Source organism: Zootoca vivipara, chromosome 13, assembly GCF_963506605.1.
Source record: "Zootoca vivipara chromosome 13, rZooViv1.1, whole genome shotgun sequence".
NCBI lineage: Eukaryota > Metazoa > Chordata > Lepidosauria > Squamata > Lacertidae > Zootoca > Zootoca vivipara.
The window spans coordinates 3,300,252-3,583,621 of NC_083288.1; the positions used below are offsets into that span (position 1 = coordinate 3,300,252).

The 283,370-nt window shown below is 44.9% G+C and overlaps 12 protein-coding genes across 16 annotated transcripts; 5 read left to right on the forward strand and 7 right to left on the reverse strand.

Annotated features, from left to right (window-relative positions):
* Nucleotides 1-66,140: 66,140 nt before the first annotated feature.
* On the forward strand, nucleotides 66,141-159,062 carry PLEKHG4B (pleckstrin homology and RhoGEF domain containing G4B). The gene is made up of 23 exons (XM_035134775.2): nucleotides 66,141-66,807; nucleotides 84,462-84,659; nucleotides 97,024-98,314; nucleotides 100,105-100,299; nucleotides 101,835-101,958; nucleotides 104,126-104,219; nucleotides 106,268-106,354; nucleotides 108,093-108,209; nucleotides 109,383-109,481; nucleotides 110,068-110,210; nucleotides 110,838-110,976; nucleotides 113,061-113,183; nucleotides 122,334-122,498; nucleotides 123,000-123,898; nucleotides 139,493-139,742; nucleotides 145,332-145,421; nucleotides 145,715-145,939; nucleotides 147,720-147,890; nucleotides 148,794-148,974; nucleotides 150,055-150,171; nucleotides 151,530-151,799; nucleotides 152,798-153,012; nucleotides 154,845-159,062. Exons 1-22 carry the CDS (start codon nucleotides 66,751-66,753, stop codon nucleotides 153,001-153,003), a joined length of 5,241 nt encoding a protein of 1,746 aa, XP_034990666.1. The 5' UTR covers nucleotides 66,141-66,750; the 3' UTR covers nucleotides 153,004-153,012; nucleotides 154,845-159,062.
* Nucleotides 159,063-159,138: 76 nt separating this feature from the next.
* On the reverse strand, nucleotides 159,139-161,772 carry LOC132593129 (uncharacterized). Its single transcript, XM_060282161.1, has 7 exons — nucleotides 161,595-161,772; nucleotides 161,144-161,302; nucleotides 160,931-161,035; nucleotides 160,708-160,813; nucleotides 160,433-160,495; nucleotides 159,980-160,162; nucleotides 159,139-159,889 (listed from the first exon to the last, which is right to left on the reverse strand). Exons 1-7 carry the CDS (start codon nucleotides 161,628-161,630, stop codon nucleotides 159,855-159,857), a joined length of 687 nt encoding a protein of 228 aa, XP_060138144.1. The 5' UTR covers nucleotides 161,631-161,772; the 3' UTR covers nucleotides 159,139-159,854.
* Nucleotides 161,773-161,790: 18 nt separating this feature from the next.
* LOC118094539 (maestro heat-like repeat-containing protein family member 7) lies at nucleotides 161,791-166,488 on the reverse strand. The gene is made up of 12 exons (XM_060282063.1): nucleotides 166,307-166,488; nucleotides 165,303-165,370; nucleotides 165,008-165,176; nucleotides 164,530-164,671; nucleotides 164,330-164,448; nucleotides 164,049-164,198; nucleotides 163,483-163,625; nucleotides 163,224-163,338; nucleotides 162,976-163,112; nucleotides 162,671-162,790; nucleotides 162,423-162,537; nucleotides 161,791-162,046 (listed from the first exon to the last, which is right to left on the reverse strand). Exons 1-12 carry the CDS (start codon nucleotides 166,328-166,330, stop codon nucleotides 161,864-161,866), a joined length of 1,485 nt encoding a protein of 494 aa, XP_060138046.1. The 5' UTR covers nucleotides 166,331-166,488; the 3' UTR covers nucleotides 161,791-161,863.
* A 5,491-nt stretch (nucleotides 166,489-171,979) lies between these two features.
* Nucleotides 171,980-174,579, reverse strand: LOC118094953 (uncharacterized). The gene is made up of 7 exons (XM_060282162.1): nucleotides 174,411-174,579; nucleotides 173,960-174,118; nucleotides 173,747-173,851; nucleotides 173,524-173,629; nucleotides 173,262-173,324; nucleotides 172,809-172,991; nucleotides 171,980-172,718 (listed from the first exon to the last, which is right to left on the reverse strand). The coding sequence occupies exons 1-7, from the start codon at nucleotides 174,444-174,446 to the stop codon at nucleotides 172,684-172,686; spliced, it is 687 nt and encodes a 228-aa protein (XP_060138145.1). The 5' UTR covers nucleotides 174,447-174,579; the 3' UTR covers nucleotides 171,980-172,683.
* A 27-nt stretch (nucleotides 174,580-174,606) lies between these two features.
* On the reverse strand, nucleotides 174,607-179,302 carry LOC132593089 (maestro heat-like repeat-containing protein family member 7). The gene is made up of 12 exons (XM_060282064.1): nucleotides 179,121-179,302; nucleotides 178,117-178,184; nucleotides 177,824-177,992; nucleotides 177,346-177,487; nucleotides 177,146-177,264; nucleotides 176,865-177,014; nucleotides 176,299-176,441; nucleotides 176,040-176,154; nucleotides 175,792-175,928; nucleotides 175,487-175,606; nucleotides 175,239-175,353; nucleotides 174,607-174,862 (listed from the first exon to the last, which is right to left on the reverse strand). The coding sequence occupies exons 1-12, from the start codon at nucleotides 179,142-179,144 to the stop codon at nucleotides 174,680-174,682; spliced, it is 1,485 nt and encodes a 494-aa protein (XP_060138047.1). The 5' UTR covers nucleotides 179,145-179,302; the 3' UTR covers nucleotides 174,607-174,679.
* A 5,497-nt stretch (nucleotides 179,303-184,799) lies between these two features.
* LOC132593131 (uncharacterized) lies at nucleotides 184,800-187,392 on the reverse strand. The gene is made up of 7 exons (XM_060282164.1): nucleotides 187,225-187,392; nucleotides 186,774-186,932; nucleotides 186,561-186,665; nucleotides 186,338-186,443; nucleotides 186,076-186,138; nucleotides 185,623-185,805; nucleotides 184,800-185,532 (listed from the first exon to the last, which is right to left on the reverse strand). The coding sequence occupies exons 1-7, from the start codon at nucleotides 187,258-187,260 to the stop codon at nucleotides 185,498-185,500; spliced, it is 687 nt and encodes a 228-aa protein (XP_060138147.1). The 5' UTR covers nucleotides 187,261-187,392; the 3' UTR covers nucleotides 184,800-185,497.
* Nucleotides 187,393-187,420: 28 nt separating this feature from the next.
* Nucleotides 187,421-190,954, reverse strand: LOC132593130 (uncharacterized). The gene is made up of 11 exons (XM_060282163.1): nucleotides 190,914-190,954; nucleotides 190,620-190,788; nucleotides 190,134-190,275; nucleotides 189,937-190,055; nucleotides 189,656-189,805; nucleotides 189,130-189,272; nucleotides 188,854-188,968; nucleotides 188,606-188,742; nucleotides 188,301-188,420; nucleotides 188,053-188,167; nucleotides 187,421-187,676 (listed from the first exon to the last, which is right to left on the reverse strand). Exons 2-11 carry the CDS (start codon nucleotides 190,707-190,709, stop codon nucleotides 187,494-187,496), a joined length of 1,314 nt encoding a protein of 437 aa, XP_060138146.1. The 5' UTR covers nucleotides 190,710-190,788; nucleotides 190,914-190,954; the 3' UTR covers nucleotides 187,421-187,493.
* A 2,782-nt stretch (nucleotides 190,955-193,736) lies between these two features.
* On the forward strand, nucleotides 193,737-198,379 carry LRRC14B (leucine rich repeat containing 14B). The gene is made up of 2 exons (XM_035137112.2): nucleotides 193,737-194,705; nucleotides 197,526-198,379. The coding sequence occupies exons 1-2, from the start codon at nucleotides 193,801-193,803 to the stop codon at nucleotides 198,169-198,171; spliced, it is 1,551 nt and encodes a 516-aa protein (XP_034993003.2). The 5' UTR covers nucleotides 193,737-193,800; the 3' UTR covers nucleotides 198,172-198,379.
* Nucleotides 198,380-214,739: 16,360 nt separating this feature from the next.
* CCDC127 (coiled-coil domain containing 127) lies at nucleotides 214,740-221,397 on the reverse strand. 3 transcript variants are annotated; one of them, XM_035136369.2, is made up of 6 exons: nucleotides 221,232-221,397; nucleotides 221,033-221,100; nucleotides 220,555-220,621; nucleotides 218,572-218,654; nucleotides 217,152-217,280; nucleotides 214,740-216,007 (listed from the first exon to the last, which is right to left on the reverse strand). In XM_035136369.2, the coding sequence occupies exons 5-6, from the start codon at nucleotides 217,270-217,272 to the stop codon at nucleotides 215,337-215,339; spliced, it is 792 nt and encodes a 263-aa protein (XP_034992260.1). In that variant the 5' UTR covers nucleotides 217,273-217,280; nucleotides 218,572-218,654; nucleotides 220,555-220,621; nucleotides 221,033-221,100; nucleotides 221,232-221,397; the 3' UTR covers nucleotides 214,740-215,336. The 3 variants fall into 3 exon arrangements, with proteins under 3 accessions (XP_034992260.1, XP_034992261.1, XP_034992259.1); XM_035136370.2 differs by lacking the exon at nucleotides 220,555-220,621 and having other exon boundaries at nucleotides 221,067-221,100; XM_035136368.2 differs by lacking the exon at nucleotides 220,555-220,621.
* A 319-nt stretch (nucleotides 221,398-221,716) lies between these two features.
* Nucleotides 221,717-248,133, forward strand: SDHA (succinate dehydrogenase complex flavoprotein subunit A). 2 transcript variants are annotated; one of them, XM_035135021.2, is made up of 15 exons: nucleotides 221,717-221,814; nucleotides 227,409-227,498; nucleotides 228,585-228,746; nucleotides 233,911-234,054; nucleotides 234,734-234,898; nucleotides 235,545-235,693; nucleotides 237,524-237,648; nucleotides 240,429-240,597; nucleotides 241,584-241,779; nucleotides 242,780-242,951; nucleotides 243,436-243,554; nucleotides 244,362-244,473; nucleotides 245,391-245,521; nucleotides 246,747-246,860; nucleotides 247,098-248,133. In XM_035135021.2, exons 1-15 carry the CDS (start codon nucleotides 221,758-221,760, stop codon nucleotides 247,182-247,184), a joined length of 1,992 nt encoding a protein of 663 aa, XP_034990912.1. In that variant the 5' UTR covers nucleotides 221,717-221,757; the 3' UTR covers nucleotides 247,185-248,133. The 2 variants fall into 2 exon arrangements, with proteins under 2 accessions (XP_034990912.1, XP_034990913.1); XM_035135022.2 differs by having other exon boundaries at nucleotides 221,718-221,814; nucleotides 227,412-227,498.
* A 3,398-nt stretch (nucleotides 248,134-251,531) lies between these two features.
* On the forward strand, nucleotides 251,532-264,916 carry FH (fumarate hydratase). 2 transcript variants are annotated; one of them, XM_035136286.2, is made up of 10 exons: nucleotides 251,532-251,683; nucleotides 256,967-257,101; nucleotides 258,056-258,166; nucleotides 258,801-258,977; nucleotides 259,542-259,724; nucleotides 259,944-260,109; nucleotides 260,753-260,956; nucleotides 261,715-261,842; nucleotides 262,686-262,839; nucleotides 264,720-264,916. In XM_035136286.2, exons 1-10 carry the CDS (start codon nucleotides 251,570-251,572, stop codon nucleotides 264,860-264,862), a joined length of 1,515 nt encoding a protein of 504 aa, XP_034992177.1. In that variant the 5' UTR covers nucleotides 251,532-251,569; the 3' UTR covers nucleotides 264,863-264,916. The 2 variants fall into 2 exon arrangements, with proteins under 2 accessions (XP_034992177.1, XP_034992178.1); XM_035136287.2 differs by lacking the exon at nucleotides 251,532-251,683 and adding an exon at nucleotides 256,415-256,805.
* Nucleotides 264,917-267,841: 2,925 nt separating this feature from the next.
* On the forward strand, nucleotides 267,842-277,722 carry CHMP5 (charged multivesicular body protein 5). Its single transcript, XM_035136487.2, has 8 exons — nucleotides 267,842-268,013; nucleotides 270,784-270,888; nucleotides 271,393-271,439; nucleotides 272,123-272,216; nucleotides 272,303-272,374; nucleotides 272,745-272,853; nucleotides 275,268-275,380; nucleotides 277,141-277,722. Exons 1-8 carry the CDS (start codon nucleotides 267,945-267,947, stop codon nucleotides 277,189-277,191), a joined length of 660 nt encoding a protein of 219 aa, XP_034992378.1. The 5' UTR covers nucleotides 267,842-267,944; the 3' UTR covers nucleotides 277,192-277,722.
* Nucleotides 277,723-283,370: the final 5,648 nt, after the last annotated feature.

The window sequence follows — 283,370 nt, forward strand, 5'->3', positions numbered from 1 at the left end:
CTGGTGGCGAAGCTTGACTGAGCGGAACCCAGCGCTGGGGAAACGAGAAGGAGGCGCAGAGTCCTCGGAGGTGGCCTCCCGCTGCTGCCGCAGTCCGCTTGGCACTCCCGGGCCCTTGGAGAGGCTCTGGAGGGGGGCGCTGGAGGGACCTAGTGCCAGGGCGCTGGATGGGTTTAAGACGGCCCTGTAAAAATGGGTGACTTTGCTGCCTTTCACAATTGCCATTACTTTCCAATATTGTTGTACACAGGCTTGGCAGGAACACTGCATTTTCCCATTGCGAAGAACATTCTCCCTTTGTAACGGAATAGGCAGGTCAACCACATTTCAGAACAAGTCGTGAATAGAAGGAGCCAAAACCTAGGATGGCTTGCTAGGTCGTTGGTTCAAGCCAGACATCACTTCCAAACCATAGTATGGAGCAGCTTTTCCAGTGTAATTTTCTTTCTTCTCAGTAGTTTTTGCATTTAGTGGCCTAACACCATGGTCAACCTTATTTAAACCATGGTGTATAAATTTACTTCCATCCATGGTTTCTGATTCTGGTTTGCTGGTAAACTTAACCAAATATTGTACAAAGCAAAAACCTCTTTATATCTGCATGGTTATGAATGCCTTCAACATCAAACTATAGGACTCCTCTAAAACAAATTTCTCTTTGTGATTTTAAATGCCTATTTTTTCAGTTCATACATGCATGCCCATTTCTTGACGGTTTGTTGTTGGACATGTGTACTAACTCCATTTAAAAGTGTAGTTTTTGAGGGGAAGTCATGTGGTGTTATGAAAGTTGCTTCTCTGGTATTTGATATTCCAGTTCTCTACTGGTGAACATGTATGTCCTTAGCCCCATTATTACTAAAGTGCCGACAAAACTTTCCCTAGAGTCCAGCTTTGTGTGGATATATCTTTCACATAGATATTTGGTTTGACCACAGTAGGGCAGAAATTCAAACCATGAAGACGAAATCACAGATGTGTACTAGCAAATGTCATGTACATTTCTGCAACCTTTCAGTTCTGTGTGCCTCTTGTTTTAAGGGACGCCCACCATGAAAAATGTATCTGTTATTTCTCCCTGTGAAAATTAGTTGCAAGATGATGTTGAATCTAGAAGGGATTTTTCACGTCTAGAAGGTTTAAACCAGTGAAAAATTAGGAAGTGTAAAAGCTAAGGCACAATAAAGCCAAAGCTAAGGGATTGCAGATGTAATCCTATATCCCCTTACCTGGAAGTAAGTCTCATTGAACTTGGCATATGGCTATGCTGTTAAAGACCTACTGGCTTAATTGAAGAAATGTAATGCTTAACTCTCCCAGGGTTTTTAGGAGTGTTGGCAGCAAACTTATGCTGGAGTGAGTTGATTTCTGCTGAAGGCTGTAAGCTGATAATCAACACACAGACTCTCATGAATAAGGGCAATAAAAGTGAATGTGCCCGTCAGCGGGCAATTTACTTTAATTCAGAATCATCGTCTATTTTGTGTAAAGATGCTATATTAAATGATGTATTCTATCTATGTTTTGCTATGTTGCACTATTAAGCCTGTTGAATTTGTGAAGGACACAGTCTTTATTCAAATGAATTTTCTGAACTGTGAAGAGACAAATATACTGTAGTCTACGTGTTAAAAAATCAGAATTTTATGTAGGAAAAGCTGAAAAATATTTATAATGTGCCTTAAAAACCATACTATAAAGAGCTGGTGCTTTTCAATTACTTTGCAGTGATTTCTAGGAAGTCTCGACTTTCTTTGTGATATTAAGTGACTCTTTTACTTGGGAAATAAATGTCTTTATAAATGTTTAAATACTAGATTGCACAAGGACCATTAAATGATAAATTGTAGGACTTTGATGTACGGTATCCCAAAGTGTATATTTAAAAAGTTTGCACATTACCAAAAAAAAAGGATCTATAATAAAGATAACTTATTGCAGCTATTTCTTTATAATGTCTACAGGTTCCTATTGATAAGGAAATATAAGAAGAATGTAGGAGCAGTCTTGCTGGGTCAGACCATCTAGGTCCCTCAAGCCCATTTTACAGTTTCCAACAGTAGCCAGCCAAATACCCCTGGAAGCATACAAACAAGGCTGTTGTGCTCTCCTATCTTCTGGTGCTCGTGAAGTATATTGCCTCCGTATTTGAAGGATCCATGCAGTTCTCATGGCTATTGACCTGAAGACCGCAACAGTAGCTGGGAATGGGGAGTCCTATGCATTTCTCCCAGAATGTTTCTCATCTTGGCAATACCCCTTAAGGCAGTGTTTCTCAACCTTTTTTGGGCCAAGGCACACTTGTTCCATGAAAAAAATCTTGAGGCACACCACCATTAAAAAAGTTTAAAAAATTAACTCTGTGCCGCCCTATATTGACTATATAATTATGACTGTAAGAAACACTTGCCAAAAAGATAGTAATTTGTGTCTCACTTAAGATTGTATTTTTAAAGTTTGGTTGTTAATTTAAAAGAAATAGTGAAACTTTTGTTTCATTAGTTTGATGAATAAAAATGATGTCCATTTATGATTATGTACTCAATAAATGGGGTTTTTTTGGGGGGGGGGGAATTCCCTGGATGCGCACTTTAATGAAATGTGTGGCGTACACCTATGCAAAATCGTTTTGCTGGGATTCTCGACAGGAAGTGCTGTGTCATTAATCGAAATGATTTAGCCTGCCTAAAATGAAAATACGTGTTAATATCATGACAGACTTATGCTGAAGAGTTTACTTTTCATCAATAAAAGTTTAAACACACCTACACGGAGTTCATAGCCCCGCCGAGGGAGGAGGAGGAGGAGGAGCGGACCCAGCGACACACCTGCCCCGCGGCCGCCTGCTTGGATCCCAGCCGGGTGCGCGGCGGCAGCCATGGCGGGAGAAGGGCCGCCGGCGGGAGCCGAGCACCTGCCTTGACGGCCCCTGGGCTGCCAACGTCGGGAGAAGGAGACCTGGCTGGCAGAGTCGGGAGACCATAAGAGCGTCAGCCCTGCCCCCTCCCACACAGCGTGGACTCCGCCGGGCGCCTCACGGCCGTCTGGAGGGCGCCGGACAACTCCCGATGTTCAGGAGAAACCGCCGGAGTCCACAGCTGCGCTTTGCGCATGCGCAAAGGACTCCCGAACGTCGGGAGCGTCAGCGTCAGCCCCTGCCCCCTCCCACACAGCGCGGCTGTGATGACGGGCGCCTCAGGCCGCGGAACAGCGGTTGAGAAACGCTGCCTTAAGGAAAGGAGGAACCAAAGAACCATAAGTAATAGGGCACCAGAGCTCTGCTTAGAAACACTTGGATGCAAAGCAGTTTGCAGGCTCCTGTTATACACTGATCAGTCCACTAACTGGATAGCTCAGTTGGTTAGAGTGCGGTGCTGATAATGCCAAGATTGCAGGTTCGATCCCCATATGGGACAACTGCCTATTCCTGCATTGCAGGGGGTTGGACTAGATGATCCTCAGGATCCCTTCCAACTCTACAATTCTATGATTCTATAATTCAGCAGCTGTGGAAAGCTGCTGTCAGGATGGGAAGTGGATGGAAGGGCAGGTCATCCATCCCCAGTAGGGTTCCTGGTTTAATCAAACTGCCTCCTCTGAAATACATTTTGTCCCTCGAGAGGAAGGATATAGGTACTCAAGGCTTCATAGCTAAAGAAGCTTAGATATGGCTTGGTATGACATCTGGCTTAATAAATCTATGCATGTCAATGTCTGGAAAAGCAGAATAATGGTTTGCAAACCATGGTTCAGAATTATGTCTGAATTAACAAAGCATAATTACAGCCATCCCTTCACCTCCAGAGGCCGCTGCACCATGGAGATGGGAGTGAATTTGGAGCTGACATAAGGCTTGCTTCTTGCATATTTAGAACACAAACTAACTCTGGTTTGAGTTTCCAGACTGCTTACTGTAGAATCATAGAATCATAGAGTTGGAAGAGACCACAAGGGCCATCCAGTCCAACCCCCTGCCAAGCAGGAAACACCATCAAAGCATTCTTGACATATGGCTGTCAAGCCGCTGCTTAAAGACCTCCAAAGAAGGAGACTACACCACACTTCTTGGCAGCAAATTCCACTGTCGAACAGCTCTTACTGTCAGGAAGTTCTTCCTAATGTTTAGGTGGAAGCTTCTTTCTTGTAGTTTGAATCCATTGCTCTGTGTCCGCTTCTCTGGAGCAGCAGAAAACAACCTTTCACCCTCCTCTATATGACATCCTTTTATATATTTGAACACGGCTATCATATCACCCCTTAACCTTCTCTTCTCCAGGCTAAACATACCCAGCTCCCAAAGCCGTTCCTCCTAAATGTAAGCCATCATTTAGTTTGATATCTGAGTGGAAGTAGCATAAATACAGTATGCCAATTGCCATAACAGATGGATTGGTAGTGTGCTTTCAAGGCTGATTGTGGACATGTGGCCCCCAGCAGATTACTACGAAGAAAGTAGTTTGTGGGATGCAGTTTAGCATACGCACACCCTAAATGTGCACAAAATTGCTTCACAGTCTAATTTGAGCCAGCCATTCAAAGGGTCTCGTTTGCTTTTTCCATTCTGAAATCCTGCTTCCTGTTTCCCTATGTGTGAGTTCCCCTCCCACATTGCATTATTCTGTTGGATTCTTTGTGAATGATGTCATCCGTAATTAGAAGCCAATGTAAAAATGAGAGTGATGACCACTTTATTCCATTACACTGACAGCAGGTTTAGGACCAGCGACCTTGTGACCCCGGTCCTGTCCAAAGGCAACACTGGGGAGCACAGCTAAGAGAGAGTCCCAGGCTTGCAGTCTTTTCAACAACAAGGGCAGTGGGGTTATAATGCTGCCTAAGAATGCAAGACACAGCTGGGCTTTGGTGTGCACATTCTGTAGTATTGCCTACCGCAACCAAGGAAACTTTACACAATAGCTAGCTGGGCAAAACAATGAGGTTAGAGGAGGAGGAGGGAGCAGGGAGAGAGGCTACTGGAAGGAAAACAAGGATGATGAGCAATCAGAAAGGGTAAGAATTAGGGTAAGAACACGCCATGGTGTTACTTGAGCATGTGTTGGGCTTTTTAAAAGATGTACACAAAGAGAGTACTTCGTACAACCCATTCCTGAAATTAAAGCCAACTGGGACACGGTTGTGTTTTGTACAGCAGCCTTGACACAAAAGCTTCGCTAATAAAGTTATGTTCAGCTCTTAAGCAAACATTATAAATACGTTGCTCTGAGCTAGAAAAGAGCCATGGGACAACAAAAGAGATTTTAGTCATAGTTTCAGCAATGGCAAAAGACTGGCTTTTGGAAACATTCAGCTGCAGAGGTGGGGGGAGAACGTAGCACACAACCCATCTCCTCCTGTGAGTGTGCACACTGTCATTCCGAGCAAAGACACTGACTGGCTTGTGAAAGTCCCAGTCTAGGTCCTTCCCAGACCCCCCCCCCCTTTCTACCTGAAATACAAGGTGGCTGAGGGTTGTGCTGTGTCGGGAGCCAGAGTCAGGAGCAGGTAAGCAATAAAAACGCCAATGTTAGTGAAGTAAACTCTTTAATCAAGAAACCAAAGCAATGCAGTCCTAGTGATCACAGAAACGTTTGCCAGTAGTTCTTGCCCCAATGAGGCAATTACAAAGATGGAAGGTTCCTGTTTTCCTATCACAAGATGGGGGTGGGAAGCTGGTCTCAGCAGGAGGGGCAGACTTTCTGGCATCTTCAGCAGCTTGTCTCAAGTCTGCCTCTTGGCCGCTGTGAGGGACAGGGGATATCGCGAAGTCCCTCCCCTCCTGAGTTCAAGCCCATCCCCGAGCACAGGGGAAAGCAGAGAGAGTTCCGATGCCAGTGGGGAAGCAGGAAGTCGGGTCCGAGGCTCAGGCAAGGTAGAGGAGCCAGGGTCCCAGGTGGGACAGGAAGGGGCGAATAAGGGGGGGAGACCCATCCCCCCAACTCCGGAATTACGCAGAAAGAGGAGGGGAAAGAGGATGGGTCTGCCAAAGCTTTTGTGTTGGAGAAAGACGCGCCAAAAGCCATTCGGAGGTTCTGAAACCGACTGACCACATCACTCCGTGTAAATAGCAATGACTTCAGCACTGTAAATACGCAGCACCAATAAAAGAATAAAATGCAGAGCTGCGTAGCGTCGTTACTCTGAAGTAGCCCACTCCGGCCACTGTGACAGCCGCCCTCTTCTCCTGCCTCTGCTTCAGCCTTGATGTCTGAACTGCTCTCTTCCACGGCCTCTTCCAGCTCACTAAACCCTGTTACCTCTTCTGCTTCCGACACTTCCTCCTCCCGCACTGCCCCCTCTTTTCCCTCCAACTACAGTGAGTGGTCCCAACACCACTCCCTGAGCCTTCTTCCCTTGGGGTTCCCAAGCTTGTGCCACCACTCCTCAGCACCCATGACATGCTGCCACTTCTTCTCTTCTCCTTGCACCTTGCTTAAAAAATGTCTTTCCTGCCACAAATGCCTCATGCTACCAGCATCAGCCAGCACATCCCTGTGCACTCGGAGCAAGTGGCAGCACACATACCCATTTGGGGAGCAGGCAAGCTCAGAAGGGCCACAGTAAAGAACTTGGGATCAGGGCCCTGAGACGCTCAGGAGGTGTCCAAGCAATCCTCACCACTTTTCTTTTCTTTTATTTTTTTTTAAAAAATATTTTTTATTGATTTTGCAGAATTGATTACAAAAACAAACACAACAATACCCAACACAGCAATACAAAATAACACGAAACAAACTAACAAAAATACCAATCTAATATAAATTCAATTTTTATCATTGTTATATGGACTTCCCCATATCCCCCCTATCTGATTTCCATTTCCAATCCTCTTTAGCAATTTATTCTATCATGTTTATATACATTTTATTACCTCTTAACCCTATTTATGAATTCTTCACTTCCCTGCCTCTCCCCCTTCCCCCCCCCGAACCTCCCCCTGCCACCAGAAGACCCCAGAGTGAGGATAAGAGAAGGGTATTCCATAACCTTTTGCCGCCAATCTTCTACTGAAGGTACATGGGGTTGCTTCCATATCTGTGCTAATAACAATCTCGCACCTGTGGTGGCATACATCATTATTTTTTATTGTTCTTTTTTACATCCTCAACTACCATCCCCAACAAGAAGGCTTCAGGTCTTTTCTTAAAGGTATATTTGAAAATCTTATTTAGTTCATTGTATATTTTCTCCCAATAAACCTTGACTTTCTCACATCTCCAGCACATATGGAGGAGATCCCCCTCTTCTTTGCCACACTTCCAACACATCTTATTGCCTGTTTTGTACATTCTGAATAATTTAACTGGTGTGAGGTGCCATCTGTACATCATCTTATACAAGTTTTCTTTTAGTAACGTACATACAGTGAATTTTATTCCAAAAGTCCATAATTTTATCCATTTCTCAATTTCTATATTGTAGCCTAGATCCATCACTACCTTGAATTCGTCTTTAGTGTGCCACTCTAATAGAAATTCATAGATTTTTTATAATGTTTCTACGTTTTGTTGTTGTTTAGTCGATTAGTTGTGTCCGACTCTTCGTGACCCCTTACCTTACACTAATATTTTGTCTGATGTTCAAATCCTTTCAATTTTTTTATCTCTTAAATATACATTGTGTATTTGATGATATTCAAACCAACCTCATCATATGTTCTGATCTTAATTGAGTTATTTTCTTCCACCCATATATCTCTATAAACCAACCATTGTCTTTACATGTTTAATTTCTTCACCTTGAATGCCTCTTGTGGGGACAGCCACCAAGGGGTCTTTCTCGCCAACCATTCCTTATATCTATCCCAGACCTCACAGAGTGGTCTCTTGATGGCATGGTTTAAGAAATTTCTGTGTGATCCCGTCTTACCATACCAAATGCCACCCATAGACATATTCATACCCTTCCAGATCCAGAATAGCTGGGTTTGTCAATTTAATCCATTCTCCTACCCATGTTAAGCACGCCGCCTCGTAATAGATCTTAAGGTCTGGGAGCGAGAAGCCTCCCCTTTCAATCTTGTCAGTTAGCAATTTAAATTTGATTCTGGGCTTCTGGGCTTGCCAGACAAATCTGGAAATATCCCTCTGCCATTCTGTGAATTTACTCTGCCCTGTTATTATGGGGATTGCTTGAAATAAAAATAACATCATGGGTAGGATGGTCATTTTAACTGCTGCAATCCTTCCCCAGAATGAAAGCTTAATTCTACTCCATGTTTCTAGCTTTAATTTAACCTCTTTCCATGTACATTCATTATGTGGTTTAGGAATTAGTACAGTTCTCGAGTTTCTGGCAGTGAGTCGCCAGCTAAGGTGTCATTGTACAATTTAGTCATATGTGGAATTATTAGATCTTTAAATGTTTTATAGAATAGTGAAGAAAGTCTGTCTGGGCCAGGAGACTTTCCCACCTTTAGGTATTTTCTTACTTTTATTATTTCTTCTTATGTAACTGCTGTTTCTATATGTTTTACCTCTGTGTCCTTTACAGTTGGCATTTTTATTAGACTAAGATTTTTTTATCATTTCTGAAGGAGGGGATTTTGAATAGTACAAACAGGAGGTTTTTTTTAAAAAAAAAAACTTTTCACATATCTGTTTTGTAGAGAAGATCTCATTTCCCGTGTTAGTCTTAATGCCAGTTATGTTAGTTTTATTTATTTTATTTCTTAATCTTGTGGCTAATAGCTTAGTCCCCTTCCCTCCCAATTCAGAAAACGTTTGTTTTATGTGCAACAACTGGGTCATTGTTTTTTTTCTATTTCTATAGCCTCTCGTTCGTTTTGCTTCATCTGCCGTGAGACGGGAGTGCAGTAGCAGGTGCTGTACAATTCCAACTTTTGCAGTGTGAAAAGGTTTTGTTTATCCAAATGACTCATGTCAGGTGTCTGGAACCAAACGGCAGCCTCTTACCCAGCACTTCTGTCCCGGAGAGCTGCTTTAACATCCACTCCCCAAAGACAGCTGTTATCCTGTTATAAACTGGACTAGACAAGCCCTAGATTTATCTTCAAAAGTCTGTGAATCGTGGTGATTCCCCTAGCAGGAATGTTAATGCTTCCTGTTGTATTTCATATAGCCTCAAGAAGCATGACATTTCAGGCCCAAGCCATTGTTTTGTGCTAAATTGAGTTGATTATTGAACTAGACAAAGCGGAAGTGTTTTTCTGGCTTCTTTCCATAAAAGGAATGGAAAAAAAATGTATAGGGGGTATAAATAGATAGGGAGAGAGCCCACCTCCTCCAATCACTTCTACCCTCTGAACCCAGGTGGGAACTGGAAGAATTATTACTAAAGCAAAGCTCATTTACTGTACCTGAAAATGCTACCTTTTCAGCGGTGTTGGATTGCAAGGTGAAACCCAGTTGTCCTCATCTGTAACAGGCAGGAAGCAAAAAAAGATTAAGTGAGCTTGTTGACTTAAATTTGACACTGTAACTGAAGCACAGGTGGGTAACACAACTACCTAGCACACCTAAGGACTAGAAATTGATTAATTAGAATGCAAACAATTGCTTCATTGTGTCTACAAAGAGGACAGGCTTGCAAATGGGAGACCTTTGGCCCATTAATCATGCGTTTAATAGAGGAGTGATTTGCAGGGTGTCTGATATAAGGCTTATATGGACTTTATTCTCATGCAGTGCAATTTTATACATGCCTACTTTGAAGGCCCATTGACTCCAATCACACTTACTCCCAGGTAAATGAGCACAGGATTGCAGGAGAGAAAAGGAGAAAATGTGTGCCTACAAAATTGTAATGAAGTGGACTGCTGAAGTCATTACTTAACTTATGGTTCTGGGCTGTTTACCATCAGAATGGGAACCTGGAATGGGCCACACAAACTCTGGATCCCGAAATCTGTAGCATCAATGATCAAAGGCATGATCCCACAGAGATGGAAAGCAATAAGCCTGTTGCACATGGCGAAGAGTTGCTTCATCTGGTGGTAAAATATAAAACTGTTTTTTATCTGATTGGAAACCATTGGACAAGTTATTTAGAGCATTCAGTCTATGCTTCTTGTTTTTTATTTAAAATTGTTTTTGTGTGGCCTGCAGCTCTGTATGCTGTTGGGTTTTATTGGTTACTACTGGGAGAAAGAGTGTGTGCGTGGGGAGGGGGGAGGGTGGATTGCGTATGGGGGGTAAGTTCCTGTTAATGTAATCAAATTTAAAGCTCCATAAAATGTAAATAATGATTACTAGTTGATGCTTTACAATAGGGTCAATCTTTCATAACGTGCTTTCTTATCTTGTTCTGTTGATAAAGACACACTTCAGAAGAACATCTGCTTTGCTTGTGCATTGGTGTTTTGCATTCCTCATTATTATTCCTATTTTAAGTCTACCACTGGATCAAAACGGAGCAAAAAAGTATTGAAACCACTACAGATTCCATTGGTTTCAGTTGGATTTAGGAGAAAAGTATCCAATTTGATCAGTCCCCGAGCGTATAAAAGCCATGTGAGCTCGTGAACATCCCCACCAGGGATTTAATTTGGGTAACAACACCCCCCCCCCCAAATTCTTGAAATGTAGTTTCTCATGGCAAAAGATAGAGGCTATTTTTGGCTGCCATAAATCATGAGTAGATTAGCACTGATCACTTGAGCTGATGTCCTTTAAATTAACAGTGATCTGGATATCCAAAATGTTTTCCTTTTTTGGCACTAAAAAGAAAATAAGGAGTGCTCTATCCCAGCTGGAAAGAGTAGCTGAGATAATCTTGGGACAGCATTATAACTTTTCCAGCTTCCTCAAGTTGCTTTTAAGCCGTGAGAATGTATAGAAAAATGTTAATCAGTTCCAGAAACTTAGGGACAGAATAAAAAACACTGTGATCCTAAGCAGGGCTACTTTGAAGAAAGTCCTTCTGTTTGGTCTCTCTAGCTAAGTGGAATACTAGTCTGCTCAAGGATTTCTGGAACAGAAATTTCTAATGCTGGCAGCTGATAGTGTGAGGCAATCAGTAGATGGGCCCTCCTTATAATCAATAATAATATTGATTTCCCCAGCCACTCTGGGCAGCTTCCAACAGAAAAATGAAATGAAATAATCTATTAAACATTAAAAGCCTCCCTAAACAGGGCTGCCTTCAGATGTCTTCTAAAAATCTGGTAGCTGTTTTTCTCTTTGACATCTGATGGGAGGGCGTTCCACAGGGTGGGCGCCACCACCTGGTTCCCTGCAACTTGGCTTCTCGCAACGAGGGAACTGCCAGAAGGCCCTCGGTACTGGACCTCAGTGTCCGGGCAGAACGATGGTGGTGGACACGCTCCTTCAGGTATACTGGCCCAAGGCCATTTAGGGCTTTAAAGCTCAGCACCAACACTTTGAACTGTGCTTGGAATGTACTGGGAGCCAATGTAGATCTTTCAAGACCGGTGTTATGTGGTCTCGGCGGCCGCTCCCAGTCACCAGTCTAGCTGCCGCATTCTGGATTAATTGTAGTTTCCGGGTCACCTTCAAAGGTAGCCCCACGTAGAGCGCATTGCAGTAGTCCAAGCGAGAGATAACTAGAGCATGCACCACTCTGGCGAGACAGTCTGCAGGCAGGTAGGGTCTCAGCCTGCGTATCAGATGGAGCTGATAGACAGCTGCCCTGGACACAGAATTGACCTGCGCCTCCATGGACAGCTGTGAGTCCAAAATGACTCCCAGGCTGCGCACCTGGTCCTTCAGGGGCACAGTTACCCCATTCCGGACCAGGGAGTCCTCTACACCTGCCCGCCTCCTGTCCCCCACAAACAGTACTTCTGTCTTGTCAGAATTCAACCTCAATCTGTTAGCCGCCATCCATCCTCCAACCGCCTCCAGGCACTCACACAGGAGTCTAATGTAAATAGTCTAATGTAAATAGACTTTAATAATAATTTAATATTTAACAATATTTAACAATTTAAATAGACTGAAACTTTTAAAAGGTGGAGACACTATGTATTGCTATATCTTACTGGTTACTGCAGTCACGAAATTAAAATATGCCTGCGTCTTGGGAGAAAAGCAATGACAAACCTAGACAGCATCTTAAAAAGCAGAGACATCACCTTGCCGACAAAGGTCCGTATAGTTAAAGCTATGGTTTTCCCAGTAGTGATGTATGGAAGTGAGAGCTGGACCATAAAGAAGGCTGATCGCCGAAGAATTGATGCTTTTGAATTATGGTGCTGGAGGAGACTCTTGAGAGTCCCATGGACTGCTAGAAGATCAAACCTATCCATTCTTAAGGAAATCAGCCCTGAGTGCTCCCTGGAAGGACAGATCGTGAAGCTGAGGCTCCAATACTTTGGCTACCTCATGAGAAGAGAAGAATCCTTGGAAAAGACCCTGATGTTGGGAAAGATGGAGGGCACTAGGAGAAGGGGACGACAGAGGACAAGATGGTTGGACAGTGTTCTCGAAGCTACGAACATGAGTTTGACCAAACTGCGGGAGGCAGTGCAAGACAGGAGTGCCTGGCGTGCTATGGTCCATGGGGTCACGAAGAGTCGGACACGACTAAACGACTAAACAACAACAACTGGTTACTGCACGCATGTTCAGTGTGGCTGTGAATGCCTTTGGCCCCGCCCACTTTGAGCTGGGCTCCATCTATTTTGGAACACAGCTCTTGTCTGTGGCTCTGTTCTCATTTCTCACCCACACCTGTGAAAGGGGTTAATTACAGGGTCCAGAACAACATTATGCTTTTAGATGCGCACTCAGTGCTGCACTTGCTTGGCCACATTAAACAATGTGCAGAAACTGCTGACAACATACACTAGAATATATAAGAGCAAAATCTGAACCCTCATTAATGCTGCTGGTTGCAGGATAATGGCACACCATTCATTTAAGCCAGTGGTTCCCAACAGGTGGTCCGGGGACCCCCAGGGGTCCGCGAGCTATGCCATAGGGGTCCGCAAGATGCTATTAGAATAAAAAATATATTAAATAAATTTCGTATGATAACAGATTTTTTGTTTTGGCCGCTTCCTGCATGAGCAGAGTCTAGCGCAAAACTAGAATTAGATAGAGGCAGTAGTTCTGCTGTATGCTGTTAGGTGGCGCTTTGCAAACACTACTGTTTTGCAAAGAGGCAGCGCGCGCATTCTACTATCGCTCACCTCCCCAAGATGCTTTGCGCGCGTCGGCTTCATTTGTGCGCTACTGCGCAGGTACCCTGTCTTCTCCATTCCCCTCCCTCCTCCCTGGCGCGCGCTGCCTCTTTGCAAAACAGTAGTGTTTGTAAACAAAGCGTTGTTTTTCGCGGAAGCTACAGTTCGCGTAGTTAAAAATGGACCGTTGGTTAAAAAGTGGTTCGTTAAAACAACAAAGGCCTACAGATGAAGAGGAAGAACTGTAAAAAAACGTATAAATATAAAATATAAAAAGACTCTTAATTTGGCTCTCACTTTTTAATTTTAGGATTAGGAATTAATGGGGGTCCTTGTCACAATAGCGGCTCGATGAGGGGTCCTCGAGAAAATTTTGTTGGGAACCCCTGATTTAAGCAATCGTATCACAATGTCCATACCTTGAGAGAATGCGTTGCAGTGCTAGTTGTGGGCATGTTATTTTAAATGGACTACAGCCAAGCCAGCTTCCTCCCTTGCTTCTCGTGTTATTAATACATCAGGAAATGAGAGGCTGTGCTTCATATAGACTTTCTGGTGATTTCTTCTTAAACAGAGCCCTTAGTTCTGCCCTAATAGTGGAGATAAGAGATTTCAGCAAACATTTTCCAAAGTCTTAGCAATGTTTCCTGATGACCTGCCGGATGAGGATGTGAGTACAATACTCATGGCACATTGTGACTGGAATGATCTTTAAAACAGAAAAAAACGAACTGTGACTTAAAATAGCTATTCATGACAACTCAAGGGCAGAATATAGATTAGTGCTCCTTAGATGTTAGATATACATTGGACAAGGTGTAGGGTGTTCTGCATTCATCCTTAAGTGATAGGTAATTGCTCACAACCTCCCCCTCCCCAAAATATAAGTTATCTGGAGGAGGGCATCCTTTCTGTTCTAAAGTAATGGGATTAATAGTTTTAATTACTGCACTTCTCACCAGCTGTTTGAAATTTTCTTTTTCTTCTTCCACAAATGGTTTTGACATTTGCAGATATATTTTGGGTCAATTTTGATTTAACTCTGTTTTTCTTTCTGGGAGTTTTCTAAGAGCTCTTTCCTTTTCCCTCCCACTGACCATGGAAATACTGTAGATTTGATTGTTGCAAAGGTTTTGATTGGGAGGTTTAGCTGGGAGAGCCAAAGGCAGGGAGCAGTATAGTTAGCACAGACCTGTGGAAAAATAGCTGCAAAAGCGAAGTGGCAGCTGAAGTGTAGGTATGTTCCCATGAGGCGAGACACAGTGATAACAGCAAGAACCTTTATTGAACTAACAGAACTGGACAACAGAGGCAAAGCAACTGTAGTCCGGGCAAACTATGGAAAAAAACGCTGGAACCTGGGCAAAATTGCAACAAAAGTGCTGTAAATGGCATTTTGATGAGAATTGGGTGCAGAATAACATATTAAAAAATTAGACAAAATTAGCTGGCAGGAACACTGAGAAATTGTGTGCATGCACACTTCTTCAGATACACTGAAACAGAAGCAGTCAGACCCTTATGTATATTCAGAGGGTGGGGGTGGGGGTGATGAGAATGGGTGATGGTCTGATAGGAGTGGTAAACCTGTTGATGACTGTTAACGACTGTTAATGACTGCAATTGGTCTTGCGGGGGGGGGGAAGCAAGGGCTGAGGTGCTAAGGAAAGCTTGATCATGTATAATGAGATAAGAATCCTATGTCTTTGCTCATTCCAGGTGGCTCCATGGTTTTAAGCTTGCTAATGAGTTGCAATTCAGCAACTTCTCTTTCCAGTCTGTTTCTGATTTTTTTCTGTAATAAAACAGCTGCTTTGAGATCTTGTATAGAATGTCCTGGGAGACTGAAGTGTTCTCCTACTGGTTTCTCTGTCTTGTGGTTCCTGATGTCAGATTTGTGTCCATTTATCCTTTGGCGTAGGGTTTGGCCTGTTTGTCGAATATAGAGAGCTGAAGGGCACTGTTGGCATTTGATGGCATACACAATGTTAGAAGATGAGCAATTAAATAGTCCTGAGATGGTATGTTTGTATCATGGTGATATCATGTATCGAATCAGAACACAGGGACTCAGATTCCTCAGTCCAAACTCAAGCTCAGGCAAACACAGACCACTGAATACATAACAGCAGCTATCCTTTTACAAATACAGTACAGAAACAATTTTAGAAACTGGGAACAAGTAATTGTTCCATACATTTTCTACTTTTTTCTACTCCTTGCTTAGAAGTTTGCAGAAGTGTTTGTATGAGGAATTATATGAAAGGGGAGGAAAGTATAGACAACTTCACAGTATATGAAACTGATCTTTATTGAGTCTTCTCTCTTTGCAGAAAATAGAGGAAGGGTCGTAGCTCAGTGGCAGGGCATCTGCTTTGCATGCAGAAGGACCCAGATTCAATCCCCAACATCTCCTGCTGCAACCCTGCAGAGCTGCTGTCAATGTCGACCATACTGAGCTCGATGGACCGATGGGCCTGACTCAGGACAAGGCAGCTTCTCATGTTCCTAAGAGCCAGAACATGAAGCCACCAAGCCAAGTCTTGTCTTCGCTGACATGCAGCTGGAGAAAGGCCTGAAAATACCCAATAGAATATTTAGAAAGAATATCTCTAAGAGTAGCAGAGAAAAAGGTCTAGGACATTGCAGGATAGAAAGCCTGAAGTAGGTAGAAGTTAACATTTTTTAAACAACAACAACAACTTTTTATTGGGTTTTATAAACAAGGACGATAGGAATAGTAAATAATGTAAATAAACAGACCAAGTCATTTGCACATCACAAAAATAGCACAATAAATTTGCAGTAATATCTACAAAATATGGTTCATTATTAGTGGTCAATGGGCAAGTTATTGGTTTATACAGTGGTTTAAATGAAAATGAAAACAAGGGGAAACAGGATAAGGGAGAGAACTTAACATTAAGTTCCTGCTTCCATGGAAGGTTTTAGTAAGTTGTGGGGGGCAGTAGTATAGAATTGAGGTTGAACAGATGCCCTAAAACTGTTGTTGGGTTGGTTCACTTGTTTAAAAAAAGGACAAAATGATTTTAAGAAGATATTTAGACTTTTGAGATGGAAGGATATTGCAAGAAATCCCTACCATCCACTCCTATGTGTACCACTTAAGCACCTGCCAAGTACCGAGTGAATACCATATGTTGGCCTCTCTGTTACAGCCATTGTTCATCTTACCTGTATATTACGAGCCTCTTGATCTACTGCAGATCAGTTAAAATGACATTTCAAAATGAGAAGCCTTAGAAGTAGGTTAAAAAAAAATAAAAATCTCATAACTCAAAAATGTTTTGCCTAATGTAAGAGCCAACATTCACAGAGCGCTCTGCTTTGCCAGGACCCCACACACATTGCTAGATTTCATCCATGCTGTTCTGAGAAGTCGGGGGGCCTGGGATTAATCCTCTCATAACATCTTTGTGGGTGTCTGACAGGCTGTTCCTCTCTTCCCCAAATGGAATGTTCCTTGTCTACTGCATTTATCAGATGGGTTATAAATCCTTCAAGAACATGAAAGCAACCAAAACCAAGATAAATACTTTGGATCGGCAAGCCAGAAGATGGGGGAACCAGGAAATTCTTGATCTGATGCACATATTGCAGGTTAAGGGAGCTTATTTTCTCTCCCTGAAAACAGAAATGATAGGATCTCTTCTGGCCCTAGAACTTAGAACGTTCTAAAAGGTGAAAACGGAAAAAGGTGTTTATGCTGGAACATAGCGAGCCCCACTGCACCACAGACTGGAGACTGCCCATAATGCCCATTTAACTGCTTTCCCGGTCAATTCCACCCATCATATTACCCTCCACGGAAACCAATACAGAGCATAAGATATGCATGTGATATAGCAGTAATTAATTTTTAAAGGTTGTCTGAAAAATATTTTTATTATTATTTATTTTGACTCCATCAGACCAAGACGGCTACCTACCTGAATCTAGAATGTTTTATACACATTTGTGTAGGAAGGAAACAAATGGCCCTCTTTTGGAAGGGAGCTCTGGAGCACTGGGGTTGCCACAACTGTGAACAGACTATACATCTGAACATACCTGCCAAGTTGCTGTCAGAGAAATAAGGGACCGGGCCAGAAATAGCAGACCGGAAGTAGCGCTGTCGCCATTTTGGAACTGGGCGGAGCATGCTCAGAAGTGATTTTTCATGCTGCTTGGCCCAGTTCCAAAATGGCCGCCGCGCCAGAATAAACCGGGGGGAAACAAAAAAAACCCCGTTTTTTCAGGTAGGAACAGCTGGAAAAACGGGGATTTCTCGGGGAAAACGGAAGACTTGGCAGCTATGCATCTAAAGCAGTTTCCAAAAACGTTCTTTCCCTCCAAGAACTCTGGACATGGTAGTTTACCCCTCACAGAGTTAAATTTCCCAGCAACTGTTAACGAACTGCAGTGCCCAGAATACTTTGAGGAGAAAGAGATTGCTCTGAATATGGCAGAGACTAGTTTAGCCTTCCGTACAGGATCTGATCTGGAGGAGACCTAAATCAAGGCCTCTAGTGCCTGGGTGGGGGATGGGGATATGGGAGATCACCAGGACCTATCAGGTTTGGATGAAAATACACAGGGCTGTCTTAACAAATCCAGCGCCGTGGTGCAAAGGTCCCTCTGGCACCCCCTTTCCCTTTCCCCAAGCTGTTCTCTCTTGCCCTGGCTCAGGGTCCCCAGCGCCACCAGCCCAGGCTTCCCGCCGCCCCTCACCTGCTGTGCGGTGTCCCGCTGCCAGCCCAGGTCATGCCGCCAACCCCCCTCTGCCCCAGCCAGGGTACGGGCAGCTCCCCACCTCCCGCCACCTCCCTGGCCCGGAGGCCGCGTGGCCCAGAAGCCGCCATCCGCACCGGAGGAAACAAGCGTGAGCGGTGAATTCTGGGTCCCACAATACACCACTTATTCTCCACCTGGCTGACCAGTCCGCCACTGCCTCTGCCTGCACTCTCTCACAACCCGAGGAGCAGGAGGCGGTTGCCATGCCGCCGCCTGTGCCCCGGGAGTGGTGGTGGTGGGTCGGCAGTCACCAGGTGTGGAGGAGGCCCCTCGGGAGCCGCTCCCACCATCGCCGCTCCTGCAGGCGACAGCGACTCGGTGGGCAGCGGCTGAGGGGATTCCTGCGGGCCGAAGGAGAGGAGGAGGAGGCAGAGAGACATAGGGCTCAGACATCAGCTGTCTGGCGGGCGCAGCAGCGCCCCTGGTGGCCAGGAGCCCTGGCACATTGTGCCACCCAGCCCAGGCCTAGAGACGGCCCTGAAAATATATCAATGGGTGTTTCCCCAAAACACAAGTACTGTATCTTTTTTGGGATTGAACCACTAATGCCGAATTAATTTCAAAATTATTACTTATGGTACCTGCCTTCCCACTATGTCTAATTCTCCCCATGTTTGTCAGTGTTGCAGGGTCCATACATTCCACAATAATATTCTTGGATGCAGGCAGGTAGATGGCAACTTTTCACGGAGGACAGTATAAAGGTAATTCCTCCAAGCTTCTAGTGTGGTCCCTTGAGTAACTTTGAATAGCTTCTCTCCACATGAAACAGGTCACCTTGTAACATTGGGTGAAAGATTGCAGGGGCATTGGACTAGATGACCCTTGCGCTCCCCTCCAAGTCTACAATTCTATAAAATAAGAAACCAGGCTAAGGAACCACTGGGGACTTGAACTCTTTCAAAGAATTTGCTAACTTCATTACTGATGTCATAATGCTGAGCTATGAGCTGCAGGATGACATCATGATACAGAGTTAGCTAGGTCATAAATGCCTCCAAAGCACGTTATCTTACTGAAGTGATAACTAGATGTGGCAGAAGCAGACCTGTGTGAGTGTGTTCAGGCTTGCCACAAAGCTGTCAATTGAACTCTCCTCCCCCAGCCACCAACCTACACAAACATACAAGCCATTTCAGTTGAGGTATGAACGTCAAACTTCATTTGCCACATATTGCAGTTGTGATTTTTGAACAATCATATTCCTTCATTTGAACCTGCCCAAACTCTAAGATTTTTGGGGGGAGAAGCCTCTCTCTGCCCCACCACTGTCACAGGCAAATTAGGTGGGGACATGCAGGGGCGGAGCAAGTGGGGCCAGGGGGCAGTCCGCCCCTGGTACCACCCTGGAGGGCTTGTCACTCAGGGCCGCGCCCGCGCCCCTCGCCTCTGCACGGCAGCCTGGGGGGGGGGAATACAAAAAACAACTGCAGGCGCACCGGCCGAGTGATGTTTTGGGTGCCGTGTGGGTGCCTGCTGGAGGGGGGGTGGCACTCGGGGCCGCGCCCCCACCCCGCGATTGACGCCTGAGCCTGGACGCTCCGTTTAGAAGTCACGGGGGGCGTGATCCCCCTCTACGTAGCACGCATGCATCGTTACGTAGCGATGCCGTGCCCCCCCCCCGGGTGCATGGCAATTTGCCGCCCCAGGTGTCGCAGCGGCTTGCTACGCCGCTGAGGACATGGGGAGGGCCTTCTTGGTGGCTGCTCCCATATAACTTTGGAACTTCCTCCCTAGAGAGGCTGGACTGGCTCCCTCCTTGTTGCCCATCTTTTATTCCTACAGGCTCTTGGGAACTGAGTGTTTTAAGGAAAGGGCTTTTAATAGTGTGGTGCTGTTTTCTACTAGATTTTATATATATGTTCTAATATTTTCCTTTTTAACTATTATCACACACACGAGAGAGAGAGAGAGAGAGAGAGAGAGAGAGAGAGAGAGAGAGAGAGAGAGCTTTCTGTGTTTTACAGAATGTTTATTTTCATTTTTGTGAGCCACCTGAGCTCCAGTTCTGGGGGAAAGGAAGGAAATAAAGATAAATAGTTTTAATTAAATTTATTTCTATACATTTATTTGGCTCCAGTTGCTCATAATCCCACGCGTTTTACTTTCAAAATTTGGACAAATGGTGCAAATGTGTGCAATGAAGTTGCATGCTTGTACAGTCATACCTAGTACGCTTCGGTTTGAGTACTTTCAGTTTAAGTACTCCGTGGACCCGTCTGGAACGGATTAATCCACTTTCCATTACTTTCAATGGGAAAGTTCGCTTCAGGTTAAGTACAGATGTCCGGAAACTGAGGTAAAGGTAAAGGTAAAGGCGCCCCTGACCATCAGGTCTAGTCGTGTCCGTCTCTGGGGTTGCGGCGCTCATCTCGCTCTATAGGCCGAGGGAGCCGGCGTTACCACTGTATAAATGAATTCAGAAATTCTCTCAAGAGCTTTGTGGGTGTACTTCTACCACCTTAGAGATCTGTTTTAAGCTTATTTATCTTTGCTACCTGTTAATAGCAGACTTCTGCAAAGCTAAAAAGATTATTAATATTAAATGATCAACACCAAGCCTCATACTGGAAGCTCCAGAGTGGAATCAATCCCAGTGGAGCTTGCATTTGGTGTCACATGTAAAAACCCTGCTTGTCAAGGATCCGCTAGGAGTGCATTTTAAGGTTCCTGATTGCTCCTTTGCAACTGTGTGCTTCCCTGCTCCGCACCTGACAATGCATATGACGTCAGGTGTAGGGCAGGCATGTGTGGTTGGGAGAGAGACCTCATGGGCCAAATTAGAGCCCAGCAGAGCGTAATTCGGGCCATGGACCAGAGGTTGCCCCCTGGTGTTTTATAATCATGAACTAAAAAACAGCTGTGTATATAAGATAACCCATGTGCTGAATCTTCCGTAGGTCCTAGCAGAAAGACTATGTGGGTTTGCAAGGCCTATGTACATTTTCAAAAGCAGGAGGAGGGTGGATGACCACAGCACATGCCAGAGATGATAAAATGCTAGGTTTATAAACTGAGATGAAAGCTTGGATTTGGCAGCCTTGAAAACAACCGTAGATCATCCCCCCCCCCCTGCATAATTTACGTCTGTTCTGTTCCAACATCTGGTGCACTTATTTAAAACCCTACTTCTCCACATTTTAAATAGATGGGTTGGTTTGTTGGATAAAGAATGGGAATTGGGATTTACTAACATTAGGCAATGGATCCACACCAATATAGTCAAATCATAGCTTGTGCACATTTGACTTGTGCAATTGCAGCTTCACACGCTCAGCGGTTGGCCAGCTGATAGCGCACAAGTTAAACGTGTGCAAGGTGGAGAGCTCTAAGCTCTCAGACTTGCTAACTTACTGGGCTATGGGATCCTCCCGCAAGATGTCATGGGAGCCTCCCAGAGCCCGTTAAGCAAGGCCTGCTCAGCACACAGGCTTTGGAAAGGTAGGGGTGGTGGCATGGTGGTGCTTTTAGGGCTTTTCTTACTATGCACGCAATTTCCTGGAATATAGCCCCCATGCAAGCTGTGAACTGACTGTAGTGGAATTGTCAAATGTAGGCAGGAAAGTAAAGCCATTTCCAGCTCGAGAGAGACCAGGCATCCCCAAACTTTGGCCCTCCAGATGTTTTGGACTGCAATTCCCATCTTCCCCAACTACTAGTCCTGTAGGCTAAAACATCTGGAGGGCCGCAGTTTGGGGATGCCTGAGACTATATGCATTTTAAACATTTCCCCCTGACCTTTCCATTCCAGACATAGATAACACAAGATTGTTGCAACACAACGGACTGACTTGGCCCATGGAGAAACACTCCATTTTCTCTTGACACAGATGGATGCCAACAAGAACAACAACAAAATCTATACTGCAACACACTTACTATCAAAGAGACTTTCGGGTTCATTCTGAAGCCATTTTTTGTTTTTTGTTTTTTCCTTGAAGCTGACTATAGGATGCAATGGTGAAATCTAGAATTTTTGTGTACCTGTGATTGGGCAGTAGAAGGTCCATTCTGAAACACATAGGAGGTGTTCATGATCTTTCTTCCTTTGGGCTTTGGTTGTTCGTAAGCATAAAAAATAATTACTAAGCCAATGCAAATTCCCTGATGGGAACGATTCCTGCTGAAATGAATGAGTTGGGAATGATGGGCAGCTGTTGTTTACGCTTATTCCAAAAAGTTTCCCTGCCTTTCCCAAGTCATCAAGATCTCCACACTTTGAATCAATCCCATCCTCTTGAAGATCAATGGGCATGAAGGATCCCTGCCTAATAGATGTACATGCATTAGCCAAGAGGAACAGAGCAGCTCTGTGGGAAGGGGGTGGGCAGACAAATGGTGCAGCAGACTATCATGAATCCCGCTGATCTGCAGGACATTATTATTTAGGGTAAAAGTATGGGTAAAATTACAAGTAATCAAGTTGGTCCTTTAGCAACAACTAATGTCCTTCAAAGGACAAGCAACCACGTTTTTGATGAAATGGTTAGATATCACATTATGTCTGGTGAAGAATTTTGATGTACAGTGGAACCTCGGTTTATGAACACCTCGGTTTATGAATTTTCGGTTTATGAACACCGTGGACCCATCTGGAACGGATTAATTCATTTTCCATTACTTTCAATGGGAAAGTTCGCTTCGGTTTATGAACGCTTCAGTTTATGAACAGACTTCCGGAACCAATTACACCCATGCTTCAGTTTATGAACGCTTCAGTTTAAGTACTCCGCGGACCCGTCTGGAACGGATTAATCCACTTTCCATTACTTTCAATGGGAAAGTTCGCTTCAGTTTATGAACGCTTCAGTTTAAGTACTCTGGAACGGATTAATCCACTTTCCATTACTTTCAATGGAAAAGTTCGCTTCAGTTTATGAACGCTTCAGTTTATGAACAGACTTCCGGAACCAATTGTGTTCATAAACCGAGGTACCACTGTATTTGAAAACTTGCTCAATTCTTTCTTAACTTTAGCTAAACTGAATAAACACATTTGCCTACTGTCACTTTATTATCTAGAAGTTTAGTCTAATGCATGACCCAAGCATTAGAGAGATTATGGGTTATGAGAGCGCATGGCAAGGCAAGGCAGCTACTGGTGGCAAGCATTCTTCCAGTGTAAATTGATGTCAATTAGGGTGTTGTTTCTCTTACAATTAATTTATTAATCATTTTATATCGTTCATCAAAAACATGTTTTAAAGCATTTATTTTGTTAATGTCAAATATATAAAATGTGCAGACATTTGGGAGCTTTGAAATTCCACTCTGTTGTTTCAGTATAGAATCCTTGCTAAATTATTTGTTTCTTTAACTAGAATTCTGAAAGAATGTGGATGTTGAGGGAAAAAGAACAAAGAGAGGCAGAGATAGGATAATAAGCTACCTTGTAAAAATCTCACAAATCGTAAAGGAATGTATAAGACACTGTTGCTAAATAAATATTCACAGAAAATTACTTCACACTACATTTGTTGAACAGTTTCATCAAGAAGTGCATTCACTGGAACCAGCAGACAAAGGGATGTGTTTTTAAACATGAGTTGACAAAGAGTTGAGGCATGCATAAGCAATTGGACATGAGAAAAACCAAAGAGAATGTACCTTCCATTCCTAAGCTGTGGGAGGCTTCCTATTTAAATCACTGAGATAAACAGGGCATTGAGTGGGAATTTAAAATGAATTGGGGGCACATGCAACAGAGATGTTCTTAGACTGCCAGCCTCTAACCATCTACAATGTACCAGTGCTTTATTTATGAGAACTTCTCTGGACACGATATTAGATTTGCCAGCACTGTTAGTTCAGAATGGGGCAATTCTATTAGCAGCATTCTGGTTGGTGCCAATATTGCCCCATAAACCGGCAGATCAGTTTGGCTGTTGCTTATTCACCCTGTGCTGATTGTACCCTGCACTGCTTTTATACGTACCTGTGCTAGCAGGTACCGATATCTAAGACTAGAAAATAGAGTAGGAACAGGCTGTACCAAATCCATTGCTCTATGCGTGAGGTGCAAAAATGTGTTTTGTATCTGTCACTCTATATATTCAGTGCTTCTAAACCGAAAGCTGCATGGCATCAGTGCTCAGGTTTGTGCCAATTGTTTTCCTGTCTGCACAGCAGGTGCATGTGTGTGAAGAAAAACACTGTGGAAAACAACAACACGGGGTGCCCTTTCTCTGCACTGCTGACTGGGCAGAATCCAACGATGACTGTGTGCTGATGAAAGGTGTCCCATCAGCGGAAAGTGGAGGGGGGAATTCATGGTCATTCTGTGTCCTTTAATGCTGGTAAGGCCAAAGATCATAGAATCATAGAATCGTAGAGTTGGAAGAGACCACAAGGGCCATCCAGTCCAACCCCCTGCCGAGCAGGAAACACCATCAAAGCATTCTTGACATATGCCTGTCAAGCCTCTGCTTAAAGACCTCCAAAGAAGGAGACTCCACCACACTCCTTGGCAGCAAATTCCACTGCCGAACAGCTCTTACTGTCAGGAAGTTCTTCCTAATGTTTAATGATGACCCTGTTGGGGGAGGACTGGGAAATGGCCTGGATCTCAAGACTCCAAAGCCATTCTGATGCTCCAGCATTCCCAAACTCACATTCTGAGCTGGTCTAAATCTCTCCCTCTCCTCCCCCCCTTTGTTTCAAACTGTTTTAAAAAACTGTGCTAAGTGGATGGAGGAGTCTCTGACATCACTTTTACTCTGCCATTGAAAATCTGGCATGGCACCAGATAGGCAGATAAACTACATTTGGAGATCAACCCCAGCTCCCCTGCCATAGGATTACACCCCAAGAAAACCATTTTCACTGAAAATAGGAGGCAGCCTTAGGCTTCAATTCTATGGTTCCTGGAAGGTCATTGATGGGGCTATAGTATTCTTCAGATCTCTCCAAGGATGGTGAGAGAGTTCTCCACCTAGAGAAGGAGATCCAAACTTATACACCAGGCATCCCCAAACTGCGGCCCTCCAGATGTTTTGGCCTACAACTCCCATGATCTCTAGTTAACAGGACCAGTGGTCAGGGATGATGGGAATTGTAGTCCAAAACATCTGGAGGGCCAAAGTTTGGGGATGCCTGTTATACACTATCTCTGTGTCCTTTCTTCAGCCAGTGTCCCTTCAGCATTGGAGAGGGCAAAAATGAAGTGTTCAGAGAGAGACACTGTGGACCCACAACCATCCCATTCATCCAGAACAGGAGACAAACTGCGCTGTAGTTTATTTCACTCCCACTGGTCCCAATGCAATATAAACTCTCCCCCACCATTAAAACATAAACCTTTCCACCTTTTGCCCCACCCCACCAGTGTGGGCCCAGCAGGTTGTGTGATAAAGCAGTTTGTTTGCCTTTTGTTCTCCCGCCCTTTTTATGATTTGCTTTCAGTTCAGTTCAGTTCACTTTTGATTTGTATACCATCTCCCTTTCATATTACTATGAACAGGGCGGTTTACAAGCTGAAGAAACAAAATATAAAAAGATCACACAACTGATAACCATCTGATCCAATACAAAAAAGTCATAATAAAAACCTAACTTTAAAATAAACAACAGATGAAATAAAGTAATATTCATTGATCCATCAGAACATAATAGTACACATGGTCTGGGAAAGGCTCCTAAGACTGATGGCCAGCACAAAACCTCTCTCCCCTCACAAGTGTATTGTATACAATAGTTGATGCCAGGCTTTAATATGTAAAATACTGGAGTCCGGGGCTGAGCCCTTTTGTACCCCCCCCCCCAATGTTCAAATGGGGCAGAGGCGGCCAAGCACGGAGCTGAGCATGGCACAGCTTCAGTGGCTGGCTTTCCCTCTTCCTCCTGCCATGGAGGGCAAGGAGCAGGGAAGCAGCCCCCCCCCCGGGCTCATGGTGGGAGGGGGAGGGGAAGGGAGGAGCCACTGGTGCCACTGGCCATTGAAGCCATGCTGCCACCACGTTTGGCTCTGCCTCGGCTCCTCTGGACGTCTTGACATCACACACGTGACAGCCCCCCCCCTCCATTGTCCTCAGAAGTTGGAGCCTCTGCTGGAGACAGTCTAAGATCCCTAGAGTTGATGAATGGGAATCAGAGCTGTGTGAGCATGCCGCAATCACTATGTGTGTGGTAGTATCCTAACATTAAACACAACTTGCTATGGGATAGAAACTTTCCCTCTTCCCACCATATTATATGAAAGGTCTTACGGACATGTACGTACCTCCCAACGCTCCTTCTGCAGAGCTAAAGCCAATGTTTTAATCTCACAACAACCCCCGTGAGAAATGTTAAGCTGTGAGAGAATGGCTTCCTCAAGGATACTCAGAGTTACATAGGTAAGTGAGGACAGGGCATAGCATGGGTTGCCAGTGCCTGGGGCAAGGTAAGTGTTGCACACCCCTGGTGGACTGGGCAATGGTCAGTCCCTTTGCTGGCCAGCATCTAATCAAGGCAGCCCCTCCCTCCTCAGTGAGTGGCGGCCTCCCCCCCCTCTTGGCCCAGGGATGGGGCACGTGTGGGCATCCCTTCGCCAGCCACGAGGAGGCGGTGGCGGTGCCCCAGCCCCGAAGGCCCAGCCCAGGCATGGCTTGCCTCTCAGCAGCTCCAGGCTCATGGGGGTGCAACCTCAGAAATTTTCACCTGGGGCCATGGCTACGCCACTGAATGAGGACGTGGACCTGAGCTCACCACATCCAAGCCCATCACTCAAGACACTGCCCTACCAGTGGTTTCATATAAGCTACTGACTCTTCAGTCAGCCACTGGTGCTGTGCCTCTCACTACAGCCAGACATGAGAGAGAGACGATGTCTCTGCACTAGGAAACGTTTTGCTTGCTGAGTTTTTTGCAGCTTCAGGTGCAAGCCAGGCAGGTAGTCAGTTGGCAACACACTGCTCTCACATTTCCCACATGAACACATTTCTGCTTCATCTTTTTGCTTTAAAGCATTCAACTAAGTGCAAACATACCCTGTGGATTTACCTGAAATTAAAGTGTTGTGAATTTCAATTCATTCTCAGAATTAAAATCGGATCCTCAGTATCATATACTGCTTTGCTGGGATCTGCTGAATAAATAATTGGAGGCAAAACTCTGGTATACATTACATCAACACCAGCTTTTCCCGGCCTCTGCCCAACCCTGATTACATATTAACCTAACAAAAATGTCTTACTTTTTGGTGAGTCAAATGTCAGATGGCAGATACAGTTATAGAATGACTGCACATTTTAGATTGTGAATTATGAAAATAAGAATCAGAATATGGTTTTAAATGCCTTTAATTATACTTAACAAAATTAACACCAGTTTACAGCAAGTACTCTAATTAAATTGTTTTTGTGGACCATGCTAAGATAAATACTGCATAATTAAGCACATAATCCAACTAAATTTAAGGCGCTTTCAAGGCTCAAGTTCTATGCACACATTTGAAATAAAGCTCTCCTGTTGTCAGTGAGACTTACTTCGGAGCATGCATGCAAAAGATTGGGCTAAAAATTGTGGGATGCAAAGGGTTAAGTGCAGTCAAGTCACAACAATCCCTAGATAGTCCACTTGGAGGACTGAGGAGGAGGATATGACTAAGCGTAGTTTCCTCTTCCTTCACATGCAAATGAGTTGAGGAAGTGGCAGATAAATCCTGAAGGAAACAGCCATTTTCCCTCTCTTGGACCAGACCTCTTGGACTACACACATCTTAGTGAGTCTCTCCCTCAAGGCCTCCAGCCTAGAGAGAGAGATGAGATGGAGTCTCACTTCTTATAAGTGAACTTCACAATGTATATATTACCTTTTAACTAAGCAAGTCTACCTCTTGAGTGTGCTGTACCTCGAGATGCTTGTAAGTAAACATCTTTTATACTTTTAAGAGCATTGTGTTGTGTCTTTCCTTTTAAGAGGGAAAAAGGGGAAATACCAGGAAAATACACTTTATTTTAGTGGCTTAAATCAAGCCTGCGCAAACGTTCTTCTGCTGTGTATTTTGCAAAAGGGGAATGTTTTACTCTGCTAAAGTTTTGTGCTTGCTAGCGCAAGCGGGGATAGGATATATTAAACAATATCTCCTCATCCACATTCCTGAACATTCCCACATAGGGTTATGGGCCCAGAGTTGCGTATTTTGTGTATTTTTGAAGGATTGATTTGGATTGTGATTTTGAACTCTGTAGGATTTTTCCAGTTAGGATTTCCTGGTTGAGCACATGGTCTCTTTGTTCTGCAGTGTGCTTGGGGGATTAACTACCCCTCCCCTCCCTCAGAGTTTACAGCACTGAGAAAGCTCAGAGGTAGTGAAGATATTTTTGAGATTTTGAATTTGATTTTTGAAAGATTTTTGAATTTTGGAAATTTTTGAAGTTTTAAGATGGCAAGCTCCAGTTTTGATAGTGAGGCAAGACCAAGTTTTATGCTGCTGGATGACAATAATTTTGTGCAGTGGAAGCAGCGCGTTTTAGTTTATCTTGCTGCTAGGCGTGTTCTGCAGGCCATTAAGGAAGAAAAGCCTACAGGAACCGATGCAGAAGCTTTAGCTAAGATAGAAGCTTGGAGTATTAAAAATGATGAAGCCAAGCACATAATTTTGAGCAGTTTGAGGAATGAGCATCTATCAATGATAAATTTTGAAGATGATGCATCTAAGATCCTAGAGGACATTGAACGCATTTATGCACAATCTACAGAGAGTTCCTATAGATACTTGTTGGATAAGTTACTCAAGTTGAAGATGAATTCTAGAGAAGAGTTTACAGAGCATTTTAAGAATTTTTCTGAGATTGTTCAAAGAATTGCCCTTACTCCCAGAGCCTTTGATGATGTGACTAAAGTAACGTTTATGCTTGCATCATTGGGACCTACGTTTGCTCCATTTAAAAGTATAATGGATCACACAAAGGATTTAACTTTTAATGAGCTTATCAACCATTTAAGAGAGGAATGCAGAGATAGCCTTGATTCTCAAGAAAGGAATCCAAGGAGGAAGGATAGCAGCTATGCATCCAAGCATTTTGGAAAGTCCAGACAGACATCTAGAGAAATAATTTGTTTTAAATGCAATGGGAAAAACCACATAGCAAGGAACTGCAAGAGTCAAAATGGGGATAAAGTTGAATCCCACCCCTCAAAACCACAAGGTGTTAAAAAGGGGAGTCATGAGCAAACCATGTTGATGCAGGAGAGGAGTTTAGCTGTCCAGGATTGTGAAAATAAGCGCAATAAGTGGATTCTTGACAGTGGAGCGAGTTCTCATTTCTGTTATGAAAAGGAGTATTTTAATGAGATTAATGGGGATGAAACCTCTGAAATTGAGATTGCTGATGGCAACATTGTAAAGGCAATTGGTTCAGGAACTGTGAATTTGAAATTCAACGTAGATCATGAAACAATTAATACTAAGATAACTGAAGTTAAGTTTGCACCAAAGCTTAATTGCAACTTACTCAGCGTGTCCAGTTTGGACAGGAAAGGTTTTAAAATTACATTTGAAAAAGGACAATGTATTGTGACTAAGCATGATGAAGTTTATGTTCAAGGCACACTAAAGGATGGTGTATATGAGCTTAATGTTTCAGAGAACCAGCAGAACCAGTCTGCAAAGGTGGCGCAACCAAGTCAAAAGGACGAAGGAAGTCTGGAACTCTGGCACAAGAGACTTGGACACAGAGACACCAACGTTATTCTGGAACTACAGAAAGGTGATCTTGTGAGAGGTCTGCAGGTAAAGCAAAGCAACACAAATACACCAACATCAAAATGTATAACTTGTGTTAGTGAGAAAGCAACTAAACCTTCTTTCCCACGTTGTGCAGAGAAGAGAAGCACTAAAGTATTGGACATTGTCCATACAGATCTATGTGGACCAATGAATGTGTCTTCTCTAGGAGGTAATAAATATATTTTGATATTTTTGGACGATTTCTCGAGATTCTGCGTAGCCTACTTTATCAAGGAGAAGAGTGAGACAGTGGAATTGTTCAGGGACTATCTTAACATGGTCAAGAACAAGTTCCAGCGAGCCCCTTCCATTTTAATGTCCGATAATGGTGGGGAATTTTGTTCACATGAGATGCAGGCCGTCATGGCTAGAGAAGGCATATCACACGTGACCACAGTTGCCTACACACCCCAACAAAACTCAATTGCAGAGAGGAAATTTAGATCCATTTTGGAAATGACAAGGTGCATGCTAAAGGAAGCTAACTTGTCACACAGGCTGTGGGGTGAAGCGGCTCGTTGCTCAGTCTATCTTCAGAACAGACTGCCCACAAAAGGCGCAGAGCGCACACCATTTGAACTTTGGCATGGAAAAGCCCCAAATTTGTCACATATACGTGTATTTGGAAGTTTGTGCTACTATCATGTGCCCAAGGAGCACAGACACAAACTTGATTCCAGAGCGAAGGCAGGGATCCTAGTTGGGTACGCTTCTGGAGGAAAAGGATATAGAGTCTTGGATCCGCAAACTGGCAAGACAAGTTCGCAGCATGTAATTTACTTCGATGAGCAAGGCAAAGTTGATACAAAGGACACTGCCATTGATTGTTCCAAGGAGCCACAGGATGAGGAATTTGTGATTTTTCCTTTTGAACCAATACAAAGTACTAATCCAACTTCTAGTGTCGTAGCACCCCCTATAGGTGACACCCGAGAAGACGTGGAGGTCCAGGCCCCTGGCAGCACCAGAGACGAAGATGATGACGAGCAGCTGTATGGGGATATGCCACTGCTGGAGGAGGATGAGGAAGCTGATGCGGTCGAAAGACCAGAGGTCAGACGCTCATCCAGAACCAACAGAGGTGTTCCACCATTACGGCTGTCCTACCTTACAAGGTCGGCGTCTCCACAGGAACCTTCCAAATGGGAAGAGATAGAGAGGATGCCACCAGATGAAGCCAGTCTCTGGAGGAAAGCTGCTCAGGAGGAGATAGATGCACTTCATCGGAACAGGACCTGGACACTCACAGAACTACCTCCTGGTAAGGAAGCAATTGGAAGTAAATGGGTGTTCAAGGTTAAAAAGGGTTCAGAAGGGGAGGTGCAACGCTACAAAGCTAGGCTTGTGGCACAAGGTTTTTCCCAGAAGTATGGAGAGGATTACGATCAAGTGTTTGCACCGACAGTTCGATACAGCAGTGTCAGACTACTTTTAAGTATTGCAGCATCTAAGCAAATGTCAGTTTACCATATTGACATTGCGACAGCCTTTCTTCACGGCGAAATTTCTGAGCAGATTTATATGAAGCAGCCCAAAGGTTTCATTAAACCAAATGAGGCACATCTAGTGTGCAAGCTGCAGAAAGGACTTTATGGTTTGAAGCAAGCAGCGAGGGCTTGGAACCAGAAACTCCATGAGATGCTGGTGCAGCTTGGGTACAAGCAAGGGACTGCTGATAAGTGCTTGTACACCAAACAAAGGAATGGACAGTTTTCGTACATTTTAGCCTTTGTTGACGACCTTTTAATTTCTACGTCAAATGAGAAAGACTATAAAGACATAGTCAAACACCTCAACAGGGAAGTAGAGGTCAAGGAACTTGGAAAAGTGAAATACTACTTGGGAATTCAAGTTGAGAGAGAAGAGGATGGATCGTTCTTACTCAGTCAAAGGCAAAAGATAACTGAACTGATTGAAAGCATGCAGATGCAGGACGCACACCCAGTTGCGACACCGATGGCCACAGACTTCTTGAAGAATCAACAAGGTTCGAAGTTGCTGCCAAACAACACGCAATACAGGTCAGCGATTGGCAAACTTTTGTATTTGGTTACCACATGCAGACCTGACCTGGCAAGTGCAGTGGGGATCCTAAGTAGGAAAGTAAGTTGTCCCACTGAGCATGATTGGGCTGGAGTTAAGAGGGTTGTTCGTTATCTAAAGGGAACCATGGACTGTAAATTAAAACTGCCAGCTGTCAGAGACCCTAAACTGCTTGGGTACACTGATGCGGATTGGGCTGGGGACAATAAGGATTATAAATCCACAAGTGGCTATGTTTTTATGTATGGGGACGGAGCTATTGCATGGGGCAGCTATAAACAGAAATGTGTAGCTTTATCGTCCACAGAATCTGAGTACATTGCGGCTTCGGAAGCTTGCAGAGAGATCCCCTGGCTGGATCAGCTCCTGAAGGACTTTGGCGTGCCAAGAACGGGACCTGTCAGCTTGATGGAGGACAATCAGAGCAGTATGAAGCTGACACAAAGTGAAAAGTTCCTTGCACGCACCAAACACATTGGGGTCAGGTACCACTACATACGCCAGGTGATCGAGGATGGACTTGTTGAAATGTGTTACTGCAACACTGACCAGATGACTGCAGATGTCCTAACAAAGCCCCTGCCAAGAGAGAAGTTCCAGGATCTTCGTGGCAAGCTGGGACTCTTGGGTGGTTGATTAAAGTTATTTATGTATGTTTTTGTGTATGTTGTGAATTGCCTGAGAAGGGGTTTGTGGGATGCAAAGGGTTAAGTGCAGTCAAGTCACAACAATCCCTAGATAGTCCACTTGGAGGACTGAGGAGGAGGATATGACTAAGCGTAGTTTCCTCTTCCTTCACATGCAAATGAGTTGAGGAAGTGGCAGATAAATCCTGAAGGAAACAGCCATTTTCCCTCTCTTGGACCAGACCTCTTGGACTACACACATCTTAGTGAGTCTCTCCCTCAAGGCCTCCAGCCTAGAGAGAGAGATGAGATGGAGTCTCACTTCTTATAAGTGAACTTCACAATGTATATATTACCTTTTAACTAAGCAAGTCTACCTCTTGAGTGTGCTGTACCTCGAGATGCTTGTAAGTAAACATCTTTTATACTTTTAAGAGCATTGTGTTGTGTCTTTCCTTTTAAGAGGGAAAAAGGGGAAATACCAGGAAAATACACTTTATTTTAGTGGCTTAAATCAAGCCTGCGCAAACGTTCTTCTGCTGTGTATTTTGCAAAAGGGGAATGTTTTACTCTGCTAAAGTTTTGTGCTTGCTAGCGCAAGCGGGGATAGGATATATTAAACAATATCTCCTCATCCACATTCCTGAACATTCCCACAAAAATCTCATTACTGTCATCAATGTGACCATTGAGCACTAAAATGAGACTTAAAAGAGTTCAGCCTTGGCTGGATTCTGTGCAACTGCTTTTAACAGCAGCTTGATGTGCTAGCATTAGCAAGTGAAAATGTGTATCTCTGTGCTGGGAAAACCCATCCCAATTTGTGCTGCTAAAGTAACAGGAGGCAGCCAGGATATTAAAAGCAAACAAACAACCAGATAACCCTGTTGGACATTATCTACTTGCACGGTGTTTAGTTATCACATATATGGTAGTTGCCATTTTTGTTACAATGTATTGTTCAATAGATGGAAGAGACAAGCTATAGTTAGTTATAAATAAATAATAAATGGCTCTACCTTGATCCTTAACATTACTCAATAAAATGCATGGGTCTCTAAAGAGGATGAGGAATGCGGAAACAAGGAGCCTTCATTATATTGATAATATTTATTAAGGCTTTCCAGATAATAATAAATGTGGATGTTCATTCCTCAAGCAGAGTTGCCTTTTAGGTTGCTAGGACCCCCAGGAAAAAAATGCAAAAACCCACATTAGGGAGCTCTTTTTTATTTCCTGTCACAAAATGTGTGTGCGGGGGTATTGTTTTGTTGGTTACCGGTACTATGTAGCCTAATGCATTTTGTGTTTTTATACTGCCTTGTGATCCTCAGATGAAAGGTGGTATATAAATTTGAGGAGGAGGAGGAGGAGGAGGAGGAGGAGCAGCAGGAGGAGGATAAGGAAAATATCATCCTGGGAAGCTTTAATGCTGTTCCCCAGGGCTTTTCAACAAGCTGGATGGTAAACAAAACCAAAATTATAAAGGGGAGGGAGAGAGAAAAATATGTGGCAGGTGGTGAAGCCATCACTTTCAAAGTTCCCCGTGTTTCTAACCAAGCAGCTGAGCTGATTCTCTGTAACAGCAACGAAGCATCTCATTCCCGCTCCCCGAGCTGTCGTCGAGATGAACTTTTGGGGGGTAAAGCCTGGCACATTTTCGGCATATCCAGCGGGGGGACCGCCGCCCCCCCCCCGCTTTGCCCCAGGTTCCCGCCGCGCGCGCCTTCCTGGCTCCCGGCAGCTCCAGCTCCAGCTCCGCGCGGGGCGGGGCGGCCCGTCCTGGCGGCCGCCTCTCTCTTTCCCCTCCCGCTCCCATTCATTCGCTCAGCCCCGAGAGGAGCGAGACGCTGCAGCCGCCGCCTCTCTCGGCCGCGGGAGCCGCTGCCAGTGTCTCGCACTGACGGACGGCGGCGCCGGAGCCGTCGGCGCTGCAGGTGAGTTGCAGCGCTCCGCCGCCACCGGGGCCCTCGGCGCTTCAGCCGGAGGGGAGGAATAAGAAGGAGCCGCCGCCACGTCGCGGTTCCCTTGGGGCGCCTTCCTTGGCGCGTGGCTGGAGGGATAGCGCGCGAGGGGTTGCCCCGCTCCTGGCGCCCCTCCACGCCGGGCTGCCTTTCCCCACGGCAATGGGGCTGAGCTAGCTGAAAAGCCCATGAGCCGCCCTGGCCTTCTCGCGAGTAGCAGTAGCCCTCCAGTCCTTCACCGGCCCCCTTCCCCACCTCTCTTCCCCTCGGTGCCTGCTCCCGGTTGATGGGGCTGCAGGCGCTTGCCTTCGAACACTTCTTGTTAATTTCGTTTGTGCCATGACTTTCCCTGGCTGCGTTTCCCCTCCGGTGTTCTTGGCCGAACATCCACCTGTTGCGCCCAAGGAGGCTGGCTGGGGCCGGCCGGTGGCCTCGCTTCCATCCTGCGGACAAAAGGGCTGCCGCCCCCGCCCGTGCCCCAAAGGACGCGGAGGAAGCTGAGGTTGTTCAGACGCCCCCTGCGAAACAAGGAGCCCTGCTTCACCTCTCCATTGCGCCCCTGAAAAAGTGCTCTTGGCGCCTCAGCCACCAGCCCTGCTTGGGGGGCTCCTGCATCTGTGGGCGCGCGCGCTCCTCGCCTTCCAGATGGGAAACGGGGCGGGGCGGGGGGAACGTGGATGGGCTGCTGCTCCCCAGTTGCAAATGGTGCCTGACCTGTAAGGCCACATTAAAGACGCCCCTGGGATACACAGGTTCTTCGAAAACAATTGCTGCATTCTTCCCCGCCATGTGATTAAACCTCGGACTACTTTGTGTTTCCGTAGTGGGAGGGAGCTGATTTGGAGCCCTGTCCTGACTAGATCACTGGTGCAAATGGAAGGGCATGGGAAACAGTCTCCTAGTTCACACTGCCAGCCAAGACTTAGTTGATTTAATAACTTATGACACCACCACAGTGACATCACAGTCGTGTCCATAGCAGCCACAATTGTGGTGAAACAGGATTGTTAGTAATCCAGCAATCCTAACTCTGGCTGGGGAGCAGCTGCATCCTGCCCGTGAGTGGGGCAGGTGTGGGGTGGTTTGTTTTTGCTGTGCTAGCTGTAGGTCTGTGCAGCTGAGAGAGCAGAGGATCAGGGCCTTTGGGGATCCGCAGGACTTTGAATCCACAGCCGCTGGTGTCCCCACTCCATTTGGGGCACAGCAGTGGCCAAGCCCTCTGGTGAGGCTGGTGGAGGGTCAGCTGTCTTGTCTTAATCCTCTCTGGCAGCACAGATCTGGAGGTGAGGATTGCACTATAAGCCTAAGTTTTGAACCATGTATAGAGCTGTGTTTTAACCTATAAGAGAACTTATTGTTTAAGGCTGTATTCTGCTGTTCGCTTCTAGCATGATTTAGGACAGTGCTTCCCCAAGTGGGCTGTACTGCTGCTTGTGGGGCAGTGGGATTACTTGGGGGGCGCTGAGAAGCAGAGGTGCACTGAAGGTGATAAAGACTATCAGACTTTGAAAAGTTGACAAAACTGGATCCGACTTTGGAAAGTTAGTATCCCTGGCTCAAGTTCATCAGTTTTGCTGAATTAAGTAAACAAAATAGTTTTATTTGGATTTTGAGTGAATATGAAATGAATGGTTACTATTTTGAATTTTTTTGTGTTAATATCTTCCTTAGTGGGCCATGCAAACTGCTATTTTGAACAATGCTTTTTATAAGGTAGGGTAGTGGACCCTGGGGATGAGTTTATGGAACCAAAGTGGCAGTGATCCGTAAAAAAATTAGGAGATAAGATAAGGAGATGAGGAAAAGCTTTTTATCATATATTTTTTTCAGATGTACTGAAGCATTCTAGATATGGAATGGAAATCTGATACAGACCATGCTGGCATAGACTATGTAATGGGATTTCCCTTAGCATAGCAACAACAGTGGCCAAGCCCTCCTGGCAGGTATTTATGTAGAGCATTTTGTAGTCTAAAAGAAAGCAGAACAATACATTCGGCACCAGCTTGGCTGCAGGAGTTGTCAGAGGAAGGCCTGCAAGGTGCCATCCAACCGTCTTAGGGACTCCTCTCCAAATTTGTGGAAGGTTTACTCCTTAGCCCTGTCTTATCCTGAAATGTCCCACAAGGCATGTATATATTGCCCAATGCACCCATATTTCAGCATAGTTGACACAAACTAGGCAGTATATTTATTTAGCTGGAGTATTGTGTACGCACATGTGCGCCTCTCTCTCTCTCTCTCTCTCTCTCTCTCTCTCTCTCTCTCTCTCTCTCTCTCTCTCTCTCTCTCTCTCTCTCTCTCTTTTCTTGATTAGACGAAACTTGTTGCTCAGAGAGACATAGGTCTTTGTCTAGCAACTTTTCCATCCAGTCCTGGCTTTCAGGCTCTGCAGCTCTCTGGGGAAAGGGCACTGGTCTTCCCAAAGATGCAAGATCTGGCTGGAAATGGGCGCCACTTCTCCACTGGCGGCAGGGCGAGGGAGGCACCTGCAGGGGCTCTGCATCTTGTGCTGCCCGAGGCAGCTGCTTCACCCCATTTCATGGGCAGGCTGGCTGTGCCTGTGATCCCAGGAGAAACTTTCCTAGTTAACTATTAGAGAATCAGGGAGAACATGTGGTTGGCATCAAATAGACCTTTCTTTATGTGTTGGTAGCGGTCGTCTTGCTGAAAGGAGAATGTTTACAGAAAGAATTTCCAGGCATAGCACTGACATGTGAAGAATCTGAGAATGCTGTACAAGTGCAACTATAGAGCATTAAGCTTCCTGTCTTGTTTGGGATAAAATCTGGGAAATATGTATTCTTAACTGAATTAATTTATTAAATGTATATGGAGGGGGAGGTCAAAGGAAGTACTGTCTTATTGTTTTCGAAAACTGTATTTTTGTTTGTGCGTAGATTATGAAATACTACTGTCCTGAATTCCAGAAATAGCATCACTTATTTACTACAGATTGTTTATTCCACTGTTAAAATACAAAAACCTTAAATCACTCATTTAACTTTTAGTCGCTTTATAGCAAACCTTAAATCACTTGAAACAACTGAGTGCTGTGTTTCTGTCTAAACTTTCTCTGGGATAAAAGATGGCTCTAGTGAGAGTTAAATCGAGATGTTAAAAAAGTGTGTATTGGGTAGGGGGAGGTTTCCTGAAAATGGTTCATATTGCTTTTTTTTTGTATACTTGTTGGTTAAGAGAGTTCACCATTACTATCTTTCAGCGAAAAGTTTGAACTCATTCATGTGTTAGCAATCCCAAAAATTTACCCCAACATGGAAATAGTGAAAAAGTACATAATAAGGTGCACAGAAATAAGGTGGAGTGTAAATATTCACATGTATTGTGAAAAGGTATGACAATTGTTCTACAACTATTTGTATCACATCTGTCCTGTACTTGTTGCAAAGTGTGTTCTAGGTCTTATAAGCCAACATGGCCCCCTCCCCAGATGTTGCTAGGCTGCAACTCCTGCCTCCCTGATATTGGCCATGCTGGCTGGGGGTGATGGGAGTTGTGGCCTCCAGGTGCTGTTGGGGGGAGCTGCCCCTCTGTGAGATTGTCTCATATTCTATTTCCAAGCTTCAAGGGAGTAGCGTCCGCCATTTTGTAGCACAAATGTCATCATGGACTCACAAGTCAACCGCCCCCTTGAACTGGCAGACTTGGGAATACTGAGGTCTGCAGAAGTACAAAGAAAGTGCTTTGGGGGGGGGGAGGTTGGGAAGCAGGAGGCGGGAGCTTGAGTGAATGGAGAATAGTTCCTTTTGAGAATTTTCTTTTGTAGTAAGCAAATAACGACAGCAACAACAAATGTGAATTTTTGTTCCTTAAGCAGGGTTACTTTTAGGTTCCTAGGAGAAGAAGTGTAAGAGGTTCCCATGTGAGCTCAGGAAACATATTTTGAAATGTGTGTTTCTACTTTCTCCTTGATTCTGCCGCACTACAGTTCCTCCTTGTGATCTTAGATGTGCACAACCCGAGACCAGATCATCTAACTTGTGTTCTCCCTGTGTGGGGTTTATATACTGGTGGATGTACTGTATGCTGTGAGTGGCTTTTGAGTTACATCAGGCATCCCCAAACTGCGGCCCTCCATATGTTTTGGCCTACAACTCCCATGATCCCTAGCTAACAGGACCAGTGGTCAGGGATGATGGGAATTGTAGTCCAAAACATCTGGAGGGCCGAAGTTTGGGGATGCCTGAGTTACATCATACTCTATATTCTGTTGTTCCAGTGTGGGTGGAATAGTAGGGGATGATGAGGCAGATATTTTTTTTATTTATTTTCCTCTTACATTACGCTCAATAGGAGGGAAATTTCTTCCACCATCCCAGACCTGATGGGTGTGTGTCCATGGAATGAAGAAGTTTTGGATTTGGCATAGCCATGCCACACCCCAAACTCATTTCCTCCTGCTGCTGCTGTAATTTTACCAGTGGTGGAGTTTTCTGCTAGCGTTGGTGGCCTTGGTGTCATAATGCTATTTCTGCTTGTGGAGTGGGGCTGAATACAGGGCAGCTGAAATGTCAAAGAAGTTTGCAAAAGAGTGTGTTAAGTTTTCAACTGTGTGGTTTCTATATGCAAAGCTGCACTTCAGTCTGGGAGATTTCTGCAAAGCGAGCGTAGCCACACTGTTCATGGGAGATGGTGGGAAATCTGGAGTGGGAGAAGCTTTTGTTACACATTCAAGAAAATACTCTCAGTTTCAGATTGCCCATTATGTTGGGGAAATATTTCAGACTTAGTGCAAGTAATGTTTCTTTTTGTATCATGTAAAAACTGTGAAATGACCTTGATTCCCATGCCACATTCTGACATTTCAGGCCAGTTCATGAAAATACCCCCCCCCCCAAATACCAATGTTCTTATCTGTATAAATTCCATCTTACGAATAAAACTTACTTTTTGTCTTCAGAAAAACCTTCATGATTTTGATTACTTTTGCTTGGCATGGCAGCATTAATCGTATAACACTGCCTTTTCCATCACATTAATAAAGAACAACAAGTTCCCTGAACAATTTTTTAAGTGACTTATTTGCGTATTTACACACTTGTGAGTTTAGATTCCGGTCTGAACTGATAAGGCTGAATGAACAACATGTTGCATTAGCACCAAAGGGGTCCTTTTTTTGGTGCAGCAGCTGTGGATATACGGGTATTTGCCCAGGTGTGACGGAATTCTTTAGAAGTTGGACTTACTCAGGGGAGCAATTAAAAGGTGTGGGTGTGAAATCAAGGATAAAGAGCTCTCATTCCGAATTGAGATGATCAACCAAATACTGGTGTGTTCTTTCCTCTCGCCCTTAGTGGAAGGTCAGCTTCAAAGATGCGGGCACCGAGGAAATGTTAAGAGAATGGAATCTACTAATTAAAAACCTTTCAGCAATTGGGAAACGGTAATCAAATACTACAAAGCTTTGTCACTGTGAAGTGCATAATAGTTTCTGTGATGGGGGTGGGGTATCATAAGCTATAATTGCAGGAATGAATCTTGCTTTGCTTTCAAATTATATCTGTTACTATTCACCGGAGGCTCCTGGGTTTCTAATTCTCGGGTTGGCACATCTCTGGAGGACATGCAGCCACCCTGATTCAGGTAGAATTGGAAACCACACCTTGTGGAGGTATCCAAGCAGGGGCAGCGCATCCTGTTTCACCACTTGAGGGGAAACAGAAAGTGCTGCCCTGCCCTGCCACCCCCCTACCTGCCTCTACCGCAGCCTACTCTGCCACTGCTGGGCACCCTGCTGCATTTGCCACTGGCAGAGAAGCACCACCACCATTGGAGCCAATCTGGGGTGAGATCTTACCTCAGTTAGACACGATCTTGCCCAAAATGGACTCTAATGCTTTGCTGACGGTGGAGGTGTTGGGGCAGGCGGGACACCCATGGGCATGCCACCTTGGGGGGGGAGGGGCAGCTGCCTGAGGCTGCAGCCTCACCCTGCTTAATGTATCCAGAACACTGGTCCATTTGTGCTGGATTACTTGTGGTTTTTGCATTCTGAGGATGTGGACAAGCTGCTTGCAGGATTAGAGCTCACCACCTCTTCTCTTGACCCTTGCCCACCTGGGCTTCTTAGAACTAGCTGAAGGGGATTGACTGGATCAGTCATTGCCAAGGGGGAGATTATGTTGTTTAGTCGTTTAGTCGTGTCCGACTCTTTGCGACCCCATGGACCAGAGCACGCCAGGCACTCCTGTCCTGCACGGCCTCCCACAGTTTGGTCAAACTCATGTTCGTAGCTTCGAGAACACTGTCCAACCATCTCGTCCTCTGTCGTCCCCTTCTCCTAGTGCCCTCAATCTTTCCCAACATCAGGGTCTTTTCCAAGGATTCTTCTCTTCTCATGAGGTGGCCCAAGTATTGGAGCCTCCACCTGCCTTAAATGAGGTAGTGGTGTGCCCCTTCCTTAAGAGGACGTCCCTGGCCCAGAATAATATTCCCCAGTGACAAATATCCTGTGGCAATATGCTTGAAAGGGTGCAGGAAGCCCAACTTCAGGCATGTTTGAAAGAAACTGATTATCTGCCCCCATTTCAGTCTGGTTGCAGGCCCCATCATGACATTGAAACTGCCTTGGTTGATGACATTTGTTGGGAAGGAGGTGGGGAGTGTGTGAGACCCTGTTCATTACTCTTGTCCTCTCTGCTGCTTTTGTTATTGTCAATGGTATTTTTCTGGAGTGGCTCTGAGAAGTGGGAGTTGTAAAATAGATGCCTCTTCTGCGTACACAGCCTTTAAAGGTAAAGAGACCCATGACTGTTAGGGTCTAGTCACGGATGACTCTGGGGTTGCAGCGTTCATCTTGCTTTACTGGCCGAGGGAGCCGGCTTTTGTTCACAGACAGTTTTTCTGGGTCATGTGGCCCTGCAGGAGCAGGGACCGAGCAACGGGAGCTCACCCCGTTGCGGGGATTTGAACCACTGACCAGGGCCGTCTTAAGCATATCGGGCGCCCCCCCGCCCCATTTCTCACCGCGGCGGTCGGGTGGGCGCAGCCGCGCGGCGCCCCCCTGGTGGCCCGGTGCCCTGTGCCACCCGGGCTTGCCTTAGAGACGGCCCTGCCACTGACCACCTGATCAGCAAGCCCTAGGCTCTGTGGTTGCAGAAGGTGTTGGGGGCAGTCAGGCTCTCAGAGCCACTGGGAAGATTCACTGTTCTGTTAAGCCCTGAGAATTACACTGTTCTGTTAAGCCCTGCAGGAACTTCTAGAGAAAATTTTTCTTACCATGAATTTCTGTTTTGAGTCTCCTGTCAGGGTGTTCCCAGCTGGAAAAACGGATTCTCCCCCCCCCCCCCCCGGTTTACTTACCGGCCAGGGGAGGCTCCTTCTGCACATGTCTGGAGTGTCTGGACATGCGCAGAAGCGATTTTTGGCGCGGCGGCCATTTTGGAACTGGGCAGAGCATGCTCAGAAGCGACTTCCGATGCTGCTCTGCCCAGTTCCAAAATGGCAGCAGCGCTACTGGTCTGCCGATCCCTTATTTTTCCAGCAGGAACTTGGCAGGTATGCTCGTGCATCATGATGCATGTGCTGTGATGCGTGGCGCATGCGCATGACGAACGCCACGCCCCCTGGCGGGGTGCTTTTGGATTTGCCGCCCCAGGCAGCCAGAAGGCTAGCGACGCCGCTGCGTGCTACTCTGTCTTAAAGAACTTCACTGGCTAGCAACTCCATTTCCAGGCGTATTCAAGGTTTTGGTTTGACCTATGAAGCCCTAAACCATGTGAGGCAGGGTACCTGAAGGGCTGCTTGCTCCTGACCAGTTAATTTAATATCTTTCTTTTGTGCTCTCACCTTTGGAGATAGTACCGTACCTTCTTTTGGGAACCCCCCATATTTGTTCAGCTGATGCCAACTGTTTTGTTCCCTGGAACATTAATTGGCTTTTAAACCCTGATGCTGTTTTAATCTGCTGTTTTTGTTGCACCTCTCAGTATTTGACTCTTTATTGTGTAGCATATTGCTTTTAAATAATGCTTTTCAAGCTGCCTTTAGGAACTGTGGTTGAAAGAGGGAGTCACATAAATAACATAAACTGCAAAATATACCCCACTCCTAAATCTCAGACCTTCTATTGGTTGTTTGAAACACCATAGCTTTGAAGCAGCAGAAGAGATGGAAAATAAGTTTCTTCTGAAAATGTGGTCAGATGACAGAAAAAGTGTTCTAAATTTTTTGTTCTGAGCTGCTTAAACTGCCCTATCCAGAATTTTGTCATAGTAGTTGCAAGACACCTTCATTCTTCTAATATTATGACCCATTTTAGCCTCTTAGCCACTGTTCCCTACAGAACAAAGAAGAATTGTTTAGGGCTTTTGTTAGAAATACTCAGCCCTTGCTGGAGTTGTCAAAGTTTTCTTTTGGTAATGAATGACCCTGAATTGCTTGCTGTAATTAAATCTGTATGTAGCCTAGTGGGGAAAACTAGCTGAAATGCTCATTTGTTGCAGCCACAGTCTTTTCACATAGATGTTATGTTGGTAGAAAGAGGCACCTAAAACCCCTTTTTTGCCGGGGGTGGGGGGGTGGGGAGGAGTTTTTTGACCGATAAACACATTCTGCTGACTTTGCACAAATGTTTAAAGTACCCAAAATGGATGTTAGTTGTGGGAGGCCAGACCAGTCCACTACCCAAGAGGGTGGGCAGATGAAGGACGTTGGAGGGTGAATTTCAGGCAGAATGCATCTTACTCCCAACTGCATAGGATTTGCAGCTTCAAGGGATCTTTTTAATTTTATCTTACTTTGATGCCAGCCAACATAAGAAAGTTAAAGTTAAAAGTGTTTCACATTTATTAATGACACCATCAGCACCATCAATGCACAGGGTTCTTTAATAATAATAATAATAATAATAATAATAATAATAATAATAATAATAATAATATATTATTTATACCCCGCCCATCTGGCTGGGTTTCCCCAGCCACTCTGGGCGGCTTCCAACAGAAAAATAAAACACAATAATCTATTAAACATTAAAAGCCTCCCTGAACAGGGCTGCCTTCAGATGTCTTCTAAAAGTCTGGTAGTTGTTTTCCTCTTTGACATCTGTTGGGAGGGCGTTCCACAGGGCAGGCGCCACCACCGAGAAGGCCCTCTGCCTAGTTCCCTGCAACTTGGCTTCTTGCAATGAGGGAACCACCAGAAGGCCCTCGGTGCTGGACCTCAGTGTCCGGGCAGAATGATGGAGGTTATTTATGACATCATAAATAACAAGGTCTCTTCTCCCAAGAAGCTAGGTGTGATGTGGTGGGAGTCAGGTCTGCTGCCAAATTTCTATAAAGCAGAAATGGAAAAGGGGAGTTACCTTAAAGGGGCGGGAAGAAAGTTCTTGAATGCCTCTTGCCTTTTCCCCTTGCAGCAGGGGTTCTTCTCATCTCAAAGCCTTATTGAGGGGAAAACAATTGAAACAAATTTGGGGAAGGAAGCAGAAGTAGATTGCGGGTTCAGTGTATCTAGTCTAATGCACAATAAAGGTTGGATGGCCATCTGTTATTGACACTTTAGTTGAGATTCCTGCATTGCAGGGGGTTGGAGTAGATGATCCCCGGGGTCCCTTCCAACTCTGCAGTTAAATGATTCTGGAAAATCACAACTTTCCTCTTCAAAAGCGACTTAACAGCCAACCTGATTCTGACATGCATATTTATTTTATTTATTTTGTTATTTTGTTATTTTTTTTCCTGTGAAGCATCTTGAGGCCATTTCACAATATAGTAAAAGCATATATAAAATAACAGCTATGTAAAAACAGCTAAAGCAAATATATGAAAACAATTTCAGATCCAATACCGATACTGACTTGCAAATCTTCCTGGCTCGTCTGGCCATGAAGGAGAGTTCTGGACAACAATGGCTGACTGTGAGTCCATAGTCCAGAGCAGCCTCAGATGAAGCACTTCTTTGTGTCCTGTGAAAAACAAAGTTGTTTTAAAGCAGTCACAAATAGTAGCGATCCTGCTGCAACATGCTGTTTTCTTTTCTTTCTTTCTTTTAAAGGGAATAGATAGATACTATGGATAGATACTATGTAAATGTGACAAGGTGATTAAAACTAAAGCACAAATTGCTGGAAAAAACTGCATTTCTCTGGATCGCATCAAAGTTAAACACACCGATTATCTCAGTGCAAATGTTCTTTGGCTTTCAGTTCTGATTACAAGAGCCTTCTGAAGAAATGACAAGGCAATTACAGGGCTTGAGTTATTTTTCAGCGTCAGCAGAAAAGCAAAGGTGTTACAACATGAAGCCTGCCCTTTGGGCACAGCTAACACAGAAGTAGGTGTGTCTTGTAAGCTCTGTTTTAGCAGTGGACTGTATTTTAAAGGAAATTGCAATCTGACATTAAGGCAAAATAACATACGTTTCAAAACCTCATTTTCTTTGCTAGAGGTACTGGCTCTGATCCATCTCTAATTATAGACGATGCCTATAGCCCAATAATCATATAACCCTATTAACTTGGAAATAAGCTCTGTGGCATTCCATGAAACTTCATCCAGTGGAGGTGCACATAGGATTATAGCTTTAGTTTGCCCTCCTCAGCAGAGGCACACATTCCCAGTCACATCAAAGGGGCATGTAGCCTTGATTAGCATGCCCATGCAAATACAGCTCACATTAGCCACATGAGGAATTATTGCTGGATCATGGTGAGTTTATTTCAAAACAGAGAGAGCTAGTATTTTTAGGATGCCACCCTCAAATTGTTCCTGGCATTATTTGGTACTAGAACCAAATCTGCATGATTTTGAATTTGAAAATAAAGAGCACTTGGTCTAATCCATTATGCCGTAACGGAAATGTAGTAGGTGGGCCAAAGAGAAGACTCTTATATAGAATTTACACACACACACACACACACACACACACACACACTTCCCAATTTCCCAAGCTGAGCCTCAATCAGAAGAATGTCCTTCTCAGGTATAAATATGTTGATATTAAAGGTAAAGGTAAAGGGACCCCTGACCATTAGGTCCAGTCGTGACCGACTCTGGGGTTGCGCGCTCATCTCGCATTACTGGCCGAGGGAGCCGGTGTATAGCTTCCAGTCATGTGGCCAGCATGACAAAGCCGCTTCTGGCGAACCAGAGCAGCACATGGAAACGCCATTTACCTTCCCGCTATAGCGGTTCCTATTTATCTACTTGCCTTTTGTTGTGCTTTCGAACTGCTAGGTTGGCAGGAGCTGGGACCAAGCAACGGGAGCTCACCCCATCACAGGGATTCGAACCGCCGACCTTCTGATCAGCAAGCCCTAGGCTCAGTGGTTTAGCCCACAGCGCCACCTGGGTCCCTTCCACAGCGCCACCTGGGTCCCTTACTTGTTTGCATATGGTTGCACTGTTGACATTCTGTGAAACAGTTTCCCTAGTATTCTTGATAACATGGGACGTGTTAATACTCCTCTCCTCCAGAGCATCAACTATCACTATGGTACTGCTCCCTGGAGACCAGGGATGGAGAACCTGTCTTCCTCCAGATGTTGCCAGACACCCACTCCCATCAGCCCCAGCCAAGTGCAGTGACACCTGGAGGGCCACAAGTTCTCCATCTCTGCTCTCCACCGAGGGGCAAACGGTATCATATGCTTGTTTAGCTGCATGTAATGTTAACTTTCCTGCCAACCTAGCAGTTCGAAAGCACGTCAAAGTGCAAGTAGATAAATAGGAACCGCTACAGCGGGAAGGTAAACGGCGTTTCCATGTGCTGCTCTGGTTTGCCAGAAGCGGCTTTGTCATGCTGGCCACGTGACCTGGAAGCTATACGCCGGCTCCCTCGGCCAATAATGCGAGATGAGCGCGCAACCCCAGAGTCGGTCACGACTGGACCTAATGGTCAGGGGTCCCTTTACCTTTACCTTTACTAATGTTAACTTAGTGACTGCTTCTTCACTCCAAAGGGGCAATTTTTATGGTGAAGCTGGAAGGAAGGAAGGAAGGAAGGAAGGAAGGAAGGAAGGAAGGAAGGAAGGAAGGAAGGAAGGAAGGAAGGAAGGAAGAGCACTTAGAACTACAGATCTTTTGTTGTTTAGTCCTTTAGTCATGTCCGACTCTTCATGACCCCATGGACCAGAGCACGCCAGATCTAAATATCTAAATATAGATAAATAAAGATCTAAAAGTGTTTGAGATGTACATGCTCTTTTGATTACAGGTAGGTAGCCGTGTTGGTCTGAGTCGAAGCAAAATAGAAAAAAATACCTTCAGTAGCACCTTAAAGACCAACTAAGTTTTTATTTTGGTATGAGCTTTCGTGTGCATGCACACTACTTCAGATACCAGTGTGCATGCACACAAAAGCTCATACCAAAATAAAAACTTAGTTGGTCTTTAAGGTGCTACTGAAGGAATTTTCTTCTATTGTGCTCTTTTGAGGCAGAGGAGAAATGGTGGGAAAGTTACAAATTGCCACCTCCCAAGGTTGCTTTAGAACTGAGAAGTGACTAATCTGTTAATGTTCAACACAAACCAGAGTTTCGCTTGCACCTTCTTCTTTAGAAATACATGTGGTACCCATGTGAGGTAGGATGTATTGTTTTGGCAGAAGATTTTAGAATGGCAGGTCTGCAGCTTTATTACAGTAGACAATGAGCCTAGAGTGTCTGCGTTATCCTCCTTTTCAGAGTCGCTTTCACCTTGGTCATGTGTTTTTATTCTGTCTAAATACACAGTACAGTGGTACCTTGGTTCTCAAATGCCTTCGTACTCAAACACTGCAAACTCGTAAGTGTTCCGGTTTGCGAACTTTTTTTGGAAGCTGAATGTGCTCCATTTTTAGTGTTACGCTTCCGTTTTAAGTGCGACACGTCCGTTTTGCGTGATGCTGAGGTTTGTCTGTTTGTCTGTTTTTGCTATGTATTTTGTGTTTTTGTTTTTGCGGCTCAGCTACTGATTGATTGATTGATTGTGTGATTGCAGTGCATTGCTTATTGCTTTCATTTTATGGCTCAACTAGCTATACCCAGCCACGCGTTGCTCTGGCTCATCCCTGTGACTCCCCCCACCCTGTCCCGACCCCGTCCACCCCCCACCCAGACGAACCCCCACCTCCACTCAGCTCAGTCTGCAGTTTTGCTCTTGTCCAGCAGGGGTTCCCTGCAAACCTGAGCTGAGCTGAGCTGCTTTGGAGAGGGAAGCTGTGGTAGCTGCAGTACTAGTGGAGTCATCACTAGAGGGCGATGTTTTGCAACCTCTCATGTTCCTGTTTTTCTTGTTTTCCCAAAAAGCATGTTTTTAGTTGTGATAGGTGTGACATCTGTATAATCTAAGTATATGGAAACACTTGTGTATTTGCATGTGACGTTGTGTCCGTATTTCAACGCAATTAGTCAAATGGTTTCGGAGAAAAGTGGAGACACACAAACATGGAGATTTTACATTTTTATATATATAGATGATCTTATTAGAAAAATTCATGATCAATTGCTGTTTTAGTGGTTGTTTTCAAAAGTCTGGACCGGATTAATCCGTTTTGCATTACTTTCTATGGGAAAGCATGCCTTGGTTTTGGAACGCTTTGGTTTTGGAACGGATTTCTGGAATGGATTAAGTTTGAGAACCAAGGTACCACTGTAGTCCAGATGGAGGAGACTGGGGATTTGATTAAACCTGGTTTGAGGAGACTGAGGATTTGATTAAACCTGGTGAAGTGTAAAACAGCAGAGGTGTCTTTTTGCTGACAGAGTGTTGCAGAGGGATTAATCTGTGAAAGTGTTTGCTATGGTTACCAGGTGAGAAGAAGTATTTTGCTTAGAGCAGGGGCCGGCAACGTGTGGCCCATGGGCCGGATGCAGCCCACGAAGACCGTTTTACCGGCCCATGAGCCGCCCGCTCGGCGAGTCCCCCACGCACTGTGCTAAACCGGTGTGGGGACTCGCCGAGCAGCGCCAGAAAGTGCGCCTGCACATGTGCAGATACTGGAAATCGCGTCTGTGCATGTCCAGATGCCGGAAAACACATTGCGCTGTGCCAGTCCGGCCCATGGACGATCTCCGTGGGAGTGATCCAGCCCATGGCCAGTAAACCTTGCTGACCCCTGGCTTAGTGGAAATGTCAAGCCTTGATTACAGAAAACTTTTGACACAATAAGCTATCTTATGCCAGCCATTTCCCCATCACCCAGCCCTCCTTGCCTGCTTGTAAGAGAAGTCTGAAACCCACAGCTTGTAAATCAAGGCCAAAAGAGTAAGATGCGCTGCATCCTTTGAGAAAAAACTATGATCTGTTTCAAATCTCTGTGCTGGAAACAGGGCCGCCTTAAGCAGGTCGGGCGCCCTGGCGCCGTGGTGCGCAGATTGCTCCGATGCCCCCGCCCCGTTTCTTCCCGCGGCTGGTGGTTACCGCACGACTTAGCCGTGCAGCGCCCCCCTGCCGACCCGGCGCCCTGGTGCCCCGCACCACCCAGCCTACCCCTGGAGCTGGCCCTGGCTGGAAAGTGCCTTCGCAGTCAGGGTTTCCAGTGTGTTTATCCAAGGCATACACCCAGAAAAGCACCTGTGCTGTAAGTCATACATTATATGACATGTGAATCTAGGCACACTCCTTCAGTGCCGATGCCACTTGCTGCTTCCCATTTGCTGTTCCTATGGCCGGAAGGAGGAAACTGACCGGGGTTTGGGTGGGGAGCTGAGGTGAACATAAGTGCACTGGGGGAAAGGTGGTGGGCAGAGAACCGTGGAGCAGGAAGGGCTCTAAATTCAGAGGCTGCTCTAGTAGGAGGGTGCGACAGAGACGGACTGGCTTTCTCACAAGCAAACAGAAAAGGAAGGGATAGTACAGTGGAATCTCAATTTATGAACCCCTCGGTTTATGGATTTTCGGTTTACGAACGCTGCGGACCCATCTGGAACGGATTAATTCACTTTCCATTACTTTCAATGGGAAAGTTCGCTTCAGTTTATGAACGCTTCAGTTTATGAACAGACTTCCGGAACCAATTATACCCATGCTTCGGTTGAAGTAAGCTTCAGGTTGAGTACTCCGCAGACCATCTGGAACGGATTAATCCACTTTCCATTACTTTCAATGGGAAAGTTCGCTTCAGTTCATGAACGCTTCAGTTTATGAACAGACTTCCGGAACCAATTGTGTTCATAAACCGAGGTACCACTGTATCAGAAAAACCAGTACGGTATTGCTGACAAAAGATCAGCATTGTTGACATGTGAATCCCATACACTGCCACCTTTGCTGTAATTCACTGCATAATCGTCACACACCCCTTTTTTGGAAAGAAAAATCGTCATAAAGTATGTGACAACTATGCAGTGAATTCTGGTACATCCTACAACATTGGCCATTGACCAAAGAGGCAGGCAAGCTGTGAGCCACTTCCTAGGCCTAGGTGAAGCTGAAAAGGGTTCACCCAGGCCCAGAAAAAGCCCCTTCCCTCCAGCACAACTGCTGGATCCAGGGGAGGCATTGTCACCGTCCCAGAACAGTCCCCGATCTGGCTGTAAGCATCATTACACAACAGATGAAACATGTACGGATGGTTTTTCAATTTTTCTTCTTTCTTTATGCTTCCATCACCATTTTTATTCAGTGCCCCCCAATTGCACCTGAGTTTACCCCCCCTGGATGACCCCCCCCCCCCGCCCCGGGGAATGGGAAACACTGATCTGGTGTAAGCTGTGTGCAAGCTCAGGATTTCTTCACTTAGAATTATTTATCCCCTTATGCGCATTTCAGGACAAAGTTAGTTGATTTGTAAATGCTCATAGCATGAAGCACTTAGGGGTTGGCCATGACGTAAACAAGTCTATAGTCCTATCTTTATACATAAAAATGGAAGGCTGTCTTCTTCTAGCCCCCATTTCAGGATTAGTAGTGCCCCATCTTAGTACTGTATTTGCATGAATCCGGGAAGGGGAGGGCACCAGAAGGGAAGAGGAAGTTGCAGAAGAGCAGTGGGCATGGCAAAGGAGTGAGAAGGGAAGGGACACTTATAGGGAAGAAAGTCGCCTTGAGTCCCATCAGAGGAAAAGGCAAAGTACCAAGAAATATATAACCACAATAAGTGGTGGCATGAGAATGAGGTTGAAAATGAAATCAGGGGCCTGAAAGGGCCTGAAGAATTGGCGGGGGTTGCTGGCATCTGTCTGTCTCAAGAGACAATGGAGTACGCTTCCAGGGGTGAAGTGACTTCCCAGGGTGCAAGCCTGGGCAGTGTGTATGGAGGTCCTGAGTTGCCCAGACAGCAAGACCCACCCCCCCGCTTGGCCTCACTGCTCTGGCCCAAAGGAAAGCAGAGCAATACAGTACATTTGGCACCAGCTTGGCTGCAGGAGTTGCTGCAAGGAGGTGTACAAGGCGCCATCAAACCATCTTAGGGACTTTGTGTAGTGCAGGGGTGGCCAACTTCCAAGGGACTGCGATCTACTCACAGAGTTAAAAATTGGCAGTGATCTACCCCCTTTGGGGGGGGGGTTCAGGTCAAAGTTGTTGAGCTTTTTCTCGGAAGGAAATCCCTGTTTTGGGGGGTTCACGTAGAAGTTATTGAACTCCTTTAGGGAAGAGGAAAGCGACGTTGAGCTCTTTTTTAGGAAGGAAAACTGTGTTTTTGGTGGTTCAGGTCATTTTAGGGGTGCAGGGCAAATATGTTGAGCTTTTTTTAGGGGAGCCAAGGATTTTTAGCTTCTTTGGGGGGAGCCACTAATCTACCGGTGATCTACCACAGACATCCAGTGATCTACCAGTAGATCACGATCTACCTGTTGGACATGCCTGGTGTAGTGTTTACTCCTTAGCCTTTTCTTTCCCCAAAGATGTCCTGCAAGGCAGTGGGAATTTAGGATCTGAGTTTTCCTTTTCCGAGATTGGCTAGTTTCCGAGGTTGATGAGCCCCATCTGCCCAAGGAAGGGGCGTGGCTTCATAATCGAGCACGGGCAGAAGGTGAAAATGGTACACATTAGTTGTAATGTGTGGGAAGAGATTACCATGGGTATTTTATATGTGTAGGGGGCTGCACAAAAGAATGGGAGAGGAGGCACAGACATGGGGGTTGAAGGTAAAAACAAGGGTGCAAAGTGGGGCTGCAGATAGTGCTGGAGCTTCATGCGGAGAGCAGATGGGGGTGTGGCTGGTGCACATCCTGGGGGGCGTGGCATGCTGCCCAGTGGGGATCGGGGGCAGCCGCGATGGCACCCCACCGGGATCGTGCTGCCAGGGGCGGTGCATTCCCCCGTACCCCTCTTCCTCCACCAGTGGCTGCGGAACAGAGAATTGGCTCTAGAAATGGGGTGTGAAGGTGGAAAGCGAACTTTGTAGTTCCTTGGGGTAGGAAGGAGAAACTCTAGGGGTTAATATGAGGTGAATGGCAGGGGGGTTGGAAAATGGAGAGAGCAGGGGTGCAGCCGTGTGTGTGTGTGCGCGCGCGCGCGCGCGTGCACACTGTGGGAATGTTCAGGAATGTGGATGAGGAGATGTTGTTTAATATATCCTATCCCCGCATGCGCTAGCAAGCACCAAACTTTAGCAGAGTAAAAACATTCCCCTTTTGCAAAATGCACAGCAGAAAAGCGTTTGCTCAGGCTTGATTTGAGCCTGTAAAATAAAGTGTATTTTCCTGGTATTTCCCCCTTTATCCCTCTTAAAAGAGAAGACACGACACAATGCTCTTAAAAGTATAAAAGATGTTTACTTACAATCTTCCTGAGATACAGCATACTCAAGAGGTAGACTTGCTTAGGTAAAAAGTAATACATACATTGTGAAGTTCACTTATAAGAAGTGAGACTCCATCTCATCTCTCTCTAGGCTGGAGGCCTTGAGAGAGAGAGTAACCTCACTAGATGTTGAGTCCTTGAAGTGAAGTGGTCCAAGAGAGAGAGAAATGGCTGCTTGCTAGTGAATTTATCTGCCGCCTTTCCCATCTAATTAGCATGTGGAGGAACAGGAAACTAGGCTTAGTCATGTGTTCCTCCTCAGTCCTCCAAGTGGACTATCTAGGGATTGTTGTGACTTGACTGCCCTTAACCTTTTGCATCTCTCTCTCTCTCTCTCTCTCTCTCTCTCTCTCTCTCACACACACACACACACACACACACACACACCCCTACTTTCTAGTCTAACCCAATGCAGAAAGCCACACTGAATCAACACCATAATAATTTTTTTTCAAAATTCAGAAATTTCAAAGCCCACCAATACATTTGAATTTAAACAATTATAAATTGTGTCCTCCCTCAAAGAGGGCACGTGTTGCGGTGAGACCTGGCAACCAAACCCTTGTGTTGTGGGTGGGTACGATTGGTCAGCCACAACACCCTATTGGTAGGTCCCTTGATGCTGGGTTTAATCTGACCAATGGGACACTAGCCAAAATGGATCAAGGGACCTATATATGCCTATGCATGTGACCCTGAGCTTTCTCTCTTGGTCAGTGCATCGGAACACCCACCCACCTCTCCCTATATTTAGAGCTTGTGCGCTTGACCTTGCTATGCCGTCGTGTGTCGTCTGTCGTTGGGACAGGGGCACAGCAGGAATTTCCCCCACTTGGCTGATTGGCTGGTGGCATTTGGGTTTCACCTGCTGCGTAGAAAATCATCTCAACTTGTAAGGTTGCGGATAGGCTCTGGTTCAGGTGATAGGGACGGGGGAAGGCTCTCGCCATCCCTATGTGAAGAGGTATTCCGTTAAAGCAGGGGTAGGCAAACTAAGGCCCGTGGGCCGGATGTGGCCCAATTGCCTTCTCAATCCAGCCCACGGACGGTCCGAGAATCAGCGTGTTTTTACATGAGTAGAATGTGTCCTTTTATTTAAAATGCATCTCTGGGTTATTTGTGGGGCATACGAATTCGTTCATTATTTTTTTTTCAAAATATAGTCCGGCCCACCACATGGTCTGAGGGACGGTGGACCGGCCCATGGCTGAAAAAGGTTGCTGACCCTTCCGTTAAAGGAATCCAGGGACTCAGTGGTTTGGGGACATCTGGGTGGTGGTGGACATAGCATGTCCCCAGCTTTCTGCCATTCCAGGTGTTCACCCTAGGCTGACCTATGATGGAGTTCTGGGTCAGCGCTACCTGCAACAGTGCAGGGAGCTAGTCGAACCAGAGCCTATGCAACCACCCACTTGCTGTAATCAATAAAGTTGTGGCCTAAATTCTGCCAAAAACCAAACCAAAAATTTGAGTCTTGTGTGAATGTATTTAAGGGGGAGGTTTAAAGGTCTTCACACGCAAAGCAATTTCCAGAATCACAGCAGTAAACAATAAAGCATGTGCATGACCATAAAGTGAGCTATTTAGGGTGGTGCTGAAAAAATGTGGTTAGCTGGTTAGAGCAGCCATGACATGTGAGAGTTGTTTGCAGGTGCCATGCATTCCGGTGGAAGCTGGCACTGGTCTAAGTAGGCTTGAAACGTGGAGCAAACGGCTTGTGGAAACGTTCCCTGCAGCTTCTGCATGGCAGGCTTAACATGAGATATGTCCCTTACTATAGGGGAGCAAAGACTACTTCTGGAGAGGAGAGGCGAACCAAGGAGTGAAGCATGTCCATGCTTGCTGGGCCAGGGTGTCATGGAAAGAACTCTGTTTGCGCACACACACGGGGTGTACAGTGGTATCAGATGTCCCAGGGAAGGAAAGATTTGGAAGCAACTACAGGAAATGTTTTAGTTTGTCAAATGTTCTTGTTGGCTGCAGCTGAGGGGGGGGGAGAATGAAATAATCTCTGCCCATTTCCTAAAGGCATTAACATAAGAATGCAAGCTATCTCCAAAATATATTCCTATATTTTTAAATAGTAGACTAGAATACCTTTGTAGGATAACTCTGTGGGTACAGTTTCTCATGCTATGGTTTAAATACCACGCATCTATTAAATTCTGCAAGATTATTCTGAATTTTTTTACATGATGAGAGTGTGCTGAAAGCTTTAAAAGTTTGAAAATTCTGATCTCACGCAATGCCCGTTTCTGATTGTTAACTATAAAAACTAAACATATATAATTTTTTAAAACGTAAACAAAAATGGTAAAGAGCGGAATGAAAAAGGGGAAAGAAATAACATAGTTGTTGGAGAAAGTTAGTTCCATGTGGATTTACTAGAAATTTTGAGTAAAAAAAGTTATCCTGTACTAAATTATGTACTGTCGTGAATGCTTTGGCTGAGTTTCCTGCATTACACGGGGTTGGACTAGATGACCCTTGGGCTCCCTTCCAACTCTACAGTTCTACGATTTTATGGATTTGTTGGAGATTTGATTTGACATTTTATTTGACTGCCACTTAGGAAACAAAACTAGGCATGTATGTATACATTCTTTTTTCCAATAAACAGAAGTGATAATCAGTTACATTAATATAAACTTTATGAAAAAATGATTTTATTATATTTCTACCAAATCACTGGTTGTGGGTAACTTATCTGTATATATTTTCTAATTGCATGTCTCTTAATGTTAGCGTAAGATACTTCCCTGTAGTAGGAGGCGTTAAGTATTTTGTGTGTCCATGAAAGACAGAATCCAAGACAGTCCAAGCTTTTTCAGAGGCCTCAGTTGCGTTTCCAGTTATTTCGTGTTGGTGGACACAGATGACCACAGGAAGTCTTAAGAGATTAGAATTATTCCTTCTTCAGTACAGGCCACCAGAGACATTCAGGAGAGAATCTGGCAATATAAAAGGTGACAAACAATGCTTTGAACTGATGCCAGGATCTTGGAACAGGTAGCTAGAGGGCAGGTGTGGTTCTAGATAGCAATATGTCTTTTATTCCTCCAGATGTTCAGGACAAAGCTTCAGCAGGAAGCTTATTGAGGCGCAGAGCCAATAATGGAGGTATATAGCTACAGCTATTCTTTGGACCAGACGGTTAACTGAGCCCTGCTTTTAGGCTGTAACTTCCTTCCTCTGATCTGCTAGCTTGGCAGGTTTGGGTACTGACTCACAGGACACCTGCGTCTTAATGTTTCCTAGCCATGAAGTGCAATATGAAGAGACATGGCCGGCCAAAAGAATAGACTTCAGGACTGAGGCAAATAACATAGCTGCCAAGTTTTCCCTTTTCTCGCGAGGAAGCCTATTCAGCATAAAAGAAAATCCCTTTAAAAAAGGGATAACTTGGCAGCTATGAAATAATTGACAGAGGGTTCTGCAGAAATAAAACTTTTCTAACTAATGGATCTGGTATGTTGTGGAAAAAATTTTTAAGATGAGAAATTTCTATAAGATTATTTATAATGCTTAGATATTCTTTCCAGCTGGTAGTACAAGCCATGGTTTATCTGAGGGTTTTCCTTATAGCATCCATTTGAAATAGTCTCATGATTTAAAAACATCATCCATGCAATTAAGTTTCAGAAAAAAAGAGAAATTTTGCATTGCAGTTGTAAATGTATTTAAAGGTACAGCTTTGTGTGTGTTTCCCTATTGCCTTTCTTCTGAAACAAAACCATACCTTAGATCAAGAGGTAAAGCTGCATGGGGATTTTTAAAATAATTTTGCAACTAGAAGGAAACAGTTTCTCCCAATTCTCTGTGACTGCCTTACCCTTCAGTTTTTTAAATCAACAAGCAAATGACAAGACAGAGGTCCATTTCAGATGGTGCAGCAAAGCATAGTTTGTGGTCCATGAATAAGCCAGCACAATCTCTTCCATTATGCAAAGCGGGAAGGCCTGAGGTTCCTGCCAGCTTGTTTGTGTAATGAATGAGAAATGTTTTAGATGAAAGTTTAATGCTTTAAATTGCATAGGTGTCCATTACATGCTGAGAATGCCATTGATTTATTTGTAGGGATACGTGAACATTGTTCCTTTTTTATTTTTCCTGCCTTTTCGTCCCATGCTTTCATATTCCCCATTTTTAAACTCTTGGTTATGGCGCACAAGAATTTGGGTGTCCAGCAGTTAATAGAATCAAGCAGGCAGAAAACACCCCTATGGACCTGGTTGGCAAACCACTGTGGTGTTAGTATACTTAATGAAAGTCTCTTATCTGTCATCCAGTTGCTGCGATAGAATAATGAATTAAGTGATTTTACACACAGTCTATTGTCACATTATCTCAGGTGTATAATTTGATTTTTTTTCAAGTTATCTTGAGCTTTAGGATATGCTTCTAGGTTGGGCTGAGGAAGCACTGGAGTTCTGGTTCTTCCTGGGGAAGCACCCCAAGAGAGTAGTGCTGCTTCTCTGCGCCGTTAGAATAGAATAGAATCCTATATAATAAAGTGCAAGTGTCTCTGCATCCAGTCCCTGTGTCCGCACTACTGCGCATGTGCCCCACGAACACAGGGACTGGACGCAGAGACTGGACGCATGCTCTCTCTTCCCTCCCTGCCTCCTCCAACCGCCGCTCCCGGCCGGACACCGCCTCACTGCAGGGCACGTCAGGGAAGCGAGGGTGGAGGCCGGCAGAGCTGAATGGGGGGGAGGAAGGGCGCCTTTGAGGAGCCCGGTCTGGCTCCTGCAGCCGCCGCGGCCCCGGAGCCCGATGCTGCCATCTTGGTCCTCCTCTGCCTCCTCACAACCCTCCCTGGCCCGTGAGAGGAGTGGTGGGGCCGCGGCAGCGGCGGGAGGCCGCAAATCAGCGGTGGTGAGGTAGGCATTTGTGTCCCGCGGAGAAACGGGGCTTCCCGCCTTGCCAACGCAGGGCTCGCGGCCGGCCCCGGTGCCGCCTCCAGCAAAGCCAGGTTCCGAACCCCGGGATGTCTCCTTCTGCCCGTTTACTCAACGGGCTGAATTACACTAGTAGAATAGAATAGAATAGAATAGAATAATTTATTGACCAAGTATGAACTATACTTGGAATTTTGCTTCGACTACATTGCAATGTAAAGAGAAAACGTACCTCATACAAACACTATTCCCCTCACAATACAACAGGACAGCGAAAAAACCCCCATACCACCAACTGGCCTCCTTTCTGCCCACAACTACAGATTCAACAATTTGATGGCACAAGGGAAAAAGCTATTCTTGTGCCTAGACGTTTTTGTATATGGAGTCCTGTACTGATGTCCGGATGGGAGTAAGTCAAACAAATGATGACCAGGATGTGAAGGGTCTACAGCAATTCTCTCTGCTCTCTTCCTGACTCTAGGGCTTGCTGATCAGAAGGTCAGCGGTTCGAATCCCTGTGACGGGGTGAGCTCCCGTTGCTCGGTCCCAGCTCCTGCCCACCTAGCAGTTCGAAAGCACATCAAAGTGCAAGTAGATAAATAGGAACCGCTACAGCGGGAAGGTAAACAGTGTTTCCGTGTGCTGCTCTGGTTTGCCAGAAGCGGCTTAGTCATGCTGGCCACATGATCTGGAAATACTGCCAGTGGACAAACACCAGCTCTCTTGGCCTGTAAAGCAAGATGAGCGTCGCAACCCCAGAGTCATCTGCAGCTGGACTTAACTGTCAGGGGTCCTTTACCTTTTTTTACAATATTGATGTCACATGATTAGACCACCCAGCCTCCATTAAGGGGGGGGGGCTGCATTCTAAACCAGCAGACATTTCCAAACAGTCCTTAAAGGCAGCCCTACAGAGAGCTCATTGCAGTAGTCAAGCCAGGACGTGACATGAACACGGATTACTGGAATCAATGTTGACCTCTCCAGACAGGGCTGAAGCTGGTGAGATGCACTCCTGCTCACTGCTACCACCTGAGCTTTCCAAGTAAGTGCAAAATACTCTCCAACTACTGTACACACTAGCAGTTTCATGGAGGCTTTAAAAGAGAATGGACAAAAAAACCGATCCCTGAGGTACCCCACAGTCCAACAGTGTTAGCCTATTTGCAGGATACTACTGACCTGGAGCTGAATCCTTTGCAATTTGCTTATCGAGCTAATAGGTCAGTAGATCATAGAATCATAGAGTTGGAAGAGACCACAAGGGCCATCCAGTCCAACCCCCTGCCAAGCAGGAAACACCATCAAAGCATTATTGACATATGCCTGTCAAGCCTCTGCTTAAAGACCTTAAAGATGATACGGTCAACAGGGCAATGCATTACATCTTGCAACATCTGGACTCCCCGGGGGGTTACGTGCGAGTTTTGTTTGTGGATTTTAGCTCAGCTTTCAATATCATCCAAATTGGTTTCTAAATTACTCCAGCTTAATGTACCTGCTTCTGTTTGTCAATGGATATGCAGCTTTCTAACGGACAGGAGGCAGCAGGTGAGGCTGGGGAAAATCACATCAAGTAATAATACCATCAGTTCAGGTGCTCCCCAGGGGTGTGTGCTCTCCCCACTGCTGTTTTCTCTATACACTAATGACTGCACCTCAAAATGATCCATCAGTTAAGATCTTGAAATTTGCAGATGATACAACAGTTAATGGGCTCATCTGGGAGGATGATGAATCTGCATATAGCATAGCTGCCAAGTTATCCCTTTTTTACAGGGATTTTCCCTTATGCTGAATAGGCTTCCTCGCGAGAAAAGTGAAAACTTGGCAGCTATGGCATATAGGCGGGAAGTAGATCATCTTGTCTCGTAGTGCAGCAGGAATAACTTGCTGCTAAATGCCCCAAAACAGTGGAAATGATAATTGATTTTAGAAGGCACCCTCCCATCTTGTTGACAATCTCCATTCTTGGTAACATGGTTGTAGTGGTAGAGTCCTTTAAGTTCTTGGGCTCTATGATCTCTCAAAAATTGAATTGGTCAGATAACATCAATATTATTATTAAAAAAGGTACACCAGATATTGTATTTCTTGCAACAACTAAGGAAATTTAATCTGCCCCAAGAATCGCTGGTCCAGTTTTATAGAGGTACTATTGAAACTGTTCTCTGTAATTCCATTACTGTCTGGTGTGGTACAGCCTCTAAGCTGGACAAGAAGAGGCTCCAACGAGCAGTAAGAACTGCAGAGAGGGTAATTGGTGTTAAAGGTAAAGGGGTAAAGGGGCCCTTGACCATCAGGTCCAGTCGTGTCCGACTCTGGGGTTGCGGCACTCATCTCGCTCTATAGGCCGAGGGAGCCGCCGTTTGTCCACAGACAGCTTCCAGGTCATGTGGCCAGCATGACTAAGCCGCTTCTGGCGAACCAGGTGCACTGGAACACCAAGACCAGAGCAGCGCATGGAAAAGCCGTTTACCTTCCCGCTGGAGCGGTACCTATTTATCTACTTGCACTTTTTGGTGTGCTTTCGAACTGCTAGGTTGGCAGGAGCAGGGACTAAGCCAGTGATGGCGAACCTGTGACACGCAGAGCCCTCACTGCTGGCATGTGCCCCATCGGCCCATTCACGCTGTTGTTGTTGTCCCCCCCATTTGTTCTCCCGCTCCTTTTCACGCTACAGCTTGTCTCCGCAGTTAAAACCCGGATCCTTTTGTTGTTGTTGCTGCTGCTGGTAGCCAGAGATTGGTTTTTTAACCCTTTCTGTGCTGTTTTTTCTGGCGCTTTGGCAGACGATGATTGGGTGTAACAGCGTTCATTTTTTAACCCGTTCTGTGGCGGACTATGTCGGTGCTGCGTATTAGTTCCAGCGAAGGTATTATTCGTCATTTATTTCTGTTCTCTTTCCCCCCCCAAAAGCGCAACAGCTTTGGTGCACCCCCCCCCAAAAAAAACCTTCAAAACTTTGGTCAGCAGCTCCCCCCAAAAGCTCAACAACTCTGGGCACTTTATGATAAATAAGGGGGTTTTGGTTTGGTTTGGTTAGGTTAAATAATTAGTTTTTGGTTTATTAAATACAGTTACCGTATATATTACAATTGTACATTTTTGTTATTTAAACTATAAATATCGCGAAATTATGTTTTTTTTGTCTCGAAGTGACACACCATCCGAGTTATGCTCGGTTTTTTGGCGAATTTTGACACACCAAGCTCAAAAGGTTGCCCATCACTGGACTAAGCAATGGGAGCTCACCCCGTCGCGGGGATTCAAACCACCAACCTTCTGATCGGCAAGCCCAAGAGGCTCAGTGGTTTAGACCACAGCGCCACCCGCGTCCCCCATCATTACAGTATTGTACCAGGAGGTTTTATAATGGATTCCATTTTTATATGCTATTGTGTGAGCTGCCTTGAGTAAGTTTTAGTTGTAAGATGACCTATAAATGTTTTTTATAATAAATAAATAAATGCAGAAGAGGGCATTCATTTTCTGTCCTGCAGCTATTCTACATTGAGGGGTGGCTTTCAACATTGTATGGCGCTCCATTTGCATTAACCCGGACACTGTCACTATTCACGATTGTTGCGGTAAATAAATAAGCAAGCTCTTCTGTAAAGATCAGTTGTCAACACAGGAGTGATTACTCAGTTATTCTTATGTTCAGTTTTCTGTACTTCTGGCCACTGAGCTTTTCCCTGTCCCTTTTCACTCATATCACTGTGTGTCTCTGCAATAGTTTTAAGCCCTGACATTGTACTTTTTTGGGTAAATATTTTGAGATCTGCTGAGACTATCTGCTCTGGGTTTCTGCAATCCCATTAAAATAATTGGTAAAAAGAAGAACCAAAAGAATAAATGGTTGCAAATTAAAATCTTTTTGTGTGTCTCTTTTCAGTTTTCCTAAGTTGTTCAGTGGAAATTCATAATGGGATAAAAGATCAAAGGATGCTAATCAAGGCCTTTATCGCACCGCCAAATGGCCTTTAATGCGGGAACAATCCAGTGTGTCTCTTGGGGGCAAGGATAGCTTGCATTTCTATATAGATGAACACATTGTTTGTGGGTTTGGTTCCAGCTTTCTGTTCTCTTGGGTGCTGCTGGGAAGCAAAGTCCCGCCCCCCCCTCACCCCAGTGCGCTTTTAAACACTGGTATACTTCGTTCCGATGTTCTCTTGTACATGGCATCCCTTGTCAAAAGAGTGAGGACACCACAATAAATAATAGTTAAAACAGATAGCAAATGGTTTTTCTTGTTTTTGAAAAAGTGAACACTGTCAGCAAGAATATTACAATGAAGATGCAGGTGGCTGCTTTTCAAAAAGCCGGTGTCTGGACCCAGCCCTCAGGCTACTTTATAGCAAAGTCAACGAGGAGTTGTTGGAGCCTCCCCAACTGTAACTAAAAGTAAACACGAGGCAGGTGAGCTTATTGTACTTGCTTTTGCTTTGTGCCTGAGGGGAGAGTGATCAAAGGGAAATGAAAGGGCTCAGAACCGTGCAGGTTAGTGCATTGCTTTAAGGCCCCATATGGTGGGATTGCAGGCTAGCAAAGCCCTGTAAAATGAGTAGCTGTACCGTTGGAGCCTAATATTCATGGCCCCTTGAGCAAGCTCCTTTTAACCTGAGAGGAGTGGGATGAGGCCACTGAGAACTCTCTCATGCTGCCTCTGACTTTGGACAGTGGTCAGTAGCCTTTGGCCCACAGGCCTAATTGGACCACCCCATTTGCCCTGCCAGGCTGTTTTGGTGAAGTTCTGCTGACATGCGCCACTCCTGACATTTTGCCTGCTTGTAAAGAGCCGTGTGCAGTGCTGCAACAAAGTGCTTGTTGCAGGGTTTAATCGCAAAACGTGCAAGTGAAAACAGGTCACTGAATGCCATTGTAACTTATGGCAATTGACGGGTGCACAGACAGGTGAGCCTCTCTGGGGAGAGCGTTCCATAAACTGGGACCCACTGCAGAAAAGGCCTGTTCTCATGTTGCCACCCTTCAGAGGCACGCAAGGAAGGGCCTCAGGTGATGGCCACAGGTCCAGGTTTCTTCATATAGGGAGATGCAGCCCTTGACAACTTGGGACCAGTTTACTTGTGGGATCATCTTTCACCATCTACTACTTTGATCTGCAAAACTGCCACTGTTACTAGTGCAACATAATACTTGCTCTGCATGTGTAAGAAATAAATCTTTTACTGTGGCAGCATCTGTGGCAGCATCTTTTACTGTGGCAGCATCCTTTGCTTATACTCTTTCCAAGTTCTTGTTCAAAACAGTTTTGTTTAGGGAAGTCTTCAATCTTTTTTCTAATCTGCCATTTTTTTAATCACTTCTGAATGTTTTAAAATACCTGTTTTAGTTGTTTTTAATGTTTTATTTTATAAACTGCTTGGTAGTTTTATTACAATAAAGTGGTATATGAATTTTGTTAACTAAATAAATTGTGCTCTAAGCACAATTGACAGTGGTTGAAATGTTTTCTAGAATCCACATTTCCCCCACCACAATTTCTCAGCAAGCATGCAAAGTTAAAAAACAGAGGATAGTGGAACTCTTCAGATTCAGAAGTTTTTCTTAGTCGTCACTTTCTCTTTTAATAAAATGTCTACCGTTTATAGCTTTTTCAAATTAATAATTAGATATGGTGAATACTTTTCATCTCTGTAGGAGAATAGTTAAAACTTGTAAACAATTTGAGCCGAGTCCATGATAAGTTATTATTGCTTACTTCTTAAATTAACGTTTCCAGTTTTTGCTTTTGAAACGCCAGAGAAAAGTTGCAGTAGGGGTCTGTATCACAACAATAGCCCATAATGCCAAACATGTGTTTCCATTCAGTGTCCAGATTTTGTCCTTTGTAAACAAAATGGGCAGGAGACGAAGCTGTCTATACCTAGGGCATGTTCTAAGCCCATGCTAAGTGACCTGTGAACCGAAGGTTAGCTTTGTGCCTGCCACCGTTAATGACAGAGGGAGACACATTCAGGGTCTAAATTCTTGGTGGGGATTACTGGGACATCAACCTTTTGATGTTACGCTTAGAGCAAGAATTTTATATTTCATTGTCTGTGAATGCTAGATGGTGACAAAATATACTCAGAATTGTTCTACCAGGAACAAAAATACCGGCACATTAGAATTCTTCCCCACTTTCATCCATGTAAATGTGAAGGCTGCAATGTGTTGCACAAAATTTGGAAGTTAAGTGGAAACTTTTTGGATTTTAATTCCTAGCAGCAACAAGGTAAAATAGTGTTTGGTTTGCAGAAGAAACTAAAGCAGTGTGCTTTAGTTTCTATTCATCGCCACCCAAATTAATTGATGGTTTCTCTGTCAAAGACATATTTCTGCAGCTCGAAAAGTGTCTCAACATACTTCCTCACAGAATTGAGAGCTGCAAAACATAAGTGTGGTTTAAAAGCATTAAGACTTCAGGAAATGTCACTATTACTTTTTTGTTCATTTGTGCATTCTTCTACCAATCCCTTAATTCCTGACCACTGGCCATACTGGTGGGGGTGATGGGAATTGTAGCCAAAAACATCTAAAGGGCACTAGGTTAGGGAAGCTTGCTCTGGAGAACAGAAAATTAATTTGGTTCAGTGTGACAGCTCTTCAGGTATTTGAGGATGGCTATCATATCACCTTTTAACTTTTAACTACATCTTCTCCAGATTAAACATACCCTGTTCCTTCAACCCTCCTCTGTATTTGAGCACCCGATTTTTCCTACCTAAATGCAGAGCTTGTACATTTATCTCCATTGAAACTATGATCTCCATTGAAATTATTTTTGTTAGTTTGGGCCCAGTTCTCCATCTTATCAAAATAATTGTAGGACTTGTTTCTGCCTGGTAAGGTAGAAATACCCCATCTACTGTAGTTGGTAAAGGTAAAGGTAAAGGGACCCCTGACCATTAGGTCCAGTTGTGACCGACTCTGGGGTTGCGCGCTCATCTCGCATTATTGGCCGAGGGAGCCGGCGTATAGCTTCCAGGTCATGTGGCCAGCATGACAAAGCCGCTTCTGGCAAACCAGAGCAGCACATGGAAATGCCGTTTACCTTCCCGCTGTAGCGGTTCCTATTTATCTACTTGCATTTTGACGTGCTTTTGAACTGCTAGGTTGGCAGGAGCTGGGACCGAGCAACGGGAGCTCACCCCGTCACAGGGATTTGAACCGCCGACCTTCTGATCAGCAAGCCCTAGGCTCAGTGGTTTAACCACAGCGCCACCTGGGTCCCACTGTAGTTGGTATCATCTGCAAATTTGATGACCATCCTTTCTACTCCTTTTAAGCTATTTACAAATGAACAAGCCTGGGCCCAGCAGGGAACCATGCGGCTCCCCACCAACAGTAACATCATCTAGCCCACATTTACCAGTTTACCACCCAAAACACCATGAGGTAACTATTATTTTGTTTTGTATGGAGTAGCATTCATTTTTGTGAGTCTGACTTGCAGTATAAATGGTTCAGCTAAAGCTACATCAGGTTTATTACCTCCCTGAGGGCTAGGCATCTCTTAGAACGTCTCTGTCAAGAAAAAAGGTGGAATATAAATAGTTATAATAACCATTGCTATTTTTCTAGAAAAAGAGGTGCCAGAACTCACCCTGAATGCCTCCCTTGTTCTCTTATACAGTGGTACTTCTGGTTGCGGGCACGATCCATTCCGGGGTGTCGTTCGCACCCCGAAAAGTCCATAACTAGAGCGGCGCTTCTGCATATGTGTAAAGCGTGATAGAGCGATTCTGCGCATGCACAAACCACGCAGAACGCTTCTGTGCGTGTGCATGCGGCGAAACCTGGAAGTTCCGGTTTGCCGCATTCTTAACCCGAAAAAATGCAACATGAAGCGTTCGCAAGAAGAGGTACAGTGAGGGGGGAAGGTATTTGATCCCCTGCTAAATTTACCCACTGGCCCTCTGACGAATAAATGACCAGTCCATAATTTTAATAGTAGGTTTATTGTAGCTGTGAGAGACAGAATAACAACAGAAAACCCCAGAAACCCAGAAGACAAAAGTCAAGAGTCTTGATTACTTTGCCACTGACCACAGGGAAAGACATGATCTGTTCTAATGGTGTGCGGTGGAGGTTACATGATTACATCTACTGTTGCCAGTTTTGGGATAACATTCAACTTTTTGTGACATAAAGAAATGGTTGCAAAGGGGTATGGAGGAAGAAAAGAAATAAGGACCCTCCCCAAATTTTTACTGAGGGAGCCAGGCCTTTCAGAGGACATGAGGGTCCCCATCGGGCCTCCTCCCACCGTGAGATATCGCACACATCAGGCCCCTGCAATGTTGGGTGGAACCCAGCGTGCCTGTCCACGCCAAAAATTCTGATTATTTCAACTTTTTGTTTTTTTATTTATTTACTTGATTTAGAGGGGTAGCTTCCCCCTGCCCCTCTGGCTATGCCCATGGATGGTTTGCCCAATGCCACCTCATGAGCTTGTGGCAGAAGCAACATTTGGATTGGGGATTTCGGATTTGAGGTCCAATTTCTTAGTAATTGTGCTCTTTCAGATTTCATCAGGACTTGTGGAACTGACTTGGATGCAAGTGGAGATGCACTTCTGTGATCATAAGTTTTGTGTTTGTGGCTGTAACTGGACTGAGCTATTCTTTTTAATTTTACCCGGAAATACTGTAATCCTTATGGTGGGGAAAACTGCAAGTGCTATCCACTATTTAGAAGGAAAATAAGTTCCATTTGTATTTTGAGATAGAACTCTTATTAACAGTATAATTTGTCTTTCTTATGGTCCCTTCACTCAATGATTTTTATTTATTTTATTTCTTACAAGATTCTTCAAGTGACTTAACAACAATGAAAATACATGCTAATACAGTTCCCACAAAAACAACCCTTTTAAATGTGTTTGTGGGAGGGGGTGGGGAGAGGTTTGTTGTTGTTTTGTCGTTGTTGTGTTTTTATATTGTATTTTTATGTTGTGAACTGCCCTGAGATGGCTGAAGGGCAATATACAAATTAAAGAAATAAAACAAGCAAGCAAGCAGACACTTTGAATGTGCTTGCTTTTTTTTACCTTGATGATTTGGGCAAATGCAAATCAAATTGTTATGTTGTATTTACAGGTAGGGTAGCCGTGTTGGTCTGACGTAGTCAAAACAAAATTTAAAAAAATCCTTCCAGCAGCACCTTAAAGACCAACTAAGTTTTTGATTTTGGTATGAGCTTTCGTGTGCATGCACACTTCTTCAGATACACGCTTATAAGCCTCTGGGGACTTCTATTTCAGTGTATCTGAAGAAGTGTGCATGCACATGAAAGCTCATACCAAAATAAAAAACTTAGTTGGTCTTTAAGGTGCTGCTGGAAGGAATTTTTTTTGTGTGTGTTATGTTGTATGTTGTGCTAGACCACTAAATATCGTGGGAATCTCCTCTCGCTATAGGGGGGAAGTTTTGCAACTTTCAGCTTCTAGCTGGGTTTGTATCCAATGTAAAGTGTAACGCCTGTAAAGTGAGAAGTGGAGGTGATTCCCCCCAACTCTGGGCAGAGACCCTCGAGCTGCTTTTGTTCTTGCCCCGGAGGTAGCCTTGCCCACTCCCTCTCCCTCTCCCTCCACCCCCCCCTTGGATAGAGGAAGTTACATCAGTATGCATAATAAAGCAATGGGAGAGCAGTCCGGGCTGCTTAGAAGTGAACTCTCCACTCTGTTCTCACGGTCTTGCTGTGTGCAACTGGCAGTGCAGAAAGCTTCCTGAGAACATTTAGGGAGTATGTAAAATTCACATGCAAAAGAGGGTGACAGGAATCTGGCAGACATGTCAAGTGAAATTATTAGAAGGGCATGGGCTTGAGTTACAGTCTTCATTGTCTTGACACAGTTGATTTTATGGACTACTTTTTTGTATTGAAATCCAAAGAGAGGGGGTGTCATTATGAATCAGCAGGCTGCAGCTCCAAAGACAAGAAGTGATAATTATCTGAGCATAAAGGTATGTCGAATGCAGTGGGGAGGGGGGGGAACCCCAAACTCACAAGATTACAGAAATCCTTTTTTGTATTTTTTTTTAAATGAGCTGTATTGAAGAAAAGTTTTATTAGTAATTATTTGTAAATTTAATTAAAATTTTTCATGGGGGCATTTTTAGCAACATTTATAGTTTGCATGTTGTGTTCAAATAAAACAAATCTACTTTGCTAAATAAAAAGGGCTCATATTTTGGTAATGAGTTAGTGCCCTCGCTAAATTAGAGAAAACCTGTTGAAATTTCAGGAACTTTTTCTGGTTTCTTGCCTGCAAACATGATGGTTGCTAAATAGGATTCTTCCTTTTGTTGTGGGGCAAAATAATCTGCTTTATTTCTCTTTGTGCAAGACATGGAATTTGTTCTTTTGAAAATACAGGCAGCAGCTTTTATGTAAGAATGTCTGCTTTGCTTGCAATAGGAATTAGTTCAGTGAGACAACCCTTCAAGGAGGTGGACAGCAAAATCACAGAAATGCCTTTGTAATCTTCTACAAGTTGTTAAGAAGATCTTGGTCTCGTATTTTATTCCACTTTTTTGAAATATTTGAAATTATATATTTTTCTTTGGGTGCCTTTTGTTCTTGTATTGATTGCTTTCAAGTTACAGATGATGGCAATGTTTCGGACACTTTAAGAATAAGATACTGTATCTGTGATGTTAATCCACCAGATATTTTGAAACAGGACAAGGTATGAAATAGAGAAGATTTTGTTTTAGGAACCACACATTATGCATTTTTAAAAAACTATGTGCTAAGATTCTGACTTTAAAAGATTTAGCACTGCAACTACTGTCTGATGCAGCGAATTGTGTGCTCTGTGTTTTTGTGACTGAACTGTCCCTCTGTGGACTTTGTCATGTTGGGCATAGAATTCAGCCTCCTGGGAGCCCAAGCTTTCATGGCTATTGCCTAAGGCTGCTTAGATTAATTTTGAAAGTGGGGGTGGGGAGGGGAAACAGTTGTGTGTTGTTGTTGTTTTGCAGTTTCTGTAGGTCTTGATCTGGTAATCTGACTCCTCCATTAGCCATATCTGTTTGTCACCATCCTTCCTCTTTTTGCCCATGGCGGATCATTTAAGAAATTGATATAAAGTCATAAGTAATAGCACCTCTGGGCATCCACAGGGTGGCTTTCCCTACTCTCTGCACATCACAGCAGTGATTTGTCATCTCTCTGGCTTCCATTCCTTTTCTGGAGTGTTGGGATTAACCTTTAACACCCTAGGGCTTGTCCAAGACCTCAATATTTCCACTGGAGGTGCTTCCCTAGGTTCCCCCCTCCCTGCACGATGAAATGAGACTGTGAGGGAGAAGACCTTCATGGTGGGGGTGCCTTGGCTGTGGAACGCTTGCCCAGAGAGGATCTTCTGGTGCTGACATTGGAATAAAGAAGCAATCCCTCTTTATTTTACCTTTAGTAAAATGCCTCTTTATTCTCGCTGGCATTTTAATAATTAAGGTTTAGTCCTTTGAGCTATCTTTGATGGGGAGCATGCCCAGACTGTTTCATGGGCTTGTCCAGGCATCCCCAAACTTCGACCCTCCAGATGTTTTGGACTACAATTCCCATCTTCCCCGATCACTGGTCCTGTTAGCTAGGGATCATGGGAGTTGTAGGCCAAAACATCTGGAGGGCCGTAGTTTGGGGATGCCTGGGCTTGTCTCTATTTTAGATGTGCCAGACCTTTTTTTATCTTGTGCCGTGCTCCCACTGCAGCCATTTTTTAACTGGTGCCCTGTGCCCACAGTATTTCTACAAAGTTCTAAGTGTGCCCATTAACTGAGAGAGGTTGGCTGATGGCTACAGCAATCACTTCACACAAATCTGCACTGCCATGCCTTGCCACGTTGCAGGTTGCAGATCAGAAATAGAAGCAAAAGTGCATGGCATACAGCTGCTGTGTAGCATCTCCTCCGGGATTGGCTGCCGGTCTGCAACTTTTGCAGTGCTGACAATTCCTGCTTAAAGCATGGCTTGCTAGGTACTGCTCCTCATCCCTAGTACAGGTAACTCATCTTACCCTAAATGGCCTTGGTCCAGTAGACCTGAAGGAGCGTCTCCACCTCCATCATTCCGCCCGGACACTGAGGTCCAGCACCGAGGGCCTTCTGGCGGTTCCCTCGTTGCGAGAAGCCAAGTTGCAGGGAACTAGGCAGAGGGCCTTCTCGGTAGTGGCACCCGCCCTGTGGAACGCCCTCCCAACAGATGTCAAAGAGGAAAACAACTATCAGACTTTTAGAAGACATCTGAAGGCAGCCCTGTTCAGGGAGGCTTTTAATGTTTAATAGATTACTGTGTTTTATTTTTCTGCTGGAAGCCACCCAGAGTGGCTGGGTATAAATAATAAATTATTATTATTATTATTATTATTATTATTATTATTCACTTATACAATCACAGGGTGCAAATAATAAAAGAGGCATTGTCTGTCTGTAAGGCTCACTCACATTTCTTTGCAGGTAATAACCCCCTTGCAAGTGACAGAAGAAAGAAATTGGAGTTCACAGTTGGGGTACTGGTCAGGTCCACGCCTGCATAACTTCAGCCTTGCTGCAACCTAAGGCAAACTTGTGTTCTCCTTTGGACAGTGCTGCAAGAGCACCTGATATTATCAATATAGAGTCAGCAGATTCTTATTTTGAGACCTCCTTTAAAAGCATGCCTTCAACCAAAGCATTATTTGCTCACCTTCCAGAGACCAATAATACTCCTACAGGGGCTCATTGTCTAGACAGAAATAGCTGTCTGTTTAGCCTTTATTTTGTTCTTGAAGTATTTTCCTTCAAAGTCAAATTCATCAGTCAAAAAAGTTGCAAGAAAGGTGTCCTGGGACTAAAATACTTAAAATCCATTAAACCCTTCAGGGCTGGGTGTAAATCTGTTTCTATAGTAGGTCATGCTTTGAGGGCAATACAAGACAAGAATGTTCATTTCTGTATTTATGTGATAACCCACCAGTAGTCCTCATATTAACAGGTATTGAGCTATGAAGCTTGTGCCAATGGACTACCTTAAATCTGACCCCCTTTATTTTTGCATAGGTGACCATACATCTGTCTCCTTCGAAGGTCAAAGCGGCCTCTGCAAACAATGGCGGCTGTACCATTAGTATCCAACCCTAGCTGTTGGGAAAGAGGTTAAAAAGAGGAAAATTAACCATGAGCCCCAAAATTTGGGGTCCTCTCTAAACCTGTGCCCAACTGTTGCAGTTGTTTTGCAGGAAAAACCCCACGTTTTGCAGCACCGCAGTTAATGGGGCCTTTAAAAAGTCATGCTGTCAAATTTTAAATAGCAGCTTACGTTTTGTGTTTTGTGTTGTGGTGGTTAGAGTGTTGTTTTGGATGTGTGAGTTCGGATCCCCTTAGAACTAAGAGAAAGAGTTGCTTCAGAACTGCGGCTACATAAGTATTTGCAGTGGTAAACACATGAAAGCGGAGATTAGCAAGTTTGAGGCATAAAAATACTCACAAATGACAACACTTCTGAAATTTCTCATTTTAGGACACCTCCCCTACTTAACAATGAACTGTAGTTATTTCAGCTGGAGGATTTATATCAGGAGGATGTGACTGTACAAGTTGCAGGATGAGAGGTAGGCCCTCCCCACCCCCCCTCAGATCACACACACGACTGAAAGTGCAAAAGCTCTGCCTTTGCCAAACTTGCTCCTTCATACAGCTCTCTCCCCTTCTTGGCATCTTTGCGCCATACCAAATGCACAGCCCCCTTCTCATCACTATTTTTAAATGTCTCCCCTCCCACCTTATTGCTGCTACTCTTTATTCTTTTGCAAATGTGTTCCAGGTAAATTTGGACAACTTTTTACTAATCAGTAACACTTTAAAAAGTAAAGATATCTGATGAAGTGTGCATGCACACGAAAGCTCATACCAAAATAAAAACTTAGTTGGTCTTTAAGGTGCTACTGAAGGAATTTTTTTATTTTGTTTCGACTCATACCAACACGGCTACCTACCTGTGACTTTAAAAAGTGTTCCAGTTTTCACCACTAAATCCCTAATCCTGAAGAATCTTTTACAGAATAAAATGCATCAATGGGGGCAGGGGAGCACAGGTAAAAAGAAAATATTGGAATGTCTCTGCTGCTTTCAGGAAACGATAAGGCCTGGAAATGATGCCTTATGAGGAACGGCTTAGGAAGCTGGGTATGTTTAGCCTGAAGAAGAGAAGGTTAAGGGGTGATATGATAGCCATGCTCAAATATATAAAAGGATGTCATATAGAGGAGGGAGAAAGGTTGATTTCTGCTGCTCCAGAGAAGCGGACTCGGAGCAATGGATTCAAACTACAAGAAAAAAGATTCCACCTAAACATTAGGAAGAACTTCCTGACAGTAAGAGCTGTCCGGCAGTGGAATTTGCTACCAAGGAGTGTGGTGGAGTCTCCTTCTTTGGAGGTCTTTAAGCAGAGGCTTGACAGGCATATGTCAAGAATGCTTTTATGGTGTTTCCTGCTCGGCAGGGGGTTGGACTGGATGGCCCTTGCGGTCTCTTCCAACTCTACGATTCTATGATTCTATGAATTCTCATAGTGTCCCTCCTACAAGAGCCCAGAAAACCTTTTATTTCTTTGGATAGTTGCTGCCGTAGTCCCTGGGCGCTGAGCTCAGTCATCTGATTTGCATGTCTCCTGAGGACTGTTTGCTATTTTGGTACTGCTGCTGCTTCTGTCGCTGCTGCTGTTATTATTTATTAAATGAATCTGTTGCCTAACACCACAATTAAAACACATCATATAGCCCTGCGAAGGCCAGTTTTTTAAAAATACATTAATCAGCCCTGACAACAAACCTCCAATTTAAACAGAAGGTAAAATATAAACTAAAACCCCATTCAGAATATAAAAATGCCCTGAGAAAGAAACTCTGAGAAAGGTACTCTAAATTGCTAATAATAGTTGCTACTGCAGCTTTGAGCTGCTAAAAATACTAAAAGCCTGGTGGGAAATATAGGTGTATAAATCTTTGCAAGGTGTGGAGAAGGTGAATAGTAAAAAGCTTTTTCCCCTCTCCCATAACACAAGAACTCCAGTGGGCATCCAGTGAAGCTGAATGTTGGAAGACAAAAGGAAGAACTTCTTCACACAGTGCATAGTTTAGGCCAGGCATCCCCAAACTGCAGCCCTCCAGATGTTTTGGCCTACAACTCCCATGATTCCTAGCTAGCAGGACCAGTGGTCAGGGAAGATGGGAATTGTAGTCCAAAACATCTGGAGGGCCGAAGTTTGGGGGTGCCTGGTTTAGGCTATATATGGAATTCACTCCCACAAGAGGTACTGATGGATGTCTTTAAAAAAGGATTAGATCAATTAATGGCAATGGAGGCTGTGCTCTCTCCCCAGAAGCAGTATGCCTCTGAATACCATTGGCTGGGAATAGCAAGTGGGGAGAGCGCTGCTTGTGGGCTTTGCGTGGGCATCTGGTGGGCCATCGTGGGAATGGGTGCTCGATGGGCCCTGGGCCTGATCCTGCAGACTTTTCATATGTTCTTTCATATGATGTAACACATCAAGTGGTTAACGATGCTTGACCTCTGGGATGTGAGCTAAAACAGGCTGACTTTGTAACTTATAAAGTAGCACTCTGTGTGTTGGCAGCTAAGAAGACCAGGAAGAAAGAACTAGATAAAATAGTGATCAACTGCTAAGGGGATTCGGATATTTAATTTTGCACATTTTACTGGAGAATCTTCTGCTATTCTATTTTATGCAACAAACAATCTTAGTAGTTGTGATGGTGGTTTATATTGTATGTGTGGTGCCTGATGATATTTATGGTTTTTGCTGTTTTTCCTTTTGTTTTTCCCCTGAATGATGCCATGGCCTATGGCTAGCGCAATAAAAGTCCATGTTGTTGTTGTTGTTGTTGTTGTTGTTGTTGTTGTTGTTGTTGTTGTTGTTGTTGTTGTTGATAAGCTAAAACAGGCAGTTCCTGACTGGAAACAAAATTATTTTGACATTCACCTAAGTAAATAATTTGAAATTCCCATTGTAGGACAAAATCTGTTTAGGGATATGCACCGTTGCTATGCTTGGGGAAGCTTGCTAAGTTTCCGTGCACACTTTCAAAAACTGCTGTCTATCCCTTGGAAAAAAAACTGTTCGAACTTGCATGGGGATTTCCAAAGAGGATGTGGGCTTTATCTCTGGAGAGCAAAATGATTTTGCAGATGCCAAAAGCTTCTGTTTGTTTAGACTTATCTAAACTATAAAGAACCTTGTGGATAATAAAGGAATTCTTAATCAAAGGCAGTGAGCTTTTTTTTGTTACTTTGGGGGATTCTTCTGGAAACCATAAGCTTACCTCCAGAAAGTTAATAAATAGACAGCCACAAGCATAACAGCATTAAGAAGCTTCTGGTGTTTATTTCCTTAATTATAAATATTTTTTATTGGTTTTATACATAAACAACAGATATTAAAAGAAAATAATAAAAATGATACAAAAGAGAGAAACAAAAAACAAAAAAGAAAAAATACAAAAAACATGAAAATAAAAATACAATAAAACAAATATCCAAATACTCATTTTAACTTTCTTCTACCTTTCCAACCATTGTTTCTTGAACTTCCCCAGGTCCCTCCTAACTGAGTTCCCTTTCAATTCCTCTTTAGCAGTTTCTTACTCATTACTTCAAATATTAATCACAACTATAGCTATTATTTCACCTTTACCTCAACCCATTAAATTTAATTCATTTATCTATTTTCCTCCTATCTTCTTTCCTCCCTAATGCCTTAACAGCCAAATATTCCCTTAGATATTCAACCTTTTATATTCCAAAATATTCCCCTAAATATAGTTTAAACTTCTTCCAGTCTTCCTCCACCGTCTCCTCTGCTTGGTCCCAGAGTCTTCCTGTCAGTTCCGCGAGTTCCATAAAGTCCATCATCTTCATTTGCCATTCTTCTAAAGTAGGCAGTTCATTTTTCCTTTAATATTTCGCAATTAGGATCCTTGCAGCCGTAGTAGCATACATAAAAAAATTAACATCCTTTCTTGGGATTTCATCCCCAATTATACCAAGTAAAAAGGCTTCTGTTTTTTTCAAAAATGTATTTTTCAATACTTTCTTCAATTCATTATAAATCATTTCCCAGAAGCCTTTTACCTTAGGGCATGTCCACCACATGTGGTAGAAGGTGTCTATTTCCTGAGCCATTCCTTGTGCTGTTTGCAAGACCCTGGGTGAGATTCGGTGTTGTGTGAGTGGGTGTGACAGGCGCTCCCTCCTCCTGCAGCTTTCCATGCTTTCCAGCATGGAGTGTCCTCCAAAGCCCCAGAGCAGATTTGGGGGCTGCAGTGAAGGCTGCAGAGAGGAGGGGAGGGAGGAGACGTCTCTGCAAGGGAAAGTCTGTTGCAATGCTGCTGAAATAGGGTTAGGAAGAGTATAAGGGAAACAGGTCGCGGTTTTTCATTATGTGCAACAGTGTGACAATTGTGATAAGGTTGTGACACCGTGGTGCATATATGTTAGAATATCTAAATAATTTAAATAGAAATGTGAAATCAGGAACTTTTCCATTCTTATTTTTTGAAAACATGTCTAAACTGCTGTGCTGCCTTCAGAGTGTTGACTTGTCAGATGTGCTGGTTTGTTTGTGAGTAGGGGAAAGCGGGTGATCTTTATCTCTCTGCTACCAACACTGCTCCATTGACGGAAATAGTTTATAGGGGATGTGAGTAATCTAAAGGTCACAAAAGTTCTCTGTGCTCATGTCTAGGCTACAAGGCTAGCTTGATTATGGGATGGGGGGGGACCTGTTTCTCCCCCTGTACTTAAAGGAGAGCTGTGAGCAGTCAGAAGGTGAAGAATGTGAGTTCCTTCCTAGGAAAGTGTATCCTGGTACCATCTCTTTCTCTTTGGCGATCCCTCGTAGCCGAGTAAGACTGTCTTCCATAAACACGGTTTTAACAATGGGTCCGTAAGTGACCGTGGAGGTCAATTCTGGATCCACACGTCCTTCCACAGTGGGGATATTGGTTTCCAGGTGGGAGTTGATCATGGTGTGGATTTGCCAAGCGGGCCTTCCTCTTAGCACCTTTCTCCCTTGCCTCCTGAGTTTGAGTGTCTTCAAAGCCGATGACACCTTTGGTAAAGGCTGTTCTCCAACTGGAGCACTCACAGGCCAGTGCTTCCTAGTTGTCAGTGTTTATACTACATATTTAAAGATTTGCCTTGAGACAGCCTTTAAACCTATTTTGTTGACCACCAGCATTACACTTTCAGCCTGCTCAGGTTGAAGAGCTTTCCATCTGTTCGATATATGATTTCTACTCCGGTGGGGAGTTTCCCATCACTTACGGACCCATTGTTAAAACCATGTTTATGGAAGACAATCTTACTTGGCTATGAGTGATCGCAGAAGAAGAAGGAGAAGAAGGAGAAGGAGAAGGAGAAGGAGAAGGAGAAGGAGAAGGAGAAGGAGAAGGAGAAGAAGAAGAAGAAGAAGAAGAAGAAGAAGAAGAAGAAGAAGAAGAAGATGATTTATAAATTGACTCAGCAAGTGTTCCATTTCCCCCTGTACAGAGTAATCTGTGACTGAGTCAGAATGAGAGAGCAAGTAACCTTTTCACCTTCTGACTTTATAAATTGGCTGGAAATCCAAACATACAACTTTTATAAGATAGTTGTTAACAAGTCTGGACTGAACAGTGTCATTGTATGAGTGGACAGGGGAGGGCTATTCCTCTGGAGAGAGCCAAGCCTTTGCAAAAATCCTTATGGTGATCATCTGTAGGATTACAGCGGGTGGCGCTGTGGTCTAAACCACTGAGCCTAGGGCTTGCTGATCGGAAGGTCGGTGGTTCCAATCCCCGCGACGGGTGAGCTCCTGTTGTTCAGTCCCAGCTCCTGCCCACCTAGCAGTTCGAAAGCACGTCAAAGTGCAAGTAGATATCCTATCTATCAAGTGCTTTGGCATTTATACTATGGTGCTCTCACAGGATCTGCTCTGTCCAAAAAAAAAAGGTTTAAACATCCTAATGAAGTCGTTGGGAGAAGGTGTCTAGAGATCTGGGGTATACAGTCATACCTTGTTTTGCTTTTCACCTTCTCTTGCTCCTGCTCAAAAATCTGTGTAACCTTAATGAGGCTTCTTCTTCTGCCCTTCCCACGCAGCCTGCTAGTCAAGACTCAGAGAATGGTCATCCATCACTACTTGTTTTTCTTTCCAAAGAACTTTGCTGGTTTCTCTCTCTCCCTGTCCAGACCTTTAGAGATGGAGTTAGGTCCATGCCCTCTGCAGCACTAGTGCAATAATGTTCTCAGCACAATCCTGATGATTGTGAAATGTTTACCACTTATTCCTTTATGTTGTTGTTTAGTCGTTTAGTCGTGTCCGACTCTTCGTGACCCCATGGACCAGAGCACGCCAGGCACTCCTGTCTTCCACTGCCTCCCGCAGTTTGGTCAAACTCATGTTCGTAGCTTCAAGAACACTGTCCAACCATCTCGTCCTCTATCGTCCCCTTCTCCTTGTGCCCTCCATCTTTCCCAACATCAGGGTCTTTTCCAGGGAGCCTTCTCTTCTCATGAGGTGGCCAAAGTATTGGAGCCTCAGCTTCAGGATCTGTCTTTTATAGGACAGATCCTTTATTCCTTTATAGGCCAGTGGAATGGGGAATCCCAATGGAAACTATGGGGCAACAGACATTGTGGTGGAGTCAGCATCTTGCATGCTGGCAGCTGTTGCCTCAGAAAGGTGTTATGCGTGGCATGGAGGGCGGGGACCAGATGCACTGTGAGAAACATGATAAAAGACCCTTGTTACACAATAAAATTAATAAATCCTGCTGCCATTCACTGGTTCTATGAGGAAATATTACATTTAATTATAGACAAAATTATTTGGAATGCAAGTTACTTTATTGAACTGTTCCAATTCAAATTAAAAAGAACAGCTTTTGAGTAGGTGAGACACATCCTTTTTCTTACCGTGCTAGTGCTGGACCCAATCCAATGGGCAATAGTCTGTCCCATGTTAATCCATGGGACCTGCAGAGGTAGAAGAGTTCCCTTTGGGGAAAAAAGACATACAGTAAAGGGAGACATGTCAGTTCCCATGTTGAGAAGAGGAAGACGGCGCTTCCATAGAATTAAAATGTTACCAACAAGAAGAGCTGAATAAGGTGTGCAAACCAGCAAGGGCATAATTGTGTGTTCTTACTGATGTTTTGTACTACTTGCTTGTACACAGGCACTGCTGCACTCGAGTTTAAGATATTGGTAAAAAAAATGCAGTTGAAAGCAGGGGAGAGATTGTCACTTCTGATGATATGAATGATATCTAGTAATTTGACTCCTGCTTTTTATTTGAAAGCTTATACATTGGTCACCCATCAAAACTGATCTGCGTGTCCAGCATCGGCCGTGTTATAGCACTGGGTGCTCATCTGCCATCTAATGGGATCAATCAATACATGCTTATAATTATCCCTGATGGACTCTCCCATGTTCAGAGATGGTGTATCACATAACACTGAAATTCAATTATCCCAGCAACGAAATACTGCATTTGGAGTACCAGTACTGGAGGGAAATTCAGCTTCCCTTTGTCAGTTATTCTCTTCAATAACTGCACCAGATATTTGGATTTCATTTTGCAATAACTTAGGAACAATTTCATGTTCGTGCAATCAAATGGCAGTCTGGAAAAGTCCCTTACTTGTGCATTTGACTTTTGCTGACCTCGGTCCTTCTATTTCCCTGCTGCCTTTGTTTCATAGCTGCAAACCCTTAAAAGATTGTAAGGGGTACTGCAGGCCTTGCAAGCAATGAAATTTACAGCCATAAGTTCCCCCAAAAGCTTTACGTGAAACTAAGATTATTCTAAATGAGAAAGGCATGGTCCAGCAAAGCACTCAAAGGCTTGGTCTAAGGTAAGGTGTCGGAAGAGGGAAACAGTTAAGAGAACTTGCCCAGGCAGGCACATTCTTAATCCCCCAAAAGAAGCAAGTGACCACAACAGGACACTGGGTGTTGGGATGAAATTAAGCCAAATCTTTATTAGCTGCAGGATTCGGGATAGGATCAGTTCGTCATTCCACTTGCCCCATACTGGTGGAATGGGATTCAATGAGGCTGCACCACACTAAACCCATTCTCAGGGAACTGCCCAGTGCTGACCCTTGTTGTGCTGCAAGCCAAGCTGGCAAAGTCTCACTGGGAGACTGGGGAGAGGATTCCAGCCAGGCAGAGACCCAACCCGAGCTTGGGGCATGCCAGGGCCAATCCTCCCCTCAAGCCCCTTATGGGAGACCCCCCCCTTCACTATGTCGAGCCTACGCAGTGCCATTTCTGCCACAGTTCCAGGCTGCCATTCGTTGACATACTACTAGAGCGTGCTGTCTGCAGATTGCCTAAGCCTGCAATATTTAAAATATCTGTGTTGGGAGAGTTAATGTTGAAGAAGGTGATACTCTTACAAGTTCCACACAATTCATTTAATCATTACACAGCTTAGGGAATTCACTACCCCAAGTTGGGCATTGGGGGGTGGTTGCCATTAGGGACGCAGGTGGCGCTGTGGTCTTGCCGATCAGAAGGTCAGCGGTTCAAATCCCCGCAACGGGGTGAGCTCCCATTGCTTGGTCCCTGCTCCTGCCAACCTAGCAGTTCGAAAGCACATCAAAGTGCAAGTAGATAAATAGGTACCACTTCAGCGGGAAGGTAAACAGTGTTCCGTGCACTCCTCTGGTTCGCCAGAAGCAGCTTTGTCATGCTGGCCACATGACCCGGAAGCTGTACGCCGGCTCCCTTGGCCAATAAAGTAAGATGTGCACCACAACCCCAGAGTCGTCCACGACTGGACCTAATGGTCGGGGGTCCCTTTACCTTTACCTAGTTACCATTAACTTTGAGGATGTTGTAAAATGATAGCTGTAACAGTGTGATGGAGCCTCCCATGTTCAGAGATGGTGTATCTGAGAGCCAAATGCTGGCTGCAAGCAGGTTGCGCACAAGCCAGCTTCATCTCCTCTGTGTGAGACTTCCACACACATCTGGCTCATCGATATTGGCAACAGAGTGTGGGATTAGGTGGGTTACTGCGATAAGTGGCTTCATTGGCGAAACGAAACAGCATATATCTCGTAATGACAACTGCATTAGAAACCGCTCTGTGCTGTGGACAGCCCTGGCTCAAAACCTGTTGAAATCAGATGTTTTCCTGTTGATTCTATAATTGCTTGCTGAATTCCCTTCCTTCCGTTTGGTGGGCACACAGTGCTGGACTCAATGGACCTTTCATGTGATCCAGCAAGGAAATGTTGGGAAACTTTGAAAAAAACACCTTTCTCTCTCTCTCTCTCTGGGACTCTCTGAAACTGGTTAATTTTAGACTTGCACCACTGGCCTGCCTGCAGTAGGGAGGACACCAAGAAGGGCTTAGTTAATCACAAATAAATCACTGGGATACCTGCCAGCGGTGAGCTCTCTGTCTCTGGAATGCTTTAGTACCAGGAAGTTTCTATCACCAAAACAATGTATTCTGGGGAAAGATGGGAAGAAGAGCCTGCACAGCTGCAGGGCTAAAAATCTTAGGCTCCTCTTTTATGTGGAGCAGAAAAGTAAAGCCTTGGAGGCGGCCAAGGTTTTCGGTTATTTCCGTTTCACCCCAGTATGTTTTTGTTCAGTCTTCTTTCCCATCTAATCTGAAATGTTGCATAGTTTATATCAATGAAAAACAAAGTGAGCAAGCAATGTTTTAAGCATTACATATCTAAGCAATTGTGCCAAATCATTTGGTTAATCGTTAAAAGTTGTGGTTCACACACCCATGTATGTCATTTGATTTACTCAGTATTTGATTACTGCCTGCCAAACTCCTGCCATTTGAAAAGTTAAACTTGCCAGCTTGCCAAGCAATCCGGATATTTCATCTTTGAGGGGTCATTTGCACACAGTGTTCAAAACTCCCATTGTTCTAGGCGCATTTTGCGACAGGGAATTTCATCAGTGCGAGCAGTTTCTGAGCTGGGCACAGTACTGCACCTAAGATTACAGATTAAAACCGCAGAGTGGAAGGAAAGGCCTCACCACTTCCAGCTACTCTCTGAAGACTGGATAAGAGACCCTCTTAAGAATATCAGGGGGGTGGGCAGGGGAAGGACTTGACCATGTGAAAAAGGAACATAGTATTTTAACTGCAGTTCATACATTTTCAGCTTTGCATACTTGTTATAAAAAAAACTGCGCCTAAACGTTCCATTGTTGCGCCCATAATCTAGGTTTAAGGGGTACCATTTAGCTCCTAACTTTCATATCTCAGTTTCTAACATTGTTTTGCACAGGCTTGTGTGAATGCTCAGCACTGTAGCCATCAAGTGATATATATATACACGAAAACAAGTGTGGTGTAGTGGTTAAGAGCGGTAGACTCGTAATCTGGGGAACTGGGTTCGCTTCCCTGCTCCTCCACATGCAGCTGCTGGGTGACCTTGGGCTAGTCACACTTCTCTGAAGTCTCTCAGCCTCACCCACCTCACAGAGTGTTTGTTGTGGGAGAGGAAGGGAAAGGAGAATGTTAGCCGCTTTGAGACTCCTTCGGGTAGTGATAAAGCGGGATATCAAATCCAATCCAATTCAAACTCCTCCTCCTCTTCCTCCTCCTCTTCTTCTTCTTCTTCTTCTTCTTCTTCTTCTTCTTCTTCTTCTTCTTCTTCTTCTTCTTCTTCCTCTTTCTTCCAGTGTTCCTTCCTGTGCCCCTCGGGTCTCCAGTTAGGTTGAATTTTAGATTGTAAGCTCCTTAGCAGTGGCGGAGCTTCCCAGGGACGTGGCACGCGTTTTGGGGGTGGGGTGGGCAGCCACGATGGCACCCCTGGGATCGCGCTGCCTGGGGTGGCGCGCCCCTACCGCCCCTACCTTCCTACACTACTGCTCCTTGGGGCAGGGACTTACCCTCTCGTTCATTATGCTATGCATACATTGATGAGACCTGATTATTTATTCTTGTTAGAAACAGCCCTGTGCTTGCAAATTGAATCCGGAAACTTTTCCTTAGGGAATTTGTTTGGTTTCATATATTTATTTAATTTGTACGTCACCCTATACCCATACATCCCAGGACAGTTCACAACATAAAATCACAAAAAAATAAAAATAGAAAAGACATAATAAAATAGAAAGAAAAGACAACCCAATAACCTCCCCTTCTACAGCACATTTTAAAAGGGCATCGGATGTCAATCAACCAAAGACCTGGTTAAAAAGGAATGTTTTTGCCTGGTGCCCAAAGGTGTATAATGAAGACACCAGCCAAACCTTCCCGGGGAGAGCATTCAACAAATGGGGAGCCACCACAGAAAAGACCCTTTCTGGTGTTGTTACCCTTTGGACCTCTTGCGGAGGAGGCACATGAAGAAGGGCCTTGGAGGGTGATCTCAGGGTCCACGTAGGTTCATATGGAAAGAGGTGGTCCTTGAGGAATTGCGGAAGTTATACCCTGCCTTTTCCCATGAAATAAAATAAAAAATAAAATAAACTACACCCACCCACCCACTATTAGAAACATGTCGGAGAGCAAACTTCTCTTGTGCATGCAGCCAAAGTGCCCCGACGGGGCTGTAGGAATAGGAGTATCTGATGGTGTGCTGGGCTCTTGCTTTCCTTCAGCACCAGCACAAGCCAGAGATTCTGGGCGGGGTGGTGGTGGTGGAGGGGATGGCTCAGCAGAGGCTAGGAGCCTCTTGAGGAAGAGGAGGAAGACTGAGACTGAGGGATGCTGTTGGCACAAGGTTTTATTGGGGTTTCCTTGCTTGAAAGTTGCTGTCCGGTGCAGGGCCTTGCCTCATCCCCACCCCACTCCCCTTCTTTTTCTGACCCTGGCAAAACTTATTGCATAATACGCAAGAAGACTGGACCTAGGATGGGAGGAAATGCATTCTCGGCTGGTAGCAGGGACTATCCACCTGTGATCTTCGTTACATCTTAATGTTATAAATCAATCACAGTGCAAAATGGCTGTTTGGCCATTCGATGGGTCTTCCCACCCTCCTAAAGGCTTTTTTTGGGGGGGGACCCATATGTTGAATATATTTTTTCCTGGAGGGGAGTTTCAGGGTGGGGCGAAGTGTGAAGGCAGGAGATGGAGATCAGGTCTCTGTTCTACCAAATGGACCTCAAGGGCAGCAACAAGCAGCGCTGAGTGAGAGGGGATGAATTTATGAGCAGGGATGGGGCAGGGAGAGAGCACTGATTAGCAGAAGGCACCGCCCTCCTTGCAAATAGCAAGCATTTGCCCCTTTGCATGTTAAAGTAAGACCTTGTGCATCCCTCCTGATTTGGTAATGGGGTCGGGATGTGAACAAGAACATGTGGCTACCCTTGCTATGCCTAGTTTGGCCCTCAGTTGGAACTATTCTGGGAAAAATCCCTCCTACCTTTTTGACAGATCTTGAATAATAACAGTCATAGAAGTGAGGAGGGGTGGTGGCAGTGGCAAGATCTTGCCCAGAGCACTTATTGCAGGCTTCTGCCACCTGCTTCAGTTTGCCTCATGGGTGGACCAGATGAAGCTGGTGGGAGTGCTTGTTAATAATGTTTCTTCTCTGCCGATATCAAGCTACAGGTACATGGAAAGAGTGTTATTGGAGGCTATATTGCTTAAACATAAAGGTTTCATTTATGAAGTGCAGGTTAAAGCTCACTGGCACGGAAAAGATATCCTGAGATAAGGATGGGGGAGTGATTCGAATCAGTTTGCATTTATAGGTGAATTTATCAAATCCACACTTTCTGAAACAAAGCCATCATTCAAAAGTCACACATCTGAATTTTTAAGTGTAGTTCTCCAAGCAGTGTTTACAAAACTGCATATATTAAAGGAAAATGTGCTTTAAAATGAATATATCAGTGAAAATATACAGAAATGCATTTTATTAGGAGAAGGTCCTTGCAAAAATGCATACACTAGTCAAAACTGTGTTTATTAGGAGAAATTCACACTAAAGATTTTGATAAATATTTTTGGGTGGAGAAATGCACAAATTGCTTCAGAAATGTGGAGAACTGAATTTAAGATTTTTTTTTTAAAAAAAGTGAAACAGAGAGAACCAAAACTCTGAGATCTTTCCATCTCCATCCAGAGATATTTAGAATATTCTGGCACTTTCCGCCTCAGGTTTTCCTGCAATCTCTTTCGATTTTTATTCCTATGATTTAGGACAGAGTTTTCCTATACAACTTGGCAGGGAAGGAATGTGACCTTATAGCTAACATTTACACAGCTGGGGTTTCCATGGTTACTAAGAGGATGTGACACATTATGAGACAAACTCAGGAAGCAGGATGGTGGCAGTTTGGGTGGCTCCTTGGTGTGTGAGAAGCTTTATGGCCCCCCTTTGCTTGCACTGGTTCTGGCCTACGGATCCTCCCTCCCTCCTCTCCCTCCCATTTACCTTAGCAAGGGTTGGGAACTAAAGTGTCACAGCAGTGTTTGCTGATGTTGGCGGGGTTTTTCTCTCTCTCAAAAGAAACCCAACACCAAGCCTATGTACACACCAGCGCTCTTCCTGCCAGGGAGGGGCTAATTGCCATGCCAACCCCTGTGCAAATATATCATGGTGATAACAGAGTCAAAAGCAGTTCAGTCATTGCAAGACACTGAGAGGGTGCTATGTTTGTTTCCTGAGCTTTGCCTGAAGGAAGAGGTTGCCCCCCCCCTTAGCACTCTAGACCTGGGAATCCAGTATTGTCTATTGCGACTGATACCTTCTGCCTTCAGAGTTACACACAGAGAGGTCTTTAATGTCACCTGCTGCATGATCCTTTTTAAGCAGGAGGGACTGGAAATGGGACTGTGTGGAAAGCAGTTGCAGTTACTCCCCTTGGGCTTTGCAGCTGTGGAACACGCAAGGAAATCAAAAGCATTAATATGCAATACACCAGATGTATCACAACTTTTGTTGGTGAAAGCTATGGGACAAAAGTTATTGTTACTACTCGCAACACAAGAGCAGGCCTTTTCTGTGGTGGCTCCTCATTTGTGGAATGCTCTCCCCAGGGAGACTCTCCGGGCACCTTCACTACATTAACCTTTAGATGCCAGGTGAAAATGTTCCCCTATAACCAGGCCTTGGGCTGATTAAACAACCTCTGTGTTTGTTGAAGGGGGCTGTTGGGTTGTTGTTGTTCTAACTATGATGTGTATTTTGTGTTTGCATTTTTATGCTGTAAAAACCACCCTGTGATCTCCGGATGAAGGGTGGTGTATAAATGTAATAAATTAATAATAATAATTTTGGGAAAGTAATCCACTCAAAGAGGTCCTAGGCTCTCAGTAAATGGGGGGGATGGAATTCGATCTGTGTGAGGGTCTTTCTGTTTCCAGGGTTTGCAAGCTTTCGTTTTGTCCTCTCTCTTCCAAAGGACACGGCACCTTGGATGGTGGTTGGTAGTGGTGGATAAACTTGTTGTTTGGGTACATTTATTCATTATTTTCTCTTTGAAGAAACCCCGGAAAGTGTCTGGGGAACCCCATGGTTTGCTGTGACACAGTTTTGAAAACCAGGGCATTAACAGTTAATACTGTTTCTCTGTGTAGAATCTACACTTCTTCCCTATTGCCTAACACTGTGGTTTTTATTTATTTATTTCAGAACTCTGAATCCCTCGATATTTATATCCAGAATACACTTTCCTCTCTATATCCACCTTTTGAGGCCACAGCTGCTACTGTTCTGTGGCAACTTTTCAGCATTGTTGAAAAGTTTTATAACGGAGATGGTCTCAGATGTCTAATTGATTTCCTTGTTCCTGCCAAGAGAGTCTTACAGTGTATCCAGCGGGAAACCTGTGTAAGTATATTTGTATCTGCTCTGGCAAAACAGAGACACTTTGTTCATTATCCAATCATGAGGAGGGCGGAATAAGATGCTGTTTAATCTTTTAACTGCTGGGCAAAATGAAACCCTAGATAACCATGGGAAAGTTCATTCTAGTAAGACACTGGAAAGCGAAGCATCGAGTTTTGCATTTGTTTGGAATATAATTCCATGAATTTGTGCTGTAGTACATTTCAGGAGAATGGTAGGAGGGTATATATATATATATATATATATATATATATATATATATATATAGCTACAGAATTTATATTGTTGGGTCAATAAATGATAAGAGGGTAAGAAAAATGATTTATGATTGTAGGATAATTTGTGTGTGTTCTTTGCATGGGCATCAGAATTTGAGTAAATCATTGAAAGTCTAGCATGAACTTGATTAAAAAGGTAACTCTTAAAAAGGGTTAAAAAGGGACCCCTGACCATTAGGTCCAGTCGTGACCAACTCTGGGGTTGGCTTCTTTAAATGGCCAGTTGTTGTTGTTGTTGTTTAGTCGTTTAGTCGTGTCCGACTCTTCGTGACCCCATGGACCAGAGCACGCCAGGCACTCCTGTCTTGCACTGCCTCCCGCAGTTTGGTCAAACTCATATTCGTAGCTTCGAGAACACTGCCCAACCATCTCGTCCTCTGTTGTCCCCTTCTCCTAGTGCCCTCAATCTCATCAGGGTCTTTTCCAGGGAGTCTTCTCTTCTCATGAGGTGGCCAAAGTATTGGAGCCTCAGCTTCAGGATCTGTCCTTCCAGTGAGCACTCAGGGCTGATTTCCTTCAGAATGGATAGGTTTGATCTTCTTGCAGTCCATGGGACTCTCAAGACTCTCCTCCAGCACCATAATTCAAAAGCATCCATTCTTCGGCGATCAGCCTTCTTTATGGTCCAGCTCTCACTTCCATACATCACTACTGGGAAAAACATAGCTTTAACTATACGGACCTTTGTCGGCAAGGTGCCCTCCATCTTTCCCAACATCAGGGTCTTTTCCAGGGAGTCTTCTCTTCTCATGAGGTGGCCAAAGTATCGGAGCCTCAGCTTCACAATCTGTCCTTCCAGTGAGCACTCAGGGCTGATTTCCTTAAGAATGGATAGGTTTGATCTTCTTGCAGTCCATGGGACTCTCAAGAGTCTCCTCCAGCACCATAATTCAAAATGGCCAGTATTGATAGCTTTATGTTCCATGAATTTGTCTAATCATCTTTAGAGCCCTTCAAGCCATCACCGCCTCTTGTGGCAGCAAATTCAATAAGTTTAACAATGCACTGTGTGAATAAGTTATTTCTCTTCTCTGTCCTGAATCTTCAAACATTCATCTGCCTCAAATGTCCTAGTATATTATGAGAGAGGGAGAAAAACGTTTCTCTATGCACTTTTCCCCACACCATGCTTAATTTTTTAGGCCTCTATCATGTCTCTTCTTCCTTCCTTTGTGACCAGAACCATATACAGTTTTCCAAGTGCAATCACATCATAGATTTGTTTATTACGATACTGGCAGTTGTATTTTCATTCTGTTTCCTGAGAGATATTTTGCCCCAGTGTGCATCACTTTGCAGCAGCTTACACTGACTTGCATTTGATTTCCTGATTCCCACTCACCCAGTTTTGAGAGATTCTTTCAGAGCTCTTTGCAATCGCCTTCTGTTTTAACCATCCTCAACAGTTTCATATTATCAGAAAACTTGGCTTTCCTATTCCTTGACGGGGTGGACCTCTGTTGGGAGAACTGTCCATTTATTCTTACTTTTTGCTTCCTGGTTCTCAACCAGTTACTAATCCACAAGAGGACCTCTCACCTTATTCCATGATTGCTAAGGTTACTCAGGAGTCCTTTGTGAGCTGTTTTGTAAAAAGCTTTTTGAAAGTGCACAGTGTCTTACTTTTTATGGATAATCTTGCTTATTGCTGATTTGCTGGTGCAGGAACTTGCCTAGTCCCACTTGTACTAAACAATTCCCCCGATCCTCATTTGTGTCAAATAAGCATAACTGTGCGTAACCTGCACTAAACATATTAAAATTATCTGTCCTGAAAATCTGAATTCTTCACATAGTACTGCATGCTTTGCTTTTCCTGTGCTTCCACAGAACTGTAGTGTGTAGTGTGTACATAGTACTGGGTATTTGAGGACTATGCTTGATATTTGACATCATTGGTTTAGTTGAAACTGTCTTTAAGCTATGAAATGCCTTGGTTTGTTAGAGAACAATCAAATCTAGCTAATCATTTTAACATGCATCTGTCCAAGCTTCAGGCAGCAGTAAATCAAAATTGCTAATAGATAATTAGGAAATTTTGGTTCAGAAGCTGAGCAACTTTTATTATTATTAGTATGATAAAAAGTACAGTCATACCTTGGGTTGCAAACGCTGCGGGTTACATGTTTTCGGGTTGCACTCTGCACCGAACCTGTAAGTACCAGAACGGGTTACTTCTGGGTTTCAGTGCTCGCACATGCGCAGAAACACAAAATGACATCATGCACATGCACAGAGGTGCTGAATTGCGTCACATGCGTCCTCAGACGCAGCACTGCGAGTTGCGAACGCGCCTCCCGTATGGATCACGTTCACAACTCGAGGTATGACTGTATAGAAAACAAAACTCTGTTCAAGCAATCAAACATTTTTGGTTACATATTTTTAATGTGAAATACGACCTGAGTACTTGAATCTTTCCCTGTTCATAGGCACGCACAGCCTAATTATTACCGTTTCAAGTTTATTCTTCATCCATTGAAGTCAGTTAATTCTTCAGCTGGCTTCTTTGTGAACAGGACCACTTTCTTCACTGGGAGTGAAGCGGAAGGAGAGAGTGGTTGCCCACCTTGTGAATGCGGCTCTCTCAGGAATGCAATTATTCAGGAAATCACTTGAAGATTTACAGCCCCCAGACTGCAACTCAGTAGGGAGGCAAAAGAATTTATAGCCCAGTGTTTGTGCAAAGTACTGAGGCTCAACAGGAGTCAGAGCAAGGGATTTAGTGACTGTTTAATTGTAGCCGCATAAAGGACAGTTCTGTTTCCACAATGAACTGTGTACTATTATTCATTGCCCTGATGACAGAGGTTTCAGCCCTCAAATGCCACTCTGCTCTTGCTTTGCCTCAGCAAGTATTTCTTTCCCCCTCTTTTGCTGAGCTATCACGGTCTCTGCTGATACAGTAGAAACAGCATATTTTCCTAGCTGAGTTAATTGCTGGTTTGGGGGCAAGGATGAGAGATTGGTTGTTTTAGTCTCCTAATAATCTGGAAACAGATTGGAGATGAAAGAGTAACCTCTTTTTATTTATTTTATCACCACAGTGAATTTTGCTGCTCGCAGTAATGTTCTTTATAGTATGCCAAACCATAGCTGCCAAGTTTTCACTTTTCTCGCGAGGAAGCCTATTCAGCATAAGGGAAAATCCCTGTAAAAAAGGGATAACTTGGCAGCTATGTGCCAAACTCTGCTAGGCATTATCAGAACTTGGATTTATGCTGATTTGAAAGTTCTGCAAAGTAGTAACATGAAAAGCATGTGGATCCCAGTGCCCCACATATTCTCTCCAAATCAATCCTAACTGGGGTGTGAAGATGTAGATTCACTGCCACTTCTGAAGCCCAGCTTGCTGCACTTGCTGTCACAACAGTGGAGGCCCAAATTAGGCCCTTCTGTAGGAGCCGGACCAACTTCCAGCAGACGATGGCTGGCACAGTTCCACCTCCAGCACCATTTGGGGGCCCTTCCACAGGTTACTGACACGCCAGCAGTGGGGGCCTCCATTGTGTTGGTGCTGACCTTTAAAGCCCTAAATGGCCTCGGTCCTGTATACCTGCAGGAGCGTCTCCACCCCCATCGTTCAGCCTGGACACTGAGGTCCAGCGCCAAGGGCCTTCTGGCGGTTCCCTCGCTGCGAGAAGTGAGGTTACAGGGAACCAGGCAGAGGGCCTTCTCCGTAGTGGCACCCGCCCTGTGGAACGCCCTCCCAGCAGATGCCAAGGCAATAAGCAACTATTTTACTTTTAAAAGACAACTGAAGGCGGCCCTGTTTAGGGAAGTTTTTAATGTTTGATGCTGTATTGTTTTTAATATTTGGTTGGAAGTCGCCCAGAGTGGCTGGGGAAACCCAGTCAGATGGGCGGGGTATAAATATTTATTTATTTATTATTGTGGTGGAACCTTCCCTCTGCCGGTAAAGGCTGAAGGCCAACAAACTGGGATATCCACTCAGTCGCCACCTTCTCTAGCAACACACACTGGGGGTTAGGATTGGAGCCTATATCAGTTCTCTCGGGGTGCAATTTAAAGCATGCTTCCTTAGGGAACATACTGTTGAACTCTGTGGGACTTATTTCCAGATATAAACAATTCCCTTTCTGACTGTTTATTTAATTTCTCACAGCACTTAAGTATCCTTACTTACTGGAAAGTGCTTAAGGATGCTGTACTTGCACAGACTCTCATATTAAGGCTGAACAGAATCTCAGGGTTCGTTCATACTTGCGCTTGTCTGGGTCCCATGCCTAGAAAGCGTGAATCTGAGCTGTTTTCTGCCTGTCCCACACTTGCTTGGCATAGGTCCAAGCGGTTAGGCCCTAACCCCACTGCTTTATCCTGGAAATGCCACTCTTTAGCGATAAATTAGAGCAAACATCAATCCAGAGAAAACCCAATTGACATTTGCTCCTATTCAGCAGTAGATATTGGGTTTCCCTGGAAGAAAGCAGTGAAGCAAGGGAAGCCTGGATGAGCCCTAAGTGTTATCAGAAGTAATGATGAATATATGAAACTGTCCTACCTTGGCCTTTTAAAATCCTTTAAAAAATAAATTATGGATGCTGTGGATTGAATCTTGAAGCTTCTTCGTACAAAGCAAATGCCATACCACTACATTTTCAGTTGTAGTATGTGCTTTATTTTGAAGGGTTTCTTTTCATTTTAGTACATCATAGCTATGTAAAACTTACTAGGATGCAATGGCTGTTTACTTTTAAGGCCTGTTGAGTGGTATTGATAGGCAAGCCTTAGTTGAAAGGAAGAATTGACCTTTAAGGAAAGTTGAATATGTGCAAAACACAACCCACAGTATTAGTAGTTTACACTCATTTTGCAGGCACTGGGTGCATGTGAAGTTTTAGCTGGGTGTTGGATCTTGGATATTACAGATCTGACGTCTGGCCCAGGCAATCTGGTGGAATGTATTGTTAAGGATAAAATAACCAAACATATAGAAGAACAAGCCTTGCTGAACACAACCAGCATGGCTTCTGTAAGGGCAAGCCTGTCTCACAAACCTATTAGAGTTATTTGAGGGTGTCAGCAACCACATAGATAGAGGTGATCTGGTTGACAATAGTGTATTTGAGCTTTCAACAAGCTTTTAAAAAGACTTAGAAGGAAGCTCCCCCCCCCAGTGTTTTTTAACTTATTCATAAATGAACTAGAGTTAGGAGTGAGCAGTGAGCTGACCAAGTTTGCTGATGATACTGAATTGTTCAGGGTCATTAAAACAAAAACGTGTTTGTGAAGAGCTCCAAAAGGAACTCTCCAAACTGGTTGAATGGGTGGTAAAATGGCAAATGTAGTTCAAGGCAAACAAATGTAAAGTGATGCATGTTGGGACAAAAAAAAAATCTTAATTTCACATACAGTATATTTGTGAACTGGCTGGTGGGGTAGTAGTGGCTAGCTCAATGGTGATGTCGACAGTGTGTGGTAGCCATGAAATAGGCAAATTCAATGCTAGGGATGAATAGGAAAGGAATTGAGGATAAAATTACTAATATCATAATGACGTTATACAAATCTATGGTGTGGCCGCATTTGAAATATCGTGTATAGTCCTGGTCACCTCATTTTTTATAGGATAATGTAAAGTTATAAAATGTTCATGAAAGGGCAACCAAAACCATCAAGGAGCTGGAGCATTGGGGCCTTTTTAGTCCAGAGAAAAGGCGAGTAAGAGGTGACATGATATAAGTGTATAAAATTATGCATGACATAGAGAAAGTAGACAGAGAAAAGTTTTTTTCACCCCCTCTCATAACACTAGAACAAAGCTGAGCACTGGAAGATTCAGGACAGATAAAAGAAAGCCCTTCTTCATGCAACAAATCGGCAGCCTTGGAGTTCGTTCCCACAGGTACAAGTGATGACCACCAACTTAGATGGCTTTAAAAGAGAATTAGACAGATAAACGGAAGATAAGGCTCTCAATGGCTACTAGCCAGGATGACTATGCTTTGACTTCACAGTCAGAGGCAGTAGTAGTGCTTCTGAATACCAGCTGCTGGAAACTACATGGAGAGGAGGCTGTTCTTGTGGGCTTCCCACAGGCATCTGGTTCTGAGAACAAGGAAGCTGGACTAGATGGCCCATTGCCCTAACCCAGCAGGCTTTTCTTACGTACTTGTGTTTCATTGCTTTAGTGGCCTGTGTTGTGGCCTTATTTCATAGAATCATAGAATCATAGAGTTGGAAGATAATAATAATAATAATAATAATAATAATAATAATAATAATAATAATAATAATTTATTATTTATACCCCGCCCATCTGGCCGGGTTCCCCCAGCCACTCTGGGCGGCTTCCAAAAAAACAGAAATTCTAAAATACAGAAATCCATCAAACATTAAAAGCTTCCCTAAACAGGGCTGCCTTGAGATGCCTTCTAAAGGTCTGGTAATTGTTCTCTTTGACCTCTAGTGGGAGGGCATTCCACAGGGTGGGTGCCACTACCGAGACCACAAGGGCCATCCAGTCCAACCCCCTGCCAAGCAGGAAACACCATCAAAGCATTCTTGACATATGCCTGTCAAGCCTCTGCTTAAAGACCTCCAAAGAAGGAGACTCCACCACACTTCTTGGCAGCAAGTTCCACTGCCGAACAGCTCTTACTGTCAGGAAGTTCTTCCTAATGTTTAGGTGGAATCTTCTTTCTTGAAGTTTGAATCCATTGCTCCGTGTCCGCTTCTCTGGAGCAGCAGAAAACAATCTTTCTCCCTCCTCCATATGACATCCTTTTATATATTTGAACATGGCTATCATATCACCCCTTAACCTTCTCCAGGCTAAACATACCCAGCTCCCTAAGCCGTTCCTCATAAGGCATCGTTTCCAGGCCTTTGACCATTTTGTTTGCCCTCCTCTGGACACGTTCCACCTTGTCAGTATTCTTCTTCAACTGTGGTGCCCAGAACTGGACACAGTATTCTAGGTGAGGTCTGACCAGAGCGGAATACAGTGGTACTATTACTTCCCTTGATCTAGATGCTATACTCCTATTGATGCAGCCCAAAATTGCATTGGCTTTTTTAGCTGCTGCATCACACTGCTGACTCATGAATCTCTACGGAAGCATCAGTGGGGGTTGAGTGGTTCTTGACTTTCCAGCCAGTCTGGGAGGGTGGGTGGCACCCTGGTGAGGTCGAAGAACTTGCACCCTGCTCATCTCAGCCTGTGGGAGGTGCCATCCCAAAGTAAGGAATGCCTCTCATGAGACAAATGGAAACAGAAAATCTTGGTAAGAAACTTCTGTTAAGTTTCAGTGAACTGCAAAGTGCTGCTATGGTCACATTCTGAACACACATCTACATGTAATTTGCTGTTTGTTATATGAATTAATATGTAATACAAGATTCCTGCATTGCAGTGGGTTAGACTCTATGACCCTCAGGGTCTCTGTGATTCTGACAATTCTGAGATTCTATGATTCTGTGAATTTTCCAGAGGAGCAGCAATGTTAGGCTGTTTGGGCTGAAGATTAAAGAGTTTTGTGGCACCTAAAAGATTCATTATTTATAATGGCATATGCTTTTGTGAGCTAGACTCTTGTCCACATATCCTTATGCCATAAACTTGTTAGTGCTTAATATGTCAAAAGATTTGTAGTTTCATCTGAATTAATGAATGAATACTTGAACACTGCAATGTAACATTTAGATTTCTGTCATCCTCTAAGAACGGTTGTCCCATAAATACCCTTTTAGTGTGGCTTGCCGAATTTCTCTACTTTTCTAAGCTTTTTCATAGCTTTTTTAAAAGTCAAAGTTATAATTTCTTGCAAAGCAAAACATTTAAATTGAGTTTTAACATAATCAAGTTTCATACCAGCCAAGTTGCTGTCAGAGAAATAAGGGACCGGGCCGGAAATAGCAGACCGGAAGTAGCGCTGCCGCCATTTTGAAACTGGGCGGATCATGCTCAGAAGTTACTTTTGATGCTGCTTTCCCTGTTCCAAAATGGCCGTCACGCCAGAAGTCGCACTGCAGCCATTTTGGAACTGGGCAGAGCAGCATCAAGTCGCTTCTGAGCATGCTCCGCCCAGTTCCAAAATGGCTGCCGCACCAGAATAAACCGGGGAAAAACAAAAAAATCCATTTTTTCAGCTAGGAACAGCTGGGAAAAAACGGGGATTTCCTGGAGAAAACGGGAGGCTTGGCAGCTATGTCAAGTTTTTTTTTTTTAGCTCCCTGCCATTTTTTATTTGAATCCTAAGTGAACACCAGTCAACTAATACTAAGTACAGAGGTCTCTAAAGAAACTTTCAATTGTTGGTTTTCTATATGTTGATTCTTTTCTTGTTAGAAAAAAAACAAAACTAACTGCAGGTGAATGTACTTGAGAAGCACCTGTAAAGTGAGTTATCCTACTGAGTAATGACATAGGTCAGTTGTTACACCAACAAGCACCCTGGTAATTAAACAAAGTAAATTGGTATAGCATTTTGGTTAACACAGTAAAAGAGAAAACCCAGAATAGAAGGTAATTAGTAGTTGGTAGATGCAACACACCAGCCCAGACCTGAAAGAGGAAGAGAGGCATTGAAGGGTACCTGCTGTCTGTTTCAATAAACACATTCCTTTAGGAATGAATCAGAAAACTAATATATTTGGCTTTTGAACAGCTGCAAAGGCTATTACCTCAGGGTATGATTTTGACCCCACAGTGGATGTGTTCAGAGCCGAAAGCATTACATCAGCAATCATCAAATACCATAAGCTTCACAATAGCAATGTTTGAACGAAACCATACGAAGAATCTCTTCCTTCATAGGGCCTTGATTGTGGGACTGCAGGATTGTTTTGCTGGAAAGTGCTCATGAATATAGGATGATTAGCCTCCTGGAAGCTCAGTGAGGACCAAAGAACATGTGATGCAGGCAGGTGTGGTGGGTATATGGTGTGCAAGGGGCTCCAGCCCCCCCCCAATATTTGGGGCAAGGGGCTGTGCCCCCCAGTATTGAGGGGGCCTCCACCTCCTGCCCCCACTGGGCGCTCTCCATGTGCCCCAGCCTCCTCCAAGGAGCCCACCTCTATGATTTCATGAGGTTCCTAGGGAAAGTGAAGCGAAGTCAACATTTACTCCACTAAAGGCCAAGGATACCATATTCATATTCTGGCACAGTGAATTAACTCTGCATTCTCTCCTTATGAAAGCTCCCTGGCTCTCCTCACACCCGTATCATCTTCAACTTAGGAGAAATCCTACTGCACATTGGTGTTTCAGAGAGCTGAATGTAGTTAATAGTAGTCAACATTGTGTTAGATCAGTGATGGTGAACCTATGACACGCGTGTCAGACGTGACACGCAGAGCCCTCACTGCTGGCACGCGCCCCATCAGCCCATTCACGCTGTTGTTGTTGTTGGTCCCCCCCCCATTTGTTCTCCCGCTCCTCCTACGGCTTGTCTCCGCTAGAGCTTGTCCCCGCTGTTAAAACCCGGATCCCTTTTTGTTGTTGTTGTTGCTGGTAGTCAGAGATTGGTTTTCAACCCTTTCTGTGCTGTTTTTCTGGCGCTTTGGCAGACGATGATTGGGTGTAACAGTGTTCATTTTTAACCCGTTCTGTGCTGGGGTTTTTTTGCACTTTGGCAGACTATGTCGGTGCTGTGTGTTAGTTCCAGCGAAGGTATTATTCACCATTTATTTCTGTTCTCTCCCCCCCCCCCAAAAAAGCGCAGCAGCTTTGGGGCACCCCCCCCCCAAAAAAAGCAAAGCAACTTTTGCACCTCCCAAAAAAACCTACAAAACTTTGGTCAGCAGCTCCCCCCAAAAAGCTCAACAACTCTGGGCACTTTGTGATAAATAAGGGTTTTTTGGTTTGGTTAAACAATTAGTTTTTGGTTTATTAAATACAGTTATATATTACAATTATACATTTTTGTTATTTAAACTATAAATATCACGAAATTATGTTTTTTTTTCTCGAAGTGACACTCCACCCGAGTTATGCTTGGTTTTTTGGCGAATTTTGACACACCAACCTCAAAAGGTTGCCCATCACTGTGTTAGATCCTGAATTCATACCCAAAGCTCCAACAAATGAGCAGCAGTCCTGGATTACTTACTTTTATTTTTGGTGCTGAAATCTGGGATAGATGTTTAAAGAAATCCTCATCTACTACTTGTAGCATGAAACATACATTTACACCTTACTTGTTTAGCCCAACCTCTCTCAATGGTCTCTCAGTTGCATTTTGTAGCAGTATTATAAGGAAGAGTGTACAGTAGTTGTATGTGACTGGCACAGTATTTATACAAAAATGCCTTCCAAAAATCCTTACTCACTTACGTGAAACTTAGGTTGGGACCTGATTATTTTTCTTTTGCTACTAATTTCAAAGTTAAGGGAATGGGGCCTAATCCTTTAATTCTTACAGCATTCAGTGAAGCTTTAAAGCTTTAGGGCTCCCCCCACCCCTGCCTTACCCTGGCATTATTAACCAAACAAAAGGCTTTAATGGAGTTGAGCCTCTTCAGATCCAAAGGGTGACTCTTGCTGGTCAAAGGAAATCCCCTTGTCAGAGCCCATGAGTAAAGAAATGACTGCTCAGTGAATGGAAACCTGAGACAGAAATATGCCACTCTTGGCAAAGAGACAGGATGCCTCCGTCAGATAGCTTGCTCTCCCAATATTGTTCATTTAAAAAGAAACAATGGAATCTTTATGTACACCGAACTTAGCAGCTCTCCCTCAAGAGGAAAGGGTCACGAAGAGTGTTTCCTAATGCTTCTTTATAGCCTCAGTTTCTAAGATGCATCCCTTTGTTAACTCTGGGAGATCACAGGTCTACTTCACACATTACATTTTTAGGTGTACACTTGTGAACAAGATCCAGACAAATGTGGAAACATTTATCATACAGAGATTGGGGACTGGCTGAAACTCTCTGTTGACTAGAAGTTATTACAGTGGTACCTCTGGTTAAGAACTTAATTCATTCCGGAGGTCTGTTCTTAACCTGAAACTGTTCTTAACCTGAGGTACCATTTTAGCTAATGGGGCCTCCCACTGCCACCGCCGTGCAATTTCTGTTCTCATCCTGAAGCAAAGTTCTTAACCTGAGGTACTATTTCTGGGTTAGTGGAGTCTGCAACCTGAAGTGTTTGTAAGCTGAAGCATTTGTAACCCGAGGTACCACTGTATTATTATTATTATTATTATTATTATTATTATTATTATTATCCCGCCCATCTGGCTGGGTTTCCTCAGTCACTCTGGGTGGCTTACAGCATATAGATGGCCCTTGGGGTCCCTTCCAACCCTTCAATTTTATGATTCTATGACTTTATGCTCACTAGCAAATGCAGGTTCTCTACCACGAATTGGATAGAATGGGCCTTCTACATTTCTTTAGTCCCAGGACAGTTTTAATCAAGAGTAATGACTAGCACAAACCAGAATCGTTCTCGTTCTATAACCTTTTTCCAGTTATTCCATTATTTCTTTGAATGAGAATGTTTTCCCAACCAAGATAGTTGATATATCTGTTAAAGCCATCCTAACAATTCCAAAATATTAACATTGTTTTATGTCAGTTTTATAAATACTGCATATGGAGGGAGGAGCAAGCTTTCATAATATGAGCCATGTTCACCATGTTTGAACATGATCTGGGTAAGGGATGCTTATCGCTTCCTGTGAAAATTCTAGCTGGTAATTTGCTGGTAATGAATTACCATTCACATGGTTTGGCAGCTTGATAACAAAACCAGTCACTCCACAAAAATGTGGAGGATCTTTCCTAGCCCTGCAGTATATTTGAAAAATGTGATATAGCATTTCTAGGGATGAGTAGTCAGAGGAATATGTTCAGGACTAGTTTTGTGATCTATGTTAATTATTTGTACTCATAAGACAGTATTGATTCTGAAACTTTTGTTGGTTCTAAAATAGAACACAACTTTTTAATTAATTGTTGTCTTTTTGTTTTCCTATGAGTCAACTGCTACATTAATTATTTTTCTGTTGTGCTAAAGGTGGTTAAATCTGCATGAATGTTAATAGCATAATACGAGGCAAATATATTCCACTTAGTTTGCTTTCTCTCTTTTTTTTACAGAGCAATTATACTGGCCTCATTTTTTACCATGAAGGATGGCCATTGTGCATCCATGAGAAGATCATAGTGCAACTGGCATCTCTCCACAAAGCCCGTTTAAAACCAGGAGATTTTTACTTCCAGATTGTGCCGGTGAGAAAGCAGTCGGCCAACCTAGTGTTAAAATGTCTCTCCAGACATGGGCAAGGAATGGAAGAGCTTGTTGTACCTGAAACCATGTATGGATATATTTTCACCTTAGAGTTTTTGGAAAATGTAAACGGTAAACTGAATGGCTGTCCTTTGCAGAGCTGTTTGCTGACTACAGGCCCAGCCATATATAGGACACCTTGGGAAAATATTGTGAACCCTATATTTGTCCCTACAGCTGAAACAATTCTGCAGACATATTCCCAAAGCTCTCTGCTTGAAAAATTGATCAGCGGCAGTCCTGATGCTAAAGCTATGACACAGACAATGGAAAGCAGCAGCTCCCGTGAGAGTTCGACCTCTAATGATACCTGTTCTACTGTGATAGAGGTACCGCTTGCAGGCAAATGTGAAAATCAAGGTGATGATGATTCTGATTTATATCATGGCCCTGGGAGCAAGGCTGAAATACAAACCCCAGCCACCCAAGCTGAGCATGGAACTGTTGAAGCAAATCCAAGAGCACTTTCAGTTGCAGAGCAAGCCATCAAGGAACCAAAAATGACATCTGAATCGACACCTGATTTGTTTAAAGATTCAGCAGCTCCTCCACCAGTGAAAAGGAATGGCCCCAAAAGCATATCCTTCAGCACAGACCTGAGCAGCCCTTGTCAAAGAGGGCGGGATTCTCTGTATTTCGAAACAAAGCGATTGTTTAGAAAGTCTTACATAGAAGCTTTGCAAAACCCAATGAGTCTTGGTTCCAGCTCTGAGGAATCCATTGCAGAAGACGAACCGTCAGAGCATGTCACGGGACAGGTGGAGAATGAGTGCAGGGTCAGGCAAGAAAGCTGTTGGTCTGAAAGAATTTCAAAACAGGAGGTAACAAGAGAGGGAGTTAGATTTGGGAATCGTTCCCAGGCCTCTGAAAAATGGACTGTATCCCATGAAACAGTATGTAGCAGGTCAGGTTCAAGAAGATCACGGTCCTTAGACAGGACACATAAGAGCTCACAGAGTGAAGATTATAAACCCAGGGTGCCCTCAGATGGAGTGTTCAGTGACAATCCCCCCCAAATCATAAATGGGCATTCTCTAAGGTCTGAGAGACTGGAGTCAGATATTCATGAATTCATTACTACAAAAAGCAAAGAGGATGAAGGTAAAACAGATGCAAAGTAGATACTTCACATATTCTTATTTAGTCGGCCTGTTTAAACCATGCTAACCGGTGTGCCTTTAGTTGTTTTATTTTAGTTTGGAAGCATAGGTGCTATATATGTTTATTTGTTGGGGGGAGGGGTTTGTTTCTTTTCTGCTACTATCCTGCTATATTCTGAGAGCTCAAAGATAAGTTTGTGGCTTTGAATGATGTAAATAGATCTATAACATTAAGCATGCCAACAGCAGAACAAACAGAGTTAGGAAATGGAATGGCAGCGGGATAAATGGAGCTAGGCAACAGGGGAACAGCAACTACAGAGCTATCTATCCTGCGTTAGCAATTCTGGTAACTCAAGGTTTAAAGTCACCATGGGCACAGTCTAAAGTGTTGGGAAATCAGTGGGATTTTACTTGCACTGAACCAGTGCATGTGATTTAGGACCACTTACCACATGACATTGAGGGACCCAGGTGGCGCTGTGGGTTAAACCACAGAACCTAGGGCTTGCTGATCAGAAGGTCGGCGGTTCGAATCCCCGGGACGGGGTGAGCTCCCGTTGCTTGGTCCCAGCTCCTGCCAACCTAGCAGTTTGAAAGCACATCAAAGTGCAAGTAGATAAATAGGTATCGCTCCTGCGGGAAGGTAAACGGCGTTTCCGTGTGCTGCTCTGGTTCGCCAGAAGTGGCTTTGTCATGTTGGCCACATGACCTGGAAGTTGCACGCTGGCTCCCTTGGCCAATAATGCGAGATGAGCACGCAACCCCAGAGTCGGTCACGACTGGACCTAATGGTCAGGGGTCCCTTTACCTTTACCACATGACATTATGCACAGGATTAAGGAAAAACAAAATGTACACCACTGTGTGTGAAAATCCCACCCACCCCCCATATCTTGGTACATTTGCATTGATATGAGTATGATATTGGTATGAGGCATGTATGACTGTCTGGACCAAGGATAAATGGGAATTTCTTTTTGTTTCTTTTCTGGATATTAATGAGCTAAAAAGATTTCTAGTCTTCACCTGCCTTCTCTAGATCCTCTTTTCCTCTCTTCATCCCCTCTGCCCTTTGTAGCCTCTCTTTGTGGGCGTTGGGTCACATTATTTCCCATAGTAGAAAACCACATTCCCTTGAGGTATCCATTTGGTCCAGTAGCTGTGGGGAGCCACAGAGGCCCCGGAGAAACCCATATTACAAAGAAGTTTTCTTATAAAGTGTTTTACGTGATGCTAGATAAATCTGACTTCCTTAGACAGAAGAGTATATTGGCCATGTTGTTGTTGTTTACCGTATTTTCCGCAGGCTTGTTTTTGCTAACGGAGGTGGCAGGGAAGAACCAGCAGCATCTCCTCTGCTGCTCGCCGCCCCCTGCCTCTTGCTGAACATGGCGAGAGGCAGGGGCAGCGGGGGGCGGGCCCAGAAGGGGAGAGCTGTGCGGCGCTAGCAGTCCCTATGGTTCGTCCCTTCTCCCCAGCTGGCTTTAAAGTAAGGGGGGGGAACCGCTAGCTTCGGGCACAGCATCAGGGCGATTCTCCCCCTGCTTGCTTTAAAGCCAGCTGGGGAGAAGGGACAGACCATAGCGTCCTCCCCTTCTCCCCAGCATGTGCCTTAATTTTAGTTTATGCAATTGACAGTCCAATAATATGTACTCCATGTGTGTTTTTTGGCTTTATGCTATGTTGATGGTGTTACACTTTAAAACCAATAAAACACATTTTTATTTTATTTTATTTTCAAACAAAGAGAGGGTGGAGGCTCAAAGCTGTCTTCTTTCACATCACTAGTATTTTCTCCAGACCTCGGAGACTCCAGAATTGATTTTCAGGATTATGAGTCAACTGTAAATTCACCACCTCTGCTGCATTGCCCCGAGACTGAGCTGCTGTCTGCAAACACTGGGGACCCCAGACGCTTGTTATCACACCAGTTGCTTGAAGTTAATCAAGAATTACTGCAGTCTGGAGTCATTTCTCTGTGTGGTATGTACCACATAGTAGTGCAAAGTTAACGGTGTGTAAGCATGTACAAAATTCATGGAGGTCTCTTATGGCATGTCTGGGGGGAGGCGCCTTCCCATGATCTGTCTCTCTCAGCACAGTTGGACTAACTGGGTAAGGGGAGTGGACAGGAGACGAGGGAAGTTCTGAAAAAAGTACTCCAGAAATGATGTGCTCCGTGCAACAAAAACATTCAAATTGAAAAATGTAGGCCTTTTTGTCTTCAAGCAGGCAGCACTGACCATCCCCTCCCGCAAGGATCCTTCTTTCAGGCAGTGAATGCCATTATATAAAAACGAGCTTAACTTCTCACTATCTGAAGGAATAATCTAGGAAACTGCTGCCTGTTTCAAAAATGTAAACCTTTTGGTTTTCAGTTTGGAAATATTTGTTGTTGTTGCAGCAGCATAACAACTGATGTCTCTATGTTAGTCAGGAGAGAGCAATACTGTTCCTTTATGCATTTCCCAGGGCACAGGGACACTTGTGGAAGGGAGGGAGAGAGGGAGCTGTCCGCCAAGTAAAGTTTTGGAAATATATATATATAAAAAATAAGAAATATATTGGAGAAAACTGGGTATTGAAACCTGCTTAACCTAAATCATATATCCCAGTTTCCAGCGGCCCTTTAAAGTACGCTTCACACAGAGTATACGCAGTCAGAAGTTGACCTGGCTAAGAAAACGCCACCAAGAGCATAGGGAATTATCTCCCTTATATGAAACCCCTTACTAGCTGCACACTTGTAAAAGTATACAGATGAAAATACAAACGGTTGGGTTTCTTTAACTGAAAAACAAACTGACTCAAAAGAGACTTTAAACTAAAGATAAATGCTTTCTCTTAGCAACTTTATCTACCCACATTCCAACCTTCAAACCATTCCAAACCTTCCACAAACTCCCACATAACTCCCATTAAACTACCCAAGAATTAACAGCAAACTAGCATTATAACTAAACAACTCTCATACTAAGATTCAACTAAGGAATCTCTTAAACTGAGAGCAACTGAGAATCAACTAAGTATTCTCCAACTAAGGTACTGATCTCACTGAGAGATACAATTCTAACTGAGAGTTAAATCGTACTGAGAGTTCTAACTAAGAGATACATTCAACTGAGAGAGTGAACTACTAAGAGATGAATCAAACTGAAAGATCTAACTAAGAGATACATTCAACTAAGAGATCTAACTAAGAGATGCAGAAGGCTTTCTGGCAGAGCCTTATATACAAGAAGCAGAGCCCACACCTGTGAGTAATTAACAGAAATCACCGACACCTGTTCCTCTTAAACAGATAGTATTTACATTAGACCGGCTCTAAAGTAACTTGACTATTCAAAAAATCCAACATAAAGTTCCCCACAAAAGAATCTGTTACGCTCTGTCTCAGCTTTCAAAAGGAGCACTTCTACCCATGCAGGCAAAGTGATTTGGTTTGTGGGAAAGAAGACACTCAAGAGGCGTAGGACATCATTACAGAGGATTCATTTTTATGCATAATTTTTTCGTAGGAAACCGGGATCGTGGTGGAAGAGCAGTTGTGCAGGTCTGCATGAGTAATAGTGCTTGGTTATGTGAACCTTCGAGAGTCAGTGAGCTCACACAACTTCTAGTGTATTTCCACAATATTCCCAGGTAAGAAGCAGCAGCAACCATTCATGTTTTTGGTGTAACGTTCATGCCAGTAGTGCAGAGGAGTTAAGACTCAATTTTCATCAAGGCCTTAGAATAATAGCTTGCTTAAAACAGAAGAACTACTAAAAACCACTGTTTATATAGGGTGTAACAGTAACTAGATACAGCAGAGGGCAGGGCTCCTATTCCTATGCTGTGGGTGAGAGGGGCTTCAGCGAGGATGTGAGGCTGCCCCAGTTGAAATTCATTTTTCTTTGCAGTTGTTGGAGGTACAAGAGTGTGGTCAGCCTGGTGTGAATGTTTCATGCTGTGGTTATTTCATTTATTATTTATTTATTTATTTATTGTACCCCACCCATGTGACTCGGTTGCCCCAACCACTTTGAATGAGAACAATTAAGGAACATTGCAAGGATCAGTACGGATCTCCATGTGCTGCCTCTCAGCTAATTTCAGCCATACCTGCCAAGTTGCTGTCGGAGAAATAAGGGACCGGGCGGAAGTAGCAGACTGGAAGTAGCAGACTGGAAGTAGCGCTGCCGCCATTTTGGAACTGGGCGGAGCATGCTCAGAAGTGACTTTTGATGCTGCTTTGCCCAGTTCCAAAATGGCCGCTGCGCCAGAAGTCGCACTGCAGCCATTTTGGCACTGGGCAGAGCAGCATCAAAAGTCGCTTCTGAGCATGCTCCGCCCAGTTCCAAAATGACCGCCGTGCCAGAATAAACTGGGGGGAAACAAAAAAAATCCATTTTTTCCAGCTAGGAGCAGCTGGACAAACGGGGATTTCCTGGGGAATACGGGAGACTTGGCAGCTATGATTTCAGCACATGTACAAATGATCACAGGCGCACCAGTTCTTTTGGGGTGAATTAGCTGGTGTCCCTTGAAGTTCCGTTGTATGTAACAGGTCTTGGCACCAAGTTCTCTTCAAGCTCAAGCATCTATATAAGAACATAAGAATAGCCCTGCTGGTTCAGACCAATGGCCCATCTAGTCTGGCGTTCTCTTCTCACGGTGGCCAACTAGATGCCTATGGGAGGAACGTGAGCGCAAGAGCAATCTTCTCCCACCCACAAGTTTCCAGCAACTTGTTTTCAGAAGCATTGCTGCCTCCCAACTGTGGAGGTAGAGCAGAGCAATCCTGGCTAGTAGCCTCTCCTTCTCCATGAATTTGTCTAATCCTCTTTTAAATTCTTCCAAGTTGGTGGCTGCCACTGCCTCCTGGGAGAGCAAGTTCCATAGTTGGACTATGTGCTGCTGCTGCGTGAAGAAGTAATTTCTTTTCTCTGTCCTGAATCTCCCAACATCCGGCTTTGTTGGATATCCACGAGTTGTAGTGTTATGAGAAGGAGAATAACTTTTCTCTATCTACTTTATCCATGCTATGCATAGTTTTATAAACTTCCATCTTATCACCTCTTACTCACATTTTCTCTAAACTAAAAAGTCCCCAATGCTGCAACTTTTCTTCATAAGTCACTTGCTCCCTCCCCCTTAGTCATTTGGGTGGCCCTTTTCTGAACCTTTCCCAACTCTACAATATCATTTTTTAAGACGATGTGACCAGAATTGTACACATTATTCCAAGTTCAGTTGCATCATAGATTTCAGCATTATAGATGCCAGCAATTTTCTTTTCAATTCCTTTCCTAATGATCCCTAGCACATGATCCCTAGGATGCAAGTGGCGCTGTGGGTTAAACCACTGAGCCTAGGGCTTGCCGATCAGAAGGTCGGCAGTTCGAATCCCCGCGACGGGGTAAGCTCTTGTTGCTCGGTCCCAGCTCCTGCCAACCTAGCAGTTCGAAAGCACAAAGTGCAATTAGATAAATAGGTACCGCACCGGCAGGAAGGTAAACTGCATTTCCATGCGCTGCTCTGGTTTGCCAGAAGCGGCTTTATCATGCTGGCCACATGACCCGGAAGCTGTACGCCGGCTCCCTTGGCCAATAACGCAAGATGAGCGCCGCAACCCCAGAGTCGGTCACGACTGGTCAGGGGTCCTTTTACCTTTACCTTTACAGTATGGAATTTGCCTTTTTCATGGCTGCTGCACACTGTAAATTGCTATTTAATGTTCCTCTGTGCCCATTATGGCCACGTATTTCATTTTCATTCTAAACATTTTGTAAGTGTGATTTAAATAACTTCCTCTTATTTCTTTCAGAAAGGATGCCCGTTCTTTGGGGCTACTTATTTTAGTGGATGCCCGCAAAAGTCAGAATGTAGCTGTCCTCTTCAAGGCCTTGACAGCATTACAGGTGTGTATGTATTTAGCATCACAAACTAAAGGAAAGATATTGTTCTAATTATTCTAATTATTATGTGTCCATCTGGTCCAGGGACAATGAACAGTATTTCTTCCTTTGAAGCCAGGGCATTTTCAGCAGGCCTTTTCTGTTGATAATCCGGAAACTACTAGCATTAAGCTTCAGGGTATTCAATGTATGCTACTTATAGTGATGGGTTGATTTATACCCATTTGCCAGTATTTATTCTCATTTTTTGGCCTGGAAGTATAAAAGGCTGGCACTAAGGATTCTTCTTCTTCTTTGGTGATCACTTGTAGCCAAGAAAGATTGTCTTCCATAAACACGGTTTTAACAATGAGTCTGTAAGTGACTGTGGAGGCCAATTTTGGATCCACACATCCTTTATCCTGAAAGCATTGCATGCAACACATTTTCCAACATCTGTAGCCCCCTACTGAATGTCATGGGGTTTCAGTAGCATTCTTCTGCTAACATACTTACAGTTTTTGGAAAAATACGTTCTGGGAAAAGCATCTAGTAGTAGGTAGTCAGATACTTTGTTGTTCCCAAGTCATTATATAGGTGGGGAAGCTAATTATTGTTCAGTTCACAGCAATATAATTATCCCACTAAGCTGACTTTAGTATTTTCTATACACCTACAATATGACAGGCATATTTCCGTGTGGAAAAGCAAGTCATCACAAGAAGTTGAATTAAGTTCTGAAAGCAAGGCAGTTTGTTTTGGCACAGTGTATTAGCAAACTCTGGCCTCGGCTGAAAGTAGTTGAATAATGCTGTTATTTATTATAATCCCTTTCTTTGTAAGGATCTGGCATTTTCCATATATTAACTCCACTTTTGAATTATTATTTTTTTTAAAAAAATTAATTCACAGTGCATCAAAGTTTGTATCTACAATAATGTAAAGGGCATTTCCTAAACAAATTGTTTGTTCTGTACATTTTCTTATGAAATGGGGGTATAACTGATGCCTTTATGTTATTATCTGCTCCCTTGCTTGAAGAAAAAATGTGTTTTGGAAACAATTCAATTTATAATGTTCATAACTTTAGTTGGGCTCTCTGCAGTTGGGCTCTCTGCAGATTCTGGTGAACGTGAAGGAGGTGGGGTGTGTAACATTGACCATACCATATTTGATTATAATGATGTGGGTGAGGACAGCAACATTTCCTAAAATTTACAGTGGCATCCAGCATTCCTTTTTGAGTTAAAACTTTCAACACTGTCCAGCCAAAGTTAAGTACTTTAATGACAGGTGTCGTTGCCCTTAGCTGCACTCCCTTTGGCTCCATCCCTGAGCCACCAGCTGCCACCAGGCTCTCTGCATTAAGATTCACCACCATATATGAGTCTCAGGAGACCTGCCAGCCATATTTACCTTCTGCAAGTGAGGCAAGGGAGGTGTCAATCCAGTTGCAGGTTTTGGGGGCCCTTGGACATCTCCCTAGGTGCACACTCCTCCTCCTCCTTGCTGTCACCCAGTCCCACACCACTTCCAGAGAGAGAGAGAGAGAGAGAGAGAGAGGACAAGAAGTGCAGATGTTACTGCTACTTTCCCTTGCTTTCTCAGAAGGAGCAGGTGACAACATCAAAAAGAGCACTCTGCTTACTGTGGCTACGTCCGCTAAAGAGTCTTTTGTGTGAAATACAGAACACATTTATATTAAGGCCAGCGGGGTTTACTTCTGGAGTACAGTGGTACCTCCGGTTACGAACTTAATTCGTTCCGGAGGTCTGTTCTTAACATGGAGCCTCCCACTGCCACCACGCGACTTTTGCTCGCATCCCGGGGCAAAGGTTGCAACTAGGGGCATCTACATCCAGGTTAGCGGAGCGCATTACCTGAAGAATTTGTAAGGAGGAGGGTACATAACCCAAGGTTCCACTGTGCTGGAATTATCTGCTGACTGCCTTTCCAGTCTGAATTCTCCTCAGTGATTGCTGCTGCTGTTGGTTTTTGCTATTGGTTTTTCTTAATTTTTATTTCAAATAAGGTGTGCATATTATATTTCATCAAATTCATTTTGTTTTTAGAATGTCGTTCCTCATTCCATTCATAGTGTTCTGATCTTGACTGATAAGGATTCTGCTTTTAAGCCTGACAAAGAAGTTGCATTTCAGGTATATATTTATATTTAAACAGAATTTTAAATGTGGGAAGCTCATGTGAATTACACAACATCATAGGCCATGGCGTCATTCAGAAAAACAACAAAAGGAAAAACAGCAATAACCATGAAAATCATCAGGCACCACACATACAATATCAACCACGGTCTCAACTACTAAGATTGTTTGATGCATAAAATAGAATAGCAGAAGGTTCTCTAGTAAAATGTGCCAAATTAAATGTCTGAATCCCCTTTGCAGTTGACTGCTATTTTACCTAGTTCTTTCCTCCTGGTCTTCTTAGCTGCCAACGCATAGAGTGCTACTTTATAAGTTACAAAGTCATCAGTATCGCTCAGCAGCCATTTCACCCTTTCCACCCTATTCCATTCGGAAACAGGGGTTTTATGAATCTGTCTCTTGGGTCTAGATATAACGGGCACTGCAATAAATAGTGGCACAGGTCCTCCACACAGGGTTGCCCACACAGAGAAAGTCTCTTTTCATAATGTACTTTGCCGTAGCGTCCATCCAACACTGCCAAGGGCATCGATTGGAATCGCAATTCTGTGAAAGCGATTCTAAGCACAGCAGGTGGGAGCTTTGACAGGTAACTTGCCCGTGTATGCTCCATTTTAATAGTGGGAACCATGGCCGAACTCTTGGTAGAAGCCATCATGGTTAGATCCCTTTTTGCATCGGACCTGAAGAGACAATCTCTTAAGTGCCTCTTGTCCATCTTCATAGTCACCTGAAAATCTTGTAATTGATATTGGGACAAGAGGCTTGAATTACGCAACAGTTATTCTGCAGTAAGTGCCTCTGGTATGTTACTCTCAGGGAGCCAGACAGCATAGGTAACTAGTTTTACAACAACATCTTCCTGAGATCAAGGGAGACTGAGTAAGGACTTTTTTCTCCTTGAGGGATAGCGTCCCTTTAAAGCAGGGGTGAGAGACCTAGGACCCAGGGGCCAGATGTGGTCCTCCAGGCCCACCTGTCTAGCCCTTGATATTTTCCCTGGCCCACACCCCTCACTGCCCCTGCTCTGCATCATTCTTGAGTGTTTTGGCCTGGTTGGAATGTGTCCTTGAGCTCTGACATTGCCTCTTGCCTGCCGGGATGGAAGACAGAGAGCTGTGTGTGAGTGACGTCCACACAAGGCTACTTTAGAAAGCTCAAGTGGGCATTAGTTGCTTTGCCTATTTTTGCTTCTGGCTTTGCCCACAAATGGCACACGACCCTCAGAAGGTTGCCCAGAAGAGGCTGAGAAAGGTTCTCTACCCTCCTTTGCAGAGAAGAGAGTCAGTTTGCTATGCTGCTGCTACGTATGTCAGGCTATTTGGTGAGCATCTTCCCTCATTCACCAAGCACTTCATTCAGTGAATTCTCCCTGAAGGGGTGGGTACACTGATGTCATTACTTTCCCACTTTATGCCAGTACTCAGATAATGCAAATTCCCCTTCCTGAAGAATTTGGTAAAAGGGAAACCCCATATATGAAGAAAGCCTCCAGGCTACCTTTTGTCCAGATGCAATTCTTCAAGATTATGTTAAGGTGCATTGCTAGGCATCCAGCAAACATCCTGGGACTTGGTTTTCTTTTGTTTGACACAATGCAAATCTCATTCAAAAGTCTGATGTCTACAAATTAACTTTAATTAACTAAATTTACAGTTAAATTTACAGTTAAATTTACAGTTAACTAAATTAACAGTTATTTTAATTAACTGTTAACTTTGTTTGACAGTGTGAAGTTCTCACATCGCTCAAGGCTTTGCATAGATTCATTGACTGTACCCAACTGACAGCAGAGTTTGATGGACCATTCCCTTATAGTCATACTGACTGGATATGCTTTCGAAGGGTGAGTTAAGGTCTGGAACTCTTTTTAATGAAACTCTTTCTGAAACAATTTTCGTTTGCCTTGGTTAACATTTAGTTTGTCATAAAAGTTAGTTGTTAATAATATTTACCAGAATAAAGAATGATCCAGGTAAACATTCTTGGGTCAATTCAGGGATCATCTCGGATGGTGGCTAAGGAGTCTTACCTAGGATTTGGCTTGTTGTTTGGAAATGACAAACCACAAGAGGCTGTTTGCGCAATGGAGATGAAAAACAAAAGCAGGCAGGCAGGCTGCTCTAAATCATGGCTTGTTTTGTTTATAGTATTTTGGAAGTTCAAACTATGACTTGCATTGTGAATTACGCTTGGTGCAAGCCATGACTTGCTGTGATGTCTGAACTCAGACAGTGAATCTTCCTTTTTTAAAAAAAGGATCTAGAAAAAAGAATGTGCAGATTGAGTGGGCTGTCATGACCACCACAGTGGAAGAAAACCCTTATCAGATCAGCTATATGTTTTCACCACAGTGCCTTAGGGATTTGCAAAGGTGTTGAACTCTATAAATGTAATTCATATTGAAACAAGATTTATAGTGGTATGACCCATGTCTTCAAATACTGATTGTACCACACAGCTCTAAAGTAGGGTGGAGGGTGATTTGCAGTGGGCACATCATGTTGAAGCTCTCCCCAACAACATTTCTTCTGACCCAGATGTGTTTTAGGTCTTGAGACATCTGGCTGGGTTTCCCCAAACCCACTGCCCCTCTGCTTTAATGCCCCAGTATGCTAGGCAACCAATTTGAACTCGTATAAGATCCTCTCAAAGTCAAGCAGCCTTGTTTAATTTAGGTCACTAGATATGACCTGAATTAAAAACAACCAACCTTTTTATGACTTGTTGTTTGTATGTCCTAAGAAACACATAGTGCAAGCTAAGGAGGCAATACTAACTCTCAACATTGGTGGACATTATTGCTGAACCAGTTTGAAAAGAGAGTACACTGAAATTTAATGAAATCTATAGCTCTATAGCTTATTATTTCCATGGACTCTTAATAATATACCTAATGTTGCAATTTTGTGCATGTGGACACATCCTATCACAAGCACAGCTCATCAATACTATCGAATAACTGCAAAAATGCTATTTCCTGTTCCGTTTTAACCATTTATTTTACTTATACTTCCAGAAACTTGAGCCATTTATTACAAACTGCAAAGAGGCCCTTGTTTTCTTGCAATACTCTTTATGTTCACTCAGCAATATCCAGACTCCAAGTACTGCACAAGTAAGTATTGGCCTTGTTCAGTGTTTTCAAATGTAGCACGGGCTCTAATTAACTGAGTTTGAAACACTGCTTGCTGGGAGAAAAACAGAGCTATTGATAGGAGTCTCCTGGTTCCAATCTTCGCTCTCGCACAAGTTCACTCTCTTTCCCTCTTTCTCCATCCTTCCACCCATATTAATAGGATCACATATTTGCATTGCTGTTTGCTGCATTCATCAGGTCATGGAAATGCATGATTGGGACCATGCTTAGGGGGGCCCAGGGCAAGAGGCCATCTGGGGCTCTCTGCAGGGTGCCTCTGTGATGATCCCCTCTGGATGACTCTCAGGCAGCCCCTGCCCCATGAGCTTACTGGTGGCCGGGCAGGCAGGGAGAGGCTCCTGACGAATTGTCCAGTCTGGTGCTTTTCCATCAGTGCCACCACATTCTTGTAAGGAAAAAACTATAATGTTGGTCTGGGTGGTATCCAGTCTGGCTGGTTGCCAATGCTGGGTCTGAGTTCTTCAATAAGAGAATGCTGCATTTTCAGGTATATTCGCTGCAGAATTACTTGCAAAGCAAAACAGGCTTTCTTTCTTTCTTTTAGGAGGTTGATGACTTAATGAATAAACACAAGACGATGATGAAGCTCGTTCTGGAAGATAAACTGTTGGTCACCTTAAGGCTTGAGGGTGGGACGGTCCTTGCAAGGCTTAGAAAGGAAGAGTTTTGTAATACAGAAGATTATAGGTAGGTACTTCCTATGTCAATATTACTGCATTATGCATTGTTAAGCAGCCTGTCATTATGGTGCCAGTTGGGAAATAATGCTTTTTTTAAAAAATCTGGATGTTGGAACAAATGAAAATGTCACCATAGGTGTTGCAAAGGAACCAATGATCACACTGTGTTTTAGAAAGAGAGAGGAGAAAATGCCATCCAAGGTGACAGTTAAATACTGTATAGTGTTTTGCCAGAACGGCGGGCAAAGGCCACATATCCTATAAGCATGAGGTGCATTCATTTCAAAGAGCAGGCTCTCTGTCACTGCTAATATCCTAAACTACTCTGTTAAGCTCAAAGGCATCTTGTTCTGTAATCTGAATTGGGTAACTCGAAGTTGGAGGGAACTCTATTCTGTAAGTGAAACTCGCTACACATTTCTCTGAACCACAGCCTTTAATTTAAAAATATATAACAATGATACATAATGTAATGGGGTAGAGATTACCAGTATTATGTAGGATTATTGCCTCTGTCCTGAAGTTTGTCACTGCTGTTTGAAACAGATCAGGTAAGCACTTTTAATTTCTAGTAGCTTCAGTAGTTATTTGCTATATAGTTAACCAATGCTCGGTTTCCTCCTCTCTCCAACAGAGATGCCATGGAGACTATTACGAAGCTGTATAATCGAGTAGATGAGGAAGTTCATAGGCTGGTTCTCTTGTCTAATAAATGTCTGCAACAACTAGAGAATCTCTTGGCAATGAGAAAATTTGAAGAAGGCTGTGAACAGGTCAGTAAAGCTGCTTTTCAGCTTTAAAAACAACAGCTGGTAGATCCAATCACAGATTTTCTGTTGTCTTATCTAGTTTGATACTTAAATGTGTGACTGAGACCATGCCATATCTCTCAGTAACATTTACTTAAATAAAGTTTGCTATGAGACATAGTCTACAGACTATGGTTTGTTGTTAGTGAGGTAAAGGGTAAAGGGACCCCTGACCATTAGGTCCAGTCGTGGATGACTCTGGGATTGTGGCGCTCATCTCGCTCTATAGGCCGAGCGAGCCGCCGTTTGTCCTCAGACAGCTTCCGGGTCATGTGGCCAGCATGACTAAGCCGCTTCTGGCGAACCAGAGCAGCACACGGAGCTCGAGATTCTCTCGCCGGACAGCAATGCACAATTCCTGATTCAAATGTAATGCCAAGTCAGGCATTACAGTGGGATTGCAGTGAATTTCACCTTTGTACAGTAGGTGAATTTCTCCCACGCTTTCACATTCCTCTCTATCCTCCATCCAGACAAGTCAGAGGCATCACCAGAGCTCAAGGACACATCCCTGCCAGGCAGAAACACACAAGGAGGGTGCAGAGCAGGACCAGTAAGGGTGTGGCTGAGGAGTAGGGTAGTTGCATGGGGAGAGTCCCAAGAGACCTGGAGGGACACATTTGGTCCCTGGACCTGAGGTTCCCCATCCATGGTTTACTGTGACATGTAAACAAAACATTTTTGGGGGTATTTTTTGGTATTTTTTTCATTGTTTCCCCCTGATTAAAGAAAATTTTGTTACGTTTCAAATGCCTGAGATCAAATTGATAGGCTTCTGCTGGGTGTGTTCAAATATGTGCCTAGTCAAAAAGGAATTTCTTTCACATGCTCTCCAGAATGGTAGCTCTATTGATTCGTTGTAGTAAAATGAATATCTCTTTATATTTAGGAGCATAGGAAGCTGATTTATACTGATTCACACTATTGGTCCCTCCAGCAAACTATTGTCTACACCAGGTACCCTCCCAACCTGCAGCCCTCCAGATGTTTTGGCCTACAACTCCCATGATCCCTAGCGACCAGGAGCAGTGGTCAGGGATGATGGGAATTGTAGTCCAAAACATCTGGAGGGCCAAAGGTTGGGGGTGCCTGCTCTACACTAAGAAGTGGCTCTCCAGGATTCTAGACTGGGTGCATGGCTCGACCCACCTGGAGAAGCCAGGGATTGAATTTTGGGGCCTTCTGCAAGAACAGAGATGTACTGCTAGTGAGCTGCAGCCCTTCCCCATCAAACCCAGTAGAGCTCACTTTATTGGGAATTAATTAACCCAGAATTATTTTGTCTCTGGCTCTGCCCAGAATTGCCTGTAGCTTCACCCACCACCAGCAGGCAATATGCCCCCTCCTACTGGCAGATTACCCCTGTGTGAATGTGGCCTTCCACAGACCAAAAAAGGCCACACTTCCCTTTGTGGTGATGTCACATAAAGTCTTTCCCTAAAAAGTTATTGGGTGGGGAGGGAGCCGTCTGATGCTTTTAGTAACATGCATGGTTTGGCCCTCAGGAGAACTTTCTCAGTAGTCCCCTTACACCACTGGCAATGCATGTTGAAACATTTGAAGGAAGAAGAGTTTGGATTTGGATTTGATATCCCGCTTTATCACTACCCGAAGGAGTCTCAAAGCGGCTAACATTCTCCTTTCCCTTCCTCCCCCACAACAAACACTCTGTGAGGTGAGTGAGGCTGAGAGACTTCAGAGAAGTGTGACTAGCCCAAGGTCACCCAGCAGCTGCATATGGAGGACCGGAGACGTGAACCCGGTTCACCAGATTAAGAGTCTACCACTCTTAACCACTACACCACACTGCTGCAGGAGGTTGGGGTGTGTGTGCATGCAAACACATGCACATGCATATAAATTAAAGTGGTTTTGGGCCACAGTTGCAACTAAATAGCATCATATATGCTACAACATTAGAGCAGTTTGCTTTAAAATAAGTTTTTTTAAAAACCCACTTTATTTAGCTGAAGATGCACAATTTTTCTAAAGGTATGCTAAACGAACTGTTCGTTACTTCTAGCTATAAATTCTTGTATTCTTTACAGATAAAAGTCTGGTTTGAAAATGAGAGAGAACAATATATTGGGCCTTTGGATCAAGAACACCTTTCAGTTGAAAATGTGAAAAGGAAGCAAGAACAGTTCCTGGTTTTCAGTGAAAAGGCAATGGTAAGTGCTTTGCTTTGCTTTCTTAAACTTTATGCATGTAGCTTAAAACATGTGACAACCAGGCCCATAACCTCGATGGGGCTTTTGGCAATTTGCTTCAGCCATTGAAACTCTGGAAAACTTGATGTGATGGCATACCAACGATACCAAGTGTGTGTGATTCACAGTCACCATGGTTTGAGCATCAGCTAACAAATACCTTTTGAAACCCCAAGTCCTTCTTTCCTTGTGTAATAGAAAGTATTTGGTCAAGAAGAAAGAAAATTGACAACTTGGTGTTTTAGTTCGTGGGGTGTCGTATCCAATGGAATGGGTGTTCACCCTCTCGCGAGACACTAGACAGGAGCAAAGACTTGTGGGAAGTAGGCTGAACTCTCTCAGTTTTTCCTGTCTAGACGTAGCCAGCACGTTCCTCCTAGCTCTCCTGACTCAGCTAAGTTTTTTACTAGTTTCTGAACCCTCTTTTTTCTTTAGATTTCCCTTATTGTCATTTTAGTTTTACAGTTCTTTGTTTGTATACGCGTTGTGGTTTTTTCCATACACACACAAAAAACCCTTTCCATTGCTCTTTATGTTTGGTTGTTCCACTTATTTCCCACCCTTCTTTTATTCCTTAGTTGTTTATTTATATATATATATAAATTCCAGCACCGGTGCCCTTGCTGCAGTGCCAATGGCCGTTCCCACTTTCAGGTGGCCCTTTGTCGGCACACTCTTTTTCTTTCCCTCAGCAGCTTCAGCGGCTGCCACCATTTTTCTGGGATCGCAATGGAGTGAGCGTTTCTATTATGTCCCTGCCTGCCTGCTTCAATTTGCCTTTGAAATTGAGCCCTGACTGAACAGCCTCCTGGTTAGCTTTGGTGGCGACAGAATGCCTGTCCTTTGTCCTCATCCTCCTGGTCGGCAGCTGTGACAAGGAAGAAGAAGAAGAGTTTGGATTTGATTTCCCGCTTTATCACTACCCGAAGGAGTCTCAAAGCGGCTAACATTCTCCTTTCCCTTCCTCCCCCACAACAAACACTCTGTGAGGTGGGTGGGGCTGAGAGACTTCAGAGAAGTGTGATTAGCCCAAGGTCACCCAGCAGCTGCATGTGGAGGAACCCGGTTCCCCAGATTACGAGGCTACCGCTCTTAACCACTACACCACACTGGCTCTCCAGGAGAGTGTGTAGCTTCTGTCCCCCCCCCCCCCAACGGTGTGGCAAATGGAGTGTGTGGCTTTTGCTTGCCTTTTCTCCTGGTTCACAGAGTGGCAAATAGAGACCTTTGGGATATTAGAGTCTTTCCCCCTAACCGCTTCAACTCTATGGGAAAAGAGGCTGAGGCTGAGTTTCCTTTTCCTTCCACTCCATCCTCTTTGCTAGAAGCAGAAGTTGACGACTATTAGAGTGATGGTTCTGTTCAAGACTAATCATTTTCTATAAGACTATTCCAAGAGGCTAGTGCCCCCATCCTGAAACGTAAGATGATGCACACATTAGAATTATCAACTCAGTCTAACAAAATGTCAGCCTCAAAACCAGAGAGCAAGGTGTCTGTACTAACTAATAGCCAGGCCCGGCTCTAGGGGTAGTCTCGGTGGCGCGGGGGCCCCGGAGCGATCTCCGCGCCACGGTGCCAGGGCGCCCAACTGGCTTGAGACAGCCCTGCTAATAGCTACACCTCAGCTAACTTTATGTTGGTGCCCTCAGTATTGAAGGGTGTTTTTAAGTCTGAGCTTGAAGCATCTATGCATTCTAGAAAGAATACTGCCCTGGCTTACAAGTTATATGATTTGGATCCCCGCCATAGACCGACCGGTGTTAAATCTTCCATCTCGTCATCTGGTCCCCCGGGAGGGAGATGCTCAACTCTGGGATGTGACTGACAGGAGGCTAAAGTTTGCTCCATGTAAAATTCATGAAGTAGCTGCCCTTTCCTTAAGAGCTTCCTGTGTTGCTTCATCTTGTGCCCAAGCATGCATTGTGTGGCTTGAGGACTTATTGCAATCTCTTCCCCAAGATGCGGCCCATCAATGCCAAATTCTGACTAAGCTAAAGGCTCAGGCCTTTATAAATGGATTCTGTTCAATTTTCAGCTAGAGCAGTGGCGTCCCAAATAACAGCTAGACGCACCTTGTGGCTAAAGATTTGGAAGGCAGACACAGCATCTAAGGGTGAACCTTTCTACCGTTCCCTTTTCTGGTGATCACCTTTTTGGGGAAGGGGCATTGAAAGATGTCCTTATTACATCAAAGGTTAAAAGGAAAGTGTGAGGGACAGGGGATATCGCGAAGTCCCTCCCCTCCTGAGTTCAAGCCCATCCCCGAGCACAGGGGAAAGCAGAGAGAGTTCCGATTCCAGTGGGGAAGCAGGAAGTCGTGTCCGAGGCTCAGGCAAGGTAGAGGAGCCAGGGTCCCAGGTGGGACAGGAAGGGGCAAATAAGGGGGGGAGACCCATCCCCCCAACTCCGGAATTACGCAGAAAGAGGAGGGGAAAGAGGATGGGTCTGCCAAAGCTTTTGTGTTGGAGAAAGACGCGCCAAAAGCCATTCGGAGGTTCTGAACCCGACTGAACACATGGCTCCGTGTATATAGCAATGACTTCAGCACTGTAAATACGCAGCACCAATAAAAGAATAAAATGCAGAGCTGTGTAGAGTCGTTACTCTGAAGTAGCCCGCTCCGGCCACTGTGACAGCAACCTCCGAATCTTTTTTTGGGCTACTTTGGAGTTGCCGGGATGAGTGCGTCAGAGGCGGAGAAATGGCGGCAGATCGCGGAGAAAGCCCAACAGGACCTGCAGCAACTGGCGCTGCAGGCACAGGGGGAATTAAAGGCAGCTAAAGAAGAAACCAAGAAGGTCCAGGAGGACCGGCTACAACTTGCGGAACAGGTGAGAGCGCTTCAGGAAAAAGAGCAGCAATTAAGGGCGGTGGCGGTAGAGCTCCAAAACAAGCTGGATGCCGAGAAAAACAAGGCGGGAGGGGCCCCCCAACTCCAAGTGCTGCCGGGAAGGAGAGCGGGGACCCTAGTAAGCAAGTTCAATGGAGACCCGAGGGAATATCATGGCTTTGAGACTGAGATCGTGTATGCTCTTGAGCTGCACCATGATGAGTTCCCTGATGATGAGCACAGGGTAGCGTTTATTGTGGAACACCTTACAGGGGCAGCCAGGGAGTGGCTAAGACCGTTAATCGCGACAAAAAATCCTTGCATGAAGAATGTCAAACTATTTCTAGAGGCTTTAAAAACTATGTATGCGTCCGATAGTCATATGGACCAGACCAAGGAGGAACTGCATAATTTAAGGCAAAGAACAATGACAGTTCGCGAATATTGGGCGAGATTCACCATGCTAGTGCACAGACTGGGGTGGGAACTGCACTCGCCTCCGATGGAAGCGGCGTTCTACCTGGGGTTGAATGAGGATGTGAAAGATGAGCTCTCGAGAGGTCCAAAGCCCAGTAATATGGATCAGCTGAGCAAAGCGGCTCTGGCGGTGGGGGTGAGACAGGAATCCCGGTGGAACGACAAGCAAGCAACGCGCGCAAAGCGGGCTTGGTTCCCACGGTCGCAGGAGAAGCCACTCCCCCAACAACCCTTCCAAGCCACGCCTGGGACCAGCCAGGACCAGGAACCCATGCAAATTGATAGCGCGCGTGCGCGGGGGCTTTTCAAACCCCAGCGGCGACAAGACGCAAGGAGGGAAGGGGCGGGAATTGCTTTCTCTGCAACTCCCCCCAGCATCTCGTCAGAGACTGCCCACATCGCAGAGAGTGGCAAGGAAAGGCGGGAACGGTTGTGCCCTCCCCCACTGATGCAGCACCACAGCAGGGAAACGGGAAAGCCTGGTTGCAGGAGACAAGGGGCAGCAGCCAGGCGCAGTCAGCAGACAACAGCCCCAGCCCGCCCACCCGCACAGCGAGGAACAGAGCCAGCCCACCCCTCCCAGAGCAGGAGTGGTTCTAGAAGTGACGCTAACGCTCCCAAATGGCTATCCCCTGACAGTCCTCGCCTTAATTGACAGTGGTGCATCTGCCAACTTCTTCTCGAGAAACTTTGCAGAAGAGCACCAAATACAGCTTCTGCAGCTGGACTTTCCCTTGCACGTAGCCACCATTGACGGCAGGGAGCTGCTGGGAGGGGCCATCACTCATCAAACCCCCCCCCCATGAGAATGACGGTGGGAAGGCACTCTGAGACACTGGCATTCAACGTCACCACCATCTCAGACCCCCCCATCGTCTTGGGCATGAGCTGGCTGGCGCGCCACGACCCCTCCATCAGTTGGCACCAGAGATGCATCACGTTTGGCTCAGACTATTGTCTGGAACATTGCATGCAGCACCAACCAGGGGAGGGGCCTCCAATAGCCACGGTGGCCACCATGCACGTCAAGGGGGGTGAGGCGATACCCAAACCATACTGGGACCTGCAGGAGGTCTTCAGCGAAGCGGAGTCCGACCACCTACCCCCACACAGGTCTTTTGACTGCCAGATCAACCTGGTGCCAGGGGCAACGATACCCCCAGCCAAGCTGTACGCCATGTCAGATCAGGAGCTGGAGGATCTGCGTGCGTTTATAGACAAGAACCTCAAACGGGGGTTCATCAGAGAAAGCAAGGCAGCAGGGGGCAGCCCGGTCTTCTGGGTGGACAAGAAAGACACGCAACAGCGCCGTCTTGTGGTGGATTTTAGACGGCTCAATTCAGTGACAGAGCCAGTGGCTTTCCCCATGCCCAGAGTGGACGATCTCCTGACAGCGGCACGCAGGGGCAAGATTTTCACCAAGCTAGACCTGAGGGGGGCGTACAACTTGATCAGGATCCGGGAAGGCGATGAGTGGAAAACCACGATGTTCACGCCTCTGGGCTCTTTTGAATATCTGGTGATGCCCTTCGGGTTGCAAGGGGGCTCAGCATGCTTCCAGGCCTTCATGCACCACGTCCTGGGGTCCCTCCTCTTCAAGAACTGCTTGGTCTTCCTAGATGACATCCTTATCTATTCCAATGACCCAGTGCAGCATGTGAAGGATGTCAGGGAGGTGTTGCAGCGCCTGAAGGAGAACCACCTGTATGTGAAGCTGGAGAGGTGCAAGTTTCACACCAAAGAGGTGGACTTCCTAGGCTACAAGCTGTCAGACAAGGGGCTGGCGATGGACAAGGTGCAGGCCATCCTGGACTGGCACAGCCCCAGGACGCGCAAAGATGCCCAACGCCTACTGGGTTTCGCCAACTTCTACAGGAAGTTCATCAAGAACTTCTCTCGTGTCACGGCTCCTATCACCGACTGCCTGAGAGGCAAGCAGAAGTTCCGGTGGACACCGGAGGCGCAAGCAGCGTTCGAAAGCCTCAAGAGGGTGTTCGCTTCAGACCAGCACCTGTTCCACGTGGTGCAGGATGCGCCCCTACGCCTGGAGACAGATGCTTCAGACAAGGCTTTGGGAGCGATTCTGTTGCAACTGGACGCCAACAGAGAGTGGAGACCCTGTGCCTTCTTCTCCAGGAAGCTGACCCAGCCAGAACGCAACTACACAGTGTTTGATAGGGAACTTCTCGCGATCCACGCTGCGTTCCAGCACTGGCGACACTTCCTGGTGGGCGCCAAGCACCCCATCCAGGTGTGCACAGACCACAAGAACCTGGAGTTCTGGAGAACTGCCAGGGTGCTCAACCAGCGGCAGATACGGTGGGCAGAGTTCTTCTCGAACTTCAACTTCTCCATCCACTACATCCCGGGGGAGCAGAATGTCAGGGCGGATGCCCTATCCCGCAAGCCAGAGTACATGGAGGAGGAGTTGCCACCAGCACCCAGGCACATTTTCCCCCCATCAGCATGGTCCTGCGGAGCAGCAGTGGTGAGCGAGGCAGAACTCACAGCACTGACAGCAGCTGATGAATTTGCCACCCGCATCTTCAGAGAACTGAGAGGGGGGAGGGAGCAGGCAAAAGACTTCACAGACCGCAGGGGGCTGCTTTTCTACAAGGGTGCACTGTACCTGCCCACCACCCAGCTTAGACGTAAGGTCCTCAAGCAGATGCACGACAACCCAACGGCGGGTCATTTTGGAAGGGACAAAACCGCTCACCTAGTCATGAGACACTTCTGGTGGCCAGGGGTGCGGGAAGATGTTAGAGACTATGTACGGGGCTGTGACACCTGCCAACGAGCAAAGGTGGTCAGAGCAGCACCAGCAGGGTTGCTGGAGCCATTAGCCACCCCGCACAGGCCGTGGGAAGTAGTGTCAATGGACTTCATCACAGACCTGCCGTCATCCAGGGGCAAGACCGCAGTGTTGGTGGTGGTGGACCTTATGTCCAAAATGTGCCATTTTATACCGTGTGCCAGGGCGGTCTCTGCAGAAGAGACAGCCAAACTGTTTGTTGACCACGTATTCAGACTGCATGGATTACCTTTAAGGGTTATTTCGGATAGAGGCCGCCAATTTGTTTCCAGGTTCTGGAGGCGGCTCATGAACCTCCTGCAGGTGGAGGTTAGCTTGTCGACAGCTCGGCACCCGCAGACCAATGGACAGGCAGAGAGGGTCAACGCCATTCTGCAGCAGTACCTGAGATGCTACGTCAGCCAGAGGCAAACGGACTGGGTGGATCGCCTGCCACTGGCAGAATTTGCCTACAACAATGCGGTGCACGTCTCCACAGGAGTGTCGCCCTTTAAGGCCAACTACGGGCGCGACCTCAGATCTTTCCCGGAGAGGGAGGGGGAGGAGGAGGAGGAGGGCCCGCAGGCAGAGGATTGGGCAGAGGAGCTGGAGACGGTGCACCAGCAGCTCAGAGAACACTTGGAGAGGGCCAAGGAAGCGTACAAAAAGGGGGCAGATCGCCACAGGCGACCGGGGGAGGTCATCAGGGTGGGGGACAAGGTTTGGTTGTCCTCGGAGGGCCTTCCCACCAGAGGGAGGTGCAAGAAGCTGGCACCCAGAAGGTTGGGCCCTTTCACGGTCACGCAGCAGGTAAACCCGGTGGCATACAGGCTGGCACTGCCAGAGGACATGAGGGTGCATCCAGTGTTTCATAGATTGCTGCTGTCGCCGTACAGGGAAAGCAGCAGGCTCCGAGACAGCGAACAAACCCCCGAGGGAGGGGGGCAGAGGGAAGGCAGGGAGCAACTCAATGAGGCCACGGCCATCCTTGATTCACGGAGAGGGGTGGGGGGCCTGGAGTACCTCATGGCATGGGAGGATGCTCCACCGTCACAGAATGAATGGGTCCCAGCCACTCAGATACAGGAGGAATTCCTGGTAGAAGAATTTCACGCCCTCTTTCCCCACAGACCCAAGCCCTGGCACATGGAAAGGGAGGGGGAGGGGGAGGAAGCACGGGAGAGCAGTTCACAATGGCGCTGGGAAGCGGAGTTTGAGGAACCAGAGGACGAGGTATGGGCGTCACCGAGATCCACCCAGTCAGAGGAAGAAGCAGATTGGCAGAACATTTTTACCCCCACCAGCTCTGACGCCACGGACTTTTTAGGATTCCCGTCCTCCCAGGCGGAAGGGGGGGGCTCGCAGGACTGGGGGGAGGTGTTCACACCAACGGGCTCGGAAAGTACTGAGTTCTTAGGCTTCCAGTCGTCACCGACACCTGGGGGGGATCTGGGGAGGGGAGAAGGAGAGCTTGGGAGGGGGGTGGATGTGAGGGACAGGGGATATCGCGAAGTCCCTCCCCTCCTGAGTTCAAGCCCATCCCCGAGCACAGGGGAAAGCAGAGAGAGTTCCGATTCCAGTGGGGAAGCAGGAAGTCGTGTCCGAGGCTCAGGCAAGGTAGAGGAGCCAGGGTCCCAGGTGGGACAGGAAGGGGCAAATAAGGGGGGGAGACCCATCCCCCCAACTCCGGAATTACGCAGAAAGAGGAGGGGAAAGAGGATGGGTCTGCCAAAGCTTTTGTGTTGGAGAAAGACGCGCCAAAAGCCATTCGGAGGTTCTGAACCCGACTGAACACATGGCTCCGTGTATATAGCAATGACTTCAGCACTGTAAATACGCAGCACCAATAAAAGAATAAAATGCAGAGCTGTGTAGAGTCGTTACTCTGAAGTAGCCCGCTCCGGCCACTGTGGCAGAAAGTTTTGCCTTTTTGTCAGTGTTTTCAAGGGAAACAAGGATTCCAACGGTTCCAGACTTCCTCAAATGCAGAGACATCAAACAATGAAACCAGTGACGGGTCTTCATCCCATTTGGGGGGGGTCATCTTTCCAGCTTTCTTCCTGCCTGGCAAAAGTCTGTCTCCAACTGCTGGGTTCATTTTGGTTCCTCCTGATAGTTTCGTCCCTTCCTCTCTACCAAAAAACAAACTTCGTCTTCAAGCCGTTTGGTCTTCAATTCATCATCTTCTTTCTATGGGAGCTATAGTTCCAGTTCCTTCACATCAGCATTTTTGTGGTCTCTACATATTTGTATCCTTTAACCCTTAGGGATTAATTTTTCCAAAACAACCTTAGTGAGGTGGATTAAGGTCTATATTTTCATGTCTTATTATTCCCTTAAATTACCTTGTCCATCTCATGTTCTGGTGCATGTTGGACATTTGTAGGGCAGCCACTTGGTCATCATCTTCCACCTTAACAGACATTACAAATTGGACCAGCTGTCCTCAGGTGAGGCGACCCTTGGTCAAACGGTGCTCCAACAGTTATTATAGTCAGTGTATTGCAGAGATGGGACCCGCCTGAATTGGTGACTCCACTGTGGTATGTCCCATTCCATTGGATATGACGCCCTACAAACTAAAAAGAACAATTGGTCTTACCTGAAGTATGGTTTTGGGAGTGGGGCATCATATCCAATGGACCCCACCCTAAGGTGCTCTACTATACACTGTTGGGGTATGGCCTACCTTGAGTGCTAGTTCGTCAAGTTCCTTGTGTTGTGTTTCCTTACCTTTCAGATACTTAGCAATTTAGAGATTTTATTATAGAAATTTCCGGAGCCAAGGAAGTGGGAAGTAGGCAGGTATTTTTTTTCTCTTTAGGGACTCTGTTGGTACTTTCTGTTTGGCAAATCCAGAAAACTGAGGGAGTCCGGCCTACTTCCCACAAGTCTTTGCTCCTGTCTAGTGTCTTGCGACAGGGCACCCATTCCATTCTGTTGGATACGACGCCCCACTCCCAAAAGTACACTTCAGTTAAGACCAGTTGTTCTTTTTATGTTACAGCAATATTCCCAGAAAGGACTACAGCTCATAAAGGAGCATTCTTCATTAAAATCTGAAGAAGAATTTCAGGCTTTCAGTAGGTATCTGAGTAACATCACAATTCAAACCGAGAAAAGGAGAAGTGAACTGGAGAAGCTGCTTAAGCTATATGAATTTTATGAAAGAGTAAGAATATTTCTATTTTCTTTTTTTTTCATATTACACCACTCTACATGTTATATTCAGAAGTAGATCACAGAAGTGTGTGCATGCTCTTTGCTCTGCTGCAGTATGACTTTGCACTGCAGGGGGGTGGACTAGATGACCCTTGGGTCCCTTCCAGCTCTATGACTTTCCATGAAAACAGCTTTCCTTACAGATTACTCTTCATATCTCAGAGCTCACAGTCTACCATGCTGCAGAATATGGTGGGTGGATTTGGATAGATACGTACAGCAGAGAGAGCCATTTTTCTTTACTCTTGAGAGACAGGGTACAGTTTCTGCAGTCTAGGATCTTGGGGGCAAGACCACAACCCCAGTAATGACGTAACTGCCCAGCCTCAACAGCTTGTTTTGGGCACAGTTCATTGTGGAAAAGCTGCATATAAGTAAAATCAGCCAATCAATCCATGTCCTCCACTTAACTATTCTTTTTTCTTTCTCTCCTTTTCCACTAATCATCCAGGCGTCCAAGTGGATGGTTCACTGTAACGAGTTTCTTGAAAAGCTTTCAGTGGAAGCCAAGTATTCTCAGCCAGCAGTTCAGTCTTTGCAAAGCTACCACCAAGACGCTACAAAGTTTTCTGCCGAGAACTTTCAGAAAGTCAGTGAGGTGATTATTGCTCTGGGTAACAAGGAGGAACTAAAACAATGGAATATTTTATGGCTCAAATGCCAGCAGACCAGGCACCACTTAGAAGAGGTCCTTTCAGAAGCAATTAAAGGTACCCGTAAAGAAGGGCCCAGCAGTACTCTGAGAGAGATTGGCCAGAGGGACGGTCATAACCTGGGCAGCAAAACTGCAACACAACAAAGCCAATCTTCCGGCTTTGGTTCTAGCACTGCCAATAACGTTCATGACAGTAAGTCACTCGGTCTGTTTCAAGGTAGCAGCCCATCTGTGGACGTGTCGCCTTTTTTACATCAGGAAGATGCTGCTCAAAACACCGATCCATTTTCTTCTTCTGTTAAACCTTCGGTTTCACAAACTCTTACTCCACTCTTGGGTAGGTTTCAAAGGACTAGCCGTGTTTCAGAGGATTTGGACAACATTTCTATCTGCTGTTCGGAACCAATCCAGACAACCAGCAGCCGCCACCGGAGACATCCGCTGAAGAAGATTATGAAGAAGACACAGAGCTTTGAGTTGACCCGACATGAGAGTAACCACAGTGAACTGCATCATCATGGCTATACGGGAGTTTACATAAGAGGCCTGGAGGTAGCCAGCAATGTTGCTGCAGAAAAGAGAAACACACAGCGGTCCAATATCAAAAGCCCTTTGGTTTGTCGAAATCGCAGTTTATCATCTCCTTCAAGAATCCACCATGCAGAAGATGAAGAAGAGAGAAAAAGAGGGGGAAGGTGAGAAATGACAGCAACGGAATCCATTCCGGTGAACAAACAGCCTGAAAAGTGCTGTAAATATTTTAACATATTCTCAGTAGAATTGTTAGCTGATTACATTTTTGAGTCAATTAGCTTCCTTGCCTTTAATCACTGAGAGTGATTAAAGGTAAGTGTTTTAGGCGGGTCAAGTTCTGAGGATCTTCAATGGAGGTGAAATTCATTTCTGAGCAACAGACAAAAATCTTGTTTGTAACATTGTACTCTTCACTGAGCAACACATTGCAGGATTCTTCTGTCATCCTTATTTTTATTGAATTTCCTAAGATTTATATATGACCAGGTGTGGTTCCATAGACACTTCAAGGCAGCTTTCAACAATCAATTTTGAATCTGAGCTCAAGGCATTAAATATGTGGTCTATTTTGTTCTTGGAGTAAAATTAAAGATACCAACAAGTCCAGAAGATTACAGTGCCCATTTCTTTTCTCAGCAGCACTGAATTACAGTATTGACCTAAATTTGCCTGTTGTAGGTAAATAAGTCAGTGCTGCTGAGAGAAAAGAGAAAACATCAAGCCCTCGCTTACAGCTCTGGGCTTTGTTTGCCCATGGAAATGTACCATCTGCCAAGGGCAGAGAGGCAGGTGTCCCTTCCATTGAAGTGAATGGGGATAATTACATGGCAGGAACACCATCAGATAGAAAAGCTTTAGTAATGTGATTCTTTCTGTGGTGTTTTAGCCTGCACAATGAAATCTGAGAGCAGTTTAACATTTCCTCCTAAGCCTCTGTTGGTTTTGGCAGTTATAATTATAGGGTGTATACTGTATTTACTCAAATCTAATGTGCACCTTTTTTGGCCAAATTACGTTGCAAAATTAAGGTGCGCATTAGATTTGATGGCTCTTTGACATTGGCTAGCAAATGTTTTTTCTTGGTTTCAAGTTTTTGAACATTGAGGTGCACATTAAATTCAATGGAGCATTGGACTTGAGTAAATAGAGTATAAATATTTGATGTATATACTTGAAGCATAGACTCTCCTAAATTGTGAGTGCTGTTAGTTCCATGTATCAGCCAATGATCATACCTTAAAACACATGCCAGTCAAATGTTCACAAGTTGACTAGAAGGATTGACTAGACACTGAGTTACCATTTTCAGTGCTTTGCCTCCTCCTCAAGAACAAAAGGGTAAGGGGGCTGCTGATATGAAAGTGGTTGCATTTAAAATACTTTATGCTGTAACATCCATAACAATAAGATGGAAAATTGTACTGCCTCTGATACCCTAGTTCAGTTATCAGATGTAATCACAATATATTACTTTTTATACTGACCTATTTTTCCTGCATTTAAAATATTGTTCCACCATAAAAGCACTCAGAGCTTCCTTGCTTCCCCTAATATATGTTTCTTGAACTGGATCTTTACCAAATTTGCACACATAGGTGTCCAAATAAACTGGCTACCTTCAGGGGAAAACCCTTCTAAAGCAGAATTAGTGTTGTGAAGAGGCCTTCCACATACCATCATAAGTCAATCTAAAAGAGAGGCCTCTCACACACCATCCGAGTGATAATGGCAGGACCTTCATTTGAAATTGGCCTCTTTTATGGAGGTGAAGCTGGACTGTTTTGCTTTTCATGGCAGGACACGTACAGTTCACCATTTATTTTACTAGGTTCCCTTGTCGCTCTGGCAGAAGGGGAGTTCTGTATGTCTTGCAGCATTGCCCATGCTAAGAGTTATGGCCCAAAGACCTCCCCTACTTCCTTATTCCACAATGAAGTGGTGTGCCCTCTTACTGTTGGAGTGCAGAGTGTTCCAGACTGAGGTTGGACAGTGCTTTGCTGGATCCGTCTTTTAACCCCAGAAACGTTGATGTGATATATTTAGAGAGAAGCCTCATATCCTCATATCCTCAATCAATAGCCTCTTTTAAGGTCTCTCTCCAAGAGGGAGGATAAACTCTCCAAGAGGAATGCCAAACTTCTCACTCACCTGGCTGCTGAAATTTCTTCTCTTGAGCCACCCATGCCCAAAAGGATTGACAGTGCATGGGGTAAAAGAACCTAATTCATTCAGAAGGCAGGCAACTGGCTCTGGTAAAGGAACACTGAAAAGACAGGAGACTCCCACGCTACTGATAAGGATCTGCCACAGATGCCAAACGCTGACACAGACCAATGTGACATGGCTCTAGAAGGGTTTTCCACCAAGTAGCCTATGTGGTTGGTTACCCTGATGTATGATTTTGGGCCTCTCTTGAAGAACAACAGCAGTTACAGGTAAGCAATCATGTTTTCCAAAACATTTCTTTTCATGACCTACAGATGCACAGCCTCCCACATTAGCACTCATTATGTTAGTCTGCTTCCCATAGTAAATAAAACAAACAAGCACATTCTCTTTGCTTCTTTCTTCCTTTTTCAAACCTTTCCCCCATTGTGGACCTCTTCAGTTTTACACTATCCGACTTCTCTTTTCTTGGCACAGACTGTTATCCAGCCTTTTCAACATGGGAAGTATGTTGTCTGAGCCACATATTCTTCTTACTCAAGGATCCCCAAATTGGTCACATGTACCTGTATTGCTCACGTCTGTGGAGCATTATTACGGTAGACATAGCCTTCAAGGGTATCCTTGGCAACCATGAGGACTAGACATTCATTTTTCAAGTTGAAGCTGGTTCTCGTTCTTACTGTATGTCTCCAGGTTAATCATGGAATTGGAGGAGCCTTGTAGGCTCTGTGCAAGAAATCTGAAGCTGGAGAATCCCATAGCTGCCAAGTCTCCCGTTTTCCCTGGGAAATCCCCGTTTTCCAGCTGTTCCTAGCTGAAAAAGCGATTTTTTTTGTTTTCCCCCAGTTTATTCTGGTGCGGCGGCCATTTTGGAACTGGGCGGAGCATGCTCAGAAGCGACTTTTGATGCTGCTTTACCCAGTTCCAAAATGGCTGCAGTGCAACTTCTGGCGCGGCGGCCATTTTGGAACTGGGCAAAGCAGCATCAAAAGTCACTTCTGAGCATGCTCCACCCAGTTCCAAAATGGCGGCAGCGCTACTTCTGGTCTGCTATTTCCGCCCGGTCCCTTATTTCTCTGACAGCAACTTGGCAGGTATGGAACCCCCAAGATGTGATCAACAATCCTGTCCTTTAAGACCTCCAGGAAGAGCCCAGCACACCTCTAGGAAATCAGTTCCATTGCTAAACTAATCTAGTACGATAGTAGACTTTTCCTCACTGGAGGTCTTCGTGCATCAATTCAGTTCAGAGTGGGTGGGGTCTTCTCACAAGGCTAGTTGATTCACAGCTGGCTCCCTGCTCTCTTCTGCAGAGGAGGCTGACAGTAGCAAAGGGGGAGGGCTGCAGAGGGCAATGATAGGAAATCCCCCTTTCCCAGATTCCCAGGTCTTCTTGCTGTCGGAGCATGCAGCTTACGAATTTTGATGGCGGGCAACACGCATCATTGGCAGGGGGGTGGGTAACATTTGAAATAAAGTGATTCTGGGTGATTCAGTTAAATGCCATGCTTTATTTTCATAAAGTTTCACCAAATAAGGGTTGCAGAATATCAAATGAAAGGTATTGTATAAGAAATTGTTTTGGGTCCAATCAATGTCAAAAATCAGCATCGCTGAGTGCTAAATTTTATATTTCCAATATAAATCCAGTATAAACAGTAAATGATCCATTATAGCATGAGATAATAGTACGGGAATGTAGCTTAGACTGTTTCTGTTGCAGAGGTCCTGATTGCTGCCGTATCTGCACTTCTCACGGCAATTCAGTTTGCTTGTCTTGCAGATACATGGTGGAGCACATCTTTGGTGCACACATGAACACTTGCAAAGGTCCAAAACAGTCACAATGCGCATAATAGGCTCAAATTTGTCGCTAACACTTCCATCCAAGATCTGAAGCTGATGTGTGTTTGGGATGTTGTCAAATGTCTTGATGCCACTGACTTGCTTGTATTTTAGCTCTCAGGATTACACAGTACATATGTCCTGGGTCAGTGGAAGGCTCTAACTTGGACATCTTCTGAAAAGCTATCATGTTACATCACCAATTATACTTTTCTCCCCATTTGTGGTGCATACAGACACGCTGGCAGACAGGTTTCTGTAGTGCCTACATCCCTTCTGAGACAGAGACTGAACTTCCCAGATTTCACTAAGCTGGGATTCACTAAGTCCTTAGAATAAGGTCATGATTTATAAGCTGGTTCGCAGAACTTAAAAGGAACCTCAGAAATCATCTAGTCAACTCCCTGCTTAGTAGGAAATCCACTTCTGCATTGTCTCAGGTAGGTGAACACCCTCTGCTTCAAAGCCTCCAATGAAGAGGACTAGATGACCCTCATGGTCCCTTCCAACTCTACAGTTCATGTAGTCTGAATACTTTTTCCTTTCATTTGAATCCATTGGTTCAAATCCCACCCTCTGGAGCACTAGAAAATAAATTGGCCCATCCTCTATGTGGTAATCCTTCAAATATCTGGATATGGCTGTCATATTGCCACTTAATCATCACTTATCCTCATTGTTCCTCCTAGACTAGGTCTCCACGCTCCTCACCGTCTTTTCACCCTCAATTGCTGCCCTTTCCGGATTAGAAAGGATCCAAATAAACAGCTTAATTCAAGAAAGTGTGGAAAGGAGTTTTTACTACCTGCTCTGTGGCCTTACTCAGAAAAGAAAGATTGGAGGCTTCCAAATAATCTAGGAAGCTGGGATCCAGTTGCAATTCCTTAAACAAAGGTCTTACCACTGCTTCATTAAAAGGCTCAAGGGCACAGCTGTCCTTCAAGGAAGCATTTACAATCTCCACCACCCAACTGGCCTGTCTCCCTCTGTCAAGTTTTAGGATAGACACAGGTCCAACTAGCAAGTATTGCTCCTCCAAGCAACTTATCCACATCCTCAGGCCAAACAAGAAGAAACCCCTCCATCAAAATCAGGCGGTTGCCAACTTGGATCTCCTTTTAATCCAGAGTCAAAGGGAATGCAAGCATTTCTATCACCAAAATGTTTTGCAAACTTATTACAGCACATTGACAGTCTCTGCAAATTGCCGCTATTTACATGCTTTTTGACATTTAAGGAACTCCAAGACTTCCCTTTCCAGAAGCTCAGCATGAGTTGTTCTGCACGCCTGGCTGTCTTTAACAATCCTTTTCCATTAGCACCACATTTTCCAATACCCTTTTGGAGAGGTGAGTCATTGCTGCCTTTGCCAATACTCCTGTCCAGGTCAGCATCAGTGGAGAGGTTCCTGGTTATGGTGAAGCCCAGGTAGACAAAATTACCAAGACTGGCAACATTAGCCCCATTGGGGAATCCCTTGCAGACCCCAACCACTTGGAGACAGCGAGGTCAGGTAGCCACAGCAGTGACAAGAGGAGGAATGACCACTGGGAGGAGCACAGAGAGAAGAAATGTCATGGTACACTTGCAGCGGCGCAACCGGACACCTTCCTCTGACCCAGCTGCAGCAAAACATGTCTTTCCTGTTTCGGTTTCTACAACCACAGCAGGCGCTTTAACTCTCCAGCAGTTTGACTTTACCCTCAAAGGCACAATTCTCTCAGACAGACAGACACCAGCCAATTCTTTCTCCCACTTTATGCAGTGCAGACATTAAACTAACCTGCCTGTAATGTCCTAGTTCCTTCTGCAATCTTACAGACAAGTTACACATTTTGTTAGAAGACTATCAAATTCAGATTTGAGTTATTTAAGAACTCTCAGACCTCATGATTTGTTCATTTTTAATTTGTTTGTAAGTGCTATAACTTCATCTCTTGACTTCAGTATTTGCCTCAGTTTTTCAGACTCCCTGAAAATGTCATTTCAGGCAAAACTACCTGCCCTACATCTTCCATGCTGAAGACCAGATACAAAGAATGCATTGTTTTAATTAAATCTTGTCTTCTAGCATACATTTAATTTACTTGACATCCAACTACCTCCCCAGCTGGTTTTCTGCTTCTGGTGTGTGTGTGTGTGTGTGTGTGTGTGTGTGTGTGTGTGTGTTAATCTTGTTGCAATTAATTTTTCTGACAAAGCACTTCTTGATTCTTTCCATCTCTTGCATTTCTTTTGCCAAAGTTTCCTTTTGTTCTTATTTGGGCAAGACTTCCATTTTTATGATGCTGAATCCAATTTAGATTAACTTCTTTCATTTGTGACCAGAATTGGAGAGTGTCAAAATGTGTTCCTAGATTAATCAGAAGCAACAATGAAACACTTGTGACAGGCTTCCCTTCACCTACAAATGAATTTTAGAATCATAGAATAGAATCATAGAGTTGGAAGAGACCACAAGGGTCATCCAGTCCAACCCCCTGCCAAGCAGGAAAAACCATCAAAGCATTCCTGACAGATGGCTGTCAAGCCTCCGCTTAAAGACCTCCAAAGAAGGAGACTCCACCACACTCCTTGGTAGCAAATTCCACTGTCGAACAGCTCTTACTGTCAGGAAGTTCTTCCTAATGTTTAGGTGGAATCTTCTTTCTTGTAGCTTGAATCCATTGCGCCGTGTCCGCTTCTCTGGAGCAATGGATTTTAACTAGACGATGTAGGATAAGATAACTCTGATGGGGTTGCCAGACTCAGTGATCTCATGAACAATACTGCTGTCATCCAGTGGTCTAGTAAACAAGCCAAATTTGTTAATTAGGTATAAGTAGAAATATTGAACAACTAGCTGGCCCTGCCACGCGTTGCTGTGGCTAATCCCTGTGACTGCCACGACCCTGTGTCGATCCATGACATATCCCACCCCCTCCTCCCCCCACCCCGGCTTTTCCCTGTGATTTCCCCCTACCTGTCTCGTCCCAGACGTATCACACCGCCTCTTCCCACCACCCCCGGGTCGTCCCCTTTTGAGATTGGAATTATGACAACTTTCCCCTGCAATATAAAGTTTTGCTGTATCAGGAAAACACGATCTATTTTGTGTTTATTTGTAGGACATATGTCAGGGTTTTTATTAAGCCAACCTGTAACCGGATTTTTGCACTGTTCCTGCTGCTATAAGAAGCTAAGTCATGGTTTATTATATGTGGAACCCAGACTTATGGTTTGTCTTGTTCCAAACAATCCACAAACAGTAGGGAAGTTTTGTTTCCTTCTTTTGGTTTGCTTGGGAGATAGAAACCAAAAGTCCAGGTTGAAATGTAAAACGTTTTTAGTAGTGCTGCAGCAGCAGGAGCAAGGAAGGAACAAAGTGGTCACAATATTCTAAATGTGGCCTGTGAGGCTTGCTAAATAATTGTTTGGCTTAGTGTGAAATTATGAAGAAAGGAAGAAGCTAGCTAACGTTTTGAAGTGAGGCATTTATTTTTGTCTTTTGGAGAGGCCCAGGGCTGTTGTGGAGGTGGCCTGGTCCGTGGGGGTGGCGTTATCAGCAGTGGTGGGATCTGTGGGGTGGATCAGTGTGATCTCCGGTGTGGGGGTGGGTCCTGGGAGGCGGCGGGTTCAGCAGGGGTGCGATCCGTGGGGTGGGGGTGTGTGGAGTGGTCTTGTTCGGGGGGAGGGGTTGCGGGAGGTAGTTTGGAGAAGCCTAGGGCTGTTGTGGAGGCAGTCTGGTCCGGGGTGGTGGCGTTATCGGCGGCGGGATCCGTGGGTGTGGGGGTGTGGATCGGTGTGATCTCCGGGGCAGGGGTGGGTCTCAGGAGGAGGCGGGATCGATGGGGGTGCGATCCGTGGGGTGGGGGTGTGTGGAGTGGGCTTGCGCGGGGGGAGGGGTCACGGGAGGTTAAGGGATCAGCGGGGGTGGGATCTGTGCGGTGGGGTGTGTGTGGAGTGGGGTTGGCCAGGGGGGAGGGGGTTGCTGGTACGTGATCTCCTGGGCGGGCGTGGGTCCCTGGGGAGCGGCCTGTTCTCAGATGTGCGATCTCCGAGGCGGGCTTGGTTCCCTGAGGAGCGGCTTTGTCTCGGGGCGGTTTGCTCTCTGTTGGAGGTGTGGTCTCCAGGGCGTGAGGGATTGTGGGGGTATGTTTGTCCATTGTTCGTTGAATGTCCACTGGAGGGCGCAATTTTGTGGAACACAAATCCATGTTTTTACCTGTGTTTGGTGTGTCAGCTGGTCAGTGTAAGTGCATGATTACCTGCTCACATGTGACTCTGAGGTTGTGGCCAAATTTCAGGACGATCGGGTAAGTGCTTGTGGGAGAAAAGTGGGGAATAACACACATGCACCTTCACCATTTATATATATATATATAGATTTGGAGAAAATTTGCCAGCAACTAAAGGAAAGAATATCCCTTTTGACATTGTGTTTATTCATAAATAATGTGAGTTTTCATCTTGATTGGACCAAAAACAAGTTCTTACAATAATAGACTTTGTGTTAAAGGTAATTTTCATTTGATACCATTCAATCCAAGTTTGGTTTAATAAAATAAGGAATGTCATTTAAATGAATCATGGTGCACCATTCTGCTTTTACAAAGTATTTAGCATATGTATATTCTGCTTTTCAATGCATAGTCTTAATGCATACAACTAAAGAAAGCATACAACTAAATGAGATCAAGCTGAGATCCATTTGAAACTTAAAAATAATTATGTGACATTTTAGAAAGCATAAGAATCCAGAACTGTAGGAACGCACCAAGTGGAATCAACCACATTTTTTAAAAAATGTTAAAGTCAGATTGGAAGAAATGAGCCTTCAATGGACATTTGAAGGTCTGCACTACACTGAAGTAGCTTTTTGTAGCTTCATAGTTCTGTAGGAAGGGAGTTCTGCAACCATGGGGCCATCAGCTAGAAGGCTCTGTTCCTTGACTCTGTGCCATTGACACCACCTGTGCTTCCATTATTAGTGTCAAATTCAGGAGTGCTCCCACCCAACCTGTGAACTTCATCCTTCTGGGGGGTGCAACCCATCTAGGTTCAGCAATACATCTCCACCCAGACTGGCCAGTTTCCCAGCACTTCCATTTTATTTGGATTAAGGCTAGGCTTGTTCAAACCCAAACCACCCTCCAAAACTGTTTACATTTCCATAAATTAGGTCTGGCTCCAGTTATTCCCAGCCCCAAAATCAGAGGTGATGCACCTGAAGTTCTAAGTTCCTCTTTGAACCCTCCTGCTGCAGCCTTTCCTCAAGCCTTGGCAGGCATGCAGCTGGAAAACGAACTTGGAAATAGGGGCTGGGGGAGGGCAGCATAGGCAAGAAGTGTTAAGCAGGGGACATCCCTCCCCACTGTCCTCCAAATCACACTCTCCTAGCAACCTAGGTTAAGAAGACTACAATTCAAACTACTGTATTTTATCTACTGGTCTGCAGAGAGACTATTCCACAGCATTTCCCCATTCTGACAAATTTATTTATAGGTACTGATTCTTGATTTGGTGCTCCAGTGTTCTCAACTTTGGGTCTCCAGTTGTCTCCACTGGTTTTGCTAGCTAGGGATAATGGGAGTTGTAGTCCAAAACCACCTGGAGACCCAAGGTTGGGAAACACTGCTCTAGATGTATGAGATTAAACACTTCCTGTTTTTGTTAATGACCCAAAATATTTCTTCTATTGTTAAGGTTGTTTATTATTTCTGTTACATCAACAAGAGACATATTTAAAAGACTCTAAAATGACAACTACAGTGGCAGATGCACGTCTAATACTTGAGTGCAACAAATCTAAATAAATACTGTCCTAGGCTGATCTGTCGCATTAATCAGGTACAGCACCCTGGTCCAATGTGTGGGAAAAGGTGCCACATAGCATATATTTAAGTGAAGAGATGGATTAGGTGACACTCTAAAGCAGGCATATCAAACCTGCGGCCCTCCAGATGTTTTGGACTACAATTCCCATCTTCCCCAACCACTGGTCCTGCTAGCAGGTTTGACATGCCTGCTCTAAAGGGTTTTGAGCCACTTATACTGGCATTGTCCAGTTTTACTTAAACTGTGTGCCAGGTACCCTAGTGCAGTGTTTCCCAACCTTGTGCCTCCAGATGTTTTGGGACTACAACTCCCATCATCCCTAGCTAGCAAGACCAGTGGTCAGGAATGATGGGAATTGTAGTCCGAAAACATCTGGAGGCACAAGGTTGGGAAACACTGCCCTAGTGTGACTTGAGAGAAAACCATTGATTTACTGTGTGATTAGTGGAGGCTCTAAGCTGTCTTTCTCATTCCTCTGTGGTTGAATTATCTGTATCCACTCAGTACAGAGATCTGCCAGAATTACCTTTTCCAAGAAAAATAGCTTGGTATTGTGATCAGGGACCAAAATCAGAAGTTTGGCATTTCTGCAAAAATGGTTGGACTACCGTATAATTATTATTTATGCAAAATCTGTTGGCCAATATCCAAACAGCTCTGCAACTACACGCACAACTACTTCTTAAGGAGCAGAACATCATTGTTTAATCAATTAATCAGGGTAAATATCATTAAATAGCACATTTGATAGACTAGACTAAACAGGTACCTTGATTAATATATATTTAAAATAAGTAGTGTTATGAATTTGTGGGGTGTGAGACACCCTAAATTCCTGGGTCCAATAAAGGTTAGAATTAATTAAGGTTGGGGGAGTTTGAACTGCCAAGCACTGAGTGTGGTTGTTAGGGGAACAAAGCCTGAGAATGGCTGAGTTGTTATGCAAACAAAGGGGGGCAGGGAGATGGGTGATAAACAAAGCAGTAGCTCTCTGCTGGACAGCAGAGCGATGTGAGCCCCTCCGTGTGGAGTTCATTAGCAGGAAACAAAAGGCCAGAATTCTTAGGATGGCAGTGGACCAGGCATCCCCAAACTTTGGCCCTCCAGATGTTTTGGCCTACAACTCCCATGATCCCTAGCTAACAGGACCAGTGGTCAGGGATGATGGGAATTGTAGTCCAAAACATCTGGAGGGCCAAAGTTTGGGGATGCCTGCAGTGGACAGTGATTTGCTAGCAGAACTGTGGCAGAGAGGATGGCAGATTTCTGTTTTGGATCCAAGGCTGCTGTACCTACGTATGGGAGAAGCAAGGGACCCGCTTGGAGCGTAACACTTTGAATCCCTCCAGCATAGGCTCAGGTTGTATATATGTGTAAATAATCCATAGATCATTAATAACAAAATATGTTATTGTGCTGGAGAAAACCTGTAGTGAGGAGGTGGAGGCACTGTTTATCAACTGTAAACCATTTTACTCTCCACAGGAGTTTTCCTCAATAATTTTGCCCGGGGTTTATATTCCACCTCAAGCCTGCACTAGTTGGGCATTAGCAGATTTGGCAGACAGGATTATCAGTATGGAAAGGAAATACCTAGATTCCCTACTTATTGTACTAGGAGATTTTAATAAAGCAAACTTATCTCAGGAACTGCCCAGATATAAACAATATGTAAATTGTCCCACCAGGGAAAAGAATATATTGGATCACTGTTATACAGTGGTACCTCGACATACAAATGCCTCGACTTCTGAAGGTTTCGACTTACAAAGTCGACAACCCCAGAAGTCTTTTTGCCGTGCGCACGTTCTGCGCCTGCGCTCCGCGCCTGCGCAGAAGCGCAAAATTGCGCTCCACGCATGCACAGAACAGGCGCTTCGACATCCGAAGACCTCGACTTACATCTTCGTAAGTCGAGGTACCACTGTACTACAATTCCAAGGGCTTACCGGTCGGTTTCTCGCACAGCCCTGGGTTCGTCTGATCACTGTATGGTTTTTCTCATTCCAACATAAGAAAAAACTAAAGGCTGTGAAACCTGGGGTTAAAACAGTGAAAAGGTGATCGGAGGAAGCAAAGCTTAGGCTTCAGGCCTGCTTTGATTGCACTGATTGGAGCACCTTTGAAATGGCCTCAAATAACCTGGATGAATTTACAGATGCTGTGACATCATATATTAGTTTCTGTGAAGACTTATGCGTGCCTGCTAAAACCTTGCGCATATACATTAATAATAAACCCTGGTTTACAGGAAAACTAAAGCAACTCTGATATGCTAAAGAGGAGGCTCATAGGAAAGGAGATAGAATTTTGTACAACCAAGCTAGGAATGCACTGACCAAGGAAATTAAAGTGGCAAAACGAATTTATGGTGAAAAACTGCAGACTCAATTCTCAAACAGAGACTCGGCTACACTTTGGAAGAATTTACAGAATATTACTGGATATAAGAGAAAATCTTCTTCTGCTCCAGAGAGTCAAAAATTGGCAAATGACCTGAATCAGTTTTATAGCAGGTTCGAAAGTCAAGCATTATCAACTAGTGCCATTCAGTTGGAGCCAGAGGTATCAATAACCACCTCAACCTGTTCTGAAACCACCCCGCTGGCAATCTGGGAAAAAGATGTACGGAGCCTTTTACAGAAACAGAAGGCCAGAAAAGCTCCAGGTGCAGGTGGTGTGAATCCCCTTTGCTTGAAAGTGTGTGCGGCACAATTGGCTCCGATTCTCACACATATATTTAATCGTTCTTTGGAGTTGTGTAGAGTCCCTTCATGCTTTAAACATTCTGTCATCATTCCTCTACCTAAGAAACCTTCCATCAGTGTGATGAACGATTATAGACCGGTTGCTTTAACATCTGTGGTAATGAAAGTATTTGAGAGACTAGTGCTGGCCTACTTGAAAGACATTACTGATCCCTTGCTGGATCCTTAGCAATTTGCTCATCGAGCTAATAGGTCAGTAGATGACACAATCAACATGGCATTGCACTACATCCTGCAACACCTGGATTCCTTGCAGACCTGTGTGCGAGTTCTGTTTGTGGACTTTAGCTCAGCTTTTAATACTATTGCCCCATCTAAATTGTTTTCTAAATTACTTCATCTTAATGTACCTGCCCCTGTTTGCTGATGGATATACAGCTTTTTAACGGACAGGAGGCAGCAGGTGAGGTTGGGGAAAATTATATCGAGCAACAATACCATCAATACAGGTGCTCCCCAGGGGTGTGTCCTTTCCCCACTGCTTTTCTCTCTATACACAAATGACTGTACCTCAACTGATACATCAGTTAAGATCTTGAAATCTGCTGATGACACAACAGTTATTGCTTATCCAGGAGTAGGATGAATCTGCGTATAGGCTGGAAGTAGACCATCTTGTTTCGTGGTGCACCAGAAATAATTTGGTACTAAATGCCCAAAAGACAGTTGACATGGTAATTGATTTCAGAAGGCACTCTTCTGTCCTGCCGCCAATTTCCATCCTTGGTAACATGGTTGTAGTAGTAGAGTCCTTTAAGTTCTTGGGCTCTATAATTTCTCAAAAGTTAAATTGGTCAAGCAACATCAATAGTATTATTAAAAAGGTCCACCAGAGGTTGTATTTCTTGCATCAACTAAGGAAATTTAAATTGCCCCAGGAAGTGTTGATCCAATTTTACAGAAGCATCATTGAAACTGTTCTCTGTAATTCTATTGCTGCTTGGTATGGTACAGCCTCCAAGACAGACAAGAAAAGGCTCCAACGAGCTGTAAGAATTGCAGAAAGGGTAATTGGTGCTAGTGTGCCTACAATAGAGACAATCTAGGCTACCAGAGTTGAGAAGAGAGAATTGCAGCAGATCCTTTACATCCCGGTCATCATCTGCTAGATTTACTCCCATCTGGACGTCACTACAGGTCTTCATATACAAAATCGGCCAGGCACAGGAACAGTTTTTTCCCTTGTGCCATTAAATTGTTAAATTTGTAGATGTGTAGCTGAAGGGGAGGTCAATTATGGGTGGGTTTCTTTGCTTATTTGTATTGTGAGTGGAACAGTGTGTATATGTTTACATTGCAATGTTGTTGTTGTTGTTTAGTCGTTTAGTCGTGTCTGACTCTTCGTGACCCCATGGACCATAGCACACCAGGCACTGCTGTCTTGCACTGCCTCCCACAGTTTGGTCAAACTCATGTTTGTAGCTTCGAGAACACTGTCCAACCATCTCGTCCTCTGTTGTCCCCTTCTCCTAGTGCCCTCAATCTCATCAGGGTCTTTTCCAGGGAGTCTTCTCTTCTCATGAGGTGGCCAAAGTATTGGAGCCTCAGCTTCAGGATCTGTCCTTCCAGTGAGCACTCAGGGCTGATTTCCTTCAGAATGGATAGCTTTGATCTTCTTGCAGTCCATGGGACTCTCAAGAGTCTCCTCCAGCACCATAATTCAAAAGCATCAATTCTTTGGCGATCAGCCTTCTTTATGGTCCAGCTCTCACTTCCATACATCACTACTGGGAAAAACATAGCTTTAACTATACGGACCTTTGTCGGCAAGGTGATATTCCAAGTATGTTGGAAAATGTACTTGGCCAATAATAAATAATAACAATTATTATTCTAATCCATATATCATTAAGGCACCACTGTCTCTGCTGTGCCTCATTTCCAAAGGAAACAAACCCTGGGTAAGAACCTGGAGCCCCTGGCATCGCACACGACTGCAGATAGCAGGCGCTGCCTTAAAGGGGGCCTTCGTCCCTTTCAGATCGCACAGGAGGGAAGGTGTTTTTTAAGATGATGTATGCATCATATAAACCCAAAGAAAGTTTGCTTTCTGTCTCAGAACTACTGCTTTTTGGTACATGCAACTGTATACAGATTCACTTAATTTATAAACATTCAACTAAAGTCATAAATAGTCAGCTGAAATTGCTTTAATTGGCTGAGAGTCAAATAAGGAGGATTTTGGGCTTTCTCTAGTGGCAGCCCTTGACAGCCCCCCCCCTCCCGCCAATACATGTATACCGTATGCCACACAGCAAACTGGGGAGTTTGAAAGGCAGTGTGCAGTATGGCAGTGGGGTCTGCTATCCAGGGAAAAAGAAATCAGCAATCCCACTGCCAGTAGTTCTTTAAATCCTTTTCCTCACTGCTTGCCTTTCAATCGTTCACTCTCAGGCCTGTTTTCCCAGTAGGGACTCCCCGTGTGCTGAATATTGTATTGTTTGGGGAAATTCATGAGAAAGCAGCTGTACATCATCTCTGGAATGTTCTTCTGTTTTGCAGTAGAATGTAAACATGGAAAAGGTCATAATAGTTTTGCAGATGTAATAGGAAACGTTTCTGTACTGTGTAGGGGAGCCTCTTTTATATGAGAAAATTATTTTGTCTTCCTGGCTAGTTACTGCTCTTCTACAGCATCTGAGGTGGATAAGCCCTCCTCTATCAGAGTGTACCTGTTCTTTTTATCAGTGGGAAGGGTGGAGTGGGAAAGTATGGCAGCAGATAAGAGCCTAAAAGAGCCTGCAAGAACTAAGATTGGCTGCTGGTAGAGGTTTGCCAGAATTAGCACACTGCAATAACTGTTTAGCAGCCAATGAGGCAACCCTGATTTTTTGCATGGATGATTTCTCAAGTGAGAAATGTACAATATTACTCCTGGGAATCACTCCCACTTACAGGCCCAGAGATGGAGAAGTGTCTTCAGTTCAGAACGAGTAAGATGCAAAAGGAAATCCATGAATCAGGAGTTCCCCAGAAGGCAGCGCACAGGTCTTGCTTTATGTCATCACATGTATGCATTTTGTCATCAATATATTTCCATGTCTTTATAGGTGTGACTGGTTCACCAAAGCCATCCTGTGATGCTAAATTCTTAAGTTACTGCTAATTAAGCATTGCTGTCTGTGTTCCATGCAATTCTTCTGTTTCTTTCAACAGTAAGGTGAACCACATAATGGATGAGATGATCACAACAGAAAGGGAGTATGTCAGATCTTTAGGCTATATCATCAACAGCTATTTCCCAGAAATGGAAAGGATTGACTTACCTCAGGATTTGCGAGGGAAGCGGAATATCATATTTGGAAATTTGGAAAAGCTGTATGACTTCCATTGTCTGTATTTCCTGAAAGAACTGGAACACTGCACAGACTTCCCACTGCGGGTTAGCCACTCTTTTCTCAGACATGTAAGTCTCATTTTCCATTGTGGAGTGTGTTATTGTCCTCAGATATCTTCTTGTATTGACTAAAAATTGTATTAATAGGAAAGACCACTTTTTCCTCATAAAGCTATCTAATTCTGTAATTCCTCTCTCTCTTTGTGCACACCATGTTTGTCAGGGTCGGTGCGTCCATTTAGGCGGACTAGGCCATTGCCTCGGGCGCGAAAATGGAGGGGGTGCTGCCGAGCCTGCCCCGCAAAACCCCCGCACCACCGCTGCCCTCCCAAGGCGCGCGCTCGCGCCCCTCCCGCCTATGGAGGGGACGCCGAGAGCTCCCTAGCCGGGGGCGCCAAAAGGTGTTTTTGTTTAGGGCGCAATAAGCCTTTGTACAGGGTTCTATACTGCATCTTGCCCACAGAGATAGCTCCATATACCGTCTTTCCCACATTTTAAGACACCGTCTTATCACTTTTTTTCCTCAAAAAAACACTGGGTGGCTTATTTTCAGGGAATGTCTTACCGGTATTTTTATTACATCAGGAGCAGTGCCCCTCTTGCTCCCTGTCTCCCTGCGGGGCAGGACTCTTGACTGAAAGAAAATGACGGGCAACAGCCACCACCAAGCTCCATGAGAGGGAGTCTGAGGGAAGGGAGGTGTGTGCATCGCTGGCCCAGCCCTCTCTCCCTGGCCCTGGGATGTTCGTGAGGGAGGGAAGGAGCTCCTCCGAAGGGCTGCTCTCTCTCTCTCCCCTCACAGGTGGGGACTCACTTAATAGCAATCTGCTACACTGGAGCTTCTTAAATTTAAACCAGTACAGTATAATGGAATCTATCTGTGTGATGCAGTCGTAGCAGTAGCCTATACTAAAGCAAATAAGGATCTCTACCAGCCAGCCAACTGCCCAAGACTTAAGAGCGAAAGTTCCAACAATGTAGCACTTTGTAGCACTGATAGCAAAGAGGCTACCGGCTGAGATACTGTAGAAAACAAAGCAGCCAGCTGAGCAGCAATTAAGATGGTAAATGGTAGCAATTAAGTAGCAATTGAGCCAGCAGAAAGCGGGGTGAGATAATCTGCTGGTCCTAACAACCCGTCCGTGTTTCTCTTACCCACAAAATGTTAACTTTTGTGTAGGGTGTAGGGCAGTGTTTAGCAGCTCCTAAACAGCGAGAAGGGGAAAGTCCTTAATCCCCAAGGCAAGGACTGCGCCACCGGCAGCGATCCCGGTACCGGTACAAATCCTTAAAGGGGAAGCTCTACAGACAAGCAATGGAAAGAAAAAAGAATCCTCACTTTTTAAAAGGCTATTAAAAGGGGGAAAGGTGGGGGGAAGCGAGAGGTGGGCTGTGTGTGTGTGTGTGTGAGAGAGAGAGAGAGAGAGAGAGAGGCGGGGGGGGGGGGAGAGAGAGAGAGACGCGCACACAGAGTCTCTCCCTAAAGGGGAAGGCAGCGTCTTCAATCGCCCCTCTTTTTTCCCTCGTGCTTTCATCTTCTCCCCACCGCAAATGCCACTTTTCTCCTCTTCACCAAGCAAGCAGAGCTCACACAGCCTAGCTAAAAAAAAATATTTTGGAATCCTTTTACAGGTATTTTAAAAAATGCTTACAGAAACAGGAGGGGGAATCACGAGGCTGCAGGAACGGCTCTACGGTGCATTTTTACAAGCTTTTAAAAGAAATGCGTGTCTTTGGAGCGACAGTAAAATGGGGAGAGATTTTTATGGGGGAGAGTTGGCTGGCGGGAGGGGGGAAGGGTCTATCACTATGTCTTATTTTCGGGTTATGGCTTATATCGCGCAACTGCTTAGAAATCCTGCTATGTCTTATATTATGGCTACGTCTTAAAAAGGGGGAAACACGGTAGTTATTTCCAGTTAAAGGCATCTTACTTTGGCCCTTCTTCAGAGACGGATTTAGGGGCGGGGGGACCGGTTTGGTCACACCGGGCACGGAGCCTCAGCACACCACCAGGGGCACCAGGCGCAACTGTGATTTAGAATGGAGCACAAGAAGCGGGGGGGGGGCTGGATTTTGGCATGGAACAGAGTGCTGCTGAAATTGGAGACCCCAAGAAACACCACTGCCTTCTTGTGCCATTGCACTAAATTGCCTGTGTGGCGTCTGTCAGCACATGGACAGTTTGTCATGTTTCCTACTCATGTGAGACAAGTAGCAATGGTCCCTAGAACAAGGCTGACTGTCCAACTGATCCCCATCCCTTTTGTCCCTCCCAAACACACATACATATCATATGATCCCAGCTATCTGTTCTGTCCCAGGATAAGCGCCTGGGATAAGCTCTCCTTTGCCATTAAAGTCAAGAAAGGAGCAGCTCCTGACCTGAAAGATCACAGGCTCTGGCATTTTATGGCCTACGCTAATCAGTAAGTGACCCTGGTCCAATTGGCTGGTAGATCACAAGACTATTGGGGGGGGGAGACGCAATTCCTCATCACTGCCAAAAATTGCTGTTAAATGGGATTTTCTGATTTGTGTCACTGGAGGAAAAGGGACAGAGTGCACTTGTAATGATTTGAATAATGGTGTTCTGCTTCTACCAATGGAGGCAAGCCACTAAATTCCTGTTTGCATTTGATGTCTAAATTCCTGTTTCCAATACATGTCTAATAAGAGGTAAGCCTCAATGAGTTTGGCAATGGGAACTTTGTATAGTAAGCATCCCCAAACTGCGGCCTTCCAGATGTTTTGGCCTACAACTCCCATGATCCCTAGCTAACAGGACCAGTGGTCGGGGAAGATGGGAATTGTAGTCCAAAACATCTGGAGGGCCGAGGTTTGGGGATGCCTGGTGTATAGCATAGCAGTCTTAAAGGTCTTTAATGCAACTTCCCCTACATTTATTTATATTGCCTGTCTCTTCCATCACTTGTTTAAAAAAGTTTTAAATAGCTGTTCCCTGGTCTTGTGTCACAGAACATTACAATATTACAAACACTACAATTGTGTGATTCAGTTTCCTCCCATACGAGTTCCTGTACATTATAATAGCCCCTGATTTGCCCAGAACTGCTAGTTTTCAAATATATACAGTGGTACCTCAGTTTAAGTACACAATTGGTTCCGGAAGTCTGTAGTTAACCTGAAGCGTACTTAACCTGAAGCGAACTTTCCCATTGAAAGTAATGGAAAGTGGATTAATCCGTTCCAGACGGGTCCGCGGAGTATTCAACCTGAAGCGTACTTTACCCAAAGTATGAGTGTAATTGGTTCTGGAAGTCCGTACTCAGGGGTGTAGGAAGATAGGGGCAGGGGGGCGGATCGCCCCGAGCGACGCAATCCCAGGGGTGCCATTGCCGCTACCCACCCCGCCCCAAAACGCAATTTCATTTAAGTCTTAAACTCTAAAATGAAGTGGGTACAAATTTTTTATTACTTCTTCAGCAAACAGAGATGCTGTAATGATTAATTACTAATGTGGAACCAAAATTCCTGCACTGTTACTTTATTTGAATTGAAATAACCTTTACTTAATTTTTCTCTGTCATCAAAAATCTCCAGTAAGCACTTATAAATGAATATTGAGTTTGAAGGTATCTATCTGGTTTTACCTACCTGGTTTAAAGAAGGATAATGGGGACCAAGCACTGAGATTCCTGAGTTGCAGGGGGTTGGACTAGATGACCATCAGGTTTCCTTCCAACACTACAATTCTATGGTTCTACAGACGACAGTTACTCAGTCTCATGCTCTATTTAGTGTGTGCAGCAACAGCCTTACATAACTGCTCACTACTCAGCATGTTTAACCATTGCCAGGTTTTCTGTATGTGTTGCCATGAAATAAAGTGCAAAATTCCATTCAATGCATTTCTGGAAGCTAAGTTCCTCTTTGCCATTATGATGTCATCAAATGCCGCTGATGCGCACAATGTACTTGTTAGTTTGTCAGAGCTGTTGATCACGTTGGCAACAGTGATTTCCACTTTCTGCTCAGCATGTTCAAGCAGTGTTCTTAATAATAACGGTAATGGTAATAATACCACAGTGAGACTGAGCAACCCACTCCATCCATACCTGCCAAGTTCCTCTCTGAAAAATAAGGGACCGGTCCAAAATTAGCATACCGGAAGTAGCGCGGTGGCCATTTTGGAACTGGGCGGAGCATGCTCAGAACTTCTGGCTGCCGCACCAGACGTCGCACTGCAGCCATTTTGAAACTGGGCAGAGCAGCATCAAAAGTCGCTTCTGAGCATGCTCTGCCCAGTTCCAAAATGACCCCCGCGTCAGAATAAACCGGGGAAAAACAAAAAAAATCCGTTTTTTCGGCTGGAGACAGCTGGAAAAATGGGGGTTTCCCAGGGAAAACGGGAGACTTGGCAGCTATGGCTCCATCCCCATTTGCAGATTGAGATTGTCTGTCAAGGGGAGCTTCTTTTATCTGTGGAAGCTCTCTGCATAGTTTGCTGCCCTGGTTTTCCTGGTCTCGCAGGAGTCTCCATACATTCAAAGGCTCCCAGCTTTGGACAGATGCCTTACAACTCATGAAGGACAACAAAACCAGGGGCAGAAGAGAGCTACTGCCCTGATCCCATCGTTACCCCTTCATGTTCCTGTTTTAATAATGCCTGTACAGGGCTTATGTGAATGGACCAAGGGGCCACCAAGGAGCTTTCTAGTTGAGTGGGGCTATGGACTGAGGTCTCTCTCATCACATTTTCTACTATACTATACTGGCAAACAGTCAATTTCTCTTGCAAAAATTCTGCCATCCTTAACATTTTTCATGGTCCGTATTTTTATTTATTTTAATTTAATTAGACTAATAAAATGATGCCATCATTCTTGAGCAATACCCATTATTTCCCCCCACTCCTACATAGCTCATAGGTTTTGCTATTAATTTTTGATGAATGAGCTGCATAGCTCATAGGTAAGGCATCCACAAACTTCGGCCCTCCAGATGTTTTGGACTACAATTCCCATCATCCCTGACCACTGATCCTCTTAGCTAGGGATCATGGGAGTTGTAGGCCAAAACAACTGGAGGGCTGCAGTTTGGGGATGCCTGTCATAGGTTTTGTTAATTTTTGTTTCATTCACTCGCTGTAGGAAGGCATTTTACTTAGCTTTCAATAATTTGCATAAAGCATTCTCACTGATGCTGTCAGGTATACTACCAGTCAGAGGATAATCAGTCGATGTTGAACATAAACATAAGAAAACCTGTATCAGGAGTCACAAAATAGTGGTGGCCCCCCGTTGGTGGAACCCTCTCCTCAGGGAGGCATGGCTGGTGGCCTGGTACCCCCCCTTCTGTTTTTAGGCAGCAGGCCAAAACATTCTTATTCACCCAGGACTTCTCGATTTCATTTTTCTGCTTAATTTTTTAGTAGGGTGGGGTGGAGTTAGATCTGGGTTTTATATATACTGTACCGTAGTATACTTATGTATTTTAGATTGTCTTATTCTTGATTTTTCTGCTTTTCAATATTTTTGTAAGTTGCTTTGAGTTTTACTTGTTTGAAGCAAGTGACTAATAAATATTAGTGACTAATAACAAAGTGACTAATAAAAGAAACAAATGATAATAAAATGTATTTGATGTGTATCATCATTAATTAACCAATTAAATGCCTATCTTTCATTATTTCAGGAAGAACAGTTTGGATTGTATGCATTGTATAGCAAGAACAAGCCGCAGTCAGACGCTTTGCTGATAAGCCATGGAAATACCTTCTTTAAAGTAACTATCACTTAATGTTTACTACTAGGGCCGGCTCCAGGGGTAGGCTGGGTGGCGCAGGGCGCCGGGTTGGTAGGGGGCGCTGTGCAGTGAAGCCGCGCGGAAACCACGCTGCGCACTGCGCCCGCCCACCAGCCGTGGGAAGAAACGGGGCGGGGCGCCGGAGCGATCTGCGCACCATGGCACCAGAGCGTCCGACCTGCTTACTACATCTCATGATTGTGAGTAGAATTTGTTGACCTTAGTGGTATTTTTTCACCTAATGGTTATGTGTCCTTCTACCAATCCTACAGAATAAGCAGCAGGAATTGGGTGATAAAATGAACCTGGCTTCTTACTTGCTGAAACCTATCCAGAGAATGAGCAAATATGCCCTGCTTTTGAAGGATCTGATCAAGGAGTGTTCGGCAGCGCAGGAACAGGAGCTCAGCGCCCTCCGAGCTGCTGAAGAAATGGTCAAGTTTCAGCTTCGCCATGGAAATGATTTACTTGCAATGGATGCCATCAGAGGATGTGATGTAAGTATAGCCACATTCCCACCCCTGAAAGCCCTGTTGTGCACTTCAGGAAACCTTAATTTTTGTAGCTTTAGTTGCCTGGTGGTGGCGGCTACATTATGAGGCAGGAAGTCTCCTATTCAAATCACACCTCCACCCACTTAGGCAAGCCACTCTCAGCTCAACATCTGCATTTGCAATTGTCTACATTTGCAAGATGGCTGTGAGAACATAAGAGGAGCCTGCTGGGTCAGACCAAAGCATAGATGCCAAGTCTCCCATATTCCCCGGGAAACCCCTGTTTTACCAGCTGTTCTCAGCTGGAAAAAAATGGGGTTTTTTTTGTTTTTCCCTGGTTTACTTACCGGCCGGGGGAGGCTCCTTCTGCGCATGTCTGGAGTCTCTGGACATGCGCAGAAACGGTTTTTTCACGGTTTTTTCTGGCATGGTGGCCATTTTGGAACTGGGCGGAGCATGCTCAGAAGTGACTTTTGATGCTGCTCCGCCCAGTTGCAAAATGGCGGCAGCACTACTTCCGGTCTGCAGATCCCTTATTTTTCCGGCAGGAACTTGGCAGGTATGGACCAAAGGCCCATCTGGTCCAGCATCCTGTTCCTACAGTGACCAACCAGGTACCAATGGGAAGCGCACCATCAAGGCCTGAGCGCCACAGCCGGCCCTCTCCCCCTTTGTGATTTGCAGCAACTGGTATTCAGAAGCACCCTGCCTCTGACTGTGGAGGCAGAGCAGAACGATTGTGGCAAGCAGCCATTCGTAGCCTTATTCTCCATAAATTTCTCCGCTACTCTTTAAATGCCATCGACATTGATAGCCACCGCTGCTTCTTGTAGGAGCAAATTTCATAGACTGTGTGAAAAAAATATTTCTTTTGTCTGTCCTAAAGCTTCCAACATTCAGCTTTATTGGAAGGCCCCGGATTCTGTTATAAGAATGGAAGAAAAACCTTCCCCCTTTCTATTTTGTCCACAGCTAGGGTCAGCAGCTGGAAGTCCCCAGGCTAGAGCCCTGACTGCTGCTGCTAACTATAACCCATATAGTTATTAGCTAAAAAGAAGGGTGTGATGGGAAAAAATGGCCACAGAACTTAGTAACAGGTTGCTTTACAGCAGGGGTCCCCCATACTACGGCCCGCGGGCCAGATGCGGCCCAATTGGCCTCCCAATCCGCCCCGCGACGACCCCTGCCGCCCGCCGCCCACTCTTATGGCGTGCAACACGGCAGCGTGCTTCCAGATCGGAAAAGGCGCTGAAAATCGTTTGTGCGCATGCGTATGGGCCTCTCCCGACCCAGAAGAGGTCATTTCCGGTGCACTTCCGGGTCGGGGGAGGCTCATACGCATGCGCACAAACGATTTTCGGCGATTTTTTCGACCTGGAAGCACGCCGTCGCACCAGTAATTATGTGTGCGCATGCGCACGGGCGCACACTCCCCTGCCCTCCGGCCTGCTGCGCATGCACTCCCCCCCTGCGCATGCACTCCCCCCCTGTGCATGCACTCCCCGCGCATGCAATCGGCGCGGCGGGCACCTGCCCAAAGCCGGGTAAGTCTGGGGACCCCTGCTTTACAGCTTTAGAACTGTCTTACCATCTCAGGAACATCTTGGGGGGGCTCCCCCCCAAAAAACACCACTTTGGTGATTCTAGTTGGAAGGTGCTAAATATTATTTTTTAATTCATGTTAGGAAAACCCTAGCCCAAAGCAGCCCTTAGGCCTAAGGAAGTTGAACCAACCTCCTATTTGAACCTCCTTCTCCTGTGTTGTCTCTTCTTCTCTGATCAGGTCAATCTGAAAGAACAAGGACAGCTGAGGTGTCAAGATGAGTTTATTGTGTGCTGTGGCCGAAAGAAGTACTTGAGGCATGTTTTCCTTTTCGAAGACCTCATCTTGTTCAGTAAAACAAAAAAGATTGATGGGGGATATGACATTTACATGTACAAACAGTCATTTAAGGTAAATGTTGGGCATGCTTTTCCTTCCTTGGGTGTGGTTTGATGGCATGTGATACAGCTAAGCAGGTCTGGGTCTGGTCATTGCTAAAATGGGGCACCACCTTGAACCCCTCCAGGGAAAGGGGGGATATAAATGCAACAAACCACCTCTAATAGTGTTTTGTACTTGCTAGTGTGGGGAAGGGGCTAAATAGAAACAAACAAGGAAGCGATCTGGTATATGCATAAAGGCAGTTTCTAGCAGTCCAGCTAGTAAAATCCATTCAGTACATTTCACAAGTATGGCTAGTAATTGCAGATATTGAGAATGGGCCACTCATGGATATAGTCTTGGGTATAGGGTTGTCATACATCCGGAATTTCCCGGACGCAGCTGGAATACTGGAGTCAGAAGCAGTGTCCAGGCGAAAATCGCTAAAAATCCAGACATATGTATATATATGTATGTATATATATATGCCCTGAGATCCTTTGAGAAAGGGTGGGACAAAAACATAATCATTGAATCAATGTGCTTGTTACTTGCAACTTTAATCCACATTGGTGAGAACCATGCAGGGCCGTCTTAAGCAGGTCGGGCGCCCTGGCGCCGTGGTGCGCAGATCGCTCCGGCGCCCCGCCCCGTTTCTTCCCGCGGCTGGTGGGCAGGCGCAGTGTGCAGCACCCCCTTCCAACCCGACGCCCCGCGCCACCCAGCCTACCCCTAGAGCCAGCCCTGGAACCATGCTTGTGTGACTGAAAATCCATACAGTTTTCTAGCTAGTATGCCCTTATCCATATACATTTCTTCATTTGACAGGACTACGGTAATAGATTTTCATGCTCTTAAACAGTGTTCCTCAGGTTTCTTTGTCATATTTATTTATTTATTTATTTACCCCCCCCCCCTTTTTTTTTTTTGCAGACAGCTGAGATTGGAATGACAGAGAATGTTGGAGATAGTGGCCTCAGATTTGAAATCTGGTTTCGAAGGAGAAGAAAATCTCAAGACACTTACATCCTTCAAGCAAATTCAGTAGAAACTAAGATTGGATGGACAAATCTCATAGGAAAGATTCTTTGGAGACAAGCCTTGAGAAACCGAGGTGGGCCCGCCAAAATATTCCACCCTTTGCCTATTGCTACCCTTTATACCTGAAACTCTTTCCTAGAACAACCAATGTGATGTCACTGCAAATCCCTTCAAATCCATTCTTCAAAAGGCAACTCTTGTCTGACCCCTGTGTCATAACCCTTCAGTCCCCACCCCAAACCAAAATGAAGTGTTGGTACATTTAATTTCATTTGTGCTTTAAAACCTTAGTGGTTGGGGATGTGGAGCTATATTTTTCCTTGGGTTCCTCTGCAAGTCACTACAGTGGTACCTCAGTTTATGAACACAATTGGTTCCGGAAGTCTGCTCATAAACTGAAGCGTTCATAAACTGAAGCAAACTTTCCCATGGAAAGTAATGGAAAGTGAATTAATCCGTTCCGGATGGGTCCGCGGCGTTCGTAAACCGAAAATTCGTAAACCGAGGTGTTCGTAAACCGAGGTTCCACTGTATGTACAATCTCTGAATACCTAGCAAAAGCAGCATTCCAAAAGAGGTGAGCAGGTGGGAGAAATTGTCACCCTTCCTCCTTCAGAACCACCCCATCACCACCCATGTGCTCATGTTCCCCGTCTTTGTTGGATCTCGCCCTCAGTTCCAATAAGGTTATGCAGCGACATTTCATATCTAAACTATTTTAATATACATTATGTTATTGGTCTACTAGAGCAAGCATGGGGGCCTAGGAATGGTCAGGTGACAATGGCATTTGTGGTTTTCTTGTAGCAGAATTTGAAGCACTCTTGGCGCACAATCTTACATTTTCTGTTAAAGAAGCAAAAAAAAAGTCTCTGTCATTTTGTACAAAGAGCTCAACAGTTTTCGCACATGGAACAGTGTAACATTTACACCCTTCCCCTTTATCATAGAATCATAGAATCGTAGAGTTGGAAGAGACCACAAGGGCCATCCAGTCCAACCCCCTGCCAAGCAGGAAACATTTTTGCATTGTTTGTATTATTAGAGTAAACAATTTGCATTGTTTGTATTATTAGAGTCGTTTTCTTTTCAGACATGTATAAGGAATTATTTACTAACTGTTTCTCTCGTGTTTTTGGATGGTTGCTTTTAGAACTCCGAATGCAAGAAATGGTGTCAATGGGCATAGGAAACAAACCATTCATGGACATCAAGCCCAGTGATGCAGCTATAAGTGATCGAGCAATAGACTATATAATGAAAGGAGCAGGTACGGTTTGATGCTTTCCCTCACTTCTTTGGCAACTCTTTTAATAATAATAATTATTATTATAATTATAATAGGCAGCTCCTAATCGAATATTAAAACAATACAACAATACACCTAAACAGGGCTGCCTTCAGATGTCTTTTAAAAATAGGATAGCTGCTTATTTCCTTGACCTCCGATGGAAGGGTGTTCCACAGGACGGGTGCCACTACTGAGAAGGCTCTCTGCTTGGTTCCCTGTAACCTCACTTCTGGCAGTGAGGGAACCGCCAGAAGGCCCTTGGCGCTGGATCTCAGTGTCCAGGCTGAATGATGGGGGTGGAGACGCTCCTTCAGGTATACAGGAACGAGGCCGTTTAGGGCTTTAAAGGTCAGCACCAACACTTTGAATGGTGCTCGGAAACGTACTGGGAGCCAATTTCTTGTCCACTTCTTACAAAAGTTATTTTATTGGATCCCCCCTCCCCCATGGAAAAAAATGTACAGCTAGTTCTGCAAATTCTGCTCCTCAATAGCAACATCACCTTGCCACAAGGCAAATGAATTTTGAAACTGAGGGGACCCTCAGACTTTAGAAAAGCAAAATTTCCACTAAGACCCTCCCAAGCCTTTAGGCTCTTTCAACCAGAGCCAGAGCAGCAAAAGGATCACCTTCTGTGAATATTCTTCCATATTCTTCCTCCTCCCTTCTCAGGCAGACTATCAGCTTGCCTTGGTCTCACATAACAAGACTTTAAATTCTCAAGTGATAATTCACTGCTTAGGGTGTTTTCAACTGGAAAAGATGGTGACTCTATAAATAAATGTGCCATCAAACTGCACTTCAGAATTGGCTTTGGCCCAGCTTCATGTGCATTCATGATCCGGTAGACATCTTGCGGCACACAATTTGAGAAGATGTGTAGCACGTTAACATTCTCCACAGTAGACCAATTCCATGGTGATTTTGGTCCTGTAAAAAACACAGAAGGAAGAAGTATTTTCAAACATTCCAAATGCAGCCTCTGTGTGGAGTGAGAGACGCTTAGCTAGGCTGCACCAATTCTGGGATCCTTGGAAACACTCTGAAATATAAATGTATGCTTTATATCAAGCCAGGCCTTTGGTCCATCTAGCCTAGTGATTGTTGATGCTTATTGGCAGTGCTCCTGGGCATCAGGAGTTATAGAAGTCTTTCAACAGGACGTGCCAGGGATTGAACTTGGATATTTTGCACTTGAAGGAATTGCTCTACCCCACAACAACCACCACCACCTCCCTGAGCTATGGCCCTTCATTAATTTTCTAGACGTAACTTATTACTTTATATACTTGGCTCTTTATGGGCCTTGACAGAGATATTTTTGTTTGTTTTGCCAGAGTCAAGGAGTCGTGCCTCAATAGCTGTTTCTTCATTTGACCACTCTACGCCGTTTAAGAGGCCCCACTCCACGATCTCAAACAGCAGCACGTCTTCCTCCAGCAGCCAGTCCTCATCTTCCATCCTGGGCTCGCTAAATCTGCACATATATTCCGCCCCGTCTCACCCAGGCCTGGTGGGGCCACCTTTTTACCACTGGTCATACGATGTCAGAGCCTGTATTGAGGAAGATGAGCTGGAACAGGACATTGGGAGCCAGCCCTCAATGAGTGAGTGCATTGCGATACCAGAATTAGGGAAGGCCAATGATTTATTTATTTATATTTCATTAAAGTTATATACTGCTTGATTGTAGGGGGGGGAAAACCTCAAAGCACTTTACAAAAAAAAGAAGATGAAACAAAAAAATATCGCTAAAATATACAACCATAATTTAAAAGATACGAAAAAGTTAAAACCCTGGTAAAGGTAAAGGGACCCCTGACCATTAGGTCCAGTCGTGACCGACTCTGGGGTTGCGCGCTCATCTCGCATTATTGGCCGAGGGAGCCGGCCTACAGCTTCCAGGTCATGTGGCCAGCATGACAAAGCCGCTTCTGGCAAACCAAAGCAGCACATGGAAACGCCGTTTACCTTCCCACTGTAGCGGTTCCTATTTATCTACTTGCATTTTGACGTGCTTTCGAACTGCTAGGTTGGCAGGAGCTGGGACCAAGCAACGGGAGCTCACCCCGTCACAGGGATTCGAACCGCCGACCTTCTGATCAACAAGCCCTAGGCTCAGTGGTTTAACCACAGCGCCACCTGGGTCCCTAAACCCTGGTAGAATATATTAAAACAAATTAAAATTCATACAAACTTTCTAGATGCCTGCATAGACTTAGACTTGTCTAAATAAGAATGTCTTCAGCAGGTGCTAAAAAGCATACGGTCACGGTGCCTTGGAATCTGGCTAGTCTTCTTGCAGTTTCCTGCTTTGACCAAGGCTCCGTTCCTGCCTGGCATTGCTCAGGTCAACAGTTCAAGACTCACACAGACTTTGCATCCTGACAATGCCGACATATATTTCATTAGTCAAATGTTTGTGTACAGGCTAAGAGTACTTTGTCTAGTGTGCCGCTGGCACAGTTTACAAAGACCCATAATCTTGAAAATATCACAGATTGTAAGTTTACTTTCTTTCAGTTGTGTTGCTGGAATTCCTGTTGAACAATAGGTTGGCCGCAGCCTCTAATGTCAACGGTCTCTTCCTTCCTACTTCCTGTAGTTACAGAGAGTTCAGAGTCATCCCAGTGCACGTCGGGTGAAAGCTCAAGTGGTTTCAGCTGTTCTGCCCAGGCTGGATTCTCCCCGCTCCTCGTGGAGACATTTCTCGATGAAGGCACTTCAAGCCCTGGTTCCAAGCCCGCATCGCAATGCACATCTCCTGCCCTCTCAGAGAAGAACCTCAGATCAAAGCCCAGCAGTCAGTAGGTCCCTGCTGTGAGTGTTTTCCTTCATTAGGTGTAAATACATAAAAATGAGAGTGAGGATGTTTTACCAGCATCACTCAGTTGCCACTTATGGCATTAAGGGTAGGAGATATTCCTTACCTTTCCGACTTCATTGGTGTTGGAGGGCTCACCAGGTTCAAATGCCAACATCAGCTGTAGAAATCCCACAGTATGGCTCAGTCAAGACATCACATCCACTTTCTCACCATGGTTTGAGCTTCCAAACATATAATAAGCAAACCAGCACTTTAGAGCAGTTTGTCCAATTTAGTTTTCCATCTGCTGAGTGCTCCTTTTTCTGTACTTCAGGGATTGCTGAACTAGACACAGGGTTGTCCAACCAGTAGATCGCGATCTACTGGTAGATCCCCGGCTGATCCTGGTAGATCGTGGGATCCTTATTGTGTACAGAAACAATCCCCCTCTCTCCATCCTCAAAAAATTGCTTTTGGGAGGTTCTCTTGCAGCATTATATCCGGATACCGCCGGTATATTGAGTGGCTGTACTGCATAGCACACATGCTCTATGTTACTACAGTGGTACCTCGGGTTACAAACGCGATCCGTTCCGGGTCGCAGTTCGTAACCCGAAAAGTTCGTAACCCGAAAACGCCATTTTGCGCATGCGCAAAGCGCTATTTTCGCTATTTTCGCGCTTTGCGCATGCGCAAATGTGTGCGGCGCTTCTGCGCACGCACGCGCAGCGAAAATACTTCCGGGTTTGCGCAGTTCGTAACCCGAGTTGTTCGTAACCCGAGGTGTTCGCAACCCGAGGTACGACTGTATATGCCACATAGGGTTTTTGCCCCATACAGTGTAATAGTAATGTATTGGTGTTTATGTTTTGTTATGAAAATCATAACCCATGGGGAAGAGGGCACAAGCCACATGAAATTATACTGCTTTTGCGACCCACCTTAGATCAGGCTGTGACCTGGTACTTCGTGGCCCACCAGTTGAAGACCAGAGCCCTAGAGTGCTGACATTGTGTGCACTTGGAAACTGAGCCATAGCAGATGGCAGATTGCCTTGCTCTGGAAGTCACAGCAGAGCAATCCCATCATGTATGCCTCTTCCAGAGTTCTCCTTGGAAATAGCGCATAGGTGCCCCTGTCTCATTCATAGCCTCAGTGCCCCTGTCTCATTCATCCACACAGAGGAGTTAACGATGGGCAATGTTATTAACCAGGTCTCTTCTGCAGAGAAGAAACAGCGTGACAAAGACCTTGGCTAAATAGGTTTAGATTTCACAGGCCCAAATCCCAAATGGTGGAGTCTCCTTCTTTGGAGGTCTTTAAGCAGAGGCTTGACAGCCGCATGTCAGGAATGCTTTGATGGTGTTTCCTGCTTGGCAGGGGGTTGGACTGGATGGCCCTTGTGGTCTCTTCCAACTCTATGATTCTATGAAATCCAATACATAATCCATGTGTCCAACAAGAAGTCTTCACAGAACTCTACATTTTAACAGATGGTACATCGGTCATACTGAGCCCCACCCCAACCCTTGTGCTCATGCATGGAGAGCAGGGGGTGATGGCCTTTGCAGACATAAATGGGTCTTGGGGCCAAGCAGAGATGCTACTGGCTTCCAAATCCATATGTGCAATTCTATACCACAAACGGGTTCAGTTGGGCCTATTGTTTAGACAATTAGGATTAAGAAGATTTTACAAAGTGTTAATCCAGATATTGCAGATTATTCCAAATTAATTTCATCTGAGCAATCGTATACAATTTATTGCAGCCAAACTGTTTGAAACAAATATTTGTTCTTTTCACTGCTTCTGAATAAAAAATAAATAAACTTTTCTCATTCTCCAGGATGATTTGGTGCAGAATCCATAATACGGATTTCTAAAACTTGAACCTCGCAGAACCGGCAGCTCTGAGTCCAGGTGGCATTCTTCTGAACGGGGGAAATGTGTCCTTGTTTGTATTAGCTAGTTTGGTTTTGATTCCCCTCCTTTACTTTTGACCTATTTTTTTTGTATATAGCTGGTGAGATTTAGTTGTTACTATATTTTTTGAAATCCTGTAAATGCAGAAAGTATTTTGTGTAAAGAAAATGTACAAATTGTGGCTGGATATGTTTGTAAATATTAATTTTATTGTTCTGCATTATTAATTGCTCATTTTCATGGCAGACTTAAAAAAAACTTTGAGTAGCATATAGTCCAGTAAATCCAGAGGGCAAAAGTGAGTGTGTGAGGTTTAAAAGCAAGTGCGGTTAGAATATGGAAATATTCCTGATAGTAAGAATAGAAATGTGTTTCTGTAGCTTTTTGTGGTAGAGATTCTCAGACATTTTCAGAGCAAATTCCAGGTTGAGAAAAGAACTCCAGTAGCACAAGTTTCCTAACTGCCCAAACACCTTCAGCCTAGTTGGGTATCAAGCTGCAGACAACCACAAACGCGTTTTGACAAAGATCATCACTTGTGCTTTGTAAACATAGAAACACAGGAAATACTAATTTAATTTTCACAAATTATACCGGGTGCAGAAGGCAGCTATGCTTGGTGCAGAATTTTGAAGTTTTCTAACACAAGAGGGCATAGAACTGGATGAAGATAAGTAAAAAAATTGTATGTAACAGAGCCACTGTGAAAGCATCCTCACAATATTCAGTACAAACTTACTTTTCCCCTCTGGGACCAACTTCACGCTGAGGCTTCTGGAAGTTTCCATCAAAAGCTAGCTGTGAAAAGTGCCAGCTGACCAGTGTGTTTAAAGTTAAAATATCCCTTTCTCAACCCATGAAGCAGTTTTGGACTATGCTGAGAAAGTTTCTATCTTTCAATAAGGTGAATGAATAAATGGATAAAAATTCACACGGCACTTAACAAACACACACATTGTTACACACCTCCCTAATCTCCAAGCGGTGCAAGATTCCAGGGGTCAAGGCGCTTACCCAGGGTTTGTATTTCCTTTGGAAATGAGGCACAGCAGAGACCGTAGTGTCTTTTGGATATTGGGTTTCATTGATACACATATACAGCCCGAGCCCAGGATGGAGGGGTTCAAAGCAATTCACTCCAAATGAGTCTTGCTTCTCCCATTCCTGAAGCCCCCTTAGCCTAGAGGTCTGCCATGCTTCAAGGATACCTTCTTTCTACCAGGATCTCCTTTGTCCACCGCTGTGGCTCCTGCAAAAGCACTCTGTGTAAAAAGAACAGGTAGGAGGAAGGAAAGATTTGCATGGGGCTGGGAGAACACCCTACAAGTTGAGTGTCAACAGAGAAATGGGAGAAGAACCTTCCTGCATGAGAGCATAAAGGAGATGCTTTCATCCTGAAATGGGTGGGCCAAGCTTTCTTTGGGAGCAATGTCAGGGCAGGGGCATTGGGCATCCATTCCCCACATCTGCCAAGAGGATACCAAGTCCTTCTTCCTCCACAGGGCTATGCTTCAAGAGAATGGTCTCCGTCACCAGCACACAAGCTGATGGGCACAGAGTGAAACCCCAAGCTACGCTGCTGCATTCCCCCCCTCTCTTCTCCCAGCATGAGTGAATAAAAACCTGTGGAAGCCATTCTTCCTGTTAGTTTCATGCTCCAGCTGCACCACTAAATAAATACCTGGTGCTAACTGTTATCCCAGCAATGTAATCTACATTGTTCCCAGATTCAAGGGAGTGTTCTGCATCCTTTATTCATTTTGTTGTTGTTTAGTCGTGTCCGACTCTTCGTGACCCCATGGACCAGAGCACACCAGGCACTCCTGTCTTCCACTGTCTCCTGCAGTTTGGTCAAACTGGTCTCTGGGTATCGGGTGAGGAAGTCAGGTGGGGCAAAGACCATTGTGGTGCAGCTGTGGCAGGACTGGGGAGCATGTAGCCACTCACTGGTCATGCTGGCTCGGGTTTGTCAAGGACTGCTCCCCAAACCCTGGGTACTAGGCCTTGGTGATTTAGCTGGATCTGGTTTTCAGAGTCTACCACTCACCCTGTAAGGTATGCTACCGCCACCCCTTCAGCCAGCCTGGGTCAGGGAGACCCCCAGACCTTACTGGACACCACTAAGATGTGTCTAGAGAAGTAAGAGCTGAGGAGGAGGCTCTCCTCCATGAACCCCTCAGGGTCATCAACTTGTTGTTGTTGTTGTTTAGTCGTTTAGTCGTGTCCGACTCTTCGTGACCCCATGGACCATAGCACGCCAGGCACTCCTGTCTTCCACTGCCTCCCGCATTTTGGTCAAACTCATGTTCGTAGCTTCGAGAACACTGTCCAGCCATCTCATCCTCTGTCGTCCCCTTCTCCTTGTATCCTCAATCTTTCCCAGCATCAGGGTCTTTTCCAGGGAGTCTTCTCTTCTCATGAGGTGGTCAAAGTATTGGAGCCTTCAGGATCTGTCCTTCCAGTGAGCACTCAGGGCTGATTTCCTTCAGAATGGATAGGTTTGATCTTCTTGCAGTCCACGGGACTCTCAAAAGTCTCCTCCAGCACCATAATTCTCAGAGGGCACACAAACTGGGTTTGAAGGACTTAAACCTCCCCTAGACAGTGTCTGCCTCTCCTTAGACCCCTTTAGAGAACACCCACATACTTTGAGAACAGAATTTATGTCAAACTAAATAAAAAAGTATAAGTATTGTTCATATGCTCTTCAAGTAGTTTTATTTTTGTTAGTCAAACATTGCCATGTATGATATATTTTAAAAGATGGAAGAATAAATAAAACATTTGTATTATCCTTTGCTGATTTAGTACATGCTCCTTTTTTTCTTTTCTTTTTTTAAACAACATTTCTGTGTCACTAATTCATAAAATTTGTACCTTGTGTAGAAGGATGTTTTTTTAAATAGGCAAATTCAAGAAGGCTCTGTCCCTGATATCTCAGTGGCACCTTTGGGTAGGGTTGTCATATGTGTGGAATTTTCCGGACATAGCTGGAATTTGGCTGTTGGAAACTGTCTGGGTGGAAATCGCTGAATTGTCCAGGAAAATCTGGAGGTATGGCAGCCCATGTTGGTAGTGTAAGTTTTGGTGAATTTCCTTTAAAATAGCTTGGACCACCACCACCACCACCCTTTTTGAGATCTTGCAAGGAAAGCTCAACAACTTTGGGCAGAACTTTAAAAAGCTCAACAAAAAAAACTTGTGTCCAGCAACTCTACCTCTGGGGACCTTCAGTATAACAACTGCTGAGATTGGCCCGGTGTGTGTGTGTGTGGTCCCTTCACTCCTTACTTGCGGGTTTCTCTGGAGCCGTTGGCTGGCTTCCTGTCAAGGAATGCCAAGTTTTTCATAATTTACTCAATTAATAATAGGGAGTCTCAATAATCATTCTTCAAATATCAAGGGTCTTGGAAACCAGGTATGTAGGAGAAAGGTTTTACATAGGATAAAGCAAGCAGGCCCAGATTTTTTTATCTTTATGCATCATACAAATAAGGACGAAAAATTGTGGAAACAGTAAACAGCAAGTGGTCCAATTTTTGTTTTGCTTTTTAAAAGGTAATTCTAAACAATTCAGAGGAAAGTTTGTTTTTATTACAGGCACATTGGAAAAGAAGATAATCATTTTGGGATCACTACAGTCCTCTTGGTGTTTCCGTGCGCTGCTCTGGTTCGCCAGGAGCGGCTTTGTCATGCTGGCCACATGACCTGGAAGCTATATGCTGGCTTCCTTGGCCATTAATGCGAGATGAGCACTGCAACCCCAAGGTCGGTCACGACTGAACCTAATGGTCAGGGGTCCCTTTATCTTTACAATCCTAATACTGGGTGTTGGCAATTGAACAAGGGGGATAACACATACACACCAAATATAATCCTAAGATTTCATTTTTGGGAAATAGTAACTTTCCAGCTTTTGTAGAACCCCTGATACAAGGAATAATGTGCAGGTCCCCTCTCCACTTTTATATTGTCACTGGAACTTTGTGAATCACAAACCAGCCCTGCAGGCTCTCCTGGAATGCCCTTTACGAGCCAGGGGTGCCTGCGCTTAGCCTGGGTTCCTTTTCCTTGGAATTACGGGGCATCCCTCCAGGGAAGTGTGTAGAGGTTTCCCTTACTAGCTTACTTTTCACAAACCAAAAGACCCTTTTCTCTTTTTAACAAAAATATTTTTTATTCATTTTTTACAAAATGATTTTTTTACATTTCAGCATAAACCATAAGACCCGTATTTACCCTTTAAAAAAATATATATTTTTATTAAAAGAATTACAAGTATGAAGACAAAAATAATATACAAAATGCTATCTACCGGTAGTATAGTGTTATCTACCCTTGAATGCTCCCTATTTTGCCTATCCTATTCTATACATCAATTTTAACCTCTCTAACTAATAAAAGTCCCGCTTGCTGTTTAGAGTGCTGAAAGAGTCAATAGAAAGTGTCCAATCCTCAAATTCACTATGTTGCAGATGTCGTCTTCCCGGCGGCTCCTTTCCCGGCTGATGACATTCTTCCAGGGGTCTTCTTTTCTCCGGACGTCTTCTCCCAGGTTCCAGCAGATAGGCCGCCGTTCATGCAAGAAAGAGAGAAAAGAGATTCTGTTAGAAAAGGTACTAAATCTCAGGAATGTTAGACCCTCTTGTTGCCCACCCCAAACAAAGAAATGGAAGAAAGTTGCTGCTGGGGGATTGCCACTCAAGAGGATGGCAGAGAGCAAGGAACCGGACCCTGGGCATACACCAGCGACCGGGGGAGCTCCATAAAGCCACAACAACAACAAAAGGTTTCTTACCGCTATGTATGGAGGGTCGTGAGGGCAGCACCACTCCTCTTGGTCGATCCTGATGGCCTTGATGTTCCTGGCGCTGGTCCAGAGTGGATCCCACGGAGAGCAGAAGATGGTATCTCTGCAGCACAACGCTGATGTTCACGTTGCCTTGGCCTGGCGCAACTTCGGACGTTCTGTCACGAGGAGAAAGGGTTTTTGGGGGGAAACGTCACCTCCAAGGAGCCCACCAGACGTCCAAATACCCAACCAGATGCCTCACTCACCTGGCATGCAGCTCAGGAAGTCCTGCGGGTAAGGTTCCCTGTGAACACAGCGGAGCAGCCTCCTCACAAGGCGCTGGACCCTGCCTTTCTGCCAATGTTTACAGGCCCGCTGCATGATGTTCAGGCAGCTCCTCCCTGTCCGCCTGAGCCCTTCTTCCTCGTGCTGCTGCATCTCTTCCAGCCCTGAGTGGCAAGGGAGAAAGGTTGAGCAAGGAATCGGCTTTTCACCAGGCAAAAGCTTGCAAAGCACCCCCACCAGAGCTCCTCCCAGGACCAGGGTGTGGGCTAGGGGGATATTTGTGTGTGAGAGAGAGCAGTGGAGTCACATTCCAATCCTCTTGGCATGTTCATCTTGTGGCACCTCTGTCTGCACACACACCTGGGAAGCCGCCTTCCCCTAAAGCCCTTTCTCAGAAGAAGCATCCCTCCCTGCCCTCCGTAAGTCTCACTTACATGTACCATAGGATGCCATGTCTTGATTTTGGATGAAACTGGCATTCCGGAAAGCCAGATGACCTAGAGAGACAGGGCAAGAAAAGGGACGTCATCTCGGTGCAAAGCAAGCGGAGACAGAGGCAGCTCGGCAGGAGGACAGGTATGCGTCTAGAGGCCTCCACCCTCGCGGAGCACTCAGAGCAAGGTGGCCTGGGGACATGCCCATCCTCACTGCCATCGTTACCCAGACGTTTCTGTCCATCCCTACCAGGGAAGGACGTTGCTTGACTTACCCAGAAGCAGAGCTGCCACCCTGGAGACTGCTGGCAGCCTGTTGGCAGGCGGCTTCGTACATGTCAAGGCAGCACTCCGAAGGATGTTCTTGCTGAAGGTCTTGCTCTGTTGGCAAAGGCAAAGGAGAAGTGGCATCAGAGAGGCTTGAGAGCACGGCAGGAGAGCCTGTCACCCCCAAAGACATCCCTGGGCAAAGCTGCCAACAAAGCAGAGTGACCTTACCAGATGCTTGGCAGCCTGGTGGAGAGCAAAGTGGAGGCTAAATTTGTCGGGATGCGCCCACCACTTGACTTGCGGGGCTAGATGGGAAAGAGCCCTCCTTGCGGCCTGCAACACAAGAAGAGAAGAGGGTTACAAATTGCAGGACATAGTCTTGGAAGCTCCTGAGAACAATCCCTCCCTCCTACTGCAGAAGTCCACCTCCTTGGCCCTCACCTTGGCCACCTCGTCCTCGTCTTCGAGGTGAATGAGGACGGCGACCAGTTCATTAACGGCTGCTTCTTCTGTTGTTGTTATGGGAAGCCCTTGGTCTCTCACCCAGCCCCGAAGCAGCCCCAGATGTTGGATGGCTGATGCCCGGGCAGAGGCTTCCTCCTGTAGGCAGAAAAGATCAGAGGTTGTGTTTCTCATCAGATCCGTTTCCTTTCTCCTGTCCACCGAGGTGTTTTGAGGCTGCTGAGCCCCCTATCCTCCTCCTGAGGGAGACTGGGGGCAGGGGTGACTCTCCCCCTGTGTTTTCCAGGCAGGCTTCCAAGAGAAGGTGCTCCAGAGGAACACCCTCCTGAAGCCAGAAGATCTCCGCTGCATGCCAGTCTAAACACCAGCCTTCCTCTTCCAAAGCATTCCTATCCACCCTGTGTGATGTCATGTGTTCCCTAACACTCACATGGGCAGCCAGACCGCAGTAGGTTGCCGCCAGCATCTTCAGGTCTTCCTCTCCCAGCTCCCTGGACAGGTAGGCTTGGTCTACCAGCTCTATCAACTCTGGGAAGACATCAGCTTCTGCATCAGGGAGGAAATCCAGCAGCGACAGCCGCAGAAGCAAAGGGTCCTACACAAAAGAGAGAATATTTTCAAAGGTCTGAAAGGCCCCACGCTTTTTCTTTGAGAACAGGCCCTTCAGCATTCGGTCAGCAAAAGAGTGCTGGGCCATGATTAGAATCCAGATCTGTGCCCCCCTCCCTCCCTGTGAGCATCACTTGCCATGTCAGAGTCCAGAAGCAGGGATATCCCTCTGACGCTGAGCTTCCGGACTTGCAGGTGGTCATGTTTCAGCCAGGTGAGGAGCTGCTCCAGTGTCTCCTCACAGGGATAGACCTGCAGACGGCAGCTGAGCAGCTAAAGAGGCCCAAAGAGAAAGAAAGTCTTCAGTGATGAGAGGCTGAGGCAGGCTCTCCTTTTATCCACCACCTGCAGTTCTGCACACAGCAAAGCCACTGGAGTGAATGGACCAAAGTTTGTCATGTACATCAAATCCAATGGGTCTACTCTGAGGAGCACTAAAACAGGCAACAGCCCTTAGGCTCAAAGGAGCCTTGACATAAACCACAGAATATGGAAGTTAAAGGCAGCTGTAAGGTCCAAATTCTGATGGAGGCTGGTTGGAGAACCAAGGGCACAAAAGGAGCCGAAGAACACAAAGCCCAACCCTGGGCAGAAACCAAGCCAGGGCCTCCTTGCTGCACCCATTTCCTCCCGCGTCAGCCCCCCTCACCTCGATGTAGATAGCTGCCGCTACTTGTGGCATTCCGGCAAACTCCTGGTCCTCGAGAGCAGCGGTGATGTTTTCCACCATGGGAGGGATCCACCAGTGTCGCTTTCCGACAGCTCTGAAATGGAGAACCAGATCTGGGTAAGGAAGGGAAAGGCACCACAAGAAGCCAACAGGGGCACAATCCGATCCCGTGACTTGACCTCCGTTTGCCAGACCATTGGGGAAGGTCATCGTGTTCTTCCTCTTACCTCACCATGGCAGACAACCCCTGGCTGAAATTCTCCCGGCAGAAAAGTTGGTCGATGATGGCCGCCTCTACTTGCTCTCCGGTGGTGCCGAGAAGGAGGTGCAGAACTTCCTTAGCCCCTCTGTAACCAAAGCAAGGCCAGTTTTAGCAGGCGGGTCATTGCCACCCACTCCAATTCCTTCCCCATCCTTGCTCCCTAGCAGCAGCCTGAAGGAGAGCCTCCCTTGGAAAACCAAGCTGGACTGGCAACCCCCCGAGGTTGAAGGGAAAAGGACTCCATTGGCGTCTTTGCAACACACTACTCACCCAAGGAATTCCTGGTCGTAGTGGAAGTTGACTACCATCCCCAGGAGAGCGATCAGCAGCTGCGGGAAGTTCCGGCGCACAGCTGCCTTGTATACCTCCATCCTGAGGATGGCGTGCAACAGGCTGCTGAGATGTTGCTGGAAGAGAGAGAGGGGCAAGTCACTTTCCCTGCTTTTCTGCAGAATCCAGAAACCCCTGGATATTCCCCTGGGAAGAAGGAAGCCAGAAACCAGGTGGGTCGTCCTTACCACTTGGGTGGCAGATTCCGCCAAGGGGCTTTGGTAAAGCTGCTCGGCCATGAGATGGAGCAGTTGTTCTTGGTCGGCCGATGCCAAAACCTCCTTCCATACTCTTTCGCAGTCTCTGTGAATGCAAAAACAAGAGCAATGGTCAGATTTAAGTCTTCTGCTTGCTGCCATGCCACACAGAGAGGAAATGGCAGCAAGGGCTTTCTGAGCAAGCCCTGCACCTATTAGCCCAGTAGAACCTGCCAGGAGGGCTCCATACCTGAAGGGAAACTGGAGGAGGTATGCAACCACTTTCGCCAGGTGTTGGTGTGGCATGATGGACAAAGCAAAGGCGGCCATGTTTCTGCCCTGCACTGTAGGCCCCTGGGTGATCTTATAGAAGGCCTCCAGCAGCACCTCCACCTGTCAGAGAAAAGGAGAGGGTTGCTGGGAGAGTACAAGGAAGCGGGGCTGTCTGCAGGAGGATCCCTCCATCCCTCATAGAAAGAGGGGCCCCCCTTGACCTGTGCCACCACAGCCATCTTCCTTCGAAGGTACCACTCAGGGTCCTTGGGAGTTTTGGACCCAGGCAGCTCCAGGGCGCCAGTTGCCCCCCCTATCCATTCTTGGCCAAGAGAAGAAGCTTGCCAGTCTGCTCCCAGGAGCAGGACGAGGATTCCCCATTGCTGGACCCATGTTTCTCAGGACCCTTGGCTGAGGTTCCTGTCCTGACATTGCCAGGCCTCTCTAAACAAACATGTGTCCTGGCCACCCAATGGCATGAGGTTGCCTCCCCTACAGCAAAGTGGAGAATCTTCTTCTCTCCTACCTTTGCAGACACCTTACCTCCACTTTTGTGCCGCTAAACTGCTTGATGAACTCTTGCAGCAAGTGGGAGATGTCCAAGGGGTTGAAGCTGCTCTCGACAACCAGATCGCTGGCCAGGAAGCACATGGCCTCCAAGAGCTGCTCCTCAGGAAGATAGGCACCAAAGACCTGAAGCAAGAGAGGAAGGTCAGAGAGGCCCACAGGTCAGGGCTGGGGAGCAGAAAGCCCAGGTGCTGTCTCTGCGGAACCCAGAGCATGTGGCTTGAGAGACCACTGTGCCTTGTGTGACAGCGACTTACCCTGGCAAGAGAGTAACAATTATTCAGGAACAATTCAGGAACCGCTCCTCCGGTGGATTGGAGGACCTTCTGAGCTCGGATGAGGAGTGTTTGGCTCCACGACGTTCGTGCCAGCGTCTCTGCAAAGGAAAGCCAAAGGGTTAGTTCGGGCCTTGCTCACCCCACCCCATGATGCTGGAATGCACTCCTTCCAGTCTTACCTTCTTTGCGCCGTAGGATGGGCAGAAGATGGCAAAGGGCCTCTGCTGCCCGCTGCCTGCACTCCGGGTCTGGATCCAATGCACACAGACAGGAAATGGCCACCAGTTGGCCAAGGGAGGATGCAGGAAGCGCTACCGATGGCTGAGAAGAGACCCAGAGAAGTGATTGATAAGAGAAGAGACCCATCACCATTTTCCCTATAACATTCTTATTAAATCTTCAAAGCATTCCAAAACATTTATTATCCTATACAGAAAAAAACAAACCATTTCTTTTGACTTCCCACCCCTCTTTTCCTGGTGTGTGCTTTTTACTCACTAGGATTTGCTCTGCTATGGCCCAGCTCTGTTCTCAAAATGGGTTATGTGCTGGGATGCCCGATTGTCCCTTGGGCACCTTGCAGGGTGGGCCTAGAAGGGGCAGCCTGAAGGCCTTGTCAGCCCTGCATGGTTGCAATGCTTCCCTTCAGTAACTCACATATTCCTGGATCTTCTGCAGGAGGGCGGAAAGATCTTGGAGCGCCTTCCTTCGGATCTTCCCACTCTTCATCCTGGTGACGACATCCATTATTCTAGCCTTCAGCTGGTCCTTTCTGAAGCCGTCGAGAGGAGGATCAGCCGCACCCAGAGAACCTGTGGTTGAGATGCTGAGGGGAGAGAGGAGGAGCACATTTGTAAAAAGGTTTTATTGCCTTCCATCCTTCAAAGACCCCAAGCACCAGCACCATAGAAATGGACCCGGGGGGGGGGGGGAGTGGTTCACATAGGATTACCTTGCAAAAAGATCCTCCTCATCTTCCAGGCTGATTACCGATATTTGATCCTCGTCGAAATCAATTCCCTGTCCATGAGATAAGAGAAACAGGAACATCAGAATGTGAAGAATGGATCAGACCCATTCATGATCAGGAAAGCACAGACGAGGTAGGTTGGGAAACAAACTGAAAATCTCTGTCCTCCATTTCCTTAGAGACCTTATTCATCCATCCATCCATCCATCCATTTAGAGCATTTGTACCCTTCTCTTAAGCCAAAAAGGCTCCAAGAGAGCCTTCCATGAAATCAAATGCAAGAAACTCCCTAATGGCAGACTTATCTTGTAATTAACAGTGTGACAAACAGAAATAAAACCCACAAGGAAAGGGGGCAAGGAGGGCAGAGGAAAAGACAACTCCCAAGCTCAGACCCCAGTGTCTAGAATGCTGATCCAATGGCTGCCTCCAGATGACAGTTGGGGGAGAGGAGCCCTGAGGGAGCTGGCCTGTCTCAGCAGAGGCCATGGCGCTGTTTCCCATCCGCCAGGCCTCCTGTCTCTCTCTCCCTCGCCTGCACCTGGGAGCAGCCCTTCCCTGCCATGGACTCTGTGGACAGGTGGGCAGCAGGTCTCCCTGCCTCAGCTCTGCAGAAAAACCAGCTCCATCTGGCACCCCCTTCCCCTCCACTGGGCCAGCCGCTCCCTCTCTCTTTTCTTCTTCTACTTCTTCTTCATTTTCCCCCTTTCCCTGCAAACTCTAGTACAAGGAGAACATCCAGCATGTAGAAATAGAAAGGAAGCCTCTCCCACATTCACATGCACATAAATCAGAAGGAATCCTCTGTTCAAAATAAGATTCAACCGACTGCAATATAGGACGCTGAATTTCCCTTTTTGGCATTCCTTCTCCCCTTCCAAAGCTCAACCCTTTCTTTGACTTGGTATAGCTCTTTGCCAAACTTGGAGATACCATTAATCTAGGTTCCAGAGTTAAGTCCCCTGGCCATGGCAACCTCCGCTTACCTCCAGGTTTCTTTGGGACGCCATCTTCTAATGTAGTGACTGAGCGAAGGTCACTACAGGCCACCTCTGCCAACCTCGAGATGCTGAGGATGCAGGAAGCTCTGTTCAAACGGTCACAAGTTCCGTTGCTAGGCAACGTCAGTTGAGAATGTGGAATTCCCGGCCTCAGGGCCAAGGTTCTAGGAGAGTCCGTGTGGCCTAGTGGCTAGAGCCATGCAACGCGAGGGTGATATTTATACGAGTTTAATACTTTTTCCTGTTCTTTGTATCCTGCTTTGCAGACTCTGGTTGTCTCCCAAAGCAGCTGGCATCGATTTCAAAGAAGGGGGGGAGACAAGTCCTGTCCTCAGGTTAGGAAAGTCCAAAGACAAGACACCCAATGGAAGGGATGCGGGGGAACAAGGCAGAGGAAGAGCCCCTTTCCCTTGGCCCAAGGAGAGGCCTGAGATGTCCCCAGGCAAGTCCTGTCCTGTCCTGTCCTGCTGGGGCCACGCTGCCCTTCCCCACCCCCAGCTCTTCTGGGACAGAGACGCAGCAACTGACCCTGTAGGCCTTCATGCCCAACACCAGGGGGGCTGTGGGGCTCAAGCCCCTCTCCGATTCCCCTGGGGGGCTTATCTGGCCCCACAGGCAGCAGCAGCAGGCAGTGCCTGGCAAAGGCTCCCCACCTGCTGAATTTCTGCCTGCCAGAAGAATCACAAGTGTGGAAACCCATCTAAAAGAGAAGGAAGAGAGAACAAGAAATTCTGCTTCTCTGAGAGCTCCCATATCAGAAATGGATGGTGCTTTAATGCCCAGGGAATGGCAGGTGGTGGTGGTGATTTCTTAAATCTGTATGCCACCCTTTCTGACAGCCATTTCAGGGACAGAAGGCCTCCTTTGCAGCCTCCCCGCCATCCATTCTAGAGGTGGGAAGGAGCCCAGAGACCCTTGAGACCCCCTGGGCAACGAGAGGCCGAGGGAGACGGAGCTTTGCAAGCAGAGGCTGCTGCTCCAGGAAAGGTCTGGCTGCTATTCTGGGAGCCATTGGCAGCAGCAGCAGCAGCAGCTCCGCCCACCCCAGAAGAACCAGCTGGCTATTGGCTAGCCTGGAGCGTCCATCAGCCAGCTAGGGAGGGCGGACTCTTCTGGCGAGGTGCATAGCCAGGTAGGCTGCGCAAGACATGCAGGTTAGGGTGAGGGGGAAACTTGGACATTTGATTTCTATGGACTTCAAGAACATTCCCAAAGGCGTCCCAAAGGGAGCAGGGGACTCTGTGTGCCCAAAAGGGAACCGATCCGTCTTTGGAAGGCCAGGTAGCCACCCCAGCTGGGGCTTTGCTTCTGGATGAGGCCCTTCTGGCTTCCAGGACTGTCCTGAGGGTCAGGGAGCCTCTGTCCAGCCAGGCCTTGGGCAGCCCCTGATTCCCAAGGAGGACCTCCGGGCTCCCTGGCCCTTCTGGTTCTCCCTCCTCGGCCACCTGGGCCTTGGGACCTCGGCTGGAGACACCCAGGACTTGGCAGAGCCTCCCTCCGTCTCTGCATAGACTCTCCAAGAGTCCCCCTTTCCCAGGGACTGTCCAGGATTTACAGAAGCCGTCTCGGATCCTGATTTCCTCATTTTCTTACCTCCACTGATGAGAGTCATGGTTTGGATGGGGGTCTTTTATCCGTTTTCGCAGTCACACAATCCATCAATCAGTAGCTGAACTGGGATCCACACAGTCAAAAAAACAAATGAACTGAAAAATCCTCAAAACCCAAACCGCAAAATAAATAACAAAAAAAAGCACTAAATGTAAGCTCCAAATATCACCTCGGAACACTGCAATCGGAAACGGAAGGCTTGAATTACAATGGGGGGAGGGGGGCACACATGAGCAGCGCAACAGGAAACACAGGGGGACTCAAAACGGAGCATGTTCGTCTTCCGATAAAAGTTTGAAACAACCGGAACACCTACTTCCAGTTTCTCAGCATTCGGGTTTCAAGTTGTTTATGAACTAAGCTGTTTGATAACCGAGGTACCACTGTATCGAAAAACTCCCCATAATGGGCCCACCTTCTCCTACCACCTGGAACTAAGGACCTGGGTTTCCAAAGGACTTCAGGTCTGGTTTTCACTTCTGCTCCTTTCCTTTTTTTCTTCTTGAAAACGGCATCTTCAGGTATTCCAGTTGCTGATTGTGGTCCGACCTTGTCTTTTCTCCCCACCTTTAGCACACATATTCTCAGCAGAGGAACCAGCTTCACGAGTCAGGGTTAGGAGCCGATTTATTGGAAAACTGACTAAGAGTTTGTTTTTAAACAAAGATCTCTGCTTGGAATGTAGTGATGAGCAGAGATGATGCTCTGAAAGTGAAGGATTGGTTTTTCCCCAGGGTGCATGTCAGCTATGTGTGCACCTTAAGATTTGTGTAACCCTCATACCAACTTCTGTTGCCCAGCGCCTGCAAGCCCCCTACTGTGACATCATAGAATGCTTGCAGTTTTTTTTCATAACCCCCACCCCCAAAACAACTGCTCATCAGGAGCAGAATTGAGCAGCTTCTCTGTTTCTCAGAAGAGGTAGCCCTGGGAGAGACAGGGGTTCAAATACCTCCTTACTCAGCTCTGAAGCTCACTGGCTGACCTGGGGCCAGGTTGTGGGGATTAAATGAGAAGGCGAGAACTGTGTATGCCATCTTGAGCTCCTTGGAGAAAATCCCAAGTGTGAAGAAGATTATTCAGCTTGCATTTCGTTGTGACTTTGTCCCTTGCCTCAAATTATTCCAAAACACAAGGAATGGGTTAAAATGCCAAGTAATCCCCTTTGAACTATCTCAAACTTTGAAGTCTCTATCCCAGAAACTGGAAGCGGGAATGAACATTAACAAACTGATATCACCACGTTGAGAAGCATTGACATTGCTATGTATGTTTGATTAACATCGCCTGCATTGCAAAGGGGTTAGAATGGATGGCCTTTAGGGGTACCCTCCAGCTTAGCAGATCCATGATTTCATGATGCCAGGCAGATTCGATCAGAGAGCCAGTGACCTGGAGGATAGGTGTGAGAAGTTTTTTTAAAAAAAACCTGAAAGAGCCAGTTGGGATTCTAATGCTCTCTACATGAGAAGCAATAAAGAAAGGAGAATAAAATGATCAATTAAATCATTCCACTGTACCAGAACCTAAGATTGGAAGTGTGGATCCTATTGTTTGGACAGACTCAGGGGGTGGCTTCAACTGTTACAGTTACCCCTATCAGCATTGAGTTGGAATCTGGAGTGTTGCTAGACTGCTGGAGCCCTGCATTCTGAAGGTCTCAGTTCAGAACAGAAGCGGAACCACTTAAATTGACAGTTAGAGCTTGTGGACGGCTAAAAGAAGTGTTGATCCTCGTCCTTTCATTCTCCCAACTTAGAGGCGTTGAAACCAAGTTAAAAAAAGAGAAGCTATAAAGTCTCGAGGGAAAAGGCTCTGGTTTACCAGAAGCATGTGGCATTTTTAGGGCATATTCTGAAGCAAGGAACTTGTTTGCCACCTTTGACATGCCCAACCTGAGTTCTCAAAGGTGCTGAGAGCTTTCTTAGGACTTTGCTGGATTTGGCAAGAATTGGATACCAGAAAGAAGGGGAGAAGCAACACATTACAACACATTAACCCAAAAAGGTTCCTTGACTATATGGACTATAGAAATGAGAAACGCCTTTGAAGACATCCCTAGCTGAACCACCAGCGCCGGCATTGCCCAGTCCCTTTAAACCCTACAGACTGTATGTGAATGAAGTGAAGGCTGTGGGATCTGGGAGTGTTGGTACAGAGAGGAGAACCCCATTGGAGGACAGTGGAGAATCTCGATTCTGTGGCCCAATGATGGCCAGCATGCCTTTGAGCGGCAGCAGCAGCAGCAGCAAGAAGAGGAGGATTTGTCCTCCCTGTGCAGGAGGCTCAGAACATGACTTTGGGAGCTGTTGTGGGCGATTGTATTTTGCATGGAGCTTCTTCATCCTACTTGCCAGTTCAAGTGTGAGGTTTCCCTGCTGACTAACCCAAATCTGACTTTGAAAGGGTTAGCTCCTTGAACCCGGCTACCTTGTGTAAGTTCCTGTTTCGGATCCAGGAGAACCCCTTGATGGTCTCTTTGCTATGAATCAGCAAGTGATTACCAGGACGTTCCCTTTTGAGATGAAGGAGAATGGGAAACAACGAATTGCATGAACATGCAATTGCCCTGCCCATTTTCTCCCCTATCTTTAAAGGTATCCGTTCCAGCCTGTGACCTGGTGTGATATAAGAAGTGGGAAAGAAGCCATAGGATCCGAAACCTGTGGTGGACATTGAACCTTCAAACTCTCTGGGGCTGGCTGCACCGGAAGCCACCGGTCCCACAGAGGAAGAAGTTGGACCGTGGACCTTATAATTTTTTGGTGGACCTGAAAATCCTATTCAGGAAACAACCAGTGGGAAGGAAATCCTCCTCCCAGGCCTCGGAAGAAACACGTTCTGCTCAAGGGCCAAGTGACTGTTTCAGGACAAATAAAGTGAATGTTGCAGGTGGTGAAGCAGGAAATTGAGAAGTGGTATGCAAAATTAAATATGCAGGAGGGTGTAGATAGTCTTGAAGAAAGGAAGCTCTTAAAAGGCTGGGGGGGCGGGGGGAGGATGTAACAAAAATCAGAAGTATGGTAGGCCCTTTTTCTGACCAGAGAAGTCAATTGACAAGGTGCCCCATGATATTCTTGTAAAGAAGCTGGTAAAATGCGGGCTAGACAATGCTACCATTCAGTGGATTTGTAACGGGCTGACTGACCTCACCTGGAGTACTGTGTCCAGTTCTGGGCACCACAGTTCAAGAAGGATACTGACAAGCTGGAACGTGTCCAGAGGAGGGCAACCAAAATGGTCAAATGCCTGGAAACAATGCCTTATGAGGAACGGCTTAGGGAGCTGGGTATGTTTAGCCTGGAGAAGAAAAAGGTTAAGGGGTGATATGATAGCCATGTTCAAATATATAAAAGGATGTCATATAGAGGAGGGAGAAAGGTTGTTTTCTGCTGCTCCAGAGAAGCGGACACGGAGCAATGGATTCAAACTACAAGAAAGAAGATTCCACCTAAACATTAGGAAGAACTTCCTGACAGTAAGAGCTGTTTGACAGTGGAATTTGCTGCCAAAAAGTGTGGTGGAGTCTCCTTCTTTGGAGGTCTTTAAGCAGAGGTTTGACAACCATATGTCAAGAATGCTTTGATGGTGTTTCCTGCTTGGCAGGGGGTTGGACTGGATGGCCCTTGTGGTCTCTTCCAACTCTATGATTCTATGATTCTATGACTTTGGCAGAGACCTCGCTCTTATTTCTTCTTCTTAACATTTTCTCATGAGTTTCCCTAGCCTGGATCTTGTCTCAGCCGCTGGAGGTTGCAGGTGAGATGCAGTTGCAGAGAACTGATGAGGAAGTGGGGCAGGATGGTGAAGAGGGACGGTTGTGAACATCCCCATCTCTGAGTGGCACATGACTCCAGGGGTGCCTGCGCTTAGCCTGGGTTCCTTTTCCTTGGAATTACGGGGCATCCCTCCAGGGAAGTGTGTAGAGGTTTCCCTTACTAGCTTACTTTTCACAAACCAAAAGACCCTTTTCTCTTTTTAACAAAAATATTTTTTATTCATTTTTTACAAAATGATTTTTTTACATTTCAGCATAAACCATAAGACCCGTATTTACCCTTTAAAAAAATATATATTTTTATTAAAAGAATTACAAGTATGAAGACAAAAATAATATACAAAATGCTATCTACCGGTAGTATAGTGTTATCTACCCTTGAATGCTCCCTATTTTGCCTATCCTATTCTATACATCAATTTTAACCTCTCTAACTAATAAAAGTCCCGCTTGCTGTTTAGAGTGCTGAAAGAGTCAATAGAAAGTGTCCAATCCTCAAATTCACTATGTTGCAGATGTCGTCTTCCCGGCGGCTCCTTTCCCGGCTGATGACATTCTTCCAGGGGTCTTCTTTTCTCCGGACGTCTTCTCCCAGGTTCCAGCAGATAGGCCGCCGTTCATGCAAGAAAGAGAGAAAAGAGATTCTGTTAGAAAAGGTACTAAATCTCAGGAATGTTAGACCCTCTTGTTGCCCACCCCAAACAAAGAAATGGAAGAAAGTTGCTGCTGGGGGATTGCCACTCAAGAGGATGGCAGAGAGCAAGGAACCGGACCCTGGGCATACACCAGCGACCGGGGGAGCTCCATAAAGCCACAACAACAACAAAAGGTTTCTTACCGCTATGTATGGAGGGTCGTGAGGGCAGCACCACTCCTCTTGGTCGATCCTGATGGCCTTGATGTTCCTGGCGCTGGTCCAGAGTGGATCCCACGGAGAGCAGAAGATGGTATCTCTGCAGCACAACGCTGATGTTCACGTTGCCTTGGCCTGGCGCAACTTCGGACGTTCTGTCACGAGGAGAAAGGGTTTTTGGGGGGAAACGTCACCTCCAAGGAGCCCACCAGACGTCCAAATACCCAACCAGATGCCTCACTCACCTGGCATGCAGCTCAGGAAGTCCTGCGGGTAAGGTTCCCTGTGAACACAGCGGAGCAGCCTCCTCACAAGGCGCTGGACCCTGCCTTTCTGCCGATGTTTACAGGCCCGCTGCATGATGTTCAGGCAGCTCCTCCCTGTCCGCCTGAGCCCTTCTTCCTCGTGCTGCTGCATCTCTTCCAGCCCTGAGTGGCAAGGGAGAAAGGTTGAGCCAGGAATCAGCTTTTCACAAGGCAAAAACTTGCAAAGCACCCCCACCAGAGCTCCTCCCAGGACCAGGGTGTGGGCTAGGGGGATATTTGTGTGTGAGAGAGAGCAGTGGAGTCACATTCCAATCCTCTTGGCATGTTCATCTTGTGGCACCTCTGTCTGCACACACACCTGGGAAGCCGCCTTCCCCTAAAGCCCTTTCTCAGAAGAAGCACCCCTCCCTGCCCTCCGTAAGTCTCACTTACATGTACCATAGGATGCCATGTCTTGATTTTGGATGAAACTGGCATCCCGGAAAGCCAGATGACCTAGAGAGACAGGGCAAGAAAAGGGACGTCATCTCGGTGCAAAGCAAGCGGAGACAGAGGCAGCTCGGCAGGAGGACAGGTATGCGTCTAGAGGCCTCCACCCTCGCGGAGCACTCAGAGCAAGGTGGCCTGGGGACATGCCCATCCTCACTGCCATCGTTACCCAGACGTTACCAGGGAAGGACGTTGCTTGACTTACCCAGAAGCAGAGCTGCCACCCTGGAGACTGCTGGCAGCCTGTTGGCAGGCGGCTTCGTACATGTCAAGGCAGCACTCCGAAGGATGTTCTTGCTGAAGGTCTTGCTCTGTCGGCAAAGGCAAAGGAGAAGTGGCATCAGAGAGGCTTGAGAGCACGGCAGGAGAGCCTGTCACCCCCAAAGACATCCCTGGGCAAAGCTGCCAACAAAGCAGAGTGACCTTACCAGATGCTTGGCAGCCTGGTGGAGAGCAAAGTGGAGGCTAAATTTCTCGGGATGCGCCCACCACTTGACTTGTGGGGCTAGATGGGAAAGAGCCCTCCTTGCGGCCTGCAACACAAGAAGAGAAGAGGGTTACAAATTGCAGGACATAGTCTTGGAAGCTCCTGAGAACAATGACTCCCTCCTACTGCAGAAGTCCACCTCCTTGGCCCTCACCTTGGCCACCTCGTCCTCGTCTTCGAGGTGAATGAGGACGGCGACCAGTTCATTAACGGCTGCTTCTTCTGTTGTTGTTATGGGAAGCCCTTGGTCTCTCACCCAGCCCCGAAGCAGCCCCAGATGTTGGATGGCTGATGCCCGGGCAGAGGCTTCCTCCTGTAGGCAGAAAAGATCAGAGGTTGTGTTTCTCATCAGATCCGTTTCCTTTCTCCTGTCCACCGAGGTGTTTTGAGGCTGCTGAGCCCCCTATCCTCCTCCTGAGGGAGACTGGGGGCAGGGGTGACTCTCCCCCTGTGTTTTCCAGGCAGGCTTCCAAGAGAAGGTGCTCCAGAGGAACACCCTCCTGAAGCCAGAAGATCTCCGCTGCATGCCAGTCTAAACACCAGCCTTCCTCTTCCAAAGCATTCCTATCCACCCTGTGTGATGTCATGTGTTCCCTAACACTCACATGGGCAGCCAGACCGCAGTAGGTTGCCACCAGCATCTTCAGGTCTTCCTCTCCCAGCTCCCTGGACAGGTAGGCTTGGTCTACCAGCTCTATCAACTCTGGGAAGACATCAGCTTCTGCATCAGGGAGGAAATCCAGCAGCGACAGCCGCAGAAGCAAAGGGTCCTACACAAAAGAGAGAATATTTTCAAAGGTCTGAAAGGCCCCACGCTTTTTCTTTGAGAACAGGCCCTTCAGCATTCGGTCAGCAAAAGAGTGCTGGGCCATGATTAGAATCCAGATCTGTGCCCCCCTCCCTCCCTGTGAGCATCACTTGCCATGTCAGAGTCCAGAAGCAGGGATATCCCTCTGACGCTGAGCTTCCGGACTTGCAGGTGGTCATGTTTCAGCCAGGTGAGGAGCTGCTCCAGTGTCTCCTCACAGGGATAGACCTGCAGACGGCAGCTGAGCAGCTAAAGAGGCCCAAAGAGAAAGAAAGTCTTCAGTGATGAGAGGCTGAGGCAGGCTCTCCTTTTATCCACCACCTGCAGTTCTGCACACAGCAAAGCCACTGGAGTGAATGGACCAAAGTTTGTCATGTACATCAAATCCAATGGGTCTACTCTGAGGAGCACTAAAACAGGCAACAGCCCTTAGGCTCAAAGGAGCCTTGACATAAACCACAGAATATGGAAGTTAAAGGCAGCTGTAAGGTCCAAATTCTGATGGAGGCTGGTTGGAGAACCAAGGACACAAAAGGAGCCGAAGAACACAAAGCCCAACCCTGGGCAGAAACCAAGCCAGGGCCTCCTTGCTGCACCCATTTCCTCCCGCGTCAGCCCCCCTCACCTCGATGTAGATAGCTGCCGCTACTTGTGGCATTCCGGCAAACTCCTGGTCCTCGAGAGCAGCGGTGATGTTTTCCACCATGGGAGGGATCCACCAGTGTCGCTTTCCGACAGCTCTGAAATGGAGAACCAGATCTGGGTAAGGAAGGGAAAGGCACCGCAAGAAGCCAACAGGGGCACAATCCGATCCCGTGACTTGACCTCCGTTTGCCAGACCATTGGGGAAGGTCATCGTGTTCTTCCTCTTACCTCACCATGGCAGACAACCCCTGGCTGAAATTCTCCCGGCAGAAAAGTTGGTCGATGATGGCCGCCTCTACTTGCTCTCCGGTGGTGCCGAGAAGGAGGTGCAGAACTTCCTTAGCCCCTCTGTAACCAAAGCAAGGCCAGTTTTAGCAGGCGGGTCATTGCCACCCACTCCAATTCCTTCCCCATCCTTGCTCCCTAGCAGCAGCCTGAAGGAGAGCCTCCCTTGGAAAACCAAGCTGGACTGGCAACCCCCCGAGGTTGAAGGGAAAAGGACTCCATTGGCGTCTTTGCAACACACTACTCACCCAAGGAATTCCTGGTCGTAGTGGAAGTTGACTACCATCCCCAGGAGAGCGATCAGCAGCTGCGGGAAGTTCCGGCGCACAGCTGCCTTGTATACCTCCATCCTGAGGATGGCGTGCAACAGGCTGCTGAGATGTTGCTGGAAGAGAGAGAGGGGCAAGTCACTTTCCCTGCTTTTCTGCAGAATCCAGAAACCCCTGGATATTCCCCTGGGAAGAAGGAAGCCAGAAACCAGGTGGGTCGTCCTTACCACTTGGGTGGCAGATTCCGCCAAGGGGCTTTGGTAAAGCTGCTCGGCCATGAGATGGAGCAGTTGTTCTTGGTCGGCCGATGCCAAAACCTCCTTCCATACTCTTTCGCAGTCTCTGTGAATGCAAAAACAAGAGCAATGGTCAGATTTAAGTCTTCTGCTTGCTGCCATGCCACACAGAGAGGAAATGGCAGCAAGGGCTTTCTGAGCAAGCCCTGCACCTATTAGCCCAGTAGAACCTGCCAGGAGGGCTCCATACCTGAAGGGAAACTGGAGGAGGTATGCAACCACTTTCGCCAGGTGTTGGTGTGGCATGATGGACAAAGCAAAGGCGGCCATGTTTCTGCCCTGCACTGTAGGCCCCTGGGTGATCTTATAGAAGGCCTCCAGCAGCACCTCCACCTGTCAGAGAAAAGGAGAGGGTTGCTGGGAGAGTACAAGGAAGCGGGGCTGTCTGCAGGAGGATCCCTCCATCCCTCATAGAAAGAGGGCCCCCCCTTGACCTGTGCCACCACAGCCATCTTCCTTCGAAGGTACCACTCAGGGTCCTTGGGAGTTTTGGACCCAGGCAGCTCCAGGGCGCCAGTTGCCCCCCCTATCCATTCTTGGCCAAGAGAAGAAGCTTGCCAGTCTGCTCCCAGGAGCAGGACGAGGATTCCCCATTGCTGGACCCATGTTTCTCAGGACCCTTGGCTGAGGTTCCTGTCCTGACATTGCCAGGCCTCTCTAAACAAACATGTGTCCTGGCCACCCAATGGCATGAGGTTGCCTCCCCTACAGCAAAGTGGAGAATCTTCTTCTCTCCTACCTTTGCAGACACCTTACCTCCACTTTTGTGCCGCTAAACTGCTTGATGAACTCTTGCAGCAAGTGGGAGATGTCCAAGGGGTTGAAGCTGCTCTCGACAACCAGATCGCTGGCCAGGAAGCACATGGCCTCCAAGAGCTGCTCCTCAGGAAGATAGGCACCAAAGACCTGAAGCAAGAGAGGAAGGTCAGAGAGGCCCACAGGTCAGGGCTGGGGAGCAGAAAGCCCAGGTGCTGTCTCTGCGGAACCCAGAGCATGTGGCTTGAGAGACCACTGTGCCTTGTATGACAGCGACTTACCCTGGCAAGAGAGTAACAATTATTCAGGAACAATTCAGGAACCGCTCCTCCGGTGGATTGGAGGACCTTCTGAGCTCGGATGAGGAGTGTTTGGTTCCACGACGTTCGTGCCAGCGTCTCTGCAAAGGAAAGCCAAAGGGTTAGTTCGGGCCTTGCTCACCCCACCCCATGATGCTGGAATGCACTCCTTCCAGTCTTACCTTCTTTGCGCTGTAGGATGGGCAGAAGATGGCAAAGGGCCTCTGCTGCCCGCTGCCTGCACTCCGGGTCTGGATCCAATGCACACAGACAGGAAATGGCCACCAGTTGGCCAAGGGAGGATGCAGGAAGCGCTACCGATGGCTGAGAAGAGACCCAGAGAAGTGATTGATAAGAGAAGAGACCCATCACCATTTTCCCTATAACATTCTTATTAAATCTTCAAAGCATTCCAAAACATTTATTATCCTATACAGAAAAAAACAAACCATTTCTTTTGACTTCCCACCCCTCTTTTCCTGGTGTGTGCTTTTTACTCACTAGGATTTGCTCTGCTATGGCCCAGCTCTGTTCTCAAAATGGGTTATGTGCTGGGATGCCCGATTGTCCCTTGGGCACCTTGCAGGGTGGGCCTAGAAGGGGCAGCCTGAAGGCCTTGTCAGCCCTGCATGGTTGCAATGCTTCCCTTCAGTAACTCACATATTCCTGGATCTTCTGCAGGAGGGCGGAAAGATCTTGGAGCGCCTTCCTTCGGATCTTCCCACTCTTCATCCTGGTGACGACATCCATTATTCTAGCCTTCAGCTGGTCCTTTCTGAAGCCGTCGGGAGGAGGATCAGCCGCACCCAGAGAACCTGTGGTTGAGATGCTGAGGGGAGAGAGGAGGAGCACATTTGTAAAAAGGTTTTATTGCCTTCCATCCTTCAAAGACCCCAAGCACCAGCACCATAGAAATGGACCCGGGGGGGGGGGAGTGGTTCACATAGGATTACCTTGCAAAAAGATCCTCCTCATCTTCCAGGCTGATTACCGATATTTGATCCTCGTCGAAATCAATTCCCTGTCCATGAGATAAGAGAAACAGGAACATCAGAATGTGAAGAATGGATCAGACCCATTCATGATCAGGAAAGCACAGACGAGGTAGGTTGGGAAACAAACTGAAAATCTCTGTCCTCCATTTCCTTAGAGACCTTATTCATCCATCCATCCATCCATCCATTTAGAGCATTTGTACCCTTCTCTTAAGCCAAAAAGGCTCCAAGAGAGCCTTCCATGAAATCAAATGCAAGAAACTCCCTAATGGCAGACTTCTCTTGTAATTAACAGTGTGACAAACAGAAATAAAACCCACAAGGAAAGGGGGCAAGGAGGGCAGAGGAAAAGACAACTCCCAAGCTCAGACCCCAGTGTCTAGAATGCTGATCCAATGGCTGCCTCCAGATGACAGTTGGGGGAGAGGAGCCCTGAGGGAGCTGGCCTGTCTCAGCAGAGGCCATGGCGCTGTTTCCCATCCGCCAGGCCTCCTGTCTCTCTCTCCCTCGCCTGCACCTGGGAGCAGCCCTTCCCTGCCATGGACTCTGTGGACAGGTGGGCAGCAGGTCTCCCTGCCTCAGCTCTGCAGAAAAACCAGCTCCATCTGGCACCCCCTTCCCCTCCACTGGGCCAGCCGCTCCCTCTCTCTTTTCTTCTTCTACTTCTTCTTCATTTTCCCCCTTTCCCTGCAAACTCTAGTACAAGGAGAACATCCAGCATGTAGAAATAGAAAGGAAGCCTCTCCCACATTCACATGCACATAAATCAGAAGGAATCCTCTGTTCAAAATAAGATTCAACCGACTGCAATATAGGACGCTGAATTTCCCTTTTTGGCATTCCTTCTCCCCTTCCAAAGCTCAACCCTTTCTTTGACTTGGTATAGCTCTTTGCCAAACTTGGAGATACCATTAATCTAGGTTCCAGAGTTAAGTCCCCTGGCCATGGCAACCTCCGCTTACCTCCAGGTTTCTTTGGGACGCCATCTTCTAATGTAGTGACTGAGCGAAGGTCACTACAGGCCACCTCTGCCAACCTCGAGATGCTGAGGATGCAGGAAGCTCTGTTCAAACGGTCACAAGTTCCGTTGCTAGGCAACGTCAGTTGAGAATGTGGAATTCCCGGCCTCAGGGCCAAGGTTCTAGGAGAGTCCGTGTGGCCTAGTGGCTAGAGCCATGCAACGCGAGGGTGATATTTATACGAGTTTAATACTTTTTCCTGTTCTTTGTATCCTGCTTTGCAGACTCTGGTTGTCTCCCAAAGCAGCTGGCATCGATTTCAAAGAAGGGGGGGAGACAAGTCCTGTCCTCAGGTTAGGAAAGTCCAAAGACAAGACACCCAATGGAAGGGATGCGGGGGAACAAGGCAGAGGAAGAGCCCCTTTCCCTTGGCCCAAGGAGAGGCCTGAGATGTCCCCAGGCAAGTCCTGTCCTGTCCTGTCCTGCTGGGGCCACGCTGCCCTTCCCCACCCCCAGCTCTTCTGGGACAGAGACGCAGCAACTGACCCTGTAGGCCTTCATGCCCAACACCAGGGGGGCTGTGGGGCTCAAGCCCCTCTCCGATTCCCCTGGGGGGCTTATCTGGCCCCACAGGCAGCAGCAGCAGGCAGTGCCTGGCAAAGGCTCCCCACCTGCTGAATTTCTGCCTGCCAGAAGAATCACAAGTGTGGAAACCCATCTAAAAGAGAAGGAAGAGAGAACAAGAAATTCTGCTTCTCTGAGAGCTCCCATATCAGAAATGGATGGTGCTTTAATGCCCAGGGAATGGCAGGTGGTGGTGGTGATTTCTTAAATCTGTATGCCACCCTTTCTGACAGCCATTTCAGGGACAGAAGGCCTCCTTTGCAGCCTCCCCGCCATCCATTCTAGAGGTGGGAAGGAGCCCAGAGACCCTTGAGACCCCCTGGGCAGCGAGAGGCCGAGGGAGACGGAGCTTTGCAAGCAGAGGCTGCTGCTCCAGGAAAGGTCTGGCTGCTATTCTGGGAGCCATTGGCAGCAGCAGCAGCAGCAGCTCCGCCCACCCCAGAAGAACCAGCTGGCTATTGGCTAGCCTGGAGCGTCCATCAGCCAGCTAGGGAGGGCGGACTCTTCTGGCGAGGTGCATAGCCAGGTAGGCTGCGCAAGACATGCAGGTTAGGGTGAGGGGGAAACTTGGACATTTGATTTCTATGGACTTCAAGAACATTCCCAAAGGCGTCCCAAAGGGAGCAGGGGACTCTGTGTGCCCAAAAGGGAACCGATCCGTCTTTGGAAGGCCAGGTAGCCACCCCAGCTGGGGCTTTGCTTCTGGATGAGGCCCTTCTGGCTTCCAGGACTGTCCTGAGGGTCAGGGAGCCTCTGTCCAGCCAGGCCTTGGGCAGCCCCTGATTCCCAAGGAGGACCTCCGGGCTCCCTGGCCCTTCTGGTTCTCCCTCCTCGGCCACCTGGGCCTTGGGACCTCGGCTGGAGACACCCAGGACTTGGCAGAGCCTCCCTCCGTCTCTGCATAGACTCTCCAAGAGTCCCCCTTTCCCAGGGACTGTCCAGGATTTACAGAAGCCGTCTCGGATCCTGATTTCCTCATTTTCTTACCTCCACTGATGAGAGTCATGGTTTGGATGGGGGTCTTTTATCCGTTTTCGCAGTCACACAATCCATCAATCAGTAGCTGAACTGGGATCCACACAGTCAAAAAAACAAATGAACTGAAAAATCCTCAAAACCCAAACCGCAAAATAAATAACAAAAAAAAGCACTAAATGTAAGCTCCAAATATCACCTCGGAACACTGCAATCGGAAACGGAAGGCTTGAATTACAATGGGGGGAGGGGGGCACACATGAGCAGCGCAACAGGAAACACAGGGGGACTCAAAACGGAGCATGTTCGTCTTCCGATAAAAGTTTGAAACAACCGGAACACCTACTTCCAGTTTCTCAGCATTCGGGTTTCAAGTTGTTTATGAACTAAGCTGTTTGATAACCGAGGTACCACTGTATCGAAAAACTCCCCATAATGGGCCCACCTTCTCCTACCACCTGGAACTAAGGACCTGGGTTTCCAAAGGACTTCAGGTCTGGTTTTCACTTCTGCTCCTTTCCTTTTTTTCTTCTTGAAAACGGCATCTTCAGGTATTCCAGTTGCTGATTGTGGTCCGACCTTGTCTTTTCTCCCCACCTTTAGCACACATATTCTCAGCAGAGGAACCAGCTTCACGAGTCAGGGTTAGGAGCCGATTTATTGGAAAACTGACTAAGAGTTTGTTTTTAAACAAAGATCTCTGCTTGGAATGTAGTGATGAGCAGAGATGATGCTCTGAAAGTGAAGGATTGGTTTTTCCCCAGGGTGCATGTCAGCTATGTGTGCACCTTAAGATTTGTGTAACCCTCATACCAACTTCTGTTGCCCAGCGCCTGCAAGCCCCCTACTGTGACATCATAGAATGCTTGCAGTTTTTTTTCATAACCCCCACCCCCAAAACAACTGCTCATCAGGAGCAGAATTGAGCAGCTTCTCTGTTTCTCAGAAGAGGTAGCCCTGGGAGAGACAGGGGTTCAAATACCTCCTTACTCAGCTCTGAAGCTCACTGGCTGACCTGGGGCCAGGTTGTGGGGATTAAATGAGAAGGCGAGAACTGTGTATGCCATCTTGAGCTCCTTGGAGAAAATCCCAAGTGTGAAGAAGATTATTCAGCTTGCATTTCGTTGTGACTTTGTCCCTTGCCTCAAATTATTCCAAAACACAAGGAATGGGTTAAAATGCCAAGTAATCCCCTTTGAACTATCTCAAACTTTGAAGTCTCTATCCCAGAAACTGGAAGCGGGAATGAACATTAACAAACTGATATCACCACGTTGAGAAGCATTGACATTGCTATGTATGTTTGATTAACATCGCCTGCATTGCAAAGGGGTTAGAATGGATGGCCTTTAGGGGTACCCTCCAGCTTAGCAGATCCATGATTTCATGATGCCAGGCAGATTCGATCAGAGAGCCAGTGACCTGGAGGATAGGTGTGAGAAGTTTTTTTAAAAAAAACCTGAAAGAGCCAGTTGGGATTCTAATGCTCTCTACATGAGAAGCAATAAAGAAAGGAGAATAAAATGATCAATTAAATCATTCCACTGTACCAGAACCTAAGATTGGAAGTGTGGATCCTATTGTTTGGACAGACTCAGGGGGTGGCTTCAACTGTTACAGTTACCCCTATCAGCATTGAGTTGGAATCTGGAGTGTTGCTAGACTGCTGGAGCCCTGCATTCTGAAGGTCTCAGTTCAGAACAGAAGCGGAACCACTTAAATTGACAGTTAGAGCTTGTGGACGGCTAAAAGAAGTGTTGATCCTCGTCCTTTCATTCTCCCAACTTAGAGGCGTTGAAACCAAGTTAAAAAAAGAGAAGCTATAAAGTCTCGAGGGAAAAGGCTCTGGTTTACCAGAAGCATGTGGCATTTTTAGGGCATATTCTGAAGCAAGGAACTTGTTTGCCACCTTTGACATGCCCAACCTGAGTTCTCAAAGGTGCTGAGAGCTTTCTTAGGACTTTGCTGGATTTGGCAAGAATTGGATACCAGAAAGAAGGGGAGAAGCAACACATTACAACACATTAACCCAAAAAGGTTCCTTGACTATATGGACTATAGAAATGAGAAACGCCTTTGAAGACATCCCTAGCTGAACCACCAGCGCCGGCATTGCCCAGTCCCTTTAAACCCTACAGACTGTATGTGAATGAAGTGAAGGCTGTGGGATCTGGGAGTGTTGGTACAGAGAGGAGAACCCCATTGGAGGACAGTGGAGAATCTCGATTCTGTGGCCCAATGATGGCCAGCATGCCTTTGAGCGGCAGCAGCAGCAGCAGCAAGAAGAGGAGGATTTGTCCTCCCTGTGCAGGAGGCTCAGAACATGACTTTGGGAGCTGTTGTGGGCGATTGTATTTTGCATGGAGCTTCTTCATCCTACTTGCCAGTTCAAGTGTGAGGTTTCCCTGCTGACTAACCCAAATCTGACTTTGAAAGGGTTAGCTCCTTGAACCCGGCTACCTTGTGTAAGTTCCTGTTTCGGATCCAGGAGAACCCCTTGATGGTCTCTTTGCTATGAATCAGCAAGTGATTACCAGGACGTTCCCTTTTGAGATGAAGGAGAATGGGAAACAACGAATTGCATGAACATGCAATTGCCCTGCCCATTTTCTCCCCTATCTTTAAAGGTATCCGTTCCAGCCTGTGACCTGGTGTGATATAAGAAGTGGGAAAGAAGCCATAGGATCCGAAACCTGTGGTGGACATTGAACCTTCAAACTCTCTGGGGCTGGCTGCACCGGAAGCCACCGGTCCCACAGAGGAAGAAGTTGGACCGTGGACCTTATAATTTTTTGGTGGACCTGAAAATCCTATTCAGGAAACAACCAGTGGGAAGGAAATCCTCCTCCCAGGCCTCGGAAGAAACACGTTCTGCTCAAGGGCCAAGTGACTGTTTCAGGACAAATAAAGTGAATGTTGCAGGTGGTGAAGCAGGAAATTGAGAAGTGGTATGCAAAATTAAATATGCAGGAGGGTGTAGATAGTCTTGAAGAAAGGAAGCTCTTAAAAGGCTGGGGGGGCGGGGGGAGGATGTAACAAAAATCAGAAGTATGGTAGGCCCTTTTTCTGACCAGAGAAGTCAATTGACAAGGTGCCCCATGATATTCTTGTAAAGAAGCTGGTAAAATGCGGGCTAGACAATGCTACCATTCAGTGGATTTGTAACGGGCTGACTGACCTCACCTGGAGTACTGTGTCCAGTTCTGGGCACCACAGTTCAAGAAGGATACTGACAAGCTGGAACGTGTCCAGAGGAGGGCAACCAAAATGGTCAAATGCCTGGAAACAATGCCTTATGAGGAACGGCTTAGGGAGCTGGGTATGTTTAGCCTGGAGAAGAAAAAGGTTAAGGGGTGATATGATAGCCATGTTCAAATATATAAAAGGATGCCATACAGAGGAGGGTGAAAGGTTGTTTTCCGCTGCTCCAGAGAAGCGGACACGGAGCAATGGATTCAAACTACAAGAAAGAAGATTCCACCTAAACATTAGGAAGAACTTCCTGACAGTAAGAGCTGTTTGACAGTGGAATTTGCTGCCAAAAAGTGTGGTGGAGTCTCCTTCTTTGGAGGTCTTTAAGCAGAGGTTTGACAACCATATGTCAAGAATGCTTTGATGGTGTTTCCTGCTTGGCAGGGGGTTGGACTGGATGGCCCTTGTGGTCTCTTCCAACTCTATGATTCTATGATTCTATGACTTTGGCAGAGACCTCGCTCTTATTTCTTCTTCTTAACATTTTCTCATGAGTTTCCCTAGCCTGGATCTTGTCTCAGCCGCTGGAGGTTGCAGGTGAGATGCAGTTGCAGAGAACTGATGAGGAAGTGGGGCAGGATGGTGAAGAGGGACGGTTGTGAACATCCCCATCTCTGAGTGGCACATGACTCCAGGGGTGCCTGCGCTTAGCCTGGGTTCCTTTTCCTTGGAATTACGGGGCATCCCTCCAGGGAAGTGTGTAGAGGTTTCCCTTACTAGCTTACTTTTCACAAACCAAAAGACCCTTTTCTCTTTTTAACAAAAATATTTTTTATTCATTTTTTACAAAATGATTTTTTTACATTTCAGCATAAACCATAAGACCCGTATTTACCCTTTAAAAAAATATATATTTTTATTAAAAGAATTACAAGTATGAAGACAAAAATAATATACAAAATGCTATCTACCGGTAGTATAGTGTTATCTACCCTTGAATGCTCCCTATTTTGCCTATCCTATTCTATACATCAATTTTAACCTCTCTAACTAATAAAAGTCCCGCTTGCTGTTTAGAGTGCTGAAAGAGTCAATAGAAAGTGTCCAATCCTCAAATTCACTATGTTGCAGATGTCGTCTTCCCGGCGGCTCCTTTCCCGGCTGATGACATTCTTCCAGGGGTCTTCTTTTCTCCGGACGTCTTCTCCCAGGTTCCAGCAGATAGGCCGCCGTTCATGCAAGAAAGAGAGAAAAGAGATTCTGTTAGAAAGGGTACTAAATCTCAGGAATGTTAGACCCTCTTGTTGCCCACCCCAAACAAAGAAATGGAGGAAAGTTGCTGCTGGGGGGTTGCCACTCAAGAGGATGGCAGAGAGCAAGGAACCGGACCCTGGGCATACACCAGCGACCGGGGGAGCTCCATAAAGCCACAACAACAACAAAAGGTTTCTTACCGCTATGTATGGAGGGTCGTGAGGGCAGCACCACTCCTCTTGGTCGATCCTGATGGCCTTGATGTTCCTGGCGCTGGTCCAGAGTGGATCCCACGGAGAGCAGAAGATGGTATCTCTGCAGCACAACGCTGATGTTCACGTTGCCTTGGCCTGGCGCAACTTCGGACGTTCTGTCACGAGGAGAAAGGGTTTTTGGGGGGAAACGTCACCTCCAAGGAGCCCACCAGACGTCCAAATACCCAACCAGATGCCTCACTCACCTGGCATGCAGCTCAGGAAGTCCTGCGGGTAAGGTTCCCTGTGAACACAGCGGAGCAGCCTCCTCACAAGGCGCTGGACCCTGCCTTTCTGCCGATGTTTACAGGCCCGCTGCATGATGTTCAGGCAGCTCCTCCCTGTCCGCCTGAGCCCTTCTTCCTCGTGCTGCTGCATCTCTTCCAGCCCTGAGTGGCAAGGGAGAAAGGTTGAGCCAGGAATCAGCTTTTCACAAGGCAAAAACTTGCAAAGCACCCCCACCAGAGCTCCTCCCAGGACCAGGGTGTGGGCTAGGGGGATATTTGTGTGTGAGAGAGAGCAGTGGAGTCACATTCCAATCCTCTTGGCATGTTCATCTTGTGGCACCTCTGTCTGCACACACACCTGGGAAGCCGCCTTCCCCTAAAGCCCTTTCTCAGAAGAAGCACCCCTCCCTGCCCTCCGTAAGTCTCACTTACATGTACCATAGGATGCCATGTCTTGATTTTGGATGAAACTGGCATCCCGGAAAGCCAGATGACCTAGAGAGACAGGGCAAGAAAAGGGACGTCATCTCGGTGCAAAGCAAGCGGAGACAGAGGCAGCTCGGCAGGAGGACAGGTATGCGTCTAGAGGCCTCCACCCTCGCGGAGCACTCAGAGCAAGGTGGCCTGGGGACATGCCCATCCTCACTGCCATCGTTACCCAGACGTTACCAGGGAAGGACATTGCTTGACTTACCCAGAAGCAGAGCTGCCACCCTGGAGACTGCTGGCAGCCTGTTGGCAGGCGGCTTCGTACATGTCAAGGCAGCACTCCGAAGGATGTTCTTGCTGAAGGTCTTGCTCTGTCGGCAAAGGCAAAGGAGAAGTGGCATCAGAGAGGCTTGAGAGCACGGCAGGAGAGCCTGTCACCCCCAAAGACATCCCTGGGCAAAGCTGCCAACAAAGCAGAGTGACCTTACCAGATGCTTGGCAGCCTGGTGGAGAGCAAAGTGGAGGCTAAATTTCTCGGGATGCGCCCACCACTTGACTTGTGGGGCTAGATGGGAAAGAGCCCTCCTTGCGGCCTGCAACACAAGAAGAGAAGAGGGTTACAAATTGCAGGACATAGTCTTGGAAGCTCCTGAGAACAATGACTCCCTCCTACTGCAGAAGTCCACCTCCTTGGCCCTCACCTTGGCCACCTCGTCCTCGTCTTCGAGGTGAATGAGGACGGCGACCAGTTCATTAACGGCTGCTTCTTCTGTTGTTGTTATGGGAAGCCCTTGGTCTCTCACCCAGCCCCGAAGCAGCCCCAGATGTTGGATGGCTGATGCCCGGGCAGAGGCTTCCTCCTGTAGGCAGAAAAGATCAGAGGTTGTGTTTCTCATCAGATCCGTTTCCTTTCTCCTGTCCACCGAGGTGTTTTGAGGCTGCTGAGCCCCCTATCCTCCTCCTGAGGGAGACTGGGGGCAGGGGTGACTCTCCCCCTGTGTTTTCCAGGCAGGCTTCCAAGAGAAGGTGCTCCAGAGGAACACCCTCCTGAAGCCAGAAGATCTCCGCTGCATGCCAGTCTAAACACCAGCCTTCCTCTTCCAAAGCATTCCTATCCACCCTGTGTGATGTCATGTGTTCCCTAACACTCACATGGGCAGCCAGACCGCAGTAGGTTGCCGCCAGCATCTTCAGGTCTTCCTCTCCCAGCTCCCTGGACAGGTAGGCTTGGTCTACCAGCTCTATCAACTCTGGGAAGACATCAGCTTCTGCATCAGGGAGGAAATCCAGCAGCGACAGCCGCAGAAGCAAAGGGTCCTACACAAAAGAGAGAATATTTTCAAAGGTCTGAAAGGCCCCACGCTTTTTCTTTGAGAACAGGCCCTTCAGCATTCGGTCAGCAAAAGAGTGCTGGGCCATGATTAGAATCCAGATCTGTGCCCCCCTCCCTCCCTGTGAGCATCACTTGCCATGTCAGAGTCCAGAAGCAGGGATATCCCTCTGACGCTGAGCTTCCGGACTTGCAGGTGGTCATGTTTCAGCCAGGTGAGGAGCTGCTCCAGTGTCTCCTCACAGGGATAGACCTGCAGACGGCAGCTGAGCAGCTAAAGAGGCCCAAAGAGAAAGAAAGTCTTCAGTGATGAGAGGCTGAGGCAGGCTCTCCTTTTATCCACCACCTGCAGTTCTGCACACAGCAAAGCCACTGGAGTGAATGGACCAAAGTTTGTCATGTACATCAAATCCAATGGGTCTACTCTGAGGAGCACTAAAACAGGCAACAGCCCTTAGGCTCAAAGGAGCCTTGACATAAACCACAGAATATGGAAGTTAAAGGCAGCTGTAAGGTCCAAATTCTGATGGAGGCTGGTTGGAGAACCAAGGACACAAAAGGAGCCGAAGAACACAAAGCCCAACCCTGGGCAGAAACCAAGCCAGGGCCTCCTTGCTGCACCCATTTCCTCCCGCGTCAGCCCCCCTCACCTCGATGTAGATAGCTGCCGCTACTTGTGGCATTCCGGCAAACTCCTGGTCCTCGAGAGCAGCGGTGATGTTTTCCACCATGGGAGGGATCCACCAGTGTCGCTTTCCGACAGCTCTGAAATGGAGAACCAGATCTGGGTAAGGAAGGGAAAGGCACCGCAGGAAGCCAACAGGGGCACAGTCCCATCCCGTGCCTTGACCTCCGTTTGCCAGACCATTGGGGAAGGTCACCGTGTTCTTCCTCTTACCTCACCATGGCAGACAACCCCTGGCTGAAATTCTCCCGGCAGAAAAGTTGGTCGATGATGGCCGCCTCTACTTGCTCTCCAGTGGTGCCGAGAAGGAGGTGCAGAACTTCTTTAGCCCCTCTGTAACCAAAGCAAGGCCACTTTTAGCAGGCGGGTCATTGCCACCCACTCCAATTCCTTCCCCATCCTTGCTCCCTAGCAGCAGCCTGCAGGAGAGCCTCCCTTGGAAAACCAAGCTGGACTGGCAACCCCCCGAGGTTGAAGGGAAAAGGACTCCATTGGCGCCTTTGCAACACACTACTCACCCGAGGAATTCCTGGTCGTAGTGGAAGTTGACTACCATCCCCAGGAGAGCGATCAGCAGCTGCGGGAAGTTCCGGCGCACAGCTGCCTTGTATACCTCCATCCTGAGGATGGCGTGCAACAGGCTGCTGAGATGTTGCTGGAAGAGAGAGAGGTGCAAGTCACTTTCCCTGCTTTTCTGCAGAATCCAGAAACCCCTCGATATTACCCTGGGAAGAAGGAAGCCAGAAAGCAGGTGGGTCGTCCTTACCACTTGGGTGGCAGATTCCGCCAAGGGGCTTTGGTAAAGCTGCTCGGCCATGAGATGGAGCAGTTGTTCTTGGTCGGCCGATGCCAAAACCTCCTTCCATACTCTCTCGCAGTCTCTGTGAATGCAAAAACAAGAGCAATGGCCAGATTCAAGTCTTTGGCTTGCTGCCATGCCACACAGAGAGGAAATGGCAGCAAGGCCTTGCTTTCTGAGCAAGCCCTGCACTTTGCCAACCTTTCCCTTAGCCCAGTAGAACCTGCCAGGAGGGCTCCATACCTGAAGGGAAACTGCAGGAGGTATGCAACCACTTTCGCCAGGTGTTGGTGTGGCATGATGGACAAAGCAAAGGCGGCCATGTTTCTGCCCTGCACTGTAGGCCCCTGGGTGATCTTATAGAAGGCCTCCAGCAGCACCTCCACCTGTCAGAGAAAAGGAGAGGGTTGCTGGGAGAGTACAAGGAAGCGGGGCTGTCTGCAGGTGGATCCCTCCATCCCTCATAGAAAGAGGGGCCCCCCTTGGCCTGTGCCACCACAGCCATCTTCCTTCGAAGGTACCACTCAGGGTCCTTGGGAGTTTTGGACCCAGGCAGCTCCAGGGTGCCAGTCTGCTCCCAGGAGGGGGAGGAGGATTCCCCATTGCTGGACCCATGTTTCTCAGGACCCTTGGCTGAGGTTCTTGTCCTGACATTGCCAGGCCTCTCTAAACAAACATGTGTCCTGGCCACCCAATGGCATGAGGTTGCCTCCCCTACAGCAGAAGAAGTGGAGAATCTTCTTCTCTCCTACCTTTGCAGACACCTTACCTCCACTTTTGTGCCGCTAAACTGCTTGATGAACTCTTGCAGCAAGTGGGAGATGTCCAAGGGGTTGAAGCTGCTCTCGACAACCAGATCGCTGGCCAGGAAGCACATGGCCTCCAAGAGCTGCTCCTCAGGAAGATAGGCACCAAAGACCTGAAGCAAGAGAGGAAGGTCAGAGAGGCCCACAGGTCAGGGCTGGGGAGCAGAAAGCCCAGCTGCTGTCTCTGCGGAACCCAGAACATGTGGCTTGAGAGACCGCTGGGCCTTGTGTGACAGCGACTTACCCTGGCAAGAGAGTAACAATTATTCAGGAACAATTCAGGAACCGCTCCTCCGGTGGATTGGAGGACCTTCCGAGCTCGGATGAGGAGTGTTTGGTTCCACGACGTTCGTGCCAGCGTCTCTGCAAAGGAAAGCCAAAGGGTCAGTTCGGGCCTTGCTCACCCCACCCCATGCTGGAATGCACTCCTTCCAGTCTTACCTTCTTTGCGCTGCAGGATGGGCAGAAGATGGCAGAGGGCATCTGCTGCCCGCTGCCTGCACTCCGGGTCTGGATCCAATGCAGACAGACAGGAAATGGCCACCAGTTGGCCAAGGGAGGATGCAGGAAGCGCTACCGATGGCTGAGAAGAGACCCAGAAAAGTGACTGATAAGAGAAGAGACCCAGCACCATTTTCCCTAAAGCATTCTTATTAAATCTTCAAAAGATTCCAAAACATTTAGCATCCTATACAGAAAAAAACACCATTTCTTTTGACTTCCCACCCCTCTTTTCCTGATGTGTGCTTTTTCCTTCTTTTTACTCACTAGGATTTGCTCTGCTATGGCCCAGCTCTGTTCTCAAAATGGGTTATGTGCTGGGATGCCCGATTGTCCCTTGGGCACCTTGCAGGGTGGGCCTAGAAGGGGCAGCCGGAAGGCCTTGTCAGCCCTGCATGGTTGCAATGCTTCCCTTCAGTAACTCACATATTCCTGGATCTTCTGCAGGAGGGCGGAAAGATCTTGGAGTGCCTTTCTTCGGATCTTCCCACTCTTCATCCTGGTGACGACATCCATTATTCTAGCCTTCAGCTGGTCCTTTCTGAAGCCGTCGGGAGGAGGATCAGCCGCACCCAGAGAACCTGTGGTTGAGATGCTGAGGGGAGAGAGGAGGAGCACTTTTGCAAAAAGGTTTTATTGCCTTCCATCCTTCAAAGACCCCAAGCACCAGCACCATAGAAATGGACCCGGGGGGGGGGGGAGTGGTTCACATAGGATTACCTTGCAAAAAGATCCTCCTCATCTTCCAGGCTGATTACCGATATTTGAGCCCTCCTGGCAGGTTCTACTGGGCTAATAGGTGCAGGGCTTGCTCAGAAAGCCCTTGCTGCCATTTCCTCTCTGTGTGGCATGGCAGCAAGCAGAAGACTTAAATCTGACCATTGCTCTTGTTTTTGCATTCCTTCTCCCCTTCCAAAGCTCAACCCTTTCTTTGACTTGGTATAGCTCTTTGCCAAACTTGGAGATACCATTAATCTAGGTTCCAGAGTTAAGTCCCCTGGCCATGGCAACCTCCACTTACCTCCAGGTTTCTTTGGGACGCCATCTTCTAATGTAGTGACTGAGCGAAGGTCACTACAGGCCACCTCTGCCAACCTCGAGATGCTGAGGATGCAGGAAGCTCTGTTCAAACGGTCACAAGTTCCGTTGCTAGGCAACGTCAGTTGAGAATGTGGAATTCCCGGCCTCAGGGCCAAGGTTCTAGGAGAGTCCGTGTGGCCTAGTGGCTAGAGCCATGCAACGCGAGGGTGATATTTATACGAGTTTAATACTTTTTCCTGTTCTTTGTATCCTGCTTTGCAGACTCTGGTTGTCTCCCAAAGCAGCTGACATCGATTTCAAAGAAGGGGGGGAGACAAGTTCTGTCCTCAGGTTAGGAAAGTCCAAAGACAAGACACCCAATGGAAGGGATGTGGAGGAAGAAGGCAGAGGAAGAGCCCCTTTCCCTTGGCCCAAGGAGAGGCCTGAGATGTCCCCAGGCAAGTCCTGTCCTGTACTGTCCTGTCCTGCTGGGGCCGAGCTGCCCTTCCCCACCCCCAGCTCTTCTGGGACAGAGACGCAGCAACTGACCGTGTAGGCCTTCATACCCAACACCAGGGGGGCTGTGGGGCTCAAGCCCCTCTCAGATTCCCCTGGGGGGCTTATCTGGCCCCACAGGCAGCAGCAGCAGGCAGTGCCTGGCAAAGGCTCCCCACCTGCTGAATTTCTGCCTGCCAGAAGAATCACAAGTGTGGAAACCCATCTAAAAGAGAAGGAAGGGAGGGAGGGAGGGAGGGAGGGAGGGAGGAAGGAAGGAAGGAAGGAAGGAAGGAAGGAAGGAAGGAAGAAGGAAGGGGGACGAGAGAACAAGAAATTCTGCTTCTCTGAGAGCTCCCATATCAGAAATTGATGGTGCTTTAATGCCCAGGGAATGGCAGGTGGTGGTGGTGATTTCTTAAATCTGTATGCCACCCTTTCTGATGGCCATTTCAGGGACAGAACCCTCAAGGTCCAAAGGCCTCCTTTGCAGCCTCCCCGGCATCCATTCTAGGGGTGGAAAGGAGCCCAGAGACCCTTTAGACCCCCCAGGCAGCGAGAGGCAAGCAGAGGCTGCTGCTCCAGGAAAGGTCTAGCTGCTTCTCTGGGAGCCATTGGCAGCAGCAGCTCCGCCCACCCCAGAAGAGCCAGCTGGCTATTGGCTAGCCTAGAGCGTCCATCAGCCAGCTAAGGAGGGCAGACTCTTCTGGCGAGGTGCATAGGCAGGTAGGCTGCGCAAGGCATGCAGGTTAGGGTGAGGGGGAAACTTGGACATTTGATTTCTATGGACTTCAAGAACATTCCCAAAGGCGTCCCAAAGGGAGCAGGGGACTCTGTGTGCCCGAAAGGGAACCGATCAGTCTTTGGAAGGCCAGGTGGTCAACCCAGCTGGGGCTTTGCTTCTGGATGAGGCCCTTCTGGCTCCCAGCACTGTCCTGATGGTCAGGGAGCCTCTGTCCAGCCAGGCCTTGGGCAGCCCCTGATTCCCAAGGAGGACCTCCGGGCTCCCTGGCCCTTCTGGTTCTCCCTCCTCGGCCACCTGGCCCTTGGGACCTCAGCTGGAGACACCCAGGACTTGGCAGAGCCTCCCTCCGTCTCTGTGGCGTAGACTCTCCAAGTGTCCCTCTTTCCCAGGGACTGTCCAGGATTTACAGAAGCCGCCTCGGTTCCTGATTTCCTCATTTTCTTACCTCCACTGATGAGAGTCATGGTTTGGATGGGGGTCTTTTATCCATTTTCGCAGTCATACAATCCATCAATCAGTAGCTGAACTGGAATCCACACAGTCACAAAAACTAATGCTGCCATATTTCCAGCTTCCACCCAGAACACACCACAAAATTCATTGTTCACAGTTGCATTTGTTCAGACTCATCAAAGAAAAAATCACAGCTCAGGATTTTTAATCAGGCATCCCTCAGACTACCATACCCACCCTACAAAATGAAAACAAACAAACAGATCAACAAGGTGAATCATCTACCACAAGACAGACCTAGAAAACAAAAGAACATCAGTTGTTACCACTTATCATTTGCAACTGAACACACTGGATCATATCAATGAACTTCAGACTATAGTCAAACCTCAGTTTGCGACCGCTTCGGTTTCCGACCACTGTTTACATCCGGGTTCCGCGGCCCTTGGATGCGCAGAAGCGATCTGCGCAGCGTGTGTGTGTGCAGAAGTGCTCTATCGCTTCGTGCACGCACAGAAGCGTGCCTTTGGTGAGCGACCGCTTTGGTGAGCGACCGCCTCCATGGAACGGATTGCGGTCGCAAACCGAGGTACCACTGTACATTCTATTCTGCGGTCCTTGAGGTATGACAATACTCTCTTGTTTTTAGTGCAACAGACTAACACAGCTATGCCTTTGTCCATTAATAAAAGTTGGACATTTAAAAAGAGGTGTCAAATAAGTGTCTGATACCAAAATAGTAACAAGGTCAGCAGATGACTGCTCCTCTTACCTTCCAAATACACGTCACATACGCCCCTCAGCAGCAGCTGCAGCTAAAAATAGAGAATGGCAAGCAAGAGAGAACCTCTGTTAGAACAGATCCAGTATAACAGAAGGAATCAAAAGGCAGCAATGCACTCTCTACGGTTCCTGAGTGCTGGGGCTTTGGTATCCAATACAGAGCTGATAAAAGGAAATATTGGCAGTGTTGCACACAACCTTTTCCCTCTTCTTTTTAAGGCAAGTTACTTGCAGGAACAAGGTGAAGTTCTTCACGATTTGGTGGCAAACTGGCCACTGAAAGAACTTAACATTGGAAAACTGTTGGGGAAGACGATAGACCACCAGGAAGACATCAGTAGCAGAGCCTGCTCGGTGTGCTTGACCAGTTGCCTAACTGGCCTTAGAGACTATGTGCTGAATTGTTCATCTCCATATGCAAAGAGACTCAAACTGGTGGACTTAACAGGCCTCAAGGATGTTGAAGTTCAGCTCTGCAATTGTAGGAAAACAATGGGACGCTGGGCCAGGACAGAGCTGCTGTCGAAGATCTGCTATGATCTGCTTGTTGAAATGCAAAGGCTGCAGTTCAGTCCAGATGTGTTTGAGATTTCAGTAGACGTTCTTACTGATGTCTTTGTCACTGAACGAAGTTATGAGCTGGTTGTCCAGGCCTTGCTTATGAGGTGCCATTGTCCACTAAAAATTCTCTGTGCATCCTTCCGAGTGGACAACCTAGCCCTGCGGAAGCTCTTCTACATCATAAAGCTTACAGATCCCTCTTTGCTGCTCAAATTTGAAATAGTCCACAATGTTCGGTTGGAAATGGAACATCTGCACATGCTCTTTAATAACGTCCACTTTCCTCAGCTGACGTCGCTCACACTCCCAGCTAGGACGTTCAATGTACGAAGGTTCACCCCAGAGGATGAGGCCATTCTTGTAGGAATTGGAGAAAAGTTAAGCCAGATGACTCAACTGACTGAGCTGAGCCTAGCATTTTCCACACTCACGGGAAGGATACGTAAACTACTCAGGTAATGTGCTCCAGATCTTGCTGGTGACACAATTGAGACAATATTTACGACTAATATGTAACGTTTTAAAAAGGGAAAGCATAGGAAGCTTTCTTTTATTGTCATGCTCATGCTTATCTAATTTAGCATTGTCTACTCTGTGCAGCATGGTGGGATGCGGGTGACGCTGTGGGTTAAACCACGGAGCCTAGGGATTGCCGATCAGAAGCTCAGCGGTTCGAATCCCCTCAACGGGTGAGCTCCCATTGCTTGGTCCCTGCTCCTGCAAACCTAGCAGTTTGAAAGCACGTCAAAGTGCAAGTAGATAAATAGGTACTGCTCTGGCGGGAAGGTAAACAGCGTTACCATGCGCTGCTCTGGTTTACCACATGACCTGGAAGCTGTACACTGGCTCCCTCGGCCAATAAAGCAAGATGAGCACTGCAACCCCAGAGTCGGACACGACTGGACCTAATGGTCAGGGGTCCCTTTACCTTTACCTTACTCTGTAAGTCCCAAAGGAAGGACTTTTTACAGTTCCATCTAACTGGAGATTCAGGAATTGAACCTGAGATCATCTTGAGTCCCCCATGACCTATTTTTTTGCTGCAAAATAAATATTTGCAAGTGTGGGTGCCAGTGCCATTCTTGGTAGTTTTAGGCTCTAACATTATTTTTAAATTTGTTTAAAAGATTTTGAACTGACCTTTCAGGGCACACTGCTCTCACCTTTTCTGGAAACAAATTGCTCTGAGAAGAGGCATACCCTGGCCACACTTTTCACTCCCCACCCCCCACCCCAAATCAGAGAACCACTTGAAGAATAATACAAGCAAAAAAACTCCCCACCTTGCTCTTTGTACAGCGGTTGCCTTATACGCCTCATGGGAGTGGCAGGAATCACAACAGCGCACACACTTTGGTGGGATGAAACAGGCCACAAGTTCGTTGTCTTTCGAGACAGAGGGATGCCAACAGCAACAATAAGCAGGGGTGGCAAGGGAAGTGGAACAAGGACTAGACCCTATTCCACTCAACCTTTGCTGTTGGAGAGTTATTTCAATTGTTTGGGGAGCACCCAGTGCAGCCACACACCCCTGGGAGTTGAACGATGTTGTATCTTAATGTGGTGTGAGCCAAGCACCAGGGATCCCACTAGGCAACTGGGGGTGGGGGTGGGGAGAACTGGCACAAGGCTGGGGCCCTTCTAAGCTAGGGGTGTGCCTTCTGCATTGCCTGCCCCAGCCCCTAATGGGGATCCCCCTTTATGTTCCATCCTGCTCAATGACATTTTGCTCAAAGTTGTGATACAATTTCAGAGAATTTCAGGAATTTCAGAGTAAAATTCCTTTCCAGCCCTGTCCACCAGTGACCCAAGAGTCCAGAGAAGCTCTATTACTGCAGGAGGGAAGGGAAGGAAGTTGGAGACCTCAGCTGATGGGCAACGGAGGTTTTTAAGTTTCCAGGTGCCCAGCCCACCTGAGCCCTGCATCCTCCTGTTGGATCTTGTAAGAGACAACCAGAAAAGCAGAAACCCTCTCTTCCGGCCACCTAGAGCTGCCACACCACTGAACAAATGGTGCCTTTCTTGCAAGGGAACATGGAGTAGTGACTTGTACACAAACTGTTTTGTGTTTCACATATGGAACAGTTTCAAGGGAACTTGTGCATATGTCTCCTGCCACTGAAATGTACTGTGTGTCATTTACAAAATACTTTGGATACGCAAAACACATCAGGGTCCCCCCCCCCAAGGCATTTGGGCACCTGACCCGAGCCACTATGAGGTACCTCCTCCCCTCAGCCAGTGGGTTTAACCTTTCAAAATGGGTGCAGGTTTAGCTGAGAGATGATTGGGCATTAATTTTCTAAATGATTCATAGTGTTAGAAGAACGTCTCCTCCCAACTCATCCAGCAGCTTGGTTCTGGTTTACTGCCCTCCCATTAGTTTCTCTTCTTGTTTGAAGCAGATATTTTGATTTGATCCTATTGTTTTGACTAAACAATTTGTGGGAATGTTAGGGATGTGGATTAGGATATATTATTAGATAGATCCTATCCAAGCTTGTGTTATCAAGCTTCCAATATCAGCAGAGTAACATTCCCCTTTTGTGCGCAGCAAAACGTGAGCGTTAGGTTCGTTAGAACCTATACAACAATATTATACTTCCTGACAGATCCCCTTTGTCCCTCTTAAAAGATAGAGTTTACTTACAGGTTCATCCTAAATTAACAGCATAATCTCAGAAAGGCAGGCTTACGTAGAAAAGTTACAAATATATACATCTGGAGTCTACTTGGTAAAGTGAGGCTCCATCTGGTGTCTCTCTTGGCAGCAGGCCGAGAGGGAGAACCATCCTAACTGTAGATTCTCTGGAGATGTGTTCCCATTGAAGAAGAAATGGCCAAGAGAGAGAATGGCTGCTGGCTAGGGGCTTTTCTCTGCCAGCTAATCCATCTCATCTGCATGTCTGGAGGAACAGGAAGCTGAACTTAGTCAGGTGTCCCTCCAGGTGAGTTCCTCTTAGTGGACACTCTAGGAACTTTGTGACTTGTCTGCCCCAGTGTTCCATCCCACACAATTAAGGGTGGCTTAGCAATTTCTCAGTGCCAAAGGCTTGGAAATATCTTTCAACCCAGTAAGTCCATAATTTTGTATCCATGCTCAACCGTGGCTATAATCCTTCCTCTTATTTTTCCGCGAACAAGTCCCATTGAAACCAACAATATGTCCTTCATCCACGATGATGCACTTGCACCCATCGTTCATAAACCTATTAAGTACCCAATGCAACTGAATTATGTAATTGTTTACTTTGTTTTAATATTTAACTTTCCAGCCCACTGAAAACCCCGCTGAAAGTGCTGGATGTTTCCAATTGCTCTTTAAACCATGTGGACATGGCCTATTTAGCCAACAGCCTTCATTCCAGCTCCCTGGAAGTCCTTGATATCAGCGGACATGACGTGGCTGACCTTTACCCGTCCACCTTCTTCAAACTTCTGAACCGTTCCTCCCGCACACTGAAGAGTCTCGTCCTTGAGGAATGCAACATTCAGGACACTCACATAAACATGCTGATTTTGGGGTTGGTCCCCTGTCGGAGACTAGAGGAGCTGAAATTTCTTGGAAATCCTCTATCTTCTCGAGCATTGAAATGCCTTTTCAACATTTTCATCGATTTTCCAAGACTCAGATACATTGAATTCCCAGTCCCAAGAGACTGTTATGCAAATGACATCAGTTATCCAATTGGTGAAGCTGAACTTTCGAAATTTGATCACCAAAAGTATGAGAGAATAGCTGAGGAACTTAACATGATTTTACTGCAGGCGAAGAGAGAGGACATAAAGGCCTCTACGCCCATCTTTGGGGGATATGACGCAGCAATACAGGAAACGGGCAATGAGCTTGGAGCCACTTTGCTGAAGTCTTACAGGGATGCCCTAGAAAGCTTCAACAAGGCTCTTCGGGAGATGAACTGAAGTCTGAAGAAACCTGCTGAACCAAACAGTGCTACTCAAATCCATTAATCAAATAAAAGCATTCGTTTATTGGAACAATTTAGAAAAACACATTTAGGGGATATTCTGCTACCATGGTAGTCTCCTGAGCAAGCCCAGTGAAATAAAGGAGGGTGTGCAACATGGGCGTAGCCAGGATTTATGGGGGGGATTTATGTTGAGGACAGAACCTCCTTTGGTTAAGTGTTTTTATTGATTTACTTATTGGGGGGGGAATTGCCTGCCCCCTAGCTATACCCATGATGTGTAACCCACTATTCTTCCACATACCATTACATGTTTCATCTGTAAGGAATGACTACAAGTTACCATACAAAGCAGCAAGTTGTTCCCTTCCTCTTCCTCAGTGGGTGTGCTTTGTACATGCAGGGTAGCAGCCCATTATATGCAGCGGCAACTTGAAACCTTATTAAATACAGAGGGTTCTTCATTGGCGAGGCAGGTGAACTTTATACATGCTCATGCCATTTGTTTCTGGTGCTTAAGAACATAAGAGGAGCCTGCTGGATCACACCAATGGCCCATCTCGTTCAGCACCCTGTTCTCATAGTGGCCGACCAGATACCTGAGACACCTGCAAGCTGTATCTGAGCACAAGAACATATTGTAAAAATAATATATATATGATAATAATAATATTGGAGAAAACTGTTGAAACCTGCTTAACCTAAATCATATATCCCAGTTTTACAGCGGCCCTTTAAAGTACGCTTCACGCAGAGTATACGCAGTCAGAAGTTGACCTGGCTAAGAAAACACCACCAAGAGCATAGGGAATTAATCTCCCTTATATGAAACCCCTTACTAGCTGCACACTTGTAAAAGTATGCAGATGAAAATACAAACTGTTGGGTTTCTTTAACTGAAAAACAAACTGACTCTAAAGAGACTTTAAACTAAAGATAAATGCTTTCTCTCTTAGCAATGTTATCTACCCACTTTCCAAACCTCCCACAAACTCCCACATAACTCCCATTAAACTACCCAAGAATTAACAGCAAACTAGCTTTATAACTAAGCAACTCTCATACTAAGATTCAACTGGGAATCTCTTAAACTGAGAACAACTGAGAGAGTGATGTACTTAGAGATGAATCAAACTGAAAGATCTAACTAAGAGATACAGAAGGCTTTCTGGCAGAGCCTTATATACAAGAAGCAGAGCCCATGCCTGTGAACAATTAACAGAAACACCGGCACCTGTTTCTCTTAAACAGACAGTATTTACATTAGACCGGCTCTAAAGTAACTTTACTATTCAAAAAAATCCAACAGAACAGCCCTCTCCATTCCTGTGGTTTCCATCAGCTGTTGTGGCAGAGGATAGCTCTCATGGCTTGTAGCCTTCAATAGATCACCTTGTCCACCACAAATGCTTATAGTTCCTGTTCATGTCTTCTCCATGAGAGGAGGTCGTGGTTTGTGAGGAGGTGTTGGTGGTGCTAATGGCTAAACCCTTTAGGCTGCATCACCTTTTGGGTAGAATATTGCCTTCACATTTTCTTCCCAGTGAGCCCATTGGCCACAACCTCCATGTATTCATACCTCTAGAAAACAAGCACCCCAGAGGACCTGGAGGCTTAACTGTAAAATCCTCCTCTCTGTCACTGGCTCACTTTGTGGTGTTGGGTACAGTACTCTGGTATCCTTTCAATCAAATGGGTAGCCAACTAGCCAAGGCTAACATCAGAAATGAAACAATTCCCTAGAAGCAATTTAGAGGCTAGCAAATGCATTATTTCATAAGCGCTCAGGAATTACAGTGGAACCTCTACTTACAAATTTAATGCATTCTGAACGCACATTCATAAGTAAAAAAAAATTGTAAGTTGAATCCCATAGGAATGCATTGGGAGAAAAGATTCATAATCTAAAAATTTGTAAGTAGAAAAAATCCTATCTAAGCTGCATCCAAGATGGCGGACGGAGCTCCGTTCGTAAGTAGAAACATTCGTAAGTAGAGTTATTCGTAAGTAGAGGTACCACTGTACCAAGAATTATGCATCTGATGAAGTGAATTTTAGCTCCTAAAAATAGTACTTGGGGGGGAAATATTGTAATTTTTATTTTTGCTTTATCCCTTTAAAAGGGCTGGTGCTATGCATTTTTACAGGTGTGTGACAGGCAGAAATTCAACTGGTCAGATTTCCCTTAGCATGGTTGTGCAGTGATGGCTCCATCCTGCTACCCCTGGCTACTCGCTGCCATGTCTGGGTCAGGATTGCACTGCAAGCTGATAAACAGGGATTAAAGTAAAAATACAAGCAAGCTAGCACAAATACATGTTTTGTAAAACAGAAGAGGGCAGACTGTTCTAATATAATAATATTTAAAGTGAAGGAAAAATCACATTAATCTGAATGATATGAATAACACAGAACACTCTGTCTAAACTTAGAAGCATCTGTCTGTCAGCTTTACTCATGGAAAGGTCAGTCTGGTCACACTTGTGGCATTTGACCTAATTTCCAACCCGTATCCCTTAGGTAACACGGAGAACCTTCCAGAATATTTTAACTGTTTGTTTGTTTGTTTGTTTGTTTGTTTGTTTGTTTAAAAAAAGGATTCAGAAGTTTAGCTCCTTGGCAATAAGAGTTTTAAAAGGTTGCTTAACTTGTGCAGATATAGAAGGAGCAGAATAAATTCAAACTTCCACCCACCCACAATCACACCCAGTAGCAGGTTGCTGCTGCCAGCACAATTTGGCTGCTGTCAATCGAAATGCAGCCCATTGACCAGGTAGGAGTCAAGAAACCTGCTTTCGTAGTCCCAGGCAACAAACACAGGATATTTCTCTACTGGACCCAAAGCTGGGTCTGCCATTAGGTAGACTGAGATGGCTGCCAGACAACAGAAACCCCTAAGGAGCAGCCCCACAGCCAGCACAGAAGCAGTGCCAGTATTAGCTGAAATTGTGTCAAACACCCCACAAGATTTTGCAAAGCATACAAGATCTCATCTGAAATTGGTGCCACTTCTATGCCAGTGGTGGCAGCAGGGCAGGCAGAGCAGCAGGTATAGCAGTGGTAGCAGGAGCGGCAGGGCAAAGCGGCACTTCTCATTCTGCCTCAAGTGGCGAAATGGGATGAGCTGCCCCTGAATGGGCCAGTGTAAATAATGGGTCACAAGTTGCCCAGGCCTACATAAATCTGACATCAGGAATCACAAGACAGAGAAACCAGTAGGAGAACACTTCAATCTCCCAGGACATTCTATACAAGATCTCAAGGTAGCTGTTTTATTACAGAAAAATTTCAGAAACAGACTGGAAAGAGAAGTTGCTGAATTGCAACTCATTAGCAAGCTTAAAACCATGGAGCCACCTGGAATGAACAGAGACATAGGATTCTTATCTCATTATACATGATCAAGCTTTCCTTAGCACCTCAGCCCTTGCCCCCCCCGCAAGACCAATTGCAGTCATTAATAGTCATTAACAGTCATCAACAGGTTTACCACTCCTATCAGACCATCACCCATTCCCATCACCCCCACCCTCTGAATACACATAAGGGTCTGGTTTCTTCTGTTTCAGTGGGGCACATGCGCATTACCGTGGACACAGGGACTGGACGCAGAGACTTTATTATATAGGATGAGCTTTCGTGTGCATGCACACTTCATCAGTTACACTTCTGTTTCAGTGTATCTGATGAAGTGTGCATGCACACAAAAGCTCATACCAAAATTAAACTTAGTTGGTCTTTAAGGTGCTACTGAAGGAATTTTTTTATTTTGTTTCGACTCAGACCAACACGGCTACCTACCTGTAAGTAGATACCACAACAGACTATATCCTGACTATATCTGCTTGGGGAGGAAAAAGGAATCTCTAGGGCTGGGAGGAAAGGAAAGGAAAGGAAGGAAGGAGCAGTGGTGGATTTATAGGTATTTGCAGAATTAGACCCTCACTGAAGGCCTCCTGAGTTATTGGTATACATTGTTAACTGAGAGGATTATTTTGAAACATGGCATCAAATAATGAATTGCCGTTGCTGAATTTCTAGTGTTTCAGTTTATTGTGCAGCAACAATTGCTCCATTTAGGGTAGTGGTTGCTAGCCCTGCACCTGTTATTTATTTACTTTATTGATTTCATAAAAATTTTATAGCACTTGATTGTAAAATAACACACACACCCCAATCCCTCAGAGTGGCTTACAAAAATGTGTTAATAAATAACCACAACAAGTGGAGCACTGCTTGCTTTTTAACTATTTAAATGTTGAATTTATCACAGCATGAGTAGCTGAACAAAATTGCTATAAATCTTAAATGACATTTGGCCCCCTCCATCTGAAATACTACACCTGGTCTTGTATTATTGGAGTACTGCCAGCCCTAAGATCAGCTGATGAAAGACCAGTGGCATAACTCATTTACAAGCACAGCTCATGAAGCTTTAGTTCTTTGCATGGTTAGGCATAGGAGGAGAGCAGGACTCTTATGCCTTTAACAGCTAGGTAGCAGACAGATATTAAACAGGTCAAGCCTTTTCTAGTAGGGAACTACAGTGGTGCCTCGCAAGACGAATTGAATTCGTTCTGTGAGTCAATTCATTTTGCGAAAAATTCACCTTGCGAATCCCAAAGGAATGCATTGAATTTTTTTTATTTTTGCCCATAGGAACGCATTAATTGAATTTCAGTGCATTCCTATGGGAAACTGTGATTCGGTAGATGAATTTTTCACAAAACGAATACATCTTGCGAGGCAACCTCCGATCGCAAAACCCATTCGTCTAGCGAAAAAATTGTCTAGCAGGGCATTCGTCTAGCGAGGGTACCACTGTACAATTATGGAGAAAGATTAACATGTTGATATTTGGTCTGTCTGACATCTTAATACTGTTGAATGACCCTGATTTATTTTTTGGTACTCCAATCACACCTGCAAAAGATGGTATAAATTTGCATATGACAAGGCAAGGGACCCAATCCACACACAGTATAATAGACCAAAATATTCAGTTGATACCCCTGGCCAGTAGTCTGAGGTGATGGGAGTTGTAGTTCAGCATCATCTGGAGAACCACAGGTTCCTTGTCTAGCAGGGGGTTGGACTAGATGATCCTCAGAAGCCCATCCGATTCTGCAATTCTAGGATTCTAGGAACCGCTGCAATCCAAGAATCACAACTAAAGAATCCCTGACAGATAGCCATTCAACTTCTGTTTTAAAACCCTCCACGGAAAGAGAGTCTACCACCTTCCAAGGGAGTCCATTCCATTTTGAGGAGTGTGTGTTTCTATTGCTTATAAGTTTTAACAGACTGTTTTTGTGCTGTATAATTTTATGGGCAATGGTTTCTATAATGGTATATAGCCTGAATTATATTGATTCTGCTTAGTGAATAAAGCACTATTGCCACCAGAGCTATACGTGGAAGCAATTATCATGCAAAAAGCATTGCTCCAGAAGTTAATTCAGCTAGCCATGCTTGTTCTGTTTTCATGCCTACCAAGTACAGTAGTCTGGATTGGATTTTGAAAACTCCAGACTGCACAGCAAAAATGTAGGCGCCAGTCAAGAAGTCCTGAACCACATGTCATGTCTCTTTTCAGTAAGTTACTGAAAGACCTTAGCATCCAGCACAGATTCTAAATGCTTCAGAGGAGTCTGCTTGCCAGTTTATCCATCATCTCATCCCCCCAAGTGATTCATGAACATAAAAATAGGAGCACCAAAATACTTAAGCAGTGGTAATCCGAACTGAACTCACATAACAAAACAGAGATCAAAAAATTAAGCAAGTTGAGCCTTTAATCAAGAAAGCATTTGGATTATCCATTGTGATAAAATACATTTTTTGCAATGCGGACTCCTTTGCTAAGTAGCCCTGATACGCTACAAGTCAACATTCTTAACTGTGATGTAGAAGAGAGAAATGTTGCCAAGAAGGAAAGTTTCTCTATGCTTTGGGAGGATCTGACTATGGAAATAAGGCGGCAAGAGAGGTATAAACCCATCATTAGTGTACTTTTAAAGGATTCTCTTACTTTATGGATATCACATTTATATATATATATATATATATATATATACAATGGGTTTTATGTGGTTTTTTTCCTAGGGTTTGTACTAAAATCAAAATGAGTAGCAACTGGGCAGGGGAGGAAGGGAAAGGGTGTGGTGCAGGATCTTAATGCATGGCATTAAACATTCAGTGATAATTTAACACTATGATTTTATAGTTAAGAATTTAGAGATGGTTTAATCTTTCTAGTGATGATAAACTTGGCAGAATTTGTGTTGCTTCTCTTAGAAATTGATTCAGTTTTTCCAAAGATCTGAAGGAAGAGTCATCCAGGAATGAAGCTGTTTGTGAAGCATCACTGACTTTTTTACTGGGGAGAAGCAGGAGAAATCACTTTTTCCTAGATTAAATGATTTTTAAAACGAAAACAAATTAATGCATTTGACTACAGCTCCTGCTTAATTAGCCAGTGTTAAGAGCCAAGTAACTCTAAACTAGCAGCCAAAGAATTAGGTGGTCACACTTTCACTGACTTTCATTGTTTAGTAACTTTTGCAAAATTGGAATCAAAATTAGCAAATAGAGGTCTCCTGTGTCAGATCAGATAGGTGAGACAGGAAATAGCTATTTGTGCAATGTACTACAATAACAAAAATTCTGCAGTTAATAGACAATGACTGGGGTCATGCTTCAGAGATTGCAATTGATTCCAGAGTATTGGAGCTGCTATATCAAATGCCCAGTTTCTGGTACAAGCTAAGAGCAGCCCTGAAGCATGGGGTACCCTCAGCAGTGCCCCATCAAAGGAGTGCAGTTGCTGACCAGGGATATAGCTAACCTGGTCCCAAGTTCTTTGGGGTTTAAAATGCTGAAACTAAAAGGAAAACCTTGAATTGTTATTGCAGCATATTGGCAGCTCTCTCAGCAGAGACATTATGCAGGGTTAATGTGATGCCCTAGTCAACTACCTAGCCGCTGAATTCTGCGCCAGCTGCAGCTTCTAGACGAGGGGTCCCCAAACTTACATCGCCGAGGGCCGGTACCGCCTGCGCCGATTGCGCTGCGGGCCAGAGCGTGCAGGAGCGTGCAACCATACGTGCGCACACACGTGATTTCTGGTGCACTTCTGGGTCGCTGGAACACCGGAAATAGCTTGTGCGCATGCGCCTCCTCTGGCATGGAAGTGCACCAGAAATTATGCTTGCGCATGTGCACAACCTATTTCTGACACTCCGGCAACCCGGAAGTGGGCAGCCGCACCGCGTCGCACCGTTAAGAGCAGGCGGTGGCAGCGGGCATCGCCGGGGGCCACATAAAAAAGCCTTGTGGGCCGCATCCGGCCCCCAGGCCTTAGTTTGGGGAAGCCTGTTCTAGACTAAGCCCAAGGGAAGCCCCAGATAGAGCACATTGCAATAATCCAGTCCTGCGGTCACCAATCCAAGGAAAACAGGGGCCACCTCATCTTAGCTCAAGAGCAGCTGTAGCTGTTTTACCTCCTGGTGCTTCTCAAGGGCACTCCTAAGCCATTGAGGCCACATGTGCCTTGTTGTGACAAAAAAAATGGATCCAGGCGCACCCCAGACTGAGTACCAGTTCCTTCAGAGGGAATGCACCCCCATCCAGAACAGGTAACTGGCCATCTCCCAGATATGGAAGCCACTCACCCACAGGGCCTTCATCTTGCTAGGGTTTAAGTGCAATATATTGGCCCTCATCCAGCCACTACTGCACCCAGACACTGTTCTAGAGCCTTCATCAGCATAACTAATGACACTTTGCTCCAAATTCCCTTGTGACAGCTCCCAAGAGCTTCCCATAGATGTTAAATAGTTCACTGGGGACAAAATAGTGCCCTGTGGCACCCTGTGACACAGATGCCAGGGGACTGAAGAACTGACCTTGCATGTAGGATTGGAACTACCATAAAATGGTGCCCCCACAAAGCTGGTCCAGGGGGGTGCCATGGTCAATTGTACAAAAGGCATGGAGAGACTGCGCCAAAGGAGGAAGGTTGACTCCCCTTGTCCCTCTCCTGATAAAGGTCATCCATCAGGGCAACCAAGGCTGATTCAGTCCCACAACCAAGTCTGAACCCAGACTGAAATGGGTTTCATAGAAGAATGCCTGCAACTGCTCTATATCTTGGCCTTCTCGGTTATCTTTCCACTGCTCTGAGCAATGGGTACCCCCACATCATGTAACAACAAGGGTAATGTGTTTTTTACAAAAATATTGATTGCTTCTTTGGGTTCCTGCTGTGAAGCCATAATGCCAAGGGCCCTCAAAAATTTACAATTAAAAGATGTTGTTGTTGTTGTTGTTATGTAATTTTTTTAAAGCACTGACTGCCCCCAGGGGCCCCCTGCTGTGATTCTATGATACCAAAATGTTTTTTGGTCCTCCAAATCCTGCCAAGTTTCTTTATTTAGATGGCAGCAAGGACAACAGCAGCAGCATGTATTTATTTGTTGACTGCATCCAAGGCTCCTGCCTCAATTTTGTCCATTTTGAATAATAATAATAATAATAATTATAATAATTTAAAACATTTTTAACTGACTGCTCCCATAGGTACCCCATTTGTGATACTTTGATACCAAAAGGTTTGTGTCTCTCCCAAATCTGTCATTTGTTTACACAAAAATTAACAACTCTCACGGGTCCCCTGCTCTGATCCTGTGATGCTGAGCAGTTTTTGTGACCCCTCGACACACACACCCATTATATGTGTGGGGTCTCTCTCTCTCTCTCTCTCTCTCTCTCTCTCTCTCTCTCTCTCTCTCTCTCTCTCTCTCTCTCTGTGTGTGTGTGTGTGTGTGTGTGTGTGTAATCTATCTGTCTACATACCGGTATACATGCATACAATTATTGATTACAGTCACTTTGACGTGTGGACCTTGGAGGGTGGACCATTGGTCAATGCAGCCCTTAGCCTCAAAATGTTAGCCCCCATCCCCGTTCTGTACCATTGACATTTGCCTCACAAGTTGTAACTGCTGTGCCATTTTTTTTTCTTTAACTGGAAGATTGCCACCCACCATTAGGTCACATCATTGCCATCTTTCAGAGAAAATGTAACAGGAGATAAAACAGGAAAAAGGAAAGGATAGCCTAAGAGAGTAATGTAAAGGTAAAAACAATATATAAGATAATTCAAAAAGGGCTCTGTGTGTTTCTGACCCAGGGAATGTTGACAGCCACTGACTTGCACTGTGAAAATGTATTCTTGTTTAGTATGGAATTAATTCTCCACAGGACAACGTTGGTGGAATGGAATAGCTTCCGCCATGAGAAATACGAAAAACAACACCAGGACACCATTCTTGTGCAGAGATCTCCTAGCTTGAAGATACAGATGGGCAGACTGGGAGAAAAGATGAAAATGTACCGCCTTCCGTACAAGAATGTACTTCCTGTACCTTTGTTTAAACCAAGCAAATTACCAAGCAAACATAATTATGAACCTGAAGGATGTCAAACCAGAAATGTCCCTGCTTCTGAAAAAGAGGCAATCAGACAAATGGCAAAAGGTCCTCAGTCCACCAAAGCAGGTTTCCAGATTTCTAGCCTTCTACCCCAACAAAATATCTGGTGCCCATTAATGCATTGATTGTTTTTGCTGCATCCTAGCTAGGGTTTTTCAAAGTACTTTCTAGCTTGTGGCTTTAAAAACATTGCATAGTGCTAGGACTCAAGCTCAGTGATAGAACCCAGTTACCTTTAAGAATTCCTTCCACATGGGTCCTGATCTAGTCTTGATGAGTGACCTCATGAGAATGTGGATCCAAACAATTCAATTGATGCATTTGAAGGAAATGTTTGGCTGGTGCTCTGCACCTGTTGGTAATTCCTTCAACACTCTTCTCATCTCTGGGTGCTTTTCGAAAGTGGAGTGCCTACCTGAGGAAACACAGCACTGTGTGCATTATCCCTGAAGGGTTTCCTACAAAAATAATAATAATACAGAACTGATCGTTATCCAAGCTCAAAGAGCACTGAAATATGAACAGAAAGGATTGTGGGATGATGACATTATCAACGCAGCATGGGATGATGGCTTGGAAATAGAAATATTCTGTGATATACAAAAAATTAGGCTGTGGAGCCTAGGGTATTTACAAGAAAATGAGATGCAAAGTGGTCCTAAGGAGATGCCCCAGTATACAGGCCAAACATAGATTAGGGATGCAGCCGAGGAAAGGGGACTGCTACAAGAGATCAATTACAGTGGCCGACAGTATAAATAACAGCTATTTGCAACTTCTTTAGTTTACACTAGGGATTGACTGGCATCTGGGTCGTCAAATAAACGAGCAAAAAAAAAATGTTGATTCCTCAGTCTTTAGATATATTTAGCATGTTTAGATGACATTTTATTTTGTTCCCTTCTATTGCATTACAGTATATGCTCTATAACCACCAGGGTTAAGGTAAAGGGTAAAGGGGCCCCTGACCATTAGGTCCAGTCGTGACCGACTCTGGGGTTGCACGCTCATCTCGCATTATTGGCCGAGGGAGCCGGCGTATAACTTCCAGGTCATGTGGCCAGCATGACAAAGCCACTTCTGGCGAACCAGAGCAGCACACGGAAACGCCATTTACCTTCCCGCTGTAGCAGTACCTATTTATCTACTTGCATTTTGACGTGCTTTCAAACTGCTAGGTTGGCAGGAGCTGGGACCGAGCAACGGGAGCTCACCCCGTCACAGGGATTCTAACCGCCGACCTTCTGATCAGCAAGCCCTAGGCTCAGTGGTTTAACCCACAGTGCCACCTGGGTCCCTCAACCGCCAGGGTTAGAGTACAACAAAAAAATGGTGTGCTTTTGCATCAATGGGTGGTAGGTCTGAAGCGAAATGTGATCCAGCATGCAGATGCAAGCAGCAATCCTCTACACATTTCCACGAGTAAGCCACATGGAACTCAATAGCACTTTTAAATATATTTATTTAACAGGATTTATATACCACTTATTCATCAAAGTGCTGAAGTGTTTTAGCTAAAAATATAATTTGCTTCCAAATAAATCCCATTGTGTCTCGTTTCTCAATAATGCATGGCTGTGAATAACTTTAACCATGATAAATGGCTATTTGAAAGTATTTTTTTTATTTGAAGGTAGATGTTAAAAATGATGAGGCAGGGAGGCGGGGCCTGTGGGTAAGGAACCTCAGCCACTATCTCATGAGGCAAAAGCTGAAAGACCAGGGATCAAACAAGCTCTTTAACATTGCAGAGAAATCTACAGGAGGGCAACTGGTGAACTGTGTATATCTGAACTGTGGCCAGCATGACAAAGCCGCTTCTGGCGAACCAGAGAAACACATGGAAACACCGTTTACCTTCCCACTGTAGCGGTACCTATTTATCTACTTGCACTTTGACGTCCTTTCGAACTGCTAGGAGCTGGGACCGAGCAATGAGAGCTCACCCTGTCGCAGGGATTTTAAATCACCATAAAAATGGCTTTCTGATTACAACAGGCCAGCCAGTATCTGATTCATTGGTAAAAGAACCACATCTTATATGACTAGAAGTGATGGTTGGGTTGTCATTTTTCTTCTGGTAGGTTAACTGGTACAGCTTATCCTGACCTGGAAAAGCACCAATGTACTAATTAATCAATTAGATTTCTGAAAGTCTTATACTGTATATGTTAAATGCATGGTAGTACACATACACATGTTTGAAGATTAGGTACCCAGAAGGCTCTGGACAGGACAAAAAAATAAATGAATCGCTATCTCTTAGGACTGGCTCTATGGTTATGAGAGCCCAGATTAAGATCCAAAGTCTTCTCTCTGCTCACCCCATTTTCTACAGAATCCTTCCACATTAAACCCCCTCTCTGCTTCTGCTCTTCCCAAGACCTCCTAGGTCAACAATGGGCTTGTTTTGAGTGCACCAAAAGCCCCTCTTAGAACAGCACAGCAGAAGGGAACATTTGTAAAAGTAAAAGAAAGAAGTTCAACATTTGAGAATTTGTCCTTCAGAGGCAAATTACTTAGGAGGTGGTTACAAAATCATTGATGGGTGGTGTCAAGTACCAATCTCCTCCGGTGTCCAGAGAGCCCAGTCCCTTGGCAAAATTTGGGACAGAACCCTCTCAGCGAAAAGTACAAAGGAGCAAAAGAGAGACAAGGAGAGCGAACCCTGAACTCCCTAAGAACTTTGGAGCCTATTTACGGTACTTTCAACAATATACAGTATAGGGCCGGGCCCTTTCTTCTGTCTGCCAGATTCCTGTTTCTTTCAGAGAGCTGTCAGTTATTGTTCAAAAAGATATACTAAAATAGACAAGGTCCAGGACATGCATAAAAATATACCAAGTCCCTGACAAACTGCCTCACACTCTAAACAAAAACATGGTCAGAAGGGAAGGAGGGAGAAGGAACGCCCTGCGCTTGGTGGATGAAGCTAAAAGGACTCAGAGGAACTGCAGTAAAATAAAACTTGCACAACAATTAGACCAAAGATACAGACCAAGATAATCCTTGCAGAACATCAAGAAGGAAGCACCTAGAGCAGAGCGGAAATGAGAGTCACAGCTCTGATGCTTAGAAAGATGCCACAAGGAGGGAAAGATTACTCGTTTGTACACCGTGAGTCATAAAAGGCAGGGAGGGGTGTCTGTCCTTGCCACCGTCCTGGGATGTTTGGGGGTTGAAGGCACTTGTGCCCATTTCTTCTCACTGTAGCTGTTTAATGCAAGGCAAGAGCAACAATTTTCCATCATAATCTCATTAAGCATGCAGGCATTGACTTATACATGTTACTGAGAGATGACTAGATAAAGAATCTTAGCCTTATTCTTCAACATGTAATATGTATACCACAAGCCAAGGATTTCGGAGTTGAAGAAGGATAATTTGTAGCCACCTTGACTTGTACAGTGGTACCTCGGGTTAAGAACTTGATTCGTTCTGAAGGTCCATTCTTAGCCAGAAATTGTTCTTAACCTGAGGTACCACTTTAGCTAATAAGGCTTCCCGCCACTGCCGCACCATTTCTATTCTCATCCTGAAGCAAAGTTCTTAACCCGAGATACTATTTCTGGGTTAGTGGAGTCTGTAACACGAAGCGTCTGTACCCTGAAGCATTTGTAACCTGAGGTACCACTGTAGATCAAGTATTTTGCTGATGACCAGCAGACTCTTTGGCCAAACTCTGCCTATCTATCAACCTTGATACATCATTTCTCAAATCTCACGAAATGGAGAGAAGACTTATTCTCTAAAGAGCTTTAACCTACGGAGACTGTTTTAGTAAGACCGTATTTTGATGGTTTATCTTTTTGGCGTCAATAATGGACAATTGATTTACTCAACTATCACTTGGCCTGAGACCTGTGATGTAACACATCATGATTTTATATTTTACAGAGGCTGTCATAAATTGCGTGGATAAGGAACTGTTCCAACAACATCCCACTGCCCTTCCTTTTTTCCTGGTGACCAGGACGCATCTTTGCTGTGGTGGGTTCATCTGAAATCAGGCAGTCCCTGATCTTATGGTGTGCCCACCTCCATATGACAGCCATTTTGTGACTGGTACTCACATCTCTCTCTCTCTTCAAAATGTGCCCATTGGTGCAAAAAGGGTTGGTGACCTGAGAAAACCCTTAAGCTGCATTCTTGGTACTTCAGGGGACCTCTCCAACAGTGGCTGCCCACCTCCATCCAAAACAGATTTCTCTGCCCACAGCAGTTGTTTAAGCCCTAGCTTGATTGCCCTCACCAATCCCAAAACTGCCTCCGGGCACTTCCTAAAGATTTCCACAGCCTCCCTGGACTAGTAGTTGGAAATGAGAGATACAACTGAGTAGCTTGTTTTGTTTCTTTTTTCGTACTGCTGCTTATTTGGAAGTCAGTATTTGCAAACCATACCTCAAGCAGTTTTAGTTCCACAGAAATAATGAGTATGCAAACATATACTGTATTGCTTTTCTGTTCGTAGAAGGCTATACCACAGTGCCATCTGCTGGCATTAGAAATACTACCAACTCATTATTGATTCTAATACAGCTCACCACAAGCAAAAGTTTTTACTTCTCTCATATATAACTTATATAATTTTACCAAACCATATTTTGTACACTAGACACAATGAAATACCACAGTAATTGACTAGCCCACATTAAGATAATCTCCCAGCTGGAAGAATCTAGCTCCCTGGCTCTGGTTTTATGTTTCAAGCTATATTGAGACATGTGCTGTACATCAGGCATGCCCAACAGGTAGATCGTGATCTACCGGTAGATCACTGGATGTCTGTGGTAGATCACTGGTAGATCACTGGCTCCCCCCAAAGAAGCTCAACAACTTTGGTTCCCCTAAAAATGCTCAATGTTTTAGCCTTCACCCCCCAAAACAGGGCTTTCCTCCCACCTCAGAAAAGCTCAACAACTTGACCTGAACCCCTAAAAATGGGGCTTTCCCCCTCCCTAGAAAGCTTAACAACTTTGACCTGAACCCCCCAAAAGGGGGTACATCACTGCCAGTTTTTAACTCTGTGAGTAGATCACAGTCTCTTCAGAGTTGGCCACCCCTGCTGTACATTGTGAGGTAATGTAGTATCCGAGGCAACAGTAGGCTGACGGAATTTTAGAAAGCCTTTGGATCTTCCTGATGATTTCAAATACACATGCAATGGAAGTTAACAGAAGAATGCAGTCCCGTACAGATTTTCCTGGGAGTAAGACTTGGCGAGTTCACTCTCAGCTTGTGTGCACTTCTGTGAAGACATGCATCAGATGGCACTATATGTTTTTCATTTGAGACTGCACTGTTTTAGAGGTGATATACGGTATTGGCCCAAATATAACCTGCACTTCCCCCCCCAAATTCTGACAGTGAAAAGTTAAAAGTGCGGCTTATATTTGTGACCTTACGCCGCTGGCAAAGCGGTGCGGCTCCCCCCCCCCCAGGAAGCAGCCGGGGAGCATGGGCCATCCACTCACCCACCCTCCAAAACCTTTTCCTGCCCCACATGCCTGGCTGCTGCTGCTGACACTCTAAATTTGGTGGGAAACAGGAGCAGGGAAGAGAAAAAAGGTCTCTTGCCACCTCCCTCTAGTGCCGCACCCAAGAAGCCCACAGGGAAACTATTGAAACGCCCCTTGGGAGAAACTACATTTCCCAGGATTGACTTAGGGATGGCATTTATCCAGGTATTCTCTCTCCCCCCCCCCTATACAGCACGGGTCTGCCCTTGCGGCTCTATGGAAGTAGAAACTGCCTCACATGTACTTTTACGTTGTCGTTTGTATGAAGATATACGTTTGACTTTTATTACACCTGTCTTGCAAAAGTCCATGAAAGAATCCGAACATCATAGTTTAAAACTACTGCTAGAGGACAAGAATCCCAAGACTACATTAAATGTAGCCAAATTTTGTGTGTCTGCAATCAATCGCAGGAAGCAAGTGGTATCCCATAATGATCCAAACCCTAAATGTTAACTACAGGGGGTTTCGTTAATAAGTAATTTTAATTTTATATTTAAATCCTTGTTATATTCACACTGCCCTTTGTATTTTTGTTATGTTTTATGATCTGTGATATTGTGCGTGTTGATGCTGGTCTGCGACCGTATTAATAAATTCATTCATTCATTTCCCCCCCCACCCCCGGATTTTAAAGGTGTGGCTTATATTCGGGCCAATACAGCAATAAAAAACTGAGTAATTTGCCTTGGGAAACTATGGACAAATGATATAATTCTATTCTGCAAGGCTTGTTTTAAGAAGACAAGGAAAGCCCTGCTGAATCAGGCCAAAGACCCACCTAGTACAGCATGTTGTTCTTGCAGTGGCCAACTAGTTTTCCTTGTTATGTAGCTGTTTTTATACAGTACCAACAATTTATATGGATTTTCACAGGGTAGCATAAGCTTTTGCCGTAAAGAGCTTACCGTATATACAGTATATCCTACCTGTGAGGAAAAACAAGAGAGAGGGACAAGAAACATGAAAAAGGGAAGAATGTGAGCAACCACAGTCCCTTGTAGTTAAGGAAGCTTAAAGACTGAGAGAGTTCAGCAGTGGGAACCCATAATGCAGCCGATGGACAACCCTGCAGAAAAGTCCAGATTCAGCTTGTGAGGTTGAGAACTTAGATGCTGAGTGAATTTTACTCTTGACAGAGTTGTCTAGGCTTCCAGAGCTGGGCAGCCGAGGGTCCTTGCTTTCACCTAGAGCGACAAACTCGTCTTGCAAACATGGGATAGTTGCCAACCAAGCAAGAGTGGGATTTTGAAGAGGATTTCTGGATAAAAGGGAGATGTGGTAGGGCACATGCATTCAGTTCAAGTTGAAGGAGATTCATTCAGAAGATGAGACCTAAAACCAGAGGTGGGAAAGTGGTGGCAGAGCTGCAATTTGTGGCTGACTGTGGTCATTCACTGGTAATAAAAAGGCACTCAGCACTTGCTCTGGAGAATCGTCTTTCTGACTACTGTTTCACATGATCCATAGGCCTTGAAAATCAGTTTGGTGGAGGCCTTGCTAATAAACCCTGATCTCATGCTGCACAAACCAACTTAATGACATTAAGCATTATTATTCTTTATTAAATTTATATACCACCTTTCATCCAAGGATCACAGGGTTTAGTGTTACATGTAGCTCAGTTCAGATCACAAATGTGACTAACTTGAGAACTTGATCACACACTTCCAACAACTTAAAGAGATGTGCTTTCTCAGCCATAAATAGTAGACTCTCAGACTGAAAGCAGCAAAAACACTAACTAGGAATAGTTGCTTCCAAGTAGCATAGTAAGATTTATTACAGAAAAGGTGTTGTCATGCAAGTGACAGAAGCTGAAGTCATTGTCTTTTAAGCCCAGTACCCTGATCTAAGCTGCAATCCTAAAAGCACACTTCGTTGGAATAATCCCCACTGAAACAGTGAAATTTATTTCTGAGTAAACATGCATAGGGTTGCAGTTAATAAAACCCACCAGTGAAATTAACCTGAGCATTATGGTACCACACAATCGCCATTCACCTTGGCGAGTCAAAGAAACACATTAAGTGCTTAAGATAGTCTGTTAAATGACCGATACATATATGGTGGTGAAGCTGAGATCCCAGAGGAGATCAGCCATATCTGACACTTGTATTGTATTGATACTCGGTAATTTTTAGCTACTACTTCCCCAACATCACCTTCTCTACCCTCTTGAACTTTCTGAGCTCAGCAGATAATTCCCAGTATCGAAGGTAGAGCCACATTAGCCTTCCATTCTGACGTTTATTGGTGTTAAGCAAATTACTGCAATAGGTATCATGTCTGAAAATATCTTTTAAGCCAGTTTCCAGGTCCAGGTCCACAGCAACTGGATCAGTTGCTGCTCTAATAAGCAAATTCTTCTCCATTTCCAGTCGCTGGTGTCTTGGTAGCACAAGGCTACAGTAGATGCCCTGCCTTTCCGTAAGAGCATCTTCAAAATCTTTTAGTAAAGCAGTAGCTCTCTTTTGCCACTGCTCTTCCTTCTCCAGGCAATTCTGATACAAAGCACCAGCAGCTCCAGAGCGCTGCAGAATCTGCTTCTCTTGTTCTAATTTTGTACGTTCTTGTTCCAGAGTTCTTCTTTCTTCTACCAGTTTACGGCTCTGAGAGACAAGGGCTTCACGGTAACTTACTGTCCTGTTCCGTTCCTTTTCCAGTTCCAGTTCCAAATGGGCAACTGTGCGGCGGTTTTCTGTGATTATGTCACGATATTTAGATTCAAGTTCTCTCTGTACTAAGGAGAGTTTTCTGTAGATATCTTTTCTCTCTCTTTCTATCTCTTTCTGAGACTCCCTGGACCAGATCCAACCTGCAATGCATGATTAATACCTCATGATTAATACTGAATTTTTGCAACAAAAATATCTAATGATATTCCAAAAATAGCCTCCACATTAAGGAAAATACCTACAGTATCTGTTAAATTATGCCTAGATCTGACAAAGTCCCACTGGGGAGTACAGGAATGTTTTAAATGCATTTCCCCCTCCTTGGTTTTAATGTATCTAGGTGGCTTTGTTTGTATGCTACTTTGGGTTGCCTTGGGCAAGATAAAGCGACTAAGAAATTTAATAAATCATAATAAACGTGCAGGGGGTTGAGCCTATGGGTGGGGTGAAAGTTTTGGCACTTGCTAGATTTAGAATCTGACCCCAGTTAAAAATAAGTTACCAACAAGGCAAACAAAGAGAAAGAAATCGAGAGATCCTTGACTGCATTTTCATTATTTTCTGAAATAGAGATGCAGACATAAATACTATGATGACATTCCAACAGCCACCCTAGGCTTCTTTATTTAAAGGAAGCCCCATTACTTCTGAAAGCACATGTTGTGTTTGAAAGTCGCCTCAGTTTCAAAAGTCTGTTACAGTCGTACCTCGGGTTACGAACACCTCGGTTTGTGAACAGTTCGGGTTACGAACTGCGCAAGCCCGGAAGTGTTTTCGCCGTGCGTGTGTGCGCAGAAGCAGCGCGCGCAGTCTGCGCATGCGCAAAATGGCGCTTTGCGCAGCGTTTGGGTTACGAACTGCGATCCGGAACGGATTGCGTTCGTAACCCGAGGTATTACTGTATGTGATATGAAGAGCAGCTACTATCAGTACCGCTGCGCTAGGAAGGTAAATGGCATTTCCATGCGCCCTGGCTTCTGTCACAGTGCCCCGTGGTGCCAGAACCAGTTTAGTCCTGCTCACCACATGACCTGGAAAGCTGTCTGTGGACAAACACCGGCTCCCTCGGCCTGAAAGTGAGATGAGCGCCCCACCGCATAGTCACCTTTGATTGGACTTAAATGTCCAGGAGTCCTTTGTGGGTTCACAGCGTAAAAATGCAAGGTTTCTAAGAACTTGCTACATTAAATTGCCCAGTCCAGTTTGTACCAATTCCTGTCAAGATGACTCATCCAACAAACTGCAAAAAGGAGAAAGTCTAATTTTATTTCACATGTCACTTACGGAAGGCAGCCAGCCCCAGCATGGGAACCAACAAAGCGTAATTCCATTTGCTTCCATGGCCTTCATCATCCCTTGCATTAGGCTGGATGTTCCAGTTAGGAGGGTCATTTAAATTATTCATGGACAGACCTTTAAAATGAGAGGAAACAAAACATTTAGGTTGTTTTAATAGCCGACTGTAAAACTCATTCCCCACAGATGCATTTAAATTGGCACACTACCAATACAATTCTCAAGGGAAGGGGGTGGAATAGTTCTACGTTGCCCACCAAGTCGTCGTCGTCTTCTTCTTCTTCTTCTTCTTCTTCTTCTTCTTCTTCTTCTTCTTCTTCTTCTTCTTCTTCTTCTTCTTCTTCTTCTTCTTCTTCTTCTTCTTCATCATCTCAAGGCCCACCAAGTGCTGGGGATGGGGCCATGAAGGTGAGCCAGGCTCAGATTCCCTCCTGTGTGTTCCCTCCTTTCCTCTGCATCATTTGACCCTTTACTTGCTCCTCACTTACTACTACTTTCCTGCCCCCAACGTTGCTCTAGTTTCAGCTTCTCCTGCCGATTTCCCTTCACATTTTCACTCATAGCCCATCCATATAGACATAGTCCTTACACATTCCTGTGGGAATAATCATGGTAACAGGCATGGATAAGAGAAAGGGATTTGTTTACAGTACTTGCCTGCATTTGGCCAGTCCAGCCTATTACTTTCACCTCCATCTCATCTACGCAAAGGTACCTCTTGTCAGGGCATGCAAAACAGTTCAAAATAAAATGGCCAGCCCAATAAATATGGAACTTTTCATGCAGAAGTTCCAGGGGTCCCCAAACTTACCTCACCGAGGGCCGATGCTGGCAGCACCGATCGTGCTGCGGGCCGGAGCGCAACCATGCATGTGCGCACACGCGATTTCCGGCACACTTCTGGGTTGCCGGAACACCGGAAATCGCTTGTGCGCATGCGCCTTCCGGAACTGTGCCGGAAATGACATGCACACAAGCTATTGCTGACGCTCCCGGCGACCTGGAAGTGGGCAGCCACGCAGCGCCGATAAGAGCAGGCGTCGGCAGCGGGTGTTGCCGGGGGCCGCATAAATGAGCCTCGTGGGCCGCATCCGGCCCCGGGCCTTAGTTTGGGGAACCCTGTCACTTTCCAAAATTCAATCATAGTGTATGTGTATGTACAAAAGGGATGGGAACCTGTGGCTCCCCAGATGTTGCTGAACTGCCATTTGCATCAGACCCAGCCAGCATGGCCAGTGACCCGGGATGAGGGGAGTTACAGTTCAGCAACATCTGTAGGGCCTCAGGACTCCCCATCCCTGGTTTACTAGCACTTCAATACTTTTGAATATTCACAGCATTTTTAAATGAAACATTAAACGAAGATGAAAGACAAGGACACAAGAGAAATAAATAAATAAATCCTTACCCTTAATTTCTCTTTAGCAGTCAAACAAATCTGATCACTCAGAAGGTAAGGGGAAAAGGCTCTTGATCAAAGCCATCCTGGAACTAAAATTAAGTTAAACAGTTCATGTTTTGCAAGAAAACATTGGTATACATTTATGAATACTAAAATTATTTTTATTTAGATGAACTTTTTAAAACTGGCAATACCAGATTGTTAATTTAAAGTATAATTTTATATTTACTTGCTGAAAGTGATAAGATCAAGGGTTCGAAAGAAAAACACAAACTTTTCTCTTTTTAGGACATGGAATATAATGAGATCTGAGTTCATCCCAATGCAAGCCCTGTGCCAGTATTTACAATAATTTCAACAGCAATCTATTTAACAGTGGGGAAAAGGATACAGTATTTCCATAATAATTGGTAAAAGAGTCCCAAAGCTGTTAAGAAATAAAAATTTACTGATTTGACTTTATATCACTTTATATAACCTGACTCTATATAACTTTTTACTGTCACAAAAATAAAGGTGAAACCCAGCCAGATGGATGGGGTAGAAATAATAAATTATTATTATTATTATTATTAGTAGTAGTAGTACCTGCACACCTCACTGTTAACAATCTACGTATCCAGAAGCGGTTTGAAAAGGCCAAAGTTTCCCTTGACTATTTATCACTTTGTGTCAGTTCAAATGATAATATCCATGTGTGAATGGACATTCACAGACAAAACTTTCATTCGCCCAGATGTTACTAGAAACCCAACACATTTCAAAGGAATCAGTTCACACTTAGCCGCCAGGCTTCATGTGCATCTGTATCGACGTTTACACATAAGGTAAACATTACTTAATTTCTCTACAGTGACTGGCCACTGTATATTTGATTTAACTAAACCAAAAAACCACTTTGGTGCCTGAGATCACATCAGGCTAACTGACAATTCTACTGCTCTGTGGTAGCTCATTCACATAGGCATCTCCATTACTGTTTTCATTTATTTGTTTTAGTTACTGTTTCAGCCAGCATGGTCATTGCAAAACTATATTTATTGCTCCTAAAACAGTATCAATTAAAGGTTACATGTAAACTACAAAGGAAGCTGTAAGTCACTATCATATTAATTCACAGATCACTTTATTTTAACCTGAAGTTATGAACATTAGGAAGAACTTCCTGACAGTAAGAGCTGTTCAGCAGTGGAATTTGCTGTCAAGGAGGGTGGTAGAGTCTCCTTCTTTGGAAGTCTTTAAGCAGAGGCTTGACAGGCATATGTCAAGAATGCTTTGATGGTGTTTCCTGCTTGGCAGGGGGTTGGACTGGATGGCCCTTGTGGTCTCTTCCAACTCTACGATTCTATGAACATGCCAGTGTGAACTAGTCCTGTGTTTATAGGAATCAAGTGATGCACATACTTGTAGAAGAGGCCCAGTTTTTTTGACTGTATGGTGTAAACCAGGTGCTCACAGGTCACTCCTTTAAACAGTAACTCCCACTAGAGGTCACTGACCTTTGGCCTATCACTCTATACGTTTCATGGCCACATTTGAGAAATATACCCAAACTCGAAGCCCTTGATACAGATACACGCATACAGCACACCTATGCACTTTCATTCATTCATTTTATTTGTATGCCACTTTTACATACTCAAAAAGCATGCTCAAAAGTGGCATACAACAAAGAAAACAGGGACACATTTCAAAATCATACAGTGAAAAGTCAATTTCATAATAATGTAGCAAAACAACACAATAGCAAATATAACACAAAAAAGCACATTGCAATTTTATGAATGTAAGAAGATTACTTAAACAACACCTGGCATCCAACAGCAAAAATAACAAGCCAGCTTTGCGGTTTCACCTTGGTCCTAGAAAAACCCCTCCCATGATGTTGCTCACAGATCATCCAAGGGGTTGGGGTAGCTGAAAACATCCCTCCTCCCAGCATGCACTTTCATACCAATATACGCCAAAGATGGGGAACCTGTGGCTCACCAGATGCTTGACGCTAGCCAGTGGCGTGTCCAACAATACCTGGAGGAGGGTGACGGTCTCTCCGATCCTAGATAAAGGCAGTGTAACTGTTCACTGCACATAGAAAACTAGCCTATCAGGAAAGCCTAGGCTAGAACCCTTCAATCCCTCAATGTTATTAGCTCTCCCTACTTTTAATTTTCCCCCCCTGCTGCACTGGAAGAACATTTAAACCACACAAATCCTTAACCACAGCCTCAGGTGCAACAAGCCCAGCCAACTCCACCCACAGCCACAAATCTGTTTTCTTTCTGAAAAGCAGAACCTTTTACTTGACTTCTAATAGGACCACTTAATGTTTGAGACGTAAGAAAAAGAGTGGGGGAAAGACGGGAAAAAGACACAGATTCGTTGCTATTCCATGTGCCTTGAAAGCATCCAGTTAAGCCTTTAGTTCAACTCTCTCCCATGCAAGGGAGAAAATCCCCCCCCCCAGTACCTTATTGGTCGAGTTCGATTCTGCATTTTCCTACCTTCGCTTGTCATCTGTCAAGCTTTCCCTTGGTCCTAGTAGTAGAAATAAACACAAAAATCACAGTTTTATACTGCTTTTAATGTTGCTTTTGGGGCTGTGATCCGCCCTGGGACCTTAAGGTGAAGGGCGGGTAATAAATATGAAATTTATTATACAAGCATACCTTAGTGCTATTATAAAACGTGGGCATTGTTAAGCGCCCGCTGACTCACGCCGAAACACCCTCACATATCACGGGGAAAGAGGGAGGGCGGAAACCAGAAACAAGAAGCTCCCCCTCAAGCTCCGAGCGGCTGCCGCCACCTAAGGTTTCACTGCGCCTGCGCAAGGTGCCCTTTCAAGCCCCGCCCCTCTCTTGGAACGAACCATCCCTGTGAGGAAAAGGGGGAGGATTATTATTGTTGTTGTTGTTGTTCTTTCCCCCCCTCGGAAACTTATTCGAGTACAAAAGAGCGCTAGACAGATATACTTTCCCTCTTTGTGGGAACCGGGAAAGGCATTTCGCGACTCTGTTTCTTTAGACCGTGAGGTCCCTTTATAAATTCCCGCTTTCCCCCCCTCTCCTGTGGGTTGGTTCCTCCCGCCCGCCCTCGACAATTGTTCCGTCAGGGCGACCTTCCCCTGTTTCTTGTGCGCAGGCGCAGTAAGCCCGATCTCTGTCCGGCCTAGTTTCTGAGGGCAGGTGCGAAATGGCGGCGGCAGTGGCGGCTTCGCAGGCGTTGCGGCGCTTGAGGCGGCTCCGCGCGGTAAGTGCGCGGCGGGAGCCTGGGGAGGAGGAGGAGAAACCTGTGCGGGGCGGCTCTCCCGTAAGGCTTGTTCCATGGAGCCTCAGCCGTCTGGAGAAGAAGAGGGAGAGGGCGCCGGCGCTGCTCCACAAGCAGCTGCCTCGCCGGCTCCGCACCTCCGCCCTTTCCCCCGTTCCCCAAATAACCCCGGTGCGCTATGATCCTCCTGCCAACCCTGCCAGGTTGGCCAGGCTGAGGGGGAGGCTGGTGGCCGGTCCTTCAAGGTCACCTGCGGAGCGGCGGATTCTCTCATAGATAGATCCATCGTTTCCCTCATACTTATAATCCAGATAGATCTAGAACATAGACAGATCTATACTATGCTGAAACAGAATCATAGAATCGTAGAGTTGGAAGAGACCCTGAGGGTCATCTAGTCCAACCCCCTGCAATGCAAGAAGGTGCAGCTGTCCCCAAAGGGAACCTGCAACCTTGGCATTATCAGCACCACACTAACCAGCAGAGCTATCCACTTGGGTCACATGTCATAGCAAATGACGAAACATTTATGTGTCCTCATAAATTATGTGAATGGCATACTTTGAGAGACCTTCAAAAATAAATCTTAAGCATTACCCCTTTCCTCCTTATCAGCCAGTAAAGATGAAGAGGTCGTTTCAACTCCGAAACTCAGGTTCCCTTCATTATAGTCACAGCCTTCTAAGATGACGCCACACTTCTAAGATCATGTAGTAATCTTCCAGTCATAGGATAAGAACAATTAGGGAACGTTGCAAGGATCAGTGCGGCTCTCCATGTGCTGCCTCTCAGCTAGTTCAAGCATATAAGAACGTTTAGCACTGCTGGATCAGACCAATGGCCCATCTAGTCTGCCGTTCTCTTCTCATAGTGGCCAACTAGATGCCTATGGGAAGAATGTGAGCACAAGAGCAGTCTTCTCCTACCCACCCTGCAGTTTCCAGCAACTTGTTTTTGGAACCATTGTTGCCTCCCAACTGTGGAGGTAGAGCAGGGGTCGGCAAGGTCTACCTCGCTTGGGCCAGTTCACTCCAAAGGAGATCCCTTCGTGGGCCGGATCGCACACGCACCTGAGCATGCATCCGCGATTGTTAGCCTTTGTATCTGCACAGGTGCAATTTCCGACGTCGGCGCAGACGCAATTTTCAGTGTGTGCACGTGCACAGACGTGATTTCTGACACCACAAAAGCAAGTCCCTGTGCCACGCTGCTCCGGTTTAGCGTAGCGCGCAAGGACTCACGAGTGGGCAGCTTGGTTTGGGGGCGGCAACCTAAAGCCCATGGGCCAAACCTACAGTTTGCAGCAGCCATGGAAAAAGGCAAATTCCATACTAGGGATCATTAGGAAAGGAATTGAAAAGAAAACTGCTGGCATCATAATGCTGAAATCTATGATGCAACTGAACTTGGAATTATGTGTACAATTCTGGTCACTTCACCTAAAAGAAGGATACAGTCCTACCTCAGGTTACAGACGCTACAGGTTGCGCGTTTTCAGGTTGCACACCGTGCCGAACCCAGAATTTGGTTTGGGGGCGGCTCATGGGCCGGTTTACCACAAACGTTCAGTGATCTACTGGTAGATCACGATCTACCTGTTGGAAGTGCCTGCACTAAACCATACTTATTTTTAAACTATGGTTTAGCAAGAAAATGCACTGTGCTGGTGAATGCTGCTCAAAAGTAATTTAAACCATAGCTTGAATTTTATAAAAAATATGGTTTACAGTGATGCAAATCAGGTCATTGATAAACAATGAGGTGGGGAATAGTGTCCCATGTGAGGGGCAGTGCTGCCAAGCCCCACATCATTTGGCACGTCATCCTTATTCTTTGTTCAGCCCTCCACTAATTTGAGGGCAAAGGTTTGCATTGGGAAGCCTCCTCAACTCATAGAGACTGCCTGAGCAACTAAAAACCTTGATGTTGCAGGATTTTAGATTGTGAAGGGAGCCTTCATGAAGTGAGGAGTCTCCCTGCTTCAGACATTTGCCCTGGAGCTTAAAGAGTTTCTGAGGGGCAGGGCGGTGCTTACAAGTGCTGTCGAAGCCAAATTATGAGAAGGTGTACAGTATTAAGAAGGCTTTCCAAACTGGTCCCCTATCAAAACTACACTTAACATTTCTTTTGTGTCATATCCACACATTGCCCAAAATGCTCCTTATAAAGTAGGTATGTGGGGCAGTTCACCCTAACTACATTGAGGACTGAAAGGCTATCTTTCAGTGGCCAATATGACACAGTTTTAAGTCCAACTATTGAGCTTCTGAGTCACGGGTGACGCTGTAGGTTAAACCACAGACCCTAGGGCTTGCCGATCAGAAGGTCGGCGGTTCGAATCCCCGCAACAGGGTGAGCTCCCATTACTCGGTCCCAGCTCCTGTCAACCTAGCAGCTCGAAAGCACGTCAAAGTGCAAGTAGATAAATAGGTACTGCTACAGCGGGAAGGTAAACGGCATTTCCGTGTGCTGCTCTGGTTCGCCAGAAGCGGCTTTGTCATGCTGGCCACATGACCTGGAAGCTGTATGCCGGCTTCCTCGGCCAATAATGCGAGATGAGCGCCACAACCCCAGAGTCGGTCACAACTGGACCTAATGCTCAGGGGTCCTTTTACCTTTACCTTTACCGAGCTTCTACTTGAAGTTTGAGAAGTTGTCATCTAAATTGTTTCCTCTAATGTGTTTCTTGATACCAATGGAAGCATTACAAAAGTTGGAATTATTTGATTAGATTATTTATTTGGTTTGATTATTTACTTGTATTTTGATCTTGTATTTTAGACCCACCCTGAGATCTTGTGATGAAGGGCAGTATATAAATTAACTAATTAACTAACTATTTGAGGCCATGAATTACTAACATAGGCATTTGCAAATGCATGAAGGAACAAAGGGGGGGGGGGTAGAATAACTTAAGGACTTCTTTGCAAAGCCATTCTAACCTGTGTTTTACCATTTAAATCAGGGTTCCCCAAATCGATGTGGCCCAATCACCTTCTAAATCACGGATGGTCCAGGAATCAGCATGTTTTTACATGAGTAGAATGTGTCCTTTTATTTAAAATGCATCTCTGGGTTATTTGTGGGGCATAGGAATTCGTTCATATTTTTTTTATAAAAAAAATAGTCCGGCCCCCCACAAGGTCTGACGGACAGTAGACCAGCCCCCTGATGAAAAAGTTTGCTGACCCCTGATTTAAATGAATACTCATTCTTAGCTGAAAGTTAGATTCAAGGTTGATGACTAGGGCTTTCTCTTTGACATGAGGGAGGCTTTAATTATTCTTATTCCACAACCAGTTACATGTTTACGTAGGAAATTCTGTGGTTACTGTAAAGAAAGCCGAAATGCTTGTTTGCAGTTGAAATACTGCCACTTTGTTTTGCTTAATAGCTGTAGACTGTTCTTTGTGAATGCTGAAACCTCTCCCACCCTCAGCTGCCATTACAGGGCTGCTACCTAAAGGGCATTTTGCCCTGAGCAGAGAGAAATCTAGAACTTCATTAACTATGAACCCCAAAACTTGAGATTCCCTGCAAACCCTTTGTAGGGTTTTGTAGTCATTTTGTAGGGTTTTGTAGCATGAACCCCACATTTTAGTGCCCCCAAACCTAGTAATTGATACTCAAACCGGGGGTCATAGGTCTTCCCTGATACCGAACATTGTCCCATTTACTTCAAAGCGGTGCCAAAGTTTTGTAGACATTTTGTAGGGTTTTGTTTGGTAGGTCTGCCCCACCCCACCTGAGGAATTGCTACTTAGACTGGGTGTAGCTTCATTAACTACTGAGTAAGATAGTAAACCACTTCTGGGGATTGGCAAAATGTGGGGGTTAGCTATAAGAAGGCTGCAAAACAATTGCAAAACTTTGGCATTGCTTTGGAGTAAATGAGACAGTGTTGGATTTTGAGTTCTGTTAAGCAGGAACCCTGGTTTGATGTATCAGTTACTGTGCTTTTTGTGTGGTACTGCCAAATGTGGGCTTTTCATTGCAAAACCTCTACAAAACAACTACAGAACTTTGGCACCAGTTTGGAGTGGATTGGACAATGTTGGAGTTTGGGGGGATACCTAGGATACCAGTTTGAATATCAGTTATTCCATATTGGGGGCCCTACAAAATGCAGGGTTCAAGCTACCAAATGCTACAAAATGGCTATGAAACATGGCACCAGTTCGGAGTGACTAGGAGGACAATGTTGGATTTCTGGGTGTTACCTACGAACCCCAGTCTGATGTAGCAATTACTCAGTTTGGTGGCCCTACAAAATGACTACAAAATCCTATGAAAGGTTTGGAGAGGATCCCAGATTTTGGTGTTGATAGTTAATGAAGCTGAAATCTGGTACTCAGAAAGATCGCCCATGGTAACTTGTCTTAACTGTTTATTATTTAGTCTTACTTGATGCTTATTTTTCTAATATTTCTATGTCAACCAGTTGAGGTTTTCACGAGGGTTTTCCTTCCCTTCAAATGGAACATATATACATAGATACATACATAGAATCAGAGAGTCTTTCCATCCAGTATTCTTCTACTAAGTCTGGTGCTTTGATTCTTCTTATTATTGATTTCTCTGTTCTAACCTCGGAAGGATGGCAACTTAAATTAATCAGACTTGTCGGTGAATACTGAATTTAAAAGGTAAAGTCGCATTTGAAGAAGGAAGACAGTTAGCTTATCCTTGAGCTCTTTTACATTAATTCTTGCCAATGTTTGATTTTTGAAAAAGATGGCAATTCAGAAATGCATTAAAGTGCTTGGAACAGCTTAATTGCTGGTTAATGATTTGCTTTTCTGTACTGTTATACATTCATGTGAATTACTTTAAGCAATAAAACAAGGTAAAGTTATGCTAACTTTATCTGAGTAAATACAATGATGTGGTAAAACATAATAGCAGACTTGATCTATGAATTGAGACTATGCAAAAAGCAACCCCGGTTGTTACAATGTGACCACATTTACATTTTGGAAACCAGTTTGTTAAGGATGCCGAGATTTGTTGGAAGTTCCCTATTTGTCTCCCAGAGCTACGATTACCAGAGTGATTTAACAATCAATGACTGTTTAAAATGTAATTATAGTGATTAAAAGGGGTGGTGTCAGTGTTCAGCAGTTTCAGGTATTTGCATGGGATGATGGGAGTTGTAGTCCAAAAACACGGAGGGCACGGCATTGGCTGTCCCTGGCTTAGGAGATGCCCAGTAATAAAATATATGGTATTTTCTGGTTTAGTGTTAGCAACCATAATATGCAAGTTTCCCTGGGCAATCTGGACGGTGTTCATTGAAAAAAGAAGATTGAAATAAATTAATGACAGTCACTTCTATAGGCCAGCTCCCTTTTCAATATTTTCTTGACAATTCTGTGGAAACAATACCTGCTGAGTTTCTGTGTGTCAGAAAAAATGTCGCAAAAAGGTGAGAAATCCCTCTTGTAACCTGGAATAGCATTACTTCATATTAAACATTTTACAGTATATAATTCAGAATGCTTAGGATAAGGTGTACTCCATGTAGATAACTGTTTAAGTTTATCACATGTTATAACACTTCATTTGTCTTGCTTCAGCAGGGACCAGCAGCTTGCCAGGCACTCTCTCGCAACTTTCACTTCACTGTTTATGGAAAGAAAAGTGTGTCTGCTAAAGTATCTGATTCAGTAAGTTCTCACTTGTCTGGCATATTGGACATACTCTAATAGCAGCCTTCCCCAACCATTGGTTGTGCTGGCTGTGTTGATGGAAGTTGTCCTCCATAAGATCTTGAGGGCGCCAGGTTGCGGAAGTTTGTATGAAGGCCAGCGTTAGACATTAGCCATGCGTCAGGTGCGCTTTGCAACTGACGTAGGTCCAATTACAACGATGTAGAGATCTCTGGATGCCAGCTTGGCAACTGACATCTCCCTCTGGCTGGCCCTTCCAGCTTTCTTAAGCAGTTAAGCAGAAGAGCTTATTTATTACATTTATATCCCAGCTTTTTCTCCAAGGGGTACATGGTTCACTCAGTTAATCCCTACAACAACCCTGTGGTAGGTTTAGAGGCTGTGACTGGCCCAAGCTTCATGACTGAGTGGGAATTTGAACCCTGATCTCTTAGGGCTTAATCCAACATACTAACCCACACATCATTCTGGCTTCCTAGAGTACTTTTGCTATGGGGCAGCTGCATAAATTAAGTAGGTAAATAAATAAATATGAGGAAAGCAAAATGTCACTTAGAGAAGGATCTGAAATATTTTCCTTGATCTTGAATTTGTTTAATTGTTTTATTTGATGTTTTAATGTGTTGTAAACCACTTTGAGATTTTCTTCTTTAAAATATAAAGCAGCATAGAAATGAAATTAATAATATTAATAATAATAATAATAATAATAATAATAATAGAACTCATTGTAGGGGGGGAAAGTGCCTAGACATTGCATTGTGGCGACTGTAACCTACGTTTAAGGTGCCATTTGACAATTAGCTTATATAGCTGAATTTCTAAGACTGATTAAGATATGTGTAAGAAGGGTGGACTGGGCACTTGATCGTATTGCTTGCTCCTGATCTACCAAAGCATGGAGGATCACAAATCAACAGTGGGCAGCATTAACTACAGATTTTGGAATTTGTTTTTTAATACAGTGAGTTCAAGTGGGGTGCTCTCTACGTGTACGTGTATATTCATTATAATTATACTATGGTTTATTTTCCTAGGTGTTGCAAATGATGTGGCTGTTCATTTATATTTTTTCTCAACCAGATTTCGACACAGTATCCTGTAGTAGACCATGAATTTGATGCGGTTGTAGTGGGTGCAGGTGGTGCAGGTTTGCGAGCTGCGTTTGGCTTGTCTGAAGCTGGGTTTAACACAGCATGTGTTACAAAATTGTTCCCTACCAGATCCCATACTGTTGCTGCACAGGTAAGAGGCCAGCCAGTTCCAATTTGTGGTTCATAGACTATAGTGAATGGAGTAAGCTGCGTGTTGTCTAGATTTGGGTGTTGTACACTGGGTTACATTGTATAGAACCAATGAGCCCATCTGCTATCTGTGGGCATAAACTCTGTTACTGAAATTGTGATAAGCAGCATGCAACTCAAGTGCATTCATATATTTGTTTTGCTCTTTTCAAAAATTCTTAGACCTAGTTCTCAAAGAGGCAACCCTGTGTCTGGACTCTACCACTTCACATTGCACGTGGGGGGGTGGTGGTCACGGAACTCGCTATTCTGCCTTTAAACCCAACCAACCATCTTTAAAACAAACCAACAAACCAAAAAGCCCCTCTTCACTTAGAAAACTGTCATGTCTGGGAGAAGGTTCCAGCCCATCTCTTTCTTTGGCATACTTTGCTGTGTTGTTAAAACACAAGTTTGGGGTGTATAATCCATTATTTTTACTATTACCTAAAACATCAGATGATGTATATCAAGCTATTTATTGATCCTTGCAAGTGGCTTTGTTCTACAGATACAGATCAACTAAATTTCTAATTCTAAATGCAGTTCTTATGCTATCTACTGACTACTTTTGAAAACTTGTTTCAGAGTTATGAAGCTCATATGGAGCTTGAGGCATGAGGGACAGATTTTATCAGGAAGTGGCTGGTGTAAGAATAATTTGAATGGGTCATTCAGTGAAAATTATTGTAGAGGTGTAAATGTGATTTACGAGAAGCAGCAGGCTCGTCTAATAATGAATAGTGTCAGGACAGAATGTTTTCCAGTGGAGAAGGGCACCAGACAAGGGTGTCCTCTCTCACTTTTTATATTGACGTTAGAAATTTTGCTGTCGGAAATAAGGAAACACAAGGAGATCATAGGAATAACATTGGGAAAAGAGGTTTTTAAAGAAATTTTGGATAGTAGTACATGAAGAACTAAATAAGACATTGAAAATATCAATAACAAAGAAACCAGAGGCATATCTCCTTGGATTGATAGATGAAGTGATACCACAGGGGGGATTTTTTCCCTATATGCAAGTACAGCTGCTAGAGTAGCGATTGCTGCTAAGTGGAAGTCACAAATTATACCCACAAAGGAGGATTTGTAAACTAAATATTTCGGCCAAATTAACTGCTATTATAAGAAATCAGTTGAATCAAAAATTTAAAAAAAGAGTGGAAATGTTTTGATGACTATATGGTAAAACATTGCTTTAAAAAAGATATGCTAATATGCTTAGATTAAAATGTGAAGTAATGGATTGAATAAAAATTAGTAAGGAGGGATAATAAGAATATATAGATGATATAACGGTGAGGTCGACCCCTTAGTGGCTTGGGACGCGGGCAAAGCCGTGATGCGTGGCTTTTTCATATCACAAAGTGTTAAAATAAGGAAAGACAGGGAACAAAAGAAAGAAAAAATTCTTCAAGAAATAAAGAAAAAGGAGAAAATATTATATAAAAATTATAATAAAGCAGTCGAGCAAGAAGTTAAATTATTGAAATCAGAGTATGAAAAATTAATAGATTATGAGATTGATCGACAAATACAATATTGGAAGTATAAAAATTTCGAATGGGCCAATAAGCCCAGTAAATTGATAATGTGGCAAATAAAAAAAAGAAAAAATGAAAAAATATTAAATAGAATAGAATCGGAGGGAATATATTATTATAAAACAGAAGAGATTACAAAAATCTTTCAAAAATTCTATGAAAATTTATACCAAAGGGAAGAAATATTACCCCAACAAATTGATGATTTTTTAACAAAATATCACTTACCAAAAATACCAATAGAAAAAATAAATTTGTTAAATAAAGAAATAACAACATTAGAAATTGCAGATGCAATTAAGAATATGAAAAGAGGAAAAGCCCCTGGTCCAGATGGGCTCCCAATAGAATTTTATAAAGAATTACAAGAGGAGGTATTAGGACCTCTTAGGGAATTAATGAATTTAATACTGAAAAAAGGAAACACTCCTCAATCATGGACGGAAGCCCAAATAATACTAATACCCAAACCCCAAGCCAATTTAGATAAACCAGACAACTATAGACCGATTTCACTGTTAAACAGCGATTACAAGATCTTCGCAAAAATTATGGCCAAGAGATTGAGTATAATTTTGGAAGATATAATTCATAAAGACCAGGCTGGATTCATAAAAGGGAGGTACGCAAAAGATAACATAAGGAATATAGTAAATATATTGGAATGCTTAGAAAGTCGTAGAGACAAGGGAGCAGCATTGCTCGCCATTGATGCGGAGAAGGCCTTCGATAGGGTCTCGTGGCCATTTATGTTGAAAGTATTAGAAAAATTAAAATTAGGAGATATGATGGAAAATGCAATTAAATCAATATATAAAGTACAAGGGGCAAAAATTTTAATAAATGGGAAATTATCAAATAAAATAAATATAATAAGGGGCACAAGACAAGGGTGCCCCCTCTCGCCATCTCTTTTTATAATTACATTGGAAATTCTTTTAAAAAATATTAGAGAAGAAGAAAAGATAAAAGGAATAATTATTGGTAAGAAAAGATTTAAAACAAAAGCTTTTGCAGATGATATTATTATCACCACGGAGGACCCTATCGAAGGCATTCCCAAAGCACTGGAAAAAATAAGAGAATATGGAAACCTAGCCGGTCTGAAAATCAACTATGATAAAACGCATATGCTGGTAAAAAACTTGGAGGAAGCTGAAAAAATAACGTTACAGGAAAAAACAGGATTGAAAATAGTGAAAAGAATAAAATATTTGGGTATTCAAACAACCGTCAAGGGGATAGATTTAATTCAAGAGAATTATAAGGCAATTTGGAAAAAAATTAAGACAAATTTTGCAACCTGGGATAAATTGAAACTATCCCTTCTGGGAAGAATTTCAATAGTGAAAATGTGTGTAATCCCAAGGATGATTCATTTGTTTCAAAACTTGCCAATATTAGGCAAAGAAGATATATTTAAAGACTGGAAAAAAGATCTAGCCAAGTTTATTTGGAACGGAAAAAGACCAAGAGTCAGATATAAAATCATGATAGATAGCATCCATAGGGGAGGATACGGAATGCCCGATCTGGAAGCATACCATGATGCAGCGGCACTATGGTGGCTGAAAGATTGGATTACATTGAAAGACACTGACCTACTGGATTTAGAGGGGTTGGGAATAGCCTCTGGGTGGCATCACTACCTGATGAGGGAGAAAATTGAAAAAAGGAGTAGTTTTCGGCTCAATGTTATCAGGAAATCGCTATACCTTCTATGGCAAAAATATAAAAGATACTTTGAGCCGAAGACGCCTTGGTGGATCTCTCCCCTCGAGATAGTGGCAGTGAGAAGAAAAAATATGGAAACAAAGTGGCCTACATATAGACAGTTAATAGAAAATAAAGAAGGAATTTGGCACCTAAAGGAATATGCGGAAGTAAAAGGACATTTCACCTCCTGGTTACAGTATTTTCAAGTGAACCAAAGGTTACAAATTGATAAACAAATTGGCTTTGATAATGGAATATCTAAATTAGAAGAGATCTTATTGATTAATAAGGATAAATTTATAAAAAAATTATACCAAATTATATTGAAGTGGAAAACGGAGGAGGAATTAACAAAAGATTATATGATAAAATGGTCCCAAGACCTAGGGAAACCCATAACAATGAGGGAATGGGAAAAATTGTGGACGAAAGGCCTTGAATTTACACCATGTTATGATATAAAGGAAAACATTATGAAGATGCAAAACAGGTGGTACTTAACACCAGCGAAACTGGCAAAAATTTACCCAGGAGCAACCAACATCTGCTGGAGATGTAACGAGGCAGTAGGTACCCACATCCATATGTGGTGGCACTGTAAACCTATAAAGAGGTTTTGGGAGTTAATATATAATGAACTAAAGAAAATATTGAGATACCCGATCAAGAAGTGCCCCAAATTATTCTTATTAGGAATGGTGCTGAAAGAGGTTAACCCTAGAGATAGCTGTTGCCTAAGTTACGCAGTTACAGCCGCGAGACTTTTAATAGCAAAAAATTGGAAGGATGTTCACGTTCCGACAAAAGAAGAATGGCAAGAAAAATTATTTAATAATTATAATTTGGCTAAAAAATATGAGGAAATTAAAGGTACAAAGAAGGAGGAAATTGAAAATAGTTGGAAAAAATTTACAGACTACATTAAAACAAGGGTAGTAAACTCCAATTTTATCTCCACTATATAAGGTTCAGTTTTATGTATTAGGTATGGAAGGGAAGGATGAAAAGTAATAGATGATAGAAAATATGATGTATATATATAATAAAAAAGGAACAATGTTGATGGTAGAATAAGGTATGTAGAAAATGGTTAAACTGGTAGAATAAAGGATAAGTTCGGATCAGGCTGAGAAGTCAAAGGGTAAGGGGAAACTGTGAGGGAGGGGGAAAGGGGGGGAAAGTTATTTCTATTTCAGAGAAATGAAAACAGTCAAATGTAATATTTGTTATAATCTTTTTTTATTGTGAAGTTTATTTTATTCTGTGATAAATGTTGTATATTGTAATAAAGTTTAATTTTAATAAATAAATAAAAAGAATATATAGATGATATGAGAAGAATGTAGAATGCAAAGATTATTGTAAATTGTATAATGTGGAGGAAATCGAATGGAGGCAGAGGGAAGTGGGAGATGAGAGAAAAGAATAATATGATTGACTGGTGAAATATAAATGTATGAAAGGGGTGGGGAAATGGTGTTGGTTTTGGTATATTTGTACTGTAATGTAAAATGTGAAAATCAATGTAAAAAACCCCAAAATAAAATAAAAATTGTGCGCAATGTCTGCTTCAGGGAAGAAGATGTATGGTACTAAAGAAGTCATGCACCCATTGCAGTCTTAATGGAGCTATAAGGGGAATGATGGAGCTATAAGGGGAATGATGTGGTTGAAACACTGGACATGGATGCAGGCTGTAAGATTAACCTTTCCAATACTATGGCTGTAAACTGCTTGGTGATAAAGCATTGGATGAGATGCTGGAAGAAGCCATGGATAAAACGAAAGCCATACCTAGATTAAACTATAAAGGAACTGATTGCTAAGTATTGATTTGAGCAAATGTTTGCTTTTAATTTCCAGGGAGGGATCAATGCTGCTTTGGGGAATATGGAAGAGGATAACTGGAGATGGCATTTCTATGATACTGTGAAAGGCTCTGATTGGCTGGGAGACCAGGATGCAATTCATTATATGACAGAACAGGCTCCGGCTTCAGTTATCGAGGTATAAGTAGCACCGTATAAAATGAGTCTTTTTGAAATACTCTTTCATGACTGACTACTATAGCAGTTGTGAAAAATGAACAAACCTCCTCTTGAGGTATGTTCAAAAAAAATTCTTAGTAGGAGAAACCAGTTTTTTCAGTTTGTATCATAACATGTGAAAAATAGTGAAGATTTGACTGTTTCATTGTATTTGCGTGTTCTGATTCTGTAAACTGTTCCAGAACTCTATGGCTTCATAGTAAGATCAAATGGCACAATATTACTTCATTCTACAGAATGTGGTGCTCTGGCAGATTGTTATAGGGTGCATTGCAGCTGTGAATATGCCAACACTCCCGACTTCCCTGTGGATATGCTGAGCCTCAACAAAGTTGTTCCAGAGGATGGAGTTTCTTAAGTAGCTTAGAGAATGCACACAACTCACATTAACTGATGGACATCTCCTGCTTCGATCTAATTAATTTCCCCCTAATTTTTAGAAAGTTCCCAAATGTTCATTAGCCAGATTCTTAAAACTAGGACGCATTGTGTGCAAATCAAAAGTTTACTTAGCCCAAGTTAACTTTTTTGTTTTCACATGGCAGATTCTTTCTAAAATTAAAATATGTGTAAAGCAGACTTTCCTTGTTTTCATGCTGATGGTTAAATGGCTAATAAGTTCCACTTGGATTCCTTAGCTGGAGAATTATGGGATGCCGTTTAGCAGGACAGAGGATGGGAAGATCTATCAGCGTGCCTTTGGAGGACAGAGCCTTCAGTTTGGGAAAGGGGGACAAGCTCATCGATGCTGTTGTGTGGCTGATAGGACAGGCCACTCTCTGCTGCACACACTGTATGGCCAGGTAAGAAGATGCTGGTGGGGCAGGGAATCAAGATCACTGAATTTAATTAGTGGGATCACTTTTGAAATTGATAGTTGCACTCCTGTCAGCGACTGACTCAGAAAAACTCTTAGCCAGCACATCCATGTGTCTTCTGCACAGTCAGACAAAACAAACAGGAGGCGTGCATTTCTAGATACAGCAGCACTCATGAATTATGCTACACAATATGTGTTTTTCTGTGTTTCATTGACAAATGGTGTTGTTGTTGTTTTTTTTATAAAAAAAGTATAAGCTGCCTTTTATGCCCAGAAGATAGCATACTACAAAATTTAAAACATCAAAAAAGCAAGCATGAGCTGCATTTTCCCTGTCCATTTCCTGGCACAGGTAATCCATAAGGAAAGGAATGGCCCATGTTTTCCTCTCCTTGTATTGTTGAACCGTAACACCCATCATCCCTGACTAATGGAATTATTATACTGGAGTGATATTTATGAACTGCCTAAAGTAGGATGGTTCTGACAAATTAAAATTAGTAAAGACTTGCTTCCAGGGTTACAGTCCCATTGAGTACCCCAAAAACCTAATAATAATATTATTATTAAACCTAATTTTAATAATAATACAACAACAAATACACGTTTCTTCGCCTCTCCTCCTTTAGTCTCTTCGATATGACACGAGTTACTTTGTGGAATATTTTGCCCTTGACCTCCTTATGGAAAATGGAGAATGTTGTGGAGTTATTGCACTTTGTATAGAAGATGGAACCATACACCGTTTAAGAGCAAAAAATACGATTATCGCCACTGGGTAATATTAATGATCTGTTCATACTGATGATATGTGAATGTACTTCCTGGGATTGTCTGTCATTCTGGCCTCAGGCTAGATCAGGGAGGAGTCTATTGCTGTCATCCTTTTCTCTCTCTCTCTCTCCCCCCCCCACACCCACCCACACAAAGAGAGAGAGAGAGAGCTGTGGCCCATCATCCTGCAGGGTTCCTTTCAGTTGTCAAAGTGCTTCCAACAATACTCATTGGGAAGCTTCCAAACCCTTCTCCCTTTGGGTTATTTTTCCTGCCCTTGATATACTGTGAACTTTGCATCCTGCCCATTAAACAATTCTTTCCCTTCTGTTGAATATGAGGGGGAAATCAGACCTCATGTCAACTAACATATGCTCCCAACACTTTGTGTGCAAAGATGAAAGGGAATGCAGAGATGGTGGCTGCTTGCAAAGGATTCTTTGCAAAGTCAGTCTTCCACTCTAAGAATATTTTACACTTTAAAGTAGGAATTTCATACAATATATAAATCTCCCTAAACATGTAGCCCTGTTTAAGATAATAAATTATGAAAGAAATTACCTCTGCTTAATTGTATTTTTATTCTAATGACTCACATTGAGTTAGAAGGGAATGAGAAGGAAAGAGTGCTTTATTTTCCCCAGGCCAGCTGGTGCATATTTAAAAGGTGGGAACTGCAAGCCGCTCTTGCAGAGAAAGTGGGGAATGTAGTCTTTACATTATTGATCCTTTGCAGCTGTGTCTTTACAGCCCCCATGTCTACTGCTGGCCGTTGCATCAGGTGTAGGCAGGTGTGGCTGAAGGGGGAATTGCTTTACAGGAATCCAGAGGTTCCCCCTGCCTAGTTTACAGCGAATGTGCAGATTGCTGTTCCCAGTTAGCACGTGGGAGCAACAAACCACAGTCCTTGTGCCCAAACCAGGGACTATGTTTTGTTTTACACCAACAAATTACAATCCGAAGCCAATCATGGTTGAAAGATTGGGGGGAAAGGGGGAAAACAAACTAAACAGGAGAAAATTTGGAACGTACAACCAACACAAAAGGGTTAATCTCCAACATTTATTTACATCTTGATAGAGATAAAATTATATTGGATGGTTTGAAAATAATATGGGTGAGTGAGACTGCAATAGCAAAATAACAAACTGTAGGGGAGAAAATATGGATGATTTTATCAAAGAAAGCAATATCATCAACCCATGGGGAGAATTCTTTAAAATTATTAAATCAGTGGTACATTACACTAATATGTCTGTAAATGCAAATAATACAAAATGTTGGAGAAATTGTAATTGACAAGGGGTGTGTGTGTGTGTGTGTGTGTGTGTGTGTGTGTGCATGCATGGTGGCCATTTTCTGTATCACAGTTATGTACTATGATATTTTTTATAAAAATGGCAAATATCACACATCAAATGATATATTACACCAACATTAGCAGAACAACATTTGGGCAGAACAAAATGAAAAAGTTAGACCCGTGGAACGAATAGTATTCATATTGATGGCTGCTTGCAGGGTGATAACCAAAAATTGGAAAACTGCAGATTATTTGACATTGAATTGTTGGTACAGAAAACTGTGGCAAATAGCCATGGGAGAAAAATTAACCTACCAACTTAAATTAGCTAAAGAGAAAGCAAAAATACCTAATTTTTATAAAATAGGTTTGTTATTCCTGCTTGCGTAGTTGAGCAACTGAATCAGGAGAAATCTGCACGTTGTGGTCAATCATTAGCCATGGCTTTCCATGGTAAGTGTATGCAGCTGAAATTGTTGGTTTTCTTGGTGAAATGTACTGGCCAGATACTAATAATGAACTGTTTCCTAGAGGATATGGGCGCACCTACTTCAGCTGTACATCTGCTCACACCTGTACTGGAGATGGCACAGCAATGGTCACACGGGCTGGCCTGCCTTGTCAGGATTTGGAATTTGTGCAGTTCCATCCCACAGGTAAAATGTTCTTCTATAACATTACAGACAACTAAGGTTACTGAGAAACAAAAGCTCATTAGACCTTTAAATCCAGGGTGGACATTTGGGGATTGGTCAAAGGCCTGGAAACGATGCCTTATGAGGAACGGCTTAGGGAGCTGGGTATGTTTAGCCTGGAGAAGAGAAGGTTAAGGGGTGATATGATAACCATGTTCAAATATATAAAAGGATGTCATATAGAGGAGGGAGAAAGGTTGTTTTCTGCTGCTCCAGAGAAGTGGACACGGAGCAACGGATTCAAACTACAAGAAAGAAAATTCCACCTAAACATTAGGAAGAACTTCCTGACAGTAAGAGCTGTTCGACAGTGGAATTTGCTGCCAAGGAGTGTGGTGGAGTCTCCTTCTTTGGAGGTCTTTAAGCAGAGGCTTGACAGCCATCTGTCAGGAATGCTTTGATGGTGTTTCCTGCTTGGCAGGGGGTTGGACTGGATGGCCCTTGTGGTCTCTTCCAACTCTATGATTCTATGAACTTATTTTTCATGGCAGATGAGTAGTTCTCTCTTGCAGTACAGTACGTGGTTTGGATGGCTGTTCCATCAGATTAAAAGGATTTACACAAGCTTGTACATCTGATTATTGGGGCTGTCTTTTGAATCTTAAAGCAGTTGATAGCTTTCTGCCTGTGTTACAACCATGAAAAAGTATAATACATCTTTAGCTTGTTCATGCTAGGGTCACATTCATGAGAAACAACGACAGTAGATCCCTACTAGAAAGTAGATGAGAAATGGTTGTCTGAAGAAGAGGCTAGCTATAGATAATGACTGTCTTGGAAAAAATTAAGGAAAATGTCTATACAGGCAGTGATTGTTTTAGGCGCATCCGATGTGTGTGCGACCGTGCATGCGTGCATTACGCTGAACCCAGAAGTGACTCCAAATATCCCGAAAACTTCACAAAACAGGGTGGGGCGATGGCAGAACAGGGTGTTTGCAGTCTTTTACAATGGTGTTTCACATATATGTGATTTCACTAAGCCGTGCAGTGCCTTGGAATGTAACCCCAATGTAAATGTACAAATGTGAAGCAGGCTTGGAAATACTTTAATGTATTTATTAAGTGTCTTGTATTATGTATCCTGATCTTCTATTTTGAAGAGTGCCCAGAGACTACTATTATAAAATCCAATGAAACCATATGTGATATATAGTAATTAAAATGTGAGTTATAAAAACAGCACTGCCTGTATGTAGTTATCCGCTTCCAAAAGCGTATACTGTACAAATAAAAATGTTTTCAAATTCCTTTTGAAAATAATCAGGTAAGGGAACTGCCAGACTTTACTTGGGAATAAATGCCAGAGACAGAATGCCAGCTCTCTTTCCTTTGTAACCTCCTAGCCATCCACAGCAATGATACTGCGAGAAGAGCTTCTCTCTCTGATCATAAACTGTGTGTTGGGACATACAGAGAAAGTCTTTGTATACCATATTTTTCACTCCATAAGACGCACTTTTCCCCTCCCAAAAAGGAAGGGGGAAAGTCTGTGTGTCCTATGGAGCGAATGCCAGAGCCAGTGCAAGAGAATATGCCCAGCATATTCACAAAAGCAACCATTCATGATAAATAACAAACAAATGTCATAACAAGAAAAATGGCATTAATTATTAATTATTTTGCAAATTGTGAAAGCCAACCTAAAGCATAATGGAGTCTGATTTTTATAGTATTCTACTAGTTTCTGATTTGCTATCTTGGCAGCCTCATGCTAGAGAATTCCACTGAAGAATGGCAGCCTTAGAATCAGCAGCAGAATGTCTTAGTTAGGAGAATGAAATACTCTGTGCCAGGGTTCCCCAAACTAAGGCCCGGGGGCCGGATGTGGCCCACGAGACTCTTTTATGTGGCCCCCAGCAACCCCTGCCACCCGCTGCCACTGCCCGCTCTTACCGGCGTGGCGCAGCATGACTGCCCACTCCCAGGTCACCGGGAGCATCGGAAATAGCTTGTGTGCATAGGCAAGCATCATTTCCGGTGCACTTCTGGGCCGGAGGAGGCCCATGCGCATGCACACAAGCGATTTCCGGTGTTCCGGCATCCCGGAAGTGCGCCAGAAATTGTGTGTGCACATGTGTATGGGCGTGCGCTCCGGCCCACAGCGCGCTTGGCGCTGGTGGCACCGGTCCTCGGCGAGGTAAGTTTGGGGACCCCTGCTCTGTGCCATATTTTAATATTTCTTTGGGATGCAACAAAATGTCACCAATCTCTAGTTAAGCGTAAAATAGTGTTTTGTGGAAAGATAGAGAACTAGTTTGAGTGATTTCACTGAAGGGAGAATTGCAGCCCATATTCTGCTAGCAGAAGTGTTTACTGTATATCCTGCTTTAGGTGTTCAAAACACTTCCCATACATCCTCAGTATTCAAGAGCCCTGTAGAGTTGGTAGTTTGTCATCCCTATATTGGCAGATGTGAGGCTGAGAGAATGCTGACTTTTCAAAAGCCATTCAATGAATAATAATAATAATAATAATAATATTTGTAACCCGCCCATGTTTCTGAGTCTCCCCAGCCACTCTGGGTGGCTCCCAATTGAATATTAAAACAATACAGCATTAAATATTAAAAACTTCCCTAAACAAGCTTGATTGATTATCAAAGCCAAGATTTGAAGGTGGTACATATACTATATTGGATATTAAAATGTTGGTGTCTCATTCTAGTACTATGACATTGAGGAACATCTGTAAAATATAGTCACTAAAAAGTTTATAATGTAGTGACTGCCTGTTTTGCAGGTATTTATGGAGCTGGCTGCCTCATTACAGAAGGCTGCCGTGGTGAAGGAGGCATTCTGATTAACAGTGAAGGTGAAAGGTTTATGGAGAGATACGCACCAGTTGCCAAAGATCTAGCTTCAAGGGATGTTGTGTCTCGTTCAATGACTATTGAGATCCGAGAAGGAAGGCAAGTCTGGTTTTCCGTAGCTGCTACCTTTCAAATATGATTATAGAAGAACTCAGCTCAGAGTGTAAACATTGACCAATCCAGTATCTTAAACCCTTGGTTCCCCAAATGTTGTTGGACTGCAACCCCCATTATCATGGACCATTTGCAGTGCCGACTGGGGATGGTGGGTGATTGTAGTCCAACAACTTCAAACAACTTTTGGGGACCCAGGATTAAGAATAAACATTATTAAAGAATAAACATTGGGCGCGAGGGACGCAGGTGGCGCTGTGGGTTAAACCACTGAGCCTAGGGCTTGCTGATCAGAAGGTCGTTGGTTTGAATCCCTGCGACGGGGTGAGCTCCCGTTCGGTCCCTGCTCCTGCCAGCCTAGCAGTTCGAAAGCACGTCAAGTGCAAGTAGATAAATAGGTACTGCTACAGCGGGAAGGTAAACAGCGTTTCCGTGTGCTGTTCTGGTTCGCCAGAAGCGGCTTTGTCATGCTGGCCACATGACCTGGAAGCTGTACGCCGGCTCCCTCGGCCAATAATGCGAGATGAGCGCGCAACCCCAGAGTCGGTCACGACTGGACCTAATGGTCAGGGGTCCCTTTACCTTTATCTTAAAGAATAATAATATTTCACTGAGACCATCTTGAACATGTGTTCCTGGCACTGCAGGATTTAGCAGACAGGGTGAGTGCGTACAAATGTAGAGATGCTTATGACCTACAGACTGGAAGGAGGAGGTGTTGGGCACATGGACAAGCCTCAGACTTCCTACCACGTGTAAGTCCTAATTGTAAGAAATCTGTTTCATTGATTTAAACTTTACAAACAGTTAATAAATAGAAAGTGAAATGTGGGTTTAAAAAGATGGCCGGTTTTTGTCACTAAGAGAGCTGTTCTTGTCTGCCTCCCTAGATAAGATGATGGGTGACTTTAAAAGTTTGCCGCTAGGTAGGACTGTGAAAATGTTTAAAACACTTTTTCTTTTAACATCAGAGGATGTGGGCCTGAGAAAGACCACGTGTACTTGCAACTGTATCATTTGCCACCTCAGCAGCTAGCAACTCGTCTTCCTGGGATTTCAGAAACTGCTATGATATTTGCTGGTGTGGATGTTACCAAAGAACCCATTCCTGTTCTGCCCACTGTGCATTACAATATGGGAGGTATTCCTACAAACTACAAAGGACAGGTAATTTCCCAGAAGTAATATTCAAATAGGAAGTATTCTAAACTGAATATTGTGGGTGTTTTCTGCATACTGATTGATATAATTGTGAAGAAATAGCAAATTCACAGCCCACTTTGGCAGGTGGACGGGTCTGCCTTCCTGTTAGTCATCTGACATTAGGTGATTAAAAGTTCAAGCTGTAGCTCAGGCATCCCTAAACTTCGGCCCTCCAGATGTTTTGGACTACAATACCCATCTTCCCCGACCACTGGTCCTGTTAGCTAGGGATCATGGGAGTTGTAGGTCAAAACATCTGGAGGGCCGCAGTTTGGGGATGCCTGCTGTAGCTGCAAAGGGAGATTCTTCCTTTGTAGCCCTGGCTCTTCCTTCGCATCTCCAAGCCAGGAATGCAAATGAAGAATTTGCAGGTGTTCAGGGCTAACCAGGTCCACCTGATGTTTCCCTTGTTAACATAGGTTTGGTTAGCCCAAAATAGCCTGAATGCCAACCTCCAAGGCCTGGCAGACCTAATTTGGCCTGTGTGTCTTTGGTTCTCCCTTCTCTCTCTGCCTTCTGCCATCACCACCTTCACTCCTTGTGTTAGCCAACAGCTTTTTAAAAAAGACTACAAGGAGGTCAGTAGTAAAAATGGTAACAAAGATTGTGTGTATGCCACCCTCAAAACTGTGTGGCTCCTTTTGCCCCTTTGCTGTGCTCTCACTAACTTCTGCATTGAGGAGACTTCTCTGTCCATGGAGGATCTCTGCATGGTTTTAGAACCCATTGTAATCAGGGTTCTAAATCATGCAGGGATCTTTTCTACAGTGAGGAGTCTTCTCCACGCATGACGTTAGGCTGAACACAACAGTTGCAGGAACAGGAGGAGCTGGGTGACTTTTGGAGTGGGGTAAATGCATAGTCCCACCGCCTCTGTCACCACATTTGCCCTCTTCATGTGAGTGGTGTGTGGAGAGAGTCACTGTCATGTTTATATTGATTTCACACTTATTTTTAATGGCAGGTGATTACCCATGTAAATGGCAGGGATCAAGTAGTCCCTGGCTTGTATGCTTGTGGTGAAGCAGCCTCTGCCTCTGTTCATGGCGCTAATCGTCTTGGAGCAAACTCACTCCTAGATTTGGTGGTCTTTGGTCGTGCGTGTGCTCTTAGCATTGCGGAATCCTGCAAACCTGGTAGGTCTCCTAGCTTGTATTTCATCTCCCTCGAAAGGCTGTGAAAGGGCTGGGTACCTTTGAGCATTAGAGCCCAAACCAGCATGCTCTCAACCAGCCCTTTACTCAGGAGAGGCTGGTGCTGCTCTTTCAAGCTGGGGCACCTTCAAGCAGCAGGGAGCGGCTGACCACTCTTTCCGCACTTCCCTTCCCAGGGCAAAGGCTGAGGAAGTGGGGCTTGCATGGAGAAGTGGGGCTGGTAACAGCTTTTCACTTGACCAGCAAGGTCAAGAAACTCTTTTAATGCTTATGAAAAAATATTTCCCTTCCTACCAAATCTATCAGAAGGGGCTGGGCAGGCACTGAGAATTTTACTAGGAAATAATGGAATACTGATTGGCAATATATTCCTCTTGTTCCTTGCCTTCCCCCTCTCACCCTGACTGCTATCTAATTTTTGTAGACTTAACTGTAGCTGAATCATGCTTGTGTCTACTCTAATTAGGAGAGCCAGTTCCATCAATTAAACCAAATGCGGGTGAAGAATCTGTAGCAAATCTTGACAAACTGCGCTTTGCCAATGGAAGCATAAGAACTTCGGATCTGAGGCTTAATATGCAAAAGGTATATAAAAGGTTTGCTCGGAGGCTAGGCTAATAACATGTAATGTGAATTGCTAGAACAGATGTATAATGTTTTGGCTTGAAAATTGGATTTTTGGCCTTCCTAAAATGATTTTCTTCTTAAAATTGTGTACTCTGGTAGTTTCCAGATGGAGTGGCTGATTATCCATTCATGATCTAAAAGTTGGCAAACACCCATGGAACCTAGGTTGAAACTCCTGTTCAGGTGCAAAGCTTCCTAGGTGATCTTCCTTAACTTTCAGCTTAAGTTACTTCACATGGTTGTAGTAATGTTGCTCAGGAACTCTTTGGAGGTATTGCAGAATACAAACAGGATGTTTCTCTGCAGATGGAACCTGCTTCTACACTCCATCCCTAAGGGCCGTTATGCTTCTCAAGAGAAATTTGCTTTCATGACCAGAACCTCAGCACTCTTACTTCTTCCTTTTTGTACATAGGTAGAGTTGCATTCAGAGTATTTCAGATTTCTACAGATTATGAAAGATAGCAGGCTGTTTGTGTTGATACGTAGTAATGGTTACATATTGCAGCCCAGAGTAAATTCTCTTGGAAGTGATGGAGCCATTAAGAAATAGGCAGGGCAGTTTAGGCACCAGGGTGATTTAACTGAAGACAATGGTGTTATTTCTCATGAGTATGGACTTGAGGGTTGGTAGAAAGTGATATGAGTGTATTCAAACAGATTTTGACAACTGAACATTTTGGCAGCTGTAGGAGGTTAAAATCTTCTTGGCAATTTTTCTTCAAATTTCCAATCAATGTATTGTTTCTCAATTTTTATTTACAGACAATGCAAAACCATGCTGCAGTGTTCCGCACAGGTCCTGTCCTACAGGAAGGTTGTGAGCAAATTAGCAGTCTCTATAACAACATGGATGATTTGAAGACATTCGATAGAGGTAGACAATGTAGCATTGTAAGCTTGGTGTTTTCTTAGAGGTGTGCAAGTGGCATCTATCAGCATACTGTATTTTCCCGTCTATAAGACACCCCTTTGTATAAGACGCCCCCTATTTTGGGGGCCTCAAAATTTAGAAAATAGGGGGATTGAGCTTTTGGGGAGGATTTGGTGGGGAGAGATTGATTGACTGGTTCCCCGCGCCCCCTGACAAGAGACCCCCGGCGATTTTCATGTGCTCCCTGCGGAGAGGCGAAAGTTTGGGAGGAAGGCACAAGCCTGAATGGTACAGTGGCTGTAAAGGCAGCCTCCTTTGCCCTGCCCAGGACAGGTGGGGCGCTGTCCCTTTAAGGAGGAGGGTGTCTGGCAAGGCAGTGGCTGGCTGTTTTCCACTCTCTCTCCAGGCTTGATCAGCTGCCTCCCTTTGCTGGGATCCGTCAGCTGGTTGGGCTGCCAGCTGTGGGAAGCCAGCGCAGCCCCTCTGTGGCCACGCTCCGGTTAGAGTGGCCATGCGCTCTGCCCCAGTGGGCTGCTGCAGGTTTTCAGCAGGAGCACCGCCTCCAGGGAAGCGGTAGAGGGGAGAGTGCTGCCCTTTTTCCTGTGATATTTTTTCACATTTTTAACTAGGAATATAGCACAGACTTCAGGCTCATGTCACTCTGACACAATTGTTATAGTTTCTAAGCTGCATGCAAGACATTTTGAAGGCCATGACTAAAACTGTTTTATATGAGAAACCCACAGAGACATGTTTTCTCAGAAGCAAGTGTTCACTTCCAGGAGAGAGTGCACAGAATTGCAGCCATGGTCTACAAGCGGAGTTGTGCTTTTGTCTGATTTGTATATTGGGACTGTTGAATTGCATTATAAGAAAGCAGCTGACTGCTGAAATGCCCCAACATTTCATTGTACCTTCAGGTATTGTCTGGAATACCGACTTAGTGGAGACTTTGGAACTACAAAATCTAATGCTCTGTGCTTTACAAACTATTTATGGTGCAGAGGCTCGGAAAGAGTCACGTGGCGCTCATGCTAGGGAGGATTATAAGGTACGCACAACTTCTTTATGTTTCACCTGTGGCCCACCCCTGCTCTCAGCATCCCTGAACGTTGATTATGTTGGCTGGGGAGGGGGAGGGGGGGAAGAGGAATGACATATGGAAATAGTGGCAACAAAGTTCCAGGAAGCTGCAGAATCCTGAGATAAGTGGAGCTTTCCTCCTCTGAACAGCCAGAGTGTGTTGAACAGTTCTCATTGAAACGTATTGGGTTTATATGTGTTGCTACCCCTGACACTCCCAACCTGATTTGGAAAGGAAAAAACTTTGAAAGGACTGCTGCTTTGTCGCAAGGACGGTTCTTCCTGTGTGGTTTTAGGAGAAGCATCAGAATTGTCCTGTTTTATTCCACATCTAATGTTGGTATTGGAGAAGTATTCCAGTCTACAAATGCTCACAGGAAGCAACAGGTTACATGTGACTGCATATGTGCATATTAATCTGTGTGATACATTGTTAGTGTTTGGGGGTGGGGAGTTAAGGGAGTTGGGCGGGCCAGGTTCAAAAACACTTGAGCTTTAAAGCAAAATTTGTCCATCTCTGCCCAGTCACACCCCAACTTCCATTTTGTTGCCACTGTGCCAATTTATTTTTAAAGCAGAATTGCATGTTGAACTGGAGGTACCTCAGTAATTAATTTTGTAAGGAAGGAGCACAGCCTAAGCTGCTCCACAATCTCATGGAGATGTCTCTACCAGTGCCCTTTTTGACATCTCTTCTAAATGAGTGTTGTGGGTCGTATCAGCATCTTTTAAAAATCGGAATTATTGGCCTTCAGGGGCAGCACTTCCACATTTCAGTTGTTTATAATGTAGCTAAAATATTTAATGCAGCATCTCTCTATATAATAAAAGAGAAGGCAATGTGTGTCCACAGACACAACAAAAGGAAAAAGAGATGGGGAGGTAATAATGAGAGCACTAGAGCAGCTGCTCCTTTGCTCACCATTGGTTGGGCCAGGTGGATCCCCGCCCCCGCCACTTTGGAGCCAGTGAAATATGGTTTCACTGAGGAGGTAATGAAAGCTAGAACATATGACTTGCACATTTGTAGAAGAATAGGTAGAGCTTCCATATTCAGTTCTAGCTCTTGTAAATTTCTAAAGAAACTAGAATGTTCTTAAATATTTAAGGCTGTTTGGTACATGGCTGGTGTCATCTTCTGAGCAGAGCTTTGGATTGGTGCCATTATCTCACTCTTTTGTTTTGTTGCTTAGGTAAGGATTGATGAATATGACTATTCCAAACCAATCCAAGGGCAGCAGAAGAAATCATTTGATCAGCACTGGAGAAAGCATACTCTCTCTTATGTAGATGTCAAGACTGGGAAGGTATGTGATCCCCCCACCCCTTGGCCTTTGAAATTAGGAATCCTATATATCCAGCATATTACTTTTGGTAGTGTGGGACTTGGTTTACAACTAAAAGAACTCAATTTAAAGAATTTTTGATTTCTCATTTGGATTGCAGTGAGGTTGAATAATTTTAAGTGCAAAATAATAAAGTTGTAGCTTGACTTTTGCTGTGCAGTCAGCTTTTTAACAAAGACAACTGGTTTTTTCCCCCAGGTTACTCTGGAATATAGGCCTGTAATCGACAAAACCCTCAATGAAGAAGACTGTGCAACAGTGCCACCAGCTATTCGTTCCTACTAGTGACTTTCGTTCAATTCCTTACGTTGTAAGTTTCCTGGTACAGAAGTGAACATCATGCAGCTTACTACTAGACAACTGTAGTGCAATAAGTCTGAAAGACTCTTTATTTGCAGCAGAATCCAGGAAGCTTAGTATTCTGGCCCATTGCTTCATGCGTTAATATATCATTGCAATACAGAGCTCATGCAGCAAAGTAATCTCATAGTGTCTCTGCTTGAGTTTGCAGGTTTCTCTAAGTAGCTGGAGCTCTGCACGCAATTTGTATGTATTACCTTTATTTTGACTGTGCAATTTTGTATTGACTTTCTTAGAGTGATACATTAAAAGAGTAAATGCAGTATGGTGGTTAAGAGAAACAGCAGCATTTGGAAGTACTTACATCCAGTGAAATGAAAGGGTTTAAGTGCACCTAACTATTGGATTGTGGTCTTAGAACTTTATAATTCTCTACATTTTACAGTTCACATTACTTACTTAGAATCACAGTTGCTGCAACTATAACTAGGGGAACAGTGTCAAGCCTGAATCCAAGTATCATAGCAGATCCATAACAGCTTGGTAGGACTTTTCTGTCTGTTGGCAGACACTAAAAATTTAAAGAATCCAGCTCTCTCTCCCTTAAATATATTTTCCTAGGTGAATAATACACTGTTGAGAATTGAAAGTTGTATATCTGGCATTCTTTGTAAGGCATTCTTTGTTTGGAGTGTGTCTCTGAAAAGGGTCACAATGTATAGATGGATATTCTTTCAGATGCTTCAGTGCTGTCGTATCAGTATCATCTGAAAAATCTGAAACAAGGTTTTACTAACTGCTTTCTGATTTCATTGACAAGTGTGCATATTATGTATTTACTCTGTATTTGTAAAAATCCAGCACATTAAATTGGACAAGAATGTAAGTACAGCCTGTGCCAGCACTGAAACAATTATATTAGTTTTTCCATTAATACTGTTCAACATGTATGTTTTTCTTGGATTTCACAGATTATTTTTTTGTAATTAGGATTATAGCATATGCGGAGTAATTTTCTTTCCAGAAGACTTTTCTCCATGAGTAAGAATTCCAGATATCTTTAGTGCAAACGTGCTCTTTATTCACCCCTGCGAAGATGTTTAAAAGGGGATGGAGTCCCATTTTATGCAGAATCCAGAAACAGTAGAACATAAATATTTTATACACACACGTCTCTGGCTATACATGTATTAGTTCACAAATAAAAGCTTAAAATACAAAAATTCATGGGGAAATTATGAAAAAAGAGGCTTAATTGTAGAAATTCCCAATACAGTCCTGTATCGGGAAGTTTTTAATGTTAGATGTTTTGTTATGCTTTTATATTTTGCTAGAAGCCACCCAGAGTGTGGCTTCTAGCAAAATATAAAATAATAATAATGTAATAATAACAATAACAGTTGTTGTTGTTAAAACTGCATACAACTTACAAGGAGGTGTGCTGTCTCTCTGCTATATGCATTAGGATACACTGGAAACCTTATCAAGCCCATTGACTGTTATCCCTTTCTGCTGATTCACATCAGGAAAAATGGCACTGCCACACTCAGCTTTGAACACACTGCAAGTGAATATGAGGCTCTTGGTAGCACACAGTTGGTGGTTTGTTACTCCTTCCTGTTGAAGGTTTTGGGCTAAAAAGAGAATGAATACCAGAAGTGAATGACTGTCTACACAGATTGTCTTCAGAAAAGGCTTGCAATATTGTAATCATGATGGACTACTGGCCAAAGAGAGGTTCCACACCACAAGGGCTGAGAAGAACATCTTTTATTTAAGCTATTTATACTGCTTAATTAAAATTCAGAGTAAGACAAAACCTTTTATGAAGACTCACCAAAATTTCACACTGTGAGAGTTCCCCAGAACTTTTCCATCAGGCTGGATGTTACACAATGTTGGGTTGGTGGAGAAAGAGAAAATAGCTGGCTTTATGTTTAAGCGATAAAGCTGGGAGTTGTGTGCCACCTATTACCTCTGCCTTGTGGCATCCATCTTATCCCCAATACTCCTCAACATCTACCTGAAACACCTGGGGGAAGTCACTGAAGATTTGGGATGTGTTGCCATCAATATGCTCATTGCACACACCTTTACCTTTCTTTTCCACCTACAACTCCCAGGGAGTCTGGGACACTTGCGAAACACCTGAAGGACCGGGTATACATCTTGGAACTGCTCTTGAACTCACTGCTGTCTGGAGAGGCATAGGTAGGGCAATAGCCAAGAATGCAGCTCAGGCCCCATCTGGAGTGGTAGGACCTGGCTCTGGTCACTCATGCGCTCCTTGCCTTCACATTGGACTGCTGCAATGCCCTTTATGTGAGGCAGCCTCTGAAAGCAGCTCAGAATTACTGTAACTGGTGAAAAATACAACTGTTGGGATGCTAATGAGGGACAGAAGGTTTGAATACATTTCTGCTATTGCATTGTATTTCTAGGCCCATCTCAATGCATTAGTAATGATCTTTAAGGCCCTAAACAGTTTGGGACTGGGTCACCTAAAGGACTGTTTGCTCCCTTTTGACTCTTATGTCATTGTAAGATTGAGGTCCTACTTGATATGTAGCTGGTAAGATCGGATAGGTTCCAGTTGTTGAACACTTCCAGCTAACATTTGCTTGGCCCCTTCCATTCTGGCATTCGGCAAGTCCTTAAAATTATTTTTACCACTGCCCTTCCTTAAGATAGTTTTGGTAATCCAATTCAGTATCTCTCGCGCACCTACTTGTCTGTATTTACTCTGTGCTTCATACCCTGCCTAGGGTTCTGTTGTTTCATTTCTTTCTGGGTATTGCTTTGAGAGCTTGGCTCTGAAAAGCAACCAGTGGAGAAAATAAAAATAAAATAGAAATAAAACCTGTGTTGGTCTCTGCCGTAAGATGAAATATAGGAAGAGGCAGCAGACTCCCATTAGAACAGGGCTGCAAACCTGTAGTCATTTGCCTGGGCATCAACCCCGTTGAACTCTATTGTGATTGCCTGCTCAAACAGGCAAAAGATTGCACTGAAAAATAAGGACATGGTTGCTTATACAACAGCCTTTATTTTCCTTTATTTTTTATTTCATGAAATTTATACACCACTTGATGGTTAAAAAAAAACCCTCAAAGAAGTTACAAAAAGATAAATCAAGAAAAACCTAATACATTAAAACATACAAAAGTTAAAATTACTAAATCAGATTAAAATACACCTCAAGCATCTGGGTAGACTTGCCTAAAAAGGGATGCTTTCAGCAGGTGCCAAAAAGTACAGTGAAGCATACAGTGCTGGATTTCAATAGGCAGGGAGTTCCAAAGTGCAGGTGCTACAAATGCAGAACTGGTGTTATGTGGCACCTGCAGTAGTGCCAGTTCTGCCAATCAAAGTGGGCACATGTGGGGTAAGGCAGTTGATTAACTAGGTGTAGTGAACAAATAAAAATGCCTTTTTACTATTTTCTGCTTTGTTGGGGTCTGAACCCAACTACAAGCTATTATTTGTTAGTTGCTTTATTATTATTATTTATTGAATTTATTATTTATTGAATTTCTATACTGCCCTATACCCGGAGGTCTCAGGGTGGCTTTATCTTGTCCAGGGATCCAAAGCGATTTAATAAGCAATTGTGAAACATTTTCTGCATCTAATCCGCCCCCCCCCTTTAGAGAACTGGTGGTAATAGTAATATAGGAAGCAAGAAAACCATAAACAGAAAGGGAGGGGAGAACCTAAACTAAATAATAGCCCTTCCTTCAAATTCAAATATAATGATACTCAGGGAGGACGACTGTTTTTGCAACAGGTGGCAGGAATTGGTAAAGGTAAAGGACCCCTGGACAGTTAAGTCCAGTCAAATGCAACTATGGGGTCTATATATCTACTCGCACTGGTGTGCTTTCGAACTGCTAGGCTGGCAGGAGCTGGGACTGGCCTTCAGATCGGGAAGCCCAAGAGGCTCAGTGGTTTAGACCACAGCGCCACCCGCATCCCAAAGACGTGTTCCCTGACCGGAAATCGAACCCGGGTCGCAGCGGCGAGAGCTCCGAATCCTAACCACTAGACCACCAGGCAATTTGTGACAGGTTGACGGCCAGGAGGGCGCACGCACATGCTGCAGAAAAACTGCGAGTTGTTCCCCGCATGCTCATTGCAGCGGACGCATCGCGCAGCATCTGTTTCATTGGCTGTCCTCGTTGAACCCGCCCCTTTTGCTTTTTTGCTTTTTTTAATGCCCTACTCCGTTTCCTTGATTGGCTCGCGAAGGTAGCATGGGGGCGGGTGAAACCCTCCTTTCCTTCCATCCCATTGGCTGCAACTCCGCCCAATCCGTCCCCCTCCCCACCCCCGACCTCCTGCCCGCGGCACCTCCCTCTGCAGCCACCGCCATGTACCGCTCGCTCCGTTCCCTCCAGCGCTTGAGTTGCCCCAGGGGCGCCGCCGTCCACGCGCGCCAGAGGGGCCCGCCGACCTGCAGCCGTCACCCCCAGCAACGGAGGATGGTGAGCGGCGCCCCCCGCCCCCCGCGCGCGCGCTCTCGAGAGGGAGGGAGGGGGGGAGGCGCAAGGGCGCCGAGAGGTGACCTTTGCCGGCCTCTTGCGGGACAAGCTCTCGGCCCGGTTCGCGACTGAGGGAAAGCGGAGGCCTCAGGTTTCTCTCGCTCTCTCCACATATATAAATTTTAAATCTTCCATGGCTTTTATTATTACTGTTTTCACATTCCTGTCCCGACCTTTTCTCCCTCCAAAGAGCTCCAGGGGGGAGGGGGTAGCCCCCCCGTCGCGCTCCCCGTCATTTACCCCCCCCCCCCACAACAACCCTGTAAGGTAGGCCAGACTGAGAGGAGGCGCGCCGCTTCACGAAGGCCGTGCGGGATTCAAACCCGGTCCGCCCCCATTGCTTTGTCCTGGGCAGGGTGAGGACAAAATTTCACGGCCCCTCCCTTAAATATTCCTCATTTTCACAATAATACATTTTGGTACAGCTGCTTCTTAAAACGGATCTGTTCTGTGTTGTTGTTTTGCGCCCCTTTGCCGCCCTGTGCGTGGGAACTGCCAGCACCGTCCCAAACCCAGCGCTGCTCCCCTCCTTACAATGCCCAGCACTCTGAATTGGGAATTGGCCCCCTTAGGAAAAGGGAGGCTTGCCTCCAAGTAAAGATGAATATAAAAGCACGTTATTTTTAAGGGCCTGTGGTGGTGGTGGTTGTTAAACATCAAAGGTTCACAACATAAAAACACAAAACTACATAACATGGTATTTGTAACCTTTTTCTTAGGGAGTGAGTGGGATTGGGCAGCCTGAGTGGGAGCTGCTTCAAGTCTCCCTTCATCCCACTACAAGAATATTTCAGGTGTTTGCTGGACCAAAGCGCCCACCACCCTCAACCTTTAGCCATGCTCCTGCACCTGCTGCTTTGGGGCTGCTGGTCTTCCCCGCTGCTGTGAAGTCCTTCCAGGCAGACATGAGGTGCAAAACCTGTATGGTATTGTCCCTTTGGCCCCAAGGCTGGTGGCAGAGACCCAAGTGAACTGTGACATTATTCTAGCCAGGAATGTAGTAGGGGTGTAAAGGGTAAAGGACCCCTGACCATCAGGTCCAGTCGTGTCCGACTCTGGGGTTGCGGCGCTCATCTCGCTCTATAGGCCGAGGGAGCCGGCGTTTGTCCGCAGACAGCTTCCGGGTCATGTGGCCAGCATGACAAAGCTGCTTCTGGCGAACCAGAGCAGTGCACAGAAACGCCGTTTACCTTCCCACCGGAGCGGTCCCTATTTATCTACTTGCACTTTGATGTGCTTTCGAACTGCTAGGTGGGCAGGAGCTGGGACTGAGCAACGGGAGCTCACCCCGTTGCAGGGATTCGAACCGCCGACCTTCTGATCAGCAAGCCCTAGACTCTGTGATTTAACCCACAGCGCCACATGGGTCCCTTAAAAAGGGTGTGGGATCCCTTAAAAAGCAGAGTACAGTCATACCTCAGTTTAAGTATGCTTCAGTTTGAGTACTTTCAGTTTAAGTACTCCGCGGACCCATCTGGAACGGATTAATCCACTTTCCATTACTTTCAATGGGAAAGTTCACTTCAGGTTAAGTATGCTTCAGGTTAAGTACGGACTTCCAGAACCAATTACACTCATACTTCAGGTTAAGTACGCTTCAGGTTGAGTACTCTGCGGAGCGTCTGGAACGGATTAATCCACTTTCCATTACTTTCAATGGGAAAGTTCGCTTCAGGTTAAGTACAGACTTCTGGAACCAATTGTGTACTTAAACCGAGGTACCACTGTATTCTGTTTCCCCTTAAAAAGATACAGAAGCTCTGATTTTCCTTCCCTCCTCCCTATTTGGGGGGTTTCTTCTGGTCACCTTCTGTGTTAATGGTACAGTAATACCTCGGGTTACGAACACGATCCGTTCCGGATCGCAGTTCGTAACCCGAAAAGTTCATAACCCGAACGCGACCCGAAGCGCCATTTTGCGCATGCGCAAAGCACTATTTTCACGCTTTGCGCATGCGCAGACCGCGTGTGCCGCTTTTGCGCACGCGCGCGGGGAGAAAACACTTCCGGGTTTGCACAGTTCGTAACCCGAACTGTTCGCAAACCGAGGTGGTCGTAACCCGAGGTACGACTGTAATGTTATAATTGCCTCTGAGCAACTTAACTTGGAAGTAGGGTGAGCCCCTTAGGTGGTAGAACTAGGAAAAGTTCACTATATTAATATTCTGCTATGCCATGTAAAGTGAAATATTTTATTAAAGACCAATTCAGTAAAGCACAGTTATATTTATTTAATACTCATGAATATTTTAAGATGAGAATACCAGACATGGAATGAATTTTAAGGAAATGAATCATAGAAAATTTAACATTCTGCTTATAAGCAGAGCAGTACATTCAATGTTTTTTAATAATAATCTAAAAAAGTTAACTATGTACAACTTTGAAACTGCCCAGTTTGAATGGGGTTGTATCCATTCATTGTGTTACGAATTAATTTTTGAAGTGATGTATTTCTGAAAATTGATCCCCCCCCTGCCACACAAGGTTTTCTACACTACATCACTGGGGACTGATAAGGCTAGATTTGGCCTCTTGGCCACTTGCTCCAGCCAACTGTCAAATGAAATAACCGTTTTCATCAGTTCATCAGCATTTAATTCTTTTTGGCTACTTGTTTAGGTTGTGCATGCATACAGTTGTAGGTGAGCAGTAACATGTAACAATAACAATAACAAATGCAGCAGTTGTTCCAGCGACTGAGTGACAGGTTACACTAGTTCTTGACCTTTATTGAACATTATAACATTCTGATATTTCTAAGCTAAATAGACTACTTAAGATGCTATTTTAAAAATCCCTTTATATTAACTTGGTTGTAGGAAATGGAGTCTTTTGAAAGTAATTCTCCAACCTCTGACACAATCACTCTGGACAAGTCTGTGTCTCTTCCCCTTTCCTGATGTCTCTCCCCCACCCCAACACACATTCCCATGACTTAGTAATAGTGTGACATTTCCCCAAAGTTTCTGAAATAACAATATTGCATTTAGAAATGTGCCTTAAAACTGTGTGGCTTTATAGCATTGTTGAAGATATATCACTAAATATATGCTATGACAAGACTTACTATATTACATATATGATGAGTATTCTGTCACTACTATTCTGTTTCTTTAAAGCTAAGCTATACAGTATATCATAAATGAGCCAGAGATAACTCTTTTTTTTGTTTGCAGTAAGATGTCTGTTTCTCACTATCTGATACTAGTCTAATATTGATTGATGTTTTTATTATAGAGCAGTGAGAAAAATTATCATTTCCCAAAAACTATTTATTCAAAATCCTGCTAATTATTATTATTTACAGTGAGGGGGGGAAGTATTTGATCCCCTGCTAAATTTGGCCGTTTGTCCTCTGTAATTATTTGAAAGCTAAGCTTACAACAATTGCGTTTTCCAATAAACCTTGCTAATCTCATGCAATTTGTGATGCAATCTTTTACGTCACAACAGTTAATATTTAAAAGGCAAAAGTACAAATATGGTTAAGTTGTTTGACCTCTGAACTGTATCTTGGCAAAAAGGCACAGTGGAGAAACATGTCTGTTTGGTATTGTTATCTGAGTTTGAGAACAGCAAATTATAAGAACTTCATAGTAAAATCTGTGGCTGAGAGGTAAAACAATTCTGCAAACCTACCAGTATATGCATGGTCAATTGTTCCTATGAAAGTGTGTACTACTTGAGATAACCTGATCAGAATGGTCCATCCCGAAAACTGGTGGATCCAGCTGAATTTTGGACATTTCTATGGGATTTCTCTTCTTGGCATGCTTTCAACTTGTTCAACCTGAGAATGTGGACAGGTATGTGTTGTTGATCACGTGTTTCGCTTGAGCCTTCCTATCCGGCCTAACTAAGATGACTTAAAGAGTGGAGCAGGATGTCTGGACAGCAGAAATGATGGAAACCTTATTAAGTAACACAGATCCCTGGGAAGAGAGATTGTCTGTTAAGCCACTCCATGAGTTGTAGCTCTGTGAAGGGAATAGTGCTCTCCTAACAGCTCTTTGTTCATATGTTTTATTTGGGGTCAAGAACAGTTTTTAATTCTTTCATTTGTATAGTTGTAAATTTTCAGAACATATTTTGTATAGCCAACCATCCAGCTATCTTACTGTATCTTACTGTATTTGATTCCTTTGCTATGGTTTGTGGTTGAGGCAAATAAAGATTTTATCTATCTCTCTGCACACTTAATATGATACTGCTTTAAATATATAGTGCAGATGCGGCCTGCATATCATTACTTAGAAATATATCGTTCTGCCCGGACACTGAGATCCAGCGCCGAGGGCCTTCTGGCGGTTCCCTCGCTACGAGAAGCCAAGTTACAGGGAACCAGGCAGAGGGCCTTCTCGGTAGTGGCGCCCACCCTGTGGAATGCCCTCCCACCAGAGGTCAAAGAGAATAACAATTACCAGACCTTTAGAAGGCATCTTAAGGCAGCCCTGTTTAGGGAAGCTTTTAATGTTTGATGGATTTCTGTATTTTAATATTTTGTTGGAAGCCGCCCAAAGTGGCTGGGGGAACCCGGCCAGATGGGTGGGGTATAAATAATAAATTATTATTATTATTATTATTATTATTATTATTATTATTATTATTATTATTATTATTATATGTTTCTGAAGACTGAAAGAAAAATGTGCCCCACTTTCAAGGCTGTCTCCTGTACATAAGATTCTGTTACTGCTCAATTATTGTTCAAGCAGAATCACATTACTAGACATATTTTTGGCAGAAATAAAATCTTCTAACGGCGAACTCTCCCATTACCTGGCTAGGATCCATAGGATTGTTTATGCAAGGCCCTTGCTCTTCTGTCCTAGGATAATTGCTGACTCCCCACCCCCTTTGAACCCATGATATAATCACCAACTACTTCTGAACCTCCCATCAGATTCCCATGCAGCTGGGGAGGGTGCTTTTGGACTTTACATCTAAGTACTGCCCTGTTGGGCTCAGGGAACTAGTTTGATCACAGTACTCTGGCTCCTAACAGCAGAAGTTTTATTTTTTGTTCTGCTTCTGCCCATTGATCCACAGTATTTGAACCATGGTATGTATTATGGCCCTGGTGCCTTTTCTGTTAAGATACTTTTAAAAACAATACCTTTCTAGCATTCTGTGCTAACATTTAAGTGTTTCTATTGTGTGTATATATTATTTACTAGGAGAGCGGTCTCTTCATTTTAACCCTGATTTTTTCTTCTTCCTCAGGCCAGTCAGGACTCATTTAGAACAGAATATGATACCTTTGGTGAACTCAAAGTTCCAAATGACAAGTATTACGGTGCACAGACTGTGAGATCCACAATGAATTTTAAGATTGGTGGAGCAACAGAACGGATGCCAGTGAGTAATGTAAAGTTGAATTTATTCTCTACAACAGGCATGGGGGAGTCTCTGGCATGGCTCCCAACTTGGCTGGCGAGGCCATTTCCCCCAACAATTCTCTCCTGCCCCACACCTAACATATGTGGCAGCAGGAGTGGGGCAGGTAGAAATGCCGCTGTCAAGCTAGAATTAGGTGCCTTAAAGTGCTTCCAATTGTTGCTTGGCAAAGGAGACTTGCTGTCAGTGCTGACCAGCCGATTGGCCCTTTCAGGAAGCTGGTTGCTATTGGCTACACTATGGAGTTCACCATTAGGAACTTCATAGCATGGCTGATCGCCGTGGGCTTCCTGTAAGCACTGAACAGATTATCAGTGCTCTCAGGAAGCTCACTGGGACCTGCACTTGCATTGCTACTGTAAGCACAAGGATCTCTTCGAAACGCCAGCTTGAATTGAAGATGGCGATGCAGAGGATCTTCCTCTGTAGCTATGGTTTGGGCCATGCCTGCAAAGGAGGTTTTTTGGGGGGTAGGGGGAAGCACCTGACATCATTATATCAGATGATTGACAGCTGGTATATCCTGGCCAGCTGTCATAATCACCTGTGAGCTGTCAGTCCTGTTTCTTGCCAGTGCTCTAAAAGCAAGCTTGCCGTCTCGTGCAGATATATCAGAATTGAGAGAGGTTGATTATTGACACCAAGTCAAAATCTACTATTTTTCAAGTTGAAAGTTGAGACTGTTGTGGGAATGTGTTGCCTTGGTATGTTTTCTCACTGGTTAATATGATGTTTGATTCACACATAACTGCAACAATTTTTGGTCCCATCAATACAAGTACAATGTGGGAAGGGATAAGAATGCCTGGCTGTATCAATTGGGCTTGTTTAGAAGAAAGTTATGCAAGTAAAATGGCTTCCTCTATTTTAATGTTCATGTACAATATCACCATTCTTATTTTTTTAAAATCTTAGGTCCAAGTAATAAGAGCTTTTGGTATCCTAAAGCGAGCGGCTGCTGAAGTAAATCAGGATTATGGCCTGGAGCCAAAGATTGCCAATGCCATTGTGAAGGCAGCAGATGAGGTACTATTTTAATATAAAAGCTCTACATAATTGAACCAAGATTGATGTACTGAATTCTTTCTTGTCTTCTCAAAATGATAATACCTTCATCAGCCTGACATGCAAATAATGTTCCCAGGGTCCTTTTGCATTGGTCAGAAGTGTTTGGTGCTGCCCAATGTCAGTTGCATGATACTTGTCACAGACACTATGCAAAGTGGCAAAGAATGAAGCAGGCTCTTTGAAACAGCTTTGTAAGTAGTTAAAAAAACTATTGTCAGGCTCCTTCCAGTATCGTTTTGTGTAAACCTTCTTTGTGATAGTGTTTTAAATATTTTTGACTAGTACTTTGCTTATGCTAAAATTAGTCTGAAACAGTTCAACACAGCAGAAAAACCTAAATCTAAATTGGATCATTCTTCTCATCCTGCTTTATTTAAGATATTTTGCAGAGGTATGTGATGATAAAAGGTTTGCATTATTCCTTTAAGGAAGAAGCATGTAGTGTGGTGTAAACACACCTCATCACAGAAACTGAATGTTTTAAGTGTACAATATCTGTTCAATGTTATCTCATTTAGTAGTTCAGTAGTGTTTCATATAAATTGATGGCACTGTGAAACAATGTGTAACAATGATAAATGTGTTTTTGTAGGTATCTGAAGGTAAATTGAATGATCATTTTCCTCTAGTGGTGTGGCAAACTGGATCTGGAACACAGACGAACATGAATGTTAATGAAGTCATCAGTAATAGAGCCATTGAGATACTGGGAGGTAAACTGGGGAGCAAGGACCCAGTGCATCCGAACGACCATGTTAATAAAAGCCAGGTCACTATGTGCTCTTTCCAAATATTCTTGCTGTGTGTTTACATTAGATATTATCTACTAAAAGGTCAAATATTTATCAAATGGGTTTTGTTTGCTTAGGTGCAAGGTGTTTCGGGGGGGGGGGGGAATATCACTTCAGTTGTTAGCATGCTGCCAACTACCAAAACATTCTTGAACAAAAATAAACTATGAAATGTGGCATCCGATCTTTAAACCTTACCAGATTATTATTTGCTTGGGATGCTGAATTGCTCCTTGTGTTGCTGCATATAAACAATGACAAGGGAATCACTTGCTACATCTGAATGTCACATACTGTGTGTACATAAAACCACCCCCCTTTTACCTATATGGAATTTCTTTCCATTAATTGACCTATGCTGTGTCAAGTTTGGGGACTCTTACGATTTGTGTTCCTGATTTTGCTACTGGTTGTAGCATCATAAATAGAAGCTGTATTTTTTACATGCTTTCGAGTGTTCTCTTACATTGAGCAGTCTAGGAACAGATAGATAGTAAGAGAGATGTTCAGATAACAAGCATCTTGTGTTTGCATCTTCTCAGAGCTCAAATGACACGTTTCCAACAGCAATGCACATTGCTGCTGCACAAGAAGTTCATGAAGTGCTGTTGCCGGGGCTGCAGAAGCTTCAAGATGCCCTTGATGCCAAGTCAAAAGAATTTTCCAAAATTATTAAAATTGGGCGTACTCATACACAGGATGCAGTTCCCCTTACCCTTGGGCAGGTAAAAAACATTTTGACAGTTTAATACTATATGAAAGTGCTATTTTCCTCTTGGGAGGAGTGGTGGGACTCATTGCAAACATTAACTTTGTTTCCAGTCAAAAGGCATATCTTTGACTAGTGATAAGTGGCTCATTTATGTTAAACATTTGTCATATGGAATGAGCATAATCTGGACAATAATATCTTGTTTCTCTCCCTCTTTTTTCCTCCTTTGAAGGAATTTAGTGCTTACGTGCAACAAGTCAAATATGGAATCACTAGGATCAAATCAGCCATGCCAAGGGTCTATGAGCTGGCAGCTGGGGGCACTGCTGTTGGCACAGGACTGAATACAAGAATTGGTTTCGCTGAGAAGGTGGCTGCTAAGGTGGCTGCGCTCACAAGTAAGGGAGGACATGAAGGAAACTTCTGATAGCCTCTTATAGAGAATTGAAATATAATTGTCAGAGGAAACAACAAAGCAAAAGAAATGGGACAATAACTGCCAGTTCTAGAAAGAAAAAGCAGTGCTATATCCTATAGGCCCTTCTCTCCATGTTTCATCCACCAAACCTCTTTGTACTTTGGAGTTCCGCTGTACCAAAGGCAGCTGGTGACTGGATTTATCAGCCTGCTATTTCCTGCATCGACAAGGTTGTGAACAAATAAAGCTTGAACTATATTCTTCAAATGGACCATCCAAAGATTTTTAACTGCTGGGGGAGGGCGTAGGAGCATTGGGATCTGAAGCACTGGAGGGTAATGGTCTAATTGTAACAATACCTTCTTAACACCCCGGTTTCCAGCATTAGATTTAATGTAAGTAATTGGATATTTTGTGTTTAATCAACTGTTTTATTTTGCCTGGGAGCCCTTGGAGACAAGAGTACCTAACTGTTTATAGATATCTGCCCAGAGCTGGTATTAAAGTGAACTCTCAATATAAAACGTTTTTGTTTTTCAAGAGTACTTGAGCTATCAGTATGTGCATCAAATGCAAGAGTCAGTGGATGAGATGCTCATGTATTTATATCATTCTCTCATTAGGCTTGCCCTTCATTACTGCTCCAAACAAATTTGAAGCCCTTGCTGCTCATGATGCCCTGGTTGAACTGAGTGGGGCAATGAATACCGTGGCTTGCAGCCTGATGAAGATAGCTAATGACATCCGTTTCCTGGGTTCTGGACCACGATCTGGTTTGGGGGAGCTAATCTTGCCTGAAAATGAACCTGGAAGCAGTATTATGCCAGGTACAATGTGGGTTTTGTTAATTTTGTGTTCATAGGTAATGAGCTAGCATCTGCACCATACATTTTGACTTTACATATTTTTCAGTTTTTGCCTTCAAATATATATGTAAGCAGTACTGTTTTTTGCTGCCAATGTATGGAAACAGGTTGGAGCAGTCTGCACTGACACAAAAAATTATATAAAACTTTTGCTCTTGAATGTCAAGATCGTTTGGAAAAACTGGCAACAGATTATTCATGAGTAGTAGATGATATTATTGTATCTTCAATAATTCTGGCAGATGTTCCAACATTTAGAACCATATCAGGTTTGTATTTTTGCACAGCTTTAGTTGCAGACTGCTAACATAATTTGCATATTGCATAAATTGCTTGTATTTTTAGTGAATTCAAGTGAGTACTGATTTAGTTTTGGCAGGCACATACGGTAGTATTTTATCTTACGGTAATTGTTAATCTCAAATTATTGTTGTAATTATACCTGCCTTTGAAACCATGCCATTTGGAGCTATTTGCTTTTGAAGTTGAATCTTCAGTGTTCTGTCAGCTACATAAATGTGTCTTAGGTGCTATATGATCACATCCAGGGGTTTGTTTGTTTGTTGGTACTATTTCTTTTAAATAATACTTTAGTAGCTGATTTGTAAGAGTTCCCTTTAAGAGAATAAATGGGAAGAAATGAATGGTTTTTTTTAAAGTCTGAGAAATACTAATTTGAGGTTTTTTTCTTCTCTCCTCTCCCTCCCTGCTTTTTACAGGAAAAGTGAACCCCACTCAGTGTGAGGCCATAACCATGGTGGCAGCTCAGGTGATGGGGAATCATGTTGCTGTTACAGTAGGAGGCAGCTGTGGCCACTTTGAGTTGAACGTCTTTAAACCCATGATTGTATGTTTGAAGTTCTAATTATATGGCGTAGATGTCATAGTTCAGTGCGTGGTTAGAGGGGCTTCACAATTGTAATGAGTGGATAATTGAGTTTTGCTCGAGTCACATCTTATGCATGAGCTCATTTTAATTTTGGGCCCTAACATTCCATTATAGGAATTTAAAAGAAATGTTTGGCTACTTCCATGGGATTCCCATGCCTGCATTGTTGACTTCCTTCCCTCCCCTTCTTCCTTGGTTCTGGTGTGTGGATGGGTGGAAATGACCACAGGCTATGGATGTGGGAAGGGGGTGTTTCCCGTTGAACAAGGAAGTATTAGATCCAGTGAATTCAAGGCCTCCCCTGCCACATCCCATTTTGGGACCTAATGCCGGCTACTGCTAGACGAAATCCCTATTGGCACATGCCCACTGAGCTTTCCACAGGCAGAGTAGGGGATTTCTGCAGTAATGGCTGTGCCATGAAGGGACACTTCCATGCAATCCTAATCCCTTCCAACTCTGTGGATCTGGAAGCTAGGGTTGTTCTTCTAACAGTATTTCCTTCTTCTGCAAATGTATGCATTTCTTTCCAAAAAACTTACGAACATAAACTTTTTAAACATTATCTTGGATATTATTTTGTCAAGCTGCAGTTCTGGAGTCCTTGTCCAAAAAACCTCAGTTGCTTTACTATAGGCTTCTTAAAGTATCAACTATTGAGATTCCATATCCAGTTGTGGTTAAAAGGGTTAAATATTGCCATCTTGACTTGTATTGAACAGAAAGTGAAAATGTTATATAGCAGCTAGTCATCTAAATGGGCACCTGTGATTTTTAATTGTATTTTAATATTTCATTTAGATTAAAAATGTGCTACACTCTGCACGACTCTTAGGAGATGCCTGTGTTTCTTTCACCGACAATTGTGTGATTGGAATACAAGCCAACACAGAGAGGATCAACAAACTAATGAGTGAGTCACTCATGCTGGTTACTGCCCTTAATCCCCACATAGGTAAGTGTCTAACACATGCCAGTCTTGACTAATGTGAAGTGCTTAATATGAATCTAGTTACCTGCTTGAGCAGATTTCCAGAGACCTGGAATGCTGGCCTTGGTATGTCTGTAAGGGAAGGAGGGTAGATTATGGTCCAGTGGGAAATTTAAAGACTACACATAGAAATGTAATAAAAGGGGGAAGAGCATTAATTGTGCCAAAATTCCCAGAGCTTTAGTTAACACAACTGTTTCACTATTTGAATTCTAATCTAACATCCAGATTTGATTGCAAAAAGGAGATGAACATAACAGCGTGCTGGCCTGGAACATGAGAAACTGCCATATATCTAGTCAGACCTTCAGTCCATCTAGTTCAGTAATGGGCAGTGGCTGGCTGAACCTGCATGAAGCTGATGCTCCACTGATAAGCTAGGACCCCTCTTCTTGCTTAGAAGTAGCTGCAACATTAATATACAGTCGTACCTCGGGTTGCGAACACCTCGGGTTACGAACAACCCGGGTTACGAACTTTGCAAATGTGCATAGAGCACTTTGCACATGCACAAAACGGCGGTTTGGGCCCTTTTCGGGTTACAAACTTTTCGGGTTACGAACTGCGACCCGGAACGGATCGCGTTTGTAACCCGAGGTACCACTGTACAGTACTTTATAATTGGTGTGATGTTGACTGCTCAGAGACAATCTTCTTTGGAGTATAGGCCCAAATGAATGTATTGATAGATAAAGGGCTGTCACTGAAATAGCAACGCTGTCTCAGGCTCTCTCCTCTTCCACTAGGGATTCAGTGTGCAGTGTAGATGTCAGAGGAGTCTTTCCCATAGGGCTTAGTGGCTCGTTGCGCCAGGGGAGTGGCCTCTCAGGGGCGCCCCAGCGAGTGGGGGAGCTGCGCGGCTTTGCCGGCAGCCTTCCCTTTTCCTGCACGCCTCCAGATGGTTGGCGGGGCACAACGAGCCACTAAGCCCTATGGCTCCTCCACCTCCTCTTCCTCGGCCACAGGAATCCCCTCAGCCGCTGCCTGCTAAGCCACTGTCGTCTGAGGGAGCAGCAGTGGCAGGAGCGGTTCCCAAGGGGCCTCCTCTGCGTCACCAGTGCCTGTTGCCCCACCACTACTCCCCGGGGCACAGGCAGCAGCGTGGCAACCGCCTCCTGCTCCTAGGGCCGCAGCGAGAGCACCGGCAGCAGGCTGTCGTTGTCAGGCAGCGGAGGAGGAGGAGGTGGCGCCCCAGAGCCTCGCAAGTGAGCGCGGGGTTCCAGCGGTCTGGCCAGCCACACTGTGGCCACCACATCGGTGGCGTCTTCTGTGGGAGGCGGCTCCCAGGGTTGCAAGGTGGTCCGCGAGTTCTAAATTTTGGGAAAGGGAGGGGGAGCGCCGGAGGGATCTTTGCGCCCTGGTAGATGTCTATGCTACAGGTTTCATTGCCTGCATTTTCAATGAGCAGCATCCACATGCTCCAAAAGGACACATAGTACAGTGGTACCTCTGAATACGAACGCTTCTGGTTGCACACGCGTTGGGTTATGAGCTGCACTAACCCAGAAGTAGTTGCTCCCGCATGCAAACTTCGCCCTGGGATGCAAGTGGAAATCGCATGCTGGAGGCGCATGTGCAGCGGGAGGCATGCTTTCGCTAATGGTGCCTCATGTTAAGAACAGTTTCAGGATAAGAACGGACCTCCAGAAAAAAATTAAGTTCGTAACCAGAGGTACCACTGTAGTAGCAGTTACTGTTAGGTTTAGGAAGCAGAAGTGACTTCGTTGTTTGGTTTCTCATTGACCTAAAAAATTATCTCGTATGACTTTTCCTTTTACATTATGTGTGTAAAGGCTGTTCATTAAACATAATAATCGGAACTGACTGACTAACTTTTACATTAGGCTACGACAAGGCGGCAAAGATTGCCAAAACGGCACATAAAGAAGGGTCTACACTAAAAGAAACTGCTATCAAGCTTGGATTTCTAACATCAGAACAATTTGATCAGTGGGTAAAGCCAGAAGATATGTTGGGTCCTAAGTAACTGTAACAAATGTAATACAAACAGAAAAATAATAAATTGTTTAAAGTAAACAAATTTACCATCTGTTTCTGTTATGAAACCAGCAGTTGCATTCTGTCTCTGAAGTGGTGGGGTCTTCTATGTAGCTATATAGCTTTGTATGTACTGTACTTCAAATGAATCACTCTGAGCTGGTGGAATGCTCTGTCCCATGAGACTAGGGCCCTACAGGACTTAACCTCCTTCCGCCGGGCCTGGAAGACAGAGCTATTCCGCCTGGCCTTTAATTTGTACTCAGTTTGATCTTTTATTTCCCTTCTCGCCCAAGTAGGACTAATTTAGCCAGCTAGCCCTGGTGACTATCTAATGTTTATTGGATGGATTTCCCCCAAATTGATTTTTGAACTTTGATTTTTATTGTTATTCATGCTTTTATACTGTATTTTATGCTGCTTTTATGTTGTATTACAATTAAGTGTTTTAAATTTGTTGTTAGCCGCCCTGAGCCCAGGTTTCTGAACAGGGAAGGGCAGGGTATAAATATTATTATTATAAATACCTTGATGAAAATGCATCTTGTTTACAAACAGCAGTGATTTTAAAACGGTCCCTCAAATTATTGCAAAGTCGAATTTATAGGGCTGTTTGTATTCATAAAATCAATAACATGCTAAAGTCAACATGTCTGTACTAAAAATATACACATTCATAAACACTAGCACACAGGCCATTGCTCCGTGTCTGCTTCTCTGGAGCAGCGGAAAACAACCTTTCTCCCTCCTCTATATGACATCATTTTATATATTTGAACATGGCTATCATATCTCCCCTTAACCTTCTCTTCTCCAGGCTAAACATACCCAGCTCCCTAAGCCGTTCCTCATAAGGTATCGTTTCCAGGCCTTTGACCATTTTGGTTGCCCTCCTGGACACGTTCCAGCTTGTCAGTATCCTTCTTGAACTGTGGTGCCCAGAACTGGACACAGTACTCCAGGTGAGGTTTGACCGGAGCAGAATACAGTGGTACTATTACTTCCCTTGATCTAGATCAGGCATCCCCAAACTTCGGCCCTCCAGATGTTTTGGACTACAATTCCCATCATCCCTGACCACTGGTCCTGTTAGCTAGGGATCATGGGAGTTGTAGGCCAAAACATCTGGAGGGCCGCAGTTTGGCTTTTTTAGCTGTTGCATCACACTGTTGACTCATGTCAAGTTTGTGGTCTACCAAGACTCCTAGATCCTTTTCACATGTACTGCTCTCAAGCCAGGTGTCACCCATCCTGTATTTGTGCCTTTCATTTTTTTTGCGCAAGTGTAGTGCTTTACATTTCTCCTTGTTAAAATTCATCTTGTTTGCTTTGGCCCAGTTCTCTAATCTGTTAAGGTCATTTTGAAGTGTGATCCTGTCCTCTGGGGTATTAGCCACCCCTCCCAATTTGGTGTCGTCTGCAAACTTGATCAGGATTCCCTCAAGCCCATCATTCAAGTCATTGATAAAGATGTTGAATAAGACTGGGCCCAAGACAGAACCTTGTGGCATCCCACTAGTCACTTCTCTCCAGGGTGAAGGGGAGCCATTGATGAGCACCCTTTGGGTTCAGTCAGTCAGCCAGTTATTAATCCACTGAATGGTAGCATTGTCTAGCCCGCATTTTACCAGCTTCTTTACAGCGTTCCCTTCATCTACCAGGCTTGTAATTCTGTCAAAAAATGAGATCAGATTAGTCTGACATGACTTATTTTTCAGAAACCCATGCTGACTTTTAGTGATCACAGCATTCCTTTCTAGGTGCTCACAGACCGTTTGCTTAATGATCTGCTCTAGAATCATTGTTATAAATGAACGCCATCTGCATAGAACTCAGAAGAGCTGCCTCATCCCCCTCCAGGTTTATTGCTGAACTTCTGCAATCAAGAGAGATAACTATGTTTTAACAATGTAAAGATGCACTAGAAACCTGAATTGTATTTCATGTTTGCTGTAAGACAGCGTTTAGCCAACCTGTGCAACTCCTCTGCAGGACAATTACTCCATCACTGTGGGGGAGAAAGAGTGAGCTCTTGGAAGACTGTAGTGGTGGTAGGGAATACAATATTGGGAGAAGAAGAGCACAATACAATGCTCCACTGCAGCATTGTGACAGCATACAAACTGCTTGATTCTGCTCCACGCTCTGGCAGCCATTTTGTGACTGGCGCCCACAGCTTTTTCAAATCCTGTAACACACCCACTGTTGAAAAAGACTGGTTTACTCCCGTGACAAAGAGGCATATTAAACATCATTTGTGGGGTGTGTGGAGAGAGTGGTTAGGAAAAGCCTCAAAATAATACTACAAGCAAGGCTCGCCCAAGGAGGCTGAGAGAGGGCAGGCACAAACTAGTCTGCTTGAGAGCCAGGGTGCCACAGTGCTTAGTTTCCAGCTCTGGTCTAGGGGAGACCAGGGTTCGAACCCCCCCCCACACACACACACACTCGGCCATCGTGAAGTTTGTTGGTTTTGTCCTTGGGCCATGGTCGCTGCCTTTTCTCAGCCTAACCTACCTCACAGGGTTGTTGTGGAGGATTAAATGAGAAGGAAGGGGGTGGCAGAGAGAACCTTGAGCTCCTTGAACAAAAACAGACGGGATATATTAATGCAATAAATAATATTAACAACATTCCTTGACCATTGCCAGTCTCACCCCCTCTCCTCAGGTCGGATTCCGATAACAGAACTTATTCGTGCCCCACCTACGGTATTTCAATAAGGCACAACCCCGTCATTCTAGGGATGTACAAGCAAACGGCAACAATAACTAAACAGTAAATAAATAAGGCAAATACAGTGAATAAAGTAAATAGAGCACCCGCCCTCAGAGCCCCTTCCCCTGAGGGCAGGGCGTCTGCGCGAGGTTCCTTCCGCCTTTCGTTAAGGCGTCGCTTTTGATGACGTAAAGCATCACGTGGCACCCCTGTTCTCCCCGCCCCCCACACTTCCGCGCTTCTGATTGGCGGGCGCCGCCGGTTGCTTCCGGGTGCTGTGTTGCCTTCGGCGGCGTCGGTCTTCCTGAAGGAGCCCCCACTGCGATCTTGCTCGTCTCGCGGCGCCTCCAACCAAGATGAACCGCTTCTTCGGAAAGTCGAAGCCCAAGGCGCCGCCTCCGAACCTGACGGACTGCATCGGCACGGTGGGTGCCCTTGATTCGGGGGGCGTCCCGTTGCTGTAGAAACCGAGCCTACATCCCCCCCACCTCGGGGTCCCGCAGGAATGATGCGGAGCCTTCGCTTTGCCAGGCCTGAAGGGGGGGGGGAGAGTGAGGGGGGTAGAAAGTAGATCACGCCCCCCCCATCGCCAGTGGATCACTTGATCCCGACTGCTCTAGGGTCTGAGCTTTACAGAGGAATCGCAGAGCGCTGGAAGCCGCCCGTTATTATTATTATTATTATTATTATTATTATTATTATTATTATTACTACTACTACTACTACTACATAGGGTTGCCAGACTCAATCGTGGACAGGACGTCTGTGCCTTTAATTGCCCTGCTCTCTTTTGAGTCTAGAAACCTTAAAAGAGAAACCAGCAGACCCAAACAAAGGGTCTGCTGGTTTCTCTTTAAGGTTTCCAGACTCAAAAGAGAGCAGGGCAATTAAAGGCACAGAAGTCCTGTCCTCTATTGAGTCTGGCAACTGCACTACTACATCTGTACTGTGCCTTATCCCCCTTACAACACAACTTATGGGTGAAAATAAGGATAACTAAAAACAGAAAGAAAGAGCAAGAAGCATTAAAAAGAATTTAAACACACATACCGTGGCGGATTAACAACTTATTGTTATTGTTATTTATATATTTAGTTATACTCTGCCTTTTCCCCTGACAGGCATTCAAGGTAGTTTATGAACTAAAAATTAGAATGGGTAAAAACATGAGGGTGGGGAAGCAATAATTGAAAAAGGATTAAGAATTAATATAAGTTAAGTGGATATATCTCAAAGAGCTATTAAAAAGATACAGGCAATCACAATAAAAACTGCACAGCCTGTTCGTTATAAACAGCTGTTCCCAAAACCTGTTGGGTCAATAACATATTCACTGTTATTATTATATACTTATTTATACCTCGCCTTTTTCCCTGACAGGGACTTGTGGTGGATCACACTTAAAAATTAAGAACAGCTAAAAACCTTTTTTAAAATAAAAAAACAATTAAAAACAATTAAACATTAAAATAGAAGAAACACTATACATATAAGATCCATTAAAAATAAACATACAAATAATCACAATAAAATAGCATGGCACCAGCTCTTTCCTTGTAAGCAGTCAGTTCCCAAAAGCCTGTTGGAAGAAGAAGTTGGTGGAAGGACAGCAAGGAAAGAGCCATTTCAGCTTCTCCAGGGAGAGAGTTCCAAAGTTGTTGGGGAGCTGCCACCACCGAGAAGACCCTCTCCCGCTTCCCCACCAAGCATGCCTGTGAGGGTGGCCTTGAAGTTCTCAAACCTCGGGCTGGTACATATGTGGGAATAAGGTCTTTCAGATAGCTTGGCGCTAAGCCGTGTTGGGCTTTATGGGTGATAACCAGCACTTTGAATTTGCCCAGAAACAGACTGGTAGCCGGTGGAGCTGTTTTGGCAAGGGGGTTGTCTGCTTCCTATAACCAGCCCCAGTCAACAATCTGGCTGCAGCTATAGAGACTGATACAAGAAGAGACCTGTTTTGTTGCAACTGGGACAGATGAAAGTCTCTGGTTGTGCTGGTGCACATAAGCCATGGCGTCTCTTCTCTCTGTGTTTCTCCCAGTGGTCATTCCTCCTCTGGTCACTGCTGTTAGTGTAAGTCTCTCACAGAGGCTACATATGGGAAGTGAACACATACGGTTGTGTCTGGACACCTAGAGTTGATTCATTCTTTCTGCAGGTGACGAGTTGCAAACCTAATCTATCATTATCTTTCTCTTCCTGTAGGATCAGTTGTTTTAGACAAGGATGCTTTGCAAGATATGCTTCATTGTTGAAATGAAAGCACTCTCATGACCCCCTCCCTTCCCCATGCACTCATTTCCCGCATATCAGAGAATTGTGGGGTTAGTCCCCAAGGTCTTCATTGTTGTCTGAATCGATGAGATGAAATCTGGTTATGAGGCAGTGTTGAGTGCTTTGGGACTGTATATGGTTGCTATGTGTTTTTCCTGTTCATGGAACGTTGGGCAGTATTGTTTTATTCTTTCCAACCCATCCTCTTTTCCCACTCCATCCGCAAACACCCTACAGATCTTTCTTATCCTCTCCACTGCCTCTAAACTTAGTATATTCACTTGGCAAAGACAAATGTCATCACTAAAATAAAATGTCTAAAACAAATGATTTTTTTAAAACTTGTTTTGAGCACAGAGGGCGAGTATGTTGCCTTTGGTCATAATTTAAAATGTTTTGTATCTCCACTGAATATACTGCAACACTTTTGTATTTTGAAAGAATGGCCAGGATCCGAAGGGTTGCAACTGCTTTCACCTGCTATGACTGCTTTGGGCCCCTATTTCTTGAGCAGCAGTCCCTCATGCTACATAGCAGATTATTTTTGAAGCTGAGGGTTGTTCCGACAGCTGTTGTGATATGACATTTTTATTTTTACTGTTCAAAGAGTAATCAATATCTCACTGGGCGTATTCCTCCCTTTGGATGTGCCTATGTAGCTCTTTGGATCCAAGCCAAGATTATGGCAAAGGAAGTTTGCTTGTTTACACATTCCTTACTTTTTATAGCAGCTACTTTTCTTTAAGGGGGTGAGTGGACAATGGTGGTCCCAGCTTACCCCTTGCCCCAAGTGGCCTGTTATTGCATGGTAGGGTGTGTGTGCTTCCAAACATTCCCTTGCCTGGCTAGAGAGTATTGATTCTTTCGTCATTCATAACTGAACTTTTTTTTCCCTCTTCCTCATCTTTCCTTTTGCTAAAGGTGGATAGCAGAGCAGAATCTATTGACAAGAAAATTTCCAGGCTTGATGCAGAACTGGTGAAATACAAAGATCAAATGAAGAAAATGAGGGAGGGGCCTGCAAAGGTAAGATGTGAACAATTTAGGGTGAGGCCGCTCAAGCCATGTGACATGAAAACTAGTTTTCCAGGTTTTTTTTAAATGTTGGTGAATGTCCACAATTGTTTATCAGTGTCTGAGGCCTGTGTCATGCAGGGGGTTCAACAAATACCTAATGTGTAGGGCACACTGGGTGGCCATAGGCCAGTGGCATTTTCTCTGATTTACCTCACAAGGTGGTTTTCAGGATGAAAAGAGGTAGGTGGGGAACAAAGAGGAAGGATGGGTTCAAAAAATATATGTAAGTAAGTAATACTAGGGAGCTACTAGTTATTTAGGCTTGCAAATTTTACTGGTTCATTGGATAGGCTTCAGCATGAAGTACATTCTCAATTGTGCTTGTAAACCTCCTTAGATGTTTGTATGGAAATATGGTATATAAATCTCAAAAGTAAGCAATCTTGACTTTTTAAATTTTGCATTCAGCAGTTAATCCTTGGCGTTGACATCTGATTGTTACCTTTTCTCTAGAACATGGTAAAGCAGAAAGCCCTGAGAGTCTTAAAACAGAAGCGAATGTAAGTTTCATACTCTCTTCAACTTTATTTTTTGAAACGGAGTACTAATTTGAAAGGAGTGGAAACACATGCCCTTAACTTTTGGCTTCTCTTAGTTAACTAGACTACCACTGCCGCTACTCGACCATTCCCCAAGTTTTATGGCTCATGCAGAAAATGTGGAACCCCACCAGCCCTAAGTTGCTATAATGGGGTGTTTCTTACACTGTGATGTTTCCTGGCTATAGTCACAGCCAAATACTTCCACTTGTAGCAGAGGCTGTGGCCTCAGTCCCAGCCAGCTGCACCATTGCATGCTAGCAGAAAGAGAGATAGATGTAAATGGACACCAAGTTGGGGCATTGGGAGGAAACTCAATATGCAGGGGGAGCCATGTTTCTTGGACATACGGAGGATAAGCAACCCATTTCGCAGTTTTCAGCTCAACCTTCTTCCTTCACTGATTTGAAACTGGAGAATAAAGTTGTCTACAGTACAGTTGGTGTCACCTAGTAGTATGAATTTTCCTTTCTTTGGGATCAAACTTCAGATTTCCTACAGTATTCTTGATCGCCTGTCATGGAAAAAGGGGGGGTATAAATATACAGTATAATAACAGTAATCTCTGGAATGGAGAAAAGAGAGCAGCTCTGGTTGCGAGTTAACATGACTCAGGGTCTGAAAGCTTTGTGTCTTGACTATAGGTATGAAAACCAGCGAGATAACCTTGCTCAACAGTCTTTCAATATGGAGCAAGCCAATTATACCATCCAGTCTCTGAAAGATACAAAAACAACGGTAACTTTGGTTTTCATTTAAATTTTTACTTGCATTTATGTATGTGTTATAGTGGGTCTTAATATTTCACCTGGCTACTTCTCTAGGTTGATGCCATGAAACTGGGAGCGAAGGAAATGAAAAAGGCTTACAAGCAAGTAAAAATTGATCAGATTGAGGTAAGTTTCAGTGTTGCCTGAAAAATAAACATGATGATTCTACAACATGTTTACACTTAAATATGAATTAGAGAACCTCTTTTATAATGCCTCTTCCTTTGGAATGTGTCTTTATTTTTATATCTGTCCCAAGGAACAGATAGTATTTTATATGAGCCAAACTGTTTTAGAGGCTAAAACTTTTTGTGAGCGAAAAAGAAAGGCAAAAGCAGAATGTATATCTGAACTGCATACCAGTCCAGTTAATTAAAAAGATTTTGTTCATTTAAGGCAAATAAATAAGACCTAATGAATGCTTACTATTGTTTCACAATCAAATAAGACTTCTTACTTCCTGTCATTTGGATTTATATTCCATAATAAACTTCAGGACTTGCAAGACCAATTAGAAGATATGATGGAAGATGCTAGTGAAATTCAGGAAGCATTGGGTCGTAGTTATGGAACCCCAGAAATTGATGAGGAAGACTTGGAAGCAGGTGAGTTACAAATTAATTCTAACTGTGCAAAAGTAGGACATAATGGGTTCAGGCAGATAATGCAAGCTCAATTCCAACACTGTGTATAATCTAGGTTAAGGATGTTTAACTTTTTTGGCTTGCAAATTATTTGCAAACTGGAGAGACTGTTTTGGGCACTACATGCACAAACCACAGCTGTGTACCCTCTCTGTCAGCAAGTAGGGTTTGAAAAAAGTTTTCACTTTTCTCCCCAGGCCTTTTTTTGTTGTTTGTGTGCAGTGGATGATCTTTCTGGAGAGTATAGTTTGGGTAAAAAATGTTAACCTTCTCTCCCTGGCTGCAACCTCCATGAAGATTCATCCTCTGCAGGGATTCTTCTTGGAAAAAAAGCTTTCCGTTGGCCACAATGCAAAACTGTTTTACAGACTAATTGCGTAATCCTTGGCTTCCCTTCCCACCTGCAACCCCCATATTGTTTCTTCTCCATTGAGATTAGGTTTGTAGGCTTGAAATAAGCCTTCTATTGTATCTTTTTTGGTGCGGAGGGAGACACATTTTCTGCAGGAGTGAATACTGTCCCCAGGAAGATTGCAGTTAGGCCTGGAAAAGTGTATTTTGGCTTCTTTTAAACAACATGTCAGCAGCCATTGGGTTGGGGGCAGGGAGAAGACCCTGCAGGAGCCTGGGAACTTTGTAGGCACAGGTGTGCTCATGGGCACCTTGTTGGTGACCCCAGCAGTAGTGTGACTTCTAAATTGATAAACCATTGGCTAGCAATCAAAAATCCCTGGTGAGATGCATCTGTGTCCCTCGATATTGATTTTCAGGAAGAATCTCAAAACATTTCTGTTTACTAGGCAGTTGATGGCTGAAAGGCACTGTTCATAGCGACCCTGAGATTACTGGTTAAGGGAATCTTTAAAGTGGTTTTTATTTTATTTTAAGATGTTTCATTATAGATCTTTTTTGCTTTCCTGGGCTCCTTCAAGAGTTTATGCGCTGAGGGCAATCTCTTCAGAAATGTTCATTTTATAAGTGATGTACAATAGGTATTGAAATCAGATATACAGTGGTACCTTGGTTTTGAACAGCTTAGTTCACAAACAGCTTGGAAATTGAACACCGCAAACACGGAAGTAGGTGTTCCGATTTGTGAATTATTATTAATTTTTTTGAATCCCAGCTGTTCCATTTTGAGTGTTACACTTCCATTTACAGTGCACACTTTCGTTTTGAGTGCTCCCGCTCCTGCTTGCACGGGAGTAGGAGCTGGATCGGGCTGCTCAGCTGGGGAGGTGCAGGCTCGGTCACAGTTTCCATTGAGGGGTTCATTACTGGGGGCTCCTTTAAACTTCTCCTCTCAAGGGAGAAGTTTAAAGGAGCCCCCACCTCAGCATCAGAGCCCCTGCACCACCTGAAGGCAGCCAGGCGGAATAGTTGCTGGGGTCGGGGAAGATGGAGGCAACCTGGCAGCTGCATCTGAGAGCCCCTAAACTGCTGCCGAGGCAGCTGTCAGGCTGTTTCCACATTGCCATGCGATGCTCCTTTAAACTTTCTATTGAGGTGAGTGCAGCCATCCATCCCTCAATGGAAAAGTGACAGAGCCTGCACCTCTCCAGCTGAGCAGCCAACAAACTTGCAACTCATGAAAAAGCAGCAACACAGCAGATTGAAAAAAGCAAACCAACCACAAATGAATGAAAACCACAAGAATACATAAAACAGCACTGATCCTAACTCTAATTCTAATCCTTAGGTAAAGGGGCCCCTGACCATCAGGTCCAGTTGTGTCCGACTCTGGGGTTGCGGCGCTCATCTCGCTCTATAGGCCGAGGGAGCCGGCATTTGTCCGCAGACAGCTTCCGGGTCATGTGGCCAGCATGACAAAGCTGCTTCTGGCGAACCAGAGAAGCGCACGAAAATGCCGTTTACCTTCCTGCCGGAGCAGTCCCTATTTATCTACTTGCACTTTAATGTGCTTTCCAACTGCTAGGTGGGCAGGAGCTGGGACTGAGCAACGGGAGCTCACCCCGATGCAGGGATTCGAACCGCCGCCCTTCTGATCAGCAAGCCCTAGACTCTGTGGTTTAACCCACAGCGCCACCTGGGTCCCGTAATTCTAATCCTTACCTTAACACTAACCCAATCCTAAAATGAACCCTAACCCAGAAATGGTCTTGTTAGATAGTAAAATTCATGTTAAATTGCTGTTTTAGGGGTTGTTTTTAAAAGTTTGGAGCAGATTAATCCATTTTGCGTTGCTTTCTACGGGAAAGCCTGCCTTGGTTTTGGAATGCTTTGCTTTTAGAATGGACTTCTGGAACGGATTAAGTTTTGGAACCAAGGTACCACTGTACCATGTTTGGAGCAAGTTCAGCCATCCTGTTTTCCTGTTAAGTGATACACATTTTGTGTCCTAACAACAATTTTAGAGCTGGAGGCATTAGGTGATGAACTTCTAGCTGATGAGGATAGCTCCTATCTGGATGAAGCTGCATCTGTTCCATCAATTCCAGAAGGAACTCCAACTGAAGCAAAAAACAAAGTAAGTCTCTCTTCTTTCCCACCTCATTATTATGTGCAATACATTTACACCACCATCACCAAAATCAGACCCAATATAATACAGTGCTTGGATAGGCTTATTGCCCTCATCCTTTTTTCTTTCTTTTTAAGTATCTTCGGGGGGAAATTTCATAATATTTTTATTAGGAAATCTATTTCTATCTTCAGCACCAATAATTAAGCAGTATAAGTACAAAGGAAAATTGGAAGCTGCATTATAATGCAAGTCAGGACATTGGTCCACCTAGCTCAGTATTTCCTACACTGGTTGCCAGCAGTTCTCTAGGGTGCAGGCAGAAATCTTTCCCTGCCTTATCTGGAGATACCAGACATTAAACCCTGGGACCTTTTGCATGCAAAACATGTGCTTTGAGTTATGGCCCTTTCCCAGGTAATGCATTTGATTAAGTGAATGCCGTGGGCAGTGCAATAAGGCAGTCAAACAATGTTGAAGAAAATTTACTGGTAACTATGGTTTGGCATGTGGTTTTATGTTGCAAACTGCCCCGTGATCATCTTATGAAGGGTGGTATATAAATTTAATAAATAATCATTTTGCACGAAGTTGGAATTGAAAAATTAGGATTTGCAATCAGCCAGCAAGACAGAATGAGAACCTTGGTTTGAAGTGAGTTTGCAAACCACAGTTTGTGGCTAGCTATAGTTTGGAACGGTGTTTGAGTTGACAGGCTATCTATTGTCATCATGCCACCTCAAGAGGTTGCTGTACCCTAGAAACAGGACTAAACTCCCAAAGCTGAGAGGCTGGAAAATAAAAGCAGGCAGATAGCTTGACACCATGGCTTCCCTGGAAGCTCAAATCATAGCTTGGGTTCTCAGCTATGGTTAGTGCAAAGCAAAGTTTAATGTTTGTTTTAATTGATCTTGTGTCTTAACCTTTTATGTTATGTACACCTAAGTGCTATTTGCTGCTTGCTTTAAAATTATGATGCAGCATAACACCCTGGTCCTGTATTTGTATTAGACCAGGCATCCCCAAACTGCGGCCCTCCAGATGTTTTGGCCTACAACTCCCATGATCCCTAGCTAACAGGACCTGTGGTCAGGGATGATGGGAATTGTAGTCCAAAACATCTGGAGGGCCGAAGTTTGGGGGTGCCTGTATTAGACCTTCATTGGGCAGACAAATGAGGCTGACGCTTCCTCCATTTATATGTGAAAACAAAATGAAATATTTCTCTGGCTAGCCTCAAACTAAATGTTGGTTGCATTATAGATAATCCTGTTAAATGGTGGTCTCTTGCCAGCTGTTGTCCTTCTACATTATCTTAGCCAAGCAAACATAATATCAGCCTTTGTTGCTAGCCTCCTTGAGTGTGTTAGAATGGCGATGAAATATTAATAAATAAGTGGCTCCTGTAGTGTGGATGCACTGGTAGGTTCACTGTTTGCTGGTATCTCAGGATTTAGTCAGTAAGATTAACTGATACATACCCTGTTTCTCATATTTTAAGACATACCCATAAAATAAGCCATAGCAGGATTTCTAAGCATTCAAGGAATATAAGACATACCCCGAAAATAAGACATAGTGATAGGCACAGCAGCAATGCCAGCCGCGGCAGGAGGAGAAGGAAAAAAATAAGACATCCCTTGAAAATAAGCCATAGTGTGTTTTTTTGAGGAAAAAATAAATATAAGACATGTCTTATAATATGAGAAACACGGTATTTTATATACTTTATACTATTAACCACAATTGTTTGCTTTTCCTCATAGGATGGTGTACTGGTGGATGAATTTGGATTGCCACAGATCCCTGCAACATAACTTCTCTAGCCCAGAGGGACTGCTGCTTTTCATCTTTCAAATTTCTTAAGACCATGAGTGGTGCAGATAAAGCTTTCCAGTACCACTTGATATCACTACATAACGGAATGTGGAGTGAATGAGTGACAAATTCCCCTCCTTTTGAAGACATTTTATTACTAGCTTTTGTATTAACAGCAAGAAATTGGTACAACTCTTTCCTGCAGTGGGATCTGTTCACAAGTTCTGAAATTTGGCTTCATCACTCCTGTAGTGTTGTAGTATTATTCTGAAAATTACTTTGGGCTATTTATGGTTTTCTTTGATTTATATTTCCCTGGACTACAAAGGGCACTGTGATGGTATTTCTTAGACTAACTTTATTGTGCTTGCTTTAATCATGCATATTTTCTAATAGTACTTCCATTTCCCATTTATTGTGGATATATTTGCTATAGCCCTTAAATGTAGCTGAGTAACAAATACAAGCAAAGGAGATTACATTGTATAATCCATTTTGACCTAAATTATATACAGTTTAGGGTTGCTTGATCTCTATAGTGTGATTTTTAATTAAGGAGCAGTTCCTTTTGTCTCAATTATTGTTAAATATCAAGATGTCAACTTTCTGATGTCATTGGTCTCCAGCTGGTAGAAGTGCTTGTGAAATGGTTTCTTCCATTTCTACATGGGAACTATTTATAATATAATGAGTTTCGGAATCCCCAAATTTCAAAAAAGCCCGTAGAACTTTGTCCCTCCCCATGTTTTAGTTTAAAACCCTGGTCAGTAGCTCATTTTATGGGAGGGCCACTTAAAGTGGCCCCCCAAGAGGACAGCCAACAAGTCCCATTGTCAAAGCCACTACTCCCTCTGTGTACCTTGGGGGGGGGGGGTTGGCCAGCTGCTAATACTCAGGGGGCTGGACTTGGCCAGGTAAAGGAAATAATCCACACTGCTATGTCACCCGCCATCTCTTCCTACAAAACATATCCTCCTCATTAAGTTAAACAGGATACACTTGCACAAAGTCAGTGTGAATAGGCTTCCACCCCAATGAGACCGTTTCTATATGTGTAGGGTTGTTGCAGATGATTGTAGGGTGGGTGATGTCTTCAGCAGCTATGATGACGTGGGAAGGATTCCCTAAAAGATAGCAAAGATTGCCAGTGATTCCTTTAGGAAACTAGATACTGTGCAATAAAAACCAGTTGGCTGGCTGGCAATGGAGGTTGTTGTTGTTTAGTCGTTTAGTCGTGTCCGACTCTTCGTGACCCCATGGACCAGAGCACGCCAGGCACTCCTGTCTTGCACTGCCTCCCGCAGTTTGGTCAAACTCATGTTCGTAGCTTCGAGAACACTGTCCAACCATCTCGTCCTCTGTTGTCCCCTTCTCCTAGTGCCCTCAATCTTTCCCAACATCAGGGTCTTTTCCAGGGAGTCTTCTCTTCTCATGAGGTGGCCAAAGTATTGGAGCCTCAGCTTCACGATCTGTCCTTCCAGTGAGCACTCAGGGCTGATTTCCTTAAGAATGGATAGGTTTGATCTTCTTGCAGTCCATGGGACTCTCAAGAGTCTCCTCCAGCACCATAATTCAAAAGCAATGGAGGTAGCACAGGTAATAATCACATATGCTCCATAGAATGGTATGCTTATTTACCAAGACCGTTCCTGTTCAGAAATAAAACTGGTGAAGCTTTCCGTGGCAAGGAAGCAGGGCAGGCACTGGGGGAAAGTGTTCATTCTACAATACACAAACCCCAAATTCTTGCTCAATTTCTGCATAGGCAGGGGGAAGCTGTCTGAAATGTCATATTCCCTCATATGAATGTGCTCAGGTTCTGAGATCTTCAGAGGGGAAGCCTCTGCCCTGCCACCCTCACAGGCACACTCCGTGGGCTTGTGGGAGGTCTTCTCAGTGGGGGCTGCTTCCAGATAACTCTGGAACTCCCTCCCTGGAGAAGACAGACTGGCTCCCTCCTTGCTGTCCTTCCGCCAGCAGGTGAAGACCACCTTGTTCCAACAGGCTGTTGGGAAGCAACCGCTTCGAATGAAAGGGCTGGTGCTGTGCTATTTTTGGTGGATTGTATGGTTTTAATAAAATAATTAATAGATAAATACATTTAACTTTTGCTCATTCAGCTTTACCTGCTTGGTAGAAAAAAATGAAATGGGGACAGGTGTCTGGAGAAAAAAAGAATGGCAATCTCACCTGCCAATATGTTTTGAATGTATGTGCAGTCCTTGGAATGTAAGTCAAGAGTTGCCTGTAATTACAAAAATAATAGTGTACAGTGGAACCTCGGTTTATGAACACCTCGGTTTACGAATTTTCGGTTTACGAACGCTGCGGACCCATCTGGAACGGATTAATTCACTTTCCATTACTTTCAATGGGAAAGTTCGCTTCAGTTTATGAACGCTTCAGTTTATGAACAGACTTCCGGAACCAATTGTGTTCATAAACCGAGGTACCACTGTACTGTAGAACCCCCTTGTTCCCAACAGGCTTTTGGGAACGGGCTGCTTCTAATGAAAGGGCTGGTGCTGCGCTGCTTTTGTTGTGATTGTCCGTTTTCAAAGTTTTACTGTACAGTATATAGTTTTAGTTCTGTTACACTCAGGGCCGTCTTAAGCTTATGTGATGCCGTGGTGCAGGGATCCTTCGGGCGCCCCCCACGGCCCCCCCCTGCGGCCGGAGGATGCCTTCGCAGCCCGCCCAGCAGCCCCGACCCGATCGCCTGCCCGCCGCGTGGCTCGCTGGTGGGAGCACGCAGCCCCGGTGGGTCCTCCTGAAAGAAGCGAGGTGTGCAGCCCCCCCCCCACTGGCCTGGCGTTTGTGTCAGAGGACTGCCTTCGGGGGTGGAGGGGTGTTTGCTTCCTGCGGGAAGGCGGCACTTAGTGCTCCACACAGGTGGGCGGGCAGGCTTGGTGCTCCACGCCAGGGTCTGTGGCTGGAGCTGGAGGCGCTGCTGGCATGGAGCAGCAGCCGGGTGGGCGGCTACTTCCCGGAGGAGCGCTGGGTGCCCGGGTCTCTGGTGTGGCCGCTGCGCGTCCTGCTAGCCCTGCTGGCCAGCACCACCCCACTACACCCCCGGTGCCCTTCCCTGCCTTCAAGGCGGCTTTGTCGGAGGCACAGCAATCTGCGCCGAGGAGTGTGCGGCGTCGGGCAGCTGGGCTGGGCTGAGTGGGTGGGGGGGCCGCCCCTTGACGGAGGCAGCTTCACCACTGCCACCTCACATCAGGCACCGCCGCTGGGAAAGGAGTACAGCAAGCGGGGCTGACGCGCGGGCGGCTCCGTGTGCCTCCTCGATGCGCCCTTTGATGCGCCCCTGCTGGGCGGGCGCCGTGGTGCATTGTGCCACCCAGCCCAATGGGAAAGACGCCCCTGGTTACACTGTTACCTTAAGGACCACATCTCTGCATACGAACCAACCTGAACCCTGCACTTGTCATCCAAGGCCCATCTTTGTGTGCCCCCTCCACGAGGCATTTCTGTGGTGGCTCCCCATGGTGGAATGCTCTTCCCAGGGAGGCTCGCCGGATGCCTTTGCTACACCTTACTTAGGCCCAAGGTCCTTCAGCCATTAAACAGCCTATGGCCTTTTAAATGGGATGGGGAAGAGTGTGATTGTGATTCTTGTAATTATTGGTGTGTGTTTTAAAATTATACCATATGAATTACATTTTTAATGTTGTACACCGCTGTGTGATCTTCGTAAGAAGAGCAGTATATAAAATGAATTAATAATACCGGTAAATACTTGACATGAGTCAGCAGTGGGCTTCCGGGTTCAGCGCCAGCGCCGATCGGCGGGGTTTCGTCTCGTCTCCGAGATGGCCCGTCCCTGCTAGGAGTGGGGAGGGCAGCGAGAGCGACGCTGCGCCCCTTAGAACCTCGGGAAGGGCGTCCCGGGGGCAAATTTGCTCGGCACAGCCCCAATCCGGACTCCCCAACCCTTCGGCTAGCTCTAATAAGAGCTCCGGAGCGAGGAGGGTAGAAGTCGCGGGGGCCATTTTGAGCGGCAACGTTATTCTAGCAGGGAGAAGCTTCAAGCCGAAGGCGGAGAGCGCTGGATTCTTCCGAAAATAAAACGATTGGAAACAGACTGTAAGTAACCTCACGATTTGGATTATAAAACAATTTGGATCTGGGAGAGAGGGGAAAAAAGAGGAAGCCACCCCCCCACGGCAACAAAAGAGACAGTAAATAGAAACCCGAAGCCGTAAACAGAAGATTTGCAATTCAAAAGGATCCCTCAAAGGCATCAAAGAGAATCTCCCCTTTGATGCAGGGTGAAAAGGGGAGAGAGACTGTGGTTGTGAGTGCCCTGCAGCAAGAGGTAAAGACTAAGAAAAACCTTTCTTTTCCTCGGGAGCCGGCAGCCCAGACAACCCAGTGAGTTGATCAGGATTTATAAGTCAATTTTTATTTCACTTTGTATTTCTGGACTTTGTGGAATTTCTTTTTTTGGTCTAAATGTTTGTGAAATGTGAGTTCGAACTTTATTGTTAATAAGACTTGAAGAATGCAGCCAGTTTGTTAAAATGGAGTCGAGAAAATAAACTGTGATCATATTCCACCCCACGTGACAAGTTTTGACCTTGGCAGGATTGAACTATGTCAACAAAAAAGTGTTCCCCTGAGTTCCAGCGGTCTGTTTTGACCTTAATGTGGGAAACAAGAATAGAATTATGTCAAGAGGAGACACGACGGCAAGAGTTACAGCAACAATTTCAGATGGTGATGGCAGAATATGATTTTTTAGAAGATGAAGCTTTTGACACTGAAAAAGATGAATGTGAGAATGACAATGATGGTGACTGTGATTTGGAAGGAAAAGAGGAAGATGAGGACTGTGATGATTCAACACAAAATGAAGCGCACCACGAAAAAAATGATGACTTTACTCTACAAAAAGTTGGATGGAGTGCCCTGCCTTTGAGGGGGGCACGATTGGTATTACTGGAACTCCAGAACGCCCACAGGGAAGAAGGAAAAAATATGCAGAGAAGAGAAGAAATTCAGGGGTCCCGTATGGTGGCCTGGATGGCAAAAGACTGTAAACAGGGGGTGGGGTGAAGGGAAAGTGATGTTGTGATTATAAGGATGGATTAACAGGTTTATAACTGGTCTGCTGATTATGGAATTTGCTGGATTGGGGGGGTGGAGCCGGTAATCGGGGATGTAAGGTTAAATTGAGAATAGTTATAGTTTTAAAAGTGAATGGATTTTGGAAAAATGTGAAAATATGGAGGCTTATAGAGGGAGTAAAAATTAGGCACGGGAAGATAAAATGGGAGTTTGATTTTTCAGTGATTTGAATATTAGATGAAAATGTTAACAATTGATTTATAAGTTGTATAAGATACAAAGGTGTATTTTTATAAAGTAAGAAACTGTTGCAGATGATAAAAAAGGGATGAAAACCGGGGAAGGGGGGGGAGGGGAAGCCCACAAAATATGGTTTCACAATTATGAATGTAAGAAAAAAATTTCTGTTTTGTATTGTTTTTTTCTCTTTTTTTGCCCTTTCTTTTTCCTCTTTTTTCCTATTTCTATTTTTCTCTTTTTTTGGTATGACAATAGATGGTTGGATGGATGGCCTCCTGCGTACTGCCCTGGTTTGCTGGAGCTCCCTGGTGGCAGGGGGGGGCTTTGGGGTCAGGGGAGGGGGAGGAGGACAGAAATCCAAGCATAAAATGGACCATCTCTGACTGTTCACATACATGGGATACTTCTGTGGCAGGGGAGGACCCATGTGGGTGGGTAGGAAGGAGGTGGAAAAGGGGTTTATGTATGTACCGTTGTTTTTTTTTGTATTTTGTAAAATTAATAAAAAGTATGTTTAAAAAAAAAAAGACATGAGTCAGCAGTGTGATGCAGCAGCTAAAAAAGCCAATGCAATTCTGGGCTGCAACAATAGGAGTATAGCATCTAGATCTAGGGAAGTAATAGTACCACTGTATTCTGCTCTGGTCAGAACTCACCTGGAGTACTGTGTCCAGTTCTGGGCACCACAGTTCAATGAGGATACTGACAAGCTGGAACGTGTCCAGAGGAGGGCAACCAAAATGGTCAAAGGCCTGGAAACGATGCCTTATGAGGAACGGCTTAGGGAGCTGGGTATGTTTAGCCTGGAGAAGAGAAGGTTAAGGGGTGATATGATAGCCATGTTCAAATATATAAAAGGATGTCA

What these genes read in the sequence shown, in the direction of transcription:
- PLEKHG4B (XM_035134775.2), top strand. Translation starts at nt 66,751, where the DNA reads ATGAATCAGCAGGCTGCAGCTCCAAAGACAAGAAGTGATAATTATCTG. An exon ending in TATTTCCACAATATTCCCAG is followed by an intron (nt 101,959 to 104,125) that starts GTAAGAAGCAGC and finishes TATTTCTTTCAG; the next exon opens with AAAGGATGCCCGTTCTTTGG. An exon ending in TTTTCAGTGAAAAGGCAATG is followed by an intron (nt 113,184 to 122,333) that starts GTAAGTGCTTTG and finishes TTTATGTTACAG; the next exon opens with CAATATTCCCAGAAAGGACT.
- SDHA (XM_035135021.2), top strand. Translation starts at nt 221,758, where the DNA reads ATGGCGGCGGCAGTGGCGGCTTCGCAGGCGTTGCGGCGCTTGAGGCGG. An exon ending in CCCATACTGTTGCTGCACAG is followed by an intron (nt 228,747 to 233,910) that starts GTAAGAGGCCAG and finishes TTTAATTTCCAG; the next exon opens with GGAGGGATCAATGCTGCTTT. An exon ending in TGAGGCTTAATATGCAAAAG is followed by an intron (nt 243,555 to 244,361) that starts GTATATAAAAGG and finishes TTTTATTTACAG; the next exon opens with ACAATGCAAAACCATGCTGC.
- CCDC127 (XM_035136370.2), bottom strand. Translation starts at nt 217,272, where the DNA reads ATGAATAATTTAAATGACCCTCCTAACTGGAACATCCAGCCTAATGCA. An exon ending in GCTGGGGCTGGCTGCCTTCC is followed by an intron (nt 216,008 to 217,151) that starts GTAAGTGACATG and finishes CATGCATTGCAG; the next exon opens with GTTGGATCTGGTCCAGGGAG.
- LOC132593131 (XM_060282164.1), bottom strand. Translation starts at nt 187,260, where the DNA reads ATGCTGGCGGCAACCTACTGCGGTCTGGCTGCCCAT. An exon ending in ACTGCGGTCTGGCTGCCCAT is followed by an intron (nt 186,933 to 187,224) that starts GTGAGTGTTAGG and finishes TTCTGCCTACAG; the next exon opens with GAGGAAGCCTCTGCCCGGGC. An exon ending in GGTGGCAGCTCTGCTTCTGG is followed by an intron (nt 186,139 to 186,337) that starts GTAAGTCAAGCA and finishes CTGTCTCTCTAG; the next exon opens with GTCATCTGGCTTTCCGGGAT.
- LOC118094953 (XM_060282162.1), bottom strand. Translation starts at nt 174,446, where the DNA reads ATGCTGGTGGCAACCTACTGCGGTCTGGCTGCCCAT. An exon ending in ACTGCGGTCTGGCTGCCCAT is followed by an intron (nt 174,119 to 174,410) that starts GTGAGTGTTAGG and finishes TTCTGCCTACAG; the next exon opens with GAGGAAGCCTCTGCCCGGGC. An exon ending in CTTCCTGAGCTGCATGCCAG is followed by an intron (nt 172,719 to 172,808) that starts GTGAGTGAGGCA and finishes TCCTCGTGACAG; the next exon opens with AACGTCCGAAGTTGCGCCAG.
- FH (XM_035136286.2), top strand. Translation starts at nt 251,570, where the DNA reads ATGTACCGCTCGCTCCGTTCCCTCCAGCGCTTGAGTTGCCCCAGGGGC. An exon ending in TTGTGAAGGCAGCAGATGAG is followed by an intron (nt 258,167 to 258,800) that starts GTACTATTTTAA and finishes GTGTTTTTGTAG; the next exon opens with GTATCTGAAGGTAAATTGAA. An exon ending in TGCCCTTAATCCCCACATAG is followed by an intron (nt 262,840 to 264,719) that starts GTAAGTGTCTAA and finishes CTTTTACATTAG; the next exon opens with GCTACGACAAGGCGGCAAAG.
- LOC132593129 (XM_060282161.1), bottom strand. Translation starts at nt 161,630, where the DNA reads ATGCTGGCGGCAACCTACTGCGGTCTGGCTGCCCAT. An exon ending in ACTGCGGTCTGGCTGCCCAT is followed by an intron (nt 161,303 to 161,594) that starts GTGAGTGTTAGG and finishes TTCTGCCTACAG; the next exon opens with GAGGAAGCCTCTGCCCGGGC. An exon ending in CTTCCTGAGCTGCATGCCAG is followed by an intron (nt 159,890 to 159,979) that starts GTGAGTGAGGCA and finishes TCCTCGTGACAG; the next exon opens with AACGTCCGAAGTTGCGCCAG.
- CHMP5 (XM_035136487.2), top strand. Translation starts at nt 267,945, where the DNA reads ATGAACCGCTTCTTCGGAAAGTCGAAGCCCAAGGCGCCGCCTCCGAAC. An exon ending in TGAAAGATACAAAAACAACG is followed by an intron (nt 272,217 to 272,302) that starts GTAACTTTGGTT and finishes CTACTTCTCTAG; the next exon opens with GTTGATGCCATGAAACTGGG. An exon ending in TAAAAATTGATCAGATTGAG is followed by an intron (nt 272,375 to 272,744) that starts GTAAGTTTCAGT and finishes AATAAACTTCAG; the next exon opens with GACTTGCAAGACCAATTAGA.
- LOC118094539 (XM_060282063.1), bottom strand. Translation starts at nt 166,330, where the DNA reads ATGGCGTCCCAAAGAAACCTGGAG. An exon ending in CGTCCCAAAGAAACCTGGAG is followed by an intron (nt 165,371 to 166,306) that starts GTAAGCGGAGGT and finishes TCTCATGGACAG; the next exon opens with GGAATTGATTTCGACGAGGA. An exon ending in CATCCTACGGCGCAAAGAAG is followed by an intron (nt 164,449 to 164,529) that starts GTAAGACTGGAA and finishes TTTCCTTTGCAG; the next exon opens with AGACGCTGGCACGAACGTCG.
- LRRC14B (XM_035137112.2), top strand. Translation starts at nt 193,801, where the DNA reads ATGCACTCTCTACGGTTCCTGAGTGCTGGGGCTTTGGTATCCAATACA. An exon ending in AGGATACGTAAACTACTCAG is followed by an intron (nt 194,706 to 197,525) that starts GTAATGTGCTCC and finishes TTAACTTTCCAG; the next exon opens with CCCACTGAAAACCCCGCTGA.
- LOC132593130 (XM_060282163.1), bottom strand. Translation starts at nt 190,709, where the DNA reads ATGGATGTCGTCACCAGGATGAAGAGTGGGAAGATCCGAAGAAAGGCA. An exon ending in CGGAATCTGCCACCCAAGTG is followed by an intron (nt 188,743 to 188,853) that starts GTAAGGACGACC and finishes TCTCTCTTCCAG; the next exon opens with CAACATCTCAGCAGCCTGTT. An exon ending in GGGTTGTCTGCCATGGTGAG is followed by an intron (nt 188,168 to 188,300) that starts GTAAGAGGAAGA and finishes TCTCCATTTCAG; the next exon opens with AGCTGTCGGAAAGCGACACT.
- LOC132593089 (XM_060282064.1), bottom strand. Translation starts at nt 179,144, where the DNA reads ATGGCGTCCCAAAGAAACCTGGAG. An exon ending in GAGGAGGATCTTTTTGCAAG is followed by an intron (nt 177,993 to 178,116) that starts GTAATCCTATGT and finishes CTCTCCCCTCAG; the next exon opens with CATCTCAACCACAGGTTCTC. An exon ending in TTAGCGGCACAAAAGTGGAG is followed by an intron (nt 176,442 to 176,864) that starts GTAAGGTGTCTG and finishes TTTCTCTGACAG; the next exon opens with GTGGAGGTGCTGCTGGAGGC.